This window comes from Polyodon spathula, chromosome 17 (assembly GCF_017654505.1).
Source record: "Polyodon spathula isolate WHYD16114869_AA chromosome 17, ASM1765450v1, whole genome shotgun sequence".
In the NCBI taxonomy this organism is placed as follows: domain Eukaryota; kingdom Metazoa; phylum Chordata; class Actinopteri; order Acipenseriformes; family Polyodontidae; genus Polyodon; species Polyodon spathula.
The window spans coordinates 18,160,165-18,448,522 of record NC_054550.1 but is presented as its reverse complement, the minus strand read 5'-3'; the positions used below and the strand labels follow the sequence as shown (position 1 = coordinate 18,448,522).

At 42.7% G+C, this 288,358-nt stretch overlaps 4 protein-coding genes and 1 long non-coding RNA gene across 9 annotated transcripts; 3 read left to right on the top strand and 2 right to left on the bottom strand.

Annotated features, from left to right (window-relative positions):
- Positions 1–11,948: 11,948 nt before the first annotated feature.
- LOC121329512 lies at positions 11,949–29,361 on the top strand. Its single transcript, XR_005951792.1, has 5 exons — positions 11,949–12,000; positions 13,316–13,386; positions 16,196–16,264; positions 16,681–16,788; positions 28,537–29,361. It is a non-coding gene; the product is annotated as an uncharacterized LOC121329512 (long non-coding RNA).
- A 6,592-nt stretch (positions 29,362–35,953) lies between these two features.
- On the bottom strand, positions 35,954–47,322 carry LOC121329935 (serine/arginine-rich splicing factor 5-like). Of its 2 annotated transcripts, none has more exons than XM_041276023.1 (8): positions 47,205–47,322; positions 45,644–45,806; positions 45,245–45,315; positions 44,865–44,978; positions 40,482–40,551; positions 37,954–38,027; positions 37,436–37,543; positions 35,954–36,597 (listed from the first exon to the last, which is right to left on the bottom strand). In XM_041276023.1, exons 2-8 carry the CDS (start codon positions 45,767–45,769, stop codon positions 36,291–36,293), a joined length of 870 nt encoding a protein of 289 aa, XP_041131957.1. In that variant the 5' UTR covers positions 45,770–45,806; positions 47,205–47,322; the 3' UTR covers positions 35,954–36,290. The 2 variants fall into 2 exon arrangements, with proteins under 2 accessions (XP_041131957.1, XP_041131956.1); XM_041276022.1 differs by having other exon boundaries at positions 45,644–45,783; positions 47,205–47,321.
- A 24,631-nt stretch (positions 47,323–71,953) lies between these two features.
- On the bottom strand, positions 71,954–82,716 carry LOC121329933 (serine/arginine-rich splicing factor 5-like). Of its 3 annotated transcripts, none has more exons than XM_041276020.1 (8): positions 82,628–82,716; positions 81,198–81,337; positions 80,799–80,869; positions 77,384–77,488; positions 76,783–76,852; positions 73,609–73,682; positions 73,088–73,195; positions 71,954–72,794 (listed from the first exon to the last, which is right to left on the bottom strand). In XM_041276020.1, exons 2-8 carry the CDS (start codon positions 81,321–81,323, stop codon positions 72,485–72,487), a joined length of 864 nt encoding a protein of 287 aa, XP_041131954.1. In that variant the 5' UTR covers positions 81,324–81,337; positions 82,628–82,716; the 3' UTR covers positions 71,954–72,484. The 3 variants fall into 3 exon arrangements, with proteins under 3 accessions (XP_041131954.1, XP_041131953.1, XP_041131955.1); XM_041276019.1 differs by having other exon boundaries at positions 82,594–82,692; XM_041276021.1 differs by lacking the exon at positions 82,628–82,716 and having other exon boundaries at positions 81,198–81,358.
- A 52,194-nt stretch (positions 82,717–134,910) lies between these two features.
- LOC121329591 (serine/arginine-rich splicing factor 5-like) lies at positions 134,911–146,138 on the top strand. Of its 2 annotated transcripts, none has more exons than XM_041275248.1 (8): positions 134,911–134,995; positions 135,792–135,931; positions 138,873–138,943; positions 139,548–139,664; positions 139,834–139,903; positions 142,014–142,087; positions 142,472–142,579; positions 144,304–146,138. In XM_041275248.1, exons 2-8 carry the CDS (start codon positions 135,806–135,808, stop codon positions 144,569–144,571), a joined length of 834 nt encoding a protein of 277 aa, XP_041131182.1. In that variant the 5' UTR covers positions 134,911–134,995; positions 135,792–135,805; the 3' UTR covers positions 144,572–146,138. The 2 variants fall into 2 exon arrangements, with proteins under 2 accessions (XP_041131182.1, XP_041131181.1); XM_041275247.1 differs by having other exon boundaries at positions 134,913–134,995; positions 144,301–146,138.
- Positions 146,139–154,545: 8,407 nt separating this feature from the next.
- LOC121330157 (phosphofurin acidic cluster sorting protein 2-like) lies at positions 154,546–279,693 on the top strand. Its single transcript, XM_041276465.1, has 23 exons — positions 154,546–154,852; positions 216,943–217,030; positions 219,487–219,576; positions 223,451–223,576; positions 233,827–233,989; positions 234,668–234,741; positions 243,371–243,430; positions 244,606–244,757; positions 245,291–245,381; positions 245,680–245,754; positions 250,662–250,786; positions 263,469–263,601; positions 263,878–263,982; positions 265,021–265,127; positions 265,634–265,788; positions 265,940–266,050; positions 266,318–266,426; positions 272,884–272,926; positions 274,212–274,254; positions 276,650–276,785; positions 277,272–277,504; positions 277,598–277,711; positions 278,751–279,693. Exons 1-23 carry the CDS (start codon positions 154,734–154,736, stop codon positions 278,867–278,869), a joined length of 2,571 nt encoding a protein of 856 aa, XP_041132399.1. The 5' UTR covers positions 154,546–154,733; the 3' UTR covers positions 278,870–279,693.
- The last annotated feature ends 8,665 nt before the right edge of the window (positions 279,694–288,358 follow it).

Here is a 288,358-nt window from a genome sequence, read left to right as displayed (position 1 = left end):
CTGGGTCCTTCGCTCCTGGGTTGTATCTTCATCGCCTCCCTCAGTCAGTGACCATCCATCTATCCGGTTTCAGTTGCTGGGTCCTCCGCCCCTGGGATGTGTCGGCATCACCGCCCTCAGTCAGTGACCACCTTCCATCCTAGCTTCCATGTCCAGCTTCGCTGGTCTGCTACTAGAGTGGGCCTCGCCCGCTCTTTTATCCTAGGTCTGATCCTTTCTAGCTGGCACTCTGCCCTACTTACCGCTCCTTTCTGCTTCCTCTGCCCTATCCTAACACCCCCAGCTCACGCGCCATGAAATGTTCAATAAATAAATCATGGTTCATTCAGGTAAATGAAAAGTAATCATTTAATGTGTTGTACAGGTTAGCTAACTCGTAATTACTTTACCCCAGTGAATTCACTACAAAAAAAAGGATGCCAAATAGCAGTTCAAGTTAAAAGTTTTGAATATTCCCAAAATAAATAGTACATAAAGTTGTTTGTTTTACTTTTTTTCATTCCTTGCCATTGCCGTTTCTTCACAATAAATAGTGGCCATCAACAAGTTTCATAAAGTAATACCATGAGCTTTACTTGTGCCTTTTTGGTGTAGAACAAGCAAAGGAAAACTGACGTTTATCTAAATACTTCAAATAAAACAAACGTGGAAATGGCATTTTAATATGAAGGGGGAAAAAACTCACCATTTTGGTTCTCGTTTATTACATTCCACAACAAAGATATCCCATGAGATTGTGACTCGCTCTAAAGCAGCACAATGATTTTTGATCCAGACGGCTTTCCATAGAGATCACTACACGTGAGCGTGCATAATCTGGTTTGTTTTTGCTGTCGAAAACAGGCTTGAGCTGCTGTGTTGATGCTGTTTTTTTCATTTATTTTTATATATTAATCTCACATCATGTGGAGCTCTTTCATTTGCCATTTAAACTGTCGTGCAAATTCTTGTGAGGCAGTAAATAAGTGCAAGGTATTTTTGTCATTATATAATAATATATAATATATATTTTAGAGGTCGGCATGGGTACCCAAAAACCCGGCTTTTAAATTACCCGACGCTACCCAGTTCTCTTTTTACTATCCTGGTTTCACTTTATTAATTTGAGGCTTTAAAGAAAATGTAGAAAATATGAAATTACAGTTTGACTGTTTGTCCTGCCTCAGCTAACTTATGATTGGACTGCTGCAGAGAAAATACAGGTCTTTGATTGGTTGATTGTATCACCGGTATGGCTTTAGGAAAATGTTAGCATGCCTTTCACGGCAAGAGTGCCCTGACGGTGATTGGCTCTCCGTAGTGCAGCTGCCCACCCTTACACCTGTAATACACAGCAACCTATGCAATAGCCAAATAAAGCAATGGGCCACAAGATGGGGGTATGATGTATTTATGACAATTAATTTACAGATGTGTGACAACACGCAGCAAAGAAATCAGGCAGGACACCCCTCCCCTCTTCATCCTTCTCTCAATGTTCATTTCCATACTTTGGTGGTACACGTTGGATGCCAATATGCCTGAGGAGCAGTGAAGAACACATATAACTGTATATGTAAACACAACTACTGCTGTCATCATATCAATACTGTGATAAAACACATAACTGATCCGCCCATCCGTTGTGTGCTGATGTGGAGGGTGGGGGGGTGGGTAGGGTTCTGTACTACTGTACATTCAACATTGCATCGCAGTTGATGTGAATAGCATCAATATCGTAACATAATGCAGACAAGCAGTTGATCAGAAAACCATTGAAGCGTATTGAGCACAGCTTGCTGTTCATCCCCCTTTCCGTATTGCAAACTTAATGGGCTCCATCTGTGTCTGGTTGTGGTGTGCCTTACTCTCATTACCAATTACGATGACACTTAAACACTAAGCAATTGTACTGCACATGGTACCAGGGTCTCCATGTAACACTGCTTCTACCTTGGTCAGTGCGTTGGGAGAGCTGCCCACCCCACCCGTATAGGTACCCAACTCCAGTTACTCCGACACTATTTGAGCCAGCGATGCGCAGTCCTAGAATCCTACCAGCATGTAAACGCAGTGACTGATGATTAAAGTAGAGCAGTGTAGCCTACTTACCAAGGAGGAATGCATTCGGGATGTGTCCAGACTCAAATGCACTGCAGAGTTTGGACTGATGCCAGATGTACGCATTGTGAGGCCCCCCTTTCCCCCACTCCAGAGGTGGCGGGACACGGCTGACTGGGTGATCCCCACTGTATCACCTGCTACCTTCTGGAAGGTCCCGGCAGCCAGGATGCACATACAGACAGACACTACCAATTGCTCAGACAAGGCATGACTGTGCAGGTTTGTTCTGGCCAGGTCATCATGCAGCATGCGACATAGATGAGTCGAGACGATACCTGGGCACGATTTTTGCTCATTGCTGAGCTCCTCATATGTGTGCCGAGGCCGGTACACCCTTTCAACGTATCTTCGCCTATGTCAGGGTTGCTGTTGCTGGGTGTGCCTTGCATCATTCACATCCACAGGTCGACGGACATGCTGCATCCTACCCATGTTTCCTATTGTTGCCTGTTTGTAGTCAGTACTGGAATGGTAGTGTGCGCAGAGTTAAAGCAATCCTTTTATAATCCTTATTTTGTGTGTCACAAACCTGGTTTTGTGCTTGGCGCATATCTTCGAATATACCAGGATCACGCATATTGCGCGATGCATACATTTTATTTCTGCACAGCACAGAATGGATTGATTCACAAAATGATGCCTTGAATATGGCAACTTGGCACAATTTCTGCACAATGGCCATTTGCGATGCGCATACCCCTCTGTGCGGTGTGCAAACTTTTTGAAGATCGGGCCCTATATCTATGATAACAACCGACAGGGCTGCATAGGATCAGAGGATTACAAGAATAACTATTTTACAAGTCCAACATAACAAAGTCCTCTCTCCAGAGCTTATTTTCTGTTTTTATTCACGTGACCTATAGATGCAATGGTTGGCGAGAACTAGAGCTCCTAACCCCTACCCTTATTTTTAGTTAATTTCAAGGCTAAATTTACTTTTTCTAACCTCCTCACTGTCATAATGTCGTACCATATAAAAGACCTGCTTTCACCGGCTACAACCCCATCTTGGAAACGTTTCAAACCATCGTCTCAAGCTCCTTTGGAGGCCTATATTGCTGAAGCCATTTCCCAAGAGCTGGCTAAACAACAAGGAGCCCTCAAGTTGATGATCTCTAATGCTGTTAGCAGTGCGATGGAAGGAGTGAATACTTTGCTTCAAGAGAACAGATACTATGCAATCTCTTAAAACCGACATAGATTCCCATATGACAGTAGTTCGAGGGTTAATTACCAGGGTGGATGGTTTACAATCTGAGACAAGGACAATGAAGTGTTGTGCATTGCATTTTCGAGATTGAAAAACTACATCTTAAATTAGCTGAACTTGAAGATAGATCCAGACGCAACAATGTAAGGATCTGCGGGTTGACACCAAACCGAGAGTGAGATGATCCTGTCAGCTTTCTGCAAAAAATGCTTCCAAAATGGATACTCTCACTTGCAGGCGACCCCATTGAATGTGAATCACAGAATCTATGGAGGTAATTCCAAAGGCTGTGAAGTATCACACACCATGGTCTTTAAGGTACTCCGGTACAAAGATTGTCAGGCTATTATGCAGGGGGCCAGAAAAATGGGCCCCATTCACGACAATAGTAAAACTATTCTATGTTGACTACAGCACGGCTACTGCACGGAGACGAAAAGCCTTTGTTGGAATTCGGAAAGAACTACAAGAGGTGGGTGCTACATCTTTCCTCATTTATCCAACTACCTTACGAGTCTCTTACAACAGAGAGCAATTCTCTTTTTGATCTGCTACTGAGGAAAGAAAACTTTCAGGGGAATCAACAACAGTCGCTATACAAGCAGAAAGGCTCACCTTTCAATCTGACGAGAAGGAGACCCACGATGCAGCAAATTTGATGGAGGTTCCGGGGTAAACACAGCTTGGAAAGACTGATAAGCCGTAATAGAAAATGGTTGTTTTGTCTTAAGCAACCTGGTAATTTTCCATTTGTATTTCTTCACTAATATAAAGGGAAAGGGGATGAGCTCTGGAAACCAAGAACTGCCTTATGTCGCTGTCACGTGTCATAGACATAGGGAAACAGCGGTCTGGGGGGGGGGGGATCTGGGACTTCACAGAAAGTTGTTTGTCACACAATACCCTTTTATACTTTTTTTTGTTGTTGTTCTTAGTTTGTGTCCTATGTACTAAACACAGCTGGTAGCATTGTGTCTTCCACAAGGTTTGTGTTACGATCCTCTGGGAAAATATTTGATTTTCGTCGGTACAGTTCCTGGCTTTATTTTTGATAATAGTTAAAATTAATATTATGTCCTGGAGTCTGAGAAGTTTAAATATTCCAAGTAAACACACTAAATGTCTAGATATATTACGCAGGAAATATGGGGATTTGGCATTTATACAGCAATCGCATTTGCGTACAGTAGATGTCCACAGATTACAAAACACATTTTACAAAGTTGCTGCTATATCTAGTGATGGTTCAAAGTCAAAGGGTGGTAGTGTTCTTGTTAAATGCAATCTCAATTAATATAGAAAGGGTTAGTGATGACAAATCGGGAAGATTGGCTTACATATGTACATCATTACAGGGTAGAAAAATTGCTGTTGTTAATATATATGCCCCCGCTGTCTTTGACCCAAACTTTTTCACTCTTCTAACAAGGGAATTACTGGCTGTATCGGACTACTCTCTAATAATTGCTGGAGATATGAATGCTGTTTTCGATTTGCAATTTGCCTTTACTAATTCACAACTATTAGCATCTGAAGCATTTAACTGTTTAGTACAGGACCTGAATGTTTCAGATATCTGGCGTCTATAAAACCTTTCTGGAAAAGATTATACATGTTTTTTATCACGTCATAAAACACACTCAAGAATCGGCTATATTATGTCTTCTCCTGAATTAATTAAATTTACCAATACAATAACAGTGCTTCCTGCGATTATCTCAGACCACAGCCCTATATAGTGTGAATTTATATCACTGTGCTGGCAATTTAATGTAACTTTATTAGAAAACCCAGAATTCGTTCCACAATTGAAAACTAAGTCAGTGGAGTTTTTGGAAATGAATAGTCCCTCAGTGAACAACCCAGCCATTGTATGGGAAGTTACCAAAGGGTTCATAGAGACCACACTTCCTCATTTCCTTCTCACATTAAAAAATCAAGATTAAAACAAATCAATGATCTAGAAAAACAATGTCTGTGTCTTGAAAATGCGCAAAAAAGTAACTATACCTAAACTAATGAAGAAAAACTGTGAGCTGCCATGGTACAATGTAATGATCTTTTACGAAGGGCAGAATTTATTATGCATAGAGTCGGACAAAAATATTGCTTCCAAGGCAGTAAACATAGCTGATTACTTACATTAAAATTAAAACAAAGGTCTAACCTGCAACCCCAAAGAGATTAGTGCAACCTTTCACTCCTTTTTTTTCTAATTTGTATAATTCCAGCACCACCCTAGATAAGGAGGCTTGCACTGACTTCCTGCAAAACCTAAATCTTCCCAAATTATCTGACATAGAGGCAGTGGAATTAAGCAGACCCATCTCTATTGATGAGCTGAAAGCAGCACTAGTGACTACCAAAAAAGGCAAAACTCCAGGACTTAATGGCATCCCCCCAGAGCTGCTGCTGTTATTTTGGGACATATTTGGCCCAATTTGGCTCAACATGATAAACGCAGCAGTCGAGAGGTGCATTTCACCGTATTCTAAACATGAGTTTAATTTCTTTAATTCCTACAAAAGGGAAAGATCCCACTGAATGTGCCAACTATCGTCCAATTTCACAAATTAACTCGGACATGAAGCTGTATTCTAGAATTTTAGCCTTACGTTTAGAAAAATATATGGGGAAACTTATTCACCATGGTCAATCTGGCTTTATTAAGGGGCGCTTTGCTGCAGACAACGTACACCTCCTACTACATATAGTATATGAAGCAAAAGATCTAAATACTCCTTGTGCTGTCCTGTCATTAGATGCGGAGAAGGCATTTGATAGACTTGAATGGAACTTCCTTTGGCTGGTATTCGAGAGATTTGGTTTGCGTGAAAATGTTATCAATGTGATTCGTGCAACGTATGCCAATCCTTCTGCTATGGTCTCTACTGGTGGTTTACATTCCGAACCCTTTAATATTTTGAGGAAGCCGGCAAGGATGCCCTTTATCACCTGTGTTGTTTGCTCATTCTCTTGAACCACTAGCTCAGAACATTAGGCAGAATGCTATACTGCCTCCCATCAAATTTAAGTCATCCAACCACACTCTATCATTGCATGCAGATGATATTCCTTTGTATATTGCAGATATCAAAATTCTATTCCAAAACTTTTAACAACTTTCAGTGAATTCATTGAGTCCTCGGGCTGTAAAAATTACGTGCGCAAAGTGGGCCCTGATGCCTCTTAACGCAGCTGCAGGTAGGGTCTTGTTATCCTCCATCATTCCAATTAAAAAACAATTTGCATACCTAGGCATTGATGTACAACCTTCCCTTCAATCCATTGTCAAAAATAATTATCACAAAGTACTAAGGGAGCTGAAGGGAGGCATACAGTGATGCCCGCCTCCCAACAAGCCTGAATTGCTACACTCAAAATGAATATTCTTCCTAGAGTTAATTTTATTAGTGCCATTTCCACTCCCTCCACCTATAGATTATTGGACTAAAATTGACTCTTTTTATTAAGGAATTTCTTGTGAAATGGCAAGCAAATGTCAAGTTAAATACACTACAGCGCACAAAAGTAGATGGGATGGAGGCTTTGCTGTCCCTAATTTTAAGTTGTACCACTGGGCGTTCCAGTTACGCTCCCTCAGAGTATGGTTAAATCCACTGTCTGCTGTGTCCTGGAGAGAGACTGAAGAGGCACTAGTGTCTCCCATAAGACAACAAGACCTCTTATTTATAGGTGTTACAAACAAAAAGATTTTCTCTACATTATGGTCCTATCATTGCTAATACTATAACCAATTTCAGGGCACTAGAAAAATACAAGGTATAATATTAAATGGCACCAACATTCACCTATCTGGCATAATAATGCTGTTCGGTCAGGTAACCAACCTTTTGTTTATCGGCTCCTGGTCTAGAAAAGGCATTAATATTCTTAGACATATACAATAAGGATATTAATTTCCAGGAATTGAGTTCACACTTTAACCTACCTGGATCATCCTTTTTCTTATATCTCAGATTGCGTTCTGCTTTACTTGCTTATGGGATTCCCTGGGGATCAGAACTGGCATTACATCCTATAATGGATTGGATCTCGGGTGATTCCTCTAAAGGGCTAGTTTCAATTATATACTTGCATCTACTAAAAGCTTCATATAACCCGCTGACATTTTTCAAATTATGGGTGAAAGATCTAGCCTTATAATGGGCTAATTGATTGGAATGCAGTCTGACAATATATTTAATGCATCTAAAAACCCCAATCACCAACAATTCATTTTAAATTGTCGCAGGTCATACTGGACTCCTCATAAGATACCTTGTGGGAATCACTTCAAACCCCCTATGTAAATTCTGTACTCTTAACACACCTGGTACGCTAATGCACGTGATCAGGGAATGTCCAGAAGTTAACTCCTTTTGGAGCCAAGTGATTACACTGTCTGGAATAATTGAGAGAGAAGTACCATTAGATCCAGTTGTACTATTACTTAATGATGATTCAAAACTTCAGTTACTGGAGCGCCAGTGGAAAATTTGGCTTGCTGGTTTAACAGCAGCAAAGAAACTGATAGTACAGTGCTGGCTCCCTGATAGACTACCTATTCGGCAATGGCTATCATATTTCACATACATATTCATGATAGAACTATATACCTCCAGAATAGATAACAATTCTACCGCCCACAAGTAACAATTCAGTTACTTGTTCTGTCTTCGTTTTCTTTTTAACAGGTAAGTCCTCTGTGCTGCACTCACTTGTACAGGCACGATTTATGTCATTTTCGAGGTTATCCTCCACCAGCTTCACTACTTTGGAAGACAGTGCTTCAGACACGTGGGCTTTGCCTGTTAAGATAGGAAATCCAGATGGCGAAATCTGGATTTCCTATCTTAAAGCTGTGACATAACCTCATTACTTGGGTTATTCAGCTGATGTAAACAAAATCGCGGAGGCAAATTATGCACTAGCTTATCTCTCAAACTCTGTGTAACTGGAATTAGCAAATCAGTTGAATTTGAAGAAGACGGTGTCTCGTCTTCATCAGGAACTTAAGTCAGTCTGTGTTTTATCCCTGTTGCAAGTGGGTACAAAGAACTAGCTGTAACATTTTTCTCTGCTCTCAAAAGTACTGTCGCTGGTTCAAATGGCTGTAGTAGAGGTAGGATTTCAGCCATTAACTTGCACTGCTGTCGTGAGAGCTAAAGTAGATGTGTCAGACATTTTAGTCAAATCTGGGTTTGACAAAACAGCAATAAATGGCCATTTTAATTCAAACCTATAATAAACCGTGTTCCACCTTTGTACGTCCTGTATTAACTTGAGTGGTGCTTTTTCTGTTACACATTTCTGTTTGTTTCCTATTTAAAGCACTTGTTGCCATCTCTTTAAAATGTGCAACCAGTCTCTTGCAACCAGTAAATATTTGGTATTTAGTATTTTGCTATGCCAAATAACTTGGTATGTTTCTTTTTTATAAAGACAATCAGTCAAAAAAAAAAAAAAAAAAAAAAAAAAATCCCTAAAGTTGTACACTCTCAACGTTATACTACAACAGTATTAACATCTATTGTTTGCTCAAAATGATGTGGTGCTGTAGTTTGTTAAAAGACTTTAACGTATAAAATTAAATAAATAAATAAATACTTTGTTTAGCTGATGGCAATTTTTTGGGGAAATGATTTTAGAACTGGGAAATGATTAGTCTTTTGCTTAAAACACAAACATGTGCCACAGGTTATTTAAGAGCAGAGGTGAATCGTTTATTTTTTCAACCGGGTAAATAAAATATGTATAACAAAAAAAAGGTATTTTAATACTAAAACGTGTTATTGGATTTACATTTACGACATTGCATAAGTAAGCTTCTAATAATTATTACACGTGGGGTTTGTAAAAAAAATGTGAAAATAAAATAAAAGTCTTCATTTACCTAAGAAAATTGGAATTCTGTTACAACTAGTTTAAACAAAACTAAGTTGATAATAAGTAGGCTGTTGTTTTTTGATTGTTGTTTGAGATATTGGTCGTGTTCTTATAGCGCAGATTTCTGCAGTTTGCACAGTGCTGCACAGAATCTCGGAGATTCGCTGTAGATGTCACTCTACACCCACACAAACATGTGCAGCTTCTGCATAGCCCAGCGCAGCTTTGAAATGTTACTGCGGGAGGCTGACTGTGGCTGTGAACCAAAGGGACGATGCAAAGATCACGAGTGACCTGCTAATCATAATGCAAATAACCACTAAAACTACTGCTGCCACCTAGTTAGCGGAGGCGAACGACATTTTATCATTATACAATGAAGCCGTGAACAGCCTTGTCAACGCTATATTAAATCAATAAATCAGTTATTAAAAAAAAAAACAAAAAACAATGTACTAAATCCGTGATAAGTGATACAAAGTTTTAATATTAAATTATCTATTACATTAAACCGACTGTTGATAATCCAGACAAATGTAAATATAGCACATGTGTGCTCTGCTGCAAGGTTTGGAGAAGGCGTTTCTCTAAAAGCTGCGTGTGACGTCAGAAAGACAGCAGCCTAGAGCAGCCGGCGCAGCAAGCTGTGGGTAACAACACAGCAGTTGAAACGTGTATTGTGTGTCGTTTTACAGTTTTCTTCAAAACCATTATCAAAATACAGTATCGGTTCACAAAAAGATCTTCCTCAGACACTTTGCTAATGCTACAAGTACCTTCGCTTGATTTAGAAGAAGCGTGTTTGCAGTTGAAAAAATGCGTTAACCGGTATATAACCGAATTAATGTAATTGCTGTTTAGAATAAAAGCAACAGTATTAATACTGTAATGAACCTAAACCGTGGTAAACCGAAAAACCGGTATACCAACCCATCCCTAGATGGTTATTCCAACGATTCGATGCATTGTCCCAGCCCTACTGTATAGTATTTAAATATGTATCATGTATTTAAAACAATGTGGATTTTTTTTCAGTCATTACCTGAAAAATACTTCTACTCATGCCGACCTTATATTAAGGGTGGAAATCGAAATCATTCAAACGTTTTTCATTTTGCTAATCATTTAAACTTTGTCAAAAATGTGCAAGTCAGATATTAAGAAGTGGGTGTCTGCCAATAACACACTTCTTAATATCTGACTTGAACATTTTTGACAAAGTTTAAATGATTAGCAAAATGAAAAACGTTTGAATGATTTCGATTTCCACCCTTAATTAAGCAAATGTGATAAAATTCAGCCTGAAAACGTAACGTGGTTAATTATTGAGATGATCGCAAATGCCATGCAACCAATTTCAATTGTGGAGGATACCAGATTCAACTTAATTGTCTTTTGTTGAGCCAGATTACAGAAGACTTATCTGTTTTTTTTTTCGAGTGATGTGGATACTGTTTAAAAAAAAAAAAAAAAAAAAAAACATATTCACGACTCTTGTCTAAGGATAGCAAAAAGACCAAAAAATAAACTTACAATGGAAGAAAAACAAACAAGATTGCTTCATTTTATGTTTCTTATTTATTTATTTTTATTGCTGTCAGTCAGATAATTACAAACTTGCTGTTATCAGTGTATTATTATTTTTTGAACAGAATATTGATTCTTTGAATTAACGTGATGCTGTACTTGGAATAAAGTCAGTTTGGTGTGACCGTTACCAGTTCTTGTCTCTTATATACAGTAAGTAGGATAAATTAGTGATTTGGATTTTTGCACTGTTTGAATAATTAGACTGCATATTTCTGTAATAATGCAATTAGTGCTCACCCTCTAATCAAAATAGACCATTTACCGTCCCGCCGATGCTATTTTTATTTCATATTGCTTCACTGTTTTTATACATTTATTTATATTCCGGGCTTAATTTAGTAATTTTATTTTATTTAATTAAAAACATTTTCTGTCAAACTGGGCTTTTATACAAGCCAACCTTCAGTTTTCATTACAATCAGAACGTAAAAATGAGATCGCCACATGTTAATAAGCGAGTAATCTTTATTAACGCTGTAATGAAAAATAAAGTATTTTGCTGGACTATTACAATAGCTATGACGAGTAACTGTATTTAAATTAATAAAGATGAGTTGCTTCGGCATTTAAATAAAGTAAGGTTTACAATTTAAAAGCTGATTTTTTGTGGTTTCACAGAAGAAAAAAAAATTTAACCAATTTTACTATTAATGCGTTTCTCAGTTGTGATTTGAGATACTGTTCAGATTTTCCATTGTGACTTTGACTAGCATTAATATCCTTAGTTAATTATGAAAAAATGTCTGTCATGCTGAGAAGATTTGACTCCAATTTAATTCAGGCAAATTCAAATAATTAAATTGCACATTGTAACAACGCATTTTTAAAACGCATAAAATATACCTGTTAAATACAACTAAAGAACGGTAAAAATGCATCGTCTAGTCAGCAGCTACACTGTATTGTTAGCAGTTAGGCTACATTTTCATTATTTTTTTAAATACAATCCTATTTTATTTAACTTTTTACTCAACCAGCACAATAACTTGAAACCATCTACTTGTCGAATGTTTGATTGACATTTGTGCCAGGCAGTGGAAGCATTGAAAGTTTATTGCTCTTGTTTGAGTGGGTGATTCAGACTACGCCCAACTCCTCACTCGAGGAGGACTGAAATGATAACTGGTTCGAATAGGACTGATGCCTGATACAGGAAGGAGTTATACCTGAGACTCGGGCTCCAGCAGCATGTGCGTAAACTCCGGGTAAGATTTTGTGCAAACAGCAGATAGAAAATAGTTTAAACACTAATTTGAAGAAAGTATAATAATGCATGATTTTTTAATCTATTTCGCTCCTCTAATGCAGTGGTTTCATTTGCATGGTAGTTTCTATAATGTAATTTGTAAATTCTGTGACGTGTATAGAATACGTTTTAATTGAAGCTGCTTAATTTGTCCCAGTGTTAAACAAAACAATTGCGTTTTGCATGCTCGGTTTTGACAAGATAGTACCATATTGCTACTGCATCATAAAGAAAATATATTTTAGGATTATACCTTTCTACCATAGAATATATTCTTAAAAAAATGTGCGAGAGAAGTGGCTTATGAACAGTAAGTACACAACTTTATTATGTATATTTAAGTAAGCTGCCAAATGTCCTGGGAAAATATAAATCATTCTGTTTTTACTATACTGTATTATTGTAGATACCCTACCCCCTTTGCAACCTAGTTTTTATTTTGCTTCTTGAAAATCAGACTGTTAGCACAGAAAAAGCGCACTTTCACCACGTTTTTTTAACTTCTTTTTAGTGGAATCACCATAATCTTTACGAAGTACAATATACAGTGTGCGTTGTGATTAAATGCCAACACAAGATGAAATTTGAATTGTGAATTTTCTTTTATGCAAATCACTTGCTGTAAATGCATTAACGTATTTGTTTATTTACACATTCAGTATTCCATTATGTGTCTTAGGTGTGTGCAAATGTATTAAAACAACCCCCTGCCTTTGTAATTCGTTGTACAATGTATAGCACCTTTTTCATTTGCATGGAGATTTCAGAGCCAGACCAGTTCTTTAGTGTGGTATAATTAAATAGACATTCTGCTGTAATATTTTGTTTTTCAAATTGATGGAAACATTTGTTTTCTAGCAGAAATGTAACTACAACAGTTTACATTTAATGTTTGTTTTAAAACTTAAAAGGAATTTTTGTTAAAATGACTTGACCACAGTGTATTCTTTAAATAGCCATTTAAAAACGAATTACAAAAAAATAACATTATACCATGGTATGGCGATTAGTTGTGGTATATCCTGATTACCCACTATAGCATACCAGTTTAACATGATTTGATTTCAACAGTCTTTTAGCAGGCTTCAAACATTGTTTCCTAAAGATTAGTTCTTGATGTGTTTGCTGCTAAGCTTTCCCATGCTCTAAAAAACACTTTGTGCATTCAAAGCTATCCATAGAGATGCTGGAAACCTATTTACACCACATGCCCAGCAACTTTCTTCCCATTAAATTTCCATTGTTAAAATGGTGCCTGACTGCTTGTTATACAGGAGTTTGATGACCACAGAGATGCTGATGATGCAGTCTATGAACTGAATGGGAAAGAACTGTGCAGTGAGAGGTAATATATAGATTTGTAAGTCTAAGGTATGATTTTAGTATTTAAACAACCATAAATTAGACAGTTTTGGTTGAATGTCTGGCCCCACAAAATAACCAAATAGGGCCCGAGTGGATCAGTTAAATTGGCCCTAGGCACAGAGGATTGGCTTTCATTCCAGTACTAAGGGAACCTTTTTAAAACCGTTAGTGAGTAGAGTACATTTACTCCCAATTATCTCATTTTTTGAAATGTATTCTTTGCTTTATATTTAAAGTTTGTATAATAGCAGAGATGTGCTCAACATATTACTGAACTTTGAAGATACACCCTAAGTTATCAAAAGGATACCACCCACAGAATAAAGATACACTAATCGGTTCAATGTTTTGGCTGTGATATATATATATACACATATACACACACACACAGTACTGTGCAAACGTTTTAGGCAGGTGTGAAAAAATGCTGTAAAGTAAGAATGCTTTCAAAAATAGACATGTTAATAGTTTATATTTATCAATTAACAAAATGCAAAGTGAGTGAACAGAAGAAAAATCTACATCAAATCAATATTTGGTGTGACCACCCTTTGCCTTCAAAACAGCATCAATTCTTCTAGGTGCACTTGCACACAGTTTTTGAAGGAGCTCGGCGAGTGGGTTGGCCCAAACATCTTTGACAACTAACCACAGTTCTTCTGTGGATTTAGGCAGCCTCAGTTGCTTCTCTCTCCTCATGTAATCCCAGACAGATTCGATGATGTTGAGATCAGGGTTCTGTGGCGGCCATACCATCACTTCCAGGACTCCTTGTTCTTCTTTACGCTGAAGATAGTTCTTAATGACTTAAAACTGCCATCCCATTGATAAAACACAGCTTTAAAAAGAGAACACCTCCTTGAGAAATGAAACAAACTAAGATCTGTAAACTCTGTTGGAACCAGCAATATGCAGGCACACCCTCACCCAGCCAAGACATGAAAGGGTATCTAGTGCTCCTTGCTGGTGCTCTCTCCTGGATTCATTACCCAGACTTCATCAGATTTGCTCAGATCTCTTTGTCTAACAATTAAATCCACTTGTCAGTTTGTACCCCCTCTCCTTACCTCTAAGTTTTATACCTGGGATGCTGGTTAACTCAGATTTGAATGATGAGTGACGCTTCAGTATACTACACCATACTTTATGTATTTTTTGCTACAGCTTTTTTTTAAGTTTTGTAAATCTAAACAATCCATTTTATTTCCAATCTTCTAACCAAGTACATCTTAAACTTTCTTTTTTTAACAGCTGCTCTTATCTGGTATCTCCTTTGTGGCGTTGCATCCCCTCCCCCCATCTCTTTTGAGACAAGGGAGTGTCTGTTGTGATTAGCACCCTCTGCTGTTGTCCTGAATAGTGTCCATTTGGTGCCTCTCCCTACACACAGTTGCTGGTGGTCTATATCTTGGCTGGGGCCCCCTAATAGGTCTGCCTTAGGAGGTCCAATACTGAAATCTGGAGGGTCTGTGGTCTGGCTTCCCTGCCTGCAATCCCCCGTCCGTCTGTACCCCTCCCCATTTGGTTCTTTTTCTGTTGCTGGCGGAAGGGAGTGTTAATGGTTGAAGCCCCTTTACTTCTTGTGGAAGTTGGATTCAGAAACCCAAAGCCACATCCCTTTTTCAAAGGCTATAGAAGGCTTGGTCCGATTCCTATTTGGACAAGTGGCTCTTTGCTTAAGGTCCCACCTGGGTTCTGAATGGTAAGTAGTGCAATAGCTAATGTGATTAGGGTGGGAGGAGGGCTTTCTCACAGTACATACGAGTTGAATTCAGTTCGTTGGAGAGGAGGGAGGACAGGTATTTGGCTGCAGTGCTTTATCAGGATTACAGGCATCCACTGCTTGCTGTGCCAATTAAGCTATTTCCTTTCCTTTTTGTTTAAGCCGTAACCAAAAGCTAGCACCTACCAGTTTAGAACTAGCAATTGCACTGTGCAGTCAGATTGTACTGTTGGTGATCTGCTGAAGCAGCTGATTCCCATTATGTTTGGCTGTTCAGCTATATGGACAATACAATTAAGATACGCATTTGACGTAATGGCAGCCCTATTCATGCTACATGTCTCAGATTATCTTCAGTTGATGGCTGAATAGCGATACCACAAAACACATCTTACACAGTATGATAACAAGCTGTTGTCTTTGACTTTGAGCAAATTTAGAAATGGGGACTATAGTGGACTATAGTATGTCATACTCTATTTTTTTACTGGATCGTTTCTTATTCACTGTAATACGGACACCTTTAATTTTGAAAGCCACGTTTGTTTTGATAGTGCTATCATATGCTATTCCACGGTTGCCTAAGCTAATGGTATTGACACCTGTAGTTTGGTGTATTATACCCTTGATTAGGTCTCTTTCCTGCAGGAAACCCTTTTGCATGCTCAAGACTGAATGCTGCTTGCTGGTAGGGGTATTGCAAACGAGAGCACATCTCATTAATCGCACTTAAGTAAGCTACTTGTCTAATCCATTTATTTTATTTTAATGTATTTGTCGTGGACTGCTAATAATCCTACATGGATAAGCCATTATCTGTATAAGAAGATTCTCTAAAATAGATATTTTACTGTGGAGGAGGTTGAAGTTTTATCCCTAAGCCTCTCAAGGTGAAGCTGGTGTTATGTTTTTTTTTTCCTTTGTAATGCAGACACAAATCTTTGGTATGCATTGTCTTGTTTCTAACGTTTAAGAGCTGTAATGTGCATTCTAAAACTGTAACCATAAAATAAGAGATTTCCCTGATGTGTTTTTGTAACATCTTGTTTTCTTATTTACAAACCAGGATCTGAAGGATGAGGAAGGTTGGTGAAGTGACATTTGTCGATGCACACAGATCCAACAAGAATGAAGGGTAAATTCCTATACAAACCAAACCAGGCCAGGGCACAATGTTTTGCATACCAGAACTGGTTTCAGTTAGTGCTGCAATGATTACTGATGAAGCAGACTACTTTGCAGTCATCAACAAAGACTTTACTTGATTATTTGCTTCTCGATCTTAATAAAAATTGTCTAAAATAATTGATAGTACCAAGATTAAAGCCTGTATTTTGTCTTTTAATTAGTTATTTAAAAATAATTTCGGCTTGACTGCTTTCAGAGGGTTACTCAGCACTTTTTATTTTGTACACATTATATTCCACCTTTTCTTCTCTGTATACGTAGGAGGTAATGGAAACTGAATGAAGGGGTTCTGCTGTGCTAATGCAAGTAAAGCCTGTAGGTCTCCCTGTTATCCCTCTCTGTGTGTTTGTGTTTGTTTTCCAGAGTGGTGGAATTTGCTTCACACAGCGATATGAAGAACACCCTTGATAAACTAGACGGGACTGAGCTTAATGGACGCAAACTCAAACTGACTGAAGAACACAAGAGGAAGTAAGTATATACATGTTTTGTAAAAAAGGTAGGGTGCCAAGTGTACTATACTTGGTTTACTGTTACTCAATCTCTCTCCACCCCTCTCGTAATTTGAGACTATTGTTTAATGCAGTTCAAGAATGGCAAGGCTACTAGTGCTTCTTTTTATTTTTTAATTTTTTTTTAATTTAGTCGTCACCAATTTTTTTACCCCGGTTTTCTCCCCAATTTGGTATGCCCAGTTATTATCTGTGTCCTCAGCTCGCCGCTTGTAACCCCTCTGCCAACTCGGCTGGAAGACATTCTCCTGCCAAACCGTCATTATTCGCACTGCGGATCCACAGCGATGCCACCAGACCTATAGTGCTGGAGGTCAGCACAGATCTGATGGCTCCACTGCAAAACCACATGCGCCCTATCGGCTGTGGTGCAGGGGCTGTCTGTATTGCTCACATATGCCCCCCCCCCCCCTTTTTTCGGCTTCATTCAGCTCCTATTGGGCTCACTCTGCCTTTGAAAGGTTTTCTCTGCATTTTCTGGAGAAAAAACGACTAGAGACCTGTGCTTTATGTCTTTTTGATGATGTCGGACAGGAAAGGGAAAATTGTAATGTTGTACGTGTAGCAACGTAGGGTGTTATTTACCACAGTACTAAGCAGGTCTTTTCACAGCAGTCCTCTAGTGTGGTGTTGGAGTTACACTAAGACAACAGAAATAAGGTCTAAACAGGGCGGGACCTGTGTGTTTATTCAGGTTTTACTGTGTCCTGTCAGGGGGACACAGTCACCAATTTTTAAACAAAAATTACAAAACAAAACAAAACCCTATCTCCTTTTTTGGAGAACTTACTAACACAACACCTGTTTAGCCTAACTATCACCCAGGCAGCTAAGCTGCTTGCTGGTTTTGACACAAACCCACACAGAACCACAAAACCTGCAGTAGTTGTCGATGATACCTTGTTTTTATTTTCATCCACTCCAGGCTCATCTGTTTTTCACAGATGTTAGCCCCACAGTGCCAGGGAACTCCTCAGGTGGGGTGTTTAAATACCCATCATTAATTAAGCACAGGTGCAACCATTCTCCTCTACTCTAGCCACTCAAAACCCCTTGGGAAATGTAGTCTTTTAGCCCGCCGCCATTATCTCCATGAACTACGTTTCTTAAGTCAGTGGTGAGAAAGGGAAAATGCTTCTTTCTAGGCGTGGCCCTATGTACCTGCCCTCCGTCACTTTACCCCACACTATCACAGGCTGCAAAGGGTTAAAAATACAATTACATACTGGAGCATACCGGTATTTTACTGTAAATCTTATGGAGCCCAAACAAAAAAAAGAACACCCTAGGTACACAGAACTATGCACTGATACTGGTGTCACTGAGGTGTACCATATAAGCAGGCTGGAAACAGGGGATGCAATTGTACTTGAGGTGTTTTGTTTTATTAATTTTCCACACACAAAAACAAACCTTGCTCATACTCAAGTGCTAACTTCACAATCATTTCTGAACCCTTACTATGGTGTCATAGTACTACAGAGATGCCAAGTTCTGAAAGTGGAAAATAGTAGCACCTGACTAGTAAAAAAAATTATCTGGTGAGCACAGCGAGGCGTTTTTTTGTTTTGTTTTTTTCATGATCGGGTGCTGCTAGCACCTTCGTTAAAATGAAATAACCTAAGGAAGAATCAAATCTGGACTAAAATATTCAACCTCCGAATATTGATATCTGAACTTTTACAAAAAAAAGGCAAATTCAGTCAGGGATAAAATTACAGGTGTCACCTGTGAACCTGAATGGGAAGTGCATTTTACAATTTCTTTGCTGATGGCAGACAGTGGAAGGTTTCTACAATTTAGCTAACCGTCCTTAAAATTAGCATATATACGACAGCATGTATAATGCAATTTTTCATATTGTCAGAACTGACTGGAATGTTGTACTTGGATAAATGAATAAATAACAATAACTACATAGAAGATCTAACTAATAGATTTTTGTTTAAAAAGCAGGACACTGACAATCATTCAGATAATACATATTATTTAGTAATTTGGTTAAAGCTTACATTTACATAAAAATACACAATGTACTAATAAATTATATAAGCAACACAACAAATTCAGCCACACACAGTTAGTCAACAACCATACAAGTTTAAGTTAGTTTAAGTTTAAGAAGTTTTTTTTTTTAATCATTAATAATGAAAATAATGATTTAAAAAAAAATGATTGATTGCTATGGTAGTATTATCAAGAATGACTGATTCTAATAATTTCAATAAACAGTGGTGTATGGCAGCGGTTTTTGTGCGGCCTGATCCGTACTTGCTGGAGATGTTTGAGTCCGGAAATGCTGCTTTGCAAAGTGGACTGATATGATCCAGAACAGCAATTGGAAGATTTTGCTCAACAATAAAGTTTGCAAAAAGTGCGGCAGTTTCTCTGACCACTACACCGGATGCTAAGCTACCTGGCTCATGGCTTTTAGTATGTTAAGTAAAATGCAAGTGAAATCTATTAAGAACAATATGTATATATAAATAAACATGAAAACACACACATGGTAGCCTGTTGAAACAGTGGTTTGTATGTATATTTATAGGCTATACCTGCGATGGCGAACCTATGGCACGCGTGCCCAGAGTGGCATGCAGAGTCGAATTTGTTGGCACGCCGAGTTAGCAGTTATCTGTTTTTTATTTATTTATTTATTTTTTTGCACGCCCTCTGAGTGGCACTTTGGAAAGCCAGTCAGTTTGATTTGCAAGGACGGCCCCGCACCCAGTAATTAAGGAGTGCAAACTGTAGCCGTTATTTCACGGTTGGTTTTTTTATGCTGCTGAGCTGCTTTATTCAAGTACCCTGGGAACAGAAAGCTGATCAAAAACAGTAAGTCTGTCCCATGGAGGATCAAATGAATTGTGGTCAGCTATGGATATGTCAGCGGGACACGCGGGGAGGAAGGGATAGTTAGCCTGATGCTTGTAGCATCTTACTGGCCGTTATCTCCTGAACTAAATGGAGAAATGGCCACAATCTTTCATACTTTACACTCGGGGTCGGGGGTCTGCGAGCTTTATATAGGTCTAAATTACATAACCAAGCACTTTCCGCTACGTCTTTTCTAAAAAGATGTACAACTTTTCATACACGTGTTAATGTGCAGTGCAAGGTCTTTTGCAGATGTCACTGGCGACAACACGTGTATTTGTGCATTAAACTTTAAAGCAAATGTCCCACGCTGTTTTGATTGTGAAACCTTTCCCTTGTCATAAATACCGAAAATATTATTCCACTGTCACATACTCGTATCTCAAACTGTGTATTCTTTGTTTGATGCACTGTTTTTTTTTTTTTTTAATACTATTTTAATGTTAATTATGGGTCATACTGTGGTATGTTGTTACCCCACTTCATACAGTGTGGAAAAGCAGGTTGCAAATTCTCAAAAAACAATAGTCTCAAAATAAATGATGCCTCTGATATGTAGAGTACATTTGTGGATAGTCTTTTCTTTCAAGGTAGTTTGACACCACAGAAATCTTTTTCTAATAAGTATGTTATCTGCTACTCGTCTTTTAAATAGTTAAATGTTTATTGTATGATGCACTGTGATTGTTGCTTTTACTGATGTTTAGCATTATAATATTCAAACTATGTATTTATTGTATGCACTGTTATTCTTTGACAAGCTGTGAAGTGCTTTGAGATGATGTTCCACTATGAAAGGCGCGATATAAAATTAAGATTGATTGATCTTACTTGAATAAGGATTAAAGAGTCATTGCCCAGAATATATAGAGGGGCATATGCAAAAGTTGATGGGTCCCTGTGAGTGCACTATCACTATTGCTTTTTATGTCTGTAAATTTACAAAACAGTATAATATAATCTGTGAGCAAAAATGGATTTAGGGACGGAAAGAACATGCATATTCATAATTATTCATTTTTTGTCTGAATTTGATCAGTCTTGCTGCCTCACTTTGCCTCCCACTGGTCTGCAGCGAAGTAGTCTTCCGCTGCCTTCTACCACAACCACTCTCCCCGGCGGCTGCAGTCTCCAGCAAGAATAGCATGTGAGTGTAGATTAGAATGTGCAGTGTACTTAGGGACAGGGAATGGGGAATGTAAGGGAATTGCTTAGAACAGATTGCGAGTTCTCAGGGACAAGAGGAAATTATGGGCGGTGAGGGGAGACCAGCATAAAGTGCCCAGTGAAGTATAAAGGGGAACAGGAGTGGGATGGAGTTGGAGAGAGAGAGTGTATGTTTGGTCTGGCAGTTATGATGGGGAGGGGATGTGGTGGGCAATATTAACTGTGGACATTTTTTGTTAGGTATGGCACCCAGCAAATATCAGCAATAGTGGGATAGCTGTTCATGCTGAAAGCTGCTGTTGTATAGAGACCTCTTCTGGGGAGATAGTAAGACAACCTGTTTCAGCGTGCTTCTGAAGAAAAACATTCTCGTCAGTTAACTGAAAAGTGAAGTGAAGGTTAAGAAAATGAGCACAATCAAAAAAGCTAAACTTCAGACAGATAGTGGTAGATCCTTCCAGGAGGGTTGGACAGAAACATTTGGAATGGTTGACAGTAAAGGGAAAGCGCTGTGTGTTATTTGTAATGAAAGTGTTGTTTATTGAACCTCAAGTGTAAAACGCCATTTTGACACCAACCACAGAAACATTACAGATCTTAATGAAAGAGTGGAAGGAAAGAATTCCTTCAAAGGGCAGTGAGGAGGTGTCAAAACCAGACTCATGTATTTGGTACTTATCTTAAAAAAACAAACCATTTGGTGGCTAGCTTCAAATTATCTCATTGCATTGCAAAGCATGGCAAACCCTTGTCAGATGGTGAATATATCAAGAGTGCCATGCTGGCTAGTGCTGGTTCTTTATTTCATGACTTCCCTAACAAGGATAAAATTGTGCAGCGCATCACAGATATGCCACTCAGTAGAAATACTGGCTGAAGATGTTAGCTAGCAGCTCACCACTGAGTTGCAAAAGTCAGAGTTTTATTCACTGTGTTTGGATGAAAGTACTGATGTCAGTAATCATGCAAGGTTAGCAGTAATCGTGCGTTATGCAGCTGGTGAAAACATGTGGGAAGAATTAGTGAAACTGTTATCTCTGCCAGGGAGGACAACAGGGAATGATATCTTTAATGCTGTCAGAGGGGCATTTTTGGCTGAAAATATCAGCTTGGAAAAAGTAGTTTCTGTTACAAGTGATGGTGCACCTAGCATGGTTGGTGCAACATCAGGTTTCATTTAGTACCTTGTGCAGGAGGCAAAACATTCAGTTATCCAGTTTCACTGTTTGATCCATCAGGAAGCCTTGTCAGCTAGAGATAGCAGCAAGAAACTGGATGACATCCTTAAGATAGTCGCAAAGATTGTAAATTACATCATGGCTCGAGCTCTAAATTTTCACCAATTCCAGATGCTTCTTGATGAGGTTCAGTCACAGTACTCAACGTTATTGATGTATAATAATGTCATGTGGCTAAGCCGAGGACAAGTGCTGGAGAGATTTGTGGCCTGTTTAGATTAAATAAGGCTGTTCATGGATGAAAAAGGGGAAAACTATCCACAACTCACTGATATTGTGTGGCTTAACACCCTTATGTTTTTCACTGACTTCACCAAACATTTTAATGACGTGAACCAAAAATTGCAGGGTTTTGGCAAAACAGCTGAAAGCATGTTTGGGGATATCAGGGCTTTTGAAAGAGGTGTTTGAAAGACATTGACTGTGGACAGCTCTGTTGCAGCAGCAAAGGTCATTCAAAATGATCTAGACAAGATTCAGAACTGGGCAGACACATGGCAAATGACATTTAATAGAGAAAAGTGTAAGGTACTGCACGCAGGAAATAAAAATGTACATTATAAATATCATATGGGAGATAAATTGGAGAAGGAATCTATGAAAAAGACCTAGGAGTTTTTGTTGACTCGGAAATGTCTTCATCTAGACAACGTGGGGAAGCTATAAAAAAGGCTAACAAGATGCTCGGATACTTTGTGAAAAGTGTTGAATTTAAATCAAGGGAAGTAATGTTAAAACTGTACAATGCACTAGTAAGACCTCATCTTGAATATTGTGTTCAGTTCTGGTCACCTCGCTATAAAAAAGATATTGCTGCTCTAGAAAGAATGCAAAGAAGAGCGACCAGAATTATTCTGGGCTTAAAAGGCATGTCATATGCAGACAGGCTAAAAGAATTGAATCTGTTCAGTCTTGAGCAAAGAAGACTACGTGGCGACCTAATTCAAGCATTCAAAATTCTAAAAGGTATTGACAGTGTCGACCCAAGGGACTTTTTCAGCCTGAAAAAAGAAACAAGGACCAAGGGTCACAAATGGAGTTTAGACAAAGGGGCAATCAGAACAGGAAAATAGGAGGCACTTTTTTACACAATTGTGAGGGTCTGGAATCAACTCCCCAGTAATGTTGTTGAAGCTGACACCGTGGGATCCTTCAAGAAGCTGCTTGATGAGATTTTGGGATCAATAAGCTACTAACAACCAAACGAGCAAGATGGGCCAAATGGCCTCCTCTCGTTTGTAAACTTTCTTATGTTCTTATGTATTCATGGGATATACAAAACGGAGGCGAACAAATTGAGGAATTATTTAAATTGGCTCGACAACATTGGGGTCATGAAACTGGGTTTATATCACCTTATGCCTTATATTGCACTTCTCTGTACTTATCTTTATCAAGAGATTATGATTTTGAGAAAAAGTGGTTAGCACAACCTCCATTGAACGAAACGATTACGTGCACAGCCTTGTATATAGGTTTACACTTTTGTGTTGCAGCCATTAAACTAAATAGCGATCAGTTTTTACTTTCCCACACAACTGACTCAGTGACACATAAGCGTAGCAAAAACAGATGCTGTAGAGTGGAACGATACTGGTGTCTGGCTTAAGTCTGTGTTGCAGGTGACTGACTGGCAAAGTGAAGACAGGTTCAAATTCTCCCCCAGTGCTTCTGCTGTTTGCGCTCCTTTCTTTTGGGTCGCACCTGTCCAACTGGAATCCATGGGGCAGAGAATCGAGATGCACCCCCTGGGGAGGCACTGGGAGGCATGTTTTCACCCTTGCTGATCGGCCTCCCCGATTTTCTATGAGTAAAAGATAAGTATGACATTGGCCTTATGGAAGGGGCAGAGCCCCTAACAGTCACACCGAAAAGTACACACTGGCCTAGCCACACCCAGTATCCTCTCAGCAAGGAAGCAGAGGAAGGCATTGCTCCTGTGCATGCGTCTTTGGTCTCTAGAGAAGCCATTGTGCCCTGCCCAGACTCGCCTTGCAACACCCCGATTCTCCCGGTCCCCAAAGCCTCGGGAGAATAGCGCTTTGTTCAAGACCTCAGGTTAGTAAATAACATGATACATGCAAGGACCCCTATTGCGCCAAACCCAGTTACTGTTTTGTCAGCTGTTCCCTCAAGTGCAAAGTGGTTTACTGTTATTGATTTAGCAAATGCATTCTTCAGCATCCCTGTTGCAAGGGACTCACAGTTTTGGTTTGCTTTCACCTTTATGGGGAAACGATGGACCTGGAGTTATGCCTCAAGGGTTCACTGAGTCACCAGCCGTCTTTTCTGCCGCTTTGGCGCAGAATCTGGAAGGTTTTGTTCCCCCTGGTGGAAGCAAACTCATACAGTATGTGGATGATTTGCTTTTATGTTCTGAAACTCAGCATGCGTGCAAAAAAGAGCTCTTTGAGTACCTAGCTCGTAATGGCCATAAGGTATCAAAAAAAAAAAAAAAAAAAAAAAAACCTCATGTCACCATCTGTAAAATACTTGGGACACGATATTACACCGGAAGGCAGGAAATTGGGCCTGGAGCGTGTCACTGCAATTCTGACACTGCCCCAGCCTGCCACAAAAAAAAAAAAAAACACATGATGACGTTGCTAGATATGGTTGGCTACTGCAGAACTTCCAGATTATGCTGAAGTAACACAGCCCCTAGCTGACTTGATACATAGCCATAAGATGACTATGAAAGACACAATTGACTGGACCCCTGACGGACTTTACTCAAAAGTAAAGACTAAAGCTAAGGTTTACAATTTTAGAAAAGCAAACTATGAAGGCATGAAACAGAGACTAACAGAAGTAGATTGGAGTAAAATAGAGAAAACACCCACAGAAGAAGGATGGTTGTTCTTCAAAAACGTAGTACTAGAGGCGCAAAACAATTATATCCCTAAAGTAGACAAATCTAAATGTAAAACTAAATTGCCAAAATGGTTTAATAGATCAATTAAAAAAAATATTCAGCGAAAAAAGGCACTTTACAGAGCATTAAAAAAGGACCAAAAAGAAAGTACGCAGAAAGAGTACACAGAACTGCAAACGCAAGTCAAAAAGGAAGTTAGAAAGGCCAAGAGAGAAATAGAAATGAACATTGCTAAGGGAGCTAAAACCAATTCCAAAATGTTTTCCCAATATTACAACAGCAAGAGAACATTCAAAGAGGAGATTAAATGTTTAAGAGATACAAATGGCAAAATCATAGAGGAAGAAAAAAAAATAGCAAATATGTTAAATGATTACTTTTCACAAGTTTTTACAAAGGAAGATGCTGACAACATGCCCCACATGTCATCCAGTTCCTATCCAGTTTTAAATAACTTTAGCATAACTGAGGCAGAAGTGTTAAAGGGACTAGGAGCTCTTAAAATAAACAAATCCCCTGGGCCGGATGAGATCCTCCCAGTAGTACTCAAAGAAATGAAAGAAGTAATTTACAAACCGCTAACCAAGATCATGCAGCAGTCTCTTGACACAGGGGTGGTACCGACAGACTGGAAAATTGCAAACGTAATACCGATCCACAAAAAGGGAAACAAAACTGAACCAGGTAACTACAGACCAGTAAGCCTGACTTCTATTATATGCAAACTTATGGAAACTATAATAAGATCCAAAATGGAAAATTACCTATATGGTAACAGGGTACTGGGAGACAGTCAACATGGTTTTAGGAAAGGGAGATCGTGCCTAACTAACTTGCTTGATTTTTTTGAGGATGCAACATCGATAATGGATAATTGCAAAGCATATGACATGGTTTATTTAGATTTCCAGAAAGCTTTTGACAAAGTCCCGCACAAAAGATTAATTCTCAAACTGAACGCAGTTGGGATTCAAGGAAACACATGTACATGGATTAGGGAGTGGTTAACATGTAGAAAACAGAAAGTACTGATTAGAGGAAAAACCTCAGAATGGAGTGTGGTAACCAGCGGTGTACCACAGGGATCAGTATTAGGTCCTCTGCTATTCCTAATCTACATTAATGATTTAGATTCTGGTATAGTAAGCAAACTTGTTAAATTTGCAGACGACACAAAAGTAGGAGGAGTGGCAAACACTGTTGCAGCAGCAAAGGTCATTCAAAATGATCTAGACAAGATTCAGAACTGGGCAGACACATGGCAAATGACATTTAATAGAGAAAAGTGTAAGGTACTGCACGCAGGAAATAAAAATGTACATTATAAATATCATATGGGAGATATTGAAATTGGAGAAGGAATCTATGAAAAAGACCTAGGAGTTTTTGTTGACTCAGAAATGTCTTCATCTAGGCAATGTGGGGAAGCTATAAAAAAGGCTAACAAGATACTCGGATACATTGTGAAAAGTGTTGAATTTAAATCAAGGGAAGTAATGTTAAAACTGTACAATGCACTTGTAAGACCTCATCTTGAATATTGTGTGCAGTTCTGGTCACCTCGCTATAAAAAAGATATTGCTGCTCTAGAAAGAGTGCAAAGAAGAGCGACCAGAATTATTCCGGGCTTAAAAGGCATGTCATATGCAGACAGGCTAAAAGAATTGAATCTGTTCAGTCTTGAACAAAGAAGACTACGTGGCGACCTAATTCAAGCATTCAAAATTCTAAAAGGTATTGACAGTGTCGACCCAAGGGACTTTTTCAGCCTGAAAAAAGAAACAAGGACCAGGGGTCACAAATGGAGTTTAGAAAAAGGGGCATTCAGAACAGAAAATAGGAGACACTTTTTTACACAGAGAATTGTGAGGGTCTGGAATCAACTCCCCAGTAATGTTGTTGAAGCTGACACCCTGGGATCCTTCAAGAAGCTGCTTGATGAGATTTTGGGATCAATAAGCTACTAACAACCAAACGAGCAAGATGGGCCGAATGGCCTCCTCTCGTTTGTAAACTTTCTTATGTTCTTATGTTCTTATGACTGACTGCCCTAAAAAAAAAAAAAAAAACTTAAACAGCTCTTGTCCTCTCTGCCCTGTCTTGGGTTACCCGATCACTCTAAACCTTTTAACCTGTTTGTTTGTGTAAAGGGAGGATTCATGTCGGCAGTACTGACACAAGAGCATGGGAGGAGAACAACTACCTGTGGCTTTTTACTCCAAGCGCCTTGATAACGTAGCCCGAGGGCTAGTCTGTTGCTTGAGAGCGGTGGCTGCCACCACTGAAGCTGTGCTGGCTGGTGCTGACCTAGTTGCAGTGTGCCCTCTAACTGTACATGTTCCTCATGCAGTACATGCTCTCATTTCACAGGCCAAGACAGCACATCTGACTCCAGCTCGTCTACTACATTACCAGAATGTATTAATGACCATGTCACATGTTGTGCTAAAATGCTGTACTGTGCTTAACCCTGCTATACTTCTTCCTACAGAAGCCGATGGAGAACCTCACGATTGCATCGCCTTAGTAGAACAGGTCTGCAAGCCACGACCCGATCTTACTGATGTGCCCGTGTTGAACGTGCCAGACACACACTAACGCTTCTGATCCTGTCTCTCAAGGGAATGCTGTTGCAGATGCTGCTGCTAAAGCAGCTGCCGCATCAACTCAGGCCCCTGTGCTCCAAGTGGTATCATTACCTGCTTTGACTGAATCTGTATTTTCTTTACAGGATGTAGCTGACTTGCAACACAGTGTGGGTCCTGCTGAGACAGCTCTGTGGAAAAACAAATGCTCTTATGATTCTACTCGTAAGATTTGGAGAGGACCCATTGGGTTGCCTGCCCTTCCCAGTTCACGTTTCCCTTATGTAGCTAAGTTGGTACACGGCCAAGACCATGTGTCAAAGGGAGGGGTGGTGAATGTCGTTAACAATTTTTTGTTTGCTCCAGGTTTTTAAACATATGCTAACCATTTTTTTGCTAAATGTGTGATTTGTGTGACCAACAATGTAGCCCGCAGCACGCCCATGTCCGTGTCCGCTCATCCAAGGCCTGAGGCCCCCTTTGAACATGTTATGATGGATTTTATCACAGCTATGGCAGTAGCAAAAAGCCTAATGAGAGAGATTATCCCCCGGGTGGGGTCTGCCATCTAAATTGACATCTGACAATGGTTCTCATTTTGTGAACAGTGTGGTACAGAACATTTCTGAAAGCCTACAAATTGATTTACGCACACACTGTAGCTACCACCCCGCAAGCGGAGGCTTGGTGGAGAGAGTGAACCAAACAATAAAAACTAAACTAACTAAGCTCATGGCTGAAACAGGGCTCTTCTGGGTTACAGTATTGCCACTGGCCCTGATGTACATGCGCGGACACACGCACAGTACTACAGGGCTAGCACCCCATGAAGTATTGACGGTATGCCCAATGCGGATGCTGAACACACCTTTTCCTCAAAATAGGCTCACCCTAATGGAATGTGAGGATGAAATGGTGAAATATTGTGCTTCTCTTAACAATGTTCTGAGGTCTATTTTTCCCAGGGTAAAAAAGCCGCCCTACCCGAACCAAAGGAAGGGGCGCTGCACAAGCTCCTGCCTGGGGACTTGGTGATCATCAAAGACCTCCGCCGGAAGCATTGGCATCAACAACGCTGGACAGGTCCGTTCCAGGTGCAGACAGCGGCGAAAGTCACTGAACGATCAACGTGGGTCCACGCCAGCCATTGCAGAAAAGTGCCCTACAGCCCGGAGGGAGATGTATCGCCCCCTGGAATAACGTAGACGGCTCGGATGGCCTTGGGACAGTCAGCTTTGGACCCCCAGAGTCCTGACTTATTTTTCTTGGCAGCATATTAACTGTGTCTCTCACCTGGCTCTTAACTGAACTTAAAGATAATTAAAAGAGCTAGATATTACAAACCGCAGCCACACTGAAAATCACACAGAACTCAGAACAAAAAGAGAAAAAAAAAATCTGCAAGCGGGATACGTTGGGTTGTCACTTTGTTCATATTACACTATATGTTAAACTTTGTAAACCTTGCTTAACTTATAGTAATATGTGTTTGCTTGGGTATACAATGTGTTAAAAATTGTTTTGTTAAAACTACTAATGCAGTACTTAACTTACCACTCTAAATGCCTGTAGAAAACCATGATAATCCATTTTCTGAAATCATATTGTAATGTTGAGACATAGTCTCAAAAGGGGGGGAATGTAAGAGAAATATTATAGAAAATTGGATTTGCCTGCCATGGAAGAGTACTGTAATCTTGCTCCCATAACCTTGTACGCTTTGCTTAAGATAAAGTTTTGCCTACATTGCAGCTGTGAGACAATGGATAATAAGATGAGCCAGACTTATCTTTCTTTTTTTGCTATACACACAAAACAGCCATTCTGTTATTTGCTTGCTTAGCTATATCCTACGTATGCACAGTTATAAATTGTTTCCCTTATATGCTAATATCTGAATCATCATTGGCTAGCCTTCTGCCTTACTAATAGTTTTAAGGTATATAAGGAACTGATCCAACTCTGTATGTTGGAATACTACTCAATGATTATCTAGCACCCTGTGTGCTGAGAGTGTTCACAGTTTGCAAACTTAATAAATAAAGGCCTGTGTGTTTGGAACTCGCAGTCTCTCTTCCTTTATTAGAATTTCCACGACAGTAGATGTGGTTATCAGTCTCGTATCTGGTTAGAGTTGCAGTCCGGTCTGTTAAAGCAGCTGCTGGTGGTGTGATTTTAGTGTAGGTTGCTTAATAGAAAACCATATGAGATGCTCTTCTTATACAAATGGTGGGCATAACTTTTTTTTTTTTGGAAACTGCAGCCTGTATGGGATTGCAACAGCTAATGTTACCAAAATAAGTGTTTTTTAATTTTTTTTTTATATGTATAATTTCCACCCCTTCATAGTTTTTCAATGTCCTGCAAATTAATTTCATACATGTGTGATCATGGTGGGCTGGTTTGTTTCCAAAGCATGTTTTTTCTTTTTTTCTGTGATTTATTATTGTACACCCCCTTTAAGTGGGTTATCGGTGTTTTAACATAGCTGTTTAAAATATTTTTCAGGATGGTGTTATTGGTTTCCTAGCCATACCAAAAATGTCTTTTTATTAGAATTTATTTTTGCAATGTAGTCCTGGAATAGCCTCTACCATTTCAACTTATACAGACAGCAAGCCTAAACCAAGGCAGTGACACAATGCCGTGAATGTTATTCAGGGTGACACTATTGTCCTGAACTATTTATTCTACTTAAAGGAGTGCATGGTAACTCATAAACTGGCTTTACAAGCAATAAATAGGTGTCTTGTTTGTTTTGTGTGTCCCCCCCCCCCCGAAGGTTCTGCACAGCAAAGTGACAATTTTCTTTTAGTAAAGTGGGGAAGGGTGGTAATATTAATGAACCTGGGGAACCAAACTGAATACTGTGACAATGTGATACTGTGTTTCTCAGGGAATGTACTATAGGGGCCTAGTGGGGAGGGAGAGGGTGGGTTTAATTGGATTAGTAAAGCTGAAGAAATGGCTGCAAATGGTTTTGCTGTTGATTAGGGCCCTGGTTTATAATTTAATTTTTTTGCTTGCTCTCCTGACATGTAGAACATTTTGCTGTGGCTTTTGTTGTAATTTTGTGCGTAAGAGAATTTATTACATTTATATAAACCAATTTGTTAATTTGTTATGTTTTTCATTATAAAGAGATCTTTTTTTTTTTTAAACCTCCTATTAGGTTTCGGGTGTATTTGACCCGACTCTATTTTCCAATTAGCTTAAATGCTATTTTTCTTTTCATTTTCTGTATAATATTTTATGACCCGAAAGGTTGGGGTCAGGAACTTATACACAGAAAACAGAACCTTTTTATTTATTTTTTTTAAAACAGGTAATGTATACAAATAAGTTTCAGGACACTGTGACCTGTGGCATTTATCTATTTAGATTTGTGTGCAGGAATAAAACAAACTTCTTTAATTTGTTATTTTATTATTATTATATTTGTATTATTATCTCTGGAAATGGCTACACCCGTCTGGAGATATTTATAAACAAAAAAACAACCAACTGCCATATCAGGACCCTGCTGTGAGGAGGAAGTCCCTCCCACCTCCTGCTGAAGAGAGTCATTGTGACAGAAGCATATCGCCATTTTCTCTCTCACCTCACTGAGAACACCTTGATTGTCTGTTCTCTGTGCTGGAAATTGGCTCATTTGTATGGGTTTGACCTACAAATTGGATTCCTAACAGTAAGCTACATTAATATGATTGTTTTTAAGATTGCTAGTTGCCTTAGTCTCGCTTCGGAGATTCTTCTGATTAGAGTTGGTTTCAACCCCTCTACAGAGATTAGCGCTAAGCTTTTATTCTTTGCTATTACCTCGTGTAGTTTAAGTACCTTTTTCTGAGTTGTGTGAGCTATTGTGGTGCTGTAGGGTGACCCTGCGGGCTTGCGGCTCCGTCTTCTACCATGATAGACTCTGCTCCAGCTACCATCCAGCTTGGGCCTGTGCGCCCTTCTCAGCTTCGGGCTCTCCTAGCACTTGCCGTCCTTGGTGCCGAGCATGACGCTGATTAACTAGGTGCTGACTACAACAGCTCGGCACCAACCACGCTCTTCCTCGTCACCGATCACAACAGCATAGCACCATCCGCGTTCACCTCTGCACTGACTACGATCACTGACGCCGACAGCTCAGCACTGAAGCGTATTGCTTGGCACCGATGTCCCCTCACCATGTCAGTGTGTTCGGCAGGATCCTCCGGTGGTTTTCACCAGTGTGACCAGGATGGGCACACCACTTGTGTTCGGAAGTTAAACATGTTGACCGCACAGCAAGATGCCTACTTCCATGTCCCGATCCATCCTGCACAACGCGTATGAATTTTGCGTGCTGCCCCGCACATTTTCAAAGTGCATGGATGCAGCACTAGCTCCACACAGGCTGCTGGGTATTCGGATCTTGAACTGCCTGGACAATTGGCTAGTTTGTGCACATTCTAAAGCACGCGTCAAGGTGCACACCAGACAGGTCATAGATCAAGTGATGAAGTTAAGGCTCTCCATACATCAACAAAAGTACCAACTTTGTACCATCACAATCCATAGTGTTCCTGGGGATCAAATTGAACTCTGTGAGCATGCTTGCCTCACTGTCGGAAAACAGGATTCGGTCATTGTAAGTCACACTCTCCCAATTCAGAGAGTGCTCTTCTACAGGTCAGTGTGTTTCAAGGGTTATTGGAATGGCAGCCATCTCGAGAATCCTTCCTCTAGGGCTGCTGAGAATGCGCCCGCTTCAAGCTTGGGTGAATACGATCAAGGTGCACCTGGTTCGCTATCGACTCGGCTGCAGTGAGTGTCCAGACAATGCCGGAAGACACTGGAGTGGTGGCTCCGTCCTGGCAATCTGTGCCTCAGATCCCCTCACAGAAGGGAAGTTGTCACTACGGAGGCCTCCAGCCTGGGCTGGGGAGCGGTCTGGAATGGTAGGGGTATAAGAGGTCAATGAAAGGGGCATTAGCAGCAAGCGCATATAAATGCCCAAGAACTGCAAGCAGTAGCCCTGGCGTTATCTCATTTTCGGCAGCAGTTAGCGCAGAAACACATGCTGGATTGGACAGACAACACAACAGTGGTAGCTTACATAAACCAGCAAGGCGGCGAGCGCTCGCTGGGCCTTCACCACGCAGCACAGAGACTCCTGACCTGGACGCACAGAAACTTGCGTTCTATCAGGGGGGTTCACCTCCCCGGTGTGGACAACAGAGCAGCAGACCTGTCTAGAGGAGCTCCAGAGGATGTCCCTCTTCAGCAGGAGGTAGGAGGAACTTTCTCCTCACAGCAGGGCCCTGATAGGGCAGCTTTTTTATATATGCTCAGTGATTGACGGATCAGAGAGGCTCTTCCCATTCGGTAATGGTTGTCATTCTTTTCAGGGAACCAAGGTTATGGTAATAACCTAACGTTCACTTGCAAGTTAAACTTTTTTTAGGTTTGTTTCGCACCAGAAAAATTCAACTTGTTTCATTTAAAGTGACTTCAAATTAGTTTAGTCTGGATAAACTTTAGTCTGCAAGTGAACCAAACAGAGTTCTATTGGTTTCACATTGCACTTTTTCGAAAGTTCCAATTTTACTAGAGCAGATGTTCTCTCTGATAACACCTTTTCCATCATCCCCAAACGGATAATACTTTCTGTTCTGTGTTCTTTTGGTTTTGTCTGGTGTTTACAACATCAAGTCATTGCAGGTGAAATGGAACATGTTGAAAGAGCGTCATGAATGTCTAGAAAACGCTGTTCTGGAGGAAATGCGTGAGGGACCTCTGGTGTTTACGAAACTTTAAGCAGACAAATATTAGTGGCGTGCCTTATATCATGCCTTGTTGATCAGTACCTTGTACCACAGACCATCATCCCTTATCGGGTGATAATGAAAAAGATTTACTTCACATTCAACGAACTGCTGTTATTGATAATAAAATTAATAGCTTGTTGTGAATGATGTATGTGTGACCACGTGGTAAGATATAGATGCAACATAAGGGCTTGTATAATGCATGTTTTTGACAAGGTATCATTTGCGTCTGAGACAGGTCTAGATACTTACTTTGGTGCTTGCTGCAGTATGTCACTCAGTTTGCTTTGCTGTTTGGAGGGATTGTTTACAAGTGAACTGGAATACGTTTGTTATTGCAAGAAGTGACAAATGTACCCAGTCCGGTTTCCCCTCTGTAAATAGTTGTCATCTCCTTCCCATAGTGTTCTTTGTACATGGTTTGTTTGTCCTTTACTACCACTAAGTCTCCATGCAAACTGTAAACTGGACTACTTAGATAAATAAGCCATACTTCAGGTGATACTTGAATGGAGCAGTGTATTTAGTTTTGGTCGGTTATAGGTAATTTGCACTGTATGTTCAATTGGTTGACTTGGCTTTGTTTTTTCAGACACAGTGTATCCAGTGAGACCTTGTTTTGAGGCCAATAGTTTTTCTATGGCATTTCTATGTACCTGCAGTATTAAGGCCAGGTTCCTGGTCCTGATTGCCCTTGAAGTTTTGGGTGTGTGTATGTGATCACACATTGTGTTCTTCCATTGTACCAGTGCCTGTATAACTTGCACTCGGTTTCATCCACAATGGCAGGTAGAGCATCTGCTTTGGGTGTTGAGTGTTTGAACTTCACTGTGAAGTGTTTATTTCAGTGGATAGAAAGTAGCTTGCATGTGCCTATGTTTGGTAATGAAACGCTGGAAAGCTGTGTGTCTGGTTCCTGATAAAGCAGTAAGCTGTAAACATTGACCGCAACTTTACTTCAGTATGCTTTTAGTGCTTCATGTATTATGCAGTTATGTTTTCTAGTTTTATTCTAACAAAAATCTGAGAGATTACAGAATACTTATGTTAGTTGGCAGGTATTACTCCTTTTTGGATAATTCAGAAGGGAAATGTATTTCATATGAAGGGGAAATGGTACTGAAAATACTAACCCGAAATGCAGCCGTCACAGAGACAGACTAACCAGCACCTCACATTCATAAAATTTAGAAACTGGAGGGAATTGAATGTATTAAAATAATTTCAGCAGTAAAAGCTGAAAAACTAAAACAGAACTTTTTGGCCTAAATGCAAACCCAACGAAGTGCATCACCCAAAGAAAACCATTCCTACTGTGAAGCATGGTGGTGGCAGCATTACATTATGGGGATGTTTCTCATCGGCAGGGACTGGGGTACTTGTCAGGATAGAAAGGAGAATGAATAGCACAAAGTAGAGAAGTCCTTGAGGACTTGCCCTCTACAAGAAAGCTGAAACTGGGATGGAAGTTCACCTTTCAGCATGACAATGACCCAAAGCACACAGCCAGAGCTACACTGGAATGGCTAAGGAGCAAAAAGGTGAATGTCCTTGAACGGCCCAGTCACCGAGCCCTGACCTAAATCCAATCAAAAATTTGTGACATGACTTGAAGATTGCTGTCCATCAATGCTCCCCAAGGAACTTGACAGATCTTAAACAGTTTTGTAAAGAATGGTCAAATATTGCCAAATCTAGGTGTGCAAAGTTGGTAGAGACCTGTCCCAACAGACTCACAGCTGTAATTGCTGCCAAAGTGCTTCCACCAAGTATTAACTCAGGGGGGTGGAGACTTACCCAATTATGATCTTTCAGTTTTTTCCCCCCTTAACAGGGTAGAGTATGGTGTAGATAAGTGGACAAAAAAAGCTCATTTAAAATGCATGAAACTCTGAGGCACTGAGAACACAATGTGAAAAAAGTTCAAGGGGATGTAGACTCTATAGGCACTAATTATATATATAATCAGCAATAACTCACTTAACCCTTTGCGGTCCATTTATTCAGCGCTTGTCAGTTCCAATTTATTTAAAAGACACTGCATGGTAAAAGGTCATCAGTACTGCATCTTCAGCCAAGGCCCACCCCTTTTTCACATACCTCTTTATAGACGTGCATATTGATAAATTCATTTGTTTTATCACCAAACTCCTCAATAATGCAATCCAAGTCATTATTTTATTACTATAACATCTCGAAAACCTGTGCAAATGTCTGCGATATTCTTTGTGCGCTGAATGCAGAAGCAGCTATCTTTGTTTATTTATTGTTCTTTGTTTATGTCCGTGTTATCTATGTGGTACATGTGGCTATCAGATACACCTTATTTTTTTCGCTTCATTTCAGCTCCTATCCGACTTGCTCGGCCATTGAAAGGTTTTCTCTGCTTTTTTGAGAAAAAACGACTAGAGAACTGTGCTTTATGTCTTTTTGTACTGGAAAGAAAAAATTAGTGTCAGACCTGGTCAGACATAGGACCGCAAAGAGTTAAAGGGGGTGTAAAATAATAACTCATAGAAAACCAGTCCACCTGTCAAAGCACACATCCATGTAAGAAATTAAATTACAAGACAATGAAAAACTATGAAGGTGCAGAAATTTTATTTAAAAAAAAAAAAAAAAACACACAAAAACACCTCTTTAGGTAACATTGGCTGTCGCAATCCCATACAGGCTGCAGAGTGCGGGTGTTGAAGACATCCAAACATTATGGATGGATAACTACAGTTTCCAAATGAAAACAGAATAAAAATAAAGTTATGCAGTTTGTGTAAAAAGAGCATCACTGTGGTTTTCTATTATGCAACCAACAATAAATCACACCACCAGCAGCTGCTTTAACAGAGGACTGCAATTCTAAACAGATACGAGGCTGATAACCACATCTACAGATATAGCTGGTGCAGGCAGGGAGACGGCTCTCAGTGCTGGCTCTCAGCTGAGGGGGATCTGGATTGCCTCTTCTGCACTGGAGGGGATCGGGAGTTTGATCGAGACTTGGAGAGAGAGCGAGAGGGGGAGCGAGACTTGGCGTGAGAGGGAGAGCGGGAGGGGGAGCGTGGGTCTGCCCGGGGAAGGGGCTTCCTCTCTGGGCTGTGGCTGACAGAGCGCGACCTGGTACGGCTGCGTTTCCTGCTTCGGCTCCTGCTCGGGGATTTGGAACGGCTCCTGGATCGGGAACGACTGCGAGACCTGGTGTAGCTTCTGGAGCGGGAGCGGCTTCTGCTCCTAAAACAAAGCAAATTTACATTAGATCCACACATTTAACCCTTTGTGGTCCATTTATTCAGCACCTGTCAGGTCCAATTCATGTTCACACACTTCGTTTATTTTACATGTGCCGTTTAAAAGTAATTTTATTAAAAGTAAAACAGGTTTAAAAAAGGCACTCCATATCAACAGGACATTCAGACACTCCCGCCCCACCCCTTTTTCGCTGTACTTATCACATACCTCTTCATAGTTGTGCATACTGACAAATCACCTCCTGATCACTTGTTTTATCACCAAACTCCACAATAATGTGATCAATCCAAGTCATTATTTTATTACTATAACATCTCAAAAGGCTCTGCAAATGTCTGTGATATTGTTTGAGTGCTAGATACAGAAGCAGCTATCTTGTTTGTTTATGTTATCTCTGGTGCACAGGCTACGTGTATTGCTCAGATCCGTCCCTTTTAAACCTTTTTTTGGCTTCTCTCAGCTCCTATCGGTCTCACTTGGCCATTGAAAGGTTTTGTCGGCTTTTTCCGGAGAAAAAACATCAGGTCCGAAATAGGACAGCAAAGGGTTAAAAAGAGTACTTAATTTTAGTTATAGATATACAAGTTCCAACTTGCTTTAAACATCGTCTTGTATTATCTAGAGGACCAAAGTGATGTCTGCTGTATCCATAAAGGTAAAAGCTGGAAGTGTGCAACTAAAGTTTGTCTTCTTTATTGAGCAAGTCAGATTCTATATACAAAATACATGCTCAGAACTAGTAGGGAGCAGGAGACTGGTTAACAGTAAAGTACAGTACACTTGTCACCCTACCCTTCTAACAAAACATGTATATACTTACTTCCTCTTGCGATCTTCAGTTAGTTTGAGTTTGCGTCCATTAAGCTCAGTCCCATCTAGTTTATCAATGGCGTTCTTCATATCGCGGTGTGAAGCAAATTCCACCACTCTGGAAAACAAACAAACATGGGGAGGAATTACAGTGAGACCTACAGGCTTTACTTGCATTAGCACAGCAGAACCCCTTCATTCCCTACTTCCATTACCTCCAGTGTATACTGAGGAAATAAAACTGAAGGCACAGGGCCCATGGGACTATGTGTATTAAATCTGTTCAGTAATCCTCTGAAATAAGTGTCAAGCCCAAATGATGATTAAATAGCAAATAAAGGTCAAACACAGGCAATAAACTTAGTACTACTGAATGGTTAAGATGGAGAAGCAAATGATCAGTTAAAATCTTTGTTAATGACTGCAAAGTAGTCTACTTCAACAATAATCATTGCAGCACTAGCTGAAAATAGTTCTGGTATGCAATACATTGTGGTCTGGCCTGGCCTGGCTTGTACAGGAATTTACCCTTCATTCTTGTTGGATCTGTGTGCATCCACAAACGTGACTTCACCAACCTTCCTCATCATATCCTTCAGATCCTGAATTGTAAATAAGAAAACAAGATGTCACAAAAACACATAAGAGAAATCTCTTATTTGAAGGTTACAATTTCAGAATGCACATTACAACACATTATAACAAGGGAATGCACACCGAAGATTTGTGTCTACATTTTAAAGTAATTAGTGCCGCTAGAAATCATTCATATATGAACGATGATGTAATGGTGATGTTAGATACCCATTTTTAGTCTTTTTAAACAACCATCAGTTGTTTACAAAACGACTGACATCTCCAAAGGCTCTAACAACCAATCAGGGATGGTTTTATAGGAAAAAAGTTACAGACAGAAAGCTAAATATTAACTGTAGTGAAACATTCACAAGATAAACTCCAGGGATAACTAACTAATTAAAATTAATTTCACTGAAGCCCCAGGCCAATACAGATACATTTTATTATGAGGTGCAGCACTTCAGAATCTTAGGTTTTGGTTTGGATTACTGTATATACCATGATTTTAAAGCGCAGCATTACCGGAGAGCATATTAAATTGCTTTACATAACCAAGAATGCTTACCGACTTGAAAGAAATATTCTTTACAGAATATGTTGATAGGTTGACAGATCACTCTGACGGTGAACTTCTTACATTAGGCACCCGGTCACACAATTTGGTGTAAAATGAAAACCAGACATGTATTTATATAATTCTTTCTGATCCTAGCTCCTGAGAGTTGTGGCTACCACTGACACTGTCACAGTTTTTAGGTAGGAGGTCACTAAATTACATGTAGAGATTTCTAAAGAAATAAATTTGAGTACATTTTAAAACTTATTTTTAAAATTCAAACTAGATAATCATAAGGTATATGTCAGAGTGAAAATGTTATTCTATTAATGTTCAGATTCTCAGCTGTTTAGAAAGATATACTGTATACTTTTAGTGGATATACCTCCTGATACAAAAGCCGCAAGTCCCGTTACGTCAGTCAGACCTCAAACAGGTTGAATGTTCACCAGAGGGATGGGTTAAGTGTGGAAGGAAACTGTTAAACCACTAAAGAGGTCTCCAAAGGGACACAAAGCTGGCATGTCATCTCGTTGGGACGCCCCTGCTCAAGGGTAGAATATACCACACTACAGGTGGCAATACCATTAGGTTAGGACACTGTGAAAAAGCATGCAATAGCATCATGTGATCTCCAGGTATCTGAACAGCAAATCCTCATGAGAATAGCTGCTTGAGCAGATTACTAACAGTACAATCTGGCTTCACAGTGCAACTGCTACTTTCAAACTGGTAAGTACTGGCTTTTGGTTACGGATTAAGAAACACAAGTAAAAGGTGGTGGGGTAAAGGAAATAGATTAAAAAGGGCACGCAGTGGATGCCTGAAATCGTGACAAAACACTGCAGCCACACACCCATCCTCCATCCTCCCAGATTCAAGCATATTCAAATTGTATCTACCGAGAGAAATCCCTCCTCCCACACCAATCACATTAGCTATTGCACTACTTACCATTCAAACCCAGGGCGGACCTTAAGCAAAGAGCCACTTGTCCAAATAGCAATGGGACCAAGCCTTGTATAGCCTTTGAGAAAGGGATTTGGCTTTGGGTTTCGGAATCCAACGTCCACAAGAAAGGAACCACCAGAGTAAGGAGGCTCCAACCGTTAACACCCCCTTCCGCCAGCAACAGAAAAAAAACCATAACGGGGAAGAAAAAAACTGCAGCCAGGAAATCCAGACCACAGACCCTCAGGATTGCAGCTATGGACCTCCTAAGGCTGACCTGCGCTAGACCACTTTCACCCACTAGGGGGTCCCAGCCAAGATATACACCACCGGCAACTGTGTACAGGGAGAGGCACCAAATGGACACTATTCAGGACAACAGCAGAGGGTGCTAATCACAATAGACCCCCCTCCCCTTGTCCCATAAGGGAGGGGGGGAATGCAACACCGCTCAGGAGAGACCAGATAAGAGCAGCTGTTAAAAAAAGAAGGTTTAAGACGTACTTGGTTAGATGCTTAGAAATAAAAAAAATGATTGTTTAGATCTACAAAAGTCTTGAATAATATACTGAAGCTTCACTCATCATTCAAATCTGAGTTTTAACCAGCATCCCAGGTATAAAGCTTTGAGGTAAGGGGAAGGGAGTAAAGACTACAAATTGACAAGTGGATTTAATTTTTAGACAAAGAGATCTGATCAATCTGATGATGTCTGAGTAATGAATTCAGGAGACAGCACCAACAAGGAACACTACATACCCTTTCATGGCTTGGCTGGGTGAGGGTGTGCCTGCATATTGCTGGTTCCAACAGGGTTTAAAGAATTTAGTTTGTTTTATTTCTCAAGGTGGTGTTCTGTTTTTAAACCTGTGTTTTATCAATGGGATGGCAGTTGTATGCCAGAAAACAAAATCATAAGAAGGACTAGTGTAGCTGGAAGATTAAATTAAACTTAGATCAGTGCTCTAACCTGCCAACTTATCCGGGATGAGAGGTTCTCAACAATGATTCTGTGCTCTGTGCGCACAGGAGGACCATACCTGCAAAGACAAAGTACAGAGTTAAGGCTGCTACAAAAGCATGCAATGGCTTATCAGAAACATGTTTGTCAAAGTGAATTTCAATGGTTGACGAGATAACACTTTTTATGCAAGTCTTGCCAGCTTTGCTTTACAGTTACAATTCTACAGAATAAGCCAGGTGCATAGTGTATCAGACCAGGGGTCAATTCCAATGTAATTATGCAATTCTTAATTAACGGTAATTACAATGTCATTGTAGTTGAACCTTGGCACACCAGTGTAACAGTAATTAAACCATATAATTGATGGATTACAGTTCAATTACACATCTGTCACTCTATCACTGTTGCATTTTCAACCACTTCTGGACCCCCATTTACTTGAAAAAATAAGCTATACACAGTACCAGTCAAAAGTTTGAGTACACTTGGTGGAACTAGGTATTTTTCATAATTGACAATGTTTTATGTCATATACGTTTCTGTAAATACTTGAAAATGAAAACGCATGTTACAATATACAAAACAAAACATAAGGAGTATCAAAGCAATGTTCAAGAAAATTGGCTCTAAATCTTTGATTCCTCAAAATAGCCACTTTTTGCCTTAACAGCCTCACAAACACAAGGTATTCGGTTAACAAGTTTCAGCAGGAAATCACCCGACATGTCTTCCCAGCTCTTCTCCAGCAATTCTCACAGATGTAGGGCACTTGTGGGTAGCTTTGCTTTTACTCTTCTGTCCAGTTTGTCCCATACAAGTTCTATGGGATTGAAGTCTGGAGACTGGGCAGGCCAGGTCATTAGATTGAGTTGTCCTTCATTTTCCTTCTTCGCCAGTTAGTACTTGCACAACTTTGAGGTGTGTTTCGGGTCATTATCTTGCTGAAGAATGAAGGACTGCCCAACTAGCCGTAACCCTGATGGAATGGCATGCCTCTGAAACACGCTATGATAGCTATGCTGGTTGAGCTTGCCATGGATTTGGTAAAGATCACCAACTCTGTCACCAGCAAAACAACCCCAAAGACCATGACACTGCCTCCTCCATGCTTGACACTGGGAACCACATATGCAGAACTCATGCGCTCACCCTCTCTACGTCTTACAAATACTCGGTGGTTGGACCCAAATATTTCAAATTTTGACTCATCGGTCCATAAGACAGACTTCCACTCCTCAAACGTCCAGTTTCTGTGTTTTTTGGCCCAGGCAAGTCTCCTCCTCTTATTCTGCACTCTTAACGACGGAAGAATTGCTGCAAAGAAACCAGTTAAGCCAGCTTCACGTAATCGCCTCTGAACAGTTGATGTTGAAACATCTGTACTTCTAGTAGCATTTAGCTGAGCTTGTATTTCAGGGGCAGTTAATCGCCGGTTTCGCAGACTTGTGACTCGTATGAATTTGTTCTTTGATCCTGAGGTCACCATTGGCCTGCCTGACCTTGTTCGATCCTCATGAGTGCCAGTTTCTTCAAATCATTTGATGGTCTGGGCCACAGCAGTTACAGACACTAGCAAAATTCTTGCGATTTGTCTTAAACTTAAAGTAATTACAGACTTTAGATCTTTTTTCTTTGCTTAACTGCGCGTATTTTGCCATTTTCTGCTCCCTTACATTCAGGAATGACAAACTTGTGCCTATGCTACCTATATTTATAGTAATCATGGACCCTCACCTGTTAACAATAATTGGTGACAAAAGGTTAATTAGGTAACATGCTAGTAAACTCAGGAAACATCTAACAAAGACACTTTTATACTTAGGCCAGTGTTCTAACACCGTGTTATACACATTTTAGACTTTTAACTGACGGGCTTCAGACTTTCCAATCCCCTTGCTCTGGGTGACCATTTCATTGAAATTGACAAGATTTACATTTTCATTTAAAAATTAAATTTTTGAATGCAATTCACTTATGATTATCAGCTTATACAAGTACACATCATATAATGAAATATTAAGTGTTTATAGACAAGTTTATACAGTTAAAAGCATAGATAATCATGAAAAACCTGGTTTCAAGCAGGTGTACTCAAACTTCTGACTGGTACTCTAGTATGTTTTTGAATTTGTACTGTATTTGCTTGGTTATTTTGGAGAAATACAGTAAACATGTTAACACTAGAACTGCCACAGCAGTCATCTTGACATTTTTCACTTTTAAAATTTACAATTACTCTGTGTGTGTGAGAGATACACGGTTGTCCGTTACTGACTTTTTAAATATATGTATTGAATACCCTGATGGTGTTTGAAAAGCAGGATCACAAATAAAAAAAAAGTTACAATCCCCTTTACCAAGAACAGTCACTTTGACTGCCTTTTACAATACATGTTTTTATTTTGAAAATAACCTACAATATTCTCATTTTTTATATACAAACATGTTCTCTTTACTGGACATGGTAGCCATCAATTACTTCACTTGCAGGCTACTGCAGCTCAACCTGGAATCAGTGCTGCAACAAGTGGCACACGCGAGAGAAGACATGTTGATTTCATTTTAAATTAAAAACTACTTTCGTTTTTACAGTTTTGTATGTACTTACACAGTGCCTTACAAAAGTATTCAGCCCCTCTCAGTTTTCACATTTTGTTGCTTTAAAGCTTGCAGTCATGACACTGAAGTAGGAACTCATGTGTTATATACTTCCAACCTACTCCACACATTCAAAGCAAAAACAAAATGTAGTAAACAGATAATGAAATAAAAATGGAAAAGTCATGATTGTATAAGTATTCAAACCCTTTGCTGTGGCAAACCTAAAATTAATTCAGGTGCACAAAATGACCTTAACAAGCCACATAATTAGTTGAATGGCCTCTGTCTGAGTACAATATTAGTGGTTCTCATGATTTCATAATAAAAAATAAAAAAACACCCGTCTGTGAGGTTCCTTGGTCAAGTAGTACATTAAGGAAAGACTCAACCATGAAGACCAAGGAGCTTTCAAAGCAAGTCAGGGATAAAATCACTGAAAAACACAGATCAGGAGAAGGGTACATAAAATAAACTGAAGTCTACTCAAATCAGGCCGTACCTCCAAACGAGCTCCGGGCAAGGAGGAAACTGGTGAGATGTGCCATTGCGAGGCCAACGATAACTTTGAAAGAGCTACAGAGTTCAATGGCTGAGATTGGAGAAAATGTGCATCAGTCAACAATATCCAGAACACTTCACAAAAGTAACCTGCATGGCAGGGTGGAAATAAGGAAGCCATTACTAACAATAAGCCATCTCAAAACCTGCATGGAGTTTGCAACAAAGCAGCCGAGTGATCCTGCAAAAATGTGGCAAAAGGCGTTGGAACTTTTTGGTCTAAATGCAAAGCGTTAAGTTTGACGTAGACCCAACACAGCACATCTCCCAGTCAACACCACCCCTACAGTCGAGCACAGTGGTTGTGCATCATGGTATGGGGATGCCCCTCCTCAGCAGGTAGTGGAAAGCTTGTTAGGATTGAAGGAAAAATGGATGGAGCAAAGTACACGCAAACACTAGAGGAAAACCTGTTTCAGTCTGCTAAAGACTTAAAACTGGGACAAAAATTCACCTTTCAGCAGGACAATGAACCAAAGGACGAGGCCAAAGCTACACTGGAGTGGCTTAAGAATAAGAAGTGAATTTTCTTTAAATTACCCAGTCAAAGTCCTGACTTTAATCTTATTGAAATTCTGTGGAAATACTTGAAAACTGCTGTCCATAAGCGATCTCCAAGCAACTTGAGAGAGCTTGAGCAAATCTGCCAAGAGTGGGCAAAAACTGCACCAAGCCGGAGTGCAACGTTAGTAGAGACTTACCCAAAAAGACTTAAGGCTGTAATTGCTGCCTCATGCATCATTTTGTAATTTCACAAAATGGGACACATAGGAAGGGTCTGAATACTATTGCAAGGCACTGTACCTGTTTACACACTAGTTTCTTTTGAAATGTTTATTTTTATAGTTTTTCATTTTTTATAGTAGTGCTTTATATGTGGCAAGTTAGAAAATAAATCCATGTTTAATTGTTCATTTAAATACAGCGTTTCGGCTGTGCAGATGTTTGATATGACATGCTTGAATAAAACGTAAGTTGTATCTAACAGTTTGTCTTTCATTTTAATATTGATGTTGTATAAAATGTAACCGTCATATGACTGCCGATGGCAGTTCAAGGTACGAGTATAAACACAGCAGTTCTAGTGTTAACGTGCGCTGTTGTAATTGTAATCACTGCAGCATAATTGCAACTTACTGAATAAACCAGCACTAATTGTGTAATTTTGGCAAACCATTATGCTAGAATTGTAATTATAATCAGGTCCAGGTCTTAAGTTTAGTATCTTACATTGAGCCGCGAGTCTGACGATAGCTGCTAAACCGCGGAGAGAACCTTCCACCACCACCTCCTGCTCCTCCACCTCCTCTTCCTCTGGGAGAGCGGGCATGCTCTATTGTGACCCTGAAACCAAACAGGAGTTTTAGTCTCATCATACTCAATACATCAGAGCCAATACATTGAAATAATTTGTCTATCTTCATCCTGTGGGTGGTATCTTTGTGTAGTACTGGAATGAAAGCCAATCCTCTGTAACTAGGTCCAATTTAACTGATCCACTTGGGCCCCATTTGGTTATTTTGTGGGGCCAGAGAATCAACCAAAAATGTCCAATTTATGGTTGTTTAAATACTAAAATCATACCTTAGATTTACAAATCTATGCATTACCTTTCACTGCACAGTTCTTTCCCATTCAGTTCATAGACTGCATCATCAGCATCTCTGTGGTCATCGAATTCCTGTATAAGAAGCAGTCAGGCATCATTTTAACAATGGTAATTTAGTGGAAAAAAGTTGCTGGGCATGTGGTGTAAATAGGTTTCCAGCACCTCTCTGGATATCTGAGGCATTTGAACACGGGAAAGCTCAGCTGCAAACATATAAAGACCAAATCTTCAGGAAACAACATTTGAAACCTACTAAAAGACTTAAAATCAAATAATGTTAAACATGTATGCTACAATGGGTAGTGTCCCATTACATTTCACACATCTTCTCTAGTGTAAAATGTGTCTATGAAGTTCTAAAGTTTGATAGCAATGCACAGACTAAGGTAAAGACACTTGCCACAAAGCCAAAGCCGTTTTTTAGATTGATCTCCCGAATGTGCCCAAATCCTCTGAAAAACTTCTCCACGTCCCTCTCTCTGGCGTGGGGACTCAGTCGACCTATGAACACTCGACATCCACTCATTTTCAAATGCTTCACTGTGGAAAACACAAGCAGGAATCTAGAAATCAATTTATTTCTGAAAGCTTACTTGTCTAAGAGCTACCTCTGCATAATGTTGTAAACAAACATTGCAATTTTCAAACAGGAAATAAACGTACAATTGTGTTCCTGGCAACATGCACACTTATACATTTCTCTCTTAATCCATTTTAGTTAATGAAGGTTGCGTCTCCCCTAACTAAACAGCACGACGACCGCTAACTACAGATCATGAAGCAAAGGATGCCTTTTTCATCCAGCCAACAGGTTTCAACATCCCTCCCCTCGATTCCTTCTCCCATCGGGTAAGGTATATTAACTCACACACTCAAATAGAAAATTCTGCCACATTTTTGTTCACTAAGCTTTTACAGGTAAATGTAATAATAGCAAAGTGAGAAATACATAAATTATGAACGTATTTATGAAATACAGGTGAAAACGTGGCGTATTACTTTTTAGTTAAGCGTCGGATGTAGTAGCCGCTAAAGGGTGCATAAGAACTAAACATTTAACTCATACACTTACAAACACAATTCTACCAAATTTCTCATCCTTGATCTATATTATAGGAAAAAAGGCAGAAAATAAAAATTCCAAATTCTAAAGTAATTTCCAAAAATATAGTCAAACAAAATAGATTGGTAACTTCAGTCCACGCCACATCACATACGACTTGCATCCAACCCCATATCCTAACTGTCATCAAACTAACTGTTACTATTATTTCAACACCGTTTCTTTTGCCTCTAGTGGCTATTGCACACGCCGCTCACGGCACTGGACTAAAAGGCATTATGCAGTAACGTCTTAACCTATATTTTATAAACATATTCAGAATTGATGTATTTCTCACGTGTGTTAAAATGACCTATTAAAGCTTAACGAGCACACATTTGGCAGAATGTTCTAATTGTGTGTGTTAAGTGTACCGTAACCCAACCAATAATCAAATATCTACATTTACCAAAAACATTGCCAGACACAAATAAATTAACCATGTATCCACATCCTGCAAACCCACTGGCAGCAGTCTTTTTGGGGTTTAATCAGAAAGAAGCCCCAGAAAGGCCGCTGCCAGGAAGATGTTCAACATCTGTGCTTAAAGAGAATTGCTTAATGTTTTAGAAAGTAAAATGGGTGGTTATAATGAAGTAGCTGTTGGCAGACACAGTCAGATTACTTATTTATTTATTTTTATCCAATATTTTTTCTTTGTTTGTTTCGAATTGTATAAACAGTTATTTCACTGTGAGGGACCTTGTGCCACCTCATAACCTTGCTCTCACACATTTGTGTATTACATTTCAAGACTGCGTGAAAACAAACAATTCGTCATACAGCAAGCCACGCATATTTTTCAGATTCAAAGTAAACAAAGCAAAATAACGCATTTCCCCGTCCTCTTGATACTCACATCTTTTTAATTTGGTTACATGCGTTATAGATACCCAAACTATCCAAAAAATTCAAGAAACAGGCCTCAGTTTTAAGGGTTTCTCCTCGGAGGTCTGCTGGAAAATGGCGACGGACTCAGAAAGGCAACCGGAAAACGATCCTGAGTGCAGCACGCGAGCAGAAGAGTCGACACCTGCAGGCGTGGAGGTGACATTGAAATGGACGCGACTCGAGTGAAAAATACGTTGGGTTATTACCATAACTCTGGTTCCCTGAAAAGAGAACGTCGACCATTACCGAATGGGAAGAGCCTCTCTGACCATCAATCTCTGAGCAAATATACAAAAGCTGCACTATCAGGGCCCTGCTGTGAGGGGGAAGTCCCTCCCACCTCCTGTTGAAGAGGGACTTCCTCACAGTAGCACATCCCCATTTTCTTTCGAAAACAGAGGTCAGCTGGGGACACAACATCTAAGGGTAATGACTGTCATTCTCTTTCAGGGAACCAGGGTTATGGTAATAACCTAACATTCCCTTTCAATTCGAATGACAAAACCATTACCAAATGAGAAAGCTGTACCAAAGCTGTAGTGGCTCCAGATTACCGACAGTACAGCACCACGGCAATAGCAAAACTCTAGAGCCCAGAGAGGGTCTTGTTCGGTTTGTCACATCAAGGCGATAAAAACGCACAAATGTCTGACTACAGTGGCTTGCGAAAGTATTGACCCCCCCTTGGCATTTTTCCTATTTTGTTTCCTTACAACCTGGAATTAAAATTGATTTTTATTTGGATTTCATGTAATGGACATACACAGAATAGTCCAAATTGGTGAAGTGAAATTAAAAAAATAACTTGTTTAAAAAAATTCTAAAAAATAAATAACGGAAAAGTGGTGCGTGCATATGTATTCACCCCCTTTGCTATTAAGCCTCTAAATAAGATCTGGAGCAACCAATTACCTTCAGAAGTCACATAATTAGTTAAATAAAGTCCACCTGTGTGCAATCTAAGTGTCACATGATCTGTCACATGATCTCAGTATATATACACCTGTTCTGAAAGGCCCCAGAGTCTGCAACACCACTAAGCAAGGGGCACCACCAAGCAAGCGGCACCATGAAGACCAAAGAGCTCTCCAAACAGGTCAGGGACAAAGTTGTGGAGAAGTACAGATCAGGGTTGTTATAAAAAAATATCCGAAACTTTGAACATCACACAGAGCACCATTAAAGCCATTATTAAAAAATGGAAAGAATATGGCACCACAACAAACCTGGCAAGAGAGGGCCGCCCACCAAAACTCACGGACCAGGCAAGGAGGGCATTAATCAGAGAGGCAACAAAGAGACCAAAGATAACCCTGAAGGAGCTGCAAAGCTCTACAGTGGAGATTGGAGTATCTGTCCATAGGACCACTTTAAGCCGTACACTCCACAGAGCTGGGCTTTACGGAAGAGTGGCCAGAAAAAAGTCATTGCTTAAAGAAAAAAATAAGCAAACACGTTTGGTGTTCGCAAAAAGGCATGTGGGAGACTCCCCAAACATATGGAAGAAGGTACTCTGGTCAGATGAGGCTAAAATTTAGCTTTTTGACCATCAAGGAAAACATCATGTCTGGCGCAAACCCAACACCTCTCATCACCGCGAAAACACCATCCCCACAGTGAAGCATGGTGGTGGCAGCATCATGCTGTGGGGATGTTTTTCATCGGCAGGGACTGGGAAACTGGTCAGAATTGAAGGAATGATGGATGGCGCTAAATACAGGGAAATTCTTGAGGGAAACCTGTTTCAGTCTTCCAGAGATTTAAGACTGGGATGGAGGTTCACCTTCCAGCAGGACAATGACCCTAAGCAGACTGCTAAGCAACACTCGAGTGGTTTAAGGGGAAACATTTAAATGTCTTGGAATGACCTAGTCAAAGCCCAGACCTCAATCCAATTGAGAAGCTGTGGTATGACTTAAAGATTGCTGTACACCAGCGGAACCCATCCAACTTGAAGGAACTGGAGCAGTTTTGCCTTGAAGAATGGGCAAAAATCCCAGTAACAAGATGTGCCAAGCTTATAGATACATACCCCTAGAGACTTGCAGCTATAATTGCTGCAAAAGGTGGCTCTACAAAGTATTGACTTTGGGAGGGTGAATACTTATGCACGCTCAAGTTTTCTGTTTTTTTGTCTTATTTCTTGTTTGTTTCACAATAAAAATATTTTTCATCTTCAAAGTGGTAGGCATGTTGTGTAAATCAAATGATACAAACCCCCAAAAAATCAATTTTAATTCCAGTTGTAAGGCAACAAAATAGGAAAAATGCCAAGGGGGGGGGGGGGGGGGGGGGGGTCAATACTTTCGCAAGCCACTGTACCTGTCCATGTAGCAGCATTGCATAACTCATCTAAGGAGGCACCTTGAAGGAAAGCCCATGAAGTTGCCTGGCCCCTGATAGAATACGCCGTAATGTCCCCCAGTAACGGGGAGTATGTCTGTTCATACGCCAAGCGTATCACATGTCACCCAGTGCGCTAGATGTTGCTTTGATAGGACCTGACCTCTAGAGCGGGACCCATAGCAAACAAACAGCTGGTTGGACTGGCTCCAGGATGCAGTCCTATCCAAATAACAGCACAGGGCCTGAACTGGGCATAGTGTATGCTGTTTACAGTCCTCCCCTGACTTGTGCTGGGAAGGCCTGAAAGTTTCCAAAACCACTGATTGGTTAATATGGAATGAGGACACCACTTTTGGCAAAAAGGATGGATTTGTTCTTAATGTTACCAGCGAGTCACTTCCAGTGAAAGCCATACATGTGTAATCGATGGACAGCGCATGATGCTCACCTACTCGTCTGGCAGACGTAATGGCTATTAAAAATGTCACTTTTAATGAAACAAGGCACAGTTCTCCTGACGCCATGGGCTCAAAAGGGGGACCCATAAGGGCCCGCAGTACCAGTTTTAGATCCCACTTGGGGACCATACTTTTCAGGGGTGAACGATGCCTCCGAGCCCCTTTAAGAAATTGCACTGCCAGGAAATGTGTCCCAGGGGACACCGAGTCAATTTTGTCATGGCACACTGATATTGCTGCCAGGTATACCTTCAAAGTGGACGCTGATTTTCCTGTGTCAAACCGGATAGTGACCTTCGGCAAGGCACCAGTCTTGCAAAACTTTCCATTTATATGAGTACTGGGCTCTAGTGCTCGGCGCCCTAACAGACTGTAGTGTTTCTACTTCTGCATCTGGCAAACCTCGTCTGAATAGACAGCTCTGTCCAACGGCCAGACCCAGAGTTGGAGCTGGACTGGGTTCGGGTGCCTTAATAGCCCCTCCGCTTGGCTCAGGAGGTCCTTGTGCAGCGGGAGCTGCCACGGCTGATCTGACAACATGTCGGAGAGGAGAGTAAACCAGGGGCGTCTCGGCCATCTAGGTGCAACCAGCAAACCTGTGCTCTCTCCACCCTGATCCTCTCTAGTGTCAGGGGTATTAATGATAGCAGAGGGAACGCATACAAGAGACCCTGTGGTCAGGGGTGAGCTAGCACGTCTACTCCCAGGGGGCCCCTGTCTCATAGGGGGCAATGAGTGGACTCAGCTGTGGCAAAGAGGTCGACTCGTGCCGGTCAAAACCTCTCCCAAATCTGTTTCACCACTTGAGGATGCAGCCTCCACTCCAAGCTGTCTGGAGCTCCTCTGGACAGGAGGTCTGCTGCCTTGTTGTCCACACTAGGGAGGTGAACTGCCCTGATGGAACGCAAGTTTCTGCGCATCCAGTGCAGTATCAGAGTCTGTGCTCTGCGTGGTGAAGGCCCGGTGAGCGCAGGCCGCCTTGATGATTTATATAGGCTATCACTGTGGTATTGTTCGTCCAGACCAGCACATGTTTGTGCGCTAATTGCTGGTGAAAATGTAGTAACGCCAAGCTCACTGACTGCAGCTCTTGCACATTCATATGTGTTTGCTACCAATGTCCCTTCCACTGACCTCTTATTCCTCTCCCGTTCCAGACCGCTTCCCAGCCCAGACTGGAGGCGTCTGTAGTGATCACTTCCCTTCTGTGAGGGGATCCGAGAAGAGATCCGAGGCGCAGATTGCCAGGACGGAGCCACCACTCCAGTGTCTTCTGGCATTGTTTGGAAACTTGCACCAGCCGGTACCGATCTCGGACCGGGTGCACCTTGTGTGTATTTACCCAGGCTTGAAGTGAGCACATTCTCAGCAGCCCTAGTGGAAGGATTCTCAAGGCGGCTACCATCAGCCCCAACAACCTTTGATATAGTTTGACCTGTAGGAGAGGGTCCTCTCTGAATAGGGAGAGTGTGGTCTCCAACGACGAATCCTGTCTTCCGACAGTGAGGCAAGCATGCTCACAGAGTTCAGTTTGATCCCCAGGAACTCTGTGGATTGAGACGGTACGAAGTTGCTCTTCTATTGATGTATTGAGAGCCCTAACTTCGCCACTTGATCTATGACTTGTTTTGTGTGCGCCTCTATGTGTGCTTTTGACTGTGAGCAAACCAACCAATTGTCCAGATAGTTTAGGATCGGAATACCCCACAGCCTGAGTGAAGCCAGTGCTGCATCCATGCACTTTGAAAATGTGTGGGCATCAGCAAGAGGCCAAATGGCAACACACAGAATTCGTACGCGTTGCCTTGAAAGGAAACCCGCAGATATTTTCTGTGAGCGGGACAGATCGGGACGTGAAAATAGGCATCTTGTAGGTCGATCGATGTGAACCAGTCGCCTGGTTGGACGCACTGGAGGATGCGCTGTGCTGTCAACATGTTGAACTTTCTTTGTTTGAGGAACAAGTTGAGGACCCTTTTGGGCACCAGGAAGTACCTGGAGTAAAAGCCGCTGAGGGCAATGCTTGGGCTTACCAAGCGTACAGCGTTCTTCCTTCGAAGATTGGCGATCTCCTGTTGAAGGAGTATCGCCCTTGCTGGTTTGACGGTGGTGGGGAGCACACCCTTGAAGGTTGGCGGACCTATGCGTAATTGTAGAGCGTATCCATGTCTCACAGTTGGTAGCACCCAGGAGTCCTGGGTGCAGCCTTGCCATGGGTCATTGTCATTGGTCAGTCTGGTTGTGGGAGGGTTTGGTGGCAGCCAGGGACCCTCAGGGGCGGTCTCCCTTGGGCTTGGGAGGGGGCGGGTTTTTCTTGGGCTCTGGCCTCAGTCTCCAGCCAGAGAACCGGTTATCCCTGGCCTCCGATGGCCACCTGCTGCTAGCCCTGCCTCTGCCTCTGCCTGCTTGTCTACTCTGGGGTGGAGGGCGGTGTTCAGACCCTTTCACCCCGGCAGGCTGCCCATGCCACCTTGGGCGCTGGCTGTAAGCTGGAAGGCGCAAGAATTTGAGGCGACCTCGTGGCCTTGTGGGACCTTTCAAGGCTCACATCAATGGTCTCCCTGAACGTCTGCCCCGGTGTAATGTGCTTGAGAGATGGCTGCACTGAGCTGGAGGAGCTCCTCAGTGGTCTGGAGGACCAAGGCTGGTTCCTTGTCTGCGGGGTGTACGGGCACATGGTGACTGTCTACCCCTTCCAAGAGAAGGAGGAGGAACCAGCCCAGGAGAGGAAGGCGAGGAGAAGGAGCGTCCCCTTGAGTGGTACCACCTCGGTGGTGAGAGGTGCCTGCGCCTCTGTACCGGTGGTGCGGGAGAGTTCTATGGTCACTGTAGCAGAGAGGGTCCTGAACGACCTCTGCGGAGGCTCTTGGACCACCGATCTCATTCTCCCCTGGAGAGAGACGCTGCTGAATAGGGCTGCTCTCCGTCGCTTTGTTCTCCTCAAGAACTTCCGACATGGAGAGCAGTCCAGCTCACCTGCCAGTGCCTTGGCCGCGTGTTCTGGCCCTAGGCACCTGGCGCAGGATCGATGTTCTTCCTGCCTGGGCAGCTTAGCAGAGCACCAGTCACACTGGTGGAAGCCAGCTGAAGACCCAGTCGACTGCACTGACATGTTTGCAGTTTTTTTTTTTTTTTTTTTTTTTTTTTAAACTGCTGTGCTCAATGAGCAGCCTGCAGATGCGTTTTTAAATGATTCACTAGTGCCGAATCAGTCGGTGCAGGGATTGGCTTCGAGTTGAACGCTGTCGGTGCCGAGGTCGTCATCGAGATTGGGCACGGTCGGCGCCGGGAGGTCGGTGCCGAGTCAATTGGCGCTGAGATTGATGCCGACATGTAGGCCGGGAGCCTCAAAGAGATTCACCGGTGCCTAATCAATCGGTGCCGGAAATGGCGCCGAGAAACGCGCTGCCAATGCCAAGACAGTCTATGCCGAGTGGACCTGTTCCTAGATCAGTGCCGATGGCAGGCATGGTCGGGGCCAAGCTGTAGGTGGCACCGAAGATCTTTACACCGGAGCCGAGTCAATCGGGACCGGGTAGACGCTGTTTCTTCAACCACGCGATCGGCAGGAAAAACCGCGGTCGATGCCAGGGTATGCAGCCAATTCAATAACCGTGGTTGCTGAGGGCAAGCTAGGCCCAAGCTGTTTTTTTGGTTTTTTTTGGTCGCTGTGACCGATTAAATCTGTGTAGAGGACGACGCCGCGAACCCACGGTGTCTCCTTACAGCACCACAACAGCTGTCACACGGTGTATCAACTACACAAAGCCTCTTATAGTGAGAGTAATGGCCGCTTGCTAATCGCTGAAGAGGGGTCGAAACCAGCAGTAGCCAGAAAACTGACATGGGAATTATAGCAAGAGCAGTGTTACTAATGCTTGAAAGCGTGATTAATGTGGATTTTATCATTTATTTGGAAAACCAAATATATCAGCCCAATTCAGAACACAAATGCAGAAGCAATTTATGACCTATCTCAGAGAGATGAGAGCAATGTGTACTGTGAGGACGTCCCACTTCAACAGGAAGTGGGCGGGACTTCCCCATCGCAGCAGGGCCCTGATAGGGCAGCTTTTGTATATTTGCTCAGAGTTTGATGGTAGGAGAGGCTCTTCCCATTCGGTAATGGTTGTCATTTGAATTGAAAGGAACGCGCGTTATTTAGAACAAGTATTATTTAGTTTCAAATATTTAGTGCACATTCCAATTTGATTTTAGCTGCGTTCTGTTACCAAGAGCTTCTGCTGCTGCTTGTTTTTAGGGGTTGTTGGCGCATGTAAATGGAGATGATGAGCGCCCTCTACCTTTATATTTGTACATGCATTTCTTCCCTTATACTTCTCCCATGTCTCTAAGCTTTATAGAAATGTGTCTCTACATTTCCATTTTTTTTCTCTCCCTTCTACCTTCAAAATATAATTTACTGTTGTTACTTCAATTTCTATTAACCTTAATTTTCAGTTTAATATGTTTCTTTGCTGAATATGTATTGCATTTCCTGAATATATTTAACGTGACCATATGGCCCCGTGTTCAACGGGACAGTTCAGACTTTTCAACTCACAACCCAATGCATTGTGGTACATTTTACCTGTTTCAGGTATCTTTCTTCCATTTAAGAGAACCAGGACTATGCTTGAAAAGCTGAACTGTCCCGGTGAACACAGGGCCATATGGTCACCTTAAATATATGTTGCGCTGTTTCTTGTTCACCACAATTACTACATAACCCATTCTGATGGCTCCCAATCCTTTAGGAATGATGATTTAATCCTAACCTTACTCTATTAATATTAGTTTCTTCCTCCCTGATTTTCCCTTTCCCTATATGTTTGTATTTCCCTACTTACTAAGTGATTTTTATAATAAAATCTTCCCTTTCCACTGTTTTCCTATTGGTTTTGCCGTTCACCCATTATGCTGGCTTTAGCCATAGCTGTTCTCTTTCAAGTGGAATGACAACCATTACTGAACAAGAAGAGCCTCTCTGACCAGTCAATCAAAGAGCACATATAAAAAAGCTATCATATCAGGGCCCTGCTGTGAGGGGGAAGTCCCTCCCTCCTCCTGCTGAAGAGGGACGTCCCCACAGTAGCATATCGCCATTTTCTATCGCTTTGCGCTCTCCTTGTGCTGGAATTTGGCTCTTTTTGCACGGCGAAAACACTCAGGATCTAGTCACTAGTCTGCAAAACTGATCACTACAGTAAGATTCTACATTATATGAGTATATTGAGATTGCTAGTTGCCTAAGTCTCCTCAGGTAGATTCTACTGAATGAACTGGTTTCGACCCCTCTATAGAGATTGGTGCTAAGCTTTTTGTCTCTTTCTTATCTCTGTAGTACTTACTGTGCTTGATCGTGTGAGTTATTGTGGCAGCTGCTGTCAGGTGACCCCACTGTCAGGCAGCGCCGACCCCGACACCGATTGACTCGGCTCCATCTAACATCCATCTCGACACCTACCGCACCCTTCTCGGCCTAGGCGCCGACTCTGACGCCGATTGACTCTCTCGGCACCGACTGCGCTCTTCTTTGGCGCCGACCCTGACGCCGATTACTTGGCTCCAACTATGGTCACCGACGCCGACAGCTACTCGGCACCGACGCCCGCGCTGCCATGTCAGTGCACTCTACAGGGTCCTCAGCTGGGTTTCACCAGTGTGACAAGTGTGCAGCAAAGCCCATAAGGCGCTGACAGGAGAGTCAGACTGCTCTCCTTGAAAACAGTTCATTAATAGAACCAGTCGCAGGAGAACAGCCCTCTCCCCATCGGATTCCCATTACTAGGTGCATGGAATGGTACTGTCTTCTACAGCCCAGAGCCCTTCTCAAAGGACCTCCGGAACCTCGTCTACTACAGTCAAAAGGGAGCACCCCCATACCCCTGGTCCACCCTATCTTACCCTACCATTATGGAGGCGTAAACGCTCCATGGAATCACGGTGGACACCGCCAAGGGGGCGTTCACCAGGGGGTAGACGATCACCAAGAAGGTACCGCTCCCCTTCTTCTCATTGATGCAGGCTCTCTCCTTCTGCGTCCCCGGAGAAACACCAGAGCTCTGTGGAGAGGCGCTTTGAAGAGCTGGCTCAGACTGTGAGAGCCCAGCAGGCCATGCTTGGGTCCTTGCTGCAGGCTCAGGGTAGACTGACCCCTCCTACCCACCTAGACCCAAGCCCCAGCTCCTTTACTGCCTCAAGGTCAGATGTGTCCGACCTCGCCACTTCGGTCAGGCAGGCCACAGCCGGGGGCTCCACACCAACCCTCCGGCATACCTCTCAGAGGGAAGAGTTCCATTCCCTGATGCAACGCGCAGCTGCTGCCACTGATATTAACTGTCCTGTGGAGCAGGAGGGAAAGGGGAATCGCTTCCTCAAGCAAAGAGGGCACACTACATAACATGCTCTTCCTCTCTGTGAGGACTTTTTGGAGCTGGTTCGCACTTCATGAACCCACCTGCAGTCTGCTCCCTCTGTCTCCAGAACAGTGGAGTACCTGCTGCACACCACCGGAGTCCAAGAAGCTGGCCTGGGCACGTTCTCTCCCATCAGGGACACGGTCACTGTGTTGGTTGAAAGGGTCCGCCTTCACCAGGGGGGATAAAGACCCTACCTGCCCTTCCAAGCCATGTAGGACAACTGATGCAATGCTGAAGAAAGCATATGCTTCAGTGGAGTTGTCGGTGAGAGCGGCAAATGCCATGTCTATCTTGGTGCTCTACCAGTCGCAGTTAGCTGCAAGAAAGCAGGAGTGGGCAATAGAGACAGATGCGGTGGAGCTTCAGTCGGTGACAGTAGTGATGACTGACCAGATGGGGAGTTAGGTCAGTCATCAGGGAGGTCTCTGGCAGTGCTGGTGGCCCCCGTTGACATCTTTGGCTGATCCAGGCTAAAGTGGTGGAGACAGAGAAGTCTGCGTTACTGGATGCCCCAATAACACCGGGGCAGACATTCGGAGCAACTGTGGATGTGAGCCTTGAGAGGTCCCACAAGGCCTTCCTACCTATCGCCAACGCCCTAGGTGGCCTTCCCAGACTGCTGGGGCAGGCCAAGCAAGCAGGCAGAGGGAAAGCCAGCAGCAAGGGACCACCACCGGCCGGAGACCGAGGCCGGGGCCTAAAAAAGATGTGCCCCCGCCCAAGCCCAAGGGAGACCACCCCTGAGAGGCTCCAGCTGCCACCTTCCTCCCTCACAACAGGACTGACCACTGAACACGACCCATGGCAAGGCTGCACCCAGGACTCCTGGGTGCTCAAGACTATGAGACACGGTTACACTCTGCAATTCCGTTTAGGTCCTCCACCCTTCAAGGGTGTGCTCTCTACCACCGTCAGACCAGCGTGCACAATTCTCCTCCAACAGGAGATCGCCACTCTACAACAAAAGCACACTGTCCTTCCCCTAGGGCTTCTGAGAATGCACCTGCTTCAAGCTTGGGTGAATGGGCTCAAGGTGCACCTGGTCTGCGATCAACACCAGCTGGTGCGAGTTTCCAGACAATGCTGGAAGACGCTGGAGTTGTGGTTCTGCCTGGACAATCTGTGTCTCGGATTGCCCCTTGGCTCCCCTCACAGAAGCAAAGTTGTCACTACAGATGCCTCCAGCCTGGTCAGTGGAATGGACCTTGGCAGCAAGTGCATATAAATGCCCAAGAACTGCAAGCAGTAGCCCTAGCGCTATCTCATTTTCACCAGCAGTTAGCGCACAAACACATTCTGGTCCGGATGGGCAACACGACAGTGGTCACCTACATAAACCACCAAGGCGGCCTGTGCTCACCTGGCCTTCATCATGTGGTGCACAGACTCCTGTCTTGGATGCACAGAAACTTGCGTTCCATCAGGGTGGTCCACCTCCCCGGTGTGACCAACAGAGCAGCAGACCACCTGTCCAGAGGAGCTCCAGACAGCTCGGAGTGGAGAATGCACCCTCAGGTTGTGAAACAAATTTTGGAGAGGTTTTGTATAGTACAAGTCGACCTCTTCGCCACAGCCGATTCTCTTATATGCATTCCCTCTGCTACCGCTACTGCCCCTGACACTAGAGAGGATCAGGGTGGAGAAAGCTCAGGTTTTGCTGGTCACACCCAGATGGTCGAGGTGCCCCTGGTTTGCTCTCCTCTCCAACATGTTGTGGGGCCAACCATGACAGCTCCCGCTATGCACGGACCTCCTGAGCCAAGGGCAGGGGTGGGGGGTGGAATATATTGTGGCACCTGAACCCAGCCCAGCTCAACTCTGGGTTTGGCCGTTGAACGGAGCAATCTATCCAGACTAGAACTGCCAGACACAGTCTGATAGGGCGTCTAGCACCAGAGCCCAGTATTCGTATAAGTGGAAGGTTTTCCAAAACTGGTGCATTGTTGGGGGTCACGACCCTGTGACTTGCCCTATTGAGACAATTCTTACAACACCTGTTTGATGTGGGAAAATCTGCATCCACTCTGAAGGTCTACTTGCCAGCAATATCGGTGTTCCACGATAAAATTGACTCTGTGTCTGCTGGGGCACACTTCCTGGCAGTGCAATTTCTTAAAGGGGCCCAGAAGCTCCATCCTCTGATGAAAAGCATGGTCCCTAAGTGGGATCTGGAGCTAGTGCTGGGGGTCCTTATGGGTCCCCATTTGAGCCCATGGCCTCAGCATAGCTGCACCCTGTTTCCCTCAAAGTGGTGTTTTTATTAGCCATTATGTCTGCCAGAAGAGTAATTGAGCTTCATGCGCTGTCCATCGATGACACCTGTATGGCTTTCACTGGTAATGACTCACGGGTAACATTAACTACTAACCCGGCCTTTTTGCCAAAGGTGGTCTCTTCATTCCATATTAACCAACCAGTGGTTTTGGAAGCTTTCAGACCTCCCCCACATGAGTCAGAGGAGGATCGCAGACAGCACATACTTTGCCCGGTCCGGGCTCTGCACTGTTACCTGGATAGGACAGCATCCTGGAGACAGTCTAACCAGTTGTTTGTCTGCTATGGGTCCCGCTCTAGAGCTCACCCTTTCGAAGCAACGTCTAACGCACTGGGTGTTGGATGCCATACTCTTGGCGTATGAACAGATGGACTCCCCTTTGCCAGGGGACATTACGATCCATTCTACCAGGGGCCAAACGACTTTGTGGGCTCTCTTTCATGGTGCCTCCTTGGATGAGCTTTGCAATGCTGCTACATGGACAGGTAATCAGACATTTGCGTGTTTTTACCGCCTTGATGTTACAAACTGAGCGAGGCCCTCTCTAGGCTCTAGGATGTTTCCGGTGGCATGCCCTCAAGCATCATGTGGGCTCTGAGGCAATTGCTATGTATGGAGCCACAACAGCTTTGGTACAGCTTCCCATTCGATAATGGTTATTGGTAATTACCATAACCCTGGTTCCCTGAAAAGAATGACAACCATTACTCTTCAAGGTCGTGTCCCCAGCTGACCTTCGATTTTGAAAATGGCAATATGCTATTGTGAGGACGTCCCTCTTCAGCAGGAGGTGGGAGGGACTTCCCCCTCACAGCAGGGCCCTGATAGGACAACTTTTTTATATGTGCTCTGCGACGGGTCAGAGAGGCTCTTCCCGTTCGGTAATGGTTGTCATTCTTTTCAGGGAACCAGGGTTATGGTAATAACCTAACGTTATCCAGAGCTTGTTGCGCCGGCTGCTCTTGGCTGCTGTCTTTCTGACGTCACATGCAAATTCTAGAGAAACGCCTTCTCCAAACTTTTCAGAGCAGCGTAGTGAAGTGCTTGAAATCACAACACAGCATTCCCTATTAACCCTTGGAATGCATTGCACTTCAAAGTTATGACTTTAAGGCTATGCCATTATTATTTATTGAGTTTATTTAACTTTGTTATTTATTTGATCACCAATTGCCATGACAACGCACTCATTTCTTTATTGATGTACTTATTTTAAGGTAATAAATAAACAAAATTGCCCAGCAATTAAAAAAAAAAAGTATTATTATTTTACATTTCATTAAATGATGTACAGTTGTAGTCAAAAGTTTACATACCCCAATGAAAATTTATAATTTCTCAAAATTTCTCGAAAATCGAAAATAAATAATTGTAGGAGAAAGCTTTTGTAGCAAAAGTTTTGCGTTTGTGGATGAGGAAAAAAAGTTACAAGAAACAGATGTCTACAATTATTTATTTCAGCATTTTTTTTTTTTTTGCAAAACTCCAAAAATGCTAATTCAAAAGTATTCATACCCTGATAAGAAAAATGAAATGAATAGCTAGTTGAGGCACCTTTAGCAATAATAACCTCTTAAACGATTAGGATATTTGTCAATGAGCTTTTGGCTTGATTCTTTAGTGATTTTTGACCATTTTTCAACTCAAAATTGTTCCATTTCATTCAGATTCCGAGGAATTCTCTTGTGCGCAGCCTCCTTCAACTCATACCACAGATTCTCAATAGGATTTAGAGCGGCACTTTAATCCCGTTCAAGGTCTATACCCCGTTCACATTTGTGTTTTTAAGGCGCCTTTGAGCTTTCACATATGACTGAAAAACAGGCCTAAAATGTGGCAAACTGCTTTTTCTTAAATGGAACGATAGTCAGCATTCAGAATGGAAGAGCTACCGGGATATACAGTAATCCTTGATTTGTAGCAGATGTTTCTTTCATATTTCAGTAGCAATTTTAAGGTAAATATTAAAAAAAACAAAACATATTGACTATTTTGATTTACAGTTTATGGACCACCTGGAAGTTGGTTACTTAGTCCCAGTTCCTTATTCACCATATGTGTTTTAACTCACTTACACATATTGCTTCCATTTAAATGATAATCGCTCCCTCTCTCAAAAAACCCCAAATATATTAATAAAAAACCTGCATCAGCAGCATAGCAGTACCCCATATATCACCCACTTTTTTGCCCCATTTACCCCCTTAGACGCCTTGCTCACTAAATATCAAAGTATTGATGGATTGGTTATCATCTTCTCTTTGCAAAAACACTAACAGAACGCTTAGGGGCACGTCTTTGGGTGCCCCATTGTGACAAAGAGAGAATGAATTCTTGTTTTCGATCTCCCTCCCTAGCGGTGAGGGCGCTAGGGAGGAGGAGCAGTCACCCCCAGAGGAGGTGGAAGTCGGCCACCTGGAAAGGGGGCGGAGCCGCGGTGCGCAACGTCATTGACCCGGTCGGGAAGCATGGTGGCAATCAGGTATTGGTTGACGGTGGTTGCCCTCGCTGACCAATGGAGACGTTGCCCTCGCTGACCAATGGAGACGGGAAGGAGCGTACAAAAGGGGGCGTGGCCCAGGGTTCTGTTCCTTCTGGCAAGGTATGCATGAGAGAGAGAGAGAAAGAGAGAGAGAAAACGATAGAGAGAAACGAGCAGGGAGTTGAGAGACGGGACATCTTTGTTGTGGGCTTACCTGGTAGCCCATCTCCTTTTGTATTTTAGAGCACTAACAGGACGCTCCGGAAATACTTCGGAGGTGCGACAACCCGGAAGTGCCGGATTTATTACCCTGCGTGTTTTCCCGTTTGCAGATTACAAAAGGAAGACGGACTGTTTTTGCTGTTTGTTTATTTGGGACTGCAACCCTGTTTTACTTTATTTTGTCAGGTTACACATTGTTGTGTACCCTGGGTTCCTTATTGTTTATTGTTATTATTATTTTTTTGAGTGCGTTTTGGTGACCTCGTTGAAAGGAAATAAAACCAGGCACATAAACTGGACTGGAATCTGTTGTTTGTACACCACCACTATGCTCATTCTGCCACACGTGGCGGCAGAAGAGGGAATGGATCCAGCCACTTTGGCGGCGGTCCTGGAGGCTTTGGACAGCCGGAGGGAGGCTGAGGAACGGAGGAGGCAGGAGCGGTACACAGCTCTCATCGAGAGGGTCGGGATGGGGATGACGTCGGCAGCGGGACCAGAAAATGATGGTGGAGGATGACCCGGAAGCCTACCTCGTGGCATTTGAGAGGCTGGCCACCACCGCACCATGGCCCCGGAAGTACTGGGCAAGCCAACTTGGCCCCTGCTTTATTGGGGAAGCACAGGCAGCATACCGGGCCATGACAGATGCTGATGCTGCCCAGTACGACTTGATGAAACAGGCTATCCTCCGCCATCTTAACATCACGGGGGAGACTCACTGGGTCAAGTTCCGAGAGTTCCGGTGGCCACCAAACACCTGGCCCAGGGCGGTGGCCCAGCAGCTATGCGATCACATGGCACAATGGCTGAACCCGAGCCAGAAAACTGGAGTTCAGCTGGGCGAGGCCATTGTTATGGAGCAGTTCTGCCATGTGGTCAGGGCTGAAACGCAGGCCTGGATCCACCAGCACAACCCCTCTACCCTGGACCAGGCCGTGGCGTTGGCCGAAAACTTTGAGGACGCCCGCATGTCCGCCCAAACCACCCTGCTGAACTGCCCCTTATCAAGAGACCACCATCAACACCCCCACCAGACCAAGACCAGTCCACCGACCCCGTCGGGCCATCTGGCCCTCTTACCATGGAGGCAGAGGTTGGCCCCCAGCTGGGGTAGAATGGTGTCCTCCGCCTCGCTGTCATACCAACAGTGGGAAAAATATGTACCGCCCTTGCCCTCTGCCCCACCAGTCTGTTTAGGTGCCAGCAGCCGGGACACATTGCCAGGTACTGCCCGGCAGCCATGGAGTGCGACGTGGCTGTGTGTCACCTGACATCGGAGACAGGTAAGAAATGGGTAAATGGTTGGGAGGGTCTGTGTATGTTTGATGTTATGCTGGGGTATGTGACAACCCACGCGTTATTGGACACAGGGTGTGAGCAAACTTTGATTCAGACAGCTCTTCTCAGCGATGTGTCGTGGAAGCCACAAGGACAGGTGACGATCTCTTGTATCCATGGAGACACGGCGACATACCCCACCCTAAAAGTATATCTATTAGTAGGTCCGATAAAGCGCCACCTGGTAGTGGGGGTGGCCGAAAAGTTACCACACCCGATTATTCTGGGTCGAGACTGGCTGCAATATAAGGATTTAGTAAAAGTATCGGCAGCCTCGACCACACGTGTAGACACGGCAGACCCCCAGGGAAGGGAAGTAATTGGCACCATTTTTCCTTTCCATGCAGAACTGTTTTCTCCACTTTTTCGTCCTAGGAAAACACACAAGGAGAGACGGAGGAAAAAGTGGGAAGGCGCATTGATTCGACATGGTTGGGGCCTGGCGGGGGAAAGGTCTGATGGTCCCAAACAACAATCGAAGGGAGTGGGAACTCAGTGTGACCGAGCCGGCGAGGCTACTGGACCCTTGAGAGTGGCGACTGCTCCAGTCCCTGTCAATATCCCGGACGTGTGGACCTCAAGCGTGGACCTAGTGTGGGAGCAGAACAACGACCCCACATTGTGGACGCTTGGGAACAGGTCCGGTCTATTAAGGGTAAGGATGTTGACGGCATCGGGATGCTGGTATATCCCCACTTTATTGTAGAGGGGCATTTGCTATATAAGGTAAATCTAGCCCCTGGCACAGGCAGCCTGTCAAACAGTTGATGGTTCTCCCATCCTGTCGAATGCCAGAGAGTAGCACCGGGTCGAGTGCGCCCTGCCCCTTTGGTCCCACTACCTATTGTCTCCACTCCCTTTGAACACGTTGCAATGGACATAGTTGGGCTGGTGCTGCCTTCTGATTCGGGGTACATGCACATATTAGTAATGGTGGATTATGGAATGCGGTACCCGGAGCCAGTTCCTTTGTGGGCTACTAGTGCCACTGCAAATGAGGAAGAATTGAGTCAGATTATGGCTTGAGTAGGGATTCCCAAAGAATTATTAACCGATCACGGAACAAACTTTTTATCCAAAACGCTACAGCAGGTATATAAAATTCTAAAGATACGTCCCATCTGGACGTCTGTTTATCGTCCCCAAATGGACGGTCTGGTGGAGCGTTTTAACCAAACATTGAAGCAAATGTTGAAACGATTTGTGAGTCAGGAGCAGAAACATTGGGCTACTCTTCTGCCTTACTTACTCTTTGCTGTGAGAGAGGTGCCTCGACGGGATTTTCCCCCTTTGAGTTGTTATATGGCCGGCAGCCACGGGGCATCCTCGACCTGTTGAGAGAAGGTTGGGAAGAACACAAAAGCTCCTCTAAAAATGTAGTGCAGCATATGCTCCTGCTACGGGATTGTCTTGATTTAATTGATCGCTTGGCTGAAGACAATCTTAATCTTAACTCAACATCGGCAACAGCAGCATTACAATACTAATGCAAGTATTTGAACCTTTCGACCAGGAGATAAAGTAATGCTGCTTCTTCCGTCATTGGAGTCAAAACTGTGTGCTAAATGGCAGGGGCCGTATGAGGTGATACAGGCCGTAGGACCAGTAAATTATGAAATTAGGCAACCCGATCGTCAAAACAAAACGGAAATCTACCATGTTAACTTATTGAGAAAACAATATTTTGAACTCTGGACGGACTGTTCCATTTCAAAACCATGCCGTTTGGGCTACATGGTGCGCCCGCCGCTTTTCAGAGACTGATGGACGAGGTGTTACATCCCCATCGTGAGTATGCAGTACTAAATTAGAGACCCAGTACCTAGGATTTGTCATGGGAAACGGACTGGTGAAACCCACGGCCACCAAGGTCCAGGCTTTGGTGGACACGGCAGTCCCCAAGACCAAGTCCCAGGTGAGGTCACTATTGGGATTGGCTGGTTATTACCACCGCTTTATCCCTGAGTATGCCACCGTTGCCAATCCCCTGGTAGACCTCACCACGAAGTGTGCGCCAAATTTAGTTAAGTGGTCAGTGGAGTGTCAGGGAGCATTTGAGACCGTTAAACAAAAACTGTGCCAGGCTCCTGCGTTAATATCAACAGCCTTTAGCAGGAAATTCTTCCTCCATACTGACACATCAGAGGTTGGTTTGGGGGTGATCTTGTCCCAGAAAGTTAACGGGGTGGAGCACCCCATTCTCTACATTAGTAAAAAAATGCTTCTTTGGGAGTGTAATTACTCGGTTGTGGAGAAAGAGTGCCTGGCCATTAAATGGGCTACCCACTCCATCAGATATTACTTACTGGGACATTCATTTGATCTGGTCACGGACCACGCTCCACTCGCGCTCCAGATGGTTAAGCACCATGAAGGATAGCAATGCTCGAATAACTCGATGGTATTTGGCATAGAAACCTTATATGTATCATATGGTACATCATGCAGGGAAAGATCATCAAAATGCGAATTATTTTTCCCGGGATAGGGGAGTAATGGGAATGGTAGATTTGGCCGAGTGTTCCTTTGGCTCCACTCTGAGCGGTGGGATATGTGACAAAGAGAGAATGAATTCTTGTTTTAGATCTCCCTCCCGACCTGTGAGGATGCTAGGGAGGAGGAGCAGTCACCTCCAGGGGAGGTGGAAGTCGGCCACCTGGAAAGGGGGCAGAGCCGCGGTACGCAACATCATCGACCCAGTCAGGAAGCGCGGTGGCAGTCAGGTATTGGTTGACTGTGGTTGCCCTCGCTGACCAATGGGGACGGGTCGGAGCGTACAAAAGGGGACATGGAGAGAGAGAGAGAGAGAGAGAGAGAGAGAGAGAGAGAGAGAGAGAGAGAGAGAGAGAGAGAGAGAAAATGATAGAGAGAAACGAGTAGGGAGTTGAAAGACAGGACGTCTTTGTTGTGGGCTTACCTGGTAACCCATCTCCTTTTGTATTTTAGAGCACTAACAGGACGCTCCGGGAATACTTCGGAGAAGCGACAACCCAGAAGTGCCGGATTTATTACCCCGCATGTTTTCCTGTTTGCGGATTACAAAAGGAAGACGGACTGTTTTTGTTGTTTGTTTATTTGGGACTGCAACCCCGTTTTACCCCGGCTTCCTTATTATTTATTGTTATTATTATTTCTTTGAGTGCGTTTTGGTGACCTCGTTGAAAGGAAATAAAACCAGCCGCATAAACTGGACTGAAGTCTGTTGTTTGTACATCACCACTACACTCATTCTGCCACACCCATTTACACACCTTAGAAGCCTTGCTCACCTAATATCAATGTATCCCTAGATAGGTTATAACCCCCTCTTTGCAAAAACACTAAAGATTTTAGTGAGCAAGTCATACGCCACGAGCAGCAGTGTAACCAATAAAAATGCATGGGAATTGTTGATAAACGGGGGTCCAAAGTATGATGCTAAAGTTGGCTTCTTATTCGTCAGCGTCTTCTTAGCATTCCAGCTTCTTCTTAGCATTCCAGCGTCTTATTAACAATCCAGTTTCTTATTCACATTCCGGCTTCTTATTAGAATTCCAGCTTCTTATTAGAATTCCAGCTTCTTATTTGCATTCAAGTTTCTAAATCGTACCCGCAAACGTAACACAAATTGAATAAGTAACTGGGGTATTTCAGGGGTTAAATTGTTTTGAACCACTTATGTCAAAGCTGATTCTCACACAGCGGGAATCCCTCAACCTCACCCATGTGTATTTATCCCGGCACACAATGGATTTTGATACAAAAACAGTAAAAATCATACAATAATCCGGGATTCTTTGCAAAGAATTTAACTCAGTAAGACTTTCCGCGCTCATCCAGTCTGCAGTAACGAGGTGAACTCAAAACATATTTATCTATATGATTTATCTATATAAAAATGTATGACTTCCAAAATTAGATTTAAGTATAACACATTACTAATTGTCATGAACTGAGAAGACAGTTGTTTTTTTTTTTTCTGTACAAGTATTACAAGAAAATACAATAGTCAAAAATATTGAAAATAGTAATTATTATTATAACAGTATTACTATTGTTAGTAGTAGTCACAGGAGTAGTAGGCTACTGGTCGTAGTAATGCTACTGTACCAACAATCCTGATTTTCCCAGGACCGCGCTCTTTTTAGGTAGCATGTCCTGGTGTCCCACAAGTTTAATCGAAGCTGATTAGGTATTTCATATGGGAGATCAGATACAGAGCCTATAGAAAGTCAACACCCCCTTGAATTTTTTTCACATGTTCTTGTGTCAGTGCCTCAGAGTTTCATGCATTTAAATGAGGATTTTTTTCCGCTTATCTACACACCATACTCTACACTGTTAAGGGAAAATAAGTTTTTTATTGAGAAAAAATTATATGTTAAAAATGCAAAACTGAAAGATCATAATTGGATAAGTCTCCACCCCTCTGAGTTAGTACTTGGTAGAATCACCTTTGGCAGCATTTACAGCTGTAAGTCTGCTGGGGTAGGTCACTACCAAATTTGTACATCTAGATTTGGCAAAATTTGATGATTCTTCTTTAAAAAACTGTTCCAAGCTCTGTCAAGTTCCTTGGGGAGCGTTGATGGACAGCAATCTTCAAGTCAAGCCACAAATTTTTGATTGGATTTAGGTCATGGCTTTGACTGGGCCAATTTTTGTTCATGTGACGAAGTGGTGAGTGTGTGCAGGTGAGTGCAGTGCAGAGCGGATTAATCACAGAGACAATGATTTACAGGTGTAAGGGTGTTTATTAATAATTATAATGTCCAGAACCTTATGGCAAACCTGTAAATAATAACGATGATGGAAGTGGTGTGTATCACTTCTGTTTTGTAAACTCCCACTGGTTTGACCCGCAACCAAAAGTCTAATCTTTTCTCACCCACAACACAGACACAGTTCCTACACTGCGTGAAAAATTTTACAAGACAAACCAACAGAACACTCACGGTTTCTCTCACAAATAACGAGACTCCTTCTAGGTTGTTGCTAACCATATACAAAGGAACAGATCACTTACGCTACACCTACCCTATTTATACCCTCAACTATGACCCCTAAGCTAACGAGGACATCCGCTCCTCCAATCCTCGGATGCCATGCAGTCTTCCATCCGGGTCAATGAGCTTGGGTGCCAAAGCTCCGCCCCCTTCCTAAATGACCGACTTCCACCTACCCTAAGGAATAAATTGTCATGTCATTTAGTTAAGGGTATTCCGTTCCTTTTACCTAGTGCCCTCACAGGTGACAGTTTTAGCTTTCTTGCAGAGAGCAACAGGTTTTCCTCAAGGACTTCTCTGTAATTTGCTCCATTCATTTTCCCTTCTATCCTGACAAGTGCCCTAGTCCCTGACGAGGAGAAACATCCCCATAACTTGATCCTGCCACCACCAGGGATGGTGTTCTTTGGGTAATGCGCTGTGTTGGGTTTGTGCCAAACATAACATTTTGCATTTAGGCCAAAAAGTTCAATTTTAGTTTTATCAGACCACAAAACTTTTTGCCACATGGCTACAGAGTATTTTTTTGAATATTTCAAATGGATTTCAAGGTGGGCTTTCTTAAGTAATGGCTCCCTTCTTGCCACCCTACCATACAGGCCAGATTTGTAGAGTGCTTGAGATATTGTCATATGCATACTTTGACCAGTCTTGGCCATAAAAGTCTGTAGGTCTTGCAATGTTGCAATTGGCCTCTTGGTAGCCTCTCTGATCAGTCTCCTTCTTGCTCGGTCATTCAGTTTGGAGGGACGACCTTAGGCAGGGTCTTGCTGGTGCTTTTGAATGGTTGAGTCTTTGCTTTGAAATGCACTACCCAGCAGAGGGAACCTACACAAACTGCTGAATTTGTCCTGAAATCACGTGAATCACTACAATTTAACACAGGTGGAGGCCACTTGGTGTGTGATTTTGAAGGCGATTGGTTACACCTGAGCTAATTTAGGAATGTTATTACAAGGGGGGTGGACACTTATCCAACCAAGCTATTTCAGTTTTTATTTTTAATTAATTTTCTGCAAATTTCTAGAATATTTTTTTTCACTTGTAAGTTGTGGGGTAGGATGTGCAGATAAATGAAAAAAAAAAAAAAAAATGCATTTTAATTCCAGGCTATAAGGCAACAAAAGGTGAACATTTTGAAAGTGGGTGTAGACTTTCTATAGGCACTGTGTATTGAATAAAATGCAGAACAACAACTAGAGCTCGCAATGGCTCTTCTAGACACTGAGCATAAAATATTATTAAACCGAGGTGAGAAAAAGTTTTAATTGAAAGAAAACTTAAAACTCTTTGACTTCAACTTAATCCGAAGAATAACAATATGTAACACAATTTTTGTTCCTGGGTAGTAAGTAAGTGTTATTTCCTAATTGCTTATGCCTCAAAAGTATAGAAAATGGCTATTATTCCCCACAAACTTTGCTTTTGTGACCAGGACAGTGATATTTTGAAATATCACTATTTCCAATGGGAAAACGGGCAAATGTGTGTCTTTTCGTTCACATAAAGTCAGAAAAAAACAACATATGAATCCAAATTAACATGTATTTATACTAAAGTAATACAAAGATGACTACAAAAGATTTAGAAGTGAGTAGTTTTTCGAGATTTACAATTACACTGTAAATACGAGTTAGTCTTTGCAAATGATTAGTCCCGGATTATTTGACGATTTTTGCTGTTTTTGTATCAAAATCCATTTTGGGCCGGGATAAATACACATGGATGAGGTAGAGGGATTCCCCGTGTGAGAATCAGCTTTGAAATAAGAGGCCCAAAATGATTTAACCCCTGAAATACCCTAGTAACTTATTGAATTTGCATTATTGTCCAACTTGCTGTCTGTGCCATGTTTACATGCTGTTTTTGTATCAAAATCAGTTTTGTGCCAGTATAAATGCATATGGGTGACATACAGGGATTCCCCCTGTGTGAGAATCAGCTTTGAAATAGGTGGCCCAAAATGATTTAACCCCTGAAATACCCTAGTAACTTGTTCAATTTGTGTTACATTTTGCGGGATGCGATTAAGAAGCTGGAATGCGAATAAGAAGCTGAAATGTGAATAGGAAGCTGGACGTGTAAAGCAGCTGGCGAATAAGAAGCCAACTTTAGCATCATACTTTGGACCCTGTTTCTCAACAAGTAAGAGCAAAGGATTCCGGTGCATTTTTATTGGATACTTTGGTGTGCTGCTGCTCGTGACTTGTAGGGTATGACTTGCTCACTAAAATCTTTAGTGTTTTTGCAAAGAGGGGGTGATAACTCATCTAGGGATACCTTGATATTTAGTGAGCAAGGTGTCTAAGGTGGGTACATGGGGCATCCAAAGACATGCACCCATGCATTCTGAATTGGTTAAAATGGGCTACATTTTGGGGTGCTTCTGCTTGGGGGTACGGCTTGCTCACTAAAATTGTTAGTGTTTTTGCAAAGAGGTGACGATAGTCTATCTAGGGATACCTCGATATTTAGTGAGCAAAGTGTTTAAGACCTAAAACAAGCAGGTAATATATGGGGTACTGCTATGCTGCTAATACTGATTTAATATTTTTGTTTTATTTTATTTTCTTTAAAGGAGCTATTATTTTTTAAATAGTAGCAATATATTAATTGTGCAAGATGTGTAAATGAGTTAAAACACACAGAAAACGAACAAGCTGCTTTGTCAACTACACCACAAATAAGGAACTGGGAATAAGTAACCAACTTCCAGGTGGTTTGCGGGTGTGGAAGTATCTACTGAGCGTTCATATAGATACGTAAAGGCCGGCCCTAATCCCAGTTTGCAGGCCCTTTGCCGCATCGAAACAACAGCCTCAACCTGCATTTTCTTTTTTGGAGCGTTCACATACGAGAAATGGAGGCCTTGAGGCGGTCCAAGTGTGAACGGGGTCTTTGACTAGGCCATTCCAGAAGCTTGATTTTATTTTTCTTTAACCATTCTGAAGTAGATTTTGATGTGTGCTTTGGATCGTTGTTGCATCGGAACATCCACCTCCATGCTTGACAGTAGGTCTGGTGTTCTTTTCTTTGTACACCTCACCAGACTTTCTCCAAACGTAATGACTATCAGCATGACCAAATAGCTCGATTTTTGTTTTATCACTCCACAAAACCTTTGACCAGATCTCATATCTGTTATTCAAAGACTATTTTCAAAACTGTAATGTTTTCCTAAGAGTGGCTTTTTCCTTGGCTTGCGACCACTGAGACAATGCTATCACAACATCAATAGGTATGAATACTTTTGAATGAGCATTTTTGGAGTTGGAAAAGCTGAAATAAATAATTAGACATCTATTTATTGTAACTTTTTTTTCCTCATCCACAAAAGCAAAACTTCTACTACAAATACATTCTGGATTTTTTGTGTATATGCAGGGATGGAAATAAGACTCCTATTGCATAGTAATTTCACCCAGTCCAGGTTTTAAATACAAGCCTGATTAGCCCCAGTGTATAGGAAAGTAGCTCAGGCGTGTCTTTTTAAACTCAAAAGTAAAACTAGAAATGGATTAAATGCAATCGGAGCCTTACTTCCATCCATGTATACATGTTTTTACATTTTGCAATTGTTTTAAATCCTCTATTAGCTGTAATAGATCTTTAAATCCCACGAACACGTCTCCATTCCTAATTGTAATCTTGTTTTAAATCTAGCAAGTAGTCTCCAAAAGAAATTTGCTGCCACTCAGTAATTGGGCAGGTTTAAAGTAAATCAGAAAGAATCAATCACAGATACAAATCAGAAAGGAGGGACATTGCCCAGCTGCAACTTTTTTTTTTAGTAAGTTATTTCTTTTAATAGAAAAGGGGGTTAAAGATTAAGCCAGATTCTGGTTAAATTCCTACTTACAGTACAAAACTAGAAATAAAACAGATTTTCTTACAGTCTACTTTATGAGGGTTATAAGACTAGTTACTTCAAAGACAAAGTGGATTGAACAGATGCTTGAAGTTAGGATTAAGACAAATGGACAATTAACCAAGTGATAAGAGATTTGCGTCTCTGATTGGTTTAAGGAAAAATCACTGAGACTGCACGTAAATGTAAACTGAAATGTTCTTGGTATTGCTCAGATCCATGCTTGGAAAGAGGATACCTGCAAACTGTTCTCACCATGTAATCTTTAAGATGTCTGGTTCTAGCTATATGAAATAAACAGGGAAAAAAATGTGTTAATCAGATTATTCTGCCTTTTATTGCAACTGTGGTACCATTCAGTAGAGGGACAGTTGTAAACTGGTTGTTGTGCTGAAACCTCTAGATAAAAGGGGTACAGTTTTACATACAAGTCATAGGAAACCAGTCCACTTGCCATAGCTAACATCCATTTATGACATTAAATTACATGACAATGAAAAACTACAAAGGTGAGAATTTTATTTAAAAAAAAAAAAAAAAAAAAAAAAAAAAAAAAAAAACACACTCTTTAGGTAACATTGGCTGTTGCAATCCCATACAGGCTGCAGAGTGCAGGTGTTGAGGAGATCCAAACATTATGGATGGATAACTATTGTTTTCAAATAAAAATACATAATAAAAATAAAAGGTTTGTGTAAAAAGAGCATCTACTGTGGCTTTCCATTACGCAACCGAAAACAAAATCACACCACCAGCAGCTGTTTTAAAGGACCGGACTGCAATTCTAACCAGATATGAGACAGATAACCACATCTACAGATACAACTGGTGCAGGCAGGGAGACTGCTCTCAGGGCTGGCTCTCAGCTGAGGGGGACCTGGACCTGGACTGCCTCTTCTGCACTGGAGGGGATCGAGAGTGGGATTGAGATCGAGAACGAGACCGAGACCGAGACCGAGACTTGGAGCGAGAGGGGGAGCGGGAGGGGGAGCGCAGGGCAGCCCGGGGAAGGGGCTTCCTCTCTGGGCTGCGGCTGAGTGAGCGGGACCTGGTACGGCTGCGTTTCCTGCTTCGGCTCCTGCTCTGGGATTTGGAACGGCTCCTGGATCGGGAACGACTGCGAGACCTGGTGTAGCTCCTGGAGCGGGAGCGGCTTCTGCTATTAAAACAAAACACATTTATATTAGATCCACACATTTTGAAGAGTATTTAAATTCAGTTATAAATAAGTTTCAACTTGCTTTAAACACAGACTTGTATTATATAGAGGACCACAGTGATGTCTGCTGTATCCATAAAGGTAAAAGCTAGAAGTGTGTAACTTAAAGCATAAAGTTTGTATACTTTATTGAGCAAGTTCAGAACTAGCAAGGGGCAGGAGATTGAGTAACAGTAAACCAAGTATAGCACACTTGGCAACCTACCCTTTTTACAAAACATGCATATACTTACTTCCTCTTGCGATCTTCAGTCAGTTTGAGTTTGCGTCCGTTAAGCTCAGTCCCATCTAGTTTATCAATGGCGTTCTTCATATCACGGCGTGAAGCAAATTCCACCACTCTGGAAAACAAACAGAAACACAGAGGGATTACAAGGAGACCTACAGGCTTTACTTGCATTAGCACAGCAGAACCCCTTCATTTCCTATTTCCATTACCTCCTGTGTATACAGAGAAAACAAAGCTGAAGGCACAAGGCCCACAGGAATATAATGTGTATTAAATGTGTTCACCAACCTTCTGAAATAAGTGTCAAGCCCAAATGATGAGTAAATAACAAATGAAAGTAAAATACAGGCAATAAACTTAGTACTACTCAATGGTTAATATGAAGAAGCGAATAATCAATTAAAATCTTTGTTGATGACTGCAAAGTAGTCTACTTCACCAGTAATCATTGCAGCACTAACTGAAACCAGTTCTGGTATGCAAAATATTGTGGCCTGGCCAGGTTGGGTTTGTACAGGAATTTACCCTTCATTCTTGTTGGATGTGTGTGCATCCACAAATGTCACTTCACCAACCTTCCTCATCATATCCTTCAGATCCTGGTTTAAAAACAAGATGTTACAAAAACACTCATCAGCAAGAGAAATCTATTTTATGGTTACAATTTCAGGATGTACATTACAGCTCTTGAACAAATTATAACAAGACAATGCGCATCCAAGATTTGTGTCTGCATTACAAAAAGAAAAAAAAGTGTAGTCCAGTATAACACCAGCTTCACCTGCTTGAGAGATTGAGGGATAAAACTCCTCCTCCACAGCCTGTGCTGCCTTAATGGACACCAACAGCAGAGTCAAGGATCAGCCACTCAGACTGAATGCCCAGTTGCTGTGTATTACCTGGAAACCACATCTCTCAGGCGAGTCAGGACCCTACCCTAACAGGTAGAGGCTAGATTCAAACTCATGGCCGCCTGATGAATATTTTGAGAGTGCTAAATCCTTTCGAGTGCTGAGCTGCATCTGTGTATACAGCCACTACTTCCAGAAGACTACAGCACATTGTTTGGCAGCATTCCAGGCATCTTTAAGAGATTCCTAGTTTAGAGATGGGGTGGATTATCCATGTAGGACTACTGGTAGTCCATGATAGTAAAGTAGCCGACTTAACCCTTCCGTTATGGCGCCGCTAGAAATCGTTCATATATGAACAAATGATGTAATGGTGATGTAGATACCCATTTTTAGTCTTTTTAATCAACCATCGATTGCTTACCAAATGACTGACATCTCCAAAGGCTCCAACAACTAATCAGGGATGGTTTTATATACTTTCAAAAACAAAAGTTTCAGAAAGAAAGCTATTTTTTTTTTTTTTTTTTTTTTTTTTTTTTTTTTAATCTGGAGATTCAATGACCACAAGTACAAGCTTACCCGAAATTATACTAAATCATCCAAAATGTTTATAAAACCAAAAATAAATGAACTAAATATTAACTGTAGTGAAATATTCACAGGATAAACTTTAGGGGTGACTAACTAATCAAAATGTATTTCACTGAAGCCCCAGGCCATACATTTTATTATGAGGTGCAGCACTTCAGTACCTTAGGTTTTGGTTTGGATTACTGTATATACCATGATTTTAAAGCGCAGCATTACCGGAGAGCATACTAAATTGCTTTACATAACCAAGAATGCTTACCGAAATAAATATTCTTTACAGAACACGTTGACGAGTTGACAGATCCATCTGACGGTGAACTTCTTACATTAGGCACCCGGTCACACAATTTGGTGTAAAATGAAAACCAGACATGTATTTATATAATTCTTTCTGATCCTAGCTCCTGAGAGTTGTGGCTACCACTAACACTGTCACAGTTTTTAGGTAGGAGGTCACTAAATTACATGTATGTAGAGATTTCTAAAGAAATTAATTTGAGTACATTTTAAAACTTTTTAACATTCAAACTATAATCATAGGGTATATGTCAGAGTAAAAATGTTATTCTATTAACAATGTTCAGATTCTCAGCTGTTTAGAAAGATATACTACTGTACACTTTTGGTGGATATACCTCCTGATACAAAAGCCGCAAGTCCTGTTACGTCAGTCAGACCTCAAACAGGTTGAATGTTCACCAGAGCGGAAGGGTTAAGTGTGGAAGGAAACGGTTAAACCCCATGTCGTTCTGTTGGGATGCCCTTGCTCAAGGGTAGAATATACCACACTACAGGTGGCAATACCATTAGGTTAGGACACTACGGAATAGCATGCGATAACATCATGTGGCATCCGAGATTAAAGGTGTCAATACTACAGCGAATGAGAAAAAATGATCCAGCAAAAGGTGCAAGTACGATGTACTCCATCTTCTATAGTCCCCCATTCTCAAATTTGGCAAATGCGCTCTCCATGTAGCTGAACAGCAAATTATCATGGGAACCAGTTGCTTGAGCGGATTACTAACAGTACAATCTGGCTCCACAGTGCACCTGCTACTTCCAAACAGGTAGGTGCTGGCTTTTGGTTACAGCTTAAACAGAAGTAAAAGGTGGTGGGGTAAAGGAAATAGCTTAAATGGCACAGTTCAAGCAGTGGATGCCTGAAATCCTGATAACACAGCTGCCAAATACCCCTGTCCTCCATCCTCCCAACTTATGTACTGAGAGAAAGCCCTCCCTCCACCCCAATCACATTAGCTATTGCACTACTTACCATTCAGAACCCAGGGCGGACCTTAAGCAAAGAGCCACTTGTCCAAAAAGCAATCGGACCAAGCCTTGTATAGCCTTTGAGAAAGGGATGTGGCTTTGGGTTTCGGAATCCAACTTCCACAAGAAAGGAACCACCAGAGTAAGGAGGCTCCAACCGTTAACACCCCCTTCCGCCAGCAACAGAAAAAAAACCAAACAGGGAAGCAAAAAAAACTGCAGCCAGGGAACCCAGACCACAGACCCTCAGGATTGCAGCTATGGACCTCCTAAGGCTGACCTGCGCTAGATCACTTTCACCCGCTAGGGGGCCCCAGCCAAGATATAGACCACGGCAACTGTGTGTAGGGAGAGGCACCAAATGGACACTATTCAGGACAACAGCAGCAGAATTCGCTAAATCAAAATAGACCCCCCCCCCTCCCCCCAGTCCCATAAGAGGTGGGGGGGTGAGGGGGTAGTGCAATGCCACTCAGGAGAGACCAGATAAGAGCCCGTTTAAAATGAGGTTAAATATTTGTTTACAACACTGATAAGATTTACAAAACTACCTAACAAAAAAGCTTTAGTTACCAAAAAAAAAAAAAAAAAAAAAGTACTACATAGTATACTGAAGCTTCACATCATTTTTAACCAGCATCCCAGGTATAAAACTGAGGTAAGGGGAAGGGAGTACAAACTGACAGTGGATTTAATTGTTACAGAAAGAGATCTGATCAATCTGATGAAGTCTGGGTAATGAATCAAGGACAGCGCACCAACAAGGAGCACTAGATACCCTTTCATGTCTTGGCTGGGTGAGGATGTGCCTGCATATTCCTGGTTCAGGGTTTATAGAATTTAGATTTTATTTTTTTCCTCAAGGGGGTGTTCTGTTTTTAAACCTGTGTTTTACCAATGGGATGGCAGTTTTATACAAAAAAACAAAATCAGAAACAGGACTAGTTTAGCAAGAAAATTAAACTTAGATCAGTGCTCTAACCTGCCAACTTATCCGGGACGAGAGGTTCTCAACAATGATTCTGTGCTCTGTGCGCACAGGAGGACCATACCTGCAAGTCAAAATACACACTTAAGGCTGCTAAAAAAACATGCTATGGCTTATCTTTATGCATGTCTTACCAGCTTTGCTTTACAGTTACAATTCTACAGAATAAGCCAGGTGCATAGTGTATCAGACCTGGGGTCAATTCCAACGTAATTGTGCAATTCTTAATTAACAGCAATTACAATGTCATTGTAGTTGAACCTTGGCACACCCACGCAATTGTATTTAAACCAAATAATTGATGGATTACAGTTCAATTACACGTCACTCGATCACTTGTATTTTCAACCACGTTTGGTGACCACAATTTATTGGAAAAAATAAGCTATATAGTATGTTTCTGTATTTGTACCGAAGATTATTGCTTGGTTATTTTGTAGAAATACAGTAAACATGTTAATCTGTGTAGTTTTAATTAAGTACTGCAACATAATTGCAACTAACTGAATAAAACAGCATTGTAACTAATTTCAGCAAACCATTACGCTAGATTCGTAATTATAACTGGCCCCAGGTCTGAACCATAGTATCTTACATTGAGCCGCGAGCCCGACGATAGCTGCTAAACCGCGGAGAGAACCTTCCACCACCACCTCCTCCTCCTCTCCCTCTGGGAGAGCGGGCATGCTCTATTGTGACCCTGTGTAAAAAATAAACAAGAGTTAGTCTCATCATTCTCAATATGTAACAGCTAATACATTGAAGAGATTAGTCCAGTACAACCTTGCATAACGCCCGTCACTATAACAAACCTTTGGCTATAACAAGCCTGGCCCCCAGATAACATCCCGGTCCGTACGCACAGGATGCCACCTCCGCAGTGAAGTCAACTCTTTTGTCTTAATAAAAAGTGTGCGCTGTGTAACTGCGCCTCCAAAACGAAAATAATTTTCTGTTGCAAAGCTGGAAACTATATCAATCGTTTGAAAAAAGGAGTAACGCAGGCATATCTGTTGTGAAAACAGGTTGTCAAAAAGCACTCTTTTGGCTTGTTCAGCACCACATGGCAAAACAAAATTGATTAAAGAAAAAAAAAATCTGATAAACTTTTCATGTCGGGTTGATTTGGAATAAAAGTTTAGCTTCAATTTGGGATTTTTGTTTTTTATACTGCGTTTTAATTATTTAAACGAATTCGATAAAGCAAAGGCAGAATACTGCATACATGAAAAGAACAGGTACTTGTAATTCTACTTCTATTCATAACATAATCCAATTAATTTACTCCAACAGTTTATTATTCATTTTCGATTGTCCTATCACTACAACAAACCCCTCGATATATCAAATAAAAGTCTTGGACCCCAACAGGTTTGTTATAGCGAGGGTGTGCTGTGTATCTATTATGTGGGTGGTGTCCTTGTGATAACTTAGTAAGTACCTTCAAAGTTCAGCAAAATGTTGAGTAAATTGCTTTTAAACAAGCCAATCAAGGAAGGCCCCTTTTGATTATTTTGTGGGGCCCAGCCAGTCAACCAACAGTCCAATGTATGGTTGTTTAAATACTAAAATCATACCTAATATGAAAAAGGAACATAAGGAAAAGTTCTCAATCTCCAATATTAAAGATAAACATGGCACCATTATAACAGATCAGCAAAAAATGACATTTAAATATTTGTTCCAGTCTTTTTAAACCAGAATCTGAACCTGTGATATCCCAAATAAATACATTTTTAGAAAAATTTAAAATACATGGACTACCAGATCTCGATTCTAAAAAAAACTAGACAGAACCTACTGAATAGTGAATAGCTGCAAAAAGCAATGCATGCCATGCCCTGTGGAAAATCTCCTGGCCAGAATGGATATCCAAATGCACTTTTGGTCTCTTCTCTACATTTTTCAAAACTGTTAATCAGTTAAACTTGTAGCTCAGTGTCACACCCTATGAATAGAGCTTTAATTTCTCTCCTGTTAAAAATGCATAAAGATCATCGTCCAGTATTGTTAATAAACACAGATATAAAAATTAGTAAATCCATTGCAACAAGATTAGAAAGTGCTCTTCCAGGACTAATTCACTAACAGACAAACCTCAGATAATGTCAGATGATTTTTTAACATCATACACCTAGCTACAAAAAGTAATAACACTACTGTTGTAGTCTCCGCAGATGCAGAGAAAGCTTTTGACAGGGTCAATTGGTCTTATTTATTTACTGTTTCAGAAATATGTGGTTGTGGGAACTGAGGCAATTCTGCCTCCATAAAAACAGCTACTGTCAATACCTTCAATTACAACACTCCCTAAAAATATACACTGAACTAAAACTATAACCCCCATTTGACCTAGCTAAATATCTCCTAAAACATAGGTCTCCAATCCTAGTCCTAGAGGGCTGGTGTCCCTCCTGGTTTTTGTTCCAACTGTACCATAAATTACTTAATGAGACCAATTCGGTGCTTTAAAAGCTTAATCCTTTGTGGTCCAATGTCGGACTAGGTCTGAGATTACAATTTTCCCTTTCCAGTCCAATGTCAGACAACATCGGACCCTGTCCGACATCATCGAAAAGACAAAGCACAGGTCTCTAATTGTTTTAAGGGGCGTGTGAGCAATAGCCCTAGCAGCTGCACCACACAGAGATAAGCAGACAAACAAAGGAGGTAGCTGTTTCCGCATCTAGCACTCAAAGAATATCACGGATGTTTGCAGAGCTTTTTGAGATGTTATAGTTATAAAATAATGACTTGGATCGCATTATTGAGGAGTTTGATGATAAAACAAGTGATCAGGAGAGGATTTATCAGTATGCACGTCTATAAAGAGGTATGTGAAAAATACAGCGAACATGGGGTGGGGCTTGTCTGGAGATGCAGTACTGAAGTCGCTTAGCATTGCAATGCCCTTTAAACCGGTTTTACATAGCATGTGTAAAATAAACTGCATGTGTGAAAATGAACTGGACCTGACGTGCCTGACAGGCGCTGAATACATGGACCGCAAAGGGTTGATTGGTCCAATTAATTTAGTCTACAGTTTGAACAATAACCAGGAGGGACGCTAGCCCTCCAGGACCAGAATTGCAGACCCCTGCCCTAAAACAGAGGCGTAAACCAGTTTGTTTGTTTGTAATGTGTGTGTATATGTTATATATATCATTTCTGATATCTAATGAAGAGGAAATTGTTGTCCCAATTAATGGGTCAGACATCTTAATTTGCCAAATTACTTTTGGGGCAAAATATGTAATATTACCCTCAGTTTCTAGAAATGCAAAAATCAACCTTATTCAATATAAACTTCTTCATAGAACACACATTTTCAATAGAAGGTTGTTTTAATGGGACTCTTAAATAAATAATGATGTTAGTACTGTCAGGGAGAAAAACTAGTCAATTGTACCCATGCACTATTCAATAATAATAATAGAATACCACTGGGAAGAGGTACTGAGCTCTTTGTCCTGTATCCTTGGCTCTGACATTCCTGACTCCCCTGCACTGTGTCTACTTGGGGAGCTACCAGAATCTTTCAAAAGGAGAATTATTATTACGATCCCTCATTACTGCAAAAAAGTGGTTAAATATAACATCTAATCATGCATCTATGAGGAGACTCACAGCAAGGCTACATTATAAACAGTGAATTTAATTAAATATGGGGCCCTTTTCTCTCTTACATAGCTCTTGTTTATGTTATACTGTATACTGACATACGCTTGCATTACACTTCTCTGTGATAGCAGGGATTGGTGTATGTGGATGTATAGGTGTACGCATGTATATGTATTTATGTGTACTGGCATAGTTACATATAGATCACATGCTCCGTTTTCCCAGTTATACATGTATTCGTTCATTTCATCCCCCCCCCCCCCCGATTACTTTGTTTTAGGTCTTTATTTTATATAGTTTGATTACATAATAACCTTGCAATGATATTCAAAACTTTGTAACAGTTTCCTGTGGAGTGGGTGAGTTTGCCTTACAAATCTATGCTTTACCTTTCATTGCACAATTCCTTCCCATTCAGTTCATAGACTGCATCATCGGCATCTCTGTGGTCATCAAACTCCTGTATAACAAGCAGTCAGGCACCATTTACACAATGGAAATTTAGGGGAAAAAAGTTGATGGGCATGTGGTGTACATCAGTTTCCAGCATCTCTATGGATAGCTGAGGCATTTGAACATGGGAAAGCTCAGCAGCAAACATATGAAGACCACATTTTCAGGAAACAACATTTGAAACCTACTAAAAGACTTAAAATCAAATAATGTTAAACATGTATGCTACAATGGGAAGTGTCCCATTACATTTAACACATCTTCTCTAGTGTAAAATGTGTCTATGAAGTTCTAAAGTTTGATAGCAATGCACAGACTAAGGTAAAGACACTTACTACAAAGCCAAAGCCGTTTTTTAGATTGATCTCCCGAATGTGCCCAAATCCTCTGAAAAACTTCTCCACGTCCCTCTCTCTGGCGTGGGGACTCAGTCGACCTATGAACACTCGACATCCACTCATTTTCAAATGCTTCACTGTGGAAAACACAAGCAGGAATCTAGAAATCAATTTAATTCTGAAAGCTTACTTGTCTAAGAGCTACCTCTGCATAATGTTGTAAACAAACACTGCAATTTTCAAACAGGAAATAAACGTACAATTGTGTTCCTGGCAACATGCACACATACATTTCTCTCTCTTAATCCATTTTAGTTCATGAAGGTTGCGTCTCCCCTAACTAAACAGCACGACGACCGCTAACTACAGACCATGAGCAAAGGATGCCTTTCTCATCCAGCCAACAGGTTTCAACATCCCTCCCCTCGATTCCTTCTCCCATCGGGTAAGGTATATTAACTCACACACTCAAATAGAAAATTCTGCCACATTTTTGTTCACTAAGCTTTTACAGGTAAATGTAATAATAGCAAAGTGAGAAATACATAAATTATGAACGTATTTATGAAATACAGGTGAAAACGTGGCGTATTACTTTTTAGTTAAGCGTCGGATGTAGTAGCCGCTAAAGGGTGCATAAGAACTAAACACTTAACTCATACACTGAAAAACACAATTCCCCATATCCTAACTGTCACCAAACTGTTACTATTATTTCAACACCGTTTCTTTTGCCTCTAGCAGCTATTGCACACGCCGCTCACGGCACTGGACTAAAAGGCAATATGCAGTAACGTTTTAACCTATATTTTATAAACATATTCAGAATTGATGTATTTCTCACGTGTGTTAAAATGACCTATTAAAGCTTAACGAGCACACATTTGGCAGAATGTTCTAATTGTGTGTGTTAAGTGTACCGTAACCCAACCAATAATCAAATATCTACATTTACCAAAAACATTGCCAGACACAAATAAATTAACCATGTATCCACATCCTGCAAACCCACTGGCAGCAGTCTTTTGGGGGTTTAATCAGAAAGAAGCCCCAGAAATGCTGCTGCCAGGAAGATGTTCAACATCTGTGCTGAAAAAGAGAATTGTTTAATGTTTTAGAAAGTGAAATGGGTGGTTATAATGAAGTAGCCGTTGGCAGACACAGTCAGATTATTTATTTATTTTTTTCTTTGTTTGTTTCGAATTGGTATAAATAGTTATTTCACTGTGAGGGACCTTGTGCCACCTCATAACCTTGCTCTCACACATTTGTGTATTACATTTCAAGACTGCGTGAAAACAAACAATTCGTCATACAGCAAGCCACGCATATTTTTCGGATTCAAAGTAAACGAAGCAAAATCATGCATTTCCCCGTCCCCTTGAATACTCACGGCTTTTTAATTTGTTTACATGTGTTATACACACCCAATTATTCGAAAATTTCAAGTAACAGGCCTCAGTTTTAAAGGTTTCTCCTCGGAGGTCTGCTGGAAAATGGCGACGGACTCAGAAAGTCAACCGGAAAATGATCCTGACTGCAGCACGCGAGCAGAAGAGTCGACACCTGCAGGCGTGGAGGTGACATTGAAATGGACGCGACTCGAGTGAAAAAAATCACACGTTGTTTAGAACACGTTTCAAATACTTAGTACACATTCTAATTTGACTTTAGTTGCGTTCTGTTACCCAGAGCTGCTGCTGCTGCCTCTATTTAGGGGTTGTTGGCGCATCTAAATGGAGATGATGAGCGCCCTCTACCTTTATATTTGTACATGTATTTCTTCCCTTATAATTTCTTCCATGTCCCTATGCTTTTTAGAAATGTGGTGATACATTTCTCTTTCTCCATTTGTTTTCCTCTCCCTCCTGCCTTCAAAATATAATTTACTGTTGTTACTTCAATTTCTATTAACCTTAATTTTCAGTTTAATATGTTTCTTTGCTGAATATGTATTGCATTTCCTGAATGTATTTAAGGTGACCATATGGCCCCGTGTTCAACTGGACAGTTCAGACTTTGCAACTCACAACCCAATGCATTCTGGTAAGTTTTACCTGTTTCAGGTACCGTTCTTCCATTTAAGAGAACCAGGACTATGCTTGAAAAGCCTGAACTGTCCCGGTGAACACAGGGACATATGGTCACCTTAAATGCTGAAAAGGGATGTCCTCACAGTAGCATATCGCCATTTTCTCTCTCACTTCACTAAGACAGGTCACAGATTGACTCCTGCTTTCTTTGTCCGAATTTGGCTGATTTGTAGGATTTAAACCTTAAAATTATTTTTGTACACAGTAATATTATGCTTTCGAGCATTAATTTAGAGTGCTCCTGCCTTATTCTTGCGTCAGTTTACTGACTAGAGCTGGTTTCGACCCCTCTTTTGAGATTGGCAAGCGGCCATTACTCTCTGTTCCACTACCTTGAGTAGTTTTTCGGCTGTGTTTTGAGCTGTTGTGGTACTGTAGTGTGACCCCTACACCGATTTACTTGGCCTCAGCTACTTGCAGTTCGGGCCTACGTGCCCTTCCCAAACTGCAGCTGCGTTTACTGTTGACGCTGACGCCGACTGATTCGGCTACATCAGTATGGCATCGACCGCTCTCTCCTTGGCGCTGACCCAGACGTTAAATTAACTAAGCACCAGCTTGGACAACACCTCGACGCCAACGGAAAACATCTTCGGCACTGCTTCTGACGCTGATTGAACTCGGCACCGATTGACTCGGCACCGACTACTCACCACTAACCGCGCTCTGCGTTGCGCCGACCTAGACGCCGATAGACTCGGCACCGACCTCAGCACCGATAGACTCGGCACCGATTGACTCGGCTCCGATAGACTCGGCACCGACCTCAGTCGCTCTTGGCCTCTTGGCAACGACCTCGTCACCGATTGACTCGGCACTGACCACGTGTTCTCAACGCCAATATACTTGGCGCTTATTATCAGCCCAGCTTGGTCCGCGGTCTCTAGGCACCGAACAACAGACGTGATGCTAAAAAAGGGATTCACGTCAACGGCACTGTCAACTAGAGCAGCCAATGCTATAGCCATACTGGTCTTCTACCAGACGCAGCTGGCTGAGAGGCTGCAGGAGAGGGCAACGGAGACGGACACAGCAGAGCTATTGACGGTAACAAGGGCGATGACTGACCTAATGGGGGAGTTAGGTCAGGCATCAGGCAGGTCTCTAGCGGCGCTGGTAGCCGCCCGAAGACACCTGTGGCTAACTCAGGCCAAGGTGGTAGAGACCGAGAAGGTGGCGTTATTGGATGGCCCCATTACACCAGGGCAAACATTTGGGGCGACCATTGATGTGAGCCTTGAGAGGTCTCACAAGGTCATGGAAGTCGCTTCCAAATTTTTGCGCCTTCCTGCTTACTGTCCATGCCCAAGGTGGCCTTCACAGCCTGCAGGGGAAACTGGGCCAGAACAAAGCCCTCCACCCCAGAAGAAACAAGCAGGCAGAAGAAGAGCCGGCGGCAAGGGACCACCACCGGCCAGGGGTAACCGGTTCTCCGGCTGGAGACAGAGGCCGGGGCCTAAGAAAGACCCGCCCCTCCCAAGCCCAAGGGAGACCGCCCCTAAGGCTCCCCAGCTGCCACCAACCCCCTCACAACCGGACTGACCCAAGAAAACGACCCATGGCAAGGCTGCACCCAGGACCAGGACTCCTGGGTGCTATCGACAATGAGACACAGATACTCTTTACAATTCTGCTTAGGTCCGCCACCCTTCAAGGGTGTGCTCCTCACCACTGTCGAACCAGGGAGCGAGATACTCCTTCACCAATCTTCAACAGAAGAATGGTCTGTGCTTGGCAAACCCAAGCAATGCCCTCAGCGGCTTTTACCCTAGGTACTTCCTGGTGCCCAAGAGGGGTGGCAGTTTCAGACCTATTCTGGTCCTCAGGGTCCTCAACTTCTTCCTCAACAGAGGAAGTTCAACAAGTTGACAACACAGCGTATCCTCCAGTCCGTCCATCTGGGAGACTGGTTCACATCCATCAACCTGCATGACGCCTACTTCCATGTCCTGATCCGTCCCACGCACAGGAAGTATCTGTGCTTTGCCTTTCAAGCCAACGAGTATGAATTCTGCGTGCTGCCATTTGGCCTCTCGGTGGCGCCCCGCATTTTCTCAAAGTGCTTGGATGCAGCACTGGCTCCAGTCAGGCTGTGGGGTATTTGGATTCTGAACTATCTGGACAATTGGCTAGTTTGCACGCATTCCAAAGCACGCGCCGAGGCACACACAAAACAGGTCATAGATCATGTGGCAAAGCTAAGGCTCTCTATATATCAACAGAAGAGCAACTTCATATCGTCTCAGTCCACAGTGTTCCTGGAGATAAAACTGAACTCTGTGAGCATGCTTGCCTACTGTCGGAAGCCACACTCTCCCTATTCAGAGAGGATGCTCTCCTAGAGGTCAGAAGACATTAAAGGTTGTTGGGGCTGATGGCTGCTGCCTCTAGAATCCTTCCACTAGGGCTGTTGAGAATGCGCCCGCTTCAAGCCTGAGTAAATACGTCCAAGGTGCACCTGGTCTGAGATTGGTGCCGGCTGGTGCGAGTGTCCAGACAACGCCAGAAGACACTGGAGTGGTGGCTCCGTCCCGGCAATCTGCACCACGGATCTCCCCTCGGATCCCCTCACAGAAGGGAGGTGGTCACTACAGACGCCTCCAGCTTGGGCTGGGGAGCGGTCTGGAATGGGAGAGGAATAAGAGGTCAGTGGAAGGGTGTGGCAAAGTGCCCCACCCCTTTGTGTATTTTGTGTTGTATGTAGTGTGTTAATGTTGGTGTATAGTCATTGGTACACAGGATATAAACGGGTCTGTGTAACACAAGTGTTTAAAATGTATATTTGTATTTAGGCACAAGGATTGTACAGCACTTCACATGCAAGTAAAAAGTAATAATATGTGAGCACAGGGAATTGCACTTTATTAATTCACGTGCAGTTGTGCCAAGACTCCAATTGAATGTTTGATTAGCATAAAACCGGCATGTTTTCACTCACTCGGGGGTTGTGTGTTCGGTGAGTGGAGAATGGGATTGGAGACAGAGGTAATTGTAATAGATAGAATATAAGAAAGTTTACAAACGAGAGGAGGCCATTTGGCCCATCTTGCTCGTGTGGTTGTTAGTAGCTTATTGATCCCAGAATCTCATCAAGCAGCTTCTTGAAGGATCCCAGGGTATCAGCTTCAATAACATTGCTGGGGAGTTGGTTCCAGACCCCCACGATTCTCTGTGTAAAAAAGTGCCTCCTATTTTCTGTTCTGAATGCCCCTTTGTCTAATCTCCATTTGTGAGCCCTGGTCCTTGTTTCTTTTTTCAGGCTGAAAAAGCCCCTTGGGTCGACATTGTCAATACCTTTTAGAATTTTGAATGCTTGAATTAGGTCGCCGCGTAGTCTTCTATGTTCAAGACTGAACAGATTCAATTCTTTTAGCCTGTCTGCATATGACATGCCTTTTAAACCCAGAATAATTCTGGTCGCTCTTCTTTGCACTCTTTCTAGAGCAGCAATATATTTTTTATAGCGAGATGACCAGAACTGAACACAATATTCAAGATGAGGTCTTACTAATGCATTGTACAGTTTTAACATTACTTCCCTTGATTTAAATTCAACACTTTTCACAATGTATCCAAGCATCTTGTTAGCCTTTTTTATAGCTTCCCCACATTGTCTAGATGGAGACATTTCTGAGTCAACAAAAACTCCTAGGTCTTTTTCATAGATTCCTTCTCCAATTTCAGTATCTCCCATATGATATTTATAATGCACATTTTTATTTCCTGCATGCAGTACCTTACACTTTTTTTTATTAAATGTCATTTGCCATGTGTCTGCCCAGTTCTGAATCTTGTCTAGATCATTTTGAATGACCTTTGCTGCTGCAACAGTGTTTGCCACTCCTCCTATTTTTGTGTCGTCTGCAAATTTAACAAGTTTGCTTACTATACCAGAATCTAAATCATTAATGTAGATTAGGAATGGCAGAGGACCTAATACTGATCCCTGTGGTACTCCACTGGCTACCACACTCCATTCTGAAGTTTCTCCTCTAATCAGTACTTTCTGTTTTCTACATGTTAACCACTCCCTAATCCATGTACATGTGTTTCCTTGAATCCGTACTGCGTTCAGTTTGAGAATTAATCTTTTGTGTGGGACTTTGTCAAAAGCTTTCTAGAAATCTAAATAAACCATGTCATATGCTTTGCAATTATCCATTATTGATGTTGCATCCTCAAAAAAATCAAACAAGTTAGTTAGACACGATCTCCCTTTTCTAAAACCATGTTGACTGTCTCCCAGGACCCTGTTACCATATAGGTAATTTTCCATTTTGGATCTTATTATAGTTTCCATAAGTTTGCATATAATAGAAGTCAGGCTTACTGGTCTGTAGTTACCTGGTTCAGTTTTGTTTCCTTTTTTTGTGGATCGGTATTACGTTTGCAATTTTCCAGTCTGTCGGTACCACCCCTGTGTCAAGAGATTGCTGCATGATCTTGGTTAGCGGTTTGTAAATAACTTCTTTCATTTGTTTGAGTACTACTGAGAGGATCTCATCTGGCCCAGGGGATTTGTTTATTTTAAGAGCTCCTAGTCCCTTTAACACTTCTGCCTCGGTGATGCTAAAGTTATTTAAAACTGGATAGGAACTGGATGACATGTGGGGCATGTTGTCCGTATCCTCCTTTGTACGATTTTGCCATTTGTACCTCTTAGACATTTAACCTCCTCTTTGAATGTTCTCTTGCTGTTGTAATATTGGAAAAACATTTTGGAATTGGTTGTAGCCCTGTGGCAAAGTGGCTAGTGGAGGGGAACAGGTATAACGGTGATGCGATGCAGGAGTGACAGGCAGACAACAGTTTCCAGTGAAAAGGTGCTTTTATTTATAATCCAGGTCTGGTGACCGTTAAATAATAAATCCCCGGCTATACACAACAATGTGTAAAGCACGGGGATAGCAATAACAGGGCACAGTCCCGAACAAAACGAACACACGGTCACCAGTCCTGGGTGAGTGCAGACGTGCTTGTGGTGGGTGAAGACACTATATTTTGTGACGGTTCCGTGCAGTGGTGATCCGGATTGTGCTGACCCTGGTCGACAGCTCCGGATAGGTGAGTTAACTGTCTGGTGGTACAAAACACAGACAATTACAAAACAAACACAACACGCAATTCCTCTTTACAACGAGAGCTCTTCTCTCGATCCTTCTCTCTCCAAGCATTTAACCCAAACGAAGGAAAAGACCAGCGTTACCCTGGCCCCTATATGTAATCCCGCATGATATCGAGATAAACGGTTGCAGCTGCCTTATTACTTGCAGCTGCCTCTCGTTTATCTCTCAAATCAATACGGTCTTCAACAGAGTCGCGCTTCCATCCAGGCTGACCCACTTCCCTGACCCGGAAACGAACTGTCAGGCCAGCCCTTCCAGATGCTTCTCCTCCCGTTCTTTAGCGCCCTCACAGGTTGGGAGGAAGATTCATCACCAGAACTCATCTTTCCGTCACATATCCCACCGCTCAGAGTGGAGCCGAAGGAACACTCGGCTAAATCTACCTTCCCCATTACTCCCCCCTCCCGGGAAAAATAATCCGCATTTTGGTGGTCTTTCCCCGCACGGTGTACCATGTGGTACATGAAGGGCTGCAATGCCAGATACCACCGAGTTATCCGGGCATTGCTGTCCTTCATTGTGCTTAACCACTTGAGTGGGGCGTGGTCTGTGACCAGATCGAATGAGTGTCCCAGCAGGTAGTATCGTAAAGAGTGAGTAGCCCATTTAATGGCCAAACACTCTTTTTCGACTACGGAGTAGTTGCGTTCCCGAGGTAACATTTTTTTACTGAGGTATAATATCGGGTGCTCTACTCCAGCTACTTTTTGGGACAAGACTGCACCCAAACCTACATTCGATGCGTCGGTGTGGAGGATGAATCTCTTGGTGAAATCTGGAGTAATAAGAGTGGGGGCCTGGCAAAGTGTACGCTTAATAGTATCAAACGCTCCCTGACACTCAGCTGACCATTTAATTAAATTTGGAGCACTCTTTTTGGTGAGGTCGACTAACGGGTTAACCACTGTGGCGTACTCGGGGATGAAGCGGCGGTAATAACCGGCTAAGCCCAGTAGTGACCTCACCTGAGTCTTGGTTTTGGGGATCGCTGCATCAACCAAAGCCTGGATTTTGGTGACTACAGGTCTCACCCTTCCATTCCCCATTAAAAATCCCAAATATTGAGTCTCTGTTTTGGCAAACGCACATTTCCTCAAGTTAGCTGTCAGCCGGGCTGCCCTTAGAGACTGAAGAACGGCTGCAACCCTAGCCAAATGCTCTCGCCAGGTGGAGCTGTATATCACCACGTCATCAATATACGCTGCTGCATATTCATGATGTGGGCGTAAAACCTGGTCCATCAGTCTCTGAAAGGCAGCGGGCGCACCATGTAGCCCAAACGGCATGGTTTTAAAGTGGAACAGCCCTTCTGGTGTTGAAAATGCGGTTTTCTCTCTGGAGCTGCGGGTTAAAGGGATTTGCCAGTATCCCTTCGTCAGGTCCAGAGTGGAAATAAACCTCGCTTTTCCCAGTCTGTCTAAAAGTTCGTCGACCCGAGGCATGGGATATGCATCGAACTTAGCAATAGCGTTCACCTTTCTGAAATCCACACAGAAGCGGTTGGTGCCGTCTTTCTTAGCCACTATGACGATCGGACTGCACCACTCGCTCCTGGAAGGCTCAATCACCCCAAGCTCGAGCATATCCCATACCTCTTTGCGAACGCCACTTCGTCGACTTTCCGGGATCCGGTACGGTCTCTCTCGCACTGTGACACCTGGTGGAGAGATAATGTCATATTCAACTAAGTTTGTTCTGCCGGGCACGTCAGAAAAAACATCGCTGAACTCCTCAATAAGCTTACGCAGCTCTCTTTGCTGATCCGGAACCAATTGTTCCCCCATAGAAATCGCTCTTGTGCTCGGGGTCTCTGAACAGGGACCTAAATCATCCTCCATATTGCCTGGGGCTATAAATAAGACCTCCCTTGCCTGCCAGGGCTTTAATAAATTGACATGATAAATTTCACGTTCATTTCGGCGATCGGGCTGTCTAATTTCATAATTTACTTTCCCTATAGCCCGAATCACCTCATACGGCCCCTGCCATTTAGCACACAGTTTCGATTCAGATGAGGGAAGTAGCAGCATTACCTTGTCCCCTGGTCGAAAGGTTCGAATCCGTGCATTTTTGTTGTAATGCTGCTGTTGTCGGTGCTGAGCCGATCTGAGGTTGTCTTGGGCCAAACGACCGACCAAATCCAGCCGATCTCGTAGTAGGAGCACATACTTCACTACATTTTTAGACGAGCCTTTGTGCTCCTCCCACCCCTCCCTCAGCAGGTCGAGAATGCCGCGAGGCTGCCGGCCGTACAGGAGCTCAAAGGGGGAGAACCCCGTTGAACTCTGCGGCACTTCTCTCACCGCAAAAAGGAGGTAGGGAAGAAGCGATGCCCAATGTTTCTGCTCCTGTGTTACAAATCGCCTCAGCATCGACTTTAAGGTCTGATTAAAACGTTCAACCAAACCGTCCGATTGTGGATGATAAACGGACGTCCTGATGGGACGTATTTTTAATATTTTGTACACCTGCTGTAACGTATTGGACAAAAAATTGGTTCCGTGATCCGTCAAAATCTCCTTGGGGATCCCTACTCTAGCCATAATCTGCGCTAACTCGGTGGCTATTGCAGCTGCACTAGTGGACCTCAATGGAACTGCCTCTGGGTATCGCGTTGCATAATCCACCACTACTAATATATGCGTATACCCAGAGTCAGAAGGTAGCAAAGGGCCCATTATGTCCATTGCAATGCGCTCGAACGGAGTGGAAATAATCGGCAGTGGGACCAAAGGAGCGGGGCGCACTCGACCTGGCGCTACTCGCTGGCAGTCTGGGCATGTGGCTACATATTTCGACACATCAGTATGAAGACCGAGCCAATAGAATCGAGCCAATATTCGCTCCCTCGTCTTCTCGGCTCCGAGGTGCCCCGCAAAAGGGATATCATGCGCCAGCCTCATGACCTCGGTCCGACAAGACGGGGGAACCAATAATTGTGTTACAGGCTGTCCTGTGCCCGCGGCTAGGTTTACCCTATATAGTAATTGCCCCTTTATACTGAAATGTGGATATACTAGCGGCCCAGCGCCATCAACATCCTTACCTTCAATGGACCGGACCTGCCCCCAAGCGTGCACCAGTGACGGGTCGTTCTTTTGGCCCCACACTAGGTCCGCGCTTGAGTACCACGGGTCCGGTATATTGAGAGGGGCTGGAATAACCTCTGCCCTAGTCGGCCCAGTAACCTCGCTCTCTCGGTCGCACTGCGTTCCCACTCCCTTCGACTGGCGTTTGTTACCATTACAGCACTCTCCCACCAGACCCCAGCCTTGTCTCAAAGACGCTCCCTCCCATTTCGCGGTCCGTCTCTCCTTATTTGTTTTTCTAGGACGGAACAGAGGGGAAAACATTTCAGGATGAAAAGGAAACACATCACCAATCCGTTCCTTTTTCCCTTTTTCTGCCACGTTTACGTGTGTGGCTGAGACTGCCATTATTTGCACCAATTCTTTGAATTTTGGCCAGTCTCGGCCCAGAATAACTGGGTGCGGCAACCTTTCCGCCACCCCGACTACAAGGTGACGTTTTATCGGTCCTACCGATAAATATACTTTTAGGGTGGGGTATGCCGCCGTGTCTCCATGGATACAGGAGATGGCCACCTGACCTTGTGGCCGCCACGACATACCGCCCAAGAGAGCTGTCCTGATCAAGGTCTGCTCACACCCTGTGTCCACTAACGCGTGGGTTTTCACATTCCCTAAAACCACGTCAATCAGACAGGGCCCCTCCCAACCGTTTTCCCCCTGCTTACCCGTTCCAGGTGTCCAGTTGCATGCAGCCACGTCACACTCCATAGCAGCGGGGCATGACCTGGCCCTATGTCCTGGCTGGTTACACCTAAAACAGAGTGGAGGGACAGAGGGGGCATAGGTTAAATATCTGTCCCGCTGCTGGTAGGGCAACGGGGCAGGGGCAACACCTCTACCCCAGCTGGGGGCCATCCTCGGTCTCCATGGGGGGGAGGCAAGGGGGCCCAACGGGGTCGGCGGTCTGGGAGGTCTGGGTGCCGGGACCGAGGGTGATGGTGGTGGTGTTGGAGGAGAGGGAGGGAGAGGTTGGTTCCTGAGCAGGGCAGGGGCTGACAGGATCCCGACCCGGGCTGACGTCAAAGAGTCCTCAAAATCTTCGGCCAATTTGACCGCCTCCTCCAGGGTGTCAGGGTTGTGGCGCCGTACCCACGCCTGAGTTTCGGCGCCGACCACATGGCAGAATTGTTCCACCACAATGGCTTCCCCCATTTGTTGAGCGGTCTTCTTCTCTGGGGTCAGCCAATGGACCATGTGGTCGCACAACCGCTGTGCCACCACCCTGGGGCGTGTCTCCGGGGCTCTCCGGTACTCGCGGAACCGCGTCCGGTGGGTCTCCGCGGTGATGTTGAGACGACGGAGGATAGCCTGCTTGACTAGGTCATAGTCAGTGGCGTACTGGTCGCTCAGGGCTTGGTAAGCTGCCTGCGCTTCCCCGATCAGGCAAGGTCCTAGCTGGCTTGCCCAGAACTCCCGAGGCCATCCCGCCGCGGTTGCCAGCCGCTCGAACGCCACCAAAAATGCCTCCGGATCATCCTCCGCCGTCATTTTCATGGCCCGTGCCTTCGGGGCCGACATCAATGATGTTCCGGTAGGGGTCGCTCCTGCAGCAACGATCAGCCCTACCCGTTCAATGAGCGCCGTATAGCGCTCCTCCCTCCGTCTCTCCTCTGCATCCCGTCTGGTCTCCAGTGCCTGCAGCAACTCCGCCAGCGCGTTGCGGTCCATAATCCCACTTCTGACACCACGTGTGGCAAAGTGGCTAGTGGAGGGGAACAGGTATAACGGTGATGCGATGCAGGAGTGACAGGCAGACAACAGTTTCCAGTGAAAAGGTGCTTTTATTTATAATCCAGGTCTGGTGACCGTTAAATAATAAATCCCCGGCTATACACAACAATGTGTAAAGCACGGGGATAGCAATAACACAGAACACAGTCCCGAACAAAACGAACACACGGTCACCAGTCCTGGGTGAGTGCAGACGTGCTTGTGGTGGGTGAAGACACTGTATTTTGTGACGGTTCCGTGCAGTGGTGATCCGGATTGTGCTGACCCTGGTCGACAGCTCCGGATAGGTGAGTTAACTGTCTGGTGGTACAAAACGCAGACAATTACAAAACAAACACAACACGCAATTCCTCTTTACAACGAGAGCTCTTCTCTCGATCCTTCTCTCTCCAAGCATTTTAACCCAAACGAAGGAAAAGACCAGCGTTACCCTGGCCCCTATATGTAATCCCGCATGATATCGAGATAAACGGTTGCAGCTGCCTTATTACTTGCAGCTGCCTCTCGTTTATCTCTCAAATCAATACGGTCTTACAACAGAGTCGCGCTTCCATCCAGGCTGACCCACTTCCCTGACCCGGAAACGAACTGTCAGGCCAGCCCTTCCAGATGCTTCTCCTCCCGTTCTTTAGCGCCCTCACAGGTTGGGAGGAAGATTCATCACCAGAACTCATCTTTCCGTCACAAGCCCCCTTAGCAATGTTAATTTCTATTTCTCTCTTGGCCTTTCTAACATCCTTTTTGACTTGCGTTTGCAGTTCGGTGTACTCTTTCTGTGTACTTTCTTTTTGGTCCCTTTTTAACACTCTGTAAAGTGCATTTTTTCGCTGAATATTTTTTTTAATTGATGTATTAATCCATTTTGGCAATTTAGTTTTACATTTAGATTTGGCTACTTTAGGGATGTAATTGTTTTGCGCCTCTAGTACTACATTTTTGAAGTACTATAGAAGCTCATCGTCTTTTGTATGTATAGTCCTTTTTGTTTGTCTTTTTGTTTTGGCTATGTGTGCCGTGTCATGTGTCTTGTTTGTCTTCAACCTTTTATTTTCTGTCTGTCTGTTCATTATTAAATGCTGAGCCAGACCATTTGCTCAGTTTCACCAAACTCTTCCTCTGTTACTTATTTCCTGGTTCCTGGGTTTCTGGTCTGACGTCACCCACTGCAGCTGTCTTTGTGGCACGTGGTGTTAGTAGTGGGATTTGAACCCACGCCTCCATTCGGAGACCAGAACAAGAATTGTAGTTTCTTGTTTAAAAAAAACCAAACAAACAGAAAACAAAACAAAAAAAAATGTCAGAAGACGCCATCAGGCTGAGGGACTGGATCCAGGACAATGCTGGGATGGAGGCCCAGTCCATGCCCATAGCCATCCTGTGGCTGATGGACAGGGAGCGATGGGAGGCGTATGAGCGGGAACACCTCTCCCTTCACCAGAAGGACCAGGACTAGATGGTGGCGGTCCTCAGCAGCCCATGCATACGCTGCTAAGGGAAGCACTGGGAAGATCCACATCCACCACCGTGGGAGGACTGCTTGCAGCTCCCACCTCCACCAGCAGAAAATGAATTCCTGCTGGTTCCATCTCCACCGCCATGGGAGGATTGCAGCAGCTCCCACCTCCATCAGCAGAGGATGAAAGTTCCGCCCAAGGATGCCTGCCTCTCACCGTCCAAGGATGCCACGTCTGCATCGCCTGGGGCTGCCTGTTGCTCCGCATCACCTGGGGTTGCCTGCTGCTCCACATCGCCTGGGGTTGCCTGCTGCTCCACATCACCTGGGGTTGCCTGCTGCTCCTCATCGCCTGGGGAGCTACCGGTTACAGGGTACAAGGGAGAAGTGGAGCTCCCGCTTCTATGGCCAGGGGCTCCCCTCCCGAGTTCTCCTCCCGAGGGTCTGGTGCTGCTGCTGTCGCCTCCCGAGGGTCCGCTGCTGCTGCCATCGCCTCCCGAGGGTCCGCTGCTGCTGCCATCGCCTCCCGAGGGTCCGCTGCTGCTGCCATCGCCTCTCGAGGGTCCGCTGCTGCTGCCGCCTCCTCCCGAGGGTCCACTGCTGCTACCGTCACCTGGGGTCGCCGGAACTGCTTTGAATAAGGGGGTTAGTGTCAGCCCTGCTTTTCTGCAGGAAATACTGTGACTGGAGCCCAACAAGGGGGAGCTGCCGGCTACAGAGAAGAGGGAGAAGGTCAGGAGACCACCCCTACAGACAGCCGGGCAGTCGCTGCTACAGCTCGCTGCTACAGCTGTTGGGGTGGGAGGAGGACCTCCCACCGTGGCCGCCACCTTTGGCCCATTGCTGTCCCTGTTCCTGGGCCGGGACTATAACCTGGGATTTTGGGACTGAGGGGAGAGGTGGCCATTGAGGCCAGGTGTCCTGCGCACAAGGGGAGGGGGGGCATATGTGTTTTTATGTTTATTAGTGTTTTATGTTGTATGTAGTGTGTTAATGTTGGTGTTTATGTATAAAATACATGGGATATAAATATGGGTTACGAGCACAAGTGTTTAAAATGTATATTTGTATTTAGGCACGAGGATTGCACAGCACTTCACGTACAGGTAAAATAATAAGTGAGCATGCACGGGGAATTGCACTTTTATTAATTAAGACTCCAGTTGAATGATTGATTAACAATCGAGTCTCGGTACAGCTGCATAAAAGCTGCATATTTTCACTCACTTGGGGTTGTGTGTTTGTGAGTGGAGAGGAAATTTTCAGAACAGAAAATAGGAGACACTTTTTTACACAGAGAATTGTGAGGGTCTGGAATCAACTCCCCAGTAATGTTGTTGAAGCTGACACCCTGGGATCCTTCAAGAATCTGCTTGATGAGATTTTGGGATCAATAAGCTACTAACAACCAAACGAGCAAGATGGGCCGAATGGCCTCCTCTCGTTTGTAAACTTTCTTATGTTCTTATGTTCTTATGTTCTTATGTTCTTATGTTCTTCTTATGTTCTTATGTTCTTATGTTCTTATGTTCTTATATTCTTCTTATGTTCTTATGTTCTTATGTTCTTCTTATGTTCTTATGTTCTTTCTTATGTTCTTATGTTCTTATGTTCTTATGTTCTTTCTTATGTTCTTATGTTCTAATGGGAGAGAGAAGGAGAGATTCTACCAACAATTGCTATTTCGTGCTGGAAGTTCCAGCACGGTAGTTGTTTTCTGTCCGTCCACTTTGTTTGTCTGTCTATTTACTTTGGCCAACGCATCCTTTATTTTCAGTTGTGTGTTTTCTTTAAATCTTTTGTTTGTTATTATTATTTAATAAAATACTGGGTGCAGTATTGTCTCAGGTTCACCGCCATTCCTCACTTTTTGGAGTCTGTATTTCTGTTCTGACGTCACCACTGCAAAGCCATCCTGTTCACATGACACCACAAGCTGGGAGGCCTACCACACACAGCTAAACATGCTGGGAAAGCTGTGCAAGTGGAGCGGAGAATACAAGGCACAAAAGCTGATGGCAGTGCTGAGAGGGGACGCCCAGATGGTGCCTCTGAACCTGGCTGAGAAAGAGATGGGCAACTACCACACCCTGGTGACCACCCTCCAATGCTGGTTCAGCAACACAGGGGAACCAGAGCTGCTGCAGGCCAGGTTCCAAAGGCATGCACGGATGGCAGAGGCATCCCTGGCTCAATTAGCCACAGATCTGGAGATGGAAGCCCGGCGGGTGTACGCAGACGCTGCAGCCCAAGAGCAAGAGGAGGAAGCCCGGTTACAGTTCACTGAAGCCATGGGACCGGTGAGCTCCGAAGTACCCGTGCCTTGCTAAGCCCCAGTCGCTACAGACTGCCTTGCAACTCGCCCAAGAATGGGAAGACGTGACCTGGGAAGAGAGCAGTGGTCGGCTGTAACCCACTGCCCAATGGGCCGAACAAGAGGAAGGCGATGCCGCCCAGAGCATCACCTTGTTGGCAGGAGCCCTGTGAGAGATCGTGGCCATTCAACAGGCCTGGTCACATCTGCATCTACCACTCTCAGGAAGTGCATGGCCAAGACCTGACCAGTCACTGGCAGGAAATGGAAGAGGGCCCAAGTAGAAGAGGAAGCTTCGGCCCCTGTCTCCAACACCAGCACACCAATCATTGTGGGGAGAAAGAGTATCAGGGTGCATCTCCTTCTGAACCGCAGGGTGGAGGGCGTGCCCTGTACTGTGCTGATAGACACTGGATCCACCATCACCCTGGTCAGACCCGACATTCTTCAGCAGGCTGGCCAGACCAGCCAGGCTAAAGTGGCAACCACGGTGGTGCAACTGCAGATGGTGACAGGACAACTATCCCCGATGCGAGGGAGAGGGACACTGCAGCTGCTCAGGGAGAACGACTTTGACCAGGCGGTTTGGGTCGCTGACATTCAGGGCCAGTGCATCCTGTGGCTGCATTTCCTTCAACAGGCGAGACGGCGGCTGGATCTGGCAAAAGGGATGGTGACCTTCTAGAGGAACCAGCCACCCCACCCAGCGCAACAGGCTTTGCGAGAACCCTGGTACCTGCTAGCCTTTTCAAGGGCTCATGCAAAAGGTGTCTGCCAGGTTTAAAATACCGGCGGAAAGCCAAAGCGATGGCTATTGCCATCGCAGCCAATCTTTCCTACCCATCCAAGGTCCCGGGAGCTGTCAGTTCTTTTAAGAGTTACCAATGGTGAATGCCAAGAACAAGGCATTTATTGAGCATTAACCCCTTGACTCCTTCGAGCGTCAGCCCTTTTAAGGGCTCCTGCAAAAGATGCAAGCAGAGGGAGAGAGAGACAACAGGCACCAGCATCAACTCCCATACCCCAGCGAGTGCCAGCCCTTTCAAGGGCTGTAACAGACATGGGCAGAGCGAGAGAGCGGTGACCGTTCCAAGCATCAACCCTGGGATCCCAGCCAGTGTTAGCTCTTTTGAGAGCTTCCGTGAAAGGCGTGCACCTAGAGCAGGAAGCCATCTCAGTGAGGCCATAGAGGGGGTGCACCAGCACAGCAAGAAGGGACTCTGGGAACAAAAGAGTGATCAACTCTGTGCCTTAATGCAGGAGTTTGAGTACCTCTTTGCGGTCAGGATGGAGGATGGAGGACAAACGGGAATGGTCAGGCACCACATCAATACTGAACCACCCCGTCGGCTGCCCCTGTTCCGATGTGAAGTGGCTGCAGAGGTCATCAGGGAGATGCGACAAGCTGGGGTGATGGAGCCATCCAACAGCCCCTGGGCTGCGCCCGTGGTACTAGTGACCAACAAGGACAGAACCCTGCGGTTCTGCATCGACTAATGAAAACTAAATGCGGTCACCAGAAAGGAATCCTACCTACTCCCCCACATCGATGAGTCGCTGGACCTTATCGTCGGGTCATCCTAGTTTAGCTCCCTAGACCTGCGGAGCGGCTATTGGCAAGTGGAGCTCGCCCCTGATGCCAAACTAAAGACCGCATTCTCCACTGGACAGGGTTTCTGACAGTTCAACATCATGGCGTTCGGACTGTGCAATGCCCTGGCCACATTCGAACGGCTGATGGAGAGGGTACTGGACGGCATCCCCAGATAGGCGTGTGTGGTGCACCTGGACAACCTGCTGGTACACGGACCGACCATCTCAGTGGCCCTGCTCCATCTGTGATAAGTACTGCAGAGGAGCCATGCCACCAGGTTGCGACTGCACCCAGACCAGTGCCACCTGTTCAGATGCAAGACCACCTTCCTGGGCCACCAGGTCAGCGAAGAGAGCATCGCCTCCAACTCAGGGAAATCTCTGCTGTGCAGCAGTGGCCTACCCCAGCCAACACAAGAGAAGTCCGCAGTTTCCTATGCTGGCGTCCTACTACAGGAAGTTTGTACAAGGATTCGCAACCATCACCAGCCCCCTCCACTGCCTCCTGGACAAGCAACTGAACTTTCAGTGGACTTCTGAACACAAGGCCACCTTCTCCCAACTGCGGCATGCCCTAACCAGCACTCCTGTACTTGCAGCTCTGTCCTGGATACAGATGCCTGCAATGAAGGTATCGGCGCGGTGCTGTCTCAAAGTGTCCCTGAAGACGGAGAGAGAGTGGTAGCCTACTTCAGTCATGCTTTCAGTAAAGCTAAGCGCAATTACTATGTGACCCGGAGGGAGCTCATGGTGGTAGTAAAAGCCATCAAACACTAATGCTCCTACCTCTGTGGCCGCCAGTTTGCTGATTCCAGGAACATGAGGGACAGGTAGCCCGCTGGCTTGAGACGCTTACGAGTCCTATGACTTAGACATCCGACACCGACTGGGGATGAAGCATGGGAATGCTGACGACCTATCCAGATGACTGTGCAGTGAGATGGTGTGCGGATAATGCGATCAACAAGAAGCCAGGGACAGAGAGTCACTGCAAGAGGAAGGGGACATGGTGACAGTGACAGAGGTGCAGCCCTTGTCTGCCACCAAGTGGTAGGAGAAACAGAGACAAGACCCAGAGCTCAGCCTGATCCTGCAATGGAAAGAGGAGGTGAACTGACTGGGCTGAAGTATTCAGTGAAACAGACAGAGAAAGTGCTGTGGTCACAATGGGCTGCCTTGGAACTCCAGGAGAGCGTCCTGCACCGTAGATGGCAAGTTCCGTCCACCATCGACAGGGGTAGGATATTTTGGCATTTCCAAGATGCTGGCATGCCTCCGTGACCAATACTATTAGGGGTGCTGTCGCCGCGCCGTGGACACCCACTGCCGACGGTGTGATGACTGCACCTCCAAGAAAGGACCCAGCAAACAGCTTCACGCACCCCTGCAGCAGTACCAGGTTGGAGATGGGTCTCTTTCCCACCTCAGATAGCGGGAGCAGTTTCGTGTTGACAGTGGTGGATTACTTCACCAAGTGACTGGAGGCCTACGCACTGCCAAATCAAGAGGCACAGAGGCACGGTGGCCGACACACTCATCGGCAAGTTCTTTCCCTATTTGGGGTCCTGCTGGAACTCCACTCCGACCAGGGTCATAACTTCGAGATCAGGGTCTTCGGCAACACCTGCAAGCAGCTGGGAATCAATAAGATCTGCACCACCCTCCTTCACCCACAAAGTGATGGGGTGGTTGAGCGTTTTAATTGCATGCTCGGTACCCAACTGGCCATCGTCACAAGCGAACACCAGCGGGACTGGGATCAGCACTTGCACCACAGCACAGGAGTCTACAAGCTGCACCTCTGCTCTGTTGATGCTGGGATGGGAACTACGGATGCCAACTGAAATTCCCTATGGACTACCCCCAAGAGTGAAGGAACCGCCAGGGATGGAGTATGCCCAGCGTCTGCAGGATCGCCTGGACAGCACCCACTCCTTCTCCCAGGAGCAGCTCCAAGCTGCCGGTGTCAGACAACGGCAGCACTACGAATTGTGAGAGAGGCCACCACTTCCAGCAGGGTAAGTTGGTCTGGGTCTGTAGTCTCTGTTGAAAGAAAGGGTGCTCTCCGAAGCTGGACTCACCTTGGATGGGACCGTGTACAGTCCTGGCCCACGTGGAAGAGGTGGTCTGCCGAGTCTAGCTGCCCGTCCGGAATCAATAGGTGGTACTACACTGCGACTGCCTCACCCCCTATGATGGACCGAGGCTGGCAGCTGTGCCTCTTTCCTCAGCACCTGCCTCTCTGGTTGTCACATCACTGGCAACCAGGACGGCCCCGGCTTCATTCGCTGTGCCACTGACCCCCCTCATCAGTTAGGGACCTGCAAGGGACTTTCCCCATAGTGAGGTGCAAATCATTACATCGCTCACCAGCTGCACCCTGACTGTGCTGCCACCGCTTTGGACTGACAGCGGCAGCATGGAAAACCTGTGCCGGATCGCAGCAATATCGGCATTGCTCCAACTGTGGAGCTGGACTCTTGGGCATTGCACTCGCTGAAGTTTTTGGGGACAAAAAGAGACTAAGGTGGGGGCAATGTAGCAATCTGTGTATTTATGTGACAGTGTTTTGTGTACTGTAATCCCCATTATATTGTATTCCTTTCCCCTCTGTATTCCAGCAATTGCTTGTTTAGCTTTGTCTCTGTGCCTGTCTAATGTGTGTAATGTAGCCTGTGTGCATGGTGCTTTCTATGTCTCCTGTGTGATTGGTTGTTGTTCGTCTGTGCTCATTTGTTTCTGTGTGCGGCTGAAGACCAATGGGATGTGTGTAAACTCTGATACCCGATTACCCTAAAGGGGCGGAGCTATGCTATAAAAAGGGTGCTGTGCTGCCAATATTGCAGGTGGTTCCAGAGAGCAGTCAGAAGGCAGTGGACTCTGAGAGGGTGTTTGGAGATATCGTCTTAAATAAAGAAAAGCCTTTTGAACTGATTTCAAAGTGTTGCCTCCCCTTCTTCCCTGCCTGTCTGCGCAGAACGCTACAGTATTGACAATGTCAATCCAAGGGACTTTTTTGACCTGAAAAAAGAAACAAGGACCAGGGGTCACAAATAGAGATTAGACAAAGGGGCATTAAGAATAGAAAATAGGAGACACTTTTTTTCACAGAGAATCTTGAGGGTCTGGAATCAACTCCCCAGTAATGTTGTTGAAGCTGACACCCTGCTTGATGAGATTCTGGGATCAATAAGCTACTAACAACCAAACGAGCAAGATAGGCCAAATGGCCTCCTCGTTTGTAAACTTTTTTATGTTCTTATGTAATATAACCAAAAAGAAACCAAAAAAAAAGAAACAATTGTGGCAAAGATAAACAAAACACAGTCCCAGTCCAACCACAAAGAAAAACAAATGGCTGTATTACCTGTGCTCCGATGAAGTCCCAGTATCCAAAAAATGATCTAAAAGTTACAAAGCTGCCATTCATATTCCACGCTGCCACTCTTAGATCCTTCTTCTTCTAAATACCATTTACTCAGAGAACCATCCTTCCATCCTTCCATCCTTCCGTCCTTCTGTCTGTCCTTCCATCCTTCCATCCTTCCATCCTTCTGTCCTTCCTTCCATCCTTCCGTCCTTCCATCCTTCCATCCTTCCGTCCATCCTTCCATCTTTCCATCCGTCCTTCCATCCTTCTATCCTTCCATCCTTCCATCCTTCCGTCCTTCCATCCTTCCATGCCTCCAAGGCTCTGCCTGGTGTTTCTCCTTCCTGCTTCTCTAGCCACCCCCTTTATACCACCCCTTCCCCTTGCTCACCCGATCACTGGTCGTGCAGTATACTTAAGGCAGGACCTACTCAACCGTTCTAGTGAAAGTGCAGTGGGGTAACACAGATAGTGCAGTCAAAAATAAAAGCAAAGGTTTCAGTGCAGCAGATTCAACAAAACAGGCCACAGTGAGAAACAAAAATTACAACAACCAAACACCATGGTTCATCACCTGTGACATCCTTTTTGAGTTTTATTTTACCAGTCCTAAGATTTGATTTTTAAATTAATGTTGTATGTAAATGGTAAGATGATCAAGGTCCCAGCCTGGTTGTGCTCTGTATTTAATTGATTCAGGAGGGAGGTTATTTGGGCTAAATTGTATTCCTGGTGTTCTGAGGTGTGTACTGAGTGCTGCTACCTGTAGGGGAGCAGGAGCTTTTCAATGTATCATCCTCTGTACAATAGAAGGTTTGGTGGTGATTGGCTGCTCATGTAAGCAAACACTTAGTCAATGAAATGGCGCCATTCAGGTAAGGGGGGGACTGGTGGTGCTGTGCTTGGCAGCCTAGGGCCATGCTAGATACAAATGCTTGTGTGTCCCCTTAGGATATCAAGACCCTAGCCATTGGGGTGGGTGGTTATTGATGTTTTTTAAATGTATTGATTTACAAGAAACTGCTATTAATGATTATTGATATCTATTGAAATGTTACTTAATGTGATTTAAAGATTATTGACATCTATTGAAATGATATCTGTTAATTGTTGATACCTGCTGAAGTATTAGTCAATGCTGCTAACCATGAGCTGTTCATAGGATCAGCCTTTTTGTATAGAATTACTGAGAAATACTGGCCATTAGCACTGGCTTGCTTTTTAAATATGATGGTACTGTGACAACAATAAAAACAAACCTCTGGGTGTGGTAAACTCCTTCCTGTGTGTGTGGTCAGTGTCCATCTGCTCTTCCAAATAAAATAACCTGTGTTTGTGGAACTACTTTATTCTGGTTTGACTTTATAGTTGTGGGGAATTAATGAGACATTCTAGGGAATCTCTCACCACTATATAAAAACTAAAAAGGATGGCCTAGTCAGGACTGCAATTATTACCTGCCATTAACTCTAATAGTAGTGGTGAAATGTAAAAGTCAATTCATAATACAAATAGTATGTATTTTATTTATTTTAAAGAACAGGGTAGGGCTCTGCTCGCGCCAGCCCCCCACTATAACCACACACAGAAGAGTCCTAGCAGATGATTTAGTCTGATCCCTGGTTTTAATTGGAGGAGCAACCCTCCCGCCCCCTGCTTTACAGAGTATGCATGATTATGAGTAAAGTGGAAAGAGATTTTGAGCAGAAAAAAAAGAAATCCATCATGACCGTAAGTCCCATTGAAACAAAGTTAAATGCAAAGGGAGTGGTGTTGTTGTGTGGATTATGGGAGTTGTAGTTTTCCTTTGCAGTTACTCAGGTTGGAAATCTTTTAGCATGTACCAGATAAACTACTATTCCCAGAAGACACTGCACACTTATAGCGTCAGTTAAGTGACTTTACTGAAACTGATAGCGTCAGTAAAGTGAGATATATTTTCAGAGTTTCATATTATGATACCACCACTTTTTTTCTCTGTTAGTGTTTGATGAAAGTCGTATTTATATTATTTTAGCCCTTCTCCAGCAGTATTTGTTTATTTTCCCAAGCTCAGGTAAACTCGTTCACTCTCGGTATATAATTTTTTTGTTGGTCACAAAGTTGAGAACATGAAGTCCATAGGATTGGCTTGATTTTTTTGTCTGCCTTTCTCCTGTCTTAACAACTTTGTTTTGAAAATATTTTATGCAAAGTATGTTAGTGACTTGGTCTTGAAATCTAAATGCTATATTCATGTTGTATATAGTGCAATTTTAAACATACGCTGGCACTGTGCAACAGTTAAGTTTATTAGAGTAAGCTATGATGGGCTACTGTTTTCTTTGCTATGTTGGCTAGTGGATTAAATGCGTTTAACAGCCGAATTAGGTTAAACCCTGTTTAGGCTGTACTTGCAGATCTCTTGATCAACCTCTCCTACTCTGCACTGCATTGGTGCTCTGTTCACAAAGCTTTTACTTAAGCTGTTGAGTAAAATGTATTTTGGATGAGTAAAACGCAACATTACCTTGAAGTCGTGGTTATTTCAACAAACACTGTACAAATGATTTTCTTTATTAAAACTGTCTTTTTCTCAGCCATTTAGTCCTCCTCTAATAATATTATTAATAGTCTGAGATATAGTTAGCTACTGCGCTCCTCGAGTCTTCTCCAACTAAGCTGGTACAGTTTTTATAGCTGTGTTCTGGGACGCTTCCTTTTTCAGTCTCTTGTGTCACAAGACACACTCTTAAAAGTTAAAAAGCGATACTGCACTAATGCAAACAAAGAAACAATAATATTGTATTTCTTATTGGTCTCCTTGTTATAGCAATATAAAGCACCCAAACTCTACAAACAGAGAATCTATTTTATGTAGCGCCTTTCATAGCGCTTTACAAGATGCAGTAAATATAAGAGAGATTTATTGATTGATTGATTGATTGATTGATTTAAAATAACAATTGCTACAGTGTGCTGGAAGTGCCAGCACGGTACTTGTTTGTTGGGTTCATTCATGTTCGTTTTGTCTGCCTGTTTGTTTGGCCAACACGCAGTTTATTTTCAGTGTTGTGTGTTTTGTTTAAATCTTTTGTTTGTATTATTATTTAATGAATAAACTGAGCGCCACGGCTCAGTTTTCACCGCCAGTAGACATGTTTTGATTTCTGTTCCTGGTTCTGACGTCACCCCTGCAAGGCCATCCTTTCACACCATAATACTTCAAATCCAGAGAAATGCCTAATACATGATAGACAGAAAAAAAACAAAAAAACAATGCAGAATACATTAAATACAGTGGAAGGTACATGATAGTAGCATAATACATGAAATAGTACACTAAATACAATGGAAAGTGCATAATACATAAAATAGTACATTAAATACAGTGGAAAGTACATAATACATGATAGTAAGATAATATGTGAAATAGTAGCAGAAGCTAATAGCAGATATCAGGCTTAAGGAGCATGGAAGCAAGAGAGAACAGGTGGGTTTTGAGAGTTGATTTAAAGAGAGCAACAGTGGCAGCATCATGCTCCAAAGCTTTGGAGAGAGTTCCAAAGAGTCAGAGCCATGAAGCTAAATAAGCGTTGTCCAAGTGTGGTGAACTTTTGCTTGGGGATAACAAGCAGGCCAGAGTCGGAGGACCTCAGATTATGGGCAGGGACATAGCGAGTCAACAGGTTGAGGAGGTACTCGGGACCTATGTGATGAAGAGCATTGTAGGTGAGTAGGAGAGTTTTGAAAATAATCCTGAACTTTACAGGTAGCCAGTGTAGCTGAGCAAGACGGGGGGTGATGTGATAACGTTTTTTACATCTGGTAAGGATCCTGGCAGCAGCATTCTTAACTAGCTGCAGTCGGTTTATGGTGCGTGCCGGGAGACCACCATATAGAGAGTTGCAGGAGCCGAGAGGAGACAAATACAGGACAAAGTATCTCCGCATCTGGGAGGGAAAGTTAGGGACGGACTTTGGAGATGTTTCGAAGATGGTAGAAGGAAGATTTGATCACGGAAGAGATGTGGGCATCAAAGGAGAGGTTGCTGTCGAAGTACACCAAGGCTTCGTACTGTGGGGGAAGGCAGCAGCAGACAGTTTCTGAGGTTCAGGGCAGCTATATTGAGATTCTTAAGTTGAGTTTTAGATCCTGCTAGGAGGAGTTCAGATTTGTTAGTGTTCAGCTGAAGAAAATTGGCAGACATCCAGGCCTCGATGTCTTGAATGCAAGCTGAGAGCCAGACCATGGCAGAGGGGCTACCAGGGTAGAGTTTTAAGTAGAGCTGGGTGTTGTCAGCTTAGGAGTGAAACATGAGGTTGTGTTGGCAGATGAGGTGGTCCAAGGGAAGCATGAAGATATTGAAGAGAAGGAGCCCAAGAACAGATCCTTGGGGGACACCACAAGTGACTGGGTTTGTAACACCACTGAGTCCAGCATAAAAAAAAAGACTGCATGCGCCTGGATAGGTAGGAGGACATCCAGGAGAGACAGGTTCCAGAGATTCCAACATACTTCTGAAGGCGGTCAAGAAGAATGCCATGATCTATGGTGTCAAAAGTAGCTGTTAGGTAAAGAAGGATAAGTACAGAGGGAGCACCAGCATTAGCATTGAGCAGGAGATCATTCATAATCCGGAGCAGAGCAGTTTCAGTACTGTGATGCGGCCGGAAACCAGATTGTAGAGACTCAAGCAGATTGTTGTCCGTGAGATGTTTCATCGGCTGACTGGCTACAGCCTTTTTGAGAGTTTTTAAGAAAAAAGGGAGATTGGAGATGGGATGGAAATTAGTTAAGTCAGCCAAGTCAAGAGAGGGTTTTTTGAGTACTGATGTTTGTTGGGAAATAAGTTATCATTTGCCTTTTTGAACCTTTCTACGTATGCGCAAATCTTAGAACTTGAAGGCAAGGTTAAGCCATCAAGTTTTTCTGACTGTGAAATTTAATTCAGAACAGACTGTTATTGTGATCTTTCCAATGTGTCTAGTAAATAGTCTCTTTAAAATGTTGTCAGGATCTTTATTAAAAGCTACGTTATATGTGGTAAAAATCTGAAAAGGCAAAGCTGAGGGCCTATTTGTGCTCAGGATTTAATAATTAAACAGACAGAAAATAAAAGGTTTGAAAGACAAACAAAACACAGGACACGACACTGGTAGCCAAAATAAATAGACAAACAAAACGAACAGACACTAACAAACAGGGCACAAACACTAAACAAACAGGTACTGTGCTGGTCCTCCAGCACGACGTAAAAATTGCTTACTTTACTTTTCTCTCCTCACTCTCCCGTTCTTTTGCCCTGAACACACAACCTCGAGTGAGTGAAAACATGCTGCGTTTATGCAGCTGTACCGAGACTCGATTGCTAATCAATCACTCAATTGAAGTCTCGGTACAACTGCATGTGAATTAATGAAGTGCAATTTCCTGTGCTTACATATTATTACATTTTACCTGCACGTGAAGTGCTGTGCAATCCTCGTGCCTAAATACAAATATACATTTTAAACACTCGTGCTTCACAGACCCATTTATATCCCGTGCACCAATGACTATGCACCAACATTAACACACTACATACAACATAAAACACAAATAAATAGCACAGTGCAGGCACTTTTCCACACGTTGTAATATTAATAACCTGTTTTCCCTTTCAATTGAATGACAACCATTACCGAATGAGAAGAGCCCTCTCTGACTGCCAATCACTGCGCATATATAAAAAAGCTGCCCTATCAGGGCCCTGCTGTGAGGGGAAAGTCCCTCCCACCTCCTGCTGAAGAGGGACGACCTCACAGTAGCACATCGCCATTTTCTCTCCATGAGACATTTGGCTGATTTATCGTTTTTTTTTTAACGTCACATTTAATTAATCCACGGTAGAATCACGCTTTCGAACTTTTTTGAGAGTGCTCCTACCTAATTCTCTCATCAGTTTACTGACTAGAGTTGGTTTTGACCCTTCTTTGGAGATTGGTAAGCGGACATTACTCTCTTTCACTGCACGAGGCCTCATGTAGTTTTCTTATACAGTGTGGAGAGCTGTTCTGGTGCTGTAATGAGACCCCACGGGCTTGTGGCATCGGCCTCTACGCCGATTTAGTTGGCCACAGCGAAAAAAAACAAAAAAACAGCTTGGGCCTAGCTCCCCTCTCAAGCCTCGGACTCTCCTAGCGCAACTACGCTTGCCCTTGGCGACGACGCCGACTAAATCGGCTGCTTACCCCAGCATCGACCGCAGTTTTCCTGCCTAACTTGAGGCAGAGAAAAACAGCACCTGCCCGGTCCCAATTGACTCGGCACCAATGTAACCAACTTCAGCGCCACCTACGGCCCGGCACCAACAGTGCTTCAGGCCCTGTTGCGGGGAAGGAGAGCGGCCCCTGCGCTGTGACCACCTGTCCCTTGGTGAATGCCCCCTCGAGTAGTACCGTCTCGGCAGTGACCATCTCACTTCCCCAGTGTGGTCGGTGCCGAGTCAATCGGTGCTAATGGGTAGTGCGATTGGTGCAGGGCTGTAGACCGCTCCGAAGAGGTTCGATGCCGAGCGGTCGGTGCCAAGGTGTATGGGTTCTGACATAAGCAGAAATAATTTATCATTTGTCGTGCGATTTGTTTTTATGTACAATTATATTTGTGTTTAAAATGTAGTAATACAACATATAGGTATTAAGTTTAATTCCCAGTTTACAAAGATGTGACAAACTCTCACCAGATTTGTCATTTTAAATTTGTAATTACTGCGAATATTTATATTAGGTTTTCTTTGCACAAATAATACAGCAAAAGAGATATAAATACATGTATAATTTGTATGTGCTGACATACTGTATCAGAAACCATTATGCATTTGTCTTGCAATTTATTTTGATGTTCAATTATATACTGCGGTCAAGCTATCAGACAGTTTTGAAATGTTGGTCAAGCTATCAGACACTAAACTTAGTTAATAATTTCCCTGTTTCAAGCAGTGAAATTCTTCACTGTGAAGGATTTAGAACTGCACTGGAATAAAACGAGCGTTGAAATACACTTTGATACATTTTCAAAAATAATGAAAAATCTAATATTTAATAAGTATGAAAGAAATCTCACTAATAGTTTACTGTAACAGTCAAAGGGACGATTCCATGTTGTTTAAATTATTGAGAACAGAAGCCAGTTGTTTTGTCTGTTTCTCAAATTATACATCTTAAAATACCATCTTCCACTAAAAATGTGTACGTTTTCTATATTAACAAGTTAGATACTCCACGTAGACTTGATTACAACGTCAAAAACATTATTCTCTATATGAACAAAAGTGTTTGTACCCACTTTCCCACTCAATTTATTGAAAAGATTCAAAGTCACTGAGCAATTTACCAAGAAAATAATATAACTTTGTTAAAGTGAGCCTACATACACTTATTAAACACTTGTTGGAGAGTATATGACATGTCCACAAATAGCATTTTTGAAAGGAAACACACTTTTGGCAAGTAGTGATTTTAACTATGCACAGATATAAATTATACCGACAAAATAACGTTAATATTTCTTTATGTTAAAAAAAAACCTAAAATACAGCAAGCAATTTCCTGAAGATAAAATGTATTTAAAACAAATTATATGTAAATACACATTACGATAAAATGTTACATTTTTAAACAAAAACTACTGTCTGCAATACACTTCGACAAATAAGATGACAACATATTTAAAGAAAAATTATTGTCTGCAATACAATACCTGTTTTCGTTTCTCCAAAAAAAATGAGGAGAGTCATTTTGGATGAATCTCCACAGAGAACCTTGCCTTTAAGTCCTAAGATTTGCGCATGCATAGAAAGGCTCAAAAAGGCAAACGCTAACTTATTTCTCAGCTAACTTATTTCTCAGCTAACTTATTTCCTGTGACACCGGTTTGACTCTGGCAAGCTTGAGGTCAACAGGAACTGAGCCAGAGTCCAGGGACAGGTTGAGAGTGTGCATAATGGAGGGAACAAGATCAGAAGCACAGAGACAGATAAGGTTAGTCGGCCAGGGGTCCAGGGGGCACGTGGCAGTAGTTGATTTCAACAGTAAGCTGGAAACATCAGCAATGGAGATAGGAGGAGGAGGAGAGGGCAGGAGGAGCAACTGATGGAGCGTCAAGGTGGTCAGGTAGTACACTGGGTTTGTTGTGGGCGAGCATAGAATAGATGTTGTCAATTCTGTTCCGAGAAAGAGGAGAAATCATGACAGGTAAGAGAGGAGGACACTTGAGCTTACAGCAGGCAGATTTAAACAGTCGAAGTTCGAGGGCGTACCATAGGCAGTTTTGATCTTTCTTGACTCTTCTGGTTGTAAGCTGGGCAACAGTGTCAATGATATGGGTAATGGTGGCATTGCAGAGGGTCACAGCATCATCAACTGAGGACAGGAGAGTACCAGTTAGATATTAGCAGTGATTAAGAAATGGTCAGAGAGAGCCATCTAAGACAGAGAGATTAGAGATATCAAGGCCCCTGGTGATGAGCAGATCCAGGCTGTGCCCTCGGGTGTAAGTGGCGATGTTGACAGATTGAGAAAGTCTGAGACAGTCCAGAAGCATGTTGAAGTCAGTCACTGGGGGGAGGAAGGCAAGTCAACATGAATGTTGAAGTCACCTAGGAGTTGGATTTTGTCAGTAGAAGTGCAGATGAGGGAGAGGAATTCTGAAAACTCTACAATAAAAGCAGAGTTGCTCTTAGGTGGACAGTAGATAACAGCAAGGGTGAGGGGCAAGGGTGAGGGACATGGGAGAGGGGAGCTTGATCACGAGATGCTCAAATGAAGAAAAAGCAGGCAAAGAAAGAACTGACAAAGTGAGCACAAATTAGCAATAACAGCTGTACTCCCACCTCTGCCAGTGAGGTGAGGTTTGTCAAAGATGGAATAGCCCTTAGGGATGGCTAGATGCAGCGAGTGCATGTTATTTACAGAGTGCCAGGTTTCAGCTAGACAGAGAAGATTGAGATTGGTAACGGTTATAAGTTCGGTGAGAAGCAGAGATTTGTTAGTCAGAGAGTGACAGTTGAAAAATGAGATTTTCAAGCTTGTAGCAGGCAGTGTGGGAGGAGAAGGAGTTGGTAAGGGCATGTGGAGGAGGTACTTACCAGTGTTCATTCTGTGAGTGGAGAACGAGTGAGCCCGCCTTGTCCAGGGGATCCACATATTAGGTGTCAAGGTAGGAATGAGGCCTCTAGTAATCATTGGGAGGGAGTTGGGAAAGATTCTCGCTCCACTTGTCCTAGCTCTGACTACCACAGCTCAGACTACCCTGTTGGCCTGGAGCCATATACTTAACATACCTTTCTAATCAGCCTCCCAATTCAACACAGCCCAGCAAATAAAGGAAATCTAAATTAGTATTTTTAAGTACAGCCTGCTTTACCTTAACAATCAACAATTTAACTATTTAATGCACTGTAATTCACTTACCTACAGTGCTGAGAAAAAGTTTGTGAACCAATTAGGATTTACACATATTTCACATATTTCAAACCTAAAATGTTATTAGATCTTAATTTAAGTCCTAATAATTGATAAAGATAACCTGATTAAACAAATGACACAAACATAATACTTTTTCAACATTTATTTATACACAAATAATTTATCATTCATTATCCATGTGTGAAAAAGTATGTGAACCTTTAGATTCAATAACTGTTAGCACTCCCTTGAGCAGCAATGACTTCAACTAAACGTTTCCTGTAACATCGGTTTTGAGGAATTTTGGCACATTCTTCTTTACAGAACTGCTTCAACTCTGTGACATATGAGGGCTTCCTTGTATGGACAGCTCGCTTCATGTCCTGCCACAACATTTCGATGGGGCTTAGGTCTGGACTTTGACTAGGCCATTCTAAAACTTGGAATTTCTTCTTCTGCAGCCATTCTTTTGTAGATCTTCTTGTATGTTTAGGATCATTGTCTTGCTGCATGACTCGCTTTCGGTTCAACTTCAGCTCACTGACGGATGGCCTGACATTCTCCTCTAGAATCTTCTGATACAATGCAGAATTCATGGTTGTGTCAATGATGGCAAGCCGTCCAAGTGTTAAAATGTCTAATGACATTTATGAGTAAGTGGGTTAGAATTAGCTTTACAGTTAGCAAATCTTTAAAATGTTTAGCTGAGTATACATAGTTTTCCTAAAACTTTCTAAATACATGATTGACACTAACATTTTGTTCATAAATTTCTTAAACTAACAATACCAAACACTATACACATCGTGATGATTGCTGTCTGTCAAATTGTATTTTGATAACTGTCGGTATGATATTAAGGATTGAAAATATTTGTTTTGTGCCTTACAATGTCATTTGGCACATACATGGTTAAATCTGTAAAGAATAAGTTACAATTTAAAATGAACAAATAGTACTTCATAACCAAATATAATTTGTGTTACTCAGGATCTGAGTAGCCATATGTAATAAGGTATGGAGTTATTTATCTTTTTCTGGGCAAAATGAATATGAAGGTTTTATAGAGACAGGAAGGAGCACAGTGTTATTAATAAAAGAGACTTTTCTTAAGCTACCTTTTAAAAAGATATTTGATGGACAGCCTTATCCAAGGCGTGGACAAGAATTCTTTGAAGATCAAGGACACACCTTTTTCTAAGAACAACTGCCAATGAGTTTACATTTTGGGTCAATGCCAAATGATAGGCTGGTGTTTCAGAACACCCATCTCATGCCAATTTTAAAAGACTGGAAATCAATGATTTCTGGGTCTTGATTTTTCCATCCATTCAAGATCTATTTTGGACCTATTCTTTGAGGAATCATCTATATATCTGGAAGCTACAAGAAGATGCCTTGTTGGAGAAAACATTCTTTAACTTAAGAACTTCAATCTGCCATGGAACTAAACTTTGAATTGAACGGCAACCAAAAGACAATATCTTTGAGAGGATTAACTGCAATTGACTTTTTACGTGGGATTTTAAAAGAAACTTTGAAACATTCATTATTTAATCAATTAAAATTAAATTGCCAGAACTGTGAATCACTATTGGAGTAATGTATTGCTGTAGTTTGGAGCATAATTGGTGAACTATAGTGACTAAGTTCTTTAATAGTAATTTGTGAGGAAACCACGTTGTGATATGACCTTACACATAAAAACATAAATATACACGACACTTCCATGAACATCATTCTTGTTCAGTCTTTTTCTGATAGTTGAGTCATGAACACTCACATTAGCCAAGGCGAGAGTGGCGTGCAGATCCTTGGATATTACTTTGGGATTCTTCGTGACTTCCTTGATGATTTTCCGATTTCTTCTTGGAGAGGACTCCCAAACTCAACCCTGAAGATCTACCGAATTATTTAAACACCTGATTCTAATTATCACCTTAATTGAACTGATAAAACCAGGAGTTCACCTACTTTTTCACAAATCCTGAATCTTAATTACTCATTGTTTGTCTAATTCATACATAATTTTGTTTAAAAAAAGACATGGAATTTTTTAATATAAACCCTTTTTGATATTTAAGAAAAAACTGGTTTTGATTCAAAAAGGCTATCATGGTAAAACTATAGAATTTCCATAATTATCATCGGGGATCACAAACTTTTTCTTGGCACTATATATATATATATATATATATATATATATATATATATATATACACACACACACACACACACACACACACACACACACACACACACAGTGCCTTGCAAAAGTATTCAGACCCCTGACCAATTCTCTCATATTATCGAATTACAAATGGTACATTGAAATTTCGTTCTGTTTGATATTATATTTTTAAACACTGAAACTCAGAATCAATTATTGTAAGGTGACATTGGTTTTATGTTGGGAAATATTTTTAAGAAAAATAAAAAACTGAAATATCTTGCTTGCATAAGTATTCAACCCCTGTGCTGTGGAAGCTCCCAGTTTGCACCGATGAAAGAAATTGCCCTAACGAGGACACAATTACCTTACCATTGGCCTCCACCTGTGAACCATTAAAGTTGCTGTCACATTTTCTGGATAAAAACCCCACTGTTGAAGGATCATTGGTAAGGCTGTGAATCTGAAGGAAAATGAAGACCAAAGAGCATTCTACAGAAGTTAGAGATAAAGTAATACAAATGCATAGATTAGGGAAAGGGTACAAAATAATATCCAAGTGTTTGGATATCCCAGTGAGCACAGTTGGATCAATAATCAGGAAGTGGAAGCTGCATCACACCACCCAGGCACTGCCAAGAAAAGGCCGTCCCTCAAAACTCAGCGCTCAAACAAGAAGGAGACTTGTGAGAGAAGCCACAGAGAGGCCAACAATCACTTTGAAGGAGCTACAGAGTTCAGTGGCTGGGAGTGGAGTAATGGTGCACCAGTCAACCATATCAAGAGCTCTTCATAACACTGGCCTGTATGGGAGGGTGGCAAGAAAGAAGCCGTTACTCAAAAAGTACCATCTGAAAGCACGTCTGGAGTTTGCCAGAAAGCATGAGAGTGACCCAGCTGTGATGTGGGAAAAGGTTTTGTGGTCAGATGAGACCAAGATAGAGCTTTTTGGCCAAAACTCAAAGCGCTATGTGTGGCGCAAACCTAACACTGCACATGCCTCAAGACACACCATCCCTACAGTGAAGTATGGTGGTGGCAGAATCATGCTGTGGGGATGCTTCTCATCAGCAGGGACTGGGCATCTTGTTACAATTGAAGGAAGAATGGATGGAGCAAAATACAGGAAAATACTGCAAGAGAATCTGCTTCAGTCCGCTAAAAAACTGAAGCTTGGGAGGAAATTCACCTTTCAGCAGGACAATGATCCCAAGCACAAGGCCAAAGCAACATTGGAGTGGCTCAAGAACAAAAAGGTGAATGTCCTACAGTGGCCCAGTCAAAGTCCTGATCTCAATCCCATTGAAAATCTGTGGCACTATTTGAAAATTGCGGTCCACAAGCGTCAAGTCCAACCAACCTGAACAACCTGGAGCAAATCTGCCAAGAAGAATGGGCCAAAATCACTCTGACACTGTGTGCAAAGCTGGTACATACTTACCCCAAAAGACTTAAAGCTGTTATTGCAGCGAAAGGTGGCTCTACCAAATATTAATGTGTGGGGGTTGAATACTTATGCAAGCAAGATATTTCAGTTTTTTATTTTTCTTAAAAATATTTCCCAACATAAAACCAATGTCACCTTACAATAATTGATTTTGAGTTTAAGTGTTTTAAAATAAAATATCGAACAGAACGAAATTTCAATGTACCATTTGTAATTCAGTAATATGAGAGAATTGGTCAGGGGTCTGAATACTTTTGCAAGGCACTGTATATATATATATATATATATATATATATATATATATATATATATATATATATTATATATGAAAGGGTAAGTTTTCACCCAGTGTAAGATGTCCGAAGAAGTATAGTGTGACCACAGACGTCACAAAAGAATATTTATTAAACCGAAAATAAAGTTCACAGTACACGATGGCCGGCCCTAACGTTGGGCTTTCCAGCTTACAGTCTCAGTAATTAAACCAGCAAGGTTTCATCCAATAATTACAACACGTGGTAACTGAGGCTGTACTTCCCAGATATGCCTCTGGGCTAAACCCTGGGATAACCATACAGGTAAGTAATGTCCTTTGGTTCTTTTAATTTCACTGCTTATATCCTTGTTGTAGATTAACTGGTTTCCTTCTTTTCTCCAGGTTCCATGGAATTCCTCCCAGCAGAGGGTGCTCTGTTGGCAGATAAGTAGACTCCCCTTGTGGAGAGCTGAGGGATGTAGCTTGAGTGCGGTGGCGCCCCTCTGTGGTCGACCCGTGCACCAGATTATGTCCAAGTGCTGCCCCCTTTTTGGTCAGCGGGAAAAGGTCAGGCAGGTACTTGTCCTCGAACCTGTAATTATGCAACCTGCCCTTTTAGTATTTGTAATCCAGTGTTTTTCTTTGTTTCAGGTTGCAGCTCCTCCAATGGAGTTTTAAAACCTCCAACCCTGCTGAACTGCTGGTTCCAGAATGTGGTGCCTTGTAGAGTGGTCTCACTACACAGTTTAGAATAAAACATGCTATTTAAAGCACTGTCTGTGCGGTTCCTTTGTTATTTTTCTTTTTTCAAGCGACAAACAATATTCTTATTTATGCCTCGTGATTGTTTCTCCACCGATTACGTTTTATTTTTGGTTGGGGTTGACAGCAACCTTCTTATTAAACAACCCATGGTTAAATCCCATTATATTTGTAAGCATTTATTATCTGAGTGTACATCCACTTGTAACATATTTACACCTTCGTATCCTCTGCACATTATCTTTGGGTTCGTTATTTCTACACAACACATTCCCATATGCATTAAGCTTTCTTTCAAAACCCGTCAGCGTATTTACTTTGCAAACTTTTAAAAGCTGCGGTAAAACTTTCCTTAAACCTAATCGTTTGTATTTGCCAAAGTAATACCCTGGTAGAAATCTTGACAGGATCCTTTCGGATCCTACAAGATCCTACACCACTATCCTGTAGGATCCTGTGGCAAAGTGCCCGCCCCTGTGTGCATTTTCTGTTATATGTTGTGTGTTAATGTTGGTGTATAGTCATTGGTAGACGGGATATAAATGGGTCTGTGTAACACGAGTGTTTAAAATGTATATTTGTATTTCGGCACAAGGATTGCACAGCACTTCACGTGCAGGTAAAATGTAATAATATGCGAGCACAGGGAATTGCACTTTATTAATTCACGTGCAGTTGTACCGAGACTCCAACTGAATGATTGATTAGCAATCGAGTCACGGTACAGCTGCATGGTTTCACCCACTCTGGGTTGTGTGTTCCGGAGTGGAGGACAGGGGGGGGGGGGGGGGGGGGGGGGGGGGGGGGGGGGGGGAAGCGTAATTATAAATATCAATTGTTTTGTGTAGCGTTCATCCACCCTGTTTTGTCAGTGTCTATTCATTTTGTTTGTCTATTTATTTTGGCCTCAAGTGCCATGTGCTGTTTTTGTTACAAACCTTTTATTTTCTGTCTGTTTAATTATTAAACTGCGCATCAGCAACTTCACCATTCCAAAACCTGTGTTCTGAGTCAGTTCCTGTTTCTGGTCTATCGTCACCCACTGCGGACATCTTTGTGACACGGGGCGTCAGAACCAGGACCAGGACCCTAACCCTAACCCTAACCCTAAACCTAACCCTAACCCTAACCAGCGCCTCCTAGACGAAGACCAGAAACAGGAACCTACAGGATAGTGGTGTAGGATCTTGTAGGATCGGAAAGGATCCTGTCAAAATTTCCACCAGGGTATTACTTTGGCAAGTACAAACGATCAGGTTTAAGGAAAGTTTTACCGCAGCTTTTAAAAGTCTGCAAAGTAAATACGCTGACAGGTTTTGAAAGAAAGCTTAATGCATAAATCCTGTGCAGGAACGGGATTCTGTTGCAAAATCCTTTTCAGGAACGGGATCCTGGACACAATCCTGTAGGAAATATGATCTCATTGCCATTAAAGCTAAAGATCTTGATCAGGAATTTGAGTATGATAGGAAATATCAGGAGTCAACTAGAAATAAATTTGTCAGGTTTGTGAACAAAATAAGCAATACAAAATAAAAAAAAAAATGAGGATCAAGGTAAAGGAATTAAAAACAAAAAGTCTGGATAACCAAAATTCTGTCACATTAGACATATTTTTATTTATGTGCTTAGCCCTTATCCAGAGCAACAGAAATGTACTACTGCATTGTTTGTAAAATAGCATTTAGACCCTCCCACAACAGTTATGGTTTCTTTGAGCTGTAGCTTGGCCCCTAGTATTGTAAAACGTGATCTTCAGAAAGTTTCAAACTAGAGACCATCATCTCTGGCTTGGGAATACATACAATATAAGAAATACAATAAGTGAAGCATATATACTGTATACACACAACAGTATATACAGTACCCTCTGGAATTATACCCTTCATAGACTATAATGTTTTGGTTTTTTTTGTCAAAATAAATGCAAGTGTACATTCAGTATTTGTTTTGCATAAATTAATGGAAAGATTACTATTTTCAGACATTTGGTATTGGACAATATATTGATTCTTCAAAGCAACTATTTTTAGTCATGCTGATAGGTTTTTAATACTGATGAAACATATCCATCAACACCATCATCATCACTAGATACCAAGACAATTCTATTCTGTATCTGTGAACATTTTATAAACTTATAATCCCTGGCTTTCTTCAAAGCAGTGAACTGATATCCAAGAAACCCTGATGTCATAAATATTTTACCACTGGATCTTCAGGTTTTAATGTGTAAGTTTGTATAAACATAGATAACTGCAAAACTATTATTCCCATCTTTGATAAAATACTCCATCTGACCAAAACTGACCTCACTGCCAATTTCTTCGAAATGGACTAAATAACTTACAGTGCTCTATCTGTTTTTATAGATGGTAAACTTCACCGTTTCTCATCACTTTGGGCAGCAATGACAGCGTCCATTTCAGCAGAGAAACCCTGAATAATTCTGTCTGTGTGAGGAATTCCAAATTTCAATGGAAGGAAAAAGTTGATTCCATCATTCAAAGTGATCACTTTTGTTGCTGTTTCAGGTTTCAAAAGATGTTCTACAAAATTTGTAGCATCCTCATTGCCTTGAGCATTGTCCACAGTGAGCATCCTCATTGCCTTGAGCATTGTCCACAGTGAGCTTAGTTACATGTTATGCGATGGCCAGTCTCTTCACAATTTGCTCAGATTTACCACGAGTGCCAAGGAACAATCGCTTCAGATGTGCCAGCATAGACTCAAAAACAAAGCCAGAATGAAGAATTAAAGGTCCATGTCCTTGCACTTGCTCAGATAGGTGGGTCAGGGAGTGGGAGTTATATGTTCCCTCTGTAATGCCAAATAGGACTGGAAGAAGTCTAACATAGCTTTACAGCATTGACTCTGCCAAAGAGATCTCAGAGTCGGTTGTGTTATCTTTAAACAAAGTCCATACACCAGTGACAAGAAGGGCATGATGGTAAAAATATTCACTGGGAAGTAGGACCTTAAAAATGGGCAGTCCTACATGGAGGAAGAGTAATTGTTTTTCATTGGTCTTCCATTTGTTAAACTCTTCAAAGGATCTGAGCTTCCTCTTGAAATCATGGGGAAGACATATTTCCTTCAGTCTCATATCAAGCCTTTGTTTTTCACTGCAGAGTTTTTTACTTGCACAATCCCCTTTTAGCCATTTAGTAAGACGTCTTCTGTATTCACCTTCAAGAACTTTGTGCATACAATCTAGGGGTAACATATTGAGTATTTCTAAAATGCTGTGCACAGGTGAACATTCCATAACTCCAAATACAGCTTCCCCTATTTGTGATACTATCTGTATGATTCCTTCTAGGGAAGCCTTCAGAAGAATACAAGTATACCCTTTTATTTCCATGGCATGCTAACCTTTTTCCTGGGTGAAGACACACACTACAACCACATTTTCCATTGTGGATTTTAAAGTTGAGAGATGGCCCTTTGGCCACGAGGTCGGCTACTTGCCCATTTAGAAAAAGTTTAAATTTCTGATTAGATTAGATGTTCTCAACATCCCTTCTTGGAGAACCTTAACATCTTCTACAAAGTATGCCTGAAATAATTGCATATTTGGCTCCTTTCTTCCATACCATAGTGCTGACAGCAAGATATTTCTATAAGAATATCTCATGCTAGGCGGTAACTCTACTATAAAGCTTTGGATGAACCACAGTGATACATATTTTGATTTAAATGCAGAAGCACCATCCACATGCCAATAAAGAGTAACAGCAAAACTGCCATCTAGCCTGGCAACAGCACTATGACTTTGGTATACACCTCCATCTAAAATATCATTGAATACATCTGGCTGATGTTCAAAGTTACCAGTGAAGTCTTGCATGTGTTTCCAGTTTCCTGAAAAAAAAACATTTCATATTATTTATGCTTCTTTATAAACTGCAAAGTGTTCCTCTTATAATTAGTAATGTTTTATAGTTCAATTCAATACTATCACCTTCAATTAGTCTCTTTATCTCTTCAGACAGATCAATTACATAGGGTATGCTAGATTCCTCATTCATCCCATTTTATCCAAATAGCCTGCTTGAATTGTTTGTGCATAAAACCTCATTTGTGGGAACCTGGCACATGTGGCACATTGTATGCTTTATATAAGAATATCCCAGCTCATGTAAACTGTTTTCAAATTTGTAGCTACATTTGTTTCCATTCGGCAGAGCCAGCTTGAATAGCTTCAACATGCTGTCAATAGTAAGGGATGAGAGATTATGTCGCTGTATTAGTGCAATGTGCATACTGTTGAACCCTCCGACTGACAGTGAAGTGCCATCATACAAAGAAGACTCATCTTGCTCATCAACACTGGCTGTGTCTGACAATAGTTCTCCCTCATATGGTACATCTGAATGGTAGTCTTCAGCTTCAGAACTTTCATGAGAAAAACTTGTGCCATCCCTTTCCTCTGACTCATCTGAAATTGATGATGATCCACTATCCTTTGCCTTTTTGGTGGACAACTGTGGTCCTCTTCACCTAGTTTTATGGAAAATTGAATAAGGAAGGTGTAATTCTTATCTCATTTGTTTTTTAAACAATTAAGCAATGAAGCATGATCTTAACAATAAAAAGCCACAATTTTCCACAGTGAGAATATTTAACAAAATGCCAAACTTCACCAGGTTTAGTGCCCTAAAACAGTGGATCCCTAACCAGTCCAGGAGCCCACCCCTTTCCTGCTGTTTTTTTTCCAAAAGAGGTCTTAATCAATAGATACATGACTCCTAAGTTTGGGGGTTGAGAACCACTGCCCTAAAGAGCACAGATGAACCATGAATGTCAGCATCAATTGACGCCAAATCTTTGTGACAAACATAATAAATTTGAAATACAGAAAGCATTTAAGATAAACATGAGGTCAAGCTGATGCAGGGACCTTCATTTAGGGTACAACTGACATGCAACAATAATCCTTTATGCCACTTATTAAGGAATGCAAATATATAACCTGATGCATTTACCTTTCAAAAGGTCTAAGTGAGGGCTTCTCAAACTTGGTCCTGGGGACCGCCTGTGGCTGCTGGTTTTCATTCCAACCAAGCTCTCAATTACTTAATTAGACCCTTAATTGAACTGATAATTTGCTTAATTAGAACTTTTTACTTGTTTTCAGCTCTTAAACAGTTGCAGTTCAAGTTACTTATAAAATGTTATACTTGAAATATGCAGCTGAATTAGGTACTGGAATGTTGGACTCCTTTCTGTATGGGAAGTTGAATTAATTCTCGTGCATATTTACATGATCGATTACAATGAGAAATGGGTATGAAAATACTAATGCAATGTGTGATAAGACATATTCAATATTAGTACATTAACCATGTATGGTAATGATGTTATTGTCATTGTAATCATGTGACTACGGAATCAATTAACTGCATATTACTATTCACGCATATCTCTAACCAATAGCCTTTCCTTTCTGTAATATTAGATTAGTTGTGCACCCCTTTTTTGTTTTATATTTCTTATACGTTGTGTGGGTGTCAATTGTTGTGAAGGGAATTTGAGTTCTACATGATATCACCAAACTATTATGGTATGTCTCAGTTATTAACATTTGGCTGTTCTTAAACAGTGCGCCTAGAGACTAATTTATATATAAACAAATTGTATACCAAAATCACTACATGGCCTTCCTCACTCTCTGGATCGTCTGTCTCAACCTCTACCAAGCCTTCTTCATTACTGGAATCTTTCAAATTTTAAAATTCCTATTGCTTACTGCAATATTATTGCTTTATGGCTATGTACACTTTTTCCAATACCTCTTATTTTATTGTGGTTTAAGAGTGCCCTTATAGGCCAACTGTTAACAAGCACACTTGTGTATTTTTTTTTTATTAAGGGGGGCATAGATGGTCTTTGATTTCCATTGTGTTTTGTCATGACATCAAGCTTTTAATTATTTAATTGAACCTTCAGTTGCATTGGTAGGTCAATTAAGGATTCAATAAAGCAATGAAGAGCTTGATTGGAACAAAACTTGCAAGGCAGGGGGTACTCCAAGACAGGTTTGGGAAGCACTGCCATAAAGCAAAGTACTATTAAGTACAGGTTTGTGCTTAGCGGATGGGTCAAAGTTTTGATTTAATCTGGCCCTTGATTAGCACAGTGGTGCTGGTCTGGGGAAGTTAAATGACTAATTGACCATCCAATGAGAGAAGGAAAGCAAGAATGTGTAGCCACATTGTAGACACACCTGCACTAATCAAGATGAGGAGTAGGTACTCCTGTTCAAACAAATATCATTATTTTGACTTTGTGAAATTGTTTGTTTTTGGTGTTGGAATCAGAAGGCTTTTCACAATGCAAAGAAACATACCTTGCGGTGAGAGGCTTCAAAAAAAATGATAGCTCATATATATCGTGGTAATTTATTTTATTTCCTTAGAACTACTATAAATCAAAGTCTTATGCAATACTGTATTTCCTTGAATTTCCACTGTATGTACATTGTTTTTATTCCAACATGGAACATATTGAGCACATACATGTAACCCAGATGTCTGGCAAAACTTGTTTAACAGCCTCACTTTTGTAATTATAACTTGTTTGTAATTTGCAATAACAGACTGTAGAGCAAAGGACATTGAATATCATCTCATATGATTTGCTACTGAAATGAAATATTCAGTAGTTCATCAAAAAACTATTGCAGAAAAAAGTCCTTCCGTGAAGATGGCATTCACTGTCAAAGATGGAAAACTAAATTGGACTGGGTTCCTTGTATTTATTGGCAAGTGTGTATATATTATGTTGCTTCATTCTCACTATACCCTTCTTTGAAACTGGCTTGTACTATTTCAGTTATTATTGTAATGATAAAGCTTTGCAAAAAACTGAAATTAATTTGGAGATGCATAGTTATCTGACATCAATATTAAGTGAAATATCTTCATTCACTCTAACATGGAACAAGGAAGCATGCATAAAAAAACAAACATTCTTGGAGGAAATAATCAGTGCTAACCTTGAGGAAAATTAGGAGGAAATACAACATATAAAGGGTATTGCCAATGGTTGTCTTTAAAGCCTTTAAATATGATGTATATGTTTTAATTGCCAGCTATCCAGCATTACAAATTAGACATATTAACTCTAGCAACACAAATTACCAATCAATTAAATGTGTTCGTTGAAAAACCATTTAGCATTGTTAAATGATGCCTTCCTTTTTGTGCACAGGTGGTGAATGGCACCCACCTAATAAATGACATTGGGATCAAATACAAGAAGCCTTCCTTATATGCCACAGCACTCCTATTAGATCTCTTCAGTGATTAAGACATGAGAAATGGTTGCGTTGAACCAACTGGGCCAACAAAGAAAACTCCACTTGACCAAGAGATGTCATCAAAACTGTGTATGACCCTTTTTTTATATCAATAGAAATCATTGGTTAAATTGCCTGAATTAATTCACTTGTACTGTCATTTTGTTTGTTATATATTAACATTTTTTATGCTTTCAGGATTTGTGGAATTTGGGGAAAAGGTTCTGGAAAAGTCGTGGATGCAAATAGGAGTCAGTCTTAATCAGAAATGCTTAGACAAAATGAAAGCATGGAAAAAGCTACAGTAGATAAAAAAAAATAATAATAATAATCCCTTACCCACCTAAAATTAAATACAAGCAAGTGCTTGTGGATGCTAAATTTGTTGTTTCTTTGTTTTCTGGAAAATAAAACAGATTTGTCAAACTGTTTGTAAACTGTTTTCTTTGAGGTAGTAACTAAACATGATTGATCATACTCCAGATCTTTTTATACCGTTTCATGACATATTGTATGATGTGCAGGATGTTCAATAGCATCTCGTAAAATAGTATTCTGTGTAAGGTTACAATAATATTTCACTTAGCTGACACACTTATCATGGATCACACATTTCCATTCATACGCTCATACAGTTTAGGATTATTGGTACATCCTACAAGATCATTAATTGTAGAAGACTCATATTTGGAATGATCGATTCTATACAGGATCTTACAAGATCCTGTGTGATTCTGACAGGATCCTCCAAGATACTGTAGGATCCTACTGGATTTAGGAGGATCCTTCAGGATCTCATCAATCTTACAAGATCTTAAATCTTGTATCCCCCCCCCCCCCCCCCCCCCCCCCCCCACCCCCCCCCCCCCTGATGTTGTGAAAATAAATATTTTTAAATGTGTACATTCAGATATAATTTATACATCTAGTTACAAGATTTAATATTTAAGTAAATCTTAAATCTCTTAACTAGATTTAACATTTAGCTAAATATTTAACCTGCCCTCTAAATCGTCAGTTTGTATGCAAATGAGCCTGCCCTCTTTGTGCTTTCACGCGATTTGATTGGCTCTTGTAATACTAATATGGGAATATGCAATTTTCAGCATTGCAAGAGCCAATAAAATCAGCCAGCTCACGCAGTAACATTGGGTGACGTCAACAGTGCATCTCTGCGATTCTGTGCAGAACTGCTGAAATCTGCGCAATAAGAACACGACCAATGTCTCAATTAAAATTAGCACAGACCCGCGACTGCTGCAGGATAGCGTACTTGTTATCAACATAGTTGTGTTTAAACAAGTTATAACAGTATTCCAATTTGCTTAGGTAAGGAAATCTTTTTTTTTTTACAAACATAATCAATGGAAGCTTACTTGTGCAATGTCGTGACGTGTAGCTATAAATCCAATAACACGTTTTAGTATTAAAATACAATACATTTTTTTTGGTATACATATTTTATTTATCCAGTTGAAAAAATAAACAACTCATCTCTGCTCTTAAATAATAACCCGTGGTACATGTGTTTTAAGCAAAATACTGATCATTTCCCAATTCTATTTGCCATCAGCTAAACAAAGTATTTATTTATTTAATTGATATGTTAAAATGTTTTAACAAACTACAGCACCACGTCATTTTGAGCAAATAGTGGCTCTTAATACCGCTGTAGTATAACATTGAGAGTGTACAGCTTCTGATTGTCTTTATAAAAAAAGAAACGCGCCGTTATTTGGCATAGTGAAATACTAAATACCAAATGTTTAAATCATTCCATGAAAGGAAGTGTGATTTGTTTGTTTTATTTTTGTAAATTACAGTATTGTAAGTGATTTACACTAGTCTTTCTTTTTTTAAGCCTTTATTTTATAACTTGCATGATGTATACCGTGATACTGTATTTTTTAAACAGTTATCATTCCATGCAAATTTTATACCGTCCCATCCCTACTGTCTTGCTTGAGACCAGAGGGTAATCAGACTCTATGAAATAGGTGTGGCACCATTGTGTTGTGGACAATGACAACGAGAGAGGACTCAGAGGAGACATGTCTGGCACATAAAACACAAAACACAAAATACGTACAGTGGCAGGGCACCCTGCCAGTCACATTGAAATATTTGTAATTTATATAAAACCTTACACAGGAACAGAAATAAATAAAAAAAAACTATTGAAAATACTAAGCAAAAATAATAAAGATCTCTTAGTACACGGTTACTCAAACAAAACTAATGCAGCAGCTATAATGTCCTCCTTCACAACAAGGAGACAATTTCTTACACTAGCCACTCCACAATGATCTCCTGAGAGGTCTGGCCATGGCTCCTCCCCTTGGAGTAATCTAAAATTAATCTAATAAATTATGAAGCACATTAACCTGATTCATCGCATAACCCAATCGACATGTATACAATTTACACCATACCTTTTAAAAGATGATTGTTATCCAAAACCTCAAAACATCTCTCTGGAATAATTCCCCTTCTATACACTAACATTGGGCACGTTCCCTGCCTATTTGATCCCTGGTTATGTGCGCGCGCGGATGCTAAACATGCCCGCGCTCAGCGCTCCAGCTTTACGCATTAAGAACATAAGAACATAAGAACAAAAGAAAGTTTACAAATGAGAGGAGGCCATTCTGCCCATCCTGCTCGTTTGGGTTGTTAGTAGCTCATTGATCCCAGAATCTCATCAAGCAGCTTCTTGAAGGATCCCAGGGTGTCAGCTTCAACAACATTACTGGGGAGTTGATTCCAGACCCTCACGATTCTCTGTGTAAAAAAGTGCGTCCTATTTTCTGTTCTGAATGCCCCTTTGTCTAATTTCCATTTGTGACCCCTGGTCCTTGTTTCTTTTTTCAGGTCGAAAAAGCCCCTTGGGTCGACATTGTCAATACCTTTTAGAATTTTGAATGCTTGAATTAGGTCGCCACGTAGTCTTCTTTGTTCAAGACTGAACAGATTCAATTCTTTTAGCCTGTCTGCATATGACATGCCTTTTAAACCCGGAATAATTCTGGTCGCGCTTCTTTGCACTCTTTTTAGAGCAGCAATATCTTTTTTATAGCAAGGTGACCAGAACTGAACACAGTATTCAAGATAAGGTCTTACTAATGCATTGTACAGTTTTAACATTACTTCCCTTGATTTAAATTCAACACTTTTCACAATGTATCCGAGCATCTTGTTGGCCTTTTTTTTATAGCTTCCCCACATTGTCTAGATGAAGACATTTCTGAGTCAACAAAAACTCCTAGGTCTTTTTCATAGATTCCTTCTCCAATTTCAGTATCTCCCATATGATATTTATAATGCACATTTTTATTTCCTGCGTGCAGTACCTTACACTTTTCTCTATTAAATGTCATTTGCCATGTGTCTGCCCAGTTCTGAATCTTATCTAGATCATTTTGAATGACCTTTGCTGCTGCAACAGTGTTTGCCACTCCTCCTACTTTTGTGTCGTCTGCAAATTTAACAAGTTTGCTTACTATACCAAAATCTAAATCATTAATGTAGATTAGGAATAGCAGAGGACCTAATACTGATCCCTGTGGTACACCGCTGGTTACCACACTCCATTCTGAGGTTTTTCCTCTAATCAGTACTTTCTGTTTTCTACATGTTAACCACTCCCTAATCCATGTACATGTGTTTCCTTGAATCCCAACTGCGTTCAGTTTGAGAATTAATCTTTTGTGCGGGACTTTGTCAAAAGCTTTCTGGAAATCTAAATAAACCATGTCATATGCTTTGCAATTATCCATTATCGATGTTGCATCCTCAAAAAAATCAAGCAAGTTAGTTAGGCACGATCTCCCTTTCCTAAAACCATGTTGACTGTCTCCCAGTACCCTGTTACCATATAGGTAATTTTCCATTTTGGATCTTATTATAGTTTCCATAAGTTTGCATATAATAGAAGTCAGGCTTACTGGTCTGTAGTTACCTGGTTCAGTTTTGTTTCCCTTTTTGTGGATCGGTATTACGTTTGCAATTTTCCAGTCTGTCGGTACCACCCCTGTGTCAAGAGACTGCTGCATGATCTTGGTTAGCGGTTTGTAAATTACTTCTTTCATTTCTTTGAGTACTACTGGGAGGATCTCATCCGGCCCAGGGGATTTGTTTATTTTAAGAGCTCCTAGTCCCTTTAACACTTCTGCCTCAGTTATGCTAAAGTTATTTAAAACTGGACAGGAACTGGATGACATGTGGGGCATGTTGTCAGTATCTTCCTTTGTAAAAACTTGTGAAAAGTAATCATTTAACATATTTGCTATTTTTTTTTTCTTCATCTACGATTTTGCCATTTGTATCTCTTAAACATTTAATCTCCTCTTTGAATGTTCTCTTGCTGTTGTAATATTGGAAAAACATTTTGGAATTGGTTTTAGCTCCCTTAGCAATGTTCATTTCTATTTCTCTCTTGGCCTTTCTAACTTCCTTTTTGACTTGCGTTTGCAGTTCTGTGTACTCTTTCTGCGTACTTTCTTTTTGGTCCTTTTTTAATGCTCTGTAAAGTGCCTTTTTTCGCTGAATATTTTTTTTAATTGATCTATTAAACCATTTTGGCAATTTAGTTTTACATTTAGATTTGTCTACTTTAGGGATATAATTGTTTTGCGCCTCTAGTACTACATTTTTGAAGAACAACCATCCTTCTTCTGTGGGTGTTTTCTCTATTTTACTCCAATCTACTTCTGTTAGTCTCTGTTTCATACCTTCATAGTTTGCTTTTCTAAAATTGTAAACCTTAGCTTTAGTCATTTCTTTTGGGGATTTAAAAAACACTTCAAATGAGACCATGTTGTGGTCTGAGTTTGCCAGTGGTTCTCTGACCTCTGTTTTAGTTATTCTATCTTCGTTATTTGAAAAGACTAAATCAAGGCATGCCTCCCCTCTAGTGGGTGCCTTCACAAATTGTGTTAGGAAGCAGTCATTTGTCATTTCCACCATTTCTATTTCATCCTTCGCGCTACCCACCGGGTTTTCCCATTTTATTTGGGGGAAGTTGAAATCCCCCATTAGTATGGCTTCTCCTTTGCTACACACATTTCTAATGTCATTGTATAACAGATTATTGTGCTCACCGTCTGAATCTGGCGGTCTATAGCATGCTCCTATTATTATGCCTTTTGAATTTTTGTCTGTTATTCTGACCCATATTGATTCGGTTTTATTTTCTTTGTCCAGGTTTAACACCTGGGCTTCAAGACTGTTTCTTATGTATAGTGCTACCCCTCCTCCTCTTCTGTCCTGCCTGTCTTTCCTATACAGTGTATACCCACAAATATTAAATTCGTCCCCATCACTCTCAGACAACCACGTTTCTGTAACACCTATCACATCATAGTTACCTGTTAGTGCAGTAGCTTCAAGTTCTAGAATTTTGTTTCTGATACTTCTAGCATTTAGATAAGTACATTTAATGGTTGTCTTACCTGAGTTGTTGTTCTTGTTTTGATGTGGTCTTCCTTCTGTTTTTTTGTTGATTTCTCCCCCCTTCCTTTCTAGTTTAAATGCTTCCGAACCTGCTCGAGGATCTTTTCTCCGAGTAGACTAGTTCCCTTGTTATTTAAATGCAGTCCATCCCGTCTATACAGATAGTCCTCGTTGTAGAATGTGGTCCAATGATCAAGATAGGTGAAGCCTTCCCGTGTGCACCACGTCTTCAGCCATGCGTTTTGATTAATTATTTCCAGCTGTCCATATGGTCCTTTGCAAGGTGCGGGTAGTATACCAGAAAATACCACAGTTTTGGTTTTCTCTTTTAATTTCCTTCCTAGCTTTCTGAATTTGTTTTGCAGGGATTTTGGTCTATCTCTTCCAATGTTGTTTGTACCAATGTGGACGACTACTACCGGGTCGTCGCCTGTTCGTTCCAGGAGCCTGTTTTCTTGTGTTTTTGGTTCATTGATTGTGTTTTATGATTTAATTTGGGACATGCAGATTTTGAAAGTACAAAGCTGCAGATAAAAAAAGAAAATCAACTGTTTCTTCCTGGTATCTGATCACTTCCTTTGCAGCAGGTCACGTGACCTGACTGCAGGGAGACCATTGGAGTGATATGGAGCTACAGAGCATGAAGTGATTTATTTTTTTTACCAGGAAGTAGGAGCTTTACCTCCTATTTTGAAATTTCCCCAAGTAAGGCAGTTCAAAATACTTGCCATGTCAAAAGCACTGTTTTACTATATAAAAAAAGACTTCACTCTGAAGCAAATGCAAAGACTTTTTTTTTTTTTGCTGAATAAAATAATTTCATCAGTATAAACTTGCAGGAAGGACCAGTCAAGAGTTGTTTCTTGTTTTATACCATTAAAATGGTCTTACTGCTCTTAGTAAGTCTTTGCCTTTCTGCTTGCTTCTAATATGGTCCATTGAGTTAGAAAACAATAATATAAAACAATAACGTATCTGCTGCTAGTGCAACAAGTCATTTCTTGCTAGTTTTAAAATATTTATATTTTTAACTACTATTCAGGCAAGTTTTACACTTGCTTCGGATCAGGTACATTATTTAGATCTTTAACCAGGGCTGACAGTGGCAGAACGGTGGGGAGAGTAATAAGTAAACAGTTTAATTACCATTAACCTAATAGGGGAGTTAGGTCAGGCATCAGGGAAGTCGATGGCAGCGCTGGTGGCCGCCCGCCGGCATTTGTGGCTGACACAAGCCAAGGTCGTGGAGACTGAGAAGGCACTACTAGACGCCCCCATTACACTGGGGCAGACTTTTGGGGTGACCATTGATGTGAGCCTTTAGAGGTCCACAAGGCCACGGAGGTTGCCTCCAAGTTTTAGCGTCTTCCAGCTTACCGTCAGCGCCCAAGGTGGCATGGGCAGCCTGCCGGGGTGAAAGGGTCTGAACATTACCCTCCACACCAGAATGGACAAGCAGGCAGAGACAGGGCCAGTGGCAGGGGACCACTGCAGGCCAGGGGTAACCGGTTCTCCAGCTGGAGACCGAGGCCAGGGCCTAAGAAAAACGCGCCCCCTCCCAAGCCCAAGGGAGACCACCCCTGAGGGGCCCCGGCTGCCATCAAACCCCCCCACAATTGGACTGACCAACGGCAATGACCCATGGCAAGGCTGCACCCAGGACTCCTGGGTGGTATCGACTGTGAGACACGGATACGCTTTACAATTCCTCACAGGTCCACCACCCTTCAAGGGTGTGCCCCCACCACTGTCGAACCAGCGACGACGATACTCCTTCAACAGGAGATCACCAATCTTCAAAGGAAGAACGCTGTACGCTTGGTAAGCCCAAGCGATGCCCTCAGCGGCTTTTACTCCAGGTACTGTGATCACCACAGACGCCTCCAGCCTAGACTGGGGAGTGGTCTGGAATGGGAGAGGAATAAGAGGTCAGTGGAAGGGACATTGGCAACGAGCGCACATAAATCCTGTATAGACAGGATGGACTGCATTTAAATAAGGAGGGAACCAGTCTACTCGGAGAAAAGATCCTCGAGCAGGTTCAGAAGCATTTAAACTAGAAAGGAAGGGGGGAGAAATCAACAAAAAAACAGAAGGGAGACCGCATCAAAACAAGAACTCAGCTAAGACAACCATTAAATGTATTTATCTAAATGTTAGAAGTATCAGAAACAAAATTCTAGAACTTGAAGCTACTGCACTAACAGGTAACTATGATGTGATAGGTGTTACAGAAACGTGGTTGTCTGAGAGTGATGGGGACGAATATTATATTTGTGGGTATACACTGTATAGGAAAGACAGGCAGGACAGAAGAGGAGGAGGGGTAGCGCTATACGTAAGAAACAGTCTTGAAGCCCAGGTGTTAAACCTGGACAAAGAAAATAAAACCGAATCAATATGGGTCAGAATAACGGACAAAAATTCAAAGGGCATAATAATAGGAGCATGCTATAGACCGCCAGATTCAGACGGTGAGCACAATAATCTGTTATACAATGACATTAGAAATGCGTGTAGCACAGGAGAAGCCATATTAATGGGGGATTTCAACTTCCCCCAAATAAAATGGGAAAACCCGGTGGGTAGCACGAAGGATGAAATAGAAATGGTGGAAATGACAAATGACTGCTTCCTAACACAATTTGTTAAGGCACCGACTAGAGGGGAGGCATGCCTTGATTTAGTCTTTTCAAATAACGAAGATAGAATAACTAAAACAGAGGTCAGAGAACCACTGGCAAACTCAGACCACAACATGGTCTCATTTGAAGTGTTTTTTAAAACCCCAAAAGAAATGACTAAAGCTAAGGTTTACAATTTTAGAAAAGCAAACTATGAAGGTATGAAACAGAGACTAACAGAAGTAGATTGGAGTAAAATAGAGAAAACACCCACAGAAGAAGGATGGTTGTTCTTCAAAAATGTAGTACTAGAGGCGCAAAACAATTATATCCCTAAAGTAGACAAATCTAAATGTAAAACTAAATTGCCAAAATGGTTTAATAGATCAATTAAAAAAAATATTCAGCGAAAAAAGGCACTTTACAGAGCATTAAAAAAGGACCAAAAAGAAAGTACGCAGAAAGAGTACACAGAACTGCAAACGCAAGTCAAAAAGGAAGTTAGAAAGGCCAAGAGAGAAATAGAAATGAACATTGCTAAGGGAGCTAAAACCAATTCCAAAATGTTTTTCCAATATTACAACAGCAAGCAAACATTCAAAGAGGAGATTAAATGTTTAAGAGATACAAATGGCAAAATCGTAGAGGGAGAAAAAAAAATAGCAAATATGTTAAATGATTACTTTTCACAAGTTTTTACAAAGGAAAATACTGACAACATGCCCCACATGTCATCCAGTTCCTATCCAGTTTAAAATAACTTTAGCATAACTGAGGCAGAAGTGTTAAAGGGACTAGGAGCTCTTAAAATAAACAAATCCCCTGGGCCGGATGAGATCCTCCCAGTAGTACTCAAAGAAATGAAAGAAGTAATTTACAAACCGCTAACCAAGATCATGCAGCAGTCTCTTGACACAGGGGTGGTACCGACAGACTGGAAAATTGCAAACGTAATACCGATCCACAAAAAGGGAAACAAAAAAAGAAAAAAGGACCAGGGGTCACAAATGGAGTTTAGAAAAAGGGGCATTCAGAACAGAAAATAGGAGACACTTTTTTACACAGAGAATTGTGAGGGTCTGGAATCAACTCCCCAGTAATGTTGTTGAAGCTGACACCCTGGGATCCTTCAAGAAGCTGCTTGATGAGATTTTGGGATCAATAAGCTACTAACAACCAAACGAGCAAGATGGGCCGAATGGCCTCCTCTCGTTTGTAAACTTTCTTATGTTCTTATGTTCTTAAAACTGAACCAGGTAACTACAGACCAGTAAGCCTGACTTCTATTATATGCAAACTTATGGAAACTATAATAAGATCCAAAATGGAAAATTACCTATATGGTAACAGGGTCCTGGGAGACAGTCAACATGGTTTTAGGAAAGGGAGATCGTGTCTAACTAACTTGCTTGATTTTTTTGAGGATGCAACATCGATAATGGATAATTGCAAAGCATATGACATGGTTTATTTAGATTTCCAGAAAGCTTTTGACAAAGTCCCGCACAAAAGATTAATTCTCAAACTGAACGCAGTTGGGATTCAAGGAAACGCATGTACATGGATTAGGGAGTGGTTAACATGTAGAAAACAGAAAGTACTGATTAGAGGAAAAACCTCAGAATGGAGTGTGGTAACCAGCGGTGTACCACAGGGATCAGTATTAGGTCCTCTGCTATTCCTAATCTACATTAATGATTTAGATTCTGGTATAGTAAGCAAACTTGTTAAATTTGCAGACGACACAAAAGTAGGAGGAGTGGCAAACACTGTTGCAGCAGCAAAGGTCATTCAAAATGATCTAGACAAGATTCAGAACTGGGCAGACACATGGCAAATGACATTTAATAGAGAAAAGTGTAAGGTACTGCACGCAGGAAATAAAAATGTACATTATAAATATCATATGGGAGATACTGAAATTGGAGAAGGAATCTATGAAAAAGACCTAGGAGTTTTTGTTGACTCAGAAATGTCTTCATCTAGACAATGTGGGGAAGCTATAAAAAAGGCCAACAAGATGCTCGGATACATTGTGAAAAGTGTTGAATTTAAATCAAGGGAAGTAATGTTAAAACTGTACAATGCACTAGTAAGACCTCATCTTGAATATTGTGTTCAGTTCTGGTCACCTTGCTATAAAAAAGATATTGCTGCTCTAGAAAGAGTGCAAAGAAGAGTGACCAGAATTATTCCGGGCTTAAAAGGCATGTCATATGCAGACAGGCTAAAAGAATTGAATCTGTTCAGTCTTGAACAAAGAAGACTACGTGGCGACCTAATTCAAGCATTCAAAATTCTAAAAGGTATTGACAGTGTCGACCCAAGGGACTTTTTCAGCCTGAAAAAAGAAACAAGGACCAGGGGTCACAAATGGAGATTAGACAAAGGGGCATTCAGAACAGAAAATAGGAGGCACTTTTTTACACAGAGAATTGTGAGGGTCTGGAATCAACTCCCCAGTAATGTCGTTGAAGCTGACACCCTGGGATCCTTCAAGAAGCTGCTTGATGAGATTTTGGGATCAATAAGCTACTAACAACCAAACGAGCAAGATGGGCCGAATGGCCTCCTCTCGTTTGTAAACTTTCTTATGTTCTTATGTTCTTAAATGCCCAAGAGCTGCAAGCAGTGAACCTGGCGTTATCTCATTTTCGCCAGCAGTTAGTGCACAAACATATGCTGGTCCGGAAGGACAATACCACAGTGGAAGCCTACATAAACCACCAAGGTGGCCTGTGCTCGCCTGGCCTTTACCACACAGAGCACAGACTCCTGTCCTGGACGCACAGAAACTTGCATTCCATCAGGGCAGTTCACCTCCTCGGTGTGGCCAACAAGGCAGCAGACCTCCTGTCCAGAAGAGCTCTAGACAGCTCGGAATGGAGGCTGCATCCTCAAGTGGTGAAACAGATTTGGGAGAGGTTTAGACCAGCACGAGTTGAACTCTTTGCCACAGCCGAGTCCACTCATTGCCCCCTATGGTTCTCCATGTAGAGAGACGGGGGCCCCCTGGGAGAAGACGCGCAAGCTCACACAAACTACTTTTACAAAAACCAGCTCAAAAGATCGAAGTTGTGACGTCACAGTTACCTGTTTTTACAGTCACCATTGTTGAACAAATAGCAGCTACCCTATTTGCAATTGTACTTTTTTTGGAATTGTGTTTTTTGTGCTTAATTACTAAACATTCACCTGAAATACTAATCAAGGATGCATTATCTTTAAGCAGGTAATGTATTATTATATGTTTTAAAAAATTTACCATAGCTTATTTTGCCCTCGTCCAGTACTATAAATATAAAGGCTGGTCCATGTGGCAGCTGCCCAGTGCCTGGTAGCAGATTTAGTGCAATGGGACAAGCACTAAAGCACTTCCTTAGACTGCCAGTACTAGTAGTCGTTTGGGGTTTACAGCATATCCGATGACGAGTCACAAGGTGCTCGTGTTCGATGCCTTGTCACCTCCGTGCCTGCAGTGTCGACTTTTCTGGTCGCGTGATGCATTCTGGAATCACTCTACCTTACTGCCTTCTGGGTTCTTTTCCGGTCGCCATTTTGTTTCGGTCGTGTGAGAGAAAGGAGGTGAGTGTTGAGGGGAAGCCTTTAAAACGCAGAGGCTTTTCACTCGAAATATTCGGACAGTTTGCTTGTGTTTAACAGAGGTAAACATTTTAACAAAACGTGAGAATTAAAGAGGACTGGGAAATACATTATTTACTCAGTTTACTTTGAATCTGAATAAATATGTGCGGCTCGTAAGTACGCAGTTAAATATATATAGATATATAGATATATATATTATATATTATAGTGTGTGTGTGTGTGGTTGTGTGTCATAACACACACATATATATATAGATATATATATATATATATATATATATATATATATATATATATATATATATATATATATATATATATATATAAGAGAGATAGATAGAGATAGCAGCGAGTTAAGCACAACATACTTAATAATTAGTAGCAGTCTTTATGGGGCTACCTAGTAGTACTGGCAGTAGAATTTGTACTGGTAAGAAGAAACCCCAAAAGACAGCTGCCAGTAGTACCGAAATACATTAACTCCTGCACGGTGTGGGTGCAGTGCGTGGCTAACTTGTCTGGTATTGTTACTTGGTAAATGTAATTATTTGTTTAATGGGTGAAGTTAATCGAGGGGAGGGGTGTTAGCACCATTATGTAAGTGGGGTTGGCTGGATAAAAAGGGCGTTCATCCGTGTTCTTGATCTAATAGTTGTTAGCGGACACCGTGCTTTTGTCTATAGTCAGACCTTAGTGCTGTCGAATTTCAACCACTATAAGGAGGTTCTCGGAATTAAGACACCGATTTCTAGATTCCTGCTTGTGTTTTCCACAGTGAAGCATTTGAAAATGAGCGGATGTCGAGTGTTTATCGGTCGGCTGAGCCCCCACGCCAGAGAGAGGGACGTGGAGAAGTTTTTCAAAGGATTTGGACACATTCGTGAGATCAATCTAAAAAACGGCTTTGGCTTTGTGGTAAGTGTCTCTGCCTTAGTCTGTGCATTGCTATCAAACTTTAGAACTTCATAGACACATTTTACACTAGAGAACGTGTTCAATCAGCTGCGTTTGCTGTATGTTTAGCTGCGTGCAATCTTAGCAGTGGCTTTTGTAACCCCCAAAATTTGAGCTTGATGTGTTTGCTGCTAAGCTTTCCCATGCTCCAAAACACCCGAGGCCAGTTTTTTCAAAATGTTGGTAATGGAATTTCCACGTTTGGTCTGGATTATATTGTGCAATTGTGTTTTTCAAAGCATCGAAATATAATCGAGTTTACTGTGATCCGTGTTAAGTTTTGGTAATGCCGATTTTATTTTTAATCAGGATTAAATGTTGCAGTTGGGTTTTTCAGAATTTTAACCCTATGCTGCCTACGGGGAATGAACACAAATATGAACACGTTGTATTTTAAGCGCTTGTAGTTTTGGAACCTTAAGTAATAAATGAAAACCAACACACCCATAGAAAGGCATTAGGTAGATATTTCCAGTGATGTAATTAAGTTTTGTTGTGGGATTAATTTCCTTTGAGCTACACCTCCCAAAATATTATCTAAATATGAAATAAAATATATTTTAAAATTGCCAATTTGAACCTTCTTCCAAGTAGTGTGTGTGTGTGTGTGTATGTGTGTGTATGTATGTATGTGTGTGTGTGTGTGTGTGTGTATATATATATATATATATATATATATATATATATATATATATATATAATTGAATCTCGTTAGAGCATATTGTAGCTTCACAATTGAAACAGATTTCAAATCGGATATCAGAATTGAAATATCTTGTACAGTTGCTGTGCTAGATAAGGTTTTACAATGCATAGTATTTTGCAAAAATCAACCTCCGAAATGGCAAAGGCAGACCAGGAGTAAGACTTGCCACAAAGTGAGATTGTAAACATTACTGCCATGTTTGACATTATATTTAAGTATAAAAATTAATAAACACACAAGTTATCTTTTTTTTTATTCGAAAAGTGTATTACAAGTACAACTTTGATATTAATTGTATTTGGGAGGGAGACAAAAAAAACAAACTTCTCTGTTGTAATTATTTTCAAAACTACCCTGCATTTGAATTGCTGGGCTGGGGCTCCTCCAGATCATTCTCCTCTTCATCCTCCTGCTCTTCATCAGGGTGGTCCTCCATGGTGTTCATGCCCTCAATCTCCTCCTCAGTCAGGACCCTCCTCCTCTTCAGTGACTGAACCTGATGCTAGAACTGATGGTCTCCATCCATTTCCTGGCTTGCACACACCCACATAAAACATTAAAATTAATAATAATAATAATAATAAAGATTATCCATCCTTTTTCACAAACAGAAAAAAGTAAACTAATAATGACTGTTTACACACAAAGTAATAAAATACAGTACATGGCTAAATAATGTCTCTGTTTACACATACACAGTAAACTAATAATAAAATACATGGCTAAATGCCTCTTATTTACACATACATAGTAAACTAATACTAAAATACATGGCTAAACGACTACAGTTAAATAATGTCTCTGTTATTTACATACACAGTAAACATAATAATACATGGTTAAATAATGGCTATAGCTAAATGTCTCTACACACACTGAGTAAACTAATAATAAAACCAATGGCTAAATAACTACAGCTAAATGTTTGTTTACATAGGTTACATATAAACTAAACCAATAATAAAACACATTGAATAAAAAAATAATAAATGCATATTTAAATGACTACAGATAAATAATGAATCTACTAGAAAAGGTAAACAAAAATGAGCTTTAGTACAGATGTACAGAAACATAACTTTTGGCATCAAATGCAATAGACCTATTTAGTTTTGCCTTCACTCCTGAGTTCAAAAAATGGAAACACAAATCTAAAGTAAAAAATATATATATGAAACTGAGGGTTTTTTTTAATGTGATGTTGGTACAGTAGCCTACAGTCATAAGTTAGCCCTGCAGATGTACAACACAAAAAAACCTATTACTTCAACTTTTTTTTTGATATAATATAAAATATATATATATATATATATATATATATATATATATATATATATATATATATATATATATATATATAGCTAATTTTAATCGCATTCATGAACGGTAAATCTACCATACATCTAATAGTGACAACTGCTAACCCTTTTGGCCTCTATCTTGATGTGCTTAGATCACCCGAGCCAGGGAACATTGTGTTTTATGAATCGCCACGGTAGTGATCGGGCTTTGCCCTGGACCCACGCATAGTATGTAACCGGGATGATCGACCGACACTGGGTGCTAATTGGCGTCTTACTAAACAACAGTAGCACTTTTTTCAATGCTATTACGAAATTACAGCGCGTTGGCAGCAAAGGGTTAAAGCACTTCTCAGAGATGCTGGACTCCCGTCCATGAAGATGACTGAATGCATCTTTTTTTCAAGTTTTGTGTTTATTCAATTTTGGTTTAGTTATTTAATTTCTGCTAAGTTATTTGCATGCTTTATATGGGCACTAACAGTAAGTGATTTAGATTTTGTTAAAATAAAGTTGTGTTAATCATTACCACAATCTTATTTTTGTTAAATTAGGTTATCATAAAGAAGGCCTTAAAAAAAAAAAAAAAAAAAACTGTTAAACTGTTCGCTTATTCAGAAACTGGATTTTGTAATCGTGATTATTTATCTGGATAAATGTAATCCAGCAGTGACAAAAAAAAAACAATCAAAATAATCCAGGTAAACGTAATCTTAAGAAAATCCAAATCACTTTGATCCAGATGAAACATTTTCAAAAACTGGCCCCTGGAGCACACTTTGGTCATTGAAAGCTATCCATAGAGATGCTGGAAACCTATGTACACCACGTGCCTAGCAACTTTTTTCCCCTAAATTTCCATTGTGTAAATGGTGCCTGACTGCTTGTCATACAGGAGTTTGATGACCACAGAGATGCTGATGATGCAGTCTATGAACTGAATGGGAAAGAACTGTGTAGTGAAAGGTAATACATAGATTTGTTAAAGATTATTTGTTAAAGATTATTATAATTCAGTTTTACCATTGCTGTGACCGTATGGTAACAGCTTGGTTGCAGGTTTGCTTATGAGAAAATGAGTGTCGTTTGTACACAGTTTCATATCTTAATAGTATTTTCTGATCAGCACACAAATGTGTGCTTGTTAAATGGTGAAGTAACATATATTGAAAGGCTTCACTTGGTCACTTTCTTTTGAGAGAATTGGCCTGTTTTCGGTTACCCTACACAGTTAGAAACATAGTGAAAATAAAAACCATCTTGAAAATATGTAATTATATTGGGCCAGATAAAACACTAGCTCAGTGGCCCAAGGGGCCAGTAGTTAAAAATATAAACGTAGAGCCCAGCGAGTACTAAGGGAATAATTTAAGTTGTTGGTGAATTGAGTAAATGTACTGCCATTTACCTCAATGTGTAGTTTTTGCTTTTATATTTATTTTGTTTTCATTTAATAGCAGAGATTTACTCAACATTACTTTGACGATACCCCTATGTTACGCTAATAGCTTCAATGTATTGGCTGTGATAGAGTATGATGAGACTAACTCTTGTTTTGGTTTCTTTGCAGGGTTACAATAGAGCATGCCCGCTCTCCCAGAGGACGAGGAGGTGGAGGAGCAGGAGGAGGTGGTGGTGGAAGGTTCTCTCCGCGTTTCAGCAGCTATCGTCAGTCTCGCGGTTCAATGTAAGATATTATACTTAAATGTACATGGCTTTTCTGTAAAATTGTAACTGAAGCAAAGCTGGTCAAAAATGCATAATGTCTTATTTATCTTAACAAACATTGAAATGCACTTTGCCAAATAAATATGCATGCTTTTGTAGCAGCCTTAATTGTGTACTTTGTCTTGCAGGTATGGTCCTCCTGTGCGCACAGAGCACAGAATCATTGTTGAGAACCTCTCGTCCAGGATAAGTTGGCAGGTTAGAGCACTGATCTAAGTTTAATTTAATTTTCAGCTGAACTAGTCCTGTTGCTGATTTTTTTTTTTTTTTGGCCTGAAACCACTATCCCATTGATAAAACACAGGTTTAAAAAGAGAACACCTCCTTGAGAAATAAAACTAACAAAATTCTGTAAACCCTGTTGGAACCAGCAATATGCAGGCACACCCTCACCCAGCCAAGCCATGAAGGGGTATCTAGTGCTCCTTGTTGGTGTTGTTTCCTGGATTTATTACCCAGACTTAATCAGATTTGCTCAGATCTTTGTCAAACAATTAAATCCACTTGTCAGTTTGTACTCTCTATCCTCCTCCCCTTACCTCAAAGTTTTATACCTGGGATGCTGGTTGAATGATGAGTGAAGCTTCAGTATACTATGCAATACTTTATTTTTTTACTACAGCTTTTTTTAAGCAGTTTTATAGATCTAAATAATCCATTTTATTTCTAAGCTTCTAACCAAGTACGTGTTAAACCTTCTTTTTTTAACAGCTGCTCTTATCTGGTCTCCTGAGCGGTGTTGCATTCCCCCCCCTCCCTTATGGGACAAGGGGGAGGGGGGGTCTATTGTGATTAGCACCCTCTGCTGTTTTCCTGAATAGTGTCCATTTGGTGCCTCTCCCTACACACAGTTGCCGTGGTCTATATCTTGGCTGGGGCCCCCTAGTGGGTGAAAGTGGTCTAGCGCAGGTCAGCCTTAGGAGGTCCATAGCTGCAATCCTGAGGGTCTGTGGTCTGGCTTCCCTGCCTGCAGTTCTCCCTCCCCCCCCCATTTGGTTTTTTTTCTGTGCTGGCGGAAGGGGGTGTTAACGGTTGGAGCCTCCTTAATCTGGTGGTTCCTTTCTTGTGGAAGTTGGATTCCGAAACCCAAAGCCACATCCCTTTCTCAAAGGCTATACAAGGCTTGGTCCGATTGCTATTTGGACAAGTGGCTCTTTGCTTAAGGTCCGCCCTGGGTTCTGAATGGTAAGTAGCGCAATAGCTAATGTGATTGGGGTGGGAGGAGGGCTTTCTCTGAGTAGATAAGTTGAATACACTTGAATTTGGGTGGATGGGTATTTGGCTGCAGTGTTTTGTCAGGATTTCTGGCATCCACTGCTTAAACAGTTTGCGCTGTAGAGCTCGATTCTGTTTAGTAGTCCTCTTAAGCAGTTGTTTCCCATTATGATTGGCTGTTCAGCTACATGGACAGTGCAGTTGATAAGGCACAATGGTGGGCAATCGCAATACATTTTGTTTCAGACATGCTTTAGACCTAAAGGTAGTCCTGTTCATGCTACATGCCTAGATTATCCTCAGTTGATGGCTGAGTTGTGATACCCCAAAACACACTAGTCGTACAGTGTGTTGACTTATTCACAAATACGGACACCTTTAATCTCGGGAGCCACTTTTGTTTTGATAATGCTATTGTATGTTAGTCCACGGTGCCTAAGCTATGGTATTGACACTTGTAGTGTGGTATATTGTACCCTTGATTTAGGGACCACGTCTCTGCTTTGCATCCCATTGGAGACCTCATTGGCGTTTTTAGCAGTTTTTATTCTAGACTAAAGTTAGCTACTTGCAGAAAGCTCAGAAATATTTATCAGATGGCCATGGGTTTGGATCTAGCCTCTTACCTGTTAGGGTGGGGTACAAAGTCGTCCGTTCCCCCCCCCCCCCCCCCCCCCCCCCCTTTGTGGTTTCCAAATAACACAACTGGGCATTCAGTCTGTGGCTAGTCTTTGACTCTGCTGTTGGTGTCCATTAATGCAGCACAGGCTGTGGAGGAGGTGGAAGTTTTCCCTAAATCTTCATTGTCCCTTACATTTTTGGGGGGGGAGACCTCCAAGAATTGTGGCTCCTTGCTTGCCTGTGCAAGTGTTTTTGGTTTTGGAGCAAATTGCTCTTAAGCTGGTCATGCTGATGTTATGCAGGACAGCTCTTATTTATAAATAAATAGCCTCCGACACACCTTGTGTTGTCATTGTCTTGTTAATGTGTTTAAGAGCTCCAATGTACATTCTGAAATTGTAACCTTCAAATAAGAGATTTCTCTTGCTGATGTGTGTTTTTGTAACATCTTGTTTTCTTATTTACAACACAGGATCTGAAGGATATGATGAGGAAGGTTGGTGAAGTGACATTTGTGGATGCACACAGATCCAACAAGAATGAGGGGTAAGTTCCTGTCCAAACCAGGCCACAATGTATTGCATACCAGAACTGGTTTCAGCTAGTGCTGCAATGATTACTGGTGAAGCAGACTACTTTGCAGTCATTAACAAAGATTTTAACTGATCATTTGCTTCTCCATCTTAACCATTCAGTAGTACTAAGTTTATTGCCTGTGTTTGACCTTTATTTGCTATTTAATCATCATTTGGGCTTGACACTTATTTCAGAGGATTACTGAACAGATTTAATACACATTATAGTCCAGTTGGCCCTGTGCCTTCAACTTTATTTCCTCTGTAAATGGCGGTAATGGAAATAGGGAATGAAGGAGTTCTGCTGCGGAGGCTCCCTGTAATCCCTCTCTGTGTGTTTGTGTTTGTTTTCCAGAGTGGTGGAATTTGCTTCACACAGCGATATGAAGAACGCCATTGATAAACTAGATGGGACTGAGCTTAACGGACGCAAACTCAAACTGACTGAAGAACGCAAGAGGGAGTAAGTATATACATGCGACAGGGTAGCTGATGTGGTGACGTCAGGCCAGAAAGCAGGAACAAAAACAAATGCAGTACTGCAGGGCAAAAGATGCGGCGTGCGCTGTTTTAATTTAATAATTAATAATAATCTTTTTATATAGCGCCTCGTAGTGGTCCACCATCACAAAGTGCTTTACAAGATATGAGACTAGGGTGTGTGAACTATGCATCAGCTGCACAGCCACTTACAAGAACGTCTTACCCGTAAGACAGAGCACAAGGAGGTTAAGTGACTTGCTCTGGACCGCACAATAAGTCAGTGGCTGAGCTGGGTTTTGAACTGGGTACCTACTGGTTACAAGCCCGTTTCTTTAACCACTGGACCACACAGACTCCTAAAGCAAAATATTTTTAAACAAAATAATCACTAACACTAAACACAAACAATAGGTCAGGCTGGGCAGTTGCTGTCACTGTTCCTATTTATATTTGTTTCATTTTTTAATTCACTCGCTCGCTCTCATTCCTCCTTTCAAACACCCACACAGAGTGCAGAGAGCTGCAGGCTTTTATGCAGGTGACCATCTCCCAGTTGGCAATAAATTAAACAACTAATTAATAGGGAGATAGCCACCTTCTGCACATTTTTAATAGTGGATGGGGCTTCCCATCCACACTACCAAACAAAGCTATGGCTTCTCGTTGTCATATATACAAATATAACACTAACAAAACGGACAGCTTTCATCGTCATTTAAAAATAAATTGACTCTTTGCGGTCCTGAGTTGGACCAGGTCCGAGATTAGTTTTCCCTTTCCAGTCTGATGTCGGATCCTGTCTGACATCATCAAAAAGACGTAAAGCACAGATCTCTAGTCTTTTCCTTTTTTTCTCTGGAAAAAGCTGAGAACCATTCAGTGGCCGAGGTGAGACCTATAGGAGCCAAATGAAGCCAGAAAAAAGGGGGGCGTGTGAGCAATAGGGCTAGCAGCTGCACCACAGAGATAAGATGGACAAAAACAAAGGAGATAGCTGCTTCCGCATCCAGCGCTCAAAGAAAATCGGACATTTGCAGAGCTTTTTGATATGTTATAGTAATTAAATAATGACTTGGATCACATTATTGAGGTTTGATTATAAAACGAGTGCTCAGGAGTGCATTTTATCAGTATGCACGTCTATAAAGAGGTATGTGAAAAATACAGTGAACAAGGGATGGGGCTTGGCTGAAGATGCAGTACTTTGTCGTTTTGCCATGTAATGCCTTTTAAACCTGTTTTACTCTGAAAAAAAATTAAACCGCGTGTGTGAAAATAAATTGGACCCGAAGCGTCACGTGGTTTGCAGAGGGTTAATACAATAAATCATAATACAAAATAATAAACTGCACAGGGGCGGAGGGGTACCCCATTCAAAAAATAAACAATTACATGTACTGTGCTCCTCACCCTGTTACATGTTTTGTAAAAAAAAGTACGGTGCCAAATGTACTATACTTAGTTTACTGTTACTCTCTTGCCCCCTACTAGTTCTGAACATGTATTTTTGTCTACAGTATCTGACTTAAATGCTCCAAGTAGACAAACTTTATGTCTTTTGTTGCACACTTCCAGCTTTTACCTTTATGAATACAGCAGACATTACTTTGGTCCTCTGTTTTAAAGCAAGTTGTGTTGTATATTTATAACTAAAATTAATACTCATGTGTGGATCTAACGTAAATGTTTTTGTTTTAATAGCAGAAGCCGCTCTCGCTCCAGGAGCTACACCAGGTCTCGCAGTCGTTCACGATCCAGGAGCCGTTCCAAATCCCAGAGCAGGAGCCGAAGCAGGAAGCACAGCCGTACCAGGTCCCGCTCTCTCAGTCGCAGCCCAGAAAGGAAGCCCCTTCCCCGGGCAGCCCCGCGCTCCCCCTCCCGCTCCCCCTCTCGCTCCAAGTCTCGATCCCACTCCCGATCCCCTTCAGTGCAGAAGAGATCCAGGTCCCCCTCAGCTGAGAGCCAGCCCTGAGAGCGGTCTCCCTGCCTGCACCAGTTGTATCTGTATCATATCTGGCTAGAATTGCAGTCCTCTGTTAAAGCAGCTGCTGATGGTGTGATTTATTGTAGGTTGCATAGAGGAAACCACAGTAAATGCTGTTTTTACACATTCGGTATAATTTTAATAATTTGAAAAATACAGTGTTATCCATCTGTGATTTTTGGATCCCCCCTCCAACACTTGCACTAGGCAACCGGTCTCAGATGGCAACAGTCAATTAAAAAAAATGAACATAATAAATTCTACTCCTTCATAGTTTAATTGTCCTGTAATTTTAATTTCATACAGGGATGCCTGCTAAGGCAAGTGATGTCACCAGGTGGACCTGTTTGTATGCAAAGCACAAGATGTTTTTTCTTTTTTCTATTACTTATTTTGTGACGAGTAGTGGTGTTCTAACTAGCGGTCATAAATTTCCAGGTGGTGTTTTTGGTTTCCTTGCTATACCAAAAATACAAAAAACAAGCCTAAACCTAGGCATTGACACAACGCTGTGGATTTTATTGAGGATGACACTAAGGCCCTTAACTACTTTATCGCACTTAAAGGAGACAGTAACCCATAAGCATTAAATAGTTGTCTTTTTGTTTGTAACCCCCCCACCCAAGGCTCTGCACAACAAAGTGACAATTTTTTTTTAGTAATGTGGGGTAGAATGGTAATATTAAGGAACCTGGGGAACTGATTGGAAAGGGGGGGGGTGTTTTTTTTTTTTTTTTTTTTTTTTTTTTTTTTTTTTTTTAATAACTTCTCCAAAATCCTGACAGTAGTAGAAAATATTGCTCTGGCTTTTGTAATTTTGTGCTGAAGGGAATTAAATTTATATAGACCAATTGCTAATTCTTGTGTCTTTTTATTATAAATAGTTCAGCTTTTTGTTTTTATATGAAAAAGAAAGTTTTCAAGGTACAGCACATTTTAAGTGCTGGTATTTCTTGCCTTCTCCTGCTACTTGTTAGCACGAGTCCTTACGTGTTAAATACATAGTGCCTTATGGCTGTGCATTACAATTTGTATGTCCATGCAAAGTGTAAACTACTTCTGCACTGACCTCAATGGAAACCTAAAGCAACATCACATACAGATTGTTCTTGTCAAAGTAGTAACATTGTAAATAATGTAGGGATCTTAACAGTAGGCTACTTACTGGGGAGGTTCATTTGAATGAATCCCTATATTTTAAATTAAACATTATATTTTAATGATATAAATAGCAGCTGGTCTCTAACCTGAGATCTATATCCCTGATTATTCCACTATTTGTTTTTGAGTCCTCATTGAATAAATGCACTGGTTGTGTCTGCCTGTCATTGCATAGTAAAAGAGGTAACTGCATAATTTTGAACACATCTTTTAAGCTTCTAGCCTCCTATAGCCTGTATTGCATTTGATTCTAATTTGAAACTTGTGTTCTTATATAAATGTAGACACTTTCAGGTCTTATGTGATTTCTATGTGGTAAGGAGCCCCTGTGTGTGCCTGTATTTAGTAATGTAGTGAACCGGCTCAATAAATCAACCCTTTGAGAAAACATCAACTTCATTAGAGTTAAATAGCAGTCATTTAGATCTACAATAACTAATGCATGATCTTCACAATACATATATTCCAGCAGGTGGCAGTCTTTGAGCACAGTTACAACCCCGAGACACAGGAGGGCAGCTACTATTGAAGTACTGTACCTCACTTGATGTTCTCAGACAATCTGAGCATTTGTCTGGCATATGTTACCTTGTGCCTAACTGATTTCTTGATTCGAGCATATTGTATGCTGCTGAAAGGGTTCAGGTTCTGGCTCAGCTGATGTTGGTGATCAGGTAAACCACTACATATTTCAACATTCATGCTTATTCTTCGTATTTATATCTGGAAAAGTGTTTATCCAATTGTTGTGACGTTTGATGTTAACCTTATTTAATAATTTAATGAAAATTAAATTCTTGATATGCTATACTATATACTACAGTGCCTATAAAAAGTCTAAACACTTCACATTTTGTTGTGTCAGTGCCTCAGTTTCATGCATTTAAATTAGCATTTTGTTCCACTTATCTACACACCATTTCCACACTTAATGGGGAAAAAAGTTATATATTAAAAATACAAAACTGAAAGATAATTGGAGAAGTCTCCGTCCCCTGAGTTAATACTTGGTGGAAGCACCTTTGGTAGCAATTACAGCTGTGAGTCTATTGGGATAGGTCTCTACCAACTTTGCACACCTAGATTTGACAATATTTGACCATTCTTTGCAAAACTGTCCAAGCTCTTTCAAGTTCCTTGGGGAGCATTAATGGACAGCAATCTTCAATTGGATTTAGGTTGGGGCTCTGACTGAGACACTGAAAGACATTTACCTTTTTGTTCCTTAGCCACTCCAGTGTAGCTTTGGCTGTGTGCTTTGGGTCGTTGTCATGCTGAAAGGTGAACTTCCACCCCAGTTTCAGCTTTCTTGCAGAGGGCAGGAGGTTTTCCTCAAGGACTTCTCTGTACTTTGCTCCATTCATTTTCCTTTCTATGCTGAGAAGTGCCCCAGTCCCTGCTGATGTGAAACATCTTCTAACATGATGCTGCCACCACCATGCTTCACAGTAGGGATGGCGTTCTTTGGGTGATGAGCTGTGTTGGGTTTACACCAAACATAACGCTTTGCATTTAGGCCAAAAAGTTCAATTTTAGTTTTGTCAGACCACAAAACTTTTTGCCACATGGCTACAGAATCTCCTGAGTGTTTTTTTGCATACTTCAAACAGGATTCAAGGTGGGCTTTCTTGAGTAATGGCTTCCTTCTTGCCACCCTACCATACAGGCCAGATACGTGGAGTGCTTGGGATATTGTTGTCACATGCACACTTTGACCAGTCTTGGCCATAAAAGCCTGTAGCTCTTGAAAAGTTGCCATTGGCCTTTTGGTAGTCTCGCTGATAAGGCTCCTTGCTCGGTCATCGAGTTTGGACGGCCTGATCTAGCCAGGGTCTTGGTGGTGCCATACACCTTCACTTCTTAATAATTGTCTTGACTGTGCTCGAAGGGATATTCAAGGCATTTGGTATTTTTTTGTACCCATCCCCTGATCTGTGCCTTTCAATAACTTTGTCCTGGAGTTCTTTTGAAAGTGACTTGGTGCTCATGGTTGAGTCTTTGCTTTGAAATGCACTACCCAGCAGAGGGATCCTACAGGAACTGCTGAATTTATCCTGAAATCATGTGAATCACAACAATTTAACACAGGTGGAGGCCACTTGGTGTGTGATTTTGAAGGTGATTGGTTACACCTAAGTTAATTTAGGATTGCTATTACATGGGGGGTGGACACTTATCCAACCAAGCTATTTCAGTTTTTGTTTTTAATTAATTTTCTACAGATTTCTATATATATTTTTTTCACTTGGAAGTTGTGGGGTAGGATGTATAGATAAATGAAAAAAAAAAAAAACGATTTAAATGCATTTTAATTCCAGGCTATAACAAGGGTGAACATTTTGAAAGGGGTTGTAGACTTTCTATAGGCACTGTATATATCAGTCATTTTAATATAGTTTTTCATGATTGTAATATCTCTTTTGTCTCACAATCTAGTTCTTAAATACTACATATAGAATTTCCATTAAACTCTTCATTTACATTTAAATGAATGTTACTGACAGACTTGTGATTAAATTGTTTATTTCTACTCTGTATTCCTCTGTCCAATAACAGATGGATTTATTGGTTGTAAACCAAGCAGCAGGCACATAGATCTGGCTAGTTAGTTTGATTGTGGCGACAAAGCCATTGCATTACAATGGAAGTGCAGTACAAAGGAGTTTTATTGGTATGGACTTTTATGCCTTATATGTATTGTGGCTCCAGACTCCCAGGTCACACCTGGGCTCTGTTCCTCATAGCTGGCTAACTGAGTTAGCCGGATAACTCTCAGGATAACTTGATAGAAGTCTGGTAAGTTTAAAGTCTAGCCGACTAAGTTACCATAGCAATCCATGCTTAATCTTAAACGTGCTCCAGCAAAGGCTAATTTAAAGTTAGCCGGATCTGTGTATAAAAACTTGTACTTCTACCCAATGAAAGCACTTGACACACCCCTCTAAAATGGCAACGCCCTTCCTTAGAGTTCCATAGATCAAGGAGCAATTTTAATTAGATTAGCTTTTTGTAGGGAAAGAGTATTGAGAGATCACCAAAATCCTTTGCATCATTCAAATATTTTGTATTTGAGCACTATAGATTCGGTCAGCAAGGTATTATTTACCTAATAAATCTACTTGAGCCGTACATTGCCCATACAACCCGACGCAGCGGAAACCAATGGAAAAGAAAAAAACAGCTCGGGCTTAGCGCCCCTCTCAATCTTCAGGCTTTCCTAGCGCAGCTGAGCTTGCCCTTGGCGACCACGCTGATTGAATCGGCTGCATACCCTGGCATCGACTGCGGTTTTTCCCGCCGATCGCGAGGTTGAAAAAACAGCGCCTACCAGGTCCTGACTGACTAGGCCCTGGTGTAAACCAGGCAGCCCCGGCCCCCACAGTCTCGTTCCCCATCCCCTCTGCCTAGATCCCCTAGCCCAGATGAGCTGTCCTTCACGGCGTCCAGGTCGGATGTATCGGACCCAGCCACCTCCGTCGGGCAGGCACAGTGGGGAGCACCCTGCCGTCCTTGCCACACGTGTCACAAAGGGATGAGTTCAGGGCGATAATGCAGCGTACAGCTGCAGCCATGGATGTCCCCTGGCCGGCGGAACAGGAGGGAAAGGTGAACCGCTTCCTCCAGCAGAGAGGGCACCCACAGCACTCTCTCCCCTTATGCCAGGACTTCCTGGATTTGGTGTGCTCCTCCTGGGGCAACCCAGCATCTGCACCCTCAGAGAGGCTCTGCTTTCGACTGCAGGAGCCCAAGAAGCAGGCCTAGGCGCATTCCCCACCATCGGGGACACGGTCACGGTGTTGGTGCAAGGTTCCATCTTCACCAAGGGGATAAGGACCTTGCAGGACAACGGACTGGAGACCGAGGCCAGGGCCTAAAAAAGACCCATGCCCTCCCAAGCCCAAGGGAGACCACCCCTGATGGGCCCTGGCTGCCACCAACCCCCCCCCCCACAACCTGACTGACCAACGGCAATGACCCATAACAAGGCTGCACCCAGGACTCCTGGGTGCTATCAACTATGAGACACGGATACGCTCTACAATTCCGCATAGGTCCGCCACCGTCGAACCAGCGAGGGCGATACTCCTTCAACAGGAGATCGCCAATCTTTGAAGGAAGAATGCTGTACGCTTGGTAAGCCCAAGCGATGCCCTTAGCGGCTTTTACTCCAGGTACTTCCTGGTGCCCAAAAGGAACGGAGCTTTCAGACCAATTCTGGACCTCAGGGTCCTCAATTTGTTCCTCAAACAGAGGAAGTTCAACATGTTGACAGCACAGTGTATCCTCCAGTCCGTCCAACTGGGTGACTGGTTCACATGGATCGACCTGCAAGACGCCTATTTTCATGTCCCGATCCGTCCCGCGCACAGAAAATATCTGCGCTTCGTCTTTCAAGATAACACGTACGAATTCTGTGTGCTGCCATGGATGCAGCACTGGCTCCACTCAGGCTGCGGGGTATTCGGATCCTAAACTATCTGGACAATTGGTTGGTTTGCTCACAGTCAAAAGCCCACATAGAGGCGCACACAAAACAGGTCATAGATCAAGTGGTGAAGTTAGGGCTCTCAATACATCAATAGAAGAGCAACTTCATACTGTCTCAGTCCACAGTGTTCCTGGGGATCAAACTGAACTCTGTGAGCATGCTTGCCTCACTGTTGGAAGACAGGATTCGGTCGTTGGAGACCACACTCTCCCTATTCAGAGAGAACGCTCTCCTACAGGTCAAAGTATATCCAAAGGTTGTTGGGGCTGATGGCAGCCACCTTGAGAATCCTTCCACTAGGGCTGCTGAGAATGCTCCCGCTCAAGACTGGGTGAATACGTTCAAGGTGCACCCGGTCTGAGATCGGTACTGGCTGGTGTGAGTGTCCAGACAATGCCGGAAGACACTGGAGTGGTGGCTCCGTCCCAGCAATCTGCGCCTCGGATCTCCCCTCGCCTCCCCTCACAGAAGGGAAGTGATCACTACAGACACCTCTAGCCTGAGCGGTCTGGAATGGGAGAGGAATAAAAGGTCAGTGGAAGGGAAATTGGCAGCAAGCTCACGTAAGTGCGCAAGAGCTGCAAGCAGCAAGCCTGGCGTTATCCCATTTTCGCCAGCAATTAGCGGACAAACACGGACGGACAACATCAGTGGTAGCCTACATAAATCACCAAGGCGGCTTGCGCTCACCGGGCCTTCACCACGCAGCGCACAGACTCCTGTCCTGGACACACAAAACCTTGCATTCCATCAGGGCAGTTCACCTCCCCAGTGTGAACAACAAGGCAGCAGACCTCCTATCCAGAAGAGCTCCAGACAGCTCGGAGTGGTGAAATAGATTTGGGAGAGGTTTCGACCGGCACGAGTAGACCTCTTTGCCACAGCTGAGGGCCCCCTGGGAGTAGATGCGCTAGCTCACTCCTGGCCACAGGGACTATTGTATGTATCCCCTCCACTACCATTACTACCGCTGACATTAGAAAGGATCAGGGTGGAGAGAGCACAGGTTTGCTGGTTGCACCTAGATGGCCGAGACGCCCCTGGTTTGCTCTCCTCTCCGACATGTTGTCAGATCAGCTATGGCTGCTCCTGCTGCGCAAGGACCTCCTGAGTCAAGTAGAGGGGCTATTATGGCACCTGAACCCAGCCCAGCTCCAACTTTGGGTCTAGCCTCTGAACAGAGCCGTTTATTCAGATGAGGTTTGCCAGATGCAGTAGTAGAAACACTACAGTCTGCTAGAACGCCGAGCACTAGAGCCCAGTACTCATATAAATGAAAAGTTTTGCAAGACTGGTGCCTTGCCAAAGGTCATGATCTGGTGACTTGCCCGATTGAGACGATATTAACCTTCTTACAATACTTGTTTGATACAGGAAAATCAGTGTCCACTTTGAAGGTATACCCGGCAGCAATATCAGTGTGCCATGACAAAATTGACTCGGTGTCCCCTGGGGCACATTTCCTGGCAGTGCAATTTCTTAAAGGAGCTAGGAGGTTTTGTCCTCCCATTAAAAGTATGGTCCCCAAGTGGGATCTAGAACTGGTACTGTGGGCCCTTATGGGTCCCCCATTTGAGCCCATGGCGTCAGCAGAACTGCACCCTGTTTCATTAAAAGTGGCATTTTTAATAGCCAACGTCTGCCAGACGAGTAAGCGAGCTTCGTGCGCTGTCCATTAATGATACATGTATGGCTTTCACTGGAAGTGACTTGCGGTTAACATTAAGAACAAATCTATCCTTTTTGCCAAAGGTGGTATCCCTATTCCATATTAACCAATCAGTGGTTCTGGAAACTTTCAGACCTCCCCCGTACGAGTCAGAGGAGGACTGTAGATAACATATGCTCTGCCCAGTTCAGGCTCTGCTCTGTTATTCGGATAGGACGGCGTCCTGGAGACAGTCCAACCAGCTGTTTGTCTGCTAAGGGTCCCGCTCTAGAGGTCAGGCCTCCTTAGATGAGTTATGCAATGCTGCTGCATGGACAGGTAGTCAGAGATTTGTAAGTTTTTACCGCCTTGATGTGACAAACCGAACAAGACTTTCTCTGGGCTCTAGAGTATTGCAGGCAGCATGCCCTTAGCCGTCGGTAATCTGGAGCCACGACAGCTTTGGTACAGTTTTCCCATTTGGTAATGGTTGTCATTCGAATTGAAAGTGAACGTTAAGCTATTACCATAACCCTTGTTCCCTGAAAAGAGAATGACAACCATTACCCTTTGAGGTCGTGTCCCCAGCTGACCTCTGTTTACGAAAAAAAATGGTGATCTGCCACTGTGAGGACGTCCCTCTTCAACGGGTTAATTGAATCTGAATTAGTTAAACCAGCTACGAGGAACAGAGCCCTGGATCTCTGCTGTTTCTACTTAGGCTGTAAATAAAAGATGAGATCAATCTGTGACATGAAAGAGACAGAGCTAGTGACCCACATTTACCATATGTATTCAATGCAAGAGGATGGGCTCTGCCAATATATAACGATAGCTGCAGAAGTTTCTGCACAATGGGATACATGTTTCTCTTGTTTATGTGTATGTAAATGTGGACGAACATTTTAAAATTATTATTATTATAAAATCACTTCTAGAGTTAACGACTGGAAATATTTAGTCCGACCATTAGCAGATCACAGCAGTGAGGTCTAACTACTTCATACTTGTGTTGTACTTAAATATTCCAGTAGGTGGCAGTCTCTGTACACATGCCCCCACTGTGTTTATGTACAAAGCAGTTTCAGTGCTTAATGTATCCAGCAGGGAAGACATTCCATCCATTATCATTAACCACTTAATCCTTTTTACAGGGTCGCGGTGAGCCGGAGCCTAACCCGGCAGACACAGGGCGCAAGGCGGGACTACACCCTGGACAGGATGCAGTTGGTTTGAAAGCTACCGCTGTGCTTGGTGGCGTCCGTTCTATTGTTTTTTAAGTGTTATTTATCATGTGTGTCAAAACCTGAAATTAATTAAGTAAACCTTTCTTTGATTGGAATGCTATTGTCTGAAATTCTAAGTTAAAGGGGTGATAACCATGCTTTCACGATTTCTTACCACTTACTAGCAATAGCAGCATTATCACCTCCTATTTCTTCTGTTGAATGTTATTTATTTTTTATTCCAGGATATGCAAGTTTATCAACAAAAACACTCAACAGCAACTATATTAAACATAATGGAGATATTTTATTTAACATCATGTAATCAAAGAAACTACGCAATGATTTTGCAAAAGTCTACCCGAAGCCATAACACTATGTAACACAATTTTTGTTCCTGGGTAGTAAGTGTTATTTCCTAATTGCTTATGCCTCAAAAGTATAGAAAATGGCTATTATTCCCCACAAACTTTGCTTTTGTGACCAGGACAGTGATATTTCAAAATATCACTATTTACAATGGGAAAACGGGCAAATGTGTGTCTTTTCGTTCACATAAAGTCAGAAAAAAACAACATATGAATCCAAATTAACATGTATTTATACTAAAGTAATACAAAAATGACTACAAAAGATTTAGAAGTGAGTAGTTTTTCGAGATTTACGATTATACTGTAAATTTACAGTATAATCGTAAATCTCGAAAAACTACTCACTTGTCAGTTGTCCAAGATTAGTGTTAATTGGGGGTCTGTGAAACCAGCCGTACAACTTTCAATACTATTTTCAACTTTTAAATTTTAAAGATGATGTTTTAACTGTATAATGTTGCTCAGATGTTCTATACACGTGGACATGTGCTCTGTACACAGTACACAATGATTAGCAATTCTGACAAGCATGTTTATTGCAGGTACTTGATTGGTAATGATAGAAAAATACTCTCTGAAATTCCTAATTTAACCCTTCTATACCAGAGTTGCCAGTCAAACCAGGGTAGGGTGAACACACTTCCAATTGCCCAGTATACTACCATGAAATAAAGACAAAGCAGGGGACAATCTGAAAACAGTTCCTTATATGAAGCTGTTGATAATTTACACATGTCCCGCTGCAGTACTATGAAACTCCCCTTCCTTGTGGTTTGCTGATAAAGAACAGAGAAGCATAGCTAATGGAATTGCATTCGGGTTTGCAAAACTGTACCTACTGAAACTGTAAAGAAAACGACTTTCAAAATACAGATGAAAAATACAAAATACAAAAACAATGTACTCACAACGGCTTCATTCTTAGCATTTAACAATAGCCTTGCAGATTCATCATGCCCACAAAAAGCAGCACTGTGTGAAGCGACTCGCTGGGCAGATGTAGTGACGTTGTTTCCTGGGGGTGGCGGTGAAGGTACTGCAGACCCTGGCTTTAATGTACACTGGAGTTCAGATAAACAGAGGAAATAAACATGGGTACAGCAACGTGAATCCGTGGAAATAAACCGCACAGTAACATTGCACTGAGAGCACAGATACAAACTGGTGACATTTATTTACAACGCATATATTTATATATTAAAGCAGATCTATAATTTAGCTATTAACGTTTGTGAGTCTTACTGACTGACTGACCATGGCAGAGAAGACCAGCCGGCTCAGCTTCCCCGGGAGCGGTGCACTGAACAGACCTGTCCCGATGAACCTGTTCGCTACCTGGGAAATCGACGGCTCGTCTCCAAGCTGCATACCCAGGTGAGTCTTGCTCGGATTACACTGGCAGAAGTGTCTGCCGCGTTTCGACGTGCGTAGTGCATTTTTCTTTATATATTTGCATTTGCTAGAGTTGCAAATATTTTGTACAGACAGCATAGCGAATTCGCTCAAGCGGGTGCCTTCCAGTTGGTAGCGGGAGAGCAGAAGGCATTGGAATGTGGGTGTACGGAGGAAAAAAAAACAAAAAAAACTGGGGTCGATTCTTTTTTCAGTATGATGTGAAAACGTATACAAGTGTTCTCCGCCAGCAAACTGCGGCGGTTTGGATACAGCTGTACAGTGAAAAGCAATAACTTTACACCCGCTTCGAAATTGCACTGACAACAATGAATCCAGGTACTGTTAAAACATGGTTTCCTAGGAACAGCGTGGGGTTTGCTCAGAGCAGAGCGGTTATTCAAATGCAGTAACCGGGTTGCATTGTTTGATATCTTAGCACGTGCACATTACAGTAAATTCTGGGGTTCTAGCAGTACAGTTGTCATCATTAATTTATGTTTTGCTTTCGGAAGAGTATGTTGTGTTTTGCATACAATAAAGCTTGGCACTGCAAAATTAAACTTGGCAAATATATATATATATATATATATATATATATATATATATATATATATATATATTATATAGGGGTAAACACGAGGATGGATTTTAAATTTGCTTTTGAGTTTATTTTTAAATCTCAGGTCTGGGTGTATATGTGCTGCCAGTCCTGAATGATTAAGTTGTGTTTTGTGAAATCGTGTAATGCTGTAAACCTACCCACCGTCGCCTCTTGTGGTTTAAAGTCTGGAGCTAACTTGTAAATGGTGACTTGTACTGGAATTTGTAGTGATAAAACAGCAATTGCACGCACTGGAGAATGGAAGCAAGGCAAAGCTTGGACATTTCAGAGCGAGACAAATCCCCGTGCACCGTTTTATTTATAAACTTGAGGCTATAGTGACACTGTTCAGAGTTTCAAGTCGCTTTTATGCTTACTGTATTAAGAGCTTAACTACAAGGATAGAAATAAGACTGCTATTGAACAGCAGTTTCCAGGTTTTGCTACCAGCTTGATTATCCACAGTGTATAGGTAACAAGCTCAGGGGTGTCTTACTCGGCTCACACTGAAATAAGGAATGGATCAAACAGCAATTTAGTGGGAGTTCTGTTTCCATCCCTGATCTGTATGGGCTGGCTAAAGCAGATGACTATCTTCACAGGTGTCAGTAACTATACAGTGCATCAAAAGAAACTTATCACTATTATAACACATTTATTTTAGATAAAAAGGTATATAAATGATAGACATTGACAAAATGTTTTTAGTTTCTTTTTAATCCCTTGTTCATTCATCCATATGACTGAAGCATATGCACTTAATCACCTAATTAGTGAGAGTTGATTGGACACTGGGTATAAAGTGATTTCAGCTGTTGAATTGCAAGCTTGAATAAAAGCAGTAAAGAAAATCCCCCAAAAAACCTAAAAAACAATATGCCACATCTGTCAAGAGAGCAGCGCCTCGTGCAATCAGCATGTTGGAGGCTGGACTAGGGCAGCGTACTGTGGCTCACCATCTTGGGTGCTCACAGCCAGCAATTTCAAACCTGGCGAGACGGTATAACCAGACACACTCTCAGTTACAGGCCACGAACTGGGAGACCAAGAGTCGCAACACCTGCCCAAGATCGACAGATAATTTTGCAGCATCTTCATGATGTCAATTGTTAATCAGCACAATAAAAAGTCACTGCACCTGCTCTAAAACTTTGTCATTTTTTGATCACATCTAGTGAATTTTATCCAAATAGATGCTCAAATATAAGTGATACATTTCTTTTGATGCTCAGTATATAAGCTTTATGCTGTATGTACACTGAGGGCTCTGTATTTACTTACAAACTCCCCATGTGTGACCCTTGCTGCATCCTCTACAAACCTTGGCTCTGTCCCTTTGGTCCCAGTCACAGATATAACACTGCCATTTAAATAGTTACAACAGGTCCCTTTGCATATCAGGATTATTATGCCAAATCCCCAATTCAACATGCAGATTGCTTGGATTTTAGTCTTAAACATTATTTTTATGCAGATGTTTATTTAAAAAAAAAAACCAAACAAACAAACAAAAAAACTCTTAAAGGATCTTAAATCTTAAATGTACTCCCAAATGTGCAGTGGTGACAGCACATTGCAAGTCTATTGCATGTATTTGACAAAAAAACATATTTTGCATGAAAACTGAGGGATATAAAGCAGTTTAGTGAGCTTGCAAACCAGCAGAACTGGAATATATGACCACTTAACAAAAGATCAATACATGTGCTGCGACCTGCAGCAGCAACAACATCATCATCCTATATAATGACACTCAAATATAATGTGAAGAGTCCTCCATGCATGCCAGCTCCATAATGCAGGCCAATAGTCTATAAGCTTTCCAATGAAGGAAATTCTAGGCTGCAGGCTGTTGGTTGTGACAGGCATTCCAGCAATCACATACCCAATCAGGAGTCACTCGCATTACAATTTTCAGTGGAGTTGTTTGTTAAACAATCTAATCACCGGTAAGTGCACACACATTACCTCATGAGCATGTGCAATAATGCAGCTCTTTCAGGACAGTAGAACCTTGAGACGGGTTGGACCCTCAGCACTTCCACTGTATTGCATTGAGGATGATCATATAGCTTCTAATTTCTCTCTCTCTCTCTCTCTGGTGTTTTAGGGGTGTCTGTTCTCCCCTCTTGCTAAATATGTTGCTATCCCTAAGTGATCATTGTTTTAGCCAGTTCATATCCAGGGTCGGGGTCCATTCCTGTTTTTCTTTTCCAATTCCTTAAAAATCCTTTAAAATCAATTTCCAATTCCATTTCCAGTGCCCGTACCCTTTTATTCAATTCCAGCACGTCATTCATCAACATTGCAATTAGCCGCATTCTGTTAAAATTAGCTTGTCACAGTGGCAATGCATTACTGAAACAGTTTCATTGTTAGTTACAGTGGATCTCAAAAATACTCACCCCCTTTGGACTTTTCCGGATCCTGGGAACTCCCATCCACGGTCGGCTGTGGAATAGCCCAGACTCGAACAGGCGAAGTCCAGGCTATAGGGTGCATCCTGCACTCACACAGAGCGCCTTTACTGGATATGCCTCTCGGGAGCCCCCGGAATTAGAATTGAATTTAAAAAGGAATTGAAAGAATTGGAATTGGAATTGAAAGTCAGGAATTGACCCCAATCCTGGTTTTCTACCCTGGACACAAGCTGGTTCATCTTTTAAGTATATTAATACATATTGATGTTCCAGAAGATGTGCTGCAGTCCCAGATGGTACTAATTTGCTACCAATGCAAAAAATGTGTTTTCACAATGGTGACTGCCAAGGCAACTCAAGGCTTTATATAGACTAGCACAAAGGGGGGTAAAAATCATGTGCCAGATTAAAGAGATTATAAAATACCCACGCTGGAGAGAGAGTGCTTGTTTAGGGTCAGCAGCTCAGTGACGGGTTACTGCTGATTCTTATATTGACTGCTTTGAAGTGCAGTAAACCACGAGCCACCATTTAAATTTTTGAACATCAAGCTGATATGAATACATGAATCATTAAGTTCCCTTTTGATGAAAACATTGTCAAGAAATGCTTTGTACCCTCTGAATTTGCATGATACTTTTGCATTCCCGAAAACATGTATGAGATTGCAAACCAATGCACGTACTGCTGCTAATATTTCACAAACAATTGACGCTGGCAAGTTTTCCGTGTTGTGGAAACTCTATATACAGCATCTAATGCTACCTTTCATTCTGACCCAGAACCAAAAATGGCTGCCATATTGGGGTCATGGGAACTTTGTGTCCTGATAAGGGCCTAACGCTTTGAGATAGTGGCTTCATATTCGGTACGCAGCTGACTTCTGTGATTCCCAAGGTTAACAGCAATTGTTTCTAATGTACAACAGAAATGAATCCAATACATATTGAAATCGGGAATGGGTGAAACTGCTATGCAATGAGTCTTATTTCCATCCCTGCATAATGTAGGTGAAGATTTGCTGCTTCTGGTCGTGTTGTAGTTCAAACTAGCTCCAGTGGTCTGAAGTCATGTCACCTGAAATCCTGTGATGTAGCAGTTTATAAATCATATTTGAAATAAACATTAAAACACAGGTTAATGTAGGAAGCACAGCCCAATGGAATTCCTCTGCTGTACAATGTAAACTACTGTAAGTCAAAGTGAAGATGTGGTTTCTGCATGCTTGACTGACTATCTGGAGCGGCTGTGGAGGATTATCTGGACAATGACTTTATCAGCTTCGGATCTCATCAGCTGCCTGCAGCCATCAACAGGAATAACGACTGCTTTAAAATAGTAATAATCTGCCTAATTCTTAATAATGTCTTCTCTAAAATAGAGAAGCGCTGCTGAATGGAGCAGTCTGTCTAATTTCATTGATTACGCTGCCAGTATTTAATATTGAATTATTCATATTCAAAGCATAAGAACAATTGAATAATTCATTATTAACATCTCTTTTTAAATCATCTGGAACTGTAGTAAAGCAGAAACAAAGGTAATTTACATAAAAAATGAGCCTTTAAATCCCTGCATAAAGAGAGTTGTGATTTATTAAATGCATTCATAATTTTTTTTAAACTGATTTAAAGGATAATAAACAATAATATTCCCTTCTGTCCCATTTTTTAATTTAATAAAAATACATTTAAACTGTTTGTGAATTTAAAGATGTATGAGATGTTGCCTTGCCAACACTTACTTGCATTATAAAGTAAAGTATATAGAGGAAACTTAACATAGTATAATATACACAGTGACCAAAGGGGATATATTGCATGTCAGGACTCTGATAGTCTTAATTAACAAGACCTTCTGGTGGTCAATGAAAGTTCTGACCTGTTCTTTCTATGGGGGAGTCTGTTGTGAATTTCAAAGTTTGATGTCTTGCGGCAACAACACTTATCAAAACTTAGCAAAAAAAAAGGACCTTTGCAAGCCTTTTCTTAACATATTTAGTATTTCTTTGTTTGATTTTGTTTGCCTGCGCTCATGCATTGCTTTGTTCCTGATTTCGAGTGGAACTGTACCCAAGATTAGAGGCCACTTGTTGAAAATGGTACGCTTACTGTGGCCCGTTTCCACCTGCCACTGGCACTGACTCGAAAGCACTTTGAAATCAGACTTGTTTATTTTCATCAGCAGCAGATTGAGATCAAACTGATTTCCATTGGGACGTCTCAGCCCTGGATAGAAGTGTTGTAACTCCAAAATAATTCTTCATTCCAGAAAGAATCGGACAGTTCACTGTGGTATGTAAAATAAAAGCCCTGCTAAACACTCATTTTGAGTCAGAAAATTCTGACAAATAAACACTGAAAAGGAAATAAATAAACCCCCAAAATGCTGAAACCTTTCCTGTAGTACGAGTGTGCTGCACCCCCCCACTCTGTAGTACGAGTGTGCTGCACCCCCCCACTCTGTAGTACGAGTGTGCTGCACCCCCCCCCTCCCCACATCATGGTACACGACAGTGCTGTCCCCCCCCACATCTGGTACACACGTACGTGGGGGGGTACCCCCCCATTCTGTAGTCCAATGTGCTGCACCCCCCCCCCCCCCCACTCTGTAGACATCACTTCCTTGGCTTGTCCTATCGTCATAGTTGGTGCTGTCATCACGACGATCATTTGGGTGCGGTTTTACAATGTTTAGTAAGGAATTTGTGAAAGGAGGGGGGAAGGGTGGAATGTTTCAGTACACCATTAGGTTGGGTCAGATGTCCAGGGGCAGTGGGGGGATGGTAGAAGAAGGGCAATGCCTGCTTACTTGCTAGGTCATAAATTCCAGGTTAAAGTGAACATAACAACCGTAAGGGGGGGGGGGGGGGGGGGGGCAATCATGCCCCACTAGCTTTCCTCTAGTATATGAGTTTAGGGGGTAGGGATGGATGAATTGCCTGCTGCGTGCCAAATCCTGATAGGAGCAGGGGATGTTATGTGGAAATTATATAACCCATGTATGTGCTTTACCCCAGTAGAATACACTAGTTACTGATGAAGTGACTGTTATTCTCCGGAGCGCTCTGTATTTTGATGACCACTGCAAATAAACCTTTGATGCAACGATCGGTGTGATCGATTGTCTCTGATCATCTCTGCACTTCATTTTGCGACCCTACAGTAGTACCAGTGTGCTGCACACTCCCACCCCCCTTCAGTTCTGATATAGGGTTGCTGTCCTCTTCACACTTGAGGCTCCATCACTGTCTCAGATGCACCCCTGGTTTGTTTATGCACTTCCCTCACAATGCACAGCTTTAGTAGGCTAAAGAAGCACAATTAAAGAGATGAGGGCTCTCACGTTGGTATTTCACCTAGTGCCCCAGAAAACCTGTGCTCTGCACACAGCTGTTCCTTATGCCCAGTGGTGCTGTTGGATGTGGGGAAGGACATTAAGAAGTGGCGTCTGACAGCATTGCACACGGGGGTGGTGAGGCCCTTGCAGAGTCCTCCATGCGTGCTTCAGAGTGCAGCAGCCTCCTGTCTGGTTTACAGTGGGGTACCTCCGTGATTTCCCCTGGGAGTCTGAATGTATTATGCAGTAAAGTGGTCCCGTTTTCTCTAACAGACTGGCTCCATGTGCCTGGGCAAATTGGGTCAAAGTGACTTCAGCGACATTCAAATTGAAATGGTACACAAACTCTCTTGTATGCACGTACACACACCGGAGCTACTACGAACCACAGGGGAACGCGTTTCTTAACATTTATTTGCCTATGGAGCAATTCTGTCTCTAGTTTGGAGCAGAATAGTGTTATCCCAGCCCAACAATGGTTTTGCTTTCAGCTGTTGTACTATTAAAAGGTGGTCTTTGTGTTGAAAATGAATTATATCAAGGGGTTCTGTGACATGATAAGACACATAAGCAAAATTTATTAATGAAATGTCACTAAGATGCAATTTACTTGATTGTAGTTTCAGCCGATGTTGTGTTTTATATGATGTGGACTTTACACTAAAACAGAGAAAGTCGCAGTGCACAGTTTTTACACATTTTTTTTCATTTTGACCCTATGAACTATATCTGTTGTCTATGTTTGAAATTCACATTATCTGTTAGGACTCGTCATAAATATATTGCTAAACATTAAGATAAACACAAGGGCCATGCAAAGATCAAGCAAGACATTAAAGGCAAATTTAGGCTATGCAAGGATCAGGAAGGATGTCATGCACAAAAATGCATGCTTAGATGATGCACAAGGAATTTGACAGATTTAAATTTAGAAAGAAATGGCTTCAAGGAGTGAGCATATTCTGTGATAGGTATGCATGACGTAATTCCTTATCCTTGTGTCATACTTACACAGTCCTTGCATGTTATGGTCTTGATCCTGACATAATCCTTGGGTTTATTTTGGTATGGACGGACGGCTGTGTTAAGATCTTCCACCAGTGTCCTAGACTCATAGTAGAGAGTGCATTGTGTCTTGTTACAGTGCTGTACTTGTGCTCAGGGGGTTGTTTTGTGTAACTTCACTACATCCTGTGGAGTGCTTGGGAATGCTGTGAGGTATGTACAGTACAGGAGGCTCGTAGTGAGAGGTGTTCTCTGGTAAAAGAATTAGCAGACCGCTTCTGTTCAGTCATTTTCTTCTTTTTGATTACATGTTTTGACAACCCGGTTAGCCCTACTTCCGAAGTGCAATTTGTACAGTGAGATCCCTTTCAAAGACTACACTTCCAGTGGTGCTTGCATTGAGCCATTCTGAGTAAATCTGAGTGCCATGTCTCTGTTACTGAGTTTTCTGTTTTTATATGTGACCTGGGAAAGTGCTTTTGAAGTGTTTCGAACAGGCCAGCTTTTTATCAAAGGTGCTGGAATTTCACTTGCTCTTCCCCTAGATTGACCCCTCACTGTTTTTTTTTAAAAATGGAGCCTCTGCAATTTTGATGGCAGGTTTTATTGAATCAAACTAATTTACTGTCCACTCTGCATTGTACCAGATAAGATACGTGAAGCAATGACAGAATCAGACTGCTGTTGATTTTCAGAGTGACGTCACTGAGGGGATAGCAGTATTGGAATGAGGAAGGACAAGTTCTGGCAACTTTGAAAAAACTGTTGCATATGTCACAAGAAATTATGCCTTAAGGTGCCCCTGCCCCTACTAATATCTGAAAAAGCATTTCATCATAAAGACCTAACATTTTGAGATCTTTGCTTCATACTCACTACACAGCTGTATTGTGTGATTCTCTCATTCGGGTTCCATCGTAGGTACTGTACAAGAAAAATGAATAGGTCTATTTAATAAATAGTATTTTTGACAGTTCAGTTCGCTGTTCATAAGGAAAGCTGCAGACATTATAGTCAAACATCAAAATACAATGCTGCGCAAAAATCAGTATTTCAAGTCCTGCAAGCAGTGCCTTATAGAGGGTCTTTGGATGGGTATGAAATACCAGAGGAATCATCACAAATGTATTCGTCATCTTTTTTAGATTCAGCATGATTCAACTTTTCTGTTTCATTCACTACATCTTGGGAACTTTTTAAAACTCAGAAGTTAGACGCACCCCTGTGATCTGCTGTCCACGTCCAGCTGGCACCCCAGTGGAACCATGAGCCTGCCCCAGGCAGATGAAAGAAATGCTAATGCTGTATTTCCTACATCCACTAGGGGCAGAGTGTTGCAGTACAGTACTATTCTACAATACCATATTGACACTACCTAAATAATGCACAATCGTCACAGTTTGAAAACATGATTGTGAAAGACAGTCCAGGTATATCAGTGGGTGGTGGTTGTGCAGTGTCTTGGTAGTGTGGATTACGGTATTAGTCTGAAAATGAACAGGAGTCTGATTGCTCTTATTGTTGGCACCAAATCATTTGAGCAGATTAGTCAGTCCACTCACACTGTTTTATAACCAGCTACTTGAAATGTGTTACTAATGCAGGGATGGAAATAAGGTGCCCATTGCACAGCAGTTTGATCCATTCTTGTTTTTACTGTGAGTTGACCATAATAAGACACACTTGAGCTTGTCACATATGAACTCAAGCACATATTAAAAACATGGAATGGTGAAACTGCTGTGCAATAGGAGTCTTATTTCCATCCCTGACCTCAATCTGAGCCTGCTCTGATCAGACTCATTGCAGGAGGGCTGTCATACAGGGATTCACCTGTCTCGGGTTCTTCAATTGCTGGAATTATCAAGGCAACGATGTGTAATAGATCTCTTGCTTTACGATGCGTTGTTCTAGAAGTCTTGTGGATCATCTATGTGCTCTGTGGAGAACTTCAGACGGGCAGCAATGTTCTTTTTAGAGAGCAGTGGTTTCCTCCTGAACACCATTCTTGTTCAGTCTTTTTCTGATAGTTGAGTCATGAACACTCGCATTAGCCAAGGTGAGAGTGGCCTGCAGATCCTTGGATGTTACTCTGGGGTTCTTTGTGACTTCCTTGATGATTTTCCGGTTTGTTCTTGGAGAGATTTTGGTAGGCCGACCGCTCCTGGGTAGAGTGACTGTGGTCTTGAACTTTCTCCATTTGTAGACTATCTGTCTGATAGTGGATTGGTGGAGCCCCAAATCCTTAGAAATGGTTTTGTAACCCTTTCTAGACTGATGAGCATCAATAACTGTTTTTCTGAGGTCCTCAGAGATTTCTTTTGATCGTGGCATGACGTGTTTCCACACACCTGTATGGTGAAGACCAAACTCACAAAGTTTCTGATCTTTATATAGGGTGGGGCCTCTCAAATTCACCACTGAAGATCTACGTAATTATTTAAACACCTGATTCTAATTATCCCCTTAATTGAGCTGATAAAACCAGGTGTTCACTTACTTTTTCACATACCATGAATCTTAATTATTTGATTAATTGTTAATTGTTTGTCTAATTCATACATCATTTTGTTTCTAAAGACATGGAATTGGTTAATATAAACCCTATTGGATATTTAAGAAAAGACTTGGACTTAAAAAACCAGAAAAGACTGGTTTTGATTCGAGGCTGCTGTCATGGCAAACTATGGAATTTCAGTAATTATCATTGGGGTTCACGAACTTATTCTCCGCACTGTAGGTAAGTGGATTATTGTCTGTCCAGGCTGAAAAATGGTGTCCCTTAAGTCAGTGGCTAAATTTCTCACATACAGCCCACTTCAGAGCTAAAAACTACAACCGGTGGACTGGATATTTAGGCTGCACTTGATTTAGTGACAGACTGGCAAAAGCTATTGGGCGTGCTCTGTCCTCCTCCTGAGGAACCTGCGATAGGCCAGCACCAATTCCATCAAAAGAAGCATCTACTGCTAGTATAAATGGGTGATTCAAGTCTAGATGTGCCAATTCAACTTGCTCTAGCAAAGCAACTTGAAGTAGCTGTAAGGCTTCTATAAGTCAAAAATCCAAATCAGTTGGAGTTAACGTTCTGATGCCTCTATTTAGAGCTCTCCTATTCCTGTCTGTCACCTCCCTCTTCTTTGAGCCCACAGTCAACTGGTTTAGAAATTGCTGAGCATCCCTATATGAAATGTTGGTAGTATATTGCCATTCCTAAGAAAGACCTGATCTTCTTTTGGCAAGGTGTTTGTCCATCTGCTTCCATTAAATCTTGCTTCTTAACAGCAGCTACTGCTTTGACTTTTTCAGGGTCAGTGGACACACCCTCCTGACTGACAACATGCCCAAGAAACTTCACAGACCTATGCAACAAATAGCACTTTTTCGGAGCAAGCTTAAGGTTATTCTCATGCATCCTACGAAATATCTACCTAAAGCCACTTCTTCATTTGGAGCAAATACCAAAAGATCGTCCAAGTAGCACAGAAGACTACTGAAGTTCTGGTCTCCAAATATATTGAGCATCATATGCATAAAAGCCGCTGGACTGTTGCATAAGCCTTGAGGTAATCTATTATACTCGTACAGTCCTAGTGGCGTTGTAAATGCAATATATTTTCGATCGTCTTTATGAAGAGGAATGTTGTAAAAGCCAGAAGTTAAATCCATTGTACAGAATAAAGCATTACCCCCAAGGGCAGCTAAAATGTCAGATTGGTGAGGAAGGGGGTATGCATCTTTTACCGTATGGGCGTTCAACCATCGGAAATCAGTACACCCTCAATTCTCCAGACTTTTTCAACACTAAAACTAGCATAGAGGCAAACTCACTGCATGACTTTCATATTATGTCTTGCTCCTCCATGTTATCCAAAACCTGTTTCAATTTCTGATAATGTCCAGGTGACATTCTTCTGTATGGGAGTCTAAAAGGATGATTGTCAATCAAATGAATACCATGCACAAAATTGGTAGCTTTCCCACAGTCTAGTATATGCTTGGAGAAGACTTCCTCATATTGTTCAATCAGGTCAACCAACCTGTTTTTCCAATATGGAGACACTTCTGAGGACGATATATTGAGTTCTTGTAGCCCCAACTCCCGTAACCTGTGGGTTAACTGAGGTTCATTTGGTGTGCCAGAGGCAGTAGCACAACGGTGGGAGACATCACTACTAAATGAGGACTTTTCTAATGCACTGTTATCTTTATCAGTCAACCACTGGTCTTGCGTTTGAAAAGATCAGGTGGTGCAAAATTCTCAAAATCTTCAAGAGTGAGACGTGGGTAAACAGCTGCAATTTTTGCATTTCTTAATGTTATGGGCTTGGGTGAGGGATTTACAATCTTTATTGGAACCCACCTATCCCCCCACAAAGGAGTCAGTAACCACCTTACTAAAATGTTTCTAGGTGTAACATGCGAAATAGAGGGCTCCACCAGTACTCTGCTGCCAGTGGATAGAGGAGCAGATGCAGGTATCTTTCCCCAAACTAAATGTTCACTTTCTGGTGAGAGGGTAATGGCACTTTATCTTTACAGTCGCCACTTTGTCAGGAATGGCATTTCCACGCAATCTATCTAAACTAGCGAGCATCTGTAAGAACTGGTTATCCTCTGAAAGCAGTGGATCTGGAATAGACATCAGTTTCCAGTATGCATTGCTCTGCCTGAACAGTTTCACAATACGCCTAATGACATTGGTTCCTAAAATCAGCTCATCTTTCTGGCCACAAACAACTGGTGTGGGCTTCAAGTTCAAAACCAAATAATTCAATTTTCAACACATAAACCCCCTTTGGCAGTGTCTGCTTGCCATCGCAGTCAACTAAGATTATGTCAGTAGGTTTGTGTGATCCTTCTTGCAAAACTCCCACCGCTATCAGTTGCCCCTCTGCTACGTCACATAGAGTGCAGGCCATCGACCCATTGTCCATCATAGCACATAGTTCAGTAAGTGCATTAACCTTCACCGGCACATAGTACAAGCTATCCGGTAATCTCTCTGTATTCTGAAAGGCAACTTTGTATGAATCAGACAAACTCTCACAACAGTTAGAATAAATTACTCTAGATAAATTACTCTTTTTTTCATTGAATGGGTTTTGAGTTCTGCCTTTGTGATCACCCCCTCCACACAGGCTACCTAGTTTCCAAGAAGGTCACCAGTGTTTCCTGTAACATCTTGTGGGGTTAACTAGGACGACGCTACTTGAAGGCAACGTTCTTTACGATGACCACTCCCATAACATCTAAAACACAGCCTATGCCATATACAGTGCTGGTGAGTAGTATGATTCTGATCACTACAGATCAGACATCCCCTATTAGGACGCTTTTGGTTCTGCCACGACTGGGTGGGTCTACTGGAACCTAGTGTACTGTTCTCTAACACGTGCTCCAGCATACCAGTCATTCTTTCTAATGTAGCTGATTCGCTTGTACTAGTAACTTGTACTGTTGAGATTACAAATTTGGGACATAACCTAGGATTGTCCTGAGCGACACTCGCACTAAATGCTCCTCCCAACTCCCTACCAGAGCACAGTTCTTGCTTTCTAATTTGTTCAACAGATGCAAGGCAATTTGCCTTCCTTCTTTGTTCATGCTAGTTTTCATCAATGCTCTCCTGAACTTCATTCATGGTCCACTTCTCTAGAGCTTTGGACTTGAATGTCTGTGCTACATCTATGTCTGAACAATGACGAACAAACATCATGGCTACTTCATGACTTGAATTTTCAAGTTTCTTTCCCTGTCTTTCTAAGCATTTCTCACCACATCCAATGCTTTATTCAGTCTAATCCAATAATCAACAACACTTTCATTCAGTAAAGGTAAGGTCGAATAGAAATCTGCCAGTGGCATGCTTGAATATGTGACACTCCCAAAATGCTGTCTGAAAATGTTATAAATTATTTCTGGGTTTTTTTTTTCACTGCTACGCAAGCCCACCTTCACTACATCTCTTGCCCTCCCCAGAAGTATATTCATGATCTCCTTTGCATAATTGCATACATTATAGTCCTTTTCTTAAGAAAAACACCTATAAGTTCTTCCCATTCTCATACAGTACATTTTTCTGTCCCATGTCCTTTAAAGATGGGCGGTTCTCTAACATCAGGCTTTACGACAAGGCTCAGTTTAGAGAGGTCAGATCCTGACAACTGGGAACCCAGTGAGTTGGTTGCGGCATTATCACTGGTTGGGCGAGGTGTATTGTTAGAAGTTCCTACTCCACTTGCTGACAACTGAGTTACTATGGAGTTACTGATCTGTTGTCCCAGCTGTCTAAATAGATCTGTTAACTGCTGAATTGTGTTGTCCCCCGAATTTTCAGGCACTGTATCAAGATGTGGTGGAGCACAAACTGGAGTACTAGATAACCTGATCCTCTCGCTGAGCCATGTACACTATGTCCTGTGGGATGTCTAAATCTAATTTTGGGACCTCCCTTCCTATTCCACTGGACAAATGGGAGTCCTCATAAGATGGAGTGATGTCTACTGTAACATACTCCTTCCCATTCCAATTAGTAGCCATTTTCAGATTAGTAAAAGAGTATGTCAGAGCAATATTAAAAACAAAATAACAATATTCACATAGATAGTACAGAAATAGATAATTCAGTTGTGTACACTGTAATGTATCCTTGTTCTCTCTTACACAATCTATATTCCACAATATTGTAGCTTGATTTATAAAACAGTTGTTCCCAGTGAAAGGAGGAAAAAAAAGGTTCAGTCCCTCCTTCTCAACTTGCAGCTGAGTACCTGACTGGCTGGTTCATAGAAAGTGTGCAGTTCCCTTGGCGATCGGTTAATTCACCAATGTAACAGATCTCTTGCTGTACGATGCTTTGTGTAATTTTCCTCATGATATTAAAGGACCACCAAACACAAACTCAAGTCTTGCAGTTTTATTCTGAGAGAAATAAAATAAAGAAAAGAAAATAAAATAAAGCCCGCTGCACAGTAAGTACTCTCCACTCTGCATTCGTGTGGAGAAACCAACAAAACCAACCAAAACCAACCAAAACCGACAAAACCAAACAAAACCAAACAAAACCAACAAAACCAAACAAAACCAAACAAAACCAGACAGAACCAAACAAAACCAACAAAACCAAACAAAACCAAACAAAACCAACAAAACCAAACAGAACAGCAGCATTAGAATAATAATTAATCATAACAAAAACATTCTCCCACTTAACTTTCCTTCCTTTTTTCTTTTTTTTACCTTTGTTAAATTTGATTACAGATAAATTGCAATCCACATTGAACCGGCTCTATATAAAACAAAACGGTAGAGCACATTTTGCCAAAAATAAATTAATAAAGCTAAATTCTCTAATTTACATGTTCATTGTTTTTCTTATACACAGCAAATACTTTATTATATGGATACAAAAAAATATATGTACTGTCACGTCGAGTGATCAGATGACAAACTTTTTTTTCGAAATTTCTTTTAGAGAGAAAGATCTACCTCTCAGCAGGAAAGCCATATTGAGAGAGGCAGAAAAACAATCTCCCAATACACCACCCACTAGCCTTCCCATATAGCAATTGTATACATCTTTATTTAACTGATGAACAAGAAAAAAGTTAAGTGCATTAAATAAACAGTATTTTCTTGACGTTCCAGTGAGATTTATTACTTAAAAAACAAAACAAAACTACAACTGCCAGGGAGTTTTACGGCTCCCAAGCTCCAGTATCAGTTCCCGTCTAAGCATGTTTAGTTCTCAATGTGCTAAGGTTAAAATCAGCAACTTCAACAGTTCCACAGAAGAAGATTTTGAAAGTTTTTTTTCAAAAATGCGTCAGACAGCCATCTTGTTTGACACACAAATACCATTTTTAAAAATGTAAATTTTACCAACACAAGCACAATGGTTTTCAAGTTTGGAGTTAATCAATTGAACCGTTTTTAAACTGAAGCAGTTTTGAATATAAGAAGAACATGTAGGAGTGGCAGCCACATTATTTCACAAAACAAAACCATTTTAACATATTTGTATTCCGCTGTCACTGGAACGATGCCCACCAAGTTTGGAGTCTGTTGGTTAGATGGTTTTCAAATAAAAGCAGTCTGCTCTTAAGGGTGCATTTCGGTGAAATTTGTGGCAGCCATTTTACTATTGAATTGTATCACAGCAACTTCTGCTTTGCAAGCAGGTTTGGATGGTGACAATCAATCACTTCAACGGTTCCAAAGAAGATGATTTTGTGAGGTTTCAAGAAAAATGCGTCATACAGGCATTTTGGTTTAACACCAGTTTCTTAAAATTCTGTTGTATTGCTACAATGTCAAGGATGATGCTTGTGAAGTTTGGAGTTAGTCAAGTAAACCGTTTGTCAACTGAGGCAGTTTTAGTATCATCGAGCCGGAGTGACAGTGACAGGGGGCTCACATACAGACACCTGTTACTGTCACCACGTGGAAACCCTCGTGGTGCACCTGTGTGTCTGTCTGTGTCTGTGTGTTATGTCTGTCTGTACACAGACAGACACAGACACACATACAGACAGACACAGATGCAAAGACACACTCACACAGACAGACACAGATGCACAGACACACACACACACACACAGGCAGACGCAGATGCACAGACACACACACAGGCAGACTCAGACACACACATGCAGACGCACAGACACACACACACAGGCAGACGCAGATGCACAGACACACACAGGCAGATGCAGACGCAGACAAACACATATTAGGTTGACCTGGCTTCTTTGTTTTTTAATATTTTTCGATGCAGCTGCTTCCAGTAGGTTGTCATATTTGTGCCTGTTGGTGGTGGTTGAAGTGCTGAATGTCACATTTATCCTGGGGGACAGTCGTCCTTTGTTTGGCTGCGGGGAGAGTTTGTGCTGAGAGAGTGTGGAGTAGGAAGGAGGCACTTTGTTTTCACAGCCCCTAATGCAGAGTCTGTTTAACCTTGTTCATGCTGGCACTGCCTCTGTGTGTGTGTGTGTGTGTGTGTGTATATTGGGTAGGGCAGCTATGACTGATTGATTGAATTATACTTGTGTCTGTTGCATTCATCTATTTCATATTACACCCCTGCCCCACCCCTAATGTAACCATGAAATATGGCTTCCTTTGCATGGTTTACTGGCAGATATTTTTGATCACTTTAAATATTCTTAACACATACTCCAAGGACGAGATATATTTGTCTTTTCTCTCGCTGACAAAATCGAAAGCTGGATCAAGAAGTTGTCCTTGTGGTACGATCATGTAAACCCTGGCAGCCTAGAAGCATTTGTGATTTCATTTCTTTTTTTTTTTTTTTTTTTTTTTTTTTACTGTTGGCTGTAAAAAAAATATTTTTATTGTTGGAACTAGGGGGTCACAGAGGAGGAAGTTTGAGAACCGCTGCTCTATGATAACAGCTGAGATTTTCGTTCATCTTTGAATACAGTGGTTTAAATTGTTGTTTTTTGTTTAAAACTAAGATGTTTAGGTTCAGTAGTTGTGGGTACAGTTTGTTAAAAGTTGCAGTTTATCTGTGGTCGTTTCAAGCAACAAAGAAAATCTTGTCTCTTACATACTTGCTTTTAAAATGGATTCATAGCATTAATTCATAAGAATCTTGAAAAATGAATGTTGATTGCTATGCAGAATAATGAGTCTCGGTTGTAAATCTCCCTCCCGACCTGTGAGGGTGCTAAGCAGCGAAAGTTGGGTCCTTTGGACAGGGTGGCTTGACGGTTCATTTCCAGGGTCGGGAAGTTGGTCAGTCTGGAAGGCGGCGAGACTCCGTTGCAAGAACATATTGACCTGGAAGGGAAACGAAGTAGCAGCTGCAGATTGTAGAGACAGCTGCACTTTTTTATCATGCGTGATGGCATAAAAGGGGCCGGAGAATCTCAATCTACTCTTTTGCTTGGTTTTGTGTTAGAGACTAAAAGGACTGTGAGAGACCCAGAGAAACCTGTGTTTAAAATGTATTTGTGAGTGTATTGTTTGTTTGTGTCTGTTAGTACTGTCTGTGTTTGTAAACCACCAGACGACTAACATGCATCCGGAGCTGTCGCCTTGGGCCAGCACGAAACTGGATCAACACTGCACCACAGTGACTATAAAATAAACTGTTATCATTCACCACAAGCACTACTGAAGGCATCCAGACTGGTGACCGTGGCAAGTATTATTGTGGAGCAGATAATGTGTGTTTATTATTTGGGCGGCAATCCCTGTTTCTGTTCTCCATGTTTTACACACTGCTGTGTATAGCCGGAGCTTATTATTTGGTTGTCAGACCTGGATTTACAAAGTAAACATCCTTTTCCCAAACCGGATTACAGTTCTGTCTGTGATTATTCCTGCACTGGATCACCTCTGCACCTGTTCACAATCAGCGGAGCTGCTGGAGGCGCTGGATAGCAGACGGGACACAGAGGAGAGGAGTGCTACACTGCGCTTATTGAATGGGTAGGGCTGGCATTTTCCGCAGTGCCAATCCCTACCACAATATCGTCACTGAACGCTTGGACAGTGAAGATGTTGGTGGAGGATGATCCAGAGGCATACATGGTAGCGCTTGAGCGGCTGGCTACCACTGCGGCATGACCGCGGGAGTTCTGGGCAAGCTTGTTGGGACCCTGCCTGATCAGGGAAGCTCAGACAGTCTACCAGGCTATGAGCGACCTCAACGCAGCCAGCCATGACCTGGTCAAGCCGGCCATTCTCTGCCACCTCAACATAATGGCAGAGACCCACTAGGTATGGTTCAGGGAGTAGCGAAGATCAGTAGAGACACGCCCCAGGGCTGGATACGGCGCCACAACCCCGACACCCTGAAAGACTCCATGAAACTAGCAGAGGACTTTGAGGACTCCTTCATCTCTGCCTGGACTGGGATACTGTCGGTTCCCACCCTTCGGAACAGCCGACCCCTACCTCTCTCTCCTCCACAACCACCACCATCAGTCCTGGGACCCAGACCTCCGAGACCGCCGACCCCAATGGGCCCCCTTGCCTGCCCTACATGGAGACAATGGTTGGCACACAGCTGGGGTAGAGCTGCTGCCTCTGCCCCATTGCGATGCCAGCAATGGGACAGATGTCTACCCATTGCTCCTTCTGTTCCCTCAACTTGTTTTAGGTGTAACCAACCAGGACATCCTGGCCAGGTCATTTCCTGCTGCCATGGAGTGTGATGTGGCCATGTGTAATCAGACACATGAGATAGGTGGGGAATGGTCGGGAGGGGCCTTGTATGATTGATGTGGTTTTAGGAAATGTGAAAACCCACTCATTAGTGGACAGGGGATGTGAGCAAACCTTGATTAGAATAGCTCTCTTGGGCGGCCACGAGGTCAGATGGCCATCTCCCGTATCCATGGAGACAGGGCGGCATACCCCATCCTAAAAGTATATATCGGTCAAATCGATAAAACGTCACCTGGTAGTAGAGGTGGTGGAAAGTTTGCCACACCCAGTTATTCTGGGCCGAGACTGGCCAATGTTCAAAGAATTAATGCAAATAGGCAGTCTCAGCCGTACACGTAAACGTGGCATAAAAAAAGAAAAGGGAACGAATTGGTGATGTGTTTCCTTTCAAGCTGAAATCTTATCTCATTTTTTCTGTCCTAGAAAAATGAATAAGGAGAGAAGGACTGCAAAATGGGAGGGCGCATCTTTGGTAATAAACACCAGTCAAAGGGAGTCCGAACGCAGTGTAAATGAGAGGGTGAGGTTACTGGGCCATCCAGGACAGATGATGCTCCAGCCCCTCTCAATATACCGGACATGTGGTGCTCAAGTGCGTACATAGTGTGGGGTCAACAGTGACCCGTCACTAGTGCACGCTTGGGGGCAGGTCCGGTCTATTGAAGGTAAGGATGTTGATGGTGCTAGTATATCCACACTTCAGTATCAAGGGACAATTACTGTATAAGTCTAGCCGCAGGCACAGGACAGCCTGTGACACAATTATTGGTACCTCCGTCTTGTCAGACTGAGGTGATGAGGCGCATTATATCCCTTTTGCGGGGCACCTCGGTGCTGACAAGAAAGAGGGAACAGATATTGGCTCGATTATACTGGGTAGGTCTTCATACTGGTGTGTCTGTGCGCCCCGCCCCTTTGGTTCCACTGCCGATTATTTCCACTCTTTTTGAACACATTGCAATGGATATAGTGGGCCCTTTGCTACCTTCTGACTCCGGGTATATGCATATATTAGTAGTGGTAGATTATGCAACGTGATACCCGAAGGCAGTTCCATTGAGATCCACTAGTGCTGCAGCAATAGCCATAGAGTTAGTACAGATTATGGCTAGAGTTGGGATTCCCAAGGAGATCTTGACTGGTCATGGAACCAACTTAATAAAATATTAAAAATACGTCCCATCAGGATGTCTGATTATCATCCACAGATGAAGTGAAAAATAAAATATACAAATTGTTCTAAATTTATTACAAATACAAAACAGAAAATAATTGATTGCATAAGTATTCACCCCCTTGAGTTAATATTTGGTAGAGACACCTTTGGCAGCAATTACAGCCATGAGTCTACTTGGATAAGTCTCTATAAGCTTTGCACATCTGGACACTGCAATTTTTGCCCATTCTTCTTTCCAAAATTGCTCAAGCTCCGTCAAGTTGGATGGGGACCTTTGGTGAACAGCAATTTTTAATTCATTCCACATATTCTCAATTGGATTGAGGTCTGGGCTTTGACTGGGCCACTCCAGGACATTGACCTTTTTGTTTGTAAGCTCTCCAGTGTGGCTTTGGCTGTATGTTTGGGGTCATTGTCCTACTGGAAAATGAATTTCTCCCAATTCCTAGGTCTCTTGCAGACTTCAGCAGGTTTTCCTTCAGGATTTCTCTGTACTTTGCTGCATCCATTTTGCCCTCTTTCACGAGCTTTCCAGGCTCTGATGCAGAGAAGCATCCCCATAGCATGATGCTGCCACCACCATGCTTCACGGTAGGGATGGTGTTCTCAGGATGACGTGCGGTGTTAGGCTTGCGCCAAACATAGAGCTTAGTCTACAGGCCAAAAAGCTCTATTTTGGTCTCATCAGACCATAGAATCTTCTTCCACTTGGTCTCTCTCCCACATGCCTTCTGGTAAACTGTAGCTGAGATTTGATATGAGTTTTTTTCAATAATGGCTTTCTTTTTGCCACTCTGCATAGTATGCACAGTGTCTCCCAGCTCAGCAGTGGAAGTCTGTAACTCCTTTAGAGTTGCCATAGGCCTCTTGGTGGCCTCCCTGACTAGTGCCCTTCTCGCCCAGATACTCAGTTTTTGAGGACGGCCTGTTCTAGACAGATTCACAGTTGTGCCATATTCTCTCCATTTCTTAATAATGGACTTTACTGTGCTCCAGGGGTTATTCAATGCCTTGGAAATGTTCTTATATCATACCCCTGATTTTAAAGAACCTTATTCCAGATTTGCTTTGAATGTTCCTTCGTCTTCATGATGTAGTTTTTGTTAGGAATTGTACTAACCAACTGTGGGACCACCCAGAGACAGGTGTATATGATCATATGATCGTCATGGCGAGGTGATGAAATTCTGAACCCAATTCAAATCTTAAACCGGAATGCTTTTGAATAAAGAAGTGGAAAAGGACAAAGCGATGCAGAGAACATGGAAATTACAGGGCAGCTGTGTTGATTGTGATATGACCTATTAACAAAGTGGAAAAATGCTGTTTGATTTTTTTTTTTTACAGAATATGATTTTAAAAAGACACTATTTAGTTAGTTTCACAGACCCAGATGAGCACTACTCTTTGGTTACCTCATCTGAACCTCAACAGTGCTGTCTGTTGAACTGCAATATTTCAGTTCTTCCCTGTATTAAGATATCGTGTATTCCCTGTTATTCTCTAGTGCTGTTTGTGCTCAGAGCATTATTTACCAGGTTTTCTAACTACTCTCTCTGTCCTGCTTCTGAAAAGACTCCTAAAAGCTATATTTCTGAAGTGATGGAGTTTGGAAAACGAGGTGTGTGCAGCTGTAGATTCTGTCCCCTCTGGAACTGTGATTGTTTGTTTTTTATAGAGATTTTCCTTTTACAAACTCAAAGTTGCAGAGGGGACAGAAAATGCAGTTGCACCCCCCTCATGGTTATTTCATTAATAACCTGGTAAAAGGATCTCAGTAGAACGTTTCTGTTGATCAGTTTTACCACACAGTCCCACCATGCCTTTTGCATGCACACAACACCTGCCCATAACTCTGGCAGCTATTTCTCAAGCACATGTGCTTTAAATATCATCAACACCACATCCAGGAAACTCCTCCTCAGCATTTGGTTCAGTTGAGCTACAGTAACCGAAAGCTGAAAATACACGCAACAGGATATTAAACAGGTGAGAGAGTCAATATTAAAAACATGTAGATAAGAAACAGGTGAGGGAGTCAATATTAAAAACATGTAGATGGGGTCAAATATCCTGTTCAAGGGTTAAATGAAAATAATCCAGGCACATTCTCACAAGCTCTTATTTTCTCTCTCTCTCTCCCTGTTATTTCATTAGTTTTTGCACATGTGCTCATGTCTATTGGTTTGCAATTGGATTAGTGTGATGGAATGGTCAGTTTATTTCTGTAAGCATCACAGCTGGTTTCACAATTTTGAAAAAAGGGTTTTATCACTTTCTATTTTTATTTCTGCTTCCTGGCACAGTGAAACTAATTTCAGCTGGAGACAGACTTGTATATAAAAATAAACTTGTGTTGGGCACCCAGGGCAGCACTGTTTGGACCGGCTGAGTCTCTTGTCCCGTGTGCAATGTGGATTTGTGGGGAGTTAAATCTTTTTCACAGAGGGAAGGCACTGCCTGGGGGTGTACAGGGTGGGTCACACAGTCAGGGGAGTGCAGGTTTGAGTCCTGGCTGTGCCAAGTTGCTGGTTTTCAGCAGGAATTCCACAGAGAGCATTGCCTTGGCTCGAGCTCATTGCATTGGCTCTGCTTCTGTGCTGGTTATACAGGCAAAACAATCACATACATGTGAATAAGTGGGAAGTTTAAAACATTCACAAGAATACAAATCCTAAACGGAGGATCTTGAATTGATAGTCCCATTTGTACAAAAAGTTTCTTAATTTATAGTATCTTGATGCATTACAAACCACTGTGATTGAGAGATGTGTATGAAAGTCACTGTAAAATATAAATACTGTTAATACAAATGTGTGCATTTTAGTTAACAGTAAATAGCCGTTTGTACAAATGGTTAAAATGTTTAAAATGTTCGTAGTGTGCCAGGCTTATGTTTTACATTATGGTGATCTACTTTTATTTTTTTTTCTAAACCAATTGCTCCATGTTGCATGTGTTTTTTTTTTTTTTGTTTTTTTTTTTTTTAATATATAACTATCCCAGTGATACTGCATAGAAATATATACAGAAAAGTCTCAAAGCCTTGCAGCAGAGATTTCACTGTGACCGGATACTAGCAGGTCTGAGGTTACTGATCAGTCTATTTATTCACTGATTCAGCACATTGAGGCTCTTGATCAAGAGTTTTTAATTCATCAGCCATGTGCCAGACCATGAGCATTACACACAGGAAGGCACTGGTTGAAATGCTTACCTGACTTATTAAAAATTTTCTGTAACAAATGTAAACGTTCTGTATTAATTCCAAAAGGGATGTCGGTCTTGCATGTGTGAATAATGTTAGTTCTGATCTGTCTATTTGTGGGCTTTTTGCTCGCAGTAAATTTTTGTAGAAGGGTTAGCATGGCAAACCACGCCAATGTGCTCCTAAATCTACTAATAGTGGGGAAGCAGCAATGCTTTTGTGATCATCTGGAATTGCCCTTGTTTGCTTTCCCCATCATTGGAAAGGCTCAAATACATTTTCAAATCAATCCAACAAGTTGAGTCGCAAGCTTTCATAGAAACATCTAAACATTAATGCAACAAAGTCATTTAAACATAGTAAGGCTCACCATGTAGCCTGAATCAGCACTGTGCAAGGGATGGGTCCTCTTTATCTCTCCCCTAGTAAAGACAGCACAGCAGGGAGTGCAGGAGGAGTCGTGCAACGTGCTTCGATTCTTGTTCATGTTGATGATCTTAGCTGTCGTCATTGGTCTCAGGGTAGGGGATCAACATTGGTTGGGGTTGTTTTGCCTCACTGGGATGCAAGGACCTCTGCTGGTCAGGCCAGGGGGACTCGTCTCCAGTGTTCAGAAGCTCAGTAACACCCATTGCTTAGACACGCTGAGTGACCATATGAGACTGGTTGATAGCAGGACAGAGGCTGTCTGTTGGTCTTCAGTGCTCGTGAGCTGGTGAGTTGCAATGGTGGGGTGGCGTTCAGATTGACAAAACGGGGCAATGACTGGGGTGGAGTCACCATGGTTCTTGATCATTAGATTATCAGTTCTGGATCCAGCTCAATCCAATACATTCAGACAGCTGAACGACTGAGGGGAAAAACCACCCGCAAAAAGCCACGTAATGTGCGTGTTCAGTACGGCCGCACTCCGTGTCAAAACAACAACCTATTTTATAACACTAATTAGGTGATGCGGGTGATTCTGCAATCAAACAATTTAAATACACCTCACCACAATTAGTGGTGGAGAATTACACACCTCTCACAATAAATAGCAGGTTTGGGTCAACCTTGCATGTGTAGGCTACACATTCCAAAAGAAAATGAATGGCACACAAAGACCTCAGCCTGGTGCTTGCGCTGGTGATGAGGATGCTCGGAAGCAAAAACTGAAATTTACCAATACAGAGTTGGAGATTTTGATACAAGCTGTACTTGTAATACATGAAGATGTGTTACAAGCTCAAAATACATCACCAAGACAAAGGAATAACATATGGAATGTGTGGTGGCTTCTTAATAAACAAATATACCACTTCAAAGTTTGTAGTAGGTTGCTTATACATTACAACACATCATCCAGTTACTGTACTTTGCATATTAGTTCAACCTCTTATTTCTTATAGAATAATTCCAGGCATATAGACTTTTCAAACTTCAGAAACAATAAGTTTTATTTACTTACATCCATGCAGTCAAACAGGTGGAAAATCCTTCCATTGTACAGCAATATGTTCAACAACAATAACTCCATACAGCTTCATACAAACAATCTTCAGTTTAACTACAACTTACAATGCCTTGCAAAAGTATTCAGACCCTTCCTATGGTGTCCCATTTTGTGAAATTTCAAAAAAAAAAAAAATTTAAACTTAATATTTTATTCAATACTTCAGTGCTAAAACTGAAGACTTCTAAGGGTAAGAAGTTACAGTAAATGCCAGCAAAAACTAAAGAGAAAAAAAACTAAAATTTGTTGATTGGATAAGTATTCAGACTTGTCAACTAAATATTTGGAGGCAATTACAGCTGCAGTTCTTTTTGGGTAAGTCTCTACCAACTTTGCACATCGGCTTGGTGCAATTTGTGCCCATTCTTCTTGGCGGATTTGCTCAGGCTCTCTCAAGTTGCTTGGGGAAGTATTTAAAGATTCTCAATAGGATTCAAGTCAGGACTTTGACTGTGCCACTCATGGACAATCACTTTCTTATTCTTAAGGCACTCCAGTGTAGCTTTGGCCTTGTGCTTTGGATCATTGTCCTGCTGAAAGGTGAATTTTCGCCCCAGTTTTAAGTATTGAGTAGACTGAAACAGGTTTTTCTATAGTATTTGCCTGTACTCTCCATTTTTCCTTCAATCCTAACAAGCTTTCCAGTCTCTGCTGAGGAGAAGCATCCCCATACCATGATGCTGCCACCACCATGCTTGACTTTAGGGATGGTTTTGACTGGGAGATGTGCTGTGTTGGGTCTGCACCAAACATAACGCTTGGCGTTTAGACCAGAAAGTTCCAATTTGGTCTCGTCTGACCACAACACCTTTTTGCCACATTTTTGCAGGATCACTCAGGTGCTTTGTTGAAAACCCGAACCCAGTGTCCTGGACAGGAAACAACGTGGCATCTGCGGATTGGAGGTGGATGCGCTCGTTAACCAAGGAGTCATGAGGGAGGGTATAAAATAAAATTTGCAAATGGTTGGATTTGACCTTGAAGGAATACCGTGTATACTAAAAACCGTGTTTGTTTTGTGTTAGACTACCAGTAACACGATCAGGAGCTGTAGCGCAAGCCAGCATCAACCTGGACATCACTTTCACCCCAGCATTTCACAGAGAACTGAAAATTGCACCACTAGCACATAATATCAGTTACGAGTGATACATGCTGCTGTATCACTCCAACATTTATTATTTACTGGTGTTTGTCATCGGCTGTGGACATTATCATTCATTAAATAAAACACCCTTGCACCTGAAAGCAATTGTCTCCGTGATTAGTCTGCTCTGCACTGCACTCACCTGTATTTACTCACCACTTTGCCACAGTCCTTGAAAACAACGTGTCCTTGCTGCAGACAAGTCTCCTACATTACCTTGCCTTTTATATAGCCTACTGTCTGACTGCTGCAAATTAACGCCTGCTTTTCAGAGTTTTTAAAATAATCACGCAAATACGAGGCCTGCAATTACCGGCAGCTTTAATAAATTAGGCGGAATATTGAATAGATCTCTAGCAGGCTGTAGGAAAGCCCTGCTGTTTATTCGTATTGTTTGTTTATTTTTAGAACGGGGTCCCCCCCTCCGCCCGTGTTGTTATTTTGTATTTGTTTTTATTTTTGTGTTTTATAGATGACAGCGAACCGCCGTGTGTTTTGTTTGTTTATTATTTTGTATGACAGCGTAGCTGTACTTTAGTTTTGTTACTGTTTTGCAGCGCGGATGGGAAGCCCCATCCACATTATGAAACTCGTGCAGAAGGTGGCCATCTCCCGAATTAGTTAAGTGACTAATTTGTTGCTAATCGGGAGATGGTCACCTGTATAAATACCTGCAGCTCTCTGCACTCGGGGTGGGTGTTCAGAGGAGGAACGAGAGCGAGCGAGGAGTGAGAGAGGAGAAAGTTAATTTAAAAGAGTATAAGGATCCGTGAAGGCTACTGCCCAGCCGGACCTTAATTCATTATTTGTGTTCGAGATTTGTTTTATTTCAAACCTTTTATTTTGCTCTATGAGCAGGTGTTTTTTTTTTTGTTTAAACATTTTGTTAATTTTTTTCTTTAATAAACGACACACGCGCCACTGAACTGTACCTTTGTTTTTGTTGTGCTTTCTTCTGGTCTTGGTCACCACAACGCCATTTCCTGCCACAATCTCATTTGCAAAATCCTCTCCCAATTTTAGCAGTTTCATTCAGAAACGCCCCAGAATTACATGTGCATCAAGGGCTAAAGCGCAGAGACACTGCCCCCACCAATCATGTCTTAATTGCGTGTTTATGCCATTGCGTGTGTTTTATAAATCCCATCCAAGAATTCAGAACCCTCAGCGCTCGTTGTACGGTCGTAAAACATGCACATCTGAAATCGCAGGGTGTCCAAGATTAACTTCAGTTATGGGAGTCGTTTCACAGGCACGCTGTTTTAACCTCCGGACAATGATGCAATTGTTTTTTTCAGACATTCATTTTACATCCTGTTTGATTTATTATTGCATTTACACGATGCCCCCGAAGGATGCTTTGTTTTTGTTCCCTTACATTTTTATAATGCTTGCAATGGTTCAGAGAGCTTGATTAAATATTGAGCTGTATTGATTTTTTTGTATAGCCTGTAGTGCACTGAGCTGGTGCTGGAACCTGCAGTTTGCCTTGGAGTTCTGGTGAGCGGTGCAGGAGACATAACTGTTTGAAGCCTCCCTTCAGTTTGCTGGGAACTTTTCATTCCAAACTTGATTGAGCCCCTCAGTCTTGGAGCCTCTGCAATTTAATATAGGTTTATTTGAGTAATATTGAGACGTGAAGAATTAGATTACAGTTTTTATAACTGTACCTTCCTAATGTCTCTAACACACTGTAGGAAAGGTGCATCTCCCTGCTTCAAGACTATGCTGAAGGTCAGAGCCCGTAGGGCAATGGATTATGAAAGCAGAATTATCTGTTCACTGTAGAAATCTGATTCCTAGCTGTTATTGAAACTACAAGAGAAGCAAAAAGGAAACGGCACCGTGAACTTCAGTCAATTGAAAGAGTCAATAAGAAACCCCCATGTGAAAATCTGAAGAAATATCTGACTGCTCTATTCCTGGACTCATTCCAAGCAATGCAGCAATATTTCAGTTTGATCAGCTCTCATTGGAACTGTCTAACTGTATTTAAGAATGTGTTTTTGATAACTCAAACAAATGCCCAGCAGTACTGAGACTCCCTGTATGAATGGAAGGCACCAAGCTCGGCACTGTGGGGGAAACTTCTTGTCTGGTATGTCCTGTTTTGCATGCACTGTTTTAATTTACTGTGGTTTTCACTGTGCGTTTTTAATTTGGTACAGCGAACGTTTGTGCAGGAGAGAGCATTTGTTCTTGTTTTGATTACATCTCATTGTAATGAAGCAAGGTTAATCTGGAGTTGCAGGGAAAGAACATAAGAACATAAGAAAGTTTACAAACGAGAGGAGGCCATTCGGCCCATCTTGCTCGTTTGGTTGTTAGTAGCTTATTGATCCCAAAATCTCATCAAGCAGTTTCTTGAAGGATCCCAGGGTGTCAGCTTCAACAACATTACTGGGGAGTTGATTCCAGACCCTCACAATTCTCTGTGTAAAAAAGTGTCTCCTATTTTCTGTTCTGAATGCCCCTTTTTCTAAACTCCATTTGTGACCCCTGGTCCTTGTTTCTTTTTTCAGGCTGAAAAAGTCCCTTGGGTCGACACTGTCAATACCTTTTAGAATTTTGAATGCTTGAATTAGGTTGCCACGTAGTCTTCTTTGTTCAAGACTGAACAGATTCAATTTTTTTAGCCTGTCTGCATATGACATGCCTTTTAAGCCCGGAATAATTCTGGTCGCTCTTCTTTGCACTCTTTCTAGAGCAGCAATATCTTTTTTATAGCGAGGTGACCAGAACTGCACACAATATTCAAGATGAGGTCTTACTAGTGCATTGTACAGTTTTAACATTACTTCCCTTGATTTAAATTCAACACTTTTCACAATGTATCCGAGCATCTTGTTAGCCTTTTTTATAGCTTCCCCACATTGTCTAGATGAAGACATTTCTGAGTCAACAAAAACTCCTAGGTCTTTTTCATAGATTCCTTCTCCAATTTCAATATCTCCCATATGATATTTATAATGTACATTTTTATTTCCTGCGTGCAGTACCTTACACTTTTCTCTATTAAATGTCATTTGCCATGTGTCTGCCCAGTTCTGAATCTTGTCTAGATCATTTTGAATGACCTTTGCTGCTGCAACAGTGTTTGCCACTCCTCCTACTTTTGTGTCGTCTGCAAATTTAACAAGTTTGCTTACTATACCAGAATCTAAATCATTAATGTAGATTAGGAATAGCAGAGGACCTAATACTGATCCCTGTGGTACACCGCTGGTTACCACACTCCATTCTGAGGTTTTTCCTCTAATCAGTACTTTCTGTTTTCTACATGTTAACCACTCCCTAATCCATGTACATGTGTTTCCTTGAATCCCAACTGCGTTCAGTTTGAGAATTAATCTTTTGTGCGGGACTTTGTCAAAAGCTTTCTGGAAATCTAAATAAACCATGTCATATGCTTTGCAATTATCCATTATGGATGTTGCATCCTCAAAAAAATCAAGCAAGTTAGTTAGACACGATCTCCCTTTCCTAAAACCATGTTGACTGTCTCCCAGTACCCTGTTACCATATAGGTAATTTTCCATTTTGGATCTTATTATAGTTTCCATAAGTTTGCATATAATAGAAGTCAGGCTTACTGGTCTGTAGTTACCTGGTTCAGTTTTGTTTCCCTTTTTGTGGATCGGTATTACGTTTGCAATTTTCCAGTCTGTCGGTACCACCCCTGTGTCAAGAGACTGCTGCATGATCTTGGTTAGCGGTTTGTAAATTACTTCTTTCATTTCTTTGAGTACTACTGGGAGGATCTCATCCGGCCCAGGGGATTTGTTTATTTTAAGAGCTCCTAGTCCCTTTAACACTTCTGCCTCAGTTATGCTAAAGTTATTTAAAACTGGATAGGAACTGGATGACATGTGGGGCATGTTGTCAGTATCTTCCTTTGTAAAAACTTGTGAAAAGTAATCATTTAACATATTTGCTATTTTTTTTTCTTCCTCTACGATTTTGCCATTTGTATCTCTTAAACATTTAATCTCCTCTTTGAATGTTCTCTTGCTGTTGTAATATTGGAAAAAACATTTTGGAATTGGTTTTAGCTCCCTTAGCAATGTTTATTTCTATTTCTCTCTTGGCCTTTCTAACTTCCTTTTTGACTTGCGTTTGCAGTTCCGTGTACTCTTTCTGCGTACTTTCTTTTTGGTCCTTTTTTAATGCTCTGTAAAGTGCCTTTTTTCGCTGAATATTTTTTTTAATTGATCTATTAAACCATTTTGGCAATTTAGTTTTACATTTAGATTTGTCTACTTTAGGGATATAATTGTTTTGCGCCTCTAGTACTACATTTTTGAAGAACAACCATCCTTCTTCTGTGGGTGTTTTCTCTATTTTACTCCAATCTACTTCTGTTAGTCTCTGTTTCATACCTTCATAGTTTGCTTTTCTAAAATTGTAAACCTTAGCTTTAGTCATTTCTTTTGGGGATTTAAAAAACACTTCAAATGAGACCATGTTGTGGTCTGAGTTTGCCAGTGGTTCTCTGACCTCTGTTTTAGTTATTCTATCTTTGTTATTTGAAAAGACTAAATCAAGGCATGCCTCCCCTCTAGTGGGTGCCTTCACAAATTGTGTTAGGAAGCAGTCATTTGTCATTTCCACCATTTCTATTTCATCCTTCGCGCTACCCACCGGGTTTTCCCATTTTATTTGGGGGAAGTTGAAATCCCCCATTAGTATGGCTTCTCCTTTGCTACACACATTTCTAATGTCATTGTATAACAGATTATTGTGCTCACCGTCTGAATCTGGCGGTCTATAGCATGCTCCTATTATTATGCCTTTTGAATTTTTGTCTGTTATTCTGACCCATATTGATTCGGTTTTATTTTCTTTGTCCAGGTTTAACACCTGGGCTTCAAGACTGTTTCTTATGTATAGCGCTACCCCTCCTCCTCTTCTGTCCTGCCTGTCTTTCCTATACAGTGTATACCCACAAATATTATATTCGTCCCCATCACTCTCAGATAACCACGTTTCTGTAACACCTATCACATCATAGTTACCTGTTAGTGCAGTAGCTTCAAGTTCTAGAATTTTGTTTCTGATACTTCTAGCATTTAGATAAATACATTTAATGGTTGTCTTACCTGAGTTGTTGTTCTTGTTTTGATGCGGTCTCCCTTCTGTTTTTTTGTTGATTTCTCCCCCCTTCCTTTCTAGTTTAAATGCTTCCGAACCTGCTCGAGGATCTTTTCTCCGAGTAGACTGGTTCCCTTGTTATTTAAATGCAGTCCATCCCGTCTATACAGATAGTCCTCGTTGTAGAATGTGGTCCAATGATCAAGATAGGTGAAGCCTTCCCGTGTGCACCACGTCTTCAGCCATTCGTTTTGATTAATTATTTCCAGCTGTCCATATGGTCCTTTGCAAGGTGCGGGTAGTATACCAGAAAATACCACAGTTTTGGTTTTCTCTTTTAATTTCCTTCCTAGCTCTCTGAATTTGTTTTGCAGGGATTTTGGTCTGTCTCTTCCAATGTTGTTTGTACCGATGTGGACGACTACTACCGGGTCGTCTCTTGTTCGTTCTAGGAGCCTGTCCACGTTTTCAGTGATGTGCTTGACCGAGGCTCCCGGAAGGCAGCACACTGTTGTAGTAAGGGGGTCCAAACTGCGAATTGAACTTGCTGTGTTTCTCAATATGGAGTCCCCAACAATCATGACCTCCCTTCTTTTTGCTGTCTGGTCACCACTGTCAATAGGGTCCTGGATGTTGTTCCTTTTTGTGATGGAGGAACAGTTTGCTACAGGAATATTGAAGGATCTTGCGGTAATTTAAATGATGCCTTTATATGGCCGATCCATTTTATTCTAGCTTGTCTGTTGTTAGTCAGATACTTCGTACTGGGTTTGTCTTAACAGTCAATTACGTCATCATTGCAGTCCAGGTTCATGTGGGGTTCAGTCCATCTAGTGGTGGAGAGGTGTAATGACACCTGCAAATGCTAGTTAAAGGTAGTGTCACTGGCCAGCTGATAAAAGCAGAACAGCTGGCCTGTGATCTTTGGACAGAAGGTGCAAAAAGAGGCAACTTGATGAGTGATCAGGCAGCTTCAGCTGCAGTGTGCATCAGTCACCCCATTGATCTGTGTGGAGATGAGCGGAAGCATACAGCACAGCTGCTGATTTAACAATTCCTGTCTGAGTGACACTCTGATACTCCAGTCCTGAGGAGACGAACTTCAAGCACAGTCTAATTATGCTGCAGAGCCGTGTCAGCAAACTGCAGAGCAAGTTGTGTGAAATTGTGGCCTTTTAAAAGTTTAGCACGTTCCAGTTGCATGGTAATTTTGCATTTTCCCATGCTTTTAGCACTATGCAGTTACGGCTTTAAATGTCCTTTACAATACATCTCCCTGTGTTTTACAATACTTGCCTATGCTTTACCGTGCTTTCACTGTGCTGTATTACACTTTGGTTATGCTACACTATGTTAAATGTTTCTAAGAGTTGTTTGGCATTCCTCATATTGCAATATTACAATCCAGGTCATTGTGACCTATATGTGAATGGGTTCTGTTCTCCGATGATGGGGGCTTAGTAATTAGCTGCAAATGGTATTGAAACATTTGTATTTCTTTGCTATTTTAGCATCTTTCAACAGTAATCCTTTCTGAAGTTCTGGGTTGTGTTTCTCCGGTATTCTCATTGTAAATCTGCCTCTGCCTGGCTGAGCTGCTTTGAACACTGAAGAGCCTTCCTCATTCCTGTTCTATAACCATGTGACCTATCAACCAGACCTGGGACAAATATACTTGTATTTGAAATATATAAATATATATGCTAGAATAAATCCATGTTTTTTTTTTTTTTAAATATTCAAATTTTAATTGCACAATGTCAAATATTATTGGAAAATACAGTGCAGTGAAAAAGTATTTGCCCCCTGTCTGATTTTCTGCATTTTTGCATATTACTGACACTGAATGTTATTAGATCTTCAACCAAAATCTAATATTAGATAAAAGGGACCCAGAGTGAACAAATAGCACAAAATTTTGATGCTTATTTCTATTAAAGAAAGTTATGCAATACCCAATGCCCCGTGTGAAAAAGCAATCGCCCCCTTAGACTCAGTAACTGGTTACGCCACCTTTAGCAGCAATAACTGCAACCAAACGCTTCCTGTAGTTATTGATCAGTCTCTCACAGCGCCGTGGAGGAGTTTTGGCCCACTCCTTCATGCAGAACTGCTTCAACTCCATGACATTTGTGGGTTTTCAAGCATAAACTGCTCATTTCAGGTCCTGCCACAAAATCTCAATGGGGTTTAGGTCTGTACTTTGACTAGGCCATTCCAAAATTTCTTGTTCTTCAACCATTCTGATGTAAACTTGCTTGTTTGTTTTGGATCATTGTCTTTCTGCATGACCCAGCTGCGCTTCAGCTTCAGCTCACAGACGGATGGCCTGGCATTCTCCTGTAGAATTCTCTGATACCTTCAATGATGGCAAGTCATCCAGGTCCTGATGAAGCAAAGCATCCCCAAATCATGACCCTACCACCACCGTGCTTGACCATTGGTATGAGATTCTTACTGTGGAATGCAGTGTTTGGTTTTCACCAGACATAACGGGGCCCACATTGGCAAAAAAGTTCCACTTTTGACTCACTTCTGTCCATAGACATTGTTCCAGAACTCTTGAGGATCATCCAGGTGCTTTTTGGCAAACTTGAGACAAGCATTCATGTTCTTCTTAGTAAGCGGTGGTTTCCACTTTGCTACTCTGTGATGAATCCCATTTTTGCACAGTGTCTATTTAGTTTTTTTTTAATTATTGTTTTTTTTTTTCTTATAAATTTAGCCGTATCCAATTTTTTTTTCACCCTGGTTTTCTCCCCAGTTTAGTGTGCCCAATTGCTATCTGTATCCTCGGCCCACCGCTAGCAATCAAACTTTCTCCATTTGGACAGTATGGCTCTGACTGGTTTGGTGGAGCCCCAGAGCCTTAGAAATCTCTTTGCTAACCCTTTCCAGACTGATAGGCATCAACATTTTTTTTTTTTCCCCGGTGGTCTTCAGGAATTTCTTTTAATCGTGGCATGATGTGCCTCTAGAACCTGTGTGCTGACAACTTCACTGATGGTAAGGGCCAAAATTAGTCAGATTTATGTGGGGCAGGGCAGGCCCAAATCAGGCCTGATTGTTAACCAAAGTATTCAAGCAGCTGACCCTAATTATCTCTTTAATGGGTTGAGTTAACTGGGGGGGGGTCAATAACTTTCACACCTGAAGATTGCATGTTTGATTACCTTGCACACCAAACAAATGAAAGAAGCACCAAACTTTGGTGTCATTTTTTCTCTCAGACTCCCGCTATATACTACTATAACCCACAAAAAGATCTGACCAAATTCAATGTGAAAAATATGCAAAAATGCAGAAAATTAGACAGGTCAAATCCTTTTTTCACGGCACTGTGTGTGTGTCATATATATAATATTGTGATGGAGTGTACATTCCGGAGCAAAACTGGTCAGCAGTGGGGCCTGTAATGAATGCACACTCCATCTCGGTAACGGTTGTGGTGATGGTTTCAAAGAAAACTAAAATAATAAAATGTGAAGACAACATAAACCAACTGGGTAGTAAACAAACTGAAATAATGTAATGTGTTTAAAAGTAAAATTACAGTTAATAAATTAATGTAAATGGGTTCCCACAGTTTCTGTTAGGTTAAATCACAGACTTGGGTTTATGTTATATTTTGTTGAAAATAAGATATTATGTTAGAAAGGATATATGAAGGCTTTAAGACCTTGGGGAGCATACCTTTGTGAGGAGTTATCATCAATTTATCTTAATTGTTTAATTAACTAATTGTCTAGCAGTTAAAGCTGGTAAAGTTGAGATGGTGGGGGAAGGGAGAAAAAAAGAGAAGAGACCAAAAGCTGAGGTAACAAAGAACTTTAATGGATAGTTTGTTTCAGGTTAAGCAGAATTAGCCTGTCCCTGTTTAGTTTGGAGGGGAAAAAAAAGTGTTTAGTTTAGGACCCAAGAAAGGGTTAGGTTTTGTTTGTTTATTTGATTTTGTTTTTCTAAAATAAACACAACCCACGGAGGGTAACTGGACTACTGCTGTCAGTGTTTGTTATTCAAACACACCTGATAGTGTGTGGAAAACTAAACTATACAGTCATAGAGAGCAACCAGAAGCAAGGATTCATCACTATATATATATATATATATATATATATATATATATATATATATATATATATATATATATATATTGGCAAAAACTTGTTATATATATAAATTTTGAATAAATGTATATTATTTAAATATATGTAAGTTATTTGAAAAAAAAACAATCTTTGAATATTCCCAAATAGTTCATGAATAATCAAAAACTAAAACCTAATTAGTACCCTAAATGTATAATTATGGACTAAGTCTTGCAATTACCACATGATGGTTGAGGAGGATTTCTAATAAGGAAAATGCTAAACATGTTCAGTTAAATGCATACATCAACAACCTCATTAAAGGAGTGTTACCCACAGATATAAAATCCATTTACTACTAACATTGGAACCACACTGTTATCACTGCCTGTGAATCTCACATTGGAACCACACTGTTAACACTGCCTGTGAATCTCACATTGGAACCACACTGCTATCCATTTTACTTCCTGTTTACGAGCCATTTGATTCGCCATTCCCTTTGCATGATGCTTGAAGTTGTTGATTTAAATATTGAGTTGTAATTATTTTTATTGTCTAGCCTGTACTGCACTTTGAACTATTGTGAACCTGCAGTTTGTCTGCCTTCAGTTTGCAGGAAACTTTTCATTTAAAATGTGAACCAGCTGCTCAGTGTTGTTTTTTGAAAGTAGCGCTTCTGCAACTGTAATACAGGTAATAATACTGAGACATAAATTATAGTTCTTATAACAAACCGTTATACTGTCTTGTATTTACTGTCCGTTCTCGTGGTCTTGTCAGATCAGCGACCAATAACATAGTCTTATTGGTTAGGATGATGTTTTATTCTCGTTTAGACCCGGTTTGAGGAGACCCTTTGTCATTGGCAAATTATTAAATCCAGTAAAATTACAAGATCCCTCCTCGAAAGAAAGTGAAAAGCTTCCTGGTATATATTCCTGAAGATAGTAGCTTCACATTTCATTTTCTGAGTTGAATTGCTGTCCTCCTTGACTAGTTTGATGTTTGCAGTCATTGTGAGGTATCATGAGTATGAGTTCATGTGTAACACAGTCTAGTTCAGCCCAGGTGTCTTTAATAGCAGTGTGAGTAGCACTAGCATCTCGGTCACTAGAGTCTCAGACTGCCTTACCCAGGGAAAGTCTTAGTCCAGGGTTCGTGCTAATCTGGGTCTGTGAAACGAAACAGAATTCGACACTTATATTTTCAAAGGGGGGTTTAAGACCCACTGATGAGCTGTGGGTTTGATTGAATTCAGCTCTGCTGAGGAATGGGGGTGATTATGGAAGCAGCCTTTCCATTGCATCGCTGTGTCTTTGTGTGGCAGCTGCATTGTCACCTGACTTGAAAGAGATCTCTGTATTGGAGTGTCGCATCGAAACAGCTGCTTCATTTCTTTGAGAAACAGATCTTACAAATAAACAAGAACACAAAAGAATGAAGAGACCATGAGGCAGCACACATCCCAGCACTCAAAGAAAACCAAACCCACAGTGAGTAATCACCAAGACATTACTGACAGAACACATGCTTTTCATGAACCGCACATGTGTTTCAACACCATACATGTGATGGTAAAGTTGAAACAATAATAGAATATATCACAATGTGTTTAATTTTTCATGTTAGTTCTTGTTTGGACAAACTGTTATTTACCAGTGTTGGAACGAGCATGGGTTTTTGAATTGGCTGGAAAACAAAAGTGTAATTCATACCATATTACAGTAAAATAAACCTGGTATCCAATCAAATCACCTATTCAAGAAAGGAGAGAATCTCTTCTGTACAGTAGAGCATGTTATTTTTATTTCAGTTTCCTTTTCATAGTCATTTTATCCACGGAATACATCTATTGTATTTGTCCCTGAACTAATATTTATCACTGGCATCTGAATCTAAAAGGGTAAGCACCATTGCTTCTGACAAGCTTTGTTCCCGTCTTCCTGTTTACCACACTACACTGGTCTTGAATGTATCAATTTATCTGAGGTGTTAAATAAATTCTATGTAATTTTAGTTGACATAAGTTATGTATTAATTTGCATTGCAGTATATCTTTTTGATTTACTCATTTATCAATTCTGTTATGAATATGAAGATAAGTTGTATGTCATTTTAATTGCGCAGATTCATTCAGTGCTCCCGATTGCAGTATAACTGCTGGACTAATGATGTATAAGACTGGGTATGGGCAGTCTGTTCCCACTAGACCTTCATGCTAAAAGTGAATCTGAGAAGCCCCTGAAGCAGCTCTCTGTGTTTTCAGTGTGCAGCATGGAAAAGAGTGCAAAGGGTGTTCAGCCATTTGTTTTGTTCACTGACAGATACAAAAAAACATACCATTTTAAAAGCGAAATATCTGTTTAAGATCATGTTGGAAAATATGAGACCTCCTTACTAACATGATGCGTGAATACAGGTGAGTGCAGTGCAGAGCGGATTAATCAGACAGACAATAATTAACAGGTGCAAGGATGTTTATTGAAATTACATCAATGTCCAGAGCCTTTTGGCAAACACCTGTAAATAGTAAATGATGGAAGTGAGTACAGCGGCATGTATCACTTTGTTTGTAAAAATCCCACGGGTCTGACCCCACAACCAAAAGTCCAGTTTAACACACCAACACTAAACACAAAACACCCAGTTCTTAGTGAAAAAGTGCTTGTGGTCTTGTGACAGGATAGCTGGGAGGACAGAGACTCGGAGACAGTAAAACTGCAGTTAAAGTGCCACTGCGCTGTTTTAATCAACAAAAATAAATCAAAAAGTCAAACAAAACACTGCTCACAGAGCCAAAAATAAAAGGTCAAACAAAAACTGTTCAGGCTAGGCAGCACCTTCACTGAACTTTGTAACACAACTAATTTAGCCACATAGAAACACTCACCCCAAAACACCTCCACAAGGTATTTCCCCCTTTTTTATAGCATGTGGCTGGAGCCTAATTATCAACTACTCAATTAGCTCCAGCCACATTCTCACATGTATTTTAGCATGGATAGGAAATTAACCCCATCCCTGCCAACCACCACCAAATCACCACACAACAATATTTACAGACAGGGCCCTGCCACAGGTCTATTTCAGCTCTCCGTGAAAATGCAGAGGTGATGTCCGGGTTTTTGCTGGCTTTCGCTACAGCTCTGTAGCTTAACCACCTGAGTGGGGCGTGGTCAATGACGAGATCAAATGTTTGTCCCTCAGGTAGTATCTCAAAGAGTGAGTAATCCACTCTTTTTCGACAACGGAGTAGTTGCACTCCCGAGGGAGCATTTTTTTACTTAGGTACAGTGTAGCACTGTTGCTACATATGTGGGTGTAATTTTCACTCACCTGTCTCTTTAAGTAAATGCAGTAGCCTGGCCATGCCAACCTATAAAAACTACATTTCCCAGTATCCATTTCTTTCTTTCTTACCCCCCCCCATTGGTCCATTCAAAATTTCGCACAGTCAGTCTTTACCTGTCTCTTATTTCTGATTGTGGGGGGTTGGGAGTGTGTTTTTTTCCCTGTAGCTAGCACCTTTGTGAGAGAGTCTGTCTACCTTTTGAAACCTAATCTCTGTACTGTTAGCTAGATATTATTCTTTAGCCTTTGTTTTCTTTTTGTCTACTGCTTTAGTTTATTGTCTACTTAGCATTTTTTGCTTAATTAGGTGGGTAGTTTCTTTTGTGTTTTTTGCTGGAGTGTGTGGTTGTATGTTTTTGTGCATCTGTTCTGGACTGTTTGCAACCTCAGTATTCATCAAACATCCATTTCATCGCTCTCAATGTTTTTCATCTTTTGAAGACCTCTACATCATCGTTCACATTAATCCCAAGTAATTATCTGAACTTTCATACCGGTTTGGTGAGCTTTTTCCGTGGACTTTTTGATCGTTGTTGTTTTTTTCTTTTGTTAATTGTTGGGACTTCATTACTATTTTGTTGATTTATATTTTGTGTTGCATTGTTTATTCATTCTGTATATTAATCTTCCTCTGTGTCAGTAATTGTTAAATGGTTGTGGTTATATTCTCAAGCTGTGCTGTGTATCTTCATTTATAATCTGTTTTCCTGGGTTTGTTTACACTATATTCTCTTCCTTGTCACTCTGTCCCTAATTGAGTTGTTTTCTACTGTTATTGTTTAGTCTTATTCTTTTGGTCAAGCTTTGTGTTCCTTGGAATAAACCAGTGTTTATTTATTGAAATTGACGTATTGTGACGACCCTGTTTTACTGTCAGTCACCCTTACTGACTTATTTAGTTTTAATTATTTGGCCAGTAGTATCTCCTAAGGGAGGACAGTACAGTTGCCTATCAACTGTGTAGGGTGACTGTTACAACAGAATGGGATGTTCTACTCCGTTTACCATTTGCGATAGGACTGCACCCAAACTGACATCCAAGGCATCGGTGTGGAGGATGAATCTCTTGGTGAAGTCTGAGGTGATGAGAGCAGGGGCCTGGCAAAGCTCTTTCTGGTAAGGTCAACTAAGGGATTAACCACTGTGGCATACTCGGGGATAAAGCAGCGATAATCGGCTAACCCCAATAGAGACCTCACCATGGCCTTGGTTTTGGGGATTGCCGTGTCACCTTTCCTATAGCCCGAATCACTTCATATGGCCCCTGCCATTTAACACATAGTTTTGATTCCAATGAGGGAGGCAGCAGCATTACTTTGTCGCCAGGTCGAAAGGTTTGAATTAATGTATTTTGATTGTAATGCTGCTGTTGTCAGTGCTGAGACGATTTGAGATTGTCTTCAGCCAAACGACCGACCAAATCTAGGTGATCTCTAAGTAAGAGCACATGCTGCACTACATTTTTGGAGGAGCCATTGTGCTCCTCCCACCCCTTTCTCAACAGATCGAGAATGCCGCAAGGGCCGTACAAGAGCTTGAAGGGAGATAACCCTGTCGAACTCTGCGGCACCTCTTTCACTGCAAAAAGGAGTTAGGGAAGAAACTATGCCCATTTTTTTGCTCTTGATTTATAAATCGTCTCAGCATCACCTTCAGGGTCTGATTAAAGCGTTCCACCAAACCACCCGTCATTGGATGATAAACGGACGTCCTGATGGGATGTATTTTTTGTATTTTGTATACTTTCTGTAACATGTTAGACATGAAATTAGTTCCATGATCAGTCAAGATCCTTGGGGATCTCTAACCATAATCTGCATTAGTTCTTTGGCTATCACAGCAGCACTATTGGACCTCAATGGAACTGCCTTCATGTATTGTGTTGAGTAATCTACCGCCACTAATATGTGCATCTACCTGGAGTCAGAAGGTTGCAAAGGGCAGACTATGTCCATTGCAGTGCGTTCAAAGGGGGTGGAAATAATCGACAGTGGGACCAAAGGGACGGTGGCACACTCGACCCGGTGCTACTCGCAGGCAGTCTGGGCAAGTGGCTACATATTTCGAGACATCTTTATGAAGTCCTACCCAATAAAATCGAGCCAATATTTGCTCCCTTGTATTGTCAGCTCCAAGGTGCCCTGTAAAAGGGATATCATGCGCCAGCCTCATGACCTCCAGCCAACAAGATGGAGGAACCAATAATTCTGTTACAGGCTGAACTGTACCCGCGTAGATTTACCCTATACAGTAATTGCCCCTTGATAATGAAATGTGGAAATACTAGCACCCCAGTGACTTCAACATCCTTACCTTCAATAGGCCTGACCTGCCCCCAAGTATGCACTAGTGAGGGGTTGCCCCACACTATGTCCGCGCTTGAGTGCCACAGGTCCGGTCTACTGAGAGGGGTGGGAGTAACATCTGCCCTCGATGGCCCAGTAACCTCGCCCTCTCGGTCACACTGCATTCCAACCCCCTTTGACGTGTGCTGTCGGGACTGCCATTAATTTCACCAATTCTTTATAGTTTGTCCAGTCTCAACCCAGAATTACTGGGTGTGGTAGCCATTCCGCCACCCCAACTACAGGTGACGTTTTATCGGACTGACCGATAAGTACACTTTGACTGTGGGGTATGTTGCTGTGTCTCCATGGATATAGGAGATAGCCACCTGACCTTGTGACTGCCACAACACACCACCCAAGAGAGACATTCTAATTAAGGTCTAACTACACCCCTTGTCCACTAATGTTTTCACATTTCCCAAAAGCACATTAACAATATAAGACCCCTCCCAACCATTTTCCCCTCGCTTACCCACTTCTGATGCCAGACTGCATGCGGCCACGTCACACTCCATCGCAGATGGGCATGACTTGACCTGATTACTCGTGGCACCTAAAACAGGTAGGGGGAAAAGAGGGCACAGGGGTTAGATACTTGTCCCGCTGCTGGTAAGGCAGCAGAATGGGGGCAGCACCTCTACCCCAGCTGGGGGACAACCTTGATCTCCATGGAGGGGTCTAGGAGGTTGTTTATCATCAAACTCCTCAATAATGCAAGCCAAGTCATTATTTTGTTACTATAATATCTCAAAAAAGCGCTGCAAATGTCCATAATATTCTTTGAGCGCTGGTGCAGAAGCAGCTATCTCATTTGTTATGTCCGTGCATGATGAAGTGCCCGCCCCTGTGTGTATTTTCTGTTATATGTTGCGTGTGGTGTGTTAAATGTTGGTGTATAGTCATTGGTACTCGGGATATAAACGGGTCTGTGTAACATGAGTGTTTAAAATGTATATTTGTATTTAGGCACAAGGATTGCACAGCACTTCACGTGCAAGTAAAACGTAATAATATGTGAGCACGGGGAATTGCACTTTAATTCACGTGCAGTTGTACCGCGACTCTAATTGAATGATTGATTAGCAATAGAGTCTCGTTACAGCTGCATAAAAGCTGCATGTTTTCACCCACTTGGGGTTGTGTGTTTGGTGAGTGGAGAATGGGATTGGAGACTGAGAAGAATAATAATAATAATCATTAAATAGAAGCTCACCGTGTTTTGTCTGTATAGTCAGTTTTGTTTGTCTTTTTGTTGTGGCGAATGTGCCATGTCCTGTGTCTTGTTTGTCTTTTGCAACCTTTTATTTTCTGCTTGTATAAATTATTAAATGCTGAGTGAAAGCATTCGCTCAGCTCCACCAAACTCCACCTTTCTCGTTGTTTATTTCCTGGCTCTGGTCTGACGCCACCCACTCCGGCCATCTTTGTGACACAGTGTTATCTCTGTAATGCATGGGGCTATGAGATACGCCCTTTTTTGTTTTGTTTTTTTTTCGTTTTTTTTTCTTAGCGACTAGAGACCTATGCTTTACGTCTTTTTGATGGTGTCGGATAGGGTCCAACATCAGACTGGAAAGGGCTAATTGTAATGTACTGTGTGATAGTATTGTGTACTGTATGATAGGAGTTGGGCACTCTGTATCGCAGGCTCCTTCTCAGACTCATTTTCCATTCTGTTTGCCTCCAACACTCCTGTAAAGTTAACCTTACAAAATTCAATTTGTTGCTTTAACATTTCCAGGTAAAAATTTGGTAATACAAATCTTTCTTCAACTTTAATGGTCTCTTAAATAATAATGTTGGGTTATAATTTTTTTGTTACAGATCTGTAAAAGAGGTGTTAGCAGCACTACTGCAGAGGGAACATTATCACTGCCACCCCCATGGCCTCTTTCTGTTCAGCTAAATGTATATTAACTCATTATTTTAAAACCATCTTCTTTTGAGGGCTAATAACACTATGTAACACAGTTTTTGTTCCTGGGTAGTAAGTGTTATTTCCTAATTGCTTATGCCTCAAAAGTATAGAAAATGGCTCACCACAAACTTTGCTTTTGTGACCAGGACAGTGATATTTCAAAATATCACTATTTCCAATGGGAAAACGGGCAAATGTGTGTCTTCGTTCACATAAAGTCAGAAAAAAACAACATATGAATCCAAATTGACATGTATTTATACTAAAGTAATACAAAAATGACTACAAAAGATTTAGAAGTGAGTAGTTTTTCGAGATTTACGATTATACTGTATTTACAGTAATACTCACTTCTAAATCTTTTGTAGTCATTTTTGTATTACTTTAGTATAAATACATGTCAATTTGGATTCATATGTTGTTTTTTTCTGACTATGTGAACGAAGACACACATTTGCCCGTTTTCCCATTGGAAATAGTGATATTTTGAAATATCACTGTCCTGAGTCACAAAAGCAAAGTTTGTGGTGAATAATAGCCATTTTCTATACTTTTGAGGCGTAAGCAATTAGGAAATAACACTTACTACCCAGGAACAAAAAAAAAAAAAAAAAAATTGTTCCACGGTGTAATACAATAAATAGAACAAACTAGATCTTGATTTAACCACCGAACCATCAAGCAGGCGCCACATAGACATGATCGTCCTGGTGAGGTTGAAATCAAATGGCTTCAAATCCCAACTCACTCGACCTCCAAGCATAGGGATTAAAAACAAAATGCAGTAGTCTGTTTTGAACAGACGAGAGAGTGGGGATTTACTTTAATAGTGCAAATAGACGCCCTGCTTTCAGTTGCATGAGACTGTTTATAATCCCAGCTCCTCCGCAGCTGTCAGTATTCAGATGGACCATGGCTCTGGACTGACTGCTTTTTATTTAGCCAAATATGTTGTCTGTAACGTTGCTAAATGCTGCAGTCTTCAGAAAAAGGAATAAAAGAGTTTGGGTAAAGAATTATTTTTCCATAACTTAAAAACACTTCAGAATTTTATAGTAATATAAAAAACTAAGCCAAGCAGACACTCCTTTCCACTGGTATCTTCTGTGTACGCAGCTTCCAGCTGTATTCCAGGAATTTCTTATTTAATTACCCGTGTTGACCTGTTTTCACAGCCTCATTCTTTTACCCCCTGACCACATCAATGATACAGATCACACACTTTTAGAGTGTCTTTGCGAATGGTATGCAGCTGTATTCTATGATTCTTTCAATAACATTCCACATTGGTGCTATCTAATATAAGGAACTGCTTCAATGCCACATTGTTTTACCTCTAGCCATGTCAGTATTGCAGATCTTTCACATATACACTTGCTGTATTACTTCATGTTTACAAACCAATGGATCAAAGATGCCATTCCCCTCACATTACGTGTTTGTTTTCTCTTTGGAGAACCATGATGATTTTACTTGTGGTAGTTTGAGATCAGCCCTATTCCTAGAAACTCCTATTCCTCTGTCTGGATGCATGGTAAAATCACAGAGGTAAGGTAAAGCGTTCTGAAAATCACAGTAAACTCTTCTAAGAGGCTTAGTGAGTGGAAATGCTGTTCACCCAACACACCATTCTGTACAAAGTGTCCCAAGCAAAGGCACATTTGTAACTGTATATCCTCCCTGGACCTGAGAGTAGTCTCTGGCAGCAGTAGGAGCTGATGGAAACTCGATATGCTGAATATGGGACACTGCAAGATGGAGAGATCCCTTGATTTGTGTCACGAGCATACAGTCCTTTTCAAAGTAGATTCAATCTGGACTTTGGGATACTAAAAGATGTGTCATTTATATCCTTTATATACCTACCTGCATGAAAAAAAAAAAAATGTGCCTTAATTGTAAGGTGGCCGATTAGCAACGTTTTACAGGTTTTGTTTATTTATGAAAGACTCAACAGCTGCAAAGTGACAATCGGCCAGACGATTACAGACTCCTGAGATGAAGCGTTTTCCACAGGCTGAAGAACTGAGTCTATTTAGCCTAGAACAAAAGAATCAGGAGGGCTTGATTGAAATTGTGTTAAAAGAAGCCAATGTAGTTAATCCAAACCAGCACTTTAGAGCAGTACGGACACCAGGGCCTGAGGAAATGAAGTGGAGATAGACTTAGGAGACACTTTTTCACACTGAGTGGATCCAAAGTATCTGTTCACTAGATGGCTCTGCTGACTATTGCTTCTTTAGAGATGAGGCTGGTCTAAACTGGGTTGCATGTGTCTCTGGCAGGCCAACTGGAACTGAAGAGCAACTCCAGAACTCAGGTGAAGGCAGCTTAAAACAAACACACAATATCTGAGTCACTGTAATAAGAACCCCCCAGAATACAAAGTAAAGAATAAGACAATGTAATTAGTTGCTACCTACTCTTTAATGCAAGGTCTGTATACAGATTTGTGGGTGGGGCGGCTATCAGATGTCATGGTTCACGTAATTGAGTGGATCTGTAGCTTCCTCACGGTTTAGTGTAGGGAAATGCAACAGGCATGTTATGTGTTTATCTTCACTGGGAGATTTGTTTATTCATGTGAATTTACGGTATGTAAAGCAATGATTATAATGAAAGTGTGGTTGCTACAGCTGGAGGAGGGGAGGGACAGTTTAAAATAGCCATCTCTCTGAACCTCATTGAAAATTGTTTATATCGTGTTCCATTCTTCTTAACCCTTACACTGCAGAGTCATGTTGCTCTTCACAGGTCAGAGCTGGCCCTTAAGAGGAACACATATATTGTCTAATCTGTATTTAGAAAATAAGGGATCCCAGTGATTCTGCCTCAACAACATGATTAGGTAGCCCATTCCATACCCTCACCACTCTGTGTGAAGAAGTGTCTCCTTCCCTCTGTCCCAAGTCTCTCTCCACTTAATTTCCAGCTCTGCCCTGTGGTCCTGGTTTCTGTGGTAGGCTAACAGTATTGGTTCTTGTTAACTGTGAACTCTTAAGATTTTAAAGAATTTAGTCATGTCTTCCAACCTAATTCTTCTTTGTTCCAAGATCAGTAGGTTTAGCTCTGTTAGCCTGTCTTCGTAGCTCAGTTCTTTAAGCACTGGGATTAGACTGGTTACTCTTGTCTGGATTCTGCAGGTTACCTGACACCCTCCACTGGGTGTGCAGCGGGCCTGTGGAATGTGTACGGGGGGGAAGGATAATACTCGAACTGGCTGATCTTATTAGTTAAAAGCACGTGTGCTTATTTTACCTTGTGTTGGAGAGTGATTCTCATACAGCGTGTGTTTTACCTTGTGTTGGAGGGGGATTGTAGTACAGCGTGTTTTACCTCGTGTTGGAAAGGAATTCTTGTACAGTGTGTGCTTGTTTTACCTCGTGTTGGAGGGTTTCTCGTACAGCTTGTGTTTTACCTCGTGTAGGAAGGATTCTCGTACAGCGTGTGTTTTACCTCGTGTAGGAAGGATTCTCGTACAGCGTGTGTTTTACCTCGTGTAGGAAGGATTCTCGTACAGCGTGTGTTTTACCTCGTGTAGGAGGGATTCTCGTACAGCGTGTGTTTTACCTCGTGTTGGAGAGGGATACTTGTACAGTGAGTGTTTTACCCCATGTTGGAGGGGGATTCTCTTACAGAGTATTTTACCTCGTGTTTGAGAGGGATTCTCGTACAGCATGTTTTACCTCGTGTTTCAGAGGGATTCTCATATAGCGTGTGTTTGTTTTACCTCGTGTTGGAGAAGGATTCTCGTACAGCGAGTGTTTTACCCGTGTTGGAGGGGGATTCTCGTACAGCGTGTGTTTTTTACCTTGTGTTGGAGAGGGATTCTCGTACAGCGTGTGTGTTTACCTTGTGTAGGAGGGATTCTCGTACAGCGCGTGTGTGTTTTACCTCATGTTGGAGGGGGATTCTCGTACAGTGCGCGTGTGTGTTTTACCTCGTGTTTGAGAGGGATTCTCATACAGCGTGTGTTTTACCTCGTGTAGGAGGGATTCTCGTACAGTGCGTGTTTTACCTCGTGTTGGAGAGGGATTCTTATACAGCGCGTGTTTTACCTCGTGTTTGAGAAGGATTCTCGTACACCGTTTTTGTTTTACCTCGTGTTGAAGATGGATTCTTGTACACCGTGTTTTACCTTGTATTGGAGAGGGATTCTTGTACAGCGCGTGTTTTACCTTGTGTAGGAGAGGGATTCTCGTACAGCATGTTTTACCTCGTGTTTCAGAGGGATTCTCATATAGTGTGTATTTGTTTAACATCGTGTTTGAGAGGGATTCTCATACAGCGCATGTGTTTGTTTTACCTCGTGTTGGAGAGGGATTCTCGTACAGCGAGTGTTTTACCCGTGTTGGAGAGGGATTCTCATACAGCATGTGTTTGTTTTGCCTCGGGTTCGAGAGGGATTCTCGTACAGCATGTGTTTTAACCATGTTGGAGAGGGATTCTCGTACAGTGTATGTTTGTTTTACCTTGTGTTGGAGGGATTCTGATAGTATTTATTGTCCTCTTGGAGGCTGCGTTCCCCCATATCAAGGAAGCAGAGTGCTCCTCTGTTTTCTAACAGCCTGTCACAAAGACGGTCGGAGTGGGTGGCGTCAGACCAGTCAGGAATTAAACAACGAGAGGTGGAGTTTGGTGGAGCTGAGTGAATGGTTTCGCTCAACATTTAGTAAACTAACAGAACAGAAAATAAAAAGGTTGTAACAAACAAAAACACAGGACACAGCACGCGTCGCCAAAACAAAAAGACAAACAAAACGGACTATACAGACGAAACACGGTGAGCTTCTTTAACTTTACGTTATTAGTTTTATTCTCTTTACCTCCGTCTCCAATTCCGTTCTCCACTCACCGAACACACAACCCCGAGTATGTGAAAACATGCTTCTTTTATGCAGCTGTACTGAGACTCGACTACTAATCAGTCATTCAGTTGGAGTCGTGGTACAACTGCACGCGAATTAATAAATTGCAATATTGCAATTCCCCATTCTCACATATTATTACTTTTTACTTGCATGTGATGTGCTGTGCAATCCTCTTGCCTAAATAAAACTATACATTTTAAACACTCGTGTTACACAGACCCATTTATATCCCATGTACCAGTGACTATACACCAACATTAACACACAACATATAACAGAAAATACACACAGGGGCAGGCACTTTGCCACACAGCCCTATGGCAGGTGTAAGTGACGCAGGGAATGGGTGCAGTGCTCATGAACTATAATGAACATGTAGATTCCATTACGTTTCATAACCATTTAAACATTAAGAACAAACACCATTCTAAATGTTTAAACCACCACATTGTGAAATAATACTTATGCTAATAAAATACTACTACTGGTACTGCTACTACTACTATATAAATGATGCACAGAGGTTAGTGTCAGACCTTGCAGTTGTACTGCACTGAGCTTATGGAAATAACTTCCACAATTCAGTTATCACCCTTGGTGCACTAACGCGGTAGTCATTTCTGGCGCAGACACCATACTGACCTTGGAAGAATAACCAAGTATCATACAGATTTTAATATGCCAACAAAGGCAATGCCTTGGCAGCCATTTCCAGCATCCTGCCAGGAATGGGGGCTCTAATTGAATCAAATTGAAATTACATTGAACAGCATATGGGTTGTAATCTCTGAACAAGGGGAAAACGGCTCCGCCATAGTGACAGTATATAGAAACTGTACCTTTCGCATTCTATCAGAGACTGATCTTTCCATTTATCCACCACAGCAGTTTGTAAACACCTTGAAGCAGGATTTCAAAAGCACAGGCAGGTGGACTAGCGAGCCATGTGTCTGCGCCTGTGTGTGTGTGTGTGTGTGAGAGAGAGAGAGAGAGAAAGAGAGAGAGAGAGAGAGAAGCAAGCCGAGTTCATGGAGTGGGAGAGGGCCGGCAGGCTTGGCATGGCTGGAATTTCCCTCTGCAGCCCTGCTGACTTGGCAAGGTTAGATTGCAGCCGGTCTAGCGTGGGCAGCATGATAATGAGGCTCCTGAAACACACAGCAATGAACCCTGTTTAATATCAGCCAGTATGCCTTTAACAGCATCGCTCCTGCAGTGCAATAATACTGGCTGGGACAGTACCTATTCCTGCTTTCAATCCTGTGCCTCTCTCAAGCACTGAATCACCTTCCAATTAAAGTACTTGGATCTAATAAAATAATTCCACTTTATCTTGCCATCACTTTACAGGTCTCAACGTTTCTTACAACAATTGCATTCTATTCTGGTTAACATGTGTTTGATTTTATAAAGGGATTTTTTCAGAGCAGTTAGGAAAGCATCATTTTTAAAAGGGTAAGCCCAAACCTGAAATATTGGTTCAGATTTGTAATGACATTATCCAAATAACGGGTGCAGTTTTGGTGCTATGGTGCTAGATTCTAGCACCAGGTTATATAATGGCAGCAACATAAAATCCTGGGGCAAGTAGGCATGTTTTAATTTGATTTATTTTATTTCCTTAGCAACCATGGATGCTGATAGTTTCTCATTGGGTCTGGATTACTCACATGACCCACCCACACTCATCCACAGAACACTAAACTAATTGAAGAGAGGGGGGCTTGATACGGGTAGGAAAACTATTTGCACCACTGAATAAACTGTGTAATGCTGTGAGATTCTATACCATTTTCAACAACAAATCATTTTGTTTACATTGAAAATTATACTACCAAATGGGGATAAAAAGTATGACCAAATATCTGTCTAAAGTAACACATAAACCAATGTTTATTGACATAACTTTTATAAAACAAAATTGGATTAAACAGTATCATCCATTTACTTTTAAACATTGACTTCTAGTTCTGGGTGTTTTACTGATAGAATTAACAACTGGGAGACGACTGCTTTCAAAATTGAAAGGATACCAATTGCTGGAGAAAAAACGTGAACAGAAATGCCCAATATACTGTCTCTCTAAGGAGGCTCGTGTGTGTGTGCGCCACCCCTTGAATATTCGTAATAAGGCATGGTTAATTCCTTGGGGGCGGGGTATAAATAGAGGTAAACATGTAAACCAGACCATCTCGGCACTGTGCCAGGGAAGGCGTGCTTCAGAACTGCACACCTGCCTGGGACTGTTGGGCTGGGGGTACGAGGCCCAGTGCCAGCTCCATTGGGAGATACCAACTACTGTCGGGCTAGGGGTACAAGGCCCAGTGCCAGCTCCATCGGGAGATACCAACTACCGGAGGGGGGGGGGGGGGTGTTAACATCAGCCAGAGAGAAGCTAGTGTTGGGGCTAAAATGAACCTTTTAACTGCCATGCAAATAGAATGTTTCAGTTCCGACTGTACCACGGTAAATATGTGTGTCTTACATTGTTCTACTCAAGATTTACAAACACACAAAATCAAATTGGTGATATATTATAAAGATAGCTTCGGATGGGAATTCTATAGGAACTGGGGAGTTTATGGCTTTGTTGTCAGTTTCACTGTCCAACCCTAATCTCTTACACATCTGTGCATAGTAATGACATTGTAAGAAAGATGTTTGGTTTGTGTTATACTTACTGTTTTAAGTATTTTCTTAAGTAGATCAGGTTAGCAGAATTGAAGTCCCGGCACTTAGGATTCTCCAGACAAACTCCAAGCCAGGGATTGCAGATAGATAATATGGGAGCAGCAGAACCCACAACCACTCTGAGAGATTGCAAACACCCTGCTGTGAATAGTAAGGGAAATGAGAAAACAACAAAGCAATCACAATGACTTTGAAAGGTACTTACTCTTTAACAATGCAGCTAATTCCAGTGGCTGGATACTTGAGTGAAGAGGTGCAGACAGAGGCTGCAACGACATGATAATGTCTCACTGAGAAATAATTTGGTCTGCTTATGAGAGAAGTGTTACTCATGCTAGGGACTGAGCCAGAGTGCACTGTCGGCACAGAACAACCGCTATTGAAATGGACACAATATTAGGAACACCCACCATAACACTGTCAATGAAGTGTAGTCCTTCTGTGAGCAGTCTACATAGCAAGAGGTTTCTGTTGTTCTGAGGGATCGTGACCAACCCGCTTGCTAATTGTAGTGAGGACTAGGACAAGCGTCCAAAAAGAGGGGGATTCTGCCTGCAAGTGACATGAAAACGTTAGTTTACCTACTGTAAACCTGGTTCCCTGAAAGAGAAGATGGCCACCAAAAAACACCAATAGGCATGATATATGCCTGCCTATTCGTAGGTGTCACTGAACTCTTTCTATCAAAGCTGCCGATAGGCCCCCTTCCCTCGGTGACCTCCTCGATCCCGCCTACCGAGGGTATATAATCGTCACACAGGCGTATATACAATTGTCAGGAAGTTCTCTCTTTTCGCGACAAAACCGTGATGACGACCTTCGTGACCTCGCGGTTAGTGGCCATCTTCTCTTTCAGGGAACCAGGTTTACAGTAGATAAACTAGCATTCCCTTTCAATTCGAAGATGGCCACCAAAAACATCATTTATGGGAAAATGAAAGCGTGCCATTCAACCGTTAGGAGAACTGACGTTGTCTCTGACTGGACCTTTTTCGAGAAAGGCCGGGAGTAATGATAGAGGCGGGAACGCATAAAGGAGTGCTCTTGGCTATATGGGGCAATGAGTCGTCTTCGCCGAAACAAAGCGATCGACCTGCGCCTTCCTGAACCGTTCCCAAATGCGCTCCACCACCTGCTGATGGAGCTGCCACTCCAACGGATGCGGACCGTCCCTCGAGAGGATTGTCATGCCAGGGATATGCGTCGTCCGAAGGGACAAGCAGGTTCCATTGGGCCCAAGTCAGAAACCTGAAGGCAAGGCGATGTAACCCCAGGGACCAAAGGCCACCTTGGTGGTTGACATATGTCACCACTCATGTCTTGTCTGTGTGGATCAACACATACCTGTTTCGCATTATGGGTAGGAAGCGTTGGAGGGCAAGAAACACCGCCTGCAGCTCAGCTCCAGCATGTTGATATCCAGGGATGTCCAGCTGCCCGACCAGGGCCCACTGACTCCTCTGCCTTCGCAGACCGCGCCACATCCTGAGTTGGAGGCATCTGTCGTCACCACCCTGCAGTTGGAAACCACTCCCATTCGGACTCCTTGGCACAGGTGAGAGGGAATCCTCCAACAGAGCAAGGCTGCCGCGCATGCAAGAAACACTGTCAGCCAACGGTGCCTGTCGTGCTTGGGATGTAAATGAAACGCATTGAGCCACACCTGCGGCAGGCGCATGCACAGTAAGCCCAGCTCGATGACTGATATCGCTGCAGCCATCAGACCCAGTAACTTCTGGCACAAAACAAGGGCACCCGCGATCCCTGTAAAAACAAGGAGAGGTGGTGCTGGAGACCTACTATGTGCTCATCGTAGTGGAGTCCAGACAGAGCCTCATCGTAGTGGAGTCCAGACAGAGCCTCACATATGTTGTGCACTGCACCGGCGTCAGCCGACTCTTGGTATCGTTGATGGTGAGGCCCAGCCTCACTAGATGCTCAGTCACCAGCGCCGTGTGGGCCACTACTCCCTCCCGCGACTGGGAACAGATCAACCAGTAGTCAAGGTAATTCATCACTCGGACTCCTTGCAGCCGCAAGGGGGCGAGGATAGCATCTACAAACTTTGAGAACGTACGGGGAGCCAGGGAGAGGTCGAATGGCAGCACAGAAAACTCATACACTGAAAGGCAAAGCAGAGATATTTCCTGTGCTGTGGATGAATGGAGACGTGAAAATACACATCCCACAAGTCCACCGTGTTAAACCAGTCGCCCGACTGGACAGACTGGAGTATGTGGTGATGAGTCAGCATTTGGAACCTCCTCTGTTTCAGAAACCGGTTCGAGGAACTGCAGGTCCAGGATGGGGCGAAAGCCACCGTCCTTCTTCGGCACCAGAAAGTATCTCAAGTAGAAGTATCTCCCCGTGAGAGGTGGGGTCAATAAGATGAATAGCGCGCTTGTCCAGCAAGGCTGCCACTTTGGTCTGGAGCACCGAGGCCTGAAGCGGATCCGTCATGAACGTAGTCATGACGCCGTGAAAAGGAGGGGGTCCCAAGCAAAACTCAAGCGCGTAACCCTATTGTACGATTGCGAGCACCCACGCATCGGAGGTGCAAGCACTCCAATAGTGCATCTGTTGTGCCGTGAACTGAGCCTGAGGCCACAAGCATTCAGGGGCCCTGTTGGGGCAGCTGAGAATGAGGCGGGACTGGCTGAGGCAGTTGCCTAGGGCAAGTGCCCTGGAACCACCTTCTAAGTGCTGTTCCGTGGACTGGCCATCCTCCGCGTTGTGGGGGAATCCTGTTCCTTGCCTGAGGTAAGGCCTGTAGGCGACACCTAAGGTCACCCAGCGGGGCTGTGGGGACTGGCGCCGTCCTGGTGAATGTCTTTGTCAGGGGTGTGTGGCAGCGACTCGACCTATCCCTCGCCGGAGTGGGGGTAGGGAGCCACGAGCCTACCTGCCTAGGCGTCTCGGGTTCTCGAAGAGACCACTGCAGGATCTCCTCCACTGCTGTACTAAAAGTGTGGCCTGGCGATATAGGCACGTCCAAGAGCGCACCCGCGCCTGCGACAGCCACAGCTGTCTGTGCGCCACCACTAGGCCAGCCAGGCACCGGCCCATGACCTGCCCCTGCAGGCCAGAGATCTGGAGCAACGTGTGTAATAATAATACAGTGTAACATTTTTTTGTTCCTGGGTAGTAAGTGTTATTTCTTAATTGCTTTTGCCTCAAAAGTATAGAAAATGGTCATTATTCCCCACAAACTTTGCTTTTGTGACCAGGACAGTGATATTTCAAAATATCACTATTTCCAATGGGAAAACTGGCAAATGTGTGTCTTTTTGTTCACATAAAGTCAGAAAAAAACAACATATGAATCCAAATTAACATGCATTTATACTAAAGTAATACAAAAATGACTACAAAAGATTTAGTGAGTAGTTTTTCGAGATTTACGATTATACTGTATTTACAGTATAATCGTAAATCTCAAAAAAAACTACTCACTTCTAAATCTTTTGTAGTCATTTTTGTATTACTTTAGTATAAATGCATGTTAATTTGGATTCATATGTTGTTTTTTTCTGACTTTATGTGAATGAAAAGACACACAGACCTCAGAACTAGGGACCACTTCGGCTGGGAACGCAGGTTCCGCCTCGACCTCCATCTCCACTGAGAAAGCGGACTCCCGCGATGGAGAGTGCGTCCTCATCAGAACATAGTGCCTGATCTTCCCACTCGCCCTGCTCTCACACAGGGAGATCAGGTGGCTGTACAGCGACTCTGAGTGGTACTGGGGGTGAGGGCCACACGGGGTGCCACGGCCAGAGCCGGTAGGGCCTGCTGCCTCTTCAAAACCTCCATGATATGGCTGATCTCGGCTTTCATGTCCATAATGTCCCATGCCTGCTGGGACTTCTTCACCTATTTCACCGTAGGCGACGGGGAGCGGCTGCAGGTGGACAGGGACGCCTGCGCACAAGGGATCCCCCGGAGGGGGGTCTATGACGAAGAACGCCCCTGTGCGTCTCTCTCCAGGTGACTAGTGTAACGGAGGTAAAATGTTTGTATTTAAGTATATTGTGTATTGTTAAATTCTGCTGCAAATCTGTAGCTTTCCAAGAGACTTTGGGTTTAGAGATACCTGCTGATGGAATATGTATATTACATATGTGACTGACTGGAATGTACCAACCTATTAAAAAGGGTTAGTTTCTGAACAAAGTACTTGATGTAAATAATCTGTTAACTGTTTTTAGAATGTCTGACTAATGAAACAGCACTTATAAAATATACTGTTTTAAATAAGTGGGATTTTGAATCGTGTAGTGGCATATTATTATTTATTGATTTGATTATTTTTTTTGTTCACTCTCCCACCCCGGTAGTTGTGTGTGCCTTCATGTCCAGTCACTTTTATATGTTTCCACCGGTTAGAGCACAAACAAACCTGGTGTCTGTGATTTATTGCTGCTGGGTCTGTTGTGCGAAAGGAGACCAGTGAATGGGGGCAGACAACCTGGTTGAAGACCGTGAGACGTTATACTGGCAAGCACTCGGGGCTAAAAGGCCGCGCAGATGCCGCAAGAGCCTTGTAGGGCTGAGGAGGAGTGTTCGGGGCTTAAGCACCTAGCACACACGGAGTGCCTATCCTCCTGTGAGATGTTAGTCCCAACGGCCTCACAGACATGAAACCCAGCCCTGCCCATCATAGCTGGGTTGTACAGCATGGGTGCCTACAGCGGAGTACCTGACAGAGAGCGTGTGCAGACTTGCACCGGCTACTGTGGTACTAACGCACTGTGTGCAACGTGTACCGAGAGCACTACATGCACGGAGTACCGTGCAGCACTAGATACCGTGTGTACCGAGCACCGTGCCGTACGTACCATGTGCACCACGTGCACCAAGTGCCATGCAGCACCGGGTATAGTGCGCATTGAGTGCACCAGGTACCTTGTGCACCGAGGACAGTGCGTACCGCTTGCACAGAGTACCGTGCAGTGCGGGGCACCGCCAGTATCGGGTACTGTGAGTCAACAAGCACTGTGCTACCGAAGTAGCACGGGCCAAGCATGCTCCACGGTATTTAGAAAACACCAGGGGCAGCTATGCATGGTGCCTACCCTGACCCTGTGTTCACACACCTGAGCAGCTCGTAGCGTACAACAGGGGGACAGGGCCGAAGCCGCGGCGGGCAATTGACTTTTAGCACTACTGTAAATACAATACAATAATAATAATACAGCAGTACAGGTGGTCAATTGTAAGGCCCAACACATGTGTTGATAGGCCAATGCAGCCTGAGTATATCTCAACTCAATAACGGGGCAAGCCTCAGTGAGGAGTACACAGCTGGTCCGACTGTAAGCAACCGTGCTGCAGCTAGTCCTCTGCGCAAGCACGGGGATGCGCAGCACAATCGAAACAACAAGGCCCGACCGCGGCCTGCAGCAGCTGGTGGACTAACTTGACAACGGGGACAAGGCAGTCCCAGCCCTCCCTTGCTCTCCCAAGTAAGAAAGGGGGTGAAAAACACATTCATTCTTAATAATACTGCTTACCAGCAGTTGACTACACAGACGACAGACTGGAGAGAAGCAGCCTGACACGCGCAGCGAGCAGGTGCTGAATATGGAGAGAAATAGAAAAAAGGCTACGAATTCGGAGCTACTGATTCCGCGAAAGCGGCGATGCCAGCTTTCAGCACAAAGTGCAGTGGAACTAGCAGCAACTCAACGCAGCGCTTTAAGTAATAAAAAGGCTCAGTGCAACACAGAGAGGTCTTACCGTACAAATCTTCAGAAGCGAAAAGAGAGCGATCCTTCCCTGCATGACGATTATAAACCCTCGGTAGGCGGGAACGAGGAGGTCACCGAGGGAAGGGGGCCTATTGGCAGCTTTGATAGAAAGAGCTCAGTGATACCTACCAATAGGCAGGCGTATATCCCATAAACAGTGTTTTTGGTGACCATCTTTGAATTGAAAGGGAACTGAAATATTTACTGTGGAAGTTGTTTCACCTTTGAGTGAACCTCCTGGAGGGTATAGTTTCATAACTTGTTTCAGAAGTAGTTTCTCTGTTTGCATAAATGTGTTAAGATCCTTTGATTTAGATTAGAGGCTGTAAATTAAGAGGTTTATGTTGATTCAATAAAGTAGTTGGTTTTGAATTGGCTTAAGCAAAGAGGTGATGATTACTATGTATTCTTAATCTTTTGTCTTTGACTAGGAGTTCCTCAGTTCTAGTTGCTACCATAGACATATGTAGTGCAGGCTATTGTCTTATATTGGTGAACAGCAGCACCAGCTACTGTAGTGCACAGCTTTTCTATCACTTCTTGGTGAAAGCAGTAGCTGCTGGGGACTCAGGATTGACACAGGGGCACTAATTAAACTAGATGACCACTTAGCAGAGGTTCATTTTCAGTGCTGAGAGCTGTCAGATGACACATTTAAAGGGGTGTGTGGAAGGATACAGTTGGGTGGGTTTCGTATCAGAAGAGATTTCACACGATCTCCATAAAGATCAGAAGATGAGCTTTACAGTTTCTATGATAGGGTCATTTAATTCAGGACTGATACAGGGTCACTTTAACAAGAGAGAGATTCGGTTTTATGACCCCTTCCAGTGATGCGGTGTACCCTATTTCCCATCCATTCTGTATAGCAATCTGCAGCCTGTCCACGCCCAGGCTATGATGACCCTGCGGCTTATTATAGTGGAGGCAGACGTATGTAACTCACACTTTAGTTTTGCGTGTATCTGCATAAGTATTTGTCTAGTTGTCCAAGAAATTGTGCAGCTCTGTGCTGTGTGTTCAACTAAACTGGCTGCCAGTTTATTTACTGATGTTTTTTATATTCTTATTTGTTCAATTCGGTTAATTCAGTGAATAGAAATAAACACTGAACCACAGACAGATGACTTTCCTGGTTCAATAAAATGTCAGTTTCTGTCATGCGTTTTCCAAGTGTCAGTCCCGGTGCTACAGTGATCCCTCAGCAGGTTTGAAACAGCACTGATTACAGCTGTGCAGTGCTCCCATACTGGACGAGACACAGGAGATTGTCTGCATTATTCATTGCCCAGTAGAAGCTCCCTGCTCACAGGCTCAACAACACATGCCTTCATAGTTTGTTTGGATTTTCCTATGAAAATACAGGCTACTTGTGAACCATTTTATTTGCCTAATTGCGTATGGTATTTATCCTTTGTAGAGATTGCTGTATTATATTGGGTATAATAACTTTGCTGTTATTGGATATTGGACAGGCATTTAATATCATTGCCCAAGTTGTATAAAAAAATGAAACTGGATATATGGGACCTAACTGATTTAACAAAACAATTAAAACCACGGTTTACATTCTTTGAGATTAAAGGTGATTCTGAGTGAATTTGGCTTGTTTTTTAATTGTATTTCCATGCCTTTTTTCTTCCTGTGTTTTGATGTTCAGTGAATTGCTGTGAATATTAGCTCAAGGAAGTGTTTAAAACAAACATTTAGGTGTACTGACCCCCCCCCCCCCCCCCCCCCAGTCTCATTCCCACAGATACTAGGGGTGTACTGTAATGATTCATTGTGATATATTCTATCACGATAGAGGTGTGTATCATGATACAAGCACAGCATACAGTAGCACATTGTAATTCACCGAAGGGCTCTGCAATGAAGATTTGGTTGTATGAATACATACTCTCTCTTTATTGATTTAGTTTTTGTCTTTTTAACAAAATGGTCCGTCATTAAATGATCATTTGATATTATTCTGCCTTATCTGGTGATCTGTATTGTATTGTGACCTGTGAATCGCCATATGTGTCATATTGTGACATTAGGGTATCGTTAGACCCCTAACAGATACCCTCCTTTTGTATATATCTATCAATATGAATATGTTATAAAAACATTAACTGATAAATAATAAGTGACATGCATTGTAAACCGATGCAGAGCTGTACCCAGGTTTGGGCGAGCAGGGGCAGCCGCCCGGGTACAAAGCTGAGAGGGACAGAAAAATGACAAATGCATTGCCTCTCGAGTAATCATTTTATTTTGCGGTTCTCAATGTTTTCTCTTGTCAGCTGTCAGCACCCCCTAGCACAGTCTGAAGATCACATGCGCCTCTGCATTATCAAATATGATTGCCTCCCCTGGGTGCTAAAATGCTTAGTTACGGCTCTTAACAGATGCAACTATGCAGAATCGTGCCAGACCCTCCAAGTTTGTCAATGTCTGAATACAAACCTAACTCAACACTTCGCTGCTTGTCCTGTTTCACAGATCTGCTATCAAGCAATTACATGCTGGCATCCACAGCTGAGCCCTGAGCTTGCACAGTCTGGCAATGAAATGCAGTCCCTGGATAATCTCAGAAACAGTCGTTCTCCCTGCTATTGATTGTCACTCTCCATGTTTACAAAGATGTTCCTGCAGCTTGGAAGCTGCTCCCTCCAGCACAGCCAGCTCTGCTCTGGGCAGGGTTGAGATGCACAGGACAGCGTGCCAGATACTGCTGGACTGGATATTCCACTCTGCAGAGGATCAGGCAGCTGTGATTAAGTGCTAACACTTCAATCCATAATCCCATCCCCAGATCTCCTGCCACTGCTGGGGGACCTATAGAGAGGCTGGGATATAGGGGAGCCCCCCTATGTGTGTTTGTTTGTGGATATCACAACAGAGGTGTTTATAATGTCCAAGTGCTAAAGATGTAACCATTGTGAAACACAGGTGTTAGTGTCTATACAGTAGTCAGGGTGAAGTGTAAAGATATTTCATTTATATGTTCAATCATTATTTCCCAAATACTCGTACATGTTGTACCTATTCTTGCAAATTTAATTTTGTTGCAATCTATGCAAACAGTCCAGATATATGAAACAAGTTTAAAGAGGGTCTAGCTGATAATGAAATGCATTACACAAACCTGCCCTGTTGTGCACTTCCATTTGCTTTATGGGTCTCTGTGACAGGACTGGAAGGAGTCCCTGTCGTAATTTGCCCTCCCGACCACCGGCAGCGCTGTGTAGGGTTGACCGTGATTGGATCAGGAGGCTGAACTCTGACCATGCAGGAAGTTCCGGGTCAGGCAGCCATCTTGGCCCAAGGTAGAACCATGCGGCCGTCGGGTCCCATCATTGCAATCAGCTGTGCTGTTCTCGTTGATTGGCTGACGTGGGGCAGCGTGCTGATTGCAGGGGTGGGACTTGGCAGTATTTAAGCAGTATGGTTTTGCCATTCGCGCTGTCTGGGCTGAACTGAAAACACATGCTGTGCTTGCTTTGTTGCTTTCATTCACTGCTGTTATTCACAGAAGCTTGAAAATCTTGGACACTGTTGGATTACTGGAGTGAGGAACCGAGGACTGGCCATTAATCTGTGAAAGGGAGCTAAGAAGCGGTGAGAGGAAACCCACCGCAGTACCACAACGAAACCCAGTGCTTCCTTTGTTGTTATTTTGTAACCGTGACATTTTTGTTTACTCTTTTTATTTCAAACCTGAGTTTACCATTGCTGGTATTCCAGGTGGTTTTCTTGTTTATTTTTTGCAATACTGGACTGTTCTATTTTTATTGTTTTTGTAAAATAAAACCCTGCCCTGATACCATTGATGATACAGGGCTCTAAGGACTAATCTCCATTTCCGGCTCCTGTGTGCTGTCATTTCTGGTCCTTCCCAAAAGCTCCACCCACTACCCTCCCACAGTCTCACATGTGCATTTTGAAAGAAACACATGCTGTAGCATCTGTTATCCTGCTAGGTAAAAGAAATCTGTGTTAAAGAGCCTTCAGGTTGTCCTGCACTTCGTACACCAGTGAAGTTTTTCTTTTGTTTGTTTTTACCTTCTTATGATGTTTGCAATTCATTGAGTGGTTCTTATTGCAGTTACTCAAATATTGTGTTTAACAGTTTTGATAACTTTGTGTTAAGGTGTATCCACATGTGTTTACGAGCTGCTATTCAGTTCTAGTTGCCTGCCAAAGACATATGTAACACAGACTAGATCAGGTGTCTTAAAAGACAAGCGCCATCTAGCGAACAGCAACTTTGAATCAAGTTTGCTGGATGTACACTGATGCGCTCTAGATGGTGCTAGTTCTTACCAATACACAGACCCTTTGGATCATCCAGCCTACATTACATTTGTCCATGGCAGCAACTAGAACTGAAGAACAGCTCCTGATCTCGGAGGAAAGCACCTTACCCCATACTGATTAAGTAAGTCACTATTTAAGTAATTGCATTAAGAAACACACAGAATGACTGCAAACATCATACAAGCATCATTTATTTTTCTTTTTTATAAAATAATTTTCCCTTACAAGTCCCATAGCTCCTGCTAGATTTTATAAAGCACATCTCAGACATCAACCAATCACAGCGAAGTATTTGTCATAGAACACCACACCTAATTCCAGTGTTAAAGAAACCAGAACCACACATACCTGGTACCTTGTGTAACATGGAACATCCTATTCACTGCAGTCTTTCTTTAAGTTTTGATGAATTTGACACTAGTTTCTCTGGCTGCTCTTTTGTTTTTAATCAACAGTCTCGCCATGGCAAAGACCTCACACATTATTCAGGGACTGTGGCAGTTGATTCTTGACTGAACCATTTCACAAGTGGGAGAGGCGAGGGGATTAAAATTATTTTTACAAAAATAAAAACAGTTTTTCATTTTAAATTTATTCCTGAGTACAGTCTTCATTTGTGTGGTTTTATAGTAATTAATACATTGTCTGTAGGGTATCTTTTATTGTTAAGAGACATTTTGCAGAGTTTGACCAGCCAGCTCCGCTTCTCTTCGAGGTCCTCTCCCTGCACACAACGTATTACTGGCAGTCTACCTTGAGGAGTGCAAGACTCTGAATCTCAACATCATGCAGCTCTGATTCCCCTGTGTACCACCAACAGTGATTTCAAAGCCCTGTAGATTTCCTTGAGTCCCCATTCTTCCTCATTATGGAATAAGAGTGAGCCAAGCCATTGTGCTCACATTGCTGTGCACTCTGCAGTACCAGCGAGTCCTGTAGCCTGGAATGCCAGCCCAGGCAATATCCCTTATTATAGCGCTGATGTTTCGACACGCTCATCAAAGGAGCCCTTTGAAGGCTGGCTTGTGCTAGGATCTGATCAAAGCTCATAAATAATGGATCAGATGGGTATTGTTGAGAGACTAACACAACAGAAGCCCATTGTCATGGGGCTGCTTCGTTGTTCCAGTTGGGAAGAGGCTGTGTGTTTGAGAGTGTTTCTTTCAAAGCTGGTGTTCCAGCTTGTCATGTTCACTGTTGGAGTTGAGATGATCCCTGTACAGTATGCTGCAGTTTACTCGCATAGTTTTAATTCAATCAGTTGATTCTCACAGGGCTAAGGTATAGGTGGGAGCACAGACACATTGGTTAAATATTCTTATTTGTATTCAGTTTTTTGCACTGTACCCTTACTCTTATAAAAGGTCCTTATTGCAATTACTCAATGTTGCTGTTTTTTTTTTTTTTTTTTTTTTTTTTTTTTTTTTTTTTTTACACGATCTGGATAAATCTGCATTGAGGTGCTTTGACTGAGTTAAGGAGCTGCTCTACCGTTCTGGTTGGTGTCACAGACGTACTGTACATAACAGACTTGATCAGTCAAAGACGCTGCTTGTTGATCAAACTTCGACTTTTGAAAAGGTGCTTTCAGGTTTTCACCATTTCGGGTTTCTAAATGTTTACTATTGTGACTGGGCTATCGTCACATTTTTTTTTCAAGTCTGCTGTTAAAAATCTATTTTTGATGTTGTTCTTTAAACTAAGAAAGAAGCAATTACTGGAGTAGTACAGCTCTCTCCTCCCCAGGCTCTGCAGCCTGTCCCTGGGTGTAACTCTGCACTCTCCTCCCCAGGCTCTGCAGCCTGTCCCTGGGTGTAACTCTGCTCTCTCCTCCCCAGGCTCTGCAGCCTGTCCCTGGGTGTAACTCTGCTCTCTCCTCCCCAGGCTCTGCAGCCTGTCCCTGGGTGTAACTCTGCTCTCTCCTCCCCAGGCTCTGCAGCCTGTCCCTGGGTGTAACTCTGCTCTCTCCTCCCCAGGCTCTGTAGCCTGTCCCTGGGTGTAACTCTGCTCTCTCCTCCCCAGGCTCTGCAGCCTGTCCCCGGGTGTAACTCTGCTCTCTCCTCCCCAGGCTCTGCAGTCTGACGCTGAAGAAGCTTGTGGTAATGAAGGAGCTGGATAAGGAGCTCATCTCAGTGGTCATCGCTGTCAAAATCCAGGTAGAGATTAAAATAGAAAGTGTCACAAATGTACACGTGATAGAAAGAAATTCAGGGTCAAGTGGACCTTCTCTGGGGAGGAGTTTCCTGCTTGTGGTTTGAAGATTCATAACCCTCATGAGTTTGAGATGAGCAGTCCAGGGTAGGTAATGCACACATGCAGAGGATGAGCTGTGGAACACATTGTGAGAAAGTGTCTGAAGGTAGAAAGATGTCCATTTCGATGACCACTGACCTCATTTCATCGTGTTGGGCATGTCCTACACTAAACACTACACTAGTATCACTTTAAATCTAATTTTAAGGTCTTTCCAACAAAAGGACAATGACATAAGGAATTGAGCCACCTCCCTTGGTCTACTTAACCTGGAATGCCCCTCTGATTGAAATTCTTTAACAAACATTTCAAGAAGTCTACAATGTCTTCAGCTCCAAGCACCTTGGACTCTGAGCTGTCAACTACCTGCATGAAACTACACAAGGCTGACATGCTTACTACTTGGATGGAGGCCTCCATGGAAATGGTGGTGCTTCAGAAAGTGGTGTTGGCGGCCCAGTATTGTATAGGAGGTACTGTGCAGGAGGTGCCATCCTTTACTCAGGTGTTAATCCTAGCCCCTGTCTACTGACAGTATGATATCTGCAACCATTATCAATGGTTCTTATAACAATTACAATCGGTTTAGTTTTTTTGTCTGCGTTCAGCTGCTTAGACTGTGAGTTCAGAAGCTGCTCCTCTTCTGTTCAGATTGCTAGCCACAGACATATATTACATAGATTAGATTAGCCTAATTAGTAAGCACCATCGCCATCTAGTGCACAAAAATAAACTTGATCCAAAGTAGCTGATCACTAGTGCTGGCTCTTACTTCTGTAAAGGTACTTAAAGGCTGATCTAGCCTGTGTTACACAGGGCCAGAGCCAAAGAGCAGCTTCTGAACTCTTTATCACAAAGTGAAACACACAGTATTTATTTGAGCAATTGCAATAAGAAGCACTCGTAATGACTATAAACACCATTAGGTGAGGTGCAGTAAAACTGAATTAAGAAAATGTCATTTGAAGCAGCTCTGTCTTTAGAGATCTCATTGACATGTTTGGAAGAGCAGGAGAGCTAACCCCAGTGTCATCAATGACTTCCCAGAGAGGTCAGTACAGCCCTGACTACACTGCCCCCTGCCTCAAATAGCAAGATGTCAACTGGCTTCCCAGAGAGATCAATACAGCCCTGGCTATACACTGCCCCCTGTCTCAAATAGCAAGACTTCAATTCTCCACACTATGAAAAGTTTATTCCAAGTGTCCTACGACACAGATTCAGTTTGCAGTGATTAACCTCATTAAAGTCATTAAAGCTTACGCTTTCCAAACCCGTCGGCACAGCTCAGCCTCCAGCCGGCACTGCCTGAATCTGACGCACTGCCTTGTAATTGCAAAAGGCCTGTCTTCATTATTGTGATAAAACAGACACAGACAGTGCTAAATAATGTAGAGATAATAATATTATAATTAAAAACAGGTTTACCACCACAGATTCTTACCTAATCATAATGTAATGCATCTCGTCCTTGTGGAGCTAATAACATTGACATCAGCACAAGAGACTTACCTCTCGACAGCAGCTCTTGCTCTTTAGTTTGAGGTTTATGTCCAGCCCTTGCCTTTCCATTCAATTCAATGGGCTGAGATTCCAAATCATTACAATAGCCGGATACTGTCCTTTTGATTCGATATTTATCTCTGACAAAAATAACTTTCTGTCTTGTTAAGAAATAAATCAAAATCTCTCAAGTTTTTTCCTTTTTTTTCTTGAAACTGTCCATTTATATATGATTAATAAAAATGTATTTGTTTATATAGCGCTACAGCGGACCCTACTGGCCAGGTGGCCCATGAGCTTAAAGCAGACACTTGCAGGACTCTCCTCCAGGGGGCGGTAGCTGCACTATCTAGCCCATGGGTGTAAAGAGGTGATTGACATGGTCATGTAATCAGAGGATGCCTAGTGGCATTCATTTCTCCTGAGCTGTGTGGGGGGTTGATATGGTGCGTAATTGGGCATACTAAATAATTCATTCGACATACCTTGATTCATGTTAAGAGTAGTCACCAGAGCTGTTGAATTAAGGTGTTTAGTAACAACCATTTTCAAGTTTTCACAGCTTAAACTACAATATATTCTAGTCTGTTATGCGAGGTTTCTAGCCCATAGTGTTTATTGATAAATTTCACTTTGATTCCTCTTTTTGAGCTTGTTGCCAAGGGAGATGTGCTTCGCTGATGGGCCTAACACAATTAAGAGCGCACGAGAAGCCTCACAGTCAGAGACTGGAGGTCGCCACAGAGCGCTGCGAAACTTTAATGTATGGGGAGGATTATTGCTGCTGCACCCGGACATTGTTAAAACATAGAGATAACTCTAAGAGAATAACTGAAGTTTTCATCCTGTTCCTCAGGGCTCCAAGAGGATCCTGAGGTCTCATGAGATCGTGCTGCCCCCTAGTGGACTGGTGGAGACAGACCTGGCTCTCACGTTTTCACTGCAGGTAGAACCTCACTTGCAATTTCAATGGCAATGCAGCACTGGTGGATAAGCAATGGGTTCTGTGCTGACAAGCAACGGTAGCACTGGGGCAGCTATAGTGGAAAGAGGCAGCCGTTGACAGAATGGTACCACAACATTTTCATATTCTCACAAACCAGTGCAGAAACAAGCACACCTTTACCTGCCCCTTCCATTTTTATGTTGTTTGCAGTCATTCTGGTTCCTTCTCTCTGACGTGTTGCTGTAGGTGTGAAATATTTCAAAGTGCCTTTAGTCTTTGTTAAGGCGCTTTAACTATGAGTTTAGAAGCTACTGTTCAGTTACAGTTGCTTTCCATAGACATTTGTTTGCTACAGCAGCTGAAGTGTCTTTGTAATAGTTAGCACTAGTGCACAAGCAGTGTCCTGCTAGAAAACAAAACGACAGATGACAAGATGGCGCCAAAGTGGCAGATGACAAGACGGTGCCGGCTCTTTCTTTTATAGACACACCATGGCTGCCTATGTTACAAGTGTCTGTGACAAGCAACTGGAACTGAGGAGCAGCTCTTGAATTTGGGGCTTGGTGGTCCAGTGGCTAAAGGGCTTGATACCAGGAGGTTCCCTGTTCAAATCCTGTCTCAGCAACTGACTTACTCTGTGTGACCCTGAGCAAGACACTAACCTCCTTGTGTTCCATCCTTTGGATGAGACGTAAAACCGAGTTCATATTGTAAGTGACTCTGTAGTAGTTGTTGATGCATAGTTCACCCCTCGTCTCTGTAAGTCGTTTTGGATGAAAACGTCTGCTAAATGACTAATTAATAATAAATAAAACTCAGCATTTGAGTAATTTCAATGAGAGCCACTTGGAAACACATCAGTAAAAAATAAAAAGTTACTTACTCTTAAAGTTGAAGATGTTTATGGGTATGGCTTATGAGCACTTTTGTCTGTATTGAATGTGAAATATTTGCACATTTTGAATTAACTTGGAAGAAACTAAGTGTCTTTTTCATTACAGTTCATTACTAGAAGCTAATATTGCCTTTCTGAAAATTTTAAAAGAGCGATTTACAGGGTTTTGTTTTTACTTGCAAGTGAGAGGCTACAATTCACTGTAGAATAGAAACATCAGACATTTGGAATATAATGGAAGTGTTTGATGGCTGCCTCTAATCAAGATGAGTGTATTTCTCCTCGCTGTGTCTGTCATACAAGGAGTGCAAGAGAAAGTACACTCTTAACTTGATTAGAGGTAGCCATTGAACATGTTAAACCTGTTATAAAATACTTAATCTGTTTTTATAGACCTTGTTTGTGGTTTAAACATTTCAAATGCTTTGCCATTGATATTCTGAATGCCAGATCTACACTCTCAGTGAAAGTGTAGTTGCTGCTGCCAGGTTCCAATGGAGACTTCTATTTAAACACAATTTGTGAAGGCACCCACTAGAGGGGAGGCATACCTTGATTTAGTCTTTTCAAATAACGAAGATAGAATAACTAAAACAGAGGTCAGAGAACCACTGGCAAACTCAGACCACAACATGGTCTCATTTGAAGTGTTTTTTAAATCCTCAAAAGTAAAGACTAAAGCTAAGGTTTACAATTTTAGAAAAGCAAACTATGAAGGCATGAAACAGAGACTAACAGAAGTAGATTGGAGTAAAATAGAGAAAACACCCACAGAAGAAGGATGGTTGTTCTTCAAAAACGTAGTACTAGAGGCGCAAAACAATTATATCCCTAAAGTAGACAAATCTAAATGTAAAACTAAATTGCCAAAATGGTTTAATAGATCAATTAAAAAAAATATTCAGCGAAAAAAGGCACTTTACAGAGCATTAAAAAAGGACCAAAAAGAAAGTACACAGAAAGAGTACACAGATCTGCAAATGCAAGTCAAAAAGGAAGTTAGAAAGGCCAAGAGAGAAATAGAAATGAACATTGCTAAGGGAGCTAAAACCAATTCCAAAATGTTTTTCCAATATTACAACAGCAAGAGAACATTCAAAGAGGAGATTAAATGTTTAAGAGATACAAATGGCAAAATCGTAGAGGAAGAAAAAAAAATAGCAAATATGTTAAATGATTACTTTTCACAAGTTTTTACAAAGGAAGATACTGACAACATGCCCCACATGTCATCCAGTTCCTATCCAGTTTTAAATAACTTTAGCATAACTGAGGCAGAAGTGTTAAAGGGACTAGGAGCTCTTAAAATAAACAAATCCCCTGGGCCGGATGAGATCCTCCCAGTAGTACTCAAAGAAATGAAAGAAGTAATTTACAAACCGCTAACCAAGATCATGCAGCAGTCTCTTGACACAGGGGTGGTACCGACAGACTGGAAAATTGCAAACGTAATACCGATCCACAAAAAGGGAAACAAAACTGAACCAGGTAACTACAGACCAATAAGCCTGACTTCTATTATATGCAAACTTATGGAAACTATAATAAGAGCCAAAATGGAAAATTACCTATATGGTAACAGGGTACTGGGAGACAGTCAACATGGTTTTAGGAAAGGGAGATCGTGTCTAACTAACTTGCTTGATTTTTTTGAGGATGCAACATCGATAATGGATAATTGCAAAGCATATGACATGGTTTATTTAGATTTCCAGAAAGCTTTTGACAAAGTCCCGCACAAAAGATTAATTCTCAAACTGAACGCAGTTGGGATTCAAGGAAACACATGTACATGGATTAGGGAGTGGTTAACATGTAGAAAACAGAAAGTACTGATTAGAGGAAAAACCTCAGAATGGAGTGTGGTAACCAGCGGTGTACCACAGGGATCAGTATTAGGTCCTCTGCTATTCCTAATCTACATTAATGATTTAGATTCTGGTATAGTAAGCAAACTTGTTAAATTTGCAGACGACACAAAAGTAGGAGGAGTGGCAAACACTGTTGCAGCAGCAAAGGTCATTCAAAATGATCTAGACAAGATTCAGAACTGGGCAGATACATGGCAAATGACATTTAATAGAGAAAAGTGTAAGGTACTGCACGCAGGAAATAAAAATGTACATTATAAATATCATATGGGAGATATTGAAATTGGAGAAGGAATCTATGAAAAAGACCTAGGAGTTTTTGTTGACTCAGAAATGTCTTCATCTAGGCAATGTGGGGAAGCTATAAAAAAGGCTAACAAGATACTCGGATACATTGTGAAAAGTGTTGAATTTAAATCAAGGGAAGTAATGTTAAAACTGTACAATGCACTTGTAAGACCTCATCTTGAATATTGTGTGCAGTTCTGGTCACCTCGCTATAAAAAAGATATTGCTGCTCTAGAAAGAGTGCAAAGAAGAGCGACCAGAATTATTCCGGGCTTAAAAGGCATGTCATATGCAGACAGGCTAAAAGAATTGAATCTGTTCAGTCTTGAACAAAGAAGACTACGTGGCGACCTAATTCAAGCATTCAAAATTCTAAAAGGTATTGACAGTGTCGACGCAAGGGACTTTTTCAGCCTGAAAAAAGAAACAAGGACCAGGGGTCACAAATGGAGTTTAGAAAAAGGGGCATTCAGAACAGAAAATAGGAGACACTTTTTTACACAGAGAATTGTGAGGGTCTGGAATCAACTCCCCAATAATGTTGTTGAAGCTGACACCCTGGGATCCTTCAAGAAGCTGCTTGATGAGATTTTGGGATCAATAAGCTACTAACAACCAAACGAGCAAGATGGGCCGAATGGCCTCCTCTCGTTTGTAAACTTTCTTATGTTCTTATGTTCTTATGAGACTTCTATTTAACATTGTAGTACTGGAATATTGAACGACAAGGTTGTAGTACTGGAATATTGAACGACAAGGTTGCTACAAGCCTAGTTTTCCCATGCTAACCCGTACTGTGTTGTGTGTGATTGCACTACAGTACCCTCACTTCCTGAAGAGGGAAGGCAATAAGCTTCAGATCATGCTGCAGAGGAGGAAGAGATACAAGAACAGGACCATCCTGGGGTACAAGACGCTGGCTGTGGGCTCCATCAACATGGCTGAGGTACTGTGAGCTCCTCTGACACAATGAGGACCACTCTAGAGATTTAAACAGCCCTCCCTCAACTCTGTCCGAATCCCTTGGTTGATTTATTTACTGACCCTCCCATATTAATATCCCCAGTTATAGACCTTGCCAAGTTTATTAACTTGCAAATAGCAAGGCCATTTCCTGATAGACAACATAATTTATGAAGCCCAACGACTGTTTAATTTAAATTAAAAAGCTTCATTGCTTTTTTACTAGTGTGATGGCTGTAAAACACGTTGGTTTCTTATGGCTGCCTCATGAGAACTTGAAACATGTTAATTCTTTACAGGTATGAATGTTTATTCACCCATAAAAAATTTAAACAATAAAAGATAGTAATATGTAAATCAACCAATCAGGTTTACTGCAGGGCACTGTTGGGTATACATGAGTGTTCATAGAGCACTGCACAATGAGGAGACACTGAGTGTTCATAGAGCATCTCAGAATGAAGGGACACTGTGAGTGTTCATAGAGCACTGCACAATGAGGGGACACTGAGTATTCATAGAGCACTGCACAATGAGGGGACACTGTGAGTATTCATAGAACATTGCACAATGAGGAGACACTGAGTGTTCATAGAGCACCTCAGAATGAGGAGACACAGTGAGTGTTCATAGAGCACTGCACAATGAGGAGACACTGAGTGTTCATAGAGCACCTCAGAATGAGGAGACACAGTGAGTGTTCATAGAGCACTGCACAATGAGGAGACACTGAGTGTTCATAGAGCACCTCAGAATGAGGAGACACAGTGAGTGTTCATAGAGCACTGCACAATGAGGGGACACTGTGAGTATTCATAGAGCACTACACAATGAGGATAGCGAATAACCCATCATTGCTGTATGAGTTGCTTATCCTTGAGTGTCCGACAGTGTTGTATCTGTGTTTCCCAATGCTGGCAAAAGTTAAGATGCTTTGGATATCTGTTCATCTTGAAAGCCGTACTGCAGCTGTTATTGTTATGCTCTGCACAATATGAACAGCAAGCAGTCTTTCTGAAGGGTCGCTATTTTATTAGGATTTCACAAGCGCTGGCAGATGGACTTCTGCAACATTCAATTTAAACCTTGACCTTCAGTTGGAAAACATTAGCTGTCTGTCCAGCACAATGACTTATTGTTTGTGTATTTTACACTTTCACAATGCTGTCACTGATTGTGTGCGTGGCAAAGACACCACGACTGCCATTGTACTGAGTGCTATGAACAGAACCACTCAGAACCTCTGCTACTTTCTAATGTCCTGCTTTGAATCAACTATTTCATCTCTAGATGGATGACAATTTATTTTTTCTTCTCTGTATGCTGGAGATTTAATGAGTAATTTCTTGGGGCAAGGGAATGGTTGATTTTTTTTTTTTTTTTTTTTTAGCTGCAAAATTAATTTTTTTATCATGAAGTACTATCTGCGAATCAAACCTACTACCTTCCACACTGCATCCAGCACTAAGCACTGAGCTACTCAAACCCACTACCTTCCACACTGCAGCACAGCACTAACCACTGAGCTACTCAAACCCACTACCTTCCACACTGTAGCCCAGCACTAAGCACTGAGCTACTCAAACCAACTACCTTCCACACTGCAGCCCATCATTAAGCACTGATCTAGTCAAGCTCACTATATCTGTGTATCTAAAACAAGAATCATCTTTTAAAAATAAATGGTCTGCTACTCAGAGGAATAGTATTGTAATGCTACACTGTACAAGTCCACCATTTACCGAGGCACCTTCAAGGACTCGAACCCTTCACAGTGCGCATGCTCCCTGCCCTGTCTGCCTTTGCTCCTGTGCTACCAGTGACACAGCCGCCCCCATCCCCAAGCTGCTCTGACTGTCAGCAGCTACACTTCAGAATGAAGGTCGTCTCCTGCCCCCATCTCCCAGGACTGCCTGCCACTCTCTCCCTGTCAGCTCACATTACACAGGGCTGCACAGACACAGCCACACTCATAGGAAACAGAGAGAGAGAGAGAGAGAGAGAAAGAGAGATAGAGAGATAGAGAGAGAAGAGATTAAGGTCTTAGTGCTCCACTTCAGGGACACTTATCCTTAAACAGAACGCTTCTCTCCAGTATAAACGATCCTCTAGTGTTTCTTGGTGCAGGGACAAACCTTGGTGTCTCCTGTTGAAATATTCTTTCATTGTATAACGGTTGAGTCGCATGTGCCCTATTAGTTTCTCATGCAAGCATGGAGTGCAGCACGTCTTGTCAGCAGGATAGTGTATTTGGCACCAGAATTGTTTTTTTTCTAAAATGCATGCACAACAACAGAGCAGCAAGAACCCTTCTCTTGCTCTAGAATTGAAAAATAAGAAGGCCCAGAACATTACTGATTGTTTTAAATACAGTATGCTTCCAAACCCTGGATGATCTCTTCCCAAAATGGTATCTCGACTTGAGGAAACATGCATATGTTTAGAACAGTTCAAATGAATATTTCATATATTGGTCGTGGGAAAATGTGTCCTTGCCCATGTAATGTACAGTATATATTTAGTGATTCTAAAATAATTCTACACTTCTATGTCTTTCTTAATATCTTCAATGTGCTCTTCTGTACAGTGCTGTGGGTTTTGTTTATTTGAGTTAATATATTACATATATAACCCCACATGCCTAGTAACTGGCTGGGCTCCAGAACCTACACTGTGTTGATTACACAGATCTCTGCTGTAGTCTTTATTTGAAGCCATTCCTGATTTTAATGCTTCAGTAGAAAACGAGAAACAATGTTTGCAGAGTTCATGATTAATACACAGATCCGGGCAACTGAGGGTTAGTTCATGTTAAACCTTTGTCCAGGTGTTAAACCTGGTCAAAGAAAATAAAACCGAATCAATATGGGTCAGAATAACAGACAAAAATTCAAAAGGCATAATAATAGGAGCATGCTATAGACCGCCAGATTCAGACGGTGAGCACAATAATCTGTTATACAATGACATTAGAAATGTGTGTAGCAAAGGAGAAGCCATAATAATGGGGGATTTCAACTTCCCCCAAATAAAATGGGAAAACCCGGTGGGTAGTGCGAAGGATGAAATAGAAATGGTGGAAATGACAAATGACTGCTTCCTAACACAATTTGTGAAGGCACCCACTAGAGGGGAGGCATGCCTTGATTTAGTCTTTTCAAATAACGAAGATAGAATAACTAAAACAGAGGTCAGAGAACCACTGGCAAACTCAGACCACAACATGGTCTCATTTGAAGTGTTTTTTAAATCCCCAAAAGTAATGACTAAAGCTAAGGTTTACAATTTTAGAAAAGCAAACTATGAAGGTATGAAACAGAGACTAACAGAAGTAGATTGGAGTAAAATAGAGAAAACACCCACAGAAGAAGGATGGTTGTTCTTCAAAAATGTAGTACTAGAGGCGCAAAACAATTATATCCCTAAAGTAGACAAATCTAAATGTAAAACTAAATTGCCAAAATGGTTTAATAGATCAATTAAAAAAAATATTCAGCGAAAAAAGGCACTTTACAGAGCATTAAAAAAGGACCAAAAAGAAAGTACGCAGAAAGAGTACACAGAACTGCAAACGCAAGTCAAAAAGGAAGTTAGAAAGGCCAAGAGAGAAATAGAAATGAACATTGCTAAGGGAGCTAAAACCAATTCCAAAATGTTTTTCCAATATTACAACAGCAAGAGAACATTCAAAGAGGAGATTAAATGTTTAAGAGATACAAATGGCAAAATCGTAGAGGAAGAAAAAAAAATAGCAAATATGTTAAATGATTACTTTTCACAAGTTTTTACAAAGGAAGATACTGACAACATGCCCCACATGTCATCCAGTTCCTATCCAGTTTTAAATAACTTTAGCATAACTGAGGCAGAAGTGTTAAAGGGACTAGGAGCTCTTAAAATAAACAAATCCCCTGGGCCGGATGAGATCCTCCCAGTAGTACTCAAAGAAATGAAAGAAGTAATTTACAAACCGCTAACCAAGATCATAAGAACATAAGAAAGTTTACAAACGAGAGGAGGCCATTCGGCCCATCTTGCTCGTTTGGTTGTTAGTAGCTTATTAATAAATAGGGTTTTCCCCATGGAATACTGTTTGACAGTGTGGACGCAAGGGACTTTTTCAGCCTGAAAAAAGAAACAAGGACCAGGGGTCACAAATGGGGTTTAGAAAAAGGGGCCGACAGAAAATAGGAGACACTTTTTTACACAGAGAATTGTGAGGGTCTGGAACCAACTCCCCAGTAATGTTGTTGAAGCTGACACCCTGGGATCCTTCAAGAAGCTGCTTGATGAGATTCTGGGATAAATAACTACTAACAACCAAACGAGCAAGATGGGCCGAATAACCAAGATCATGCAGCAGTCTCTTGACACAGGGGTAACCGACAGACTGAAAATTGCAAACGTAATACCGATCCACAAAAAGGGAAACAAAACTGAACCAGGTAACTACAGACCAGTAAGCCTGACTTCTATTGGAAACTATAATAAGATCCAAAATGGAAAATTACCTATATGGTAACAGGGTACTGGGAGACAGTCAACATGGTTTTAGGAAAGGGAGATCGTGCCTAACTAACTTGCTTGATTTTTTTGAGGATGCAACATCGATAATGGATAATTGCAAAGCATATGACATGGTTTATTTAGATTTCCAGAAAGCTTTTGACAAAGTCCCGCACAAAAGATTAATTCTCAAACTGAACGCAGTTGGGATTCAAGGAAACACATGTACATGGATTAGGGAGTGGTTAACATGTAGAAAACAGAAAGTACTGATTAGAGGAAAAACCTCAGAATGGAGTGTGGTAACCAGCGGTGTACCACAGGGATCAGTATTAGGTCCTCTGCTATTCCTAATCTACATTAATGATTTAGATTCTGGTATAGTAAGCAAACTTGTTAAATTTGCAGACGACACAAAAATAGGAGGAGTGGCAAACACTGTTGCAGCAGCAAAGGTCATTCAAAATGATCTAGACAAGATTCAGAACTGGGCAGACACATGGCAAATGACATTTAATAGAGAAAAGTGTAAGGTACTGCACGCAGGAAATAAAAATGTACATTATAAATATCATATGGGAGATATTGAAATTGGAGAAGGAATCTATGAAAAAGACCTAGGAGTTTTTGTTGACTCAGAAATGTCTTCATCTAGACAATGTGGGGAAGCTATAAAAAAGGCTAACAAGATGCTCGGATACATTGTGAAAAGTGTTGAATTTAAATCAAGGGAAGTAATGTTAAAACTGTACAATGCACTAGTAAGACCTCATCTTGAATATTGTGTTCAGTTCTGGTCACCTCGCTATAAAAAAGATATTGCTGCTCTAGAAAGAGTGCAAAGAAGAGCGACCAGAATTATTCCGGGCTTAAAAGGCATGTCATATGCAGACAGGCTAAAAGAATTGAATCTGTTCAGTCTTGAACAAAGAAGACTACGTGGCGACCTAATTCAAGCATTCAAAATTCTAAAAGGTATTGACAGTGTCGACCCAAGGGACTTTTTCGACCTGAAAAAAGAAACAAGGACCAGGGGTCACAAATGGAGTTTAGACAAAGGGGCATTCAGAACAGAAAATTGGAGACACTTTTTTACACAGAGAATTGTGAAGGTCTGGAATCAACTCCCCAGTAATGTTGTTGAAGCTGACACCCTGGGATCCTTCAAGAAGCTGCTTGATGAGATTTTGGGATCAATAAGCTACTAACAACGAAACGATCAAGATGGGCCGAATGGCCTCCTCTCGTTTGTAAACTTTCTTATGTTCTTATGTTCTTATGTTGACAGTGAATTGTGTAGACTGTGCTGTACAGTATATCCTCAAGCAGACACAGGGCTCCTGGCTACCGTGAAACACATGAAGATCAGACTAGCGGAACCTAACCAGTTGAACACGGCTCTGCTGGCTTCTGCTGCTTCTTCCTGTTGTTATGTAGAGGCTGTGGGGTCCAGTGGTTAAAGAAAATGGCTTGTAACCAGGAGGTCTCTGGGGTTCAAATCCCAGCTCAGCCACTGGCGCACTGTGTGACCCTGAGCAAGTCACTGAACCTCCTTGTGCTCCGTCTTTCGGGTGAGGCGTTGTTGTAAGTGACTCTGCAGCTGATGCATAGTTCACACACCTTAGTCTCTGTAAGTGGCCTTGGATAAAGTCATCTGCTAAATAAACAAATAAATAATAATAGTGTTTTATTAATTCAGTACATACATTAACTGAAGATAATAGAGGTATCAGAGTTGCATGCATTTCAGTCTTAACAAGCTCCATTCCCAATGTGTTTGACTGTACTGCAGTAATGCCCTTCCTTTGTTTCACAATCTTTTTTACCAGGGCACACCCAGGAGGGGTAATAATGTAATAATGGTAATCTTTTTTTTTTTAATATAGCCTTTCACAATAAAAACTTCCCGAAAGCACTTCACATGAATAAAATCATTGACAAATATTAATAAAAAAAAATGCAAGGAAAGCAAGAAAAACAAAAGAAACACACAGAACAGTAAAACAATGCAGAGAATAAAAGGAACGTCATTTTAGCATAAAAACACTATATTATAAAGTGTGTTTTTAATCTTGTTTTAACACTTGGTGTTTCCCTTAAGAGCTAGGCAGGTCATTCCACAGTTTTGGGGCCCTATGACTGAATGCGATACCACCTGTGTTTTTTGTGTTCATTTGTGGGATAGTAAGCAACATGGCATTCTGTGATCTGAGTGGCATCTAGGAATATATGGCATAAAAGATCATTTAATACAATGGTGCAAGGCAAGGCAAAGTTAAAAGCAACACCGAGATGCTAGCACAGGAGTAACGTGATCTCATCTCTTAGTCCTGGTTACAATTCTAGCTGCAGTATTTTGTATAAGTTGCAGTCAAGATATAACGTGGCTATGAGTACCAGAGAATAGCGCTGTGGCAATGTTGCCCCGCCCCTGTGTATTTCTGTGTTGTATGTTGTGTGTGGTGTGTTAATGTTGGTGTTTAGTCATTGGTACACAGGATAAAAACGGGTTTATAAACACAAGTTATTTAAATTGTATATTTGTATTTAGGCACGAGGATTGCACAACACTTCACATGCAGTTAAAATTAATATGTGAGCATGGGGAATTGCACTTTATTAATTCATGTGCAGTTGTACCGAGACTCCAATTGAATGATTGATTAGCAATCGAGTCTCAGTACAGCAGCATAAAAGCGGCATGTTTTCACTCACTCGAGGTTGTCTGTTTGGGAGTGGAGAACAGGAGAGAGAGAGGAGAAATGGAAATGACAAGATCAATTGCTACGAGTGCTGGAAGGACCAGCACCGTACTTGTTTTGTGTAGCGTTCGTCCACCATGTTTTGTTAGTGTCTACTCGTTTTGTTTGTCTAGTTATTTTTGCCGCAAGTGCCGTATCCCATTTTGGTGTCAGTGTTTTGGTACAACCTTTTTATTTTCTGTCTGTTTTCCTATGAAATGCTGTGCGTAACAAAGTGCTCACCTTCACCAAACTCCACCTCTCTCTGTTTATTTTGTGTTGGTTCCTGTTTCTGGTCTGATGTCACCCACTACAGCCGTCTTTGTGACATCTGGTGTCATCGTGGGATTACCAGCGCCTCCTAGACTCAGACCAGAGCAGGAACTGCAGTTTTTATTTAAAAAAAAAAAATTAAAAAATGGCAGAAGACACTGTCAGGCTGTAGGAGTGGATCCAAGAGAATGCGGGACTGGAGGAACAGTCCATGCCCATAGCCATCCGGGTCCTGTGGCTGATGGACAGGGAGCGATGGGAGGCCTATGAGAGGGAACACACCCCAAACTCCCTGGAGGAAGGTGAGGAGTTGGTCCTCTGCTACCTGGAGGCAATGATAAAGGGAACTGCAGCTCAGGTAGCAGGGTCTACAGAGAGAAGTCATGGGCCGGTCTGGAGTCCGATTGATGGATCATCTGGGGGTGGCTTCCCACCTCCACCAGCAGAAGGAGAATGCCTGCTGTCCCCATCTCCACCAGCAGATGAAGAATGCCTGCTGTCCCCATCTCCACCAGCAGATGAAAATGCCTGCTGTCCCCATCTCCACCAGCAGATGAAGAATGCCTGCTGTCCCCATCTCCACCAGCAGATGAAGAATGCCTGCTGTCCCCATCTCCACCAGCAGAGGAAGAATGCCTGCTGTCCCCATCTCCACCAGCAGAGGAAGAATGCCTGCTGGTTTCGCCTCCAGAGGGAGAGGGACAGCCGCACCAGTCCCTTACAAATGAGGGAGAGCTGCACCAGTCCCCTGCAAGTGAGGGAGAGCCACACCAGTCGCCTGTAACAAGGGTAGACTACATGCCGCTCCCACCTCTGTCGCCAGGAGACTACACGCAGCTCCCATCTCTGTCGCCAGGAGACTACACGCCCACCTCCGTCACCAGGAGACTGCACGCCTCCACCGCCAGGAGCACAGCAGCAGGAGCTGCCTCCACCATCACCACCGCCAGGAGCAGAGCAGCAGGAGCTGCCTCCGCCATCACCACCAGCAGAGGGCGAATGCCTGCTGGGTCCCTTTCCTCCAGCAGAGGGTGAATGTCTGCTGGGTCCCTTTCCACCAGCAGAGGATGAATGCCTGCTGGTATCACTTCCCCCACCATCACAGGGAGAGAAGCTGGAGCTGTCTCTGACTTCATCACCGTCAGGGGGAGAGGAGCAGGAGCTGCCTTTCCTTTCACCAAGAAGGACCAGGACTGGATGCTGGCGGTCCTCAGCAGCCCTTGCATAGGCTGCTGAAGGAAGAACGGGGAAGAACCGCCCGGCTGCACTGGCCAAGAAGAGGGCTAAAATCCGCACCCCAGCGTGTCCTGACTCCCTGAAAAAATCATCGCTCGAGGATGCCTGCCTCACTTCGCCCAAGGATGCCTGTCTCACTTTGCCTGGCATCGCCTGGGATTGCCTGCTGCTCCACATCGCCTGGGGTTGCCTGCTGCTCCACATCGCCTGGGGTTGCCTGCTGCTCCACATCGCCTGGGGTTGCCTGCTGCTCCACATCGCCTGGGGTTGCCTGCTGCTCCACATCGCCTGGGGTTGCCTGCTGCTCCACATCGCCTGGGGTTGCCTGCTGCTCCACATCGCCTGGGATTGCCTGCTGCTCCACATCGCCTGGGGTTGCCTGCTGCTCCACATCGCCTGGGATTGCCTGCTGCTCCACATCGCCTGGGATTGCCTGCTGCTCCACATCGCCTGGGGTTGCCTGCTGCTCCGCTTTGCCTGGGGCTGCCGGCTCTGCTTCGCCTGGGGTCGCCAGAACTGCTGCGCCAGGGGTCACCGTCAGCTCTGCTTGGCCGCAGGGGTCAGTGTGGCTGGAGCCCCACCAGGGAGCTGCCAGCTATTAAGGGGGGAGAGGTCAGGAGACCACCTTCCCCCGCAGCAAATTTCTCATTTTGTCTGCAAGTTCATAAGAGAAGCCCCCAAGGAGTAAATCATACATATGACTTTGTTGCTTCTGAGATCCCAGAATCATCACTTGTGTTTTATCTGAGTTTAGCATTAAAAAGTTTTCAAGCATCCATTGAAAATTGTAATGGTGGTTATTGTCAGAGGGCTTGCAGTAATATCCTCCTCATACATTAGTGCATAACATGATAATTCATATAAAGTAATAACTCCTAGTTTGTTATATTAGTACAGCAAGATACTGAAATGTTAATTGAAATGTTGTGGAAAGCAGATTTCTCGCTCACACATTTTCATGTGAAAACGAACACACACCAACATACAGTCTTGCAAATAAAATGGTCAGATAAAAATAAAAAGCCATGCAGTGAACCTCCCCTTCAATCAAACTGTTGCCCCACCTTACTTTTTGCCTACTTTTGCATTGCTGCGTTTGCATGATCAGCTTATTTCCAACCGGTACTTTAATGTAACATGGATGTGTATATGGAAAAGACCTTGCTCTGTGTAAGCACTGCAGCTGACCGCTAATCATTGCCAAGCCTATGCATGTCAAATAAACATTTAGAAACAATTTATTCAACAATTCAACACATAGAAAATACAGTCCAACACACCACAAGAAAAACAATACAAAAAACAATCAATTGAAGTAAATACCTGACATTTCCTCATTCCCAAGTGCCAATTGCTCATATCTTTGTTCCTGTGGCACACCCAGGTGTGGGTCATTGTGGTTCTTGTCACTTTGCTCAGGTGATGCACAGCAGAGGGGCTGCAGTGACCCCTGTCCCCTCCCCTCCCATCTCCCCAGGTGCTACAGCACCCCACTGAGGGGGGCCAGGTCCTCTCACTCTGCAACAACATGAAGGACACGGCCACCAAGGTGGCTGAGATCTGGATCTTCTCCCTGTCCAGCCAGCCCATCGATCACGAGGATGGGGCCATCCAGGGGGAGCAGAAAGCCAAGTCCACAGGTAAGGGAACGCGGCCGGGCAGGGCTGCAGCGCAGAGAGGAGGGTTTCATCTTGCAGACACTTAGGGCCAGACTCTCACAGCCACATAAGTGTGATTCCTGTGATGCCAAACCAGTGCTCTACTGGAAAATTTCCTTTGGGTCCAAATCAGTGAACTTGGCTTTTAATAAAGTGGGCATGGAGGCATTTCTATAGTGATGCCGTATCGTGGTGTCATGTTGAATAAAAAATGTTTCCCATAAAGTCATTTCCAAGTTAAAAGTTGAATTGGGCTCTACATCTGTTTCAGATCTGCTTTTGGTGGTCAAAGCTGTACACTCACTCACATACACTGATGCACTAAACAAATATGAAATATAAACTCCTTTATAAATGAGACATCTCTACAGTCCAGCTTAACAAACTCACTAAAGAAAATAAATCCTTTAGACTTTTTTTTACCACAACTCTCAGCCAAAATCAATATACTGCCCTCTGAAAATGTATCTGCTGGCTGATTTTTGAGGAAGCTCAGCATTTTTTCAAGACCGCACTAACAGCAAGACTGCATGATAGCACTTAAAGTCCTGTTATTGGACAATAACTCCACTCTGACCCTTCTCAGAACAAAGGGACATGCTGGTTTCCAAACACCTGGATCCCTTTGCTGAGCGGCTGTGTGTTTCTCATTGTTTCCAGATAATTACTCTGAAGAGGAGTACGAGAGCTTCTCCTCGGAGCAGGAAGCCAGTGATGACGCGGCCCAGGGTCAGGTAAGAGGAAACTCACACCGGGGCTGGATATTAGGCCTCCTCTGATCTTAAGTGAATGCCCTGATTTGTTCAGTTTTACTCTTAAAAGTGTAATTCCTGAGTGAATATTTTCTACATTCTTTCACGGTTTAACATTCTGTGTGCACCATCTTTCCAGTTTATGAACATACTTTTAACTGCAGGCACACAAGCTTTCTGACTGCTGAACTAAACAGTCACACTCCTGGCCAAATGTAAGCTCTGTTTTAGCTCAGGGAAGCCAAACAAAAGGTGGGTGTTTTGTTTCTTGTTTTTGTATGCCAATAACAATTTTACAAGAAACACTACTATAGTAATATTGTCCATGTAGGCTTGTGAAGTCGAAACCTTACATCTCTCAAAATTATTTTCTAAGTCCTATGGGGGCACGGAACCTTCAGCATGTTTTATTCAGGATGCAGTAACAGCAGTAGTTTGTGAAATGATCTATCTTTGTTTTTAGAGTAGATTTATCACCTTCATTATTAGTTCCATGTTTACTGCTGAGATACAGTGGCTTGCGAAAGTATTGACCCCCCCCTTGGCATTTTTCCTATTTTGTTGCCTTACAACCTGGAATTAAAATTGATTTTTATTTGGATTTCATGTAATGGACGTACACAAAATAGTCCAAATTGGTGAAGTGAAATGAAAAAAATAACTTGTTTAAAAAAAATTCTAAAAAATAAATAACAGAAAAGTGGTGTGTGCATATGTATTCACCCCCTTTGCTATTAAGCCTCTAAATAAGATCTGGTGCAACCAATTACCTTCAGAAGTCACATAATTAGTTAAATAAAGTCCACCTGTATGCAATCTAAGGGTCACATGATCTGTCACATGATCTCAGTATATATACACCTGTTCTGAAAGGCCCCAGAGTCTGCAACACCACTAAGCAAGGGACACCACCAAGCAAGCGGCACCATGAAGACCAAGGAGCTCTCCAAACAGGTCAGGGACAAAGTTGTGGAGAAGTACAGCTCAGGGTTGGGTTATAAAAAAATATTAGAAACTTTGAACATCCCACGGAGCACCATTAAAGCCATTATTAAAAATGGAAAGAATATGGCACCACAATAAACCTGGCAAGAAAGGGTCGCCCACCAAAACTCACGGACCAGGCAAGGAGGGCATTAATCAGAGAGGCAACAAAGAGACCAAAGATAACCCTGAAGGAGCTGCAAAGCTCCACAGTGGAGAGTAAAGAAAGTGCTTAAAGAAAAAAATAAGTGTTTGGTGTTCGCCAAAAGGCATGTGGGAGACTCCCCAAACATATGGAAGAAGGTACTCTGGTCAGATGAGACTAAAATTGAGCTTTTTGGCCATCAAGGAAAACGCTATGTCTGGCGCAAACCCAACACCTCTCATCACCCCGAGAACACCATCCCCACAGTGAAGCATGGTGGTGGCAGCATCATGCTGTGGGGATGTTTTTCATCGGCAGGGACTGGGAAACTAGTCAGAATTGAAGGAATGATGGATGGCGCTAAATACAGGGAAATTCTTGAGGGAAACCTATTTCAGTCTTCCTGAGATTTGAGACTGGGATGGAGATTCACCTTTCAGCAGGACAATGACCCTAAGCATACTGCTAAAGCAACACTCGAGTGGTTTAAGGGGAAACATTTAAATGTCTTGGAATGACCTAGTCAAAGCCCAGACCTCAATCCAATTGAGAATCTGTGGTATGACTTAAAGATTGCTGTACACCAGCGGAACCCATCTAACTTGAAGGAGCTGGAGCAGTTTTGCCTTGAAGAATGGGCAAAAATCCCAGTGGCTAGATGTGTCAAGCTTATAGATACATACCCCAAGAGACTTGCAGCTGTAATTGCTGCAAAAGGTGGCTCTACAAAGTATTGACTTTGGGAGGGTGAATACTTATGCACGCTCAAGTTTTCAGTTTTTTTGTCTTATTTCTTGTTTGTTTCACAATAAAAAATATTCTGCATCTTCAGGGTGGTAGGCATGTTGTGTAAATCAAATGATACAAACCCCCAAAAAATCAATTTTAATTCCAGGTTGTAAGGAAACAAAATAGGAAAAATGCCAAGAGGGTCAATACTTTCGCAAGCCACTGTAGGTGATGTGTATAATATTCAACATTCTTTTTATAAGGTATTTATGACAATTGTTTTTTCTCATGTCTGTTTCTTATCTGTATTATTACCATGGTTAACCATGGTTTTCACAGTGCTTTACCATGTGCTTTACCTTGCTTTTACTGGGATTTCACTGTGTTTTACTTTGGTATGCTTTTACCCTGCTATGCCAGAGTAACATTTTCTAAGGGAAATTGCAATAGTTCAGATGTGAGCAGTGGTTCCAAGTGGGGATCTGTTTGTGTTGGTGTGTTAGAATGGTGCTGGTTTGTGTTGGTGTGTGTGTAAAAATTGTGCTGGTTTGTGTAGGTATATAAGAATCATGCTGGTTTGTGTTGGTGTGTGTAAGAATCATGCTGGTTTGTGTTGGTGTGTGTAAGAATCGTGCTGGTTTGTGTTGGTGTGTGTAGTATCGTGCTGGTTTGTGTTGGTGTGTGTGTAGTATCGTGCTGGTTTGTGTAGGTGTGTGTGTTAGTATCGTGCTGGTTTGTGTTGGGTGTGTTAGTATCGTGCTGGTTTGTGTAGGTATGTTAGTATCGTGCTGGTTTGTGTTGGTGTGTGTTAGTATCGTGCTGGTTTGTGTTGGTGTGTGTTAGTATCGTGCTGGTTTGTGTTGGTGTGTGTTAGTATTGTGCTGGTTTGTGTTGGGGGTGTGTTAGTATCGTGCTGGTTTGTGTTGGAGGTATGTTAGTATCGTGCTGGTTTGTGTTGGTGTGTTAGTATCGTGCTGGTTTGTGTTGGGGGTGTGTTAGTATCGTGCTGGTTTGTGTTGGGGGTGTGTTAGTATCGTGCTGGTTTGTGTTGGGGGTGTGTTAAGAACATAAGAACATAAGAACATAAGAAAGGTTACAAACGAGAGGAGGCCATTCTGCCCATCTTGCTCGTTTTGGTTGTTAGTAGCTTATTGATCCCAAAATCTCATCAAGCAGCTTCTTGAAGGATCCCAGGGTGTCAGCTTCAACAACATTACTGGGGAGTTGATTCCAGACCCTCACAATTCTCTGTGTAAAAAAGTGTCTCCTATTTCTGTTCTGAATGCCCCTTTGTCTAAACTCCATTTGTGACCCCTGGTCCTTGTTTCTTTTTTCAGGCTGAAAAAGTCCCTTGGGTCGACACTGTCAATACCTTTTAGAATTTTGAATGCTTGAATTAGGTCGCCACGTAGTCTTCTTTGTTCAAGACTGAACAGATTCAATTCTTTTAGCCTGTCTGCATTATGACATGCCTTTTAAGCCCGGAATAATTCTGGTCGCTCTTCTTTGCACTCTTTCTAGAGCAGCAATATCTTTTTTTATAGCGAGGTGACCAGAACTGCACACAATATTCAAGATGAGGTCTTACAAGTGCATTGTACAGTTTTAACATTACTTCCCTTGATTTAAATTCAACACTTTTCACAATGTATCCGAGCATCTTGTTAGCCTTTTTTATAGCTTCCCCACATTGTCTAGATGAAGACATTTCTGAGTCAACAAAAACTCCTAGGTCTTTTTCATAGATTCCTTCTCCAATTTCAATATCTCCCATATGATATTTATAATGTACATTTTTATTTCCTGCGTGCAGTACCTTACACTTTTCTCTATTAAATGTCATTTGCCATGTGTCTGCCCAGTTCTGAATCTTGTCTAGATCATTTTGAATGACCTTTGCTGCTGCAACAGTGTTTGCCACTCCTCCTACTTTTGTGTCGTCTGCAAATTTAACAAGTTTGCTTACTATACCAGAATCTAAATCATTAATGTAGATTAGGAATAGCAGAGGACCTAATACTGATCCCTGTGGTACACCGCTGGTTACCACACTCCATTCTGAGGTTTTTCCTCTAATCAGTACTTTCTGTTTTCTACATGTTAACCACTCCCTAATCCATGTACATGTGTTTCCTTGAATCCCAACTGCGTTCAGTTTGAGAATTAATCTTTTGTGCGGGACTTTGTCAAAAGCTTTCTGCTGACTCCACCCTCAGTGAGCTGACTCCTCACTCAGTGAGTTGACTTCTCCCTCAGTGTACTGACTCCTCCCTCAGTGTACTGGGACTGACTCCTCCCTCAGTGTACTGACTCCTCCCTCAGTGTACTGGGACTGACTGTTGGGGGTGTGTACTGACTCCTTCCTCAGTGTACTGGGACTGACTCCTCCCTCAGTGTACTGGGACTGACTCCTCACTCAGTGTACTGACTCCTCCCTCACTGTACTGGGACTGACTGCTGCCTCAGTGTACTGACTCCTTCCTCAGTGTACTGGGACTGACTCCTTCCTCAGTGTACTGATTCCTCACTCAGTGTAGCTCACTCCTCACTCAGTGTACTGACTCCTCCCTCACTGTACTGGGACTGACTCCTCACTCAGTGTACTGACTCCTCCCTCACTGTACTGACTGACTCCTGCCTCAGTGTACTGACTCCTCCCTCAGTGTACTGGGACTCCTCCTCCCTGTAGTGTACTGACTCCTCCTCACTCAGTGTACTGACTCCTCCCTCCGTGTACTGGGACTGACTCCTCCCTCAGTGTACTGACTCCTCACCTGTCCTGGTGAGCTGAACTCCTCCCTCAGAGTACTGGGGATGACTGGACGGGTACTGGACTCTTCCTCGTGGACTGACTCAATGCTCAGTGAGCCGTGACTCCTCATTCAGTGTATGGGGGACTGATCCTCCTCAGTGTTGGGAAGACTCCTCACTCTCAGTGAGGAGTAAGAGCACATGACCGAACTGAGGAGTGGAGTGAGCTGACTTCTCCCTCAGTGTACTGACTCCTCCCTCAGTGTACTGGGACTGACTCCTCCCTCAGTGTACTGACTCCTTCCTCAGTGTACTGGGACTCACTCCTCCCCCAGTGTACTGGGACTGACTCCTCACTCAGTGTACTGACTCCTCCCTCACTGTACTGGGACTGACTGCTGCCTCAGTGTACTGACTCCTTCCTCAGTGTACTGGGACTGACTCCTCCCTCAGTGTACTGATTCCTCACTCAGTGTACTCACTCCTCACTCAGTGTACTGACTCCTCCCTCACTGTACTGGGACTGACTCCTCCCTCAGTGTACTGACTGCTCCCTCAGTGTACTGACTGCTCACTCACTATACTGACTCCTCCCTCAGTGTACTGACTCCTCATTCAGTGTGCTAACTCCTCACTCAGTGTACTGGGACTGACTGCTCCCTCAGTGTACTGACTGCTCACTCACTGTACTGACTCCTCCCTCAGTGTACTGACTCCTCATTCAGTGTGCTAACTCCTCCCTCAGAGTACTGACTGCTCCCTCAGTGTACTGACTGCTCCCTCAGTGTACTGACTGCTCCCTCAGTGTACTGACTGCTCCCTCAGTGTACTGACTCCTCACTCAGTGTACTGGGACTGATTCCTCCCTCAGTGTACTGACTCCTCATTCAGTGTGCTAACTCCTCCCTCAGTGTGCTGGGACTGACTCCTCCCTCAGTGTACTGACTCCATATCAGTCAGTCCATATCCATGGCAACACAAGTCGCTTCCTGCACTGGGACACTCTTACACCTGTTCTGATTAAATAAGAAACAGGGTTGCAGTAATAAAGGGTCTACCATGTACCCCCATCTGAGATAGGGCCATAATATACCCATAATATACAAAATATAATATACCTGTGAAAACAGAAAAAAAAAGTATTTTCTAATTACTAGGCTTAAGTACTTACTGATGTGTATCCATACCGTATTAATAATATATATATATACTTTATCTTATTATATGAATATATGGTTTTTATGGGTATTATATGGTAAGAAATAAAACTTACTTGCTATTCTTCAAGTTAATTATAACCAAATCGATTAGCTAAACTCAGAGTCGGTTATTAAGTTCAGCCAATAATGGAAAACCGGCGCTGTGGCAGAGCAAAGCTCTGCCCTTTATAAATTGGCAGGGATGGGGTTAACTTCCCCTGCCTGCCTGGGTTTATTATGTTCAGGTGGCTGGGGTTGATTAGTTGATAAGGTTGAAACGATCAATCAGCGCCCAGCCACCTGACATAAAAGGAGGCCTCCTTCTCATTTGGGAGGAGGGAGCTGAGGAAGCAGGTTGGTGTTTGTTTTGTGGTTTTTTGAAAGCTAAATCCAGTGAAGGCATTGCCCAGCCTGGAAACTTTATTTTTGTGAGTTTTGTTTTTTGCTTTATTTGTGTTTGAGTATCTGTTATTTTGCCCTTGTGCACTTTATTTTTGTTTATTTATAATAAAACAGTTATTTTTTTGAACTGCAGTCTGTCTCTGGGCCTCTATCCACTCGCCAGCCTGCCACATTTGGTGTCAGAAGTGGGATAGCGCCACCTAGAGGCCCAGAGAATACTGGTTCATCTTTTTATTATAAATAAACAAAAATAAAGTGCACAAGGGCAAAATAACAGATACTCAAACACAAATAAAGCAAAAACAAAACTCACAAAAATAAAGTTTCCAGGCTGGGCAATGCCTTCACTGGATTTAGAAAATTCAAAAACCACAAACACAAACACCAACCTGCTTCCTCAGCTCCCTCCTCCCAAATGAGAAGCTGAGGCCTCCTTTTATATCAGGTGGCTGGGCGCTGATTGATCGTTAATTAACCTAATCAACTAATCAACCCCAGCCACCTGAACATAATAAACCCAGGCAGGCAGGGGAAGTTAACCCCATCCCTGCCAATTTAAAAGGGCAGAGCTTTGCTCTGCCACACCCCCGCAGTATCGAATCCAGCCAGAATAAGCACATTAAGTGGCAAAACTATGTCCAAAAACAGGTTTCTAATTTAAAGCAAAATTGGAAGCATTTAAAATAAAAGTGTGCATTTGTCCAACAAATGCAGAAGTGTAGAGAGAAAACAGACGGGGCATTTTGCATAAAAATTTTAAATGTTTATGTCCGTTAGAAAATTTTTTTTTTAGACCATCGTACGTCTTGACACACTTATAACTTATTGTGTAATTTACACACAAATATATATATATATATAATTATATATATACATATATAATATATATATATATACTATTGAAAATTGAACTTACCAACAAATTGTGGACTCGAAGCCTGTAAATTTTATGATACACAACAGAACACGTCATAATTTAGGTCGGTCTTATTCGTGTAACAAACTACACTTATAACATTGTTTTTGATTTGAACTAATTTCCATCTTTCCACTGTAAATTTGATTAAAGTAGAAAGTTTTACTGAAAATGTTTCAGCGAATCAAAAATGACAAATAGCACAAATCGCGTACATGTACAAGTTTAGTGCAGTCGTTGTCGCTCCGAACAACAACTGCCCAGAGTTAGTGTGGCACTACTATATATTAAGGGGTTAAGGTTCATCTGTTCATGTCAATCAGCTGCCAGAGAGCTTGTTGTTGGGCACTCACTATATGATATTCCGGACACTTCCCAATCCAGGAGTTAGAGATTGATTATTATTTACTTTTTTAAATCCGCGATTCCATTTTTGTAATAATAATAATACCGTGCTTTTTGCTTTTATTAGCCTAATAATTAGCGGCGTACAAGCGTAGACTAATGCAATTACTCAACCAAGGAGTTCTTCAACGAATTAGTCACAAAACACAAAGCACTGCAAGTAAAGATAACACAGTCAGGTACGCTCCAGCTCCAGCGCAGTGATTTCACCAAGCAGGGGCGGCACAGCTACCTGCTAAACTCAGTAATACTGTTATTTAAAAAGATAAATTTAGGTAAAACTCACTGAACTGATTAAACAAAACTACAAACACTGAACATTTAAAGTCCAGAAAGCAAACATACCTAGTAAATACTACACATTTTTAAAATAAGCAACATCATGCAATTATTATTTTTTTTCTTTTTAGCCTACAGACTGCAGGCCACCGCCATGCTATTTAAATATGTAATTTAGCCACGTGTGCGCTCAACACTCACTCACTGTCAGCAGCCGCTTGGGTGTTTATAGTTAACCTCGCCCAACAGAAAGGAAACGTACACCAGTACGGTTGTAGTTTTATTTGAGAGGAGATTCAACGTTGCTAATTCGATTGCTAAGTTGCAAAGTACTATAATGTGGTAAATAAATAAATATAAATTAAAATCTGCTGTCCGCCATTACAGGATTTTTCTCGCGTACCCCATGAGGGGCGCTCGAGTACCCCCAGGGGTACACGTACCCCAGTTTGAAAACCGCTGCTGTACACTGTATGAAGTGTTTACATTATTGTATGGAACACGCATGATGTAGCTGTTATTGAGAGATAGTGGCATTGCTGTGGCGTGTTTCAGGGTAATAATGGAACGCCTAAGTCAATAACGAGGCATTGGCACAGCAACACAGCAGTACCATTATCACTGTTATACTAACTTTTCAAAGTTACTTATTTATTCACCTTTGTCTGAAATAACCCTAGCAGTCCACTGAGTCCAGTGTATAGGAGATGAGAGACAGTGCTGATCCAGTTCCACACATACTGTACATGACTTAATAGGAAAAGGTTAGAAATATCACTAACTTTATTTATTTGTTTTTAGCAACAAAACTTCAAGCAGAAGGTTGTGGCCTTGCTGAAGAGGTTCCGAGTTTCAGAAGAGGTATTTACTGGCTCTTCTATTCAATCCCCTGAGTGAGGATCGGGATGTTTATTAAGTTTGTTTGTACTATAAATCTAATACAACCCCATGGGTTAATACACAATGATTGTGGTAGGGCATGTATTTCCCATTTGTACTCCCCTAAGACCCCTAGGCTAACTAAATATTTTTGTGTGTGTGCATCTGTGTGTCTGTCTCTCTCTCTCTCTCTCTATCTGTGTCTGTGTGTCTCTCTTTCTCTCTCTCTCTGTGTTTATCCTCTCTCTCTCGTGTGTGTGCATGTGTATATTCTCTCTCTCGTGTGTACGTGTATCCTCTCACTCTCTTGTGTGTGTGTCTTCTCTCACTCTCTTGTGTGTGTGTCTTCTCTCTGTCTGTCTCTCTCTCATCTGTGTGTGCATTCTCTCTCTCGTGTGTGTATTTCTCTCTCTCTCGTGTGTGTGTCCTCTCTCTCTCGCTCTCCCTCTCGTGTGTGTATCCTCTCTCTCTCGTGTGTGTGTATCCTCTCTCTCTCTCTCTCTCTCTCTCTCTGTCTATCTCTCGTCTGTGTGTGTATTCTCTCTCTCTCTCTTGTGTGTGTATCTCTCTCTTTGTGTCTCTCGTGTGTATCTCTCTCTCTTGTGTGTGTGTGTGTGTGTGTGTGTGTGTATCTCTCTCTCTCTCTCTTGTGTGTGTGTGTGTGTATCTCTCTGTCTCTCTCTCGTGTGTGTGTGTATCCTCTCTCTTGTGTGTGAGTGTACCCTCTCGCTCACACAGTGAGAGAGAGACACACCACTCTCTCCTCTCTACCTAGAGTAGCTCTCTACCTCTGCTGTGGTGTGTAGATCCTACACTCATCTCAGAGAGAGAGGAGAGTAGAGAGCTCAACACACATCGGATGAGAGACACACTCACTCACACCTCACATTGTGTGAGTGTACCCTCTCGCTCTCTCTCTCTCGTGTGTGTGTATCCTCTCTTCAACACTTACAATGTACACCAAATAGAGAGGCTCTCGAGAGGAAGGTGTGTGTGTGTATTCACTCTCTATTAGAGAGGAACGGGAGAGAGTACCACACTCACATGGGAGAGAGAGAGAGAGCTAGAGAGAGTGCACACACACTCCTCTGAGAGAGATGAGAGAAGAGGAGAGTGTACCGTTCTCTAGGGAGAGTCTCATATGTGTGTTCATGTAGGTGCTGGACTCGGAGCAGGACCCAGCAGAGCAGGTCCCGGAGGTGGAGGAGGACCTGGACCTGGACAGTCTGGACATCGAGAACCCGAGCGACAGCGGACCGGAGCTGGACGATGACGACAGTGTGCTGAGCACGCCCAAACCCAAACTCAAGTGAGCAACATCGCACAGACACACACACACACACACACACACACACACACACACACACACACACACACAGAGGTTCATCAAGGACCGAGGTAACAAGTGTTAATTTATTGTCATTTATAAATAATAAAAAAAAACAAGAATACAACAAGCAGTGTGCTTAAAGAGCAGCGTGGTATGGGTGTGCAGTGTCACAGCTATCTTAACCAATGCATTCTTCTTGTTTAGAATCACTTTGTATCGTTTTCTGGTGACTTTATAAAGCACCTCTGTGTCCTCTGAGCTCCCAGACATGTCTTCTGTCAAAGTTCAAATGGAACACCAGCGTGTAACCGCTATCCTGTCCCCTGCAACACTGCCCTTAGTGGATGTAAGAAATAAATCAGTAAGAAAAGTAACATGGAAGAAATGTGTTTATTTTAGATTCCCTACAGTATGTGCTGATTGTTGCAGGGGACAGGTGAATGGCTACACTTTAGTTCAATTTGTGGGATTATCGGGTGTAAATTATTTAAAGAGCCAGCCTTATTTTCCAGGCCTTATTTCGAGGGTATGTCCCACTCCAGCTCCCAGACTGAGGTCGGCAGCATCTACAGCATCCGGAGCCAACGCGAGCCCCCTAGCCCGGTGAGTGCGGAGCACGGGGCCCCAGGGCCCCAGGGCCACACGAGCATGGATCTACCAGCTCACAAGCACCCCACCGACACGGCTCTTTCAGTCCAGTCAGGCTCTTTTCAAATAACAAGGGAAGCCTGGTTATTAATATTATTAAAAAGATTCTGTTTGAAATTAGACAGTTAATGTGGTACGACTTAGTTTACTGATTTGTGGACTTGCTCTTCACACCTGCATCCAGCTCACAGGGGTAACCATAGAAACCTGTTGCTATGAGATACTATCTCCAGTGTCTCTGTTCTGTTCACAGATGGAATCGCCCGACAAGTTGAAAAGCTCAGGAAGCAAGTTCCAAGTGGACGATGTATCTGACACAGTCTCCTTCGTACGTATCCACCACCTGCTCACTGTCTAGTGCCTTCATCAGTGTGCAGCCAAACTCTTTGTCTACTTGACTGAGTTTTACCATGTATGTAGAGGGAAAGTTTTGAAGTCACGGATGACTATATCCATTTTTCACCCTTCTTGGTGTCCCTTTGCATTGTTACTGATGTGAATAAAAGCATGTCCTCCTTCAATATTTATCAAGTATTGTTTTAGGAATTAATGTCCATTGGGCTCAATTCAATAAATATGAAAGTGTGTGTGTGTGTGTGTGTGTATATATATAATTTTTTTTAAATGTACTCTTCTTATTATTTATTTATTCCCTCAAGTAGTTTACCTGTTTGTAGGGGTAATGTTTTACATGTTATGTTTTTATGGTTCTGCTTCAGCTTAATTCTACACTCAGAGCAGGGCCAGGCGGTCCTAGTGCATCAAGTTTAACATTTTAATATACTTTGATTTAACCCACTAACACACATTTAAAATAATCCTTCTTGTTTACGATTTCTAAGAGCTACATAACATTAATGAAATCGTGCTGAACTCTCATTAAAACAATTCAATTCACAGTACAGAAACCAAGCTTTAACAGGTTAAACACTAAGAGAAATAGACTTTTAAAGATAAGAGACCTGTGAATTGCGCTTTCATTAAACCCCAATCCACAAGTTGGAACAATGTGGAAACTGCATCTGCCTGTGTGTGTTCTATCAGATGATGACTGTGGACTGTTCACCAGCATTGCTGTCATAAACCAGCCTGTAAATAATAGGTGTTAAACTGAGTGTGGCAGGCTGGCGAGTGGAAAGAGGCCCAGAGACAGACTGCAGTTCAAAAAAAATAACTATTTTATTATAAATAAACACAAAAATGAAAGGGCACAAGGGCCAAAACAAAGCAATTTCAACACAAAGAAAGACAAAAAGCAAAACTTACAAAAATAACAAATTTCCAGGCTGGGCAATGCCTTCACTGGATTCAAACTTTCCAAGCAACCAAAAAAAACCCAACCTGCTTCCTCAGCTCCCTCTCCCCAAATGAGAAGCAGAGGCCTCCTTTTATATCAGGTGGCTGGGCGCTGATTGATCGTTAATCAACTAATCAACCCCAGCCACCTGAACATAATAAACCCAGGCAGGTAGGGGAAGTTAACCCCATCCCTGCCAATTTAAAGGGCAGAGCTTTGCTCTGCCACACACCTCCCCCCATGTACAACGTACACCGGCCGCAATCGGCCAACTCCCCCCTTCCCCCCACCCTCCCCACCCTCCTCCCCCCAAGAGTCCAATTATGTCCCTTGGGTGGGCTGTTATGGTGGGTGGTGGTGGGCGGGGTTGATGTCGGAGCCCCCAAGCCTTCTTTGGTTGAGGGGGCCCCGAATCTCCAAGGTAGCACGGCGACGGCGGCCCGGCTCCCTCTGGTGGCGGAGGCAGCGGCGACTGCGGCGGCGGCTCCCTCTGGTCGGCTGGCTCTGGCGGCGGCTGCTCCCGGCTCCCTCTGGTGGCGGAGGCGGCGACGGCGACCCGGCTCCCTCTGGTGGCGGAGGCGGCGACCTCTCTGGCGGCCGACGGCTCCCTCCCTCTCTGGCGGAGGCGGCGACTGCGGATCCGGCTCCCTCTGGTGAGCGGCGGCAGGCCTCCTCCCTCTCTGGCTCTGGGAGCGGAGGCGGCTCTGGGAGCGGCAGCGGATCCTCCTCCCTCTCTGTCTCTGGGAGCGACGGCTGCTCCTCAGCGGCGGAGGCTCCTCCTCCCTCTCTGGCTCTGGGAGCGACGGCGGCTCCTCCTCCCTCTCTGGCTCTGGGAACGACGGCGATCCTCCTCCCTCTCTGGCTCTGGGAGCGACGGCAGATCCTCCTCCCTCTCTGGCTCTGGGAGCGACGGAGGCTCCTCACCCCTCTCTGGCTCTGGGAGCGACGGAGGCTCCTCACCCTCTCTGGCTCTGGGAGTGACGGCAGATCCTCCTCCCTCTCTGGCTCTGGGAGCGACGGCAGATCCTCCTCCCTCTCTGGCTCTGGGAGCGACGGCAGATCCTCCTCCCTCTCTGGCTCTGGGAGCGACGGCAGATCCTCCTCCCTCTCTGGCTCTGGGAGCGACGGCAGATCCTCCTCCCTCTCTGGCTCTGGGGAAGGAGGCTCTCTCTGGCTCTGGGGAAGGCGGCTCTGGGGGAGCGACGGAGGCTCCTCACCCCTCTCTGGCTCTGGGAGCGACGGCAGATCCTCCTCTGGCTCTGGGAGCGACTCTGGCTCTGGGAGCGACGGCAGATCCTCCTCCCTCTCTGGCTCTGGGAGCGACGGCAGATCCTCCCCTCTCCTCTGGGGAAGGCGGCTCACTCTCTGGCTCTGAGCGACGGAGGCTCCTCCTCCCTCTCTGGCTCTGGGAGTGACGGCAGATCTCCTCCCTCTCTGGCTCTGGGAGCGCGGCTCCTCTCCCTCTCTGGCTCTGGGAGCGACGGCAGCTCCTCCCCCTCTGGCTCTGGGAGCGACGGAGGCTCTCTCTGGCTCTCGGGAAGGCGGCTCACCCCTCTCTGGCTCTGGGAGCGACGGCGGCTCTCCTCCTCTCTGGCTCTGGGAGTGGCGGCTCACTCCCTCTCTGGCTCTGGGAGCGGCGGCGGCTCCTCACCCCCTCTCTGGCTCTGGGAGCGACAGAGGCTCCTCCTCCCATCTCTGGCTCTGGGAGCGACGGCAGATCCTCCTCCCTCTCTGGCTCTGGGAGCGACGGCGGCTCCTCACCCCTCTGGCTCTGGGAGCGACGGCAGCTCCTCACCCCTCTCTGGCTCTCGGGAAGGCGGCTCACCCCTCTCTGGCTCTCGGGAAGGACGGCAGCCTCCCCCTCTCTCTGGCTCTGGGAGCGACGGCAGATCCTCCTCCCTCTCTGGCTCTGGGAGCGACGGCAGCTCCTCCTCCCTCTCTGGCTCTCGGGAAGGCGGCTCACCCCTCTCTGGCTCTCGGGAAGGCGGCTCACCCCTCTCTGGCTCTCGGGAAGGCGGCTCCTCCCCCTCTCTGGCTCTGGGAGCGACGGCAGATCCTCCTCCCTCTCTGGCTCTGGGAGGACGGCAGATCCTCACCCCTCTCTGGCTCTGGGAGCGACGGCAGGCTCCTCCTCCCTCTCTGGCTCTGGGAGCGACGGCAGATCCTCCTCCCTCTCTGGCTCTGGGAGCGACGGCAGCTCCTCACTCCCTCTCTGGCTCTGGGAGCGACGGCAGCTCCTCACCCCTCTCTGGCTCTGGGAGCGACGGCGGCTCCTCACCCCTCTCTGGCTCTGGGAGCGACGGCGGCTCCTCACCCCTCTCTGGCTCTGGGAGCGGCGGTTCCTCACGGCTCTGGGAGCTCGGCTCCTCACCCCTCTCTGGCTCTGGGAGCGACGGCAGCTCTCTGGCTCTGGGGACGGCGGCTCCTCACCCCTCTCTGGCTCTGGGACGACGGGACCCCTCTCTGGCTCTGGGGAAGGCGGCTCACCCTCTTTATTGGAGTGACCGGGGCATCTCCCATGTCTACCGCCAGGTAATTAACCACCATGAGGGCAACCTCTGGGAAGGACGCCGGGTGGTGTTGTTCCTCCCACTGTTCCCACCTCTCCCCATCTCGACGCCACAGCGTGTTGATAACTATGGGGAGATCGTGGACGAGGTCTGCCTCAGGGTGCATCAACCAGTCCCAGATCTCCTGGGACGGTGGTGAAGGTGGTGGTGCTGGAGGTAGTGGGGTGGCCCCTGATGCCCGGGGTGAACACGGCACCTCTTCCTGGGCCTGGTTGTAGGGGCATCCTGCCCAGTTGTGGCCGTCCTCCTCACACCGGCCACACCAGTTTGCCGGTGGCACGTCTGGGCAGGACCGCCAACGATGGTCCTCCTTCCCACACCAGGAACACCAGGGGAAGAGGCTGGCCGGGTCCTCCAGCGGTGGCTGCAGCAGCTTACATTTCTTCAGCTGCTGCTGCTTTTCCTGCCTTTGCCGCTGTCTGCTCTTCTTTCCCATTTTTTTTTTTTTTTTTTCAAAAAAAAAAAAAAAAAAAAAATTATCCCAAAAATTCCACAAAACAAAACAAAAATACTGCTCTGAGCCTCTAGGTGGCGCTATCCCACTCTGACACCAAATGTGGCAGGCTGGCGAGTGGATAGAGGCCCAGAGACAGACTGCAGTTCAAAAAAAATAACTATTTTATTATAAATAAACACAAAAATGAAAGGGCACAAGGGCCAAAACAAAGCAATTTCAACACAAAGAAAGACAAAAAGCAAAACTTACAAAAATAACAATTTCCAGGCTGGGCAATGCCTTCACTGGATTCAAACTTTCCAAGCAACCAAAAAAAACCCAACCTGCTTCCTCAGCTCCCTCTCCCCAAATGAGAAGCAGAGGCCTCCTTTTATATCAGGTGGCTGGGCGCTGATTGATCGTTAATCAACCTAATCAACTAATCAACCCCAGCCACCTGAACATAATAAACCCAGGCAGGTAGGGGAAGTTAACCCCATCCCTGCCAATTTAAAGGGCAGAGCTTTGCTCTGCCACACTGAGGCATACAGTCTCAACCCATGGTGGTTCCACTGTACAGTAGCGGTTTCTGATACTGAATTACATACAACTGTGAGACTAATTAAATTACTGTTGCCTGATTGTCACTGATCCCTGTCTGTATGTCTGTGTGTGTGCATCTGTTTGTCTGCCTGTGTGTCTGTTTGCCTGTGTATGTGTGTCTGTTTGCCTGTCTGTGTATGTGTTTCTGTTTGCCTGTATGTTTGCCTGCCTGTGCGTCTGTCTGTCTGTGTGTGTGTGTCTGTCTGTCTGTTTGCCTGTGTGTGTCTTTTTGCCTGTCTGTGTGTCTCTGTTTGCCTGTGTGTGTGTATGTGTGTCTGTTTGCCTGCCTGTGCATCTGTCTATCTGTCTGTCTGTCTGTGTGTCTGTAGGAGCAGCCCGAGGCCATTACACCCACGACAGAGCTGGAGCGAAACAACATGGATACCTTCCTTGAGAAACTGCCTCCCAGTGGGAAAATCACCAAGACAGAGTCCTTCATCATCCCCTCCAACAGGTACCTGAACATATTGCAAGGTACATGCCATTGACTCTCATTAGCAATCTTGACACTGATATACAGGACACTGATGTACAGGCACTGTAATATACAGGACACGGATCTACAGGCACTGTAATATACAGGACACTGATATACAGGCACTGTAATATACAGGACTCTGTGCACTTTCAGTATACAGGGACGTCAAACCTGGAGTGGCAAGGACATGCCTGCCGTAGAGATCAAAACACTTAATAGCTGTATACTAGCTGTACCTGGAGAATACATTGTATTAGGGGTGTGCAGACACTCATATCTTCTGAGTCAGCTTGGTACTGATTGATACTTAATAATTGTGTGAACAAGTGGAACCACATTGTTGTGTGTTATTCTGTTTAATATATTCTATATATAAAGCATATAAATAAAATACAGTGCACCCTGATATTGTTTTGATACAAGCATTTAATGTAGATCACTGTACACAGGATCTACAAATAAAGCACTATGCTGTATTTCATAAATGGGATGTCTTACTACGAGTAAACATCATAAATGTAAATCTGCTGAGAAGTAACTAGGAAGCTGAAGAAGGACTTTTGCCCGAAACTTCCTGAAAGTTTTTGTGTACATTTTTTGAAAACATATATATATATGTATATATATATATGGATTTAATTAGTTTTTGCCACTGATCAACACAAAAAAAAGTCTATAATGTCAAAGTGGAAAATAAAATATACAAATTGTTCTAAATTACAAATCCAAAACAGAAAATAATTGATTGCATAAGTATTCACCCGATTGAGTCAATATTTGGTAGAAGCACCTTTGGCAGCAATTACAGCCATGAGTCTATTTGGATAAGTCTCTACCAGCTTTGCACATCTGGACACTACAATTTTTGCCCATTCTTCTTTGCGAAATTGCTCAAGCTCTGTCAAGTTGGATGGGGACCTTTGGTGAACAGCAATTTTCAACTCTTTCCACATATTCTCAATTGGATTGAGGTCCGGGCTTTGACTGGGCCACTACAGGACATTGACCTTTTTGTTTTTAAGCTACTCCAGTGTGGCTTTGGCTGTGTGTTTGGAGTCATTATCCTGCTGGAAGGTGAATCTTCCTCCAAGTCCCAGGTCTCTTGCAGACTTCAGCACTTTTTCCTCCAGGATTTCTCTGTACTTTGCTGCATCCATTTTTCCTTCTATCTTCACAAGCTTTCCAGGCCCTGATGCAGAGAAGCATTCCCATAGCATGATGCTGCCACCACCATGCTTCACGGTAGGGATGGTGTTCTCAGGATGATGTGCGGTGTTAGGCTTGCGTCAAACATAGCACTTAGCGTTGAGGCCAAAAAGCTCTATTTTGGTCTCATGAGACTATATAATCTTAGAACATAAGAACATAAGAAAGTTTACAAACGAGAGGAGGCCATTCGGCCCATCTTGCTCGTTTGGTTGTTAGTAGCTTATTGATCCCAGAATCTCATCAAGCAGCTTCTTGAAGGATCCCAGGGTGTCAGCTTCAACAACATTACTGGGGAGTTGATTCCAGACCCTCACAATTCTCTGTGTAAAAAAGTGCCTCCTATTTTCTGTTCTGAATGCCCCTTTGTTTAATCTCCATTTGTGAGTCCTGGTCCTTGTTTCTTTTTTCAGGCTGAAAAAGTCCCTTGGGTCGACACTGTCAATACCTTTTAGAATTTTGAATGCTTGAATTAGGTTGCCACGTAGTCTTCCTTGTTCAAGACTGAACAGATTCAATTCTTTTAGCCTGTCTGCATATGACATGCCTTTTAAGCCCGGAATAATTCTGGCCTTTTAAGCCCGGAATAATTCTCGCTCTTCTTTGCACTCTTTCTAGAGCAGCAATATCTTTTTTATAGCGAACATAATATTCAAGATGAGGTCTTAGTAGTGCATTGTACAGTTTTAACATTACTTCCCTTGATTTAAATTCAACACTTTTCACAATGTATCTGAGCATCTTGTTAGCCTTTTTTCCCCACATTGTCTAGATGAAGACATTTCTGAGTCAACAAAAACTCCTAGGTCTTTTTCATAGATTCCAATTTCAGTATCTCCCATATGATATTTATAATGTACATTTTTATTTCCTGCGTGCAGTACCTTACACTTTTCTCTATTAAATGTCATTTGCCATGTGTCTGCCCAGTTCTGAATCTTGTCTAGATCATTTTGAATGACCTTTGCTGCTGCAACAGTGTTTGCCACTCCTCCTACTTTTGTGTCGTTTGGAGCAGGTCATGCATGAGTGGAGCTCCTGCTTCTCCTTTGGAAAAAGATTGAAAAACAGGTGTTTCAAGTTTTATTTTGAAATTTTTTTGGATCTTTTCATTTATTTAAAGTAGTGGTGCACCTTTTAGTTAAAGAATTTTAGTTTTTGAATGGTTCTTTTCTTTAAAATAAGTCTTTGTTTGTTTTGGTTTGTTTGTCTCCCTGCACTTGCATTGTAAGTGCAGGGGGGGCGGCCATTTTGGATTTTTTTTCCTTTTGATTGATTTTTATTTTTCCTTCTTTGAATTTTAACTTTGGTTTCTCACTTTTATTTTAGGTGTTTTTTGATTTTATAATTAAGAGCACATTATCTAGTTTATTTTAAAATTATTTTTGTTTTAAAAAACTGTTTTTGACTTTGTTTTAAAAATCGTTTTGTTTTAAAAATCCCCTGCTCTTGCCTTGGGCAAAGTAGGGGAAGGGCAGGCACTTTTGTCTGCCCTGTTTCTTATTTTTATTATATTTTTTAGTTGAAGGTTTTTATTTTTAAAAGAAAACCTTTAACTAGATTTATTTATTTTGATTATTATTATTGTTTTCATTTTATCCCGTTTTATTTCCTTTGGGGGGGAATAAAACAGGATAAGAGATTTTTCATTAAAAAAAAAAAAAAAAAAAAAAAAAAATCATTTTTTGTTTAAAATAATAAATAAAAAACTTTAGTTCCTTTTTTTCCTATTTTGTTTTGCGCACCCCTGCACTATTGGAGTGCAGGGGTGAGTCTGTCTGTTTCGTTTTGTTTTTGTTTAAATAAATAAATAAAAATAAAAAATTTAAAAATGAGCGGGCAAGCTCAGGAAGCCCCGATAAAGTGGGCAAAGGTGGCTGCAGCGGAAGCTGCAGCCCCTTTTAAAAACATCACCAGGAGGCACGGAGTCCGGTGCCTCCTGAAGGACTCCCTCTCGATTGAGGGCTTTGTCAAGGCCATGGCCAAGGTGGTGGGGCCATCGGCGATCGTGGCGGCCTCTAAAATGTACGGGAAAGCATTTTTCTTAAAATCGGAGGCCGCCGCGAACACGGCAATCGAGAGGGGTCTCGCGGTGGCGGGGATTTTTATCCCCGTCGAACCGCTCGCGGGCCTGGGCACTAGGGTCGTCCTTTCAAACGTGCCACCTTTCTTGAGGGACGACCTGCTCAGGCCCCATTTGCAAGCCTTGGGGGAGATAAAGACATCAATCCACCCCCTCCCCCTAGGCTGCAAAGACCAGCACCTCCGCCACATTTTATCATTCCGCCGCCAGGTGACCATTCAACTGGCGGGTCAGGACGTGGCGGAGGGCAGCTTCGTGGTCCCCTTCGAGGGGACCAATTATGTCATCTTTTACTCATCGGAGGAGGTGCGGTGCTACCACTGCAAGGAGCTGGGGCACCAGAAGAAGAGGTGCCCCAAGCTCCAGCAGGGCGCAAAGCCACCCGCGCCCGCACCGCGCCCCTCCGAGTCCACCTCGCCCCCGGGGCCCTCAAAGAGGCCCGCGGAGGGGGGCAAGACAACACCCGCCCCCCTCCCGGTAACATCAAAGGGGGGGAAGGGGGAGGAGGCCCCCGAGGCGGCCGGACCCTCCGCGCCTACCGTAAGCGCGCCGGGGGAGAAAGCCGCCGGGTGGACCGTGGTCGCCGGCCGCAGCAAAAAGAAGGCGGCGGCGGCCGGGTCCGCCGGGGAGGCCAAGCGGGGGGAGACGAAACCGTCGTCGTCTGGCGGCGGGTCAGGGGGCGCTCCCGAAAAGGAGACTCCCTCGCCGGAACCCCCTGCGAGGCAGGGCGGCAAAGCCGCCCATAAAATAAAACATCTCCTCCCCGAGCGGGTGGAGAGAAACGCCACCGAAGGCGAGCTCCCCGCTGCCGCGACGGGGCGGGGGACCTTCTCTGGCGGCATAAGGGGGAAGAGGAAAGCACAAGCCCTCTTCCCCACCTGTGCACATAAGTGCACTAAAACCGGTCTCTTGGCGAGGGTCCCCGGGGGGACGAAAGAAAGCCCCCCGAAACCCAAACGCCCGCCTCGGCGTCCCCCCTCCACCGGCAACGGGGGCCTCGGCCCTCGTCATGTCAAAGAGGGGGAGAAACATCCACCTGCCGAGGCGGTCCGGGGCTCCGCCGAAGAAGCAGAGCCCATGGAGGAAGCCACCGCCGAGAGACCGGAAGAAGCCCTCGAGGCGGTTCCCCTCCCCGCGCCGCAAGAGACTGTGGACGTCGGCCCCGACTCCATCGACAAGGGGCCGGCCGCGGTCTCCGAGGGGGCGAAGGAGGGTTGGCGGCTCCTCGGTCGCCTCCCCTCCGACCGCGACACGGGCCCAGAACCCGGTGTTGCCGAAGAGGGGGCGGCCGAACCAACCCCCGAGGCAGTAACAGGCTCCGCGGAAATGCGGGAGAAACCAGACGAGGAGCCGGAGGGGGGTGAAGAACCACCCCTCCCGGAGAAAGATCCGCCCCGGGTCCCTCTCTCTGGCGGGGAGGCGGTCTCGGCCCCCGTGGCCGAGCCGGCTCCTGAGGAGCCCATCCGGGAGACCCCCGCCGAGGGGCAGGAGGGGGGCGAGGAAACGCCCCTCCCGGAAAAAGACCCGCCTCCTCCTGCCGACTCCGGCGAGGAGATGGACTCTGGCCCCGAGGCGGAAACGTGCTCCGGGGAGCACGCGAAAGAGACCCCCGCCGAGGGGCCGGAGGGGGGAAAAGAGTCTCCCCTCTCAAAGAAAAAACTAAAACTGCCTCGGGCGTCCCTCTCTTGCAGGGACGAGAGCTCCGAGGGGGGCGTTGAGCCCGCGCTCGTGTCGGCTGCCGGAGCGCGGAAAGGAGGGGAAGAACCGGAGAGGGCAGAAGACGCCGCCCTCGAGGTAGATCCCCTCCCGGAAGCGCAAAGGAGCCGCGAGACCGGTCCCCGACCCACCGCCGAGGGGCCGGTCTCCGTCGCGGTCACCGAGGGGGCGCAGGAGGAGCCCCCGAAAGAGCCGGTGGCCGCGGCCGAGGGCGGGGAAGAACCCGAGAGGGTAGATCCCCTCCCTCCGAGGGTCGGGGACGGGCCTGAGACCGTGCCTCGGCCCCCGAAAGAGGGACCCAAGCCGTCGGGTTCGGCGGCGCGTGTCGAGCGCCCGTCTGCGCCCCCTAAATCCAGGGTGCAGACGACGCCCGCGAGGGTCCCTCCGCCGATGTCTCCCGCGCCGTCCCCCGGGGGTGGGACGCCGGGAGACTCGGTGAAAATCAAAATAAGACGCAACGCGCTCACTCACCAACGTGAGTGCGTTGTGCTTCTTCACCGCGAGGGGGGCGGTGGAGAACCGGAGGAGAGGGAGGAGGAGTCGAAGTCCGCGTGCGGCGCGGGCTCGGAGGCTCTGTCCGCCTCTTCTCCGAACATCCCTGCGGCGGAGCTCCTGGACTTCTTGGAGGCCACCACCCACCGCAGGGATAAGGTTCAGCTGGCCCTGGACAAATGGGGGGATTTCGAGAGAGTCCTAAACTCTGTGAGATCCTTCCTCAGGGCCGGCCACGCCAGCAAGACTTCGGGCACGTGCGTGCACATTCGTGCCCGAAAGCTGCACGACCAGCTGGTGAACTTCGGGAGATCTCAGGGTCTCCCGTGAGTGTCGCCAGCCGCTCCTGACAGAGGACCATGTATGCCATCAGTACCGTCAATGTTAACGGGTGCAAGGACCATTTCCGCAGGGCCCAGGTAATCTCCTACCTGAAAAAGGGAGGTTACTCTGTGTGCTTCCTGCAGGAAACCCACTTGACACCGCAGGCCGAGGCCAACTGGCTGCTAGAGTGGGGGGGGAGAGTGTCGTTTAGCCACCTCACCGAGTCATCTTGTGGGGTGGCGACGCTCTTCTCCGGGTCCTTCGTTCCGACGGTACTCGATGTGGTCAACGTCGTGCCGGGCCGTCTCTTACACCACCGGATCCGGGACGGGGACGCTACCGTTCACCTCTTGAACGTGTACGCTCCGTCCACGGGTCCGGCGAGGGTTCACTTCTTCCGCCAGATGTCCGCCCACCTGAACACCATCGGCGCCGACGAGCTCGTGGTCCTCGGGGGGGACTTCAACTGCACCCTCGAGGCCGCGGACCGGGTGGGGCGGGAACCCTACCCGCTCTCGTCGGCGGCCCTGAGAGAGCTGATCGCTCGGCTCTCTCTGGTGGACATCTGGCGGTGGCAACACCCGGACGCCTCGGCCTTCACCTACACCCGGGTGAGGGAGGGGCGGGTGTCCCAGTCCCGGATCGACAGGTTCTACGTCTCGCGGAACCACGCTCACTGCGTTCGCTCCTCCGACATCAGGCCGGCGCCGTTCACGGACCACAACCTGGTGGTCGTGACGGTGGCCGTGGCGCCAGCTAGGCACGCCGCTGCCTACTGGCACTTCAACAACAGCCTGTTGGAGGACGAGCGCTTTGAGCGGTCTTTCCGGGACTTTTGGACGGTCTGGCACGGCAGGCGATCTCGCTTCCCCACGTGGCGTCAGTGGTGGGACGTGGGGAAAGCGCAGATCAAGATCCTCTGTCAGGAGTACACGAGGGGCGCGAGCAGGCGGAGGGACTCGCGGATCGAGCGGCTGGAAAGGGAGCTGCTCGGTCTGGAGAGCCGCCTGGCTCGCGGGGACCAACTCGAGCAGAGCGCGTACGAGGAGAAGAAGAGCACCCTGCGGGAACTGCAGCTCCAGCGGTCCCGGGGGGCGTCTGTGCGCTCGCAGGTCCAGTACCTTCGGGAGATGGACGCAGGAGAAGAAGAGCACCCTGCGGGACCTGCGGCTCCAGCGGTCCCGGGGGGCGTTTGTGCGCTCGCGGGTCCAGTTCCTTCGGGAGATGGACCGCAGCACACACTTCTTCTACGCGTTGGAGAAAAAGAAGGGAGACCGTAAAAACATCACCTGCCTCCTGGCGGAGGACGGCTCCCTTCTGACGGATCCGGAGAGCGTGAACGAGAGGGCCAGGGCCTTCTACTCTGCCCTCTTCTCTCCGGATCCCGTCGACTCCGACGCGTGCAGGGTTCTGTGGGACGGGCTTCCCACGGTCAGCGGGGGCGTGCGGGACGAGTTCGAGGGCCACCTGACCCTGGCCGAGCTCACCGACGCCCTCAGTCAGATGCCCTACAACAAATCGCCGGGCATCGACGGGCTGACCGTGGAGTTCTACAAGAAGTTTTGGGACTTGCTGGGGCCCGCCTTTGCGCGGGTCCTGGCGGAAGCCTACGAGACCGGGGAGATGCCCCTTTCGATGAGGCGGGCTGTTATCACGCTCCTGCCCAAGAAAGGGGATCTGCGCAGCCTCAAGAACTGGCGCCCGGTCTCGCTGCTATGCACGGACTACAAAATCGTGGCCAAGGCCGCCTCCCTGAGGCTCAAGTCCGTGCTGGCAGACGTGATCCACCCCGACCAGTCCTACACGGTCCCGAACCGGACGATTTTCGACAACATCTTCCTGGTTCGGGACCTCCTGCACTACTGCAGGAGGACCGGTCGGTCGGTCGCCTTCCTCTCCCTGGATCAGGAGAAGGCGTTCGACCGGGTGGATCACGAATATCTCTTCGGAACCCTGCGAGCATTCGGATTCGGGCCGCGCTTCGTGGGCCTGTTCCGGATGCTGTACGCCTCTGCCGAGTGCTTGATCAAAGTCAACTGGTCCCTGACCGCGCCCCTCGCTTTCAGGAGAGGAGTACGTCAGGGCTGCCCTCTGTCCGGACAACTGTACGCGCTGTGCATCGAGCCCTTCCTCTGCCTCCTTCGCGGGAGGCTCACGGGGTTGGCGCTCGGCGCGCCGGACACGAGGGTGGTCCTGTCGGCTTACGCCGACGACGTGCTCCTGGTGGCCTCGGATCCGGCTGATCTGGAGAGGATGCGGAGCTGCCAGAGCGTCTACTCTGCCGCGTCCTCTGCCAGGATCAACTGGACCAAATGCTCCGGGTTACTGGTGGGTCCCTGGCGGGCGGACTCCCTCCCTGCCGCGCTCCAGCAGTTCCAGTGGAGCGCGGACAGCTTCAAATACCTGGGAGTCCACCTGAGCCCCGCGGAGGCCTCGGTCGCCGCCAACTGGACGGAGTTGGAGGACAAGGTGGCTGCGCGACTGAGGTCGTGGTCGGGTCTGCTCAAACTGCTTTCCTTCAGGGGAAGGGCTCTGGTCATTAACCAACTGGTGGCGTCGATGCTTTGGCATCGACTCACCGTCCTGAGCCCGCCCCCTGAGTTTGTGGCCAGGGTCCAGAGGAAGCTGACGGACTTCTTCTGGGCCGGAAAGCACTGGGTCTCTGCGGCGGTTCTGAGCCTCCCTCTCGCCGAGGGGGGGCAAGGGTTGGTGTGCATCAGGAGCCAGGTGCACACCTTCCGCCTCCAGACCCTGCAGAGATACCTGTACGCAGACCCGGCCCCGCAGTGGTGCACGCTGGCGTCCCTCCTTTTGCGCCAGCTGCACGACCTGGGCTACGACCGGCAGCTCTTCTGGATCGACCTGCGGGGAATCCGTCTCCCCGAGCTGCCGGTCTTCTACCAGGACCTGCTCAGGACCCGGAGCATGTTTTCCGTCGGCCGAGACGCCGTGCCGACCGAGGGCCAAGGACTCCTGCTGGAGCCCCTGCTGCACAACCCCCACCTAGGTGCGCAGGCGTTGGAGTCCCCCTCGGTGCGGCGCGCGCTGATCTCGGCCAAGGTGACCAGAGTCTGGGATCTCCTGGATCGCGAACGCTCGGCGTGGCTGACGCCCGAGGCGCTCGTCGCCAGGGCGGCTCGGGTGTCCGTCCGGACGGCCGGCCGAGCGATCCGGGAGTGCAAAGCAGCGTTGCACCCAGACTCTGTCAGGTATCTCGAGGGAGTTCTCAGGACCGGCGAGCCATCTACCCCCACCCCCCCGACCCCCGGCTCTCCGGTCCTGCTGATCGAACCCAAGGCCCGAGCCCCCCCTCGGACCCCCCTCGAGAACAACCTGAGCAGGATCTCGCAGTTCTCCTCGACCCCCTTGCCATCGGCGTCGAGGAGGACCCTGTACGCGATGACGCTCCACACCCTCCATTTCCCCGCCCTCGTCTCCCGCCGAGACACCGCTTGGCGGGAGACCCTCCGACCGCCGGAGGGCGTCGGTCCCCAGTGGGAGGCCCTTTACTCCCCGCTGGTCTCCAGGGGAGCTGGGGACCTGGGCTGGAGGGTCCTGCACGGAGCGCTCGCGTCAGGAGAGATCCTGCGTCACTTTACCGACTCGGACGCCGCATGCCCTTTCTGCGGTCAGTCCGAGTCGGTGGCTCATATTTATTTTTTATGCGCCAGGCTGCAGCCGTTCTTCCTGCTGCTGAAGAACCTCTTGCTGCAGTTCTGGCTGCACTTTTCACCCACCCTCCTCATTTTCGGGCACCCTGTTCGTGGCTCCAGCAAAAAGAGAGACCTCCTCGTCAATCTGCTCCTGGCTCTTGCTAAACTGGCCATTTACAAGACCAGGAAGCGGAAGATGAGCGGGGAAGGTCTCTTTGACTGCGGGGCCATGTTCAGGGCCCTCCTCCGTTCCCGGATTAATTTAGAGCACGCCCACGCGGAGTCTGCTGGCGACATGGCATCATTTGTCGACCAGTGGACCCTAGGGGGCGTGCTCTGTACCACCTCCCCTTTTGTTTTGAACATTTAATTTGCAGACTTTTTGACCGGTTTTCATTGATTTAGTTAAATGCCTATTTAGCATCCTCTATTAAGAGGATGCTAATTTGTATTTTTTTCTCCAGCCGTCGTAAATGACGCTGGAGGTGACGTTTGCCTTTTAGGCATTTAAATAGGCCTACTTTTGTGTCGTCTGCAAATTTAACAAGTTTGCTTACTATACCAGAATCTAAATCATTAATGTAGATTAGGAATAGCAGAGGACCTAATACTGATCCCTGTGGTACACCACTGGTTACCACACTCCATTCTGAGGTTTTTCCTCTAATCAGTACTTTCTGTTTTCTACATGTTAACCACTCCCTAATCCATGTACATGTGTTTCCTTGAATCCCAACTGTGTTCAGTTTGAGAATTAATCTTTTGTGTGGGACTTTGTCAAAAGCTTTCTGGAAATCTAAATAAACCATGTCATATGCTTTGCAATTATCCATTATCGATGTTGCATCCTCAAAAAAATCAAGCAAGTTAGTTAGACATGATCTCCCTTTCCTAAAGCCATGTTGACTGTCTCCCAGGACCCTGTTACCATAAAGGTAATTTTCCATTTTGGATCTTATTATAGTTTCCATAAGTTTGCATATAATAGAAGTCAGGCTTACTGGTCTGTAGTTACCTGGTTCAGTTTTGTTTCCCTTTTTGTGGATCGGTATTACGTTTGCAATTTTCCAGTCTGTCGGTACCACCCCTGTGTCAAGAGACTGCTGCATGATCTTGGTTAGCGGTTTGTAAATTACTTCTTTCATTTCTTTGAGTACTACTGGGAGGATCTCATCCGGCCCAGGGGATTTGCTTATTTTAAGAGCTCCTAGTCCCTTTAACACCTCTACCTCAGTTATTTAAAACTGGACAGGAACTGGATGACATGTGGGGCATGTTGTCCATATCTTCCTTTGTAAAAACTTGTGAAAAGTAATCATTTAATGTTTGCTATTTTTTTTTCTTCATCTACGATTTTGATTTTTCATCTAGATCTTCTTCCACTTGGTCTCAGAGTCTCTCACATGTCTTGTGGCAAACTCTAGCCAAGATTTGATATGAGTTTTTTTTCAACAATGGCTTTCTTTTTGCCACTCTCCCATAAAGGCCAGCTTTGTGAAGCGCCCGGGCTATTGTTGCTGTATGCACAGTGTCTCCCAGCTTAGCTATGGAAGACTGTAACTCCTTTAGGAGTTGCCATAGGCCTCTTGGTGGCCTCTCTGACTAATGCCCTTCTCGCCCGGATACTTAGTTTTTGAGGACGGCCTGTTCTGGACAGATCCACAGTTGTGCCATATTCTCTCCATTTCTTAATAACGGATTTTACTGTGCTCGGGGGGATATTCAATGCCTTGGAAATGTTCTTATATCCTACCCCTGATTGGTGCTTTTGAAGAACCTTATTCTGGATTTGCTTTGAATTTTCCTTTGTCTTCATGATGTAGTTAGGGAATGTACTAACCAACTGTGGGACCACCCAGACACAGGTGTATTTAACCTGAAATCATGTTAAACACCTTAATTGCACACAGGTGTACTCCATTCAACTATTTATGTGACTTCTAAAGACAACTGGTTGTTATTTAGGTGTGTCATAGCAAAGGGGGTGAATACTTATGCAGTCAATTATTTCTGTTTTATATTTGTAATTAATTTAGAACAATTTGTAGAATTTATTTTTCACTTTGACATTATGGACTTTTTTGTGTTGATCAGTGGAAAAAACTAATTAAATCCATTTTGATTCCATGTTGTAACACAATAAAATGTGTACAAGTCCAAGGGGGGTGAATACTTTGTAGAGCCACTGTGTGTGTGTGTGTGTGTACATATATATATATATATATATATATATATATATATATATATATATATATATATATATATATATATATTTGTATTTGTGATCATGAGATTAATATGAATAATAAGTACAGTGATATATTTTTTATTATTGGGTAATTCCATGGATACATTTGATCATATTAGAACAAAAACATAGTTTGTGTTCAACCCACTTATTTCAAGTGACCATAAGTATTGGGACACATTCACTTTAAGTAACTTTCAGGGTGTAAAAGTCAGTATTTGGTTACATGTCCCTTTGAGGCAATAACTGCATGAAGTCTGCGACCCACTTTGCTCACCAAACTCTTTGTGTAATCATTTGAGATGTTTTGCCAAGCCTTTGCTGCAGCCATTTTGAGTTCTTGTCTATTCTTGGGGTGTTCTGACTTCAATTTTTTCTTCACCATGGAAAATGCATGCTTAATTGGATTCAAATCTGTAGATTGACTTGGCCAGTCTAAGATTTTCCACTTTTTTCTCCTGATGGTTGCATTGGTCTTATGTTTTGTCATGCTGCATGGTGAAGCACCGCCCAATAAAACAACAAACACCTGACCAACAAGAGACACCTGTCAGCCAGTTGTCCCAATAATTTTGCTCTTTCAAAATAAAGAGGTTCAATACTATCAATTTTTTTAATTGACCCAAAAGGGTAGAACTGAATTGACGTTATTAAAAATAAAACACTTAAGTGTTGTACTTATCAGTTATGTTCTTTTTTTCAGGAGAAATTATTATTATTAGTGAAAATCCCAGTTTAGACTTCACTGTCCCAATACTTTTGGAAGGCACTGTATATACCAATACTGTCAACGACACCAATATAAAGTGAAGTAAAGATCAACAGCAAAACCAAAATGTCATGCTAGTGAGAGGGAAGAAGTGAAGTGCTTTAACCTTTAGTCAGAGAGCGCTGTGCTAGACCAATGAACCCTCTTCCTGTCTCTCTGCTCACCAGACCGGATTCGAAGCTGACGGGCCGGCGAGGCAGGAGCACCTCCCTCAAGGAGAGGCAGCCAGTCAGACAGCAGAATGAAAGAGCAAACAGCCTGGACAACGAGCGCTCCCCCGAGACCAGGTGTCACATGCAGGTGGGAGCCATGAGTTGGGATTGTTATTGCTTTTACAGTGTTAGAGTTGTCATTATCCCCTGATATTGGTGTATAGTGGGGCCACCTGCACATGCATACATCCCTGATGCATAGAAAAGATGCTCTTCAGGTAGATTGAAACAGTCTGTACTCACTCTAATGTAGCTTTGAGCTGAGCAGTGTGTCTTCAGACTGAAATCTGCCGTGTTGCCAGCCTGTCTCCTTGTGCTCGGGTAAGTTTCAGGAGTCTGCATTAACCCCACTCTCTCCCCTCAGATCCCAAGGAAAACTGTGTACGACCAGCTTAACCACATCCTCATCTCAGACGACCAGCTCCCTGAGAGCATCCTCCTGATCAACACCTCCGACTGGCAGGGGCAGGTGAGTCCGGGCAGCGCAGAGACCTCCTTCAATAGATCAGCACATCCAGCATTTAAAGCTTTTGTGGAAACTGTCATTGACCGTTACAAGTACATAGATGAAACAAAATATTCTTACCTCTCTCGGTTCGTCCATCATAAGTCAATGAAGACCATAACACATTTACATTAAGATGTCTCAGGAGTACAGTGAGTGCACAGATGGCTGATGAGGCCAATCTGAGCCCAGAACACTCTGTGGCACACTAGACAGGATATGTTGGTAGGAGTGCTCCCAGAGGAGGTGTTGTAGGTTTTTGCCTTGCACTGCTGTCTCTTCAATATGGCATTGCTGACCCTTTTGTCTTCTGCGATGGTTACGTCATTCCTTATGAGGTTACGCCAGGTAGATGCTCTAGAGCGAGACTTTTCCAAGACTTCAGCTCTATCTTGAAGCTCTTGAGGGACGTCTTCAATCTTACCTAATACAGGGATGGAAGTAAGACTTCCTTTGCAAAGCAGTTTGATCCGTTCCTGGTTTTGCTATGAGTTTAATAAGATACTTCAGCTTGTCACTTATACACTGTGGCTAATCAAGCATGTATTAAAACCTGGAACGTGTGAAACTGCTATGCAGTAGGTGTCTTATTTCCATCTCTGCTAATACATTTTGCCATAAGTTCATAGTTCTCCTTTATAAAATAACCAATGGCTGTTACTGGCTGCTGTAGCCTTTGTTACATATGCTGTGTCTATGGCAACTAGAACAAAAGAGCAGCACCTTACTGTCATAAAAAAACTGAAATGTTGAAATGACTGAATTATTATGTGGTGAAATGTTGAGGGAGTTGAAAGGACAACTAAGAGATGCAAACATCATACAGTAGGGGACAAAACAAACCCATAATTCATTGAAATGTAAAGCTCCTTTCTCTTTAAACAAAGATTTGAGTAGAAAGCTGAGAAGGTGCCGTTCTCAGGGGGTGGTAATGGAAAGGAAGGTAGCAGGTGAGGGGCTGCATTTTGACGCTCGTCTCTGGCTCTCTCCCCTCCTCTCCAGTACCTATCGGAGGTTTTGCAGAATCACCAGCTGCCCATGGTTTGCACCTGCTCCAACGCAGACATCCAGGCTGCGTTCAACACCATCGTTTCACGCATCCAGAGATTGTGAGTCCCGCGAAGAGGGGGGGTAGTGCCCGTGTCTGAGTGTGTGCAGGCTGGTGAGATAGAATGGAGTCTGAAATAACTTTTAATTTATAAATCACAAAGCCACTCTATCAGAACAGCAGGTTTCAGAACATCCCAGCACATCTTATTTTGTGTCTAAGTGTTGTATCGTGCACGGTTGACTATGAACACAAATTCTAATGTGATGGAATTTATTTCCTACTAAAAACATGATTTGTAAGAGTTTAATATGTCCAGTTGACCCTGTATCTTATGGTATCAGTGCCATCTCATGAGCACTGGGGGTGATGGATCCTTTTGCCCACCCCAAGTGCATGCAAGGAGACGCTCTGATAGCTTAAGAGACTGGGTCAACTGGACAGATAAACTGATATGAGAGACAGGGTCAACCAGACATAGTAACTTATATAAACCATGTCTTCAAAAGTGTAAAAAAATATTCTTTATTATCTTTTCTTTATTCCCCTGTCTCTCTCTTTCCCCAGCTGTAACTGTAACTCTCAGACGCCGATACCCATTAAGATCGCTGTGGCCGGGGCTCAGAGTTACCTGAGCGCTGTCCTGCGCCTCTTTGTGGATCACCTGTCTCACAAGACCCCTAACTGGCTGGGCTATATGAGGTTCCTCGTCATTCCACTGGGTAAGAGTCCACTCTGATTACAAGACCTCTAACTGGCTGGGCTACATGAGATTCCTCGTCATCCTAAGAGGTTTGGAAATTAAACGTTGGTTGTCACTTGTTTAAAGATCTGCTTGATTGGTGTGTGATGGGGTTCCTCACTGTGTTTCAGGCTCTCACCCCCTCTCCAAGTACCTGGGTACCATCGACTATCACTACAGCAACCTGTTCCAGGACACAGCCTGGAGAGACTTGTTCCATAAACAGGAGGCGCCTGTCTTAGGTGAGGGGCATTTAAACAATTACAAATGGGGATTTCTGTACTGGGAATATATATAAATGGAGAAAGAAAAATAAAAAACATCTTTAAGCAGTTCCTTTAAAAAAAAAAAAAAAATGCTGCATACATTATGATTGAGTGTACAGTTATGTAAATAATGAATAAACAAACTTTTTTGGTTTAGGCCTTGTGGCTCTCTATCACCCCCCCTGTGGTGAACTGGGCACGGTGCACCCAGATTGAGTGCTCCGGCTGTGTTTGTCTCTGCAGTTCCTGAGTGCCCTGACCTGGTTTCTAGGATCACACAGTATATGGTGCGAGCGAATGGAGCGCACCAGCTTCCCATTGCAGAGGCCATGCTGACCTACAAGCAGAAGAGGTGAGCTGCAGTTTTGCAACATGGAACTCACAGGCCAGTGCCAACAGTCACAGGAGATACAATCAAAAACATAGAACAGAATTAGTTTGAGTTAGACAGAAGACTATCCATATCTGCAATGTGGAAATATCTCTCACTTGATTCATTTGTTATGTAGATCCTTGACATACAATATATATATATTATATATATATATAATATATATATATATATATATATATATATATATATATATATATATATATATATATATATGTATATTATTATGTATGTATGTATGTATATTATTATGTATGTATGATATATCTATGTATGTATGTATGTATATTATTATGTATGTATGTATGTATATTATTATGTATGTGTGTCAGTCAGGGCAGAAATTTCATAGAAATATACAGGGTATTGATTTTCTGGTTTATTTGTTGCTTTTTGCAGGTTAAAAAATGCAGGTTCAATTTTAGTTCCACACATACTAAGTTAGGGAAATCAGGTTATTTTTAATCCAACTTCACGAAACATCCACCTTAAAAAAAAAAAAAAAAAAACTTGTTTTTTTACAAAATGGATAATGATCAATTTCAGTGAAGAGAACTATCATGTGAATAACTAAAGTTTTTTTTTTTATTATTATTTTTAGGTAAAATCTGGTTTTAAAAACTCAATTTCGGGGATAGAAAGCAGGCTTTATGTAGTTTAACCTAAAAACCAGAACCCCTAGCTGTATAGATGAATGTTTAACATACTGTATGTTACTCTGTTATTCGCATTTCTTGTAAATTTTAGTAATTACTGTCTAACACACACTATAGACACTCCTATAGCAGTGCCAAGGATCTGCCTGATCTTTATTATTTTGAATTAAATCAAGTTCTGCATATTGTATTACTAGGGTTGTTTTATATGCATTTTATATGAGTTGCAAAAGCAGTAGGTTGAAGATGCAGAGTGTTCCATGTGTGAATGTGGCTGCTTCCTTTGCAGTAGAACCCTCGAACTGATATTTCTACCCTGTAGTTTAAGACATGTCTGTTCTGGGGGTCTCGGATTTTAAACAGTCCTTAGATTCCAGCTTTATTTCTGTACTTATTTTGACTGCTCCCTTACCTCTTCATGGTGTTTTCTGAGGGGTTCACATTGCGATCACTCCAACAATGTGTTATTATTCTTTAAGAAGTCTGTGTTCAGACATTTCATCTGAGTTCAGGAGCTGCTCTAGTTTCCTGCTGTAGACATGTGGAACCGAGGCAAGGTCAGTAAGGGCTTCCATCCAGTGTGTAACGGACTGAAACAAAGGACTTCATCCGACATCAAATAAAACAAAAAAAAACGAGGGTTCTCAATTAACAAATTTAATACCACACACACCAGTAAACTATGTACAAGCGAATCACAAATAATTTAAGGAAAGCACACAAATAGTGGAGGGAAAGGTAACAAACAATTTTAAAGTTAGGGAGTGAAGCAGAGATCTGGAATAGCTAATTGCTGATATGGTAAGAAAACCTATAAGTGCACAAGCTACTTATATATATGAAGATAATATATCTATATATATATATATATATATATATATATATATATATATATATGTGATCATAGACGTGGGCTGGTCACGAATGGTAAATATGTGGGTCCTAGCATATTATGGTATACAGGACCGGGGCACTGGAAAGTGTCGGATTGAGCAGGGAAAGACTACATCTCCCAAGAGACAATGCGGGAGTTGTAGTTAATAGGGCCTACAAAAATGGCAGCCACCAAAGAAACTACAAGGGCAAGGAGTACATAGGGTTTAATTGAAATGTAAACCAGCACAGCTGCAGGTGTCTAAGAGGTGTTAGTTTTGTAAGTGGCTGGACTGGTTGACAATAAAAGGAAATTATCTCCTTTGTTCAGGGTCGAGCTGGGGGGGGCTTATGGTGGTTGCGGTTAGACTTTGTGGAGAAAGGAGAAGTTAGGGAAAAGACAAAAAGAAATACGTAGGAAGGTTTAAAACTGGTAAGTAGCTTAGCTACCCAGTGCAAGATAGATACGGGGTGGGGGGAGTGAAGTCAGATCTCCTAACGGAGATAGATATTGTTTAGGTTTGTTTTGTTTGGTACAAATAAATACAGACACCGTACTATTATTTAATTTCTGTGGTCCTGTGATTCTATCTTACACCAAAGAAGACAGTAGAAACGGTCCTGCAAGTGGCAGACTTACCCCGGTGTGTCACTATATATATATATATATATATATATATATATATATATAAGCGATCCTGCCACTCATGTAGTTCATTGCCCCTTTAAGAACTGACCCAAGACACTGGAATGGAGTTTTTCACGGCGTTTGCATGCACTTTTTAATAAACATAGACAAAATTAAACAAACAGAAATAAACACCTAGCTCTCTCTCGGAGCTCTGACTAACACCAACTGGTCCCTAACTAATCCACAGGACGGCTAAGCCGTTTACCTGTCACGAAAACTCTAACTCATGTTTCACCTTGCAAACGACTGCTCGCACACACACAGTCAGGCTCGCCACTCAGCAGCCCTTAGCAGTCTGGCTGCCTCTCTTAAATACCCTGCACCTGGCTCCAATTTACAATTAGCACCAGGTGCAGGGGATTATCTAAACAATAAAAACAATTAACCCATTAGAAAAACCCTTAGCCCATTCACCCACAGTGCATTCTCACATGTTTTAGCAGGGAGGAATCCCAACCCCCTCCCTGCTATCTTACAATATATATATATATATATATATATATATATATATATATATATATATATATATATATATATATATATATAAATAACACACACACACACACACACACACACACACTAACCATCACACACACATATCACTCATGCAAAGAAATGTCCCGAACAAATCAAGTCCAAAAATAAAATAATTCAAGTAATCCAACAAAGCAAAAAATAAATAAATCCAAAATGCAAGAAATACAAAGTCCAACAGGAAAAAAGAAGGGAAAGACCCAGAATGATCTTACCTGACTGTTTGTTTGTTGACGCTTATTGCTTCAAGGTAGTATAGCCATTATTTAAAGTCATTTTCTTGTAAATAAAATCCTGAACGCAAACTGGAACCCATTCAGTACCTGCACACAACCCACACCGCCATACATACAAGGGAGGAACACAGAACACCTCTTCCTTTCCTTTCCCCCTCCTCCTGTTTAACAAAAGCCAAGGATCATGGGAGTTCACCCTTCTTAAAGGTGAATCCCTAATTAATAGATACAATGACTATGAAGCCCCTTGGCCAGGCATATTAACCTAAAGGAAGTGTCTATTTAAACACTTGTGTGGCTAGTGCCATAAGTGATCAGGCAGTTTGCATCTTTTAGCTTTGCTGGCAATGCACTGCCGTGCACTAGATGGTGCTGATGTTCACTAATAGAAAGCCTCTTGGATAATCTAGCCTACATTGCTTGTTTCTATTTGCGTGCTGTAGTGCTCGTGGTGAATACAGTTCTTTAGTGAAAACAAAAGTGCAGTGCTGCTGATCCGGGTTTAGTGCTGGCCTTCGGCGATAGCTCTGGATCGTGTTAGCTGTCCAAATAATTACAAACAGTACTATTAACGACAAACAAAAACAAACAAATCACAGCATGGGTTCTCCTTCTGGTCGTTTAATGAAACCATTCACAAATGAACAGATCATATCACTACCTCCCCTTTTTATAACATCACCCATGACCCCTTGGTCAACAAGCACATCCGCTCCTCCAATCTGTGGATACCACGCCGTTTCCCGACTGAGTCGTTTGTTTTGTGTACCGTAGCTCTGCCCCCTTTCTAGATGGCTGACTTCCACCTAACTCTGGGAATAAACTGTCATGCCATTTAGTCCAGGGTATTCTGTTCCTTTTACATAGCGCCCTCACAGGTCGGGAGGGAGATCTAACACCAAGAATCATTCGATCTTTGTCTCAAAGTCTTATAAGAAATCATCATGATTTAATAAGTTTATACATTGATGTAGTTATGTCTTATAAGAGCATCCTCACAGTTTTAGCAGCCAGTACCCAGACTAAACAAGATGATAATATATAATGAGACACCCTGCACACAATGGATTACATTTGATATGGAAAGGTAAGGGGACATATAAATAAGTACAGCTAAGAAAATGTCAATGTGCAGCTCCTTCCTATACACATCGTATTGCTGCTGATTTGTCTGTCTGTCCAGGTACCATGTAATTGATTGCAGATCCCTCCTGAACCTCTGCATCACTCCTACTGTGAGCAATGTGTCCTGTTAGGTGTAATTTAACATGTCTGTTTTTAACATGTCTGTTTTTCTGTTTTTTTGTTATTTTTTTTTGCTTTCTTTTAAAGGAAAAAGAATTTAGATTTTGCTGTAAGGTATTGTCCACTTGAGTCTTTTCATTTCTTTTTTTTGTATTGATTTCAATGACTTGGTTAAGTCCTGCTACTCTAGCCTTTGCCTCTCTGTTTATTGTTTCAACACCACTGGAGAATTCTGTGTGATGAGAACCCTACACTGACTCCTACACACAGAACACCTAGCCACTTCAAATTAAATTAATTTATATAAAAATTTTTATTATATATATATTATATATATAAATAGCTAGATATATTTCTATATTAATATAATTCTCAAAGTTTCGAAGTTTTTACCACCACCAGAATTAGTCACAAAAAAAACATAACAAAAATAAATTTTATTTATAGTAAGATTAATTTTACCTTACGACTAATTTAGGTGACAAGGAAGACTGCTGTTGAAAAGCAAGATTAATAAAAAGGGTATGTTTTATTGTGGTTATTTTTTTAATAAATGAGTGGATGTTGTTGTCCACAGGGGTGTAAAAATGCTTGGGACGAGGGTTTAGTGGGCGTTACTTGTGTATATGTCAGTCTTACGTTTGTGGTTGTATCTTGAGAAGTACAAATTAACCTTGGAGTGGACAGCTGAAGTTATTGAGTGGGATCAGGATCTAGTTTACTGCCTGGGTTTTCAGGATCTAGTTTCCTGCTTCATTTCAGGATCTAGTTTACTGTTTCAAGATCTAGCTTCCTGCTTGGTTTCAGGATCTAGTTTACTGTTTCAGGATCTAGTTTACTGCTTGGTTTTCAGGATCTGGGGGGTTAGGGTTGGTGTTGGGCTTAAGATTAGGGTTAGGGTTGGAGTAGGGGTAGGGGTGGGTAAGATTGTCAGAACCTGGAATGCTTCTGCTCCCAAGCTCCTCCTACCTGCCTTGTTGCTATGGGTTTCAGTTTTTGCATCTTGTTGCTTGGTTGCTGAGGAAGCAGATCAGGGGCTCTGCTGGTTGTGTCTGTGCATGCATGTTGAGCTGTGTGATGCCTAAGCTCCAGTCGAATTCTGTCCTTTTACCTGTGAACCCATCTCTCTCCAAACTGCAGAAAAATAATCTTCATTGTCATTTGCATTCGGGCTCTCCCATCCAGCAATAGTATTGGAACAGATGCATACAAGTACAGGGGGGCTCACCCAGTAAAGGCACCATCGAGTGAATGCAGGGTGGGTCATGCAATCAGGGGCTTGCTGGTTCCAATCCTGGTTGTTCTGATTTGCCGATCTTGGTGGGGGGGCCCACAGGCGGCAGTATTAGCCTATCCAGATGCGTATTCATATTTATATAACAAACGTTGAGAGATTTATCATCACATAACTTTAATACTTGGGGGTCCTGAGTAATCTCATTTTGGAATCTATGTTGCGTTCATCCAAACGAATCAACTGTTCCAAAGTTCCACAACTGTTAAATGTTTACTCGATTTATTCATCTGTCCCAATACTTGTTGGAGGGAGAGCCAAACAATTATTATTAGGATACCTATAAACAATATTTTAATTGGGACCTTTCCTTCGCCTTTTCATATGGTTGCAATCATTCAGATCACTTCTGAGTTCTGCTGCTGCAGTAGTAACCCATGCTGTTCCTTCCTGTCCTCCACGTGTCTCTCTTGAGAGGGCAGATTTCTGTCCACATGCACTGTTAATATTGCTCATTGGGATTTTCTTAATGAGGCTGCTCTAAACTAAAGGCATACTTGTTTGTAGCTCTCTGTCCTGCTTGGTATGGGTTGACCATGTGTCTTTGTTTCCTGGTTCCAGAGATAAAATGTAAGATTAGGATTGTTATGTGGGTTCTGCCTGCACTAAGAAGGCTAATGGAGTTGAAGGGTCACAGTCTCACATGATTTCTCAGGGATCAGGAAGCAAGAGCCAGGGAGAGAATCATGAATGGTGGTGGGGGGGGGGGGGGTTGGAGCAACAGAACTTGGAATCCGTTCAGAATGAATATAAACACCATAACCCAGTGAATGGTTGTCTGCTAGAAACCCACGTACCCACTGCACATCCCAATGGGGAAGGGGTTTGGCTTTTTTTTTGTTTTGTTTTTTTAAAGAATCAGGGTTGATTGTTGTTTTGTTTTTCTCAGCCTTGATGAAGATTCCTGTCAGAAGTTTATCCCGTTTATTGGCGTAAGTATCACCCTTCAGTCACACATCTGATGAAAGCAGTGGCTGAATCATGTGTCTGTTTAACTTGTTTAACCTTCATGTTTGTGATACCTGGGATGGTGAGAATGAATGCAGGCATTGGGAGGATGTTTTTGTGTTTGATATCCTCCCTGTCCTGCTCATGATTTTCTGTACTCTGCAGTGTTGGGGGGATGGCTCTGTATTTGATATCTTCCTGTCCTGTCCTGCTCATGATTCTCTGTACTCTGTATTGTTGGGAGGAAGGCTGTGTTTGATATCCTTCCCTGCCCTGTCCTGCTCATGATTCTCTGTACTCTGCAGTGTTGGGAGGATGGCTCTGTGTTTGATATCCTCCCTGTCCTGTCCCGCTCATGATTCTCTGTACTCTGCAGTGTTGGGAGGATGGCTCTATGTTTGATATCCTCCTGTCTGTCCTGCTCATGATCCTTTGTACTCTGCAGTGTTGGGAGGATGGCTCTGTGTTTGATATCCTTCCTGTCCTGCTCATGATTCTCTGTACTCTGCAGTGTTGGGAGGATGGCTCTGTGTTTGATATCCTCCCTGTCCTGTCCCGCTCATGATTCTCTGTACTCTGCAGTGTTGGGAGGATGGCTCTATGTTTGATATCCTCCTGTCCTGTCCTGCTCATGATTTCCTGTACTCTGCAGTTTTGGGAGGATGGCTCTGTGTTTGATATCCTTCCTGTCCTGCTCATGATTCTCTGTACTCTGCAGTGTTGGGAGGATGGCTCTATGTTTGATATCCTCCTGTCCTGTCCTGCTCATGATTTCCTGTACTCTGCAGTTTTGGGAGGATGGCTCTGTGTTTGATATCTTCTGTACTGTCCTGCTCATGATTCTCTGTACTCTGCAGTGCTGGGAGGATGGCTTTGTGTTTGATATCTTCCTGTTCTGTCCAGCTCATGATTCTCTGTACTCTGCAGTGCTGTGAGGATAGTTCTGTGTTTGATATCTTCCTATCCTGTCCTGCTCATGATTCTCCATACTCTGCAATGTTGGGAGGATGGCTCTGTTTTTGATGTCCTCCCCTGTCCTGCTCATGATTCTCTGTACTCTGCAGTGTTGGGAGGATGGCTCTGTTTTTGATGTCCTCCCCTGTCCTGCTCATGATTCTCTGTACTCTGCAGTGTTGGGAGGATGGCTCTGTTGTTGATGTCCTCCCTTGTCCTGCTCATGATTCTCTGTACTCTACAGTGCTGGGAGGATGGCTCTGTGTTTGATGTCCTCCCTGTCCTGTCCTGCTCATGATTCTCTGTACTCTGCAGGTGGTGAATGTGGGGATTGTGGAGCACTCATCTGCAATGTCAGGTCAGAACTTCTTTTCTCAAACCCTCTCTGATTCACGAGGGTTGCATCAACAGTGGCTCTGAACATTTCCTTTACTTACTTTAAAACTCCTAGAGTGAGTGAACAGTACGCTCCCTGGAACAGTCTTTAAATAAATACATTTTTTAAAAAAACGTATAGGCTCTTGTTGATATTGGAGCAGGCTTCCACGTAATTCGAATTCTAAGCATACAACCCCTTGCTGGTTAACACTAGAACTGCCAGATTTTCCACGCAGTTCACTTTGACTCATACATTTTTAAACTGCTTTGTTATGAAAATGAAACACATACTATTAGATACAACTGAAAAGTTGTATTCATGAACATCATACCTAACATTTGAGTCGCAGAAACACCATATTTTTAAATGGAAAATGAAACATAAAATGCTTTATTTTTATAATGAGCGCATATACAGCACGACTACAAACAGTGAAAAAATATAATACACATTTCAAAAGAAATGGGTATGTACATATACCTATATACAGATGTAAACGGGCATATGTACTGTACACAAAACTATAAAACCGAAATCATTGTTTCAAATATTACAAAGAAATAAAATATAACACTATTTCCGGTTTGATGGCTGCATTGTACTCTATGGAGGAGCGTAAATGTCGGTATCCCATCAATTTGTCACACACTTTATCACCAACAATTCATCACCAGCGACAATTCATCACAAACTTCTCATCACCAACAATTCATCACCAGCGACAATTTGTCACAAACTTCTCATCATGAACTTTTCATGACCAAAAATTAATCGCCAGCGAGAATTCATCACAGACAATAACTCACAGATTAAGGCCACAAAATATCATAAAAGCTGTGCTAAAAACAAATAATTACATAAATAAAACCCATAATGTACTAACTTTTACTTGTTCATAACCACCCAACTAACAAACAAACAAGCAAAAAAACAACACAAAAATAACAAGTTTGCTTTTCAAACCTTTATTTTAACACTAGAAGCGCCGAAATTTCAAACTACCGACAAGCGGCGCACCGGTCATTTTCACTTGTAGCCTTTTAAACAGCTTTGTACCCTGTGTACACATGATAATGTACCCTCCATGATGAATTGTCGCTGGTGATGAACTGCTGGTGATGAATTGTTGGTGACAAATTGTCATAGACCCATACATATCTGCCAGCTGACTGTGCCTGCATCCAGGAGCTGTGTTGTAAACACAGACGCAGTTTCATTGAACACTATTGTGTAAACACGTGTAAACTGGTACATACAAACCTGCAAAACTGATTTTTTTTTTTTTTCTAAAAGTAATATACAAAAAATGAATATATAAAATAAGTTTCATATTAGGCACATAAGTTGTTATCCTACCTGTCACTTTGGTTTGTTGTATGCATCTGAGTGCAGCTTGCCGTAGTCCAATCAAAATGACGACTTTCAAGATTAAATATTTCCTAGTTGCATTTATGGGACAAAACAAAGGATTGTTGTCCCCCAGGTACATTGAAAAATAAGCAACTAGGCTTTCACTAAGTTGGCATCTTGACAAATCCACAATCATAGCATTCTCTGTCTCGTAGTCAGTCTACAAACAAAGGCCTAAAATAAACATTTTAAAAAATGTGTGCTAAGAGGAGGAGGCTTGTGTTGTTTGCTGCATTTACAAAAATAATAGAATATGTTTTATTAAAGTAATGCATGGGTCACATTTACCCGTGTGGCGGTTCTAGGTAGAACTGTATATGACTTTAGAATTTTTGCGATTCTGGCTATCAAACAGTGTCAGGATATTTAATTTGTATATTTAGGAAAAGTCAAAAACAGACATACACATACGATTTACCATGGAAGAGTAATTAACATTTTAAGTGCAAAATGGGTCACATTGACCCACGTGGCAGTTCTAGTGTTAACAAAAATCCTAATGGAAAAATTTAAACACCCAACTTTGAGTTAAAGAAATTAGTTCTGTATTATTCTCCTGATAAGCACAGCTAGCCTGCTGGAAATGAAACCAAAAGCCAGGCCTTAACATTTTCTTCCTCAGTTACAATAAAGAACAAGTTCTGTTGGTATTATTAACTTGTAAACATGTTCTTTAAACACTGCATTCTTTTGTGCAACATGTTTCTTGGTCTCTTTAGAAAGTGCTATCTCTATCATCCTTTATACAAGACCTTCAGCTGCAAAGACACTGCCCTCAATCAGAGACAGCCCTCGATAAGGGACAGCCTTGCAACACGTGTAACAGCAAGTCAAAACCAGGGATCCATCAGCAATGCCATCGCAGCCTGAGACTAAACAAGTTGCTTATTGAAGCTCAGGATTCGTTCAAGAGCTCCATGCTAATAACACTATCCTCCCTTCCTCCCTTTCTCCCTCCCTCCAGGTGACTTGGACGATGCAGCCCCAGTGGGGTCTATGCTGCTCTCCTCCACCCCCCCTCAGGTGTCTCCTGTGCTGAAGGAGGCCTTGCCCACACCACCCTCCTCTCCCTCCGTCACCACTGGCTTATACTCCTACAGGTACTGACAGGGGGCTGGGGGGGGGTTTATAGGTCAAAATAGCTTTCTTGTCGTCCAGATGAAAATGCTGGTCTTGGAAACTGCTGGAAAAACCGATCTAGCACCAAAAGTGTTATTTTCTGCAGAGATGTTTGACCGTGGAAAGGAAGTGTAGTGTAGTGTAGTGTATGCTGTTATGTGAATCATACCCTTTGTTTGAGTTCTAATCTCCAACCTTTATAAATGAGGTATCGTTTTAAAACAGATTATTAGCTCTGCTGTACAGAAGGTTCATCACAGGGAGCTACAAATGTCTCTTTCTTGCATCTTTATTACACTTACAATCATTCAGAGGCTCCACTATTGAGCTTTTATATAACTGGCTGCCATCTTACATACAGACTTTTGTTCTTTTTTTTTGTATATTTTGATTCCTGACCTCAAGTAGTCCTATGACATTGTTCCTGTACCACCCTCAATCCCTGTGTCTGTATGCTTTCCCTGTAGTACCCCAGGCGGTGGCCAGGGGGAGCTCATGGGTCTGCAGGTGGATTACTGGGTGTCGGTGCAGGGAGGTGAGAAGAAGAGGGACATGGAGAAGAAGGACTCCTCCTCCAAGAACTCGCTGAAGTGCACCTTCCTGTCGCTGCAGGTCAGCCGCCTGCCCCTCTCGGGGGGCGATGCCTCCCCCCAGTCCACCATGAACATGACCGTCGTCACCAAGGAGAAGAACAAGAAGGGTGAGCTCTCCTCCTGTCCCACAAATGCTCATAATGTACCCACTTTCTTAAACAGGTTTTTAAACAGCTGTTATCCTTGTCTTTATTTTCAAGTGATATTTCTGCCAAAGAAAACAAAGGACAAAGAAGTAGAGTCCAAGAGCCAGGTCATTGAGGGCATCAGCAGACTGATCTGCACTGCGAAGCACCAACAGACCATGCTGCGGGGTGAGTGGACTGCAATACACACACACAGACACATAAACACACATGCACACACTGATAGACACACACAAATACACACACACACACTGACAGACACACACAAACACAGACATAAACACAGATACATACACACACACATACTAGCTATATGCACATCCTTGACTCTCATTCTGTGCATAGAAGACATGGCAAGCTTCTAAAGTTAAACAGCAATTTCTGCTTTAGTAGTTCATGGGTACAGTCTTCATTTTGTGATTTATAATAAGTTAATGGGTCACGTGCAGGGACTTCCTTACAACAGATACCACTGTGCACAGTTTGAGCATCCAGAGCCCACACTGCAGGGAGTGACATAGCTAATAACGCACAATCTATTCAGTGAGATTAAGAGATAGCAGAACTTTTTTTTGTTAAATAGTAATTCATGGGTGTTTTTGTGGGTTATAATATTAATACTTATGTTGGGTGTTTCATTGTAAGTTTTACTTTGTGGACCTCTTGCACCTAGACTGCACAAGATCTATTATAAGATATGAGATGCCATAATAATGCTGCACAAAATGATGATTCAGATGGAGCTCTCCACAGAAATCAGGTGCTGGCAATCAGGAGAGGATCACTGGTGTTGATCGCACTTATTTACCATTCCAAGTGAAACAAGTGAAGAAACAGCTGCTTGGATTTGTGATGATCGCTGCTTTTCTTAGACCATAGAGCAGGGATCCATACAAACCTGAGCAGCTGCTTCACTTGGAATGATGTCAGCCCAATGAGCAGTGCTGCACTTCATGCAGCACTGCAGCCTCAACACAACATGTTCACTTCTATTAAGCATAGTGCCTGTTGATGAAGGCTCTGTGGTCTGTAGATGTCCACAGTGGGTCAGCTACCAGACAGTACGCCTTCACCAAGAGGGCACTATCACTGTTCTTATAGATATATGGTTTGTTAAGCTAGTTAGAACAGGTTTTGAGCAGCATTGTACTAAAGCCCTGGTTCTCAGAAGCCCTGCAGGCTCACGTTGTCTCCCATCTCCCCACAGTGCTGATAGACGGAGTTGAATGGAACGATGTCAAGTTTTTCCAGCTGGCAGCTCAGTGGTCATCCCATGTCAAACACTTCCCCATCGGCATCTTCGGACACTCCAAAGCCTCCTACTAACTGAGGGGGAACCCCCACCCCTCCTGTAGCTACTCTCAGCTGTGTGCCAAGATTCATCCCTCCCTCACCTCCCCCTCTCCCTCTCTCCCTCCTTCCTGACCAATGGCCCACCTCACCCCCGGCCTACTTAGCTGCGTTTCTGATTTACTTTTTAAAATTTTAAGGAAATGGGGCTGTCAAAATTTCAAATTGACTTTTTATATACATTTGAAAACCTAATGAAATAAATAATTTTAAACCATTGACTAAAAAAACAACTCCCTAACAGTATCAAAAGTAGGACCCATGTAAACATACTGTTTCATCTGAATAGTGCAATAACTTGTAAATACAGCGAAACCTGAACTAACCACTGGTCACCAAGGGGCATCTGTGGTTGCTGTGGCTGCTTATTCCATGTACCACTAGTTCAGTTTTCACCTGCTCAGTAGGAGCAGCTGATCCCTTACTTTGGAAGGCCGTAAAGATCGTTTACTGCATGAAAATGGATACAATGACAATGCATAAAAAGGGATGCATTATGATAAACAGGGTTATTTAACTCTAGGGTGGAAGGATGTTTATTTTATATTAATTCTGAGTTTATTTATTATGCCAGGTCTGGTTGTTGTCTAAAGTTCTCCCTTTCTCATCCTTTGCCATGAGAATCACAGTGAACAGCAGCCGGTCGAGCCGTGTGGTCCTGCAAGGGCTACTCCCCTGCCACTTTATAGGTGGAGAGTAACCATTGGTCTGCTCTTTTTAATTGGTTCAGTTTAATAATTAACCCTTTGCAGTCTATTTATTCAAGCACTGAATAAATGGACTGCACGCACTGTTTATTTTACACTTACTGTTTATTTTTTTATTTTTCACTGTAAAACAGGTTTAAAAGGCATTGAATCACAAAAGGACGCTCAGTACTGTATTTCCAGCCAAGCTCCACCCCTTGTTGACTGTATTTTTCACATACCTTTATAGACGTGCATACTGATAAATCCTCTCCTGATCACTCGTTTTATCACCAAACTCCTCAATAATGTGATCTAAGTCATTATTTTATTACTGTAACATCTCAAAAAGCTTGGAAAATGTCTGTGATATTCTTTGAGCGCTGGATGCAGAAGCAGCTATCTCCTTTGTTATGTTATCTCTGTAATGCATGGGGCTATGAGATACACCCTTTTTTCAGTTTCATTCTGCTCCTATCGGTCTCACTCGGCCATTGAAAGGTTTTCTCTTCCAGAGAGAAAAAATGACTAGAGACCTGTACTTTACTACTTGTTGATGATGTTGGACAGGGTCCAACATGGGACTGGAAAGGGAAAATTGTAATGTTGGGCCTGGTCTGACATCGGACTGGAAAGGGAAAATTGTAGTGTTAGGCATGGTCCGACATTGGACTGCAAAGGGTTAAGCACATAGTTGCCTAGCGAGGAACAGAGATGAGCAGAGATGAGCAGTTTACCAGACAAATGAGCGCTACTTTACTCCAGCCAGGCCCATGCACACTTTTAGAAATTCAACATTGAAGAGAAAGACCTTTGGTCAAAACATTTGTCATTGAATTTATTCTTTTAGTATTTCTAAATGCAGCACTATTCAGTGGTTGATAGTTTTAGATGATACCACACATACTTTACTTCAGTGACAACGAGCCAAGTGGGAAAATGTTCAGTTGTCAAACACAGTGGCAGCAATGTGCTTTGATTTTGATTTGAAATAAAGGTGGGCAGAATGGACTCGTCGGTTTTTAAACATTTTACCGGCTCGAACAGTTTAACTCTTAAAAGGCTGCACTGCTGGAATTCCTATTTAAGATATGTAAAAAAAGGTGCCATATACATGGTCTATAGGACTTCAGTACCTGGTACAATGGCACTAGACTCTAAAATAAAACTTGTCTTCCTAATCTTGTACAGTCAGGCTTGCACATTTATCTAGAATTTGTTTCTGAAATATCTATTCTCCTGTTTCTGTTGCATGAAAACAAGCATACAAACTACAGCTCCCATCAAACAAAAGGGTAACCGAGATGAGGAAGTTTCCGCTTCCTGCTGTGAATCACAGTTCATGTCACATTGTTCACATAAACCAGGTCTTCTGGACCCAGCACTGCAGAAGCATAGATTCGAAGGCATAACGACGGTAGCTGTCTGTAAGCAGTTACAAGCTGAGAACCTCCTAGTACTTTTACTATATGTTTCAGGTTCCTATATCAACCACTGTGCTCCCCTTCATCTTCTCAATTCACACCCATGTTAAAATGAACTGGAACCTGGAGTAGCGCAGACTGCATGGAGACAGGGACATCCGTCCTTGCAAACAGCTGACTCAATCTCAGTCTGTGGGCTCAGGTGCTGGAATTACATGGTAACGTGAATAAAGGATAACCACACTCAATGCAACTATTTGCTAGAAGTTAACTTTACAAACAAGCAGGGATTCGGAATGAGACTGCAAACGTGCATGTCCTGTGCAGCTAATCTATGAAGCACAGTCAATATAAAACTTCATTGATCAGCTTCTGAATTCTACCAACAAAAAAGCATTTTGTTCAGACAGGAAAAACTAAACATAACAAGTTAGCTGTGAATACACAGTCCCTTGTCCCCCATCCTGCCCATTTTTCATTACTGTTTAATAGTTGACTGTACATTTCCTTTGCCTGTTCTTTAAAACAGCTGTGTGTGGCCCTGGACAGAAATGATAAAAACAGAGCTTTCATCCATTTCCAATAAAATGACAATACAAATAAAATGGAATAGTCTCAAAAATCCAAGTTTCTCCTGCTGTGGAATAGTCTGCATTTTAAGCTTACATTTACTAAGCATGTTGGAGTAATTTCAATCTCAGAAGCCTGGATATAATGGGGAATGAATAATAATGTTTTAAAAGTGAATAACTTTGTTGAAGTCTAAAATGTTTACTTGAAGGAGCTGTAGTAATGTTTTAATAAAACAGTTGTTTTAGAGTTTACAATTTAACATAACAAGTCATTCTATGGCAAAATATATCTAAAAGTCTTCGGAACAGCACAGGGCATCTTCAATTATAAAGAGACGAAAAACAAAAAAATAAACTCTAAGCCTTTTATATGAATTGTGATTTATAGCTTTTAGATTGTTAATTTTTCTGTTGCCAAATGTACTGTACCACTGTTGTCCAGCTTTGGGGTGAAAGGGACACTGGAGGAAATCAGTGTAATATTGAATTTGTCTTGTTTTAAGTGTGTTGATGTTCGTGTATCTTTGTTTTATCTTCTCTGAGAGGTTGTGGGAGCTATGCAGAGCAGCTCGGAGTTCTGCATTTTAAAAGGGGACCGCATCCAGCAAGGCGATGGGAAACAGCAAGAAGCTTCAAATGGCATCTTAACGTTATTTTGTCCTCTTCCCCTTAGCTTAGAGTTTTATCGATTTTATTATATTGTTTTTTTTTTTTTGTATAACCTGGGAAAGTGCTTCAAACTGTTGGAACTTCTTTCTCTTAATTCTATCTCCATGGTTACCAGTAGCATCCCTTTATTTCTACCCCTTGCTGGTTTTCGCAGATGGAGCCTGTGCAGCTTTTACTACTGAGACACATCAATTGAATTAGTGTTTTCGTAGCACTGTGGTTATCCTATCTGATCGACTGTCCAGTCTGTGTTATAGGGGATCAGAATCAAACTTTTGAAAACAGCTCAGTGTCATTTGAGGCTACCTGCTCCTGGAGAACAGTTATATACTGGAGTTGCACTGTTCAGTTTAAACATAATGTTGATTTAAGAATTCTGCCCTTGGCAAAAATAAAAAGGAAGGGACATAAACCAGGTTTCTGAAAAAAAATCCTGTTTAAACTGAACAGTGCCATTTTCTGATCATATAAAAACAATAACTGCTCTATAAATGCCCAAACCTTTAAGTGTTTGTTGCAATTCCCCTTTGATCCTGCAGATTCCTTATTCCTACTCGGGAACCTAAGTTCCTAAAAAAAAACAAAAAAAAACCTGAAACTGTGTTGCCTTGTGCACTGTGATTGCACTAGCCCCTGATGGAGCTGCAGTGTGACTGCACTAGCTCCTGATGGAGCTGCAGTGTGACTGCACTAGCCCCTGATGGCGCTGCAGTGTGACTGCACTAGCTCCTGATGGAGCTGCAGTGTGATTGCACTAACCCCTGGTGGAGCTGCAGTGTCCTGCCTAGAAGTGCAAAGCTCCTTTAGATATATAAATACTGTATACAGTGCCTATAGAAAGTCTTTTAAAAATGTTCACCTTTTGTTGCCTTATACCCTAAAATCCATATTTTTTTTTTTTTCATTTATCTACACATCCTACCCCACAACTTCCAAATGAAAAAAATATTCTAGAAATTTGTAGAAAATTAATTAAAAATAAAAACTGAAATAGCTTGGTTGGATAAGTGTCCATCCCCCTTCTAATAGCAATCCTAAATTAGCTCAGGTGTAATCAATCGCCTTCAAAATCACACACCAAGTTAAGTGGTCTCCACCTGTGTTAAATTGTAGTGATTCACATGATTTCAGGATAACTTCAGCACTTCCTGTAGGTTCCCTCTGCTGGGTAATGCATTTCAAAGCAAAGACTCAACCATGAGCACCAAGGCGCATTCAAAAGAACTCCAGGACAAAGTTGTTGAAAGGCATAGATCAGGGGATGGGTATAAAAAAATATCAAGGGCTTAAATATCCCTTAGAGCATGATCAAGACAATTATTAAGAAGTGGAAGGTGTAGCACCACCAAGACTCTGCCTAGATCAGTCCGTCCCTCCAAACTGGATGACCGAGCAAGGAGGAGACTGATCAGAGAGGCTACCAATGGCAACTTTGCAAGAGCTATAGGCTTGTATGGCCAAGACTGGTCAAAGTGTGCATGTGACAACAATATCCCAAGCACTCCACATATCTGATCTGTATGGTAGGGTGGCAAGAAGGAAGCCATTACTCAAGAAAGCCTACCTTGAATCCCATTTGAAGCATGCAAAAAAAACCTCAGGAGATTCTGTAGCAATGCGGCAAAAAGTTTCGTGGTCTGATGAAACCAAAATGGAACTTTTTGGCCTAAATGTAAAGCGTTATGTTTGGCGCAAACCCAACACAGCACATCACCCAAAGAACACCATCCCTACTGTGAAGCATGGTGGTGGCAGCATCATGTTGTGGGGATGTTTCTCATTGGCAGGGACAGGGGCACTTGTTAGTATAGAAGGGAAAATGAATGGAGCAAAGTACAGATGTCCTTGAGGAAAACCTTCTGCCCTCTGCAAGAAAGTTGAAACTGGGATGGAAGTTCACCTTTCAGCACGTCAACAACCCAAAGCACACAGCCAAAGCTACACTGGAGTGGCTAAAGAACAAAAAGGTAAATGTCCTTGAGTGGCCCTGTGGCAGGCTGGCGAGTGGATAGAGGCCCAGAGACAGTCTGTAGTTCAAAAAAATAATTATTTTATTATAAATACACAAAAATAAAAGGGCACAAGGGCCAAAACAAAGCAATTTAAACACAAAAAGAAAGACAAAAAGCAAAACTAACAAAAATAACAATTTCCAGGCTGGGCAATGCCTTCACTGGATTTATCAAAATTCAAAAATCACACACCAAAAACCCACCAACCTGCTTCCTCAGCTCCCTCCTCCCAAATGAGGAAGCAGAGGCCTCCTTTTATGTCAGGTGGCTGGGCGCTGATTGATCGTTAATTAACCTAATCAACCCCAGCCACCTGAACATAATAAACCCAGGCAGGTAGGAGAAATTAACCCCATCCCTGCCAATTTAAAAAGGGCAGAGCTTTGCTCTGCCACAGGCCCAGTCAAAGCCCCGACCTAAAACCAATCTAAAATTTGTGTCATGACTTGAAGATTGCTGTCCATCAACTCTCCTCAAGGAACTTGACAGAGCTTAAAACTGTTTTGTAAAGAATAAATGGTCAAATATTGCCAAATCTAGGTGTGCAAAGTTGGTAGAGACCTATCCCAACAGACTCACAGCTGTAATTGCTGCCAAAGTGCTTCCACCAAGTATTAACTCAGGGGGGTGGAGACTTACCCAATTATGATCTTTCAGTTTTGTATTTTTAATATATATTTTTTCTCAATAAAAACTTTTTTTCCCCTTAACAGTGTGGAGTATGGTGTGTAGATAAGTGGGAAAAAAAATCCTAATTTAAATGCATGAAACTCTGAGGCACTGACACAACTAAATGTGAAAAAAGGTTCAAGGGGGTGTAGACTTTCTATAGGCACTCTATATTGTATAGTTACTCTTTTGTTACAAGCTGTGCTCTTCTTTTTAGTTTTCTTTTTTTTTTTTTCAATTAGTATTAACTCGTCTACTGCACTTTCAGTAAAGCACACTCTTACCTCACTCCTGTTAAAGGAAAAAGAGCTGTCAGCTACAAAACCGGTGCAGAGACAGTCCTGAAGGTCATTTTAAGGACACTAAAGTCAAGTTTATAGAGCCACCATAGCTGTAATTCATATCAGTTATGGCAGTGCTATCATCATTATGTAATTAGTTTTTTTTTCAGAAGTGCAAGACCGCTTTTATATACAGTAGCTATTAATGTTATAAATGGCTTCTTGAATGCTAACAAAAAAACAGATTGCTAACATTCAAGCACATTGGTATCTAGCATTATTATTAATAATTTTGTTAATACTAAAAATGGTACAAGGCATAATGTACACCACTTGCTACATAATAGGGTTGTAATTCCATCAAGGGAGTTCAGTGTAATGATAAACCACAAGCGTGAAACCCTAGACATAGTGTTTGTATTTAGTTTGGTGTATTTGCTAAAATACATGGTAACAGAATACACAGACCCATTTTTGTCTCTATTGGGTGAATTATATTTGTTCACAGTAGAAAGTGCATCCAACAGAACATGAATTTGTCTGGCTTTGCTGAATTCTCTGTGGTTATAAAAAATGAATGCGGTTTTTTTTTTTTTGTTTGTTTTTTTTTTTTTTACTTGCGTTATTTTCCTCCCCAATTAATTTTTCCCACTGTCTGAAAGCTGGAAGCAATTGGTACCGTGCAACGCGATTGACTTTCAAAAGTTGACGTCAAGAGAACTAAACATTTACAGCCTCATTGACTACAGCTTGACCTAGGGAAAGAACGATAATAAGACTTTCCTTGAGCCCTGTGGCTTATAGAAAAACAGCAAGGGCTGTCACATTGAGGCACCACTTATTCATATAGTGAGCACTGACCTACAGTAGCAGAAGATGTCTAAGACTGGATCCGCCCATACCCAGCCGGGATAAGCCACCTCTGAATTTTATTGGAGAATATTACAGTGCTGGGGGATCCCCCGGATTGCGTCAACCACCAATCCATGGTTATCCTCGAATTCTCCCTAGAATCTGTGACTGATGCAATCCAAGGTAATTCCCTGCTCCCATCTGACCCCTTTAGTCTTGAAAGTGGAATAGCCATGTAATGTGGAGTGCAAAGGGCAGCCCTCACTTTAATAACACAATAATAATGTTGGCAGCTTTGAGAAACCATCTGCATCAGTGAGGTATAGTCTATGGTCCTCTTTGCAAGGCTCCAAGGTTGGCCTTGAAAGATGAGTGATTACCAAGGGTTTAAAATCCATCCCCTTACTTCTGATTAGCAAAACATTATCACTGGTACTCTTGCTGTTGTGAATAATATGGCAGGGTTAACTTCAACTTGGGATCTGCACATTTGTTTTCAATACAACACTAATGGATTTAAAATTAACTTGAAACCTGGAACCTAATCACTTCCTGTGATGTAGGCCACATGATCTGATTACCACTAGAGCTTTGGGAGGGAGACTAACCAACAGCACAGAAAGTGATTAGTTACCAGGAAGCAGCAGCAACTTAATTTATGGTGGTCATTTTACTTTGATGCCGAAATGCAATAAAACCAAATGAAATTCAGTAGGGGACCAGTAATGTTGCCGGTGCTAATATGAGGTACTGGAAGACCACTGATTTTGAACTCTGGTTAGCACTCCCTAAGCCAGCTATCAGTGCACTGAATCACCTAGGCATGCCTCTGTGTGTGTGTGAGAGCGTGTGCCATTTCATTCTGACTGTATTCCTCTGTTTTTCCATTCTTTACATCTTAATGTGAAGGTTGACAAACTGAGCTGTAAATAGACAATTTGGAACCATGTGCCTCTCTGTAACCTGTGGCCATGACCACTCTTTTCTGGTACTAAAAACAACACTAATAAAAAACATGAAAATCAAGACTAAGCCTTATGTCTCCAGTTCATGCTTCAAGACCCTCACTTCTATTTTAATGATGTACACCTGTTTTTCACAGAGCCCAATTACCATGAATTGCTAACTACCTTACCTAAGGTAGTGCAATACAAGTGCTAATCAGTCATTTACCACTGATGGAGTTCTTACCAAGGTTTAATCCTGTCCTAATCACATAAATGCTCTAGCTACAAATCAGGCCAAATGACCTACAGCACAGGCGGCAGCAGTTTATTTATTTATTTCACTTTGTGCCCATAGGGCCAGCACATTTCAATAGTGCAGATAAAACTAATACAAAAGAGAGACCTAGGTAAACCAGACTTAATAATAAACACCACAATAATTATACATACAAGCAATGGCCATAAAAACACACCTACAATACACAAATATATTAAGATACAGATGTTTATATTTAAATTACATTCCAACTAAAACAAGTTAACCTGAAACACAGATGACACTGAACAGCAGTTTTAAACCTGGAGTGGCTTGACAATGACACAATGGAATCCGGAAGGGTGTAGCGTTGTAGTCATAACAAAAGGCAGAGCGAGACAGTGGTATCAAGCACACATGTTCTTTATTTTACTTTCATTATTCTTTGTTCAGGGCGCATGCTTATACAAACAGCATAACGTTATTAATTGCTACGATATGAACAATGGCAACCCATCACATCTCCCCTCTTAAATAAAATTCTTAACTGGCTGGGTAAACTGCCATAAACCCTTTTGGGAAGGACAGGGATTATTCTGCCCACTAGATCCTTTCCCAATCTAGATATCTAAATGTTGGACTTGCTTAACAATACGTCCAGATCTGGTGGTTATGAATCCTTCTGGAATTGGTCTTGGTGGATCTACAGTGTCTTTTTGGCCGTTGCTTTCTTGTGCCGTTTCAGCTCTCTGTGGTGATTGGCTACTGTTATTTTATATCCTCTTCTAGTATTGCAAGTCGTTCTTCGATTATTGGTGAATGTTTTTTCTCATTATTCACTAGTTGAATGTGTCTCCCTGCTCTGTCTGGACAACGTATGAGCGTGATGTTGCACATCTGCCTTGAACAATTCCAGTTGTGTTCCATTCTTTTTCACCATCAGTCTTCACTCAAACTCTGTCCCCGATACTCAGCTGTGGAAGTGTGTAATGTTCACTCTGCACAACGGAGAAGCAGTTGTACTGTCCTCCCTAAGGAGATACTACTGGCCCAATATCTACAACTAACTAAGTCAGCAAGGGACGTCAGAGGTGTCA

Bases quoted from the DNA above. Each gene is read 5' to 3' on its own strand.
- LOC121330157 (XM_041276465.1), top strand. From the start codon at position 154,734: ATGGCAGAGAAGACCAGCCGGCTCAGCTTCCCCGGGAGCGGTGCACTG. The intron at 154,853-216,942 runs GTGAGTCTTGCT...TCTCCTCCCCAG, and splicing joins TCTCCAAGCTGCATACCCAG to GCTCTGCAGTCTGACGCTGA. The intron at 263,602-263,877 runs GTGGGAGCCATG...CTCTCCCCTCAG, and splicing joins AGACCAGGTGTCACATGCAG to ATCCCAAGGAAAACTGTGTA.
- LOC121329935 (XM_041276023.1), bottom strand. From the start codon at position 45,769: ATGAGTGGATGTCGAGTGTTCATAGGTCGACTGAGTCCCCACGCCAGA. The intron at 45,316-45,643 runs GCAAGTGTCTTT...CTTCTTATACAG, and splicing joins AAAACGGCTTTGGCTTTGTG to GAATTCGATGACCACAGAGA. The intron at 36,598-37,435 runs GTAAGTATATAC...GCTTTGTTTTAG, and splicing joins ACTGAAGATCGCAAGAGGAA to GAGCAGAAGCCGCTCCCGCT.
- LOC121329591 (XM_041275247.1), top strand. From the start codon at position 135,806: ATGAGCGGATGTCGAGTGTTTATCGGTCGGCTGAGCCCCCACGCCAGA. The intron at 139,904-142,013 runs GTTAGAGCACTG...TTTACAACACAG, and splicing joins CGTCCAGGATAAGTTGGCAG to GATCTGAAGGATATGATGAG. The intron at 142,088-142,471 runs GTAAGTTCCTGT...TTTGTTTTCCAG, and splicing joins AGATCCAACAAGAATGAGGG to AGTGGTGGAATTTGCTTCAC.
- LOC121329933 (XM_041276020.1), bottom strand. From the start codon at position 81,323: ATGAGTGGATGTCGAGTGTTCATAGGTCGACTGAGTCCCCACGCCAGA. The intron at 76,853-77,383 runs GTAAGATACTAT...TTTGACTTGCAG, and splicing joins CGTCGGGCTCGCGGCTCAAT to GTATGGTCCTCCTGTGCGCA. The intron at 73,196-73,608 runs GTAAATTCCTGT...TTTGTTTTCCAG, and splicing joins ACATCCAACAAGAATGAAGG to AGTGGTGGAATTTGCTTCAC.